Genomic DNA, 274015 nt, shown 5'->3' with positions numbered 1-274015 from the left:
GGCACCACTCTTACCGGTTACTGCTGGCGGGCGCTCCCGGGTCCGTAATCCGATTGCTTCCACCGCGGGAAAAGGGTGAGATTTAAAGCATTTTTGCTTTGCTTTTTCAGAAACTATTCTTTATTCAGAATCCTGCCGCTTTATTTTTGTTATTTGCTCTTTAGTTTCAATTGGAGTGAGTCAAGAATGGAATATCAAAATGCAGCTTAAACTTAAACATGTTTTGGCAGGAACTTGCTTAACTTTTTAAATGGTAGTTCGAGCCAGCGCTGTGGTTAAGAATCTCCCCCACCCCACTGTTTCCGTGTGCACACAGTAAGACAACCCAGCTTTTGCCCATAGGAGATGGCTGCCCGTTGGCTATTTTAAAATTGTTGTTGGCGAATTGTTATATGAAACTAGGGATGCATTTACTCCCATTTATTGGGTGTTTACATTTTTGCATTCAAATTCGGATTTGAATGCAAACGGAAAAAAGTTTGTCCCATGTCTAAATTTGATTTTTTGAATTCACAATCCAAATCCGATTCGGGAGGTAGAATTGTACAATTCCCACTTCACATTTTTTCTCTAATTGACCTACAAGCAGATTCCGAATAAAAAAAAAACTCAGTAAACAATAATAAACTACACGTGAGCTCGCAACACCATTTTGAACTTTTCGAATATGTGATCTTATTGCGTTGCATGAAATCAGACGCATTCCGTCTCTTTTTTTTATTCACAAAGCAAAGTCAGAAAACTGCAATTTAGTATTGGGTGGGAGACACGATCAGCATATATATATATATGTATATAACTGGTCAGTTGGCATATCTGGCTTAATTTCGTTACCTAACAAAACAGGGATAGTTTGGTGAGAAAAATTCTTGGGCTAGTCGATGTGGACGGCTGCTTCCCCGTTCATGCTCAATGCGAAACTGAGAACTAATCCAATTGGTATTGTGCCCACATAAATAAGTCTCCAAAACAAGCCATGTGGATTGGGTTGAGTAACTAACATTCGTGGCCTGATTTTAGACCAGATGGACCCAGGGTTGGCCCAGTCCGCCTAGAAACGTCAAAAACCCACGCATTTCTGACCCACCTGTTCCCGTCGTTATCAGAAATTTGATTTTATAGCCGGTGAATTTGGCCATTGGCCACTAAAATTTGACAGTTTCTGCGACTCGACGATTTTTTACAAGTTGGTGTTAGGCGTAGTGTTTAGGCGCGATGTTTTGTCAAACAGATGGTGGATGACGATGGGTTTGGACAGAAAGATAAATCCAGAAAGTGGGGGATTTAAGAAAGAGATCTCAAAGTCTATCAAACAGAGTTAATTGCATTTGTTGATCAAATAGAAAAAATCAGCAAGCTTAGTTTAAGAATTCATGGCGGATTCACAGACTCAGCTGCGTCGGTGTCGAAGCAGCAAAAATATTCTAAAAAAATATTTATCAAAAGCAAAATAATATACGACCGTAAAAAATGTATGGTATGTCGAGGGTCACTCGAATCACTTTGCCATTAATTGGATCTGAATCACCTGGTTCATGCGATTTGATGCGGCTGGTCCTTACCCACAATAATTTTCCTCATCTAATTCTTGGTAAAGCTCTATGAACCAATAGGCGGCCAGCTAGCGGTAAGAGAGAAACTGTGGTGGAGGCAAGCGCAAAGGATTGGAATTTGGCCAGGATCAAACACCTACTCTGCCATTCTCGAAAAAAAAAAAAATAACATAAATCTTAATTATTTTCTACTGGTTTGAAAATTGACTACTTATAAATTAATTCAACAAATTGTTTGTGGCAACGATAAATTAAGATAATAACGAGAAAGAAGCAAAAAAATCAAGTTAAAATATTGGTTGGGAGTTGAAAACTTTGATTAGTCGCTAGTAGGTCAGCTATGAATGGGTTTGAAATTTTGAACCAAACTTGAACAAATTCAATAGATTGTCAAACATTTAGATTACTGAATTCATGGCATTGACATCTCCATCAGCTGTATTGTACACAAAGTTGTGTTTGATAATTAGGGTAAAACAATCCGCGGTGCCTTGCCTTCTATATGGGGCGACTTTAGGTCGCGAGGGCTGACTTTCACGTGAAAACAGGAGAAGATCATGAGTGGAGAAATTTCAAATGGCGATGTTAGCACGCCAATTATTTCAATTGTTAAAGATAATGGGGGAAAAGTGGCAAGGTCATGACCGCCACGCAAATCTTCCTCATGCGAATCCTCTAGGATGGCCAAACAGATTATATGTTCGCCAGAAAAAAAAGACATTATTATATATCAATATCTTACCCAAATGTTAGCTTTACATGTCAAAAACATCATTTCATGTATATGTGTGTGTGTGTGAATTTGAATTGGTCTTATGTTAATTAAAAACTCTAAAGAACTTAATATAACTTTCATTATGTTTTTTTTTTTTGGGCATAGACTATCCAATACATAACTCTCTCTCACACACACACACCTATATATATATATATATATATATATATATATATATATATATATATATATATATATATATATATATAGGTCTTATGTTAATTAAAAGCTATGAAGAACTTAATATGGCTTTCCCTATGTTTTAGTTCATGCCTTTTTGGGTATAGACTTACTGTCATAATCCAATACACAACACATCCTGCTCACGACAAGCATGCTGACAATGAAGAACTCCATCCTGTGTTTAAGGTTGGGAGTTGAGTCGGAAATCCGCTAAACGGCGACTCGAGCTTTGGCCCAAAAAAAGGTACTAGACCAGCCCAATAAGTTATCGGGCCAGCTCGGGTGGACCCGACTAGACTTGGTTTAGCCCGATCTGATTTTTTTAATACATAGTTCACTAATTTTTATACAAAATTATAATATTTTATTAGGATTAATTATATTTGTATATTATTTTGTATTAAAAAAATATTTTTTTAATTTAATTAGGCCTAGCTCGAACCCAGGCTTTAGGTGCCGAACGAAGCCCGAACCGGGCCCATGCCCAGGCTTACTTGTGTTTCGTTTTGTTGTAACTTATTATCACTGAAAACGAGATCACACTCCATGATTTCTTTCACCTTCCTTGTCCCTTGTGCCTATAAATGTTGTCTATACAATTGGAGGTAATAATTGTAATCCACAAACAAAATACACGGATTAAAAATTGTCGGCCAGTCATGTATACCCCGAACTGATGATGATGTGTGAAATAAAATTAATGAAACGTTTTTTTTCAGTCTAATGGAACACATCTTCATCCTGCTCATGAGCAAGAAGTCATAAACTGCAAATAAATGCAGTCATTGTTAGCCACACAATTTAATAAAATTAAATCCCTAGCTCTAAGTTTAAATCGTCATTTTGAAGCATGAGGTGAACCCACTTTGAAAAGTTTAGAGTTGTTTCTAATTTTGTGAACAATGTAACAAGCTTTATAAAAAGAGTTGTTGAATAGTTGGTTGTTTTAGTTAGAAGTTTTTGTTGGGTTGAAAACGAAACTGGTAAAAACCCGTCAAACCACCCGTCAGTCCAGAAGCTTAAGTTCATGCGAAAGTGAGCCGAGTTGTTATAATGACGTGAATGTGACAATGTTATGTAATGATAAGCTCATGTGGAGCCTGCGCATAGTTCAAGAATTGCAGCAGCAAGGCAAACTTATACAATTTTTTTTTTTAATGCGGTTAAATAAAAGCCATAAACCCCATTAACTTGGAGTCAAATATTGCTTGTAACTGGACCCTACCTTCAGCATCTTAATGTCGGTTTCAATATTAATTGTTCAAGTCCGATAATATTGATGATTTTCATAAACTTTAGGCATCATTCAAAATTTCAATAAAGTGTGACAAAGCAGCTCCAAGCCTTTACGAACTGCTCCAAATAAACATATAATGAATCTGAATTCTTATCTCATGGCCGTGATACTGCCTTGTGCTGCCATACCACAACAAAATGGTGTAAAGGAGTCGGAGTAGTCTTTCACAAGGGAAAAGAAAAAAAGGAAGAAACTACTTGACTCGAAGTTGAGGTGCTACACCCACCCATTAGATGGTGTATAATGCGTACGTATGCATCATTAAGTATGAGATACGTGTAAATCACCTAAAACATGCATGAAATCCTGATAAAATGTTAACTCATGCCTGATATATACGCTCTTAGATGTTTTGATAATGACTTAATAACTATTGCCAATTGAATTTTGATCCGATATATTTGGACCCGCATTGCTGGACCTTGCTTGGAATAGTATTAGGATTATAAGCACTACAGAACGACTTTAATAATGGTAGCTGGGTAGTCATGTTCTACCTAACCCCAGTCATCTCCCCTAAAGAAAGAGGAAAAATAACTCTGTCCGTTGCATTATAATGAGCACACAGTGATTCTTCTGTATATAATTTTTATCTTCTACATATAAATGACTTCATTATCACGAGAAGAAAAAAAAAACTGTTTCCCATTAAGAATTTTGAATGCTAAGACCTGTAAAAAAGTTTTTTTTTAATTAAATGAATTAAAAATGTATGATTCTTCTATCCTTATTTGCAATATCAATTTGAAAAAGAAAAATACCTCGGAACAAAGTTGCAAAATTGGCATGAATCGGCTGCTTGAATCAGTCATTCGAATTGAGTTGGTGCAAAGTCAAGAGTGGCATATGTCAGCTATCTAATTTATTTTAAATATTTCATTTTTTATATTTTTTAATTAAAGATATTTTTAATATGTTTTGGCCAACACAACAGATTCAGCTGATTCAAATTTGCAATCGATTTTTACAACATTGCAGCTTGAACGTTTTAAAGTCTCATGTACCAATTATCATGCATTCCTTACCGTTTATTTGGTAAAGGGGACAGTATGTAACTGTTTCGTAAATATGGTTTAAAAATTGAAGCAAATTCATACAACACTTAAAAACAAAAAAAAAAAGTGTCGTATAAATCTACTTCAACTTTTGAGATATATACATAAAATGTAAACGAATTTGGACTTTCGAATTTAATGAGCAGAAGAAGACTATTAAAAAAGAGAGAAGAGAGAAGAGAAAGGATGTCTTCCCTCAACGTTCAAATGTTAAATGAAAGCACTATTTGTTCCTTGACTTCTCTCCGTTTTTTTAATGATCTCCCGTACCAGCGGGTTCGCTTATAGTTAATGCCATTACAATTCATCCGGACGTGCAATGCATGTCCAAAGAGTCTCGAGTACTCGGTAAAGTAGCCGTCGCTTTTATTTCATGTTGAGACTGCCAATTCAAACATGCCAAATAAATTCTGATTGGGAAATATCCATAATTATACCATATTGTCTTGAACAAAAAACACACTGTTCAATTTAAAAAATATGTATATTTGAACAGCATAATATTTTTCTTACCAAATACTTTCTTAAAAGCAATTTGAGGCTATTTTGGTGATAATAAAAATTTGTTAAGGTTTTATAAATATATCACAAAATTGAAATAGATTCAAGAAACATCTGTTTGTTAAACGGACGGCCCTTTGAGTAAGAGATTTACTTAAGAGATGGGCACCAGTTTGTAAGCAAACATGAACTGAAATGTCAAACTTGCATAAGCTAAAGCAGACCAGACAAAGAATGACACATAATGCAAACGTCGAGAATTTGGCTCATAAACAACTCCAACCCCCTTTCTGACCATAACAAAATCCACACCCGAAATTGAATGGATCTGTAATGTCATGATCCGGATAGTGATGGGTTTGCATATATAGGATCGATTCCTTTGCTCAAAAGTGGTTTTGTTCGATACTGAGACCAAAAAAAAAATTCCTCTAACATCTTGCGCTGTCACATCCCTAAGTTTAGAACTACTATTACAATTTATATCCGGATCCAAATCCAACATATTTTCACTTCTTTCCAGGACAATGACGAATGATCTTGCATTAAAACCTGACATGGATCAGATCCAGACTAGACTAGGTCCAGTCGGTCCTAAGCCCTGACCCACTGCTGGCCCAAACCCGTACTTTATGCACAAAATTTCACACGAAAAGGACGTAAGCATTGCGCGGCGCATTTGCTCCCTGCTCGGAGCACATGGCACGTGGGTCCCACCTCCGCTTCCGACCCTCCCTCCCGCCATTATTTGTTCTGTAATAAATAGTTTTACTGCCTCCAACGGTATGTTTCACTAAACCAACCAATCCACGTTTAATATTTTAAAAGATCTCTTAATTGACCAAAGTTCTTAAACCTCTAAAATTTAATCTTAGTTTCTTAACATCACAAACAAGAGAGCTCAAGCAACAAAATGACGCAATTGAAATTCGATTCGAGGTCGGTCACAACCAAAGGCAAGAATGGCGATAATCTAGAAGAAAAATCATTTAATAACAGCGACATATTAGGCATCAAGGGGTATAGCGTAGCTGGTCGAGTTAGGAGCCTGTATAAAAGCATGTCTCTAATTCGTTTCCCGTGGGCGCTATGTTCTTGTGTCTTAAAGTGATAGGGCATGACATCTAAGTTGAAGGGTGCACCATTGTTATCGCTGACACAGACGCAGCTCAGGACCCCGAAGACAAGAGAAATGGGGGCTTTCGGGCCTTTATCAGGCGGTGTGATTAATACCTCTCGCTCACCCGAAACAGCGGCATTAACTTAATATTAAGTTGGTTAAACTCATGTGACTTAGGAGAGTGCATTTAGCTTTGACCTTGTGGGAAGGAATGCTTCTTGATATAGCGCTAGCTTTACATATATATGAGAATTTGAATTGGTCTTATGTTAATGAAACGTTTTTTTCGGTCCAATGGAACGCATCTTTATCATGTTCATGAAGTCATAAAACTGCAAATAAATGCAGTCATCGTTAGCCACACATTTTAATGAAATTAAATCGTTAGTTCTAAGTTTAAATCATCATCTTGAAGCACATGACTTAAACGAGGTGAACCCACTTTAAAATAGAGTTGTTTCTAATTTTGTGAAGAATGTAAAGAGCCTTATAATAGTTGGTTGTCTTAGTTTGAAGTTTTTGTTTGGTTGGAAACGAAACTGCTAAAGGTGGATTGAAACCTGCCAAACTAGAAGCCTGAGCTCATGTGAAAGTAGGCCGAGTTGTTATAATGAAGTGAATGTGACAATGTTATGTAATGGTATGCTTATGTGGAGCCGGCCGCATAGCTCAAGAATTGCAGCAGCAAGGCAAACTTATACAATTTTTTTTTAATGTGGTTAAATAAAAGCCATATTGTATCTAGACCCTAACTTCAGCATCTTAATGTCAGTTTCAATATTAATTGTTCAAGTCCCATTCATCATTTACGATAATATTGATGATTTTTCTAAGCAACTCGGGTTACCTAATGAGGTATAAAACAAAAACTTTCACTAAAGTGTGACAAATCAGCTCCAAGCAAACTGCTCCAAATAAACCGAAAATATTTTGTGACTGCTAGGCAGCATTGCATATTGTGGCAAATTTGGTTTTTTCCAGTAAAAGAATGAAACATATTAAAATTGATAGTCATTGTTATTCTGTCACCATGTTGGATCAAACAACCCTACTAAGACTACTAAGATAGTTGGGTGACTCTAAAAAGTCATAGCCACTATTCAATTTTATATATATATATATATATATATATATATATATATATATATATATATAATCCATTTTAAGTCTATAGTCGTTACAGTTGGTACCATAACCAAGATCAACATAGCTGGACATGTCAAGACCTAATGGGGAGAACACTACCGTCCCCGCTTTAGCATTTATGTTGAATACTAAAAGCTTTTAATATAATGTTCAAATAATGTTGCGACTGAATAGGTTGTTCCACCTACATGAACAACCAAACTACGTTTTGCGTTGTACCATTTCTTTTCATATATAAGACAAACATATTATTATTCATTCTCAAACAACATGTATCTAGCTAGGCTTGCTGCATTTCTTTGGAACCTAAGTATTCCACTAAAGACGAACCTGATTGTGGGTCCGGTAGTAAATGAGCCCAACGATCGAACAGAACCATTTAAGACTTTAGTTGTTGAGGATGAAGTCATGAAACCGACCCCTTTTCGTGAATGGCTTAAATGAGCCACAAGGTTAACTTGTGCTCGGCCTTTATGAACCAGAAAGTTCATCTTTCCAAAAGCTCAATTTGTGGAGAGCTTTTCCTTTTAACACTGCAATGTATAATGTAATGCGTACATATGCATGATTGTGTATGAGATACGTGTAAATCACCTAAAACATGCATGAAATCCGGATATAATGTTAACTCATGCATGATATATATGTTCTTAGATGTTTTGATAATCACTTAATAACTATTGCCAATTGAATTTTGATCCGATATATTTGGACCCGCATTGCTGGACCTTGCTTGGAATAGTATTAGGATTATGAGCACTACAAAACGACTTTAATAATGGTAGCTGCGTAGTCATGTTCTACCTAACCCCAGTCATCTCCCCTAAAGAAAGAGGAAAAATAACTCTGTCTGTTGCATTATAATGAGCACACAGTGATTCTTCTGTATATAATTTTTATCTTCTACATATAAATGACTTCATTATCACGAGAAGAAAAAAAAAACTGTTTCCCATTAAGAATTTTGAATGCCCAGACCAGTAAAAAAGTTTTTTTTTTTAATTAAATGAATTAAAAATGTATGCTTCTTCTATCCTTATTTGCAATATCAATTTGAAAAGAAAAAAAACCTCGGAACAAAGTTGTAAAAGTGGCATGAATCGGCTGCTTGAATCAGTCGAATCGAATTGAGTTGTTGCAAATTCAAGAGTGGCATGTGTCAGCTATCTAATTTATTTTTAAACATTTAATTTTTATATTTTTAATTGTAGATCTTTTTATTATTTTTTGGCCAACTTAACTGATTCAGCCGATTCAAATTTGCAACCGATTTTTACAGCATTGCAGCTCAAACATTTTAAAGTGTCATGTGCCAATTATCATGTGTTCCTTGCCGTTTATTTTGTAAATAGAACTGTGTGTAACTGTTTTACGAATGTGGTCTAAAGATTGAAGCATATCCATAAAACACTTTAAAAAAAAAGTGTTGTTAAAGATTGAGATATATACATGTAACTGTTTCATTAGCGAAACACATAGTTTGGTGCGACAACATTAGTAACACCTATATGACGGTGAATCCGGTACTTCATCAGAAAAGTAAACATATTGAACTCGATGTACACTTCATTCAATCTTGTTGCCCGCAAACAACTCTTTGTCAGACACATTCCCACCTCTCATCAATTGGTGGATCCTCTCATCAAAGCCCTCCCCACAGATACCTTTGTTTGAGAACGGTTGAAACTCAACATTCGTTCAGGACCATGATCTTAGCATGACAGAGCAAACGGGCATACAATCTGGAGGCCAAAATCATGCTGATGAAAAGAGAACGAAAATTAAGGAAAGAAGAAATCAATGATCCCTTGATTACAACAATAAGAAAAGGAAACTACCAAACCAGCAAAGGAAATGCAATCCCAGCGATGTAAATTACCTATATATATTAGTGGAACCTCACCCAACGATGAGGGGGTGAGAAAGCATCGTCGTGGATGTAGGAGAACAATACTCCGAACCACGTTAAAATTCTAAGTATTTTTCTTTTTGTCTTTGCTTGTTTTCTAACAATCAGGCAAGCTTCATCTCAAGAAACCCACTTCCCATTCGTAGAGATTGAGAGCCAGACATCTCTTTACCTTTAAAACTGTGGAAATAAAAGTATTTTCAAAAGTTGCCTGGCGCCCCATCAAAAAGGCAGTGAAGACCAATCGCCAGGCATAATTCTTGTGTGTTGTCTTTGATCTGTTTCACAGATCACCCTTCAGGTGACTTGATCTGCGCTCCATATGAATGCAAAACTTGTGAAGGTTCAACCGGACTTGCTTCAACAAGTAGGGAAATTATTCAACTTGCCAAGAAGTGCTTTTAATAATTCAATGGATAGAATTGTGTGATCTGAAAATCATACACATAAGTTACACGTTCTTGCTGGCTTGCTGAACTGAGAACTCAGTCCAGCTCTAGTCGGTCTTAACTGCTATTGCAAAGCGTACTTTTTCTTACTTTCTTGGTCTATGTTTTGCTTTGTTCTTAAACCCCTTGAAAAGCACAACCCTTCAGACTAATTAAATCTAACTGCCCTGCTTGCTGCACAAACTGCATTGTATTTGTGAAGGCTTATTAGAAATATTGGCTTTCGGATTCATTCAATCTCGTTCTCATCCTATTAGCACCATGATTTCATGTTTTGTTTGGTTCTACATGATTCCACTGATATTTGGTTCCGCTATGATTCAGATGTCTGTGTATGCAAAAGTTATATCAGTGTGAATGTGTGGCCGGCAGATCCATTCACTTTTGAAAATACTTTTGAACATGATAAGTCACGACGGTTTCCACGGGTTTTAAAGGTAAAGACATGTCTGGTTCTCAATGTCTACAAATGGGAAGTGGGTTTCTTGAGATGAAGCTTGTTGCCGGCCAGTCAACCTGAAACCTCTGGGTTTTAGGCCTTTTGGTTAACAATATGATTCTTTTGTCTATTTTTTTTTGCTTCCCTTGTTGGCATATTCGGCACTGGTGAAATCGAGTTGTACTTGAAGAAAGTTTTTTTTTGCCTGATGATGTTTCATTTCGCATAGCTGCTTTTATTGGAGAGTTCAGAAACCATATGGCCCAACTTCGATTATTTCAACGAAAAGTTCAAACCTTCATTGCATGGATGTCACCTCCCTTGGGTTTTGTTAAGTTAAATATTGATGCGGCTGCTAGAACAAATCCAGAAGACTTAGCGGCTGGGGGTTTATTTCGCAATGATAATGGAGAATTGTTATTTGGCATCACTTGTCGTGCAGGTTATGGTCATAAACTAAGGCTAAACTTATTGTTATTCTCCATGGTTTGAAATTGGCTTGGGAACGTGGCTTTCGTAAAGTTTTTGTTGAATCAGATTCCTTGTTAGTTGTGAACAAGGTTCTAAAAGACCTGCAGCCTCGTGATCCTTTATTCAAGATAGTGAAACAGTGTCAAGAATTGCTGAGACGTGATTGAGAGTTTATCTTATGTCATACGTACAGAGAAGCTAATATGTGTGTGAATTTTCTTGTCTCATAAGCTTTTCAATGATCTTTTGGAGTGATCATTCTTACCAATCCACCTGGTCATTTGTATCGATTGATTGAGGAAGATCTAATTGGTGTAGTTCGACCTCGTGCTATAGTTAGTTAATGTGGTTCTAAACCGCTCCTTTGTACAAAAAAAAATCTATAGATTTCAGAATCGTCATTTGTTAACCACGGATTTCTCAGTAGATCCGAGGTCAGATGTAAGGTCTGTGGCTATCAAGCATGTCCTAAAAAAATGAGCAATACAACCAAGCCCATTGTATATTTTTTCCAGTAACCGAAAGAGTCTCTTTTGGGTGGGAGACTTGGTTGCACTGGTTTGATACATTGCTTTTTGTTGGCAAAATAATAAAATTTTTAAAAATTTCTTGAGCATCGTTACTAGAATCTGAAGGGTTTTCCATTTAATATGAGATGAGGCTATTTGTAGCTCTATGAATGTTTGAATTCTACCTTAAGAATAGAAGATACACCAAAATACCAAGGGCTCCCGGGAGGGGCCATGGTCCCCCTGAATTTTTTTTAAAACACATTTCACTTACTAAAGTTTTTTTTAAAAAAAAAAAACCATTTGACCCATTAGAAATTTTGGAAAACATACTAGAACATTTGTGTGCCGTTGCTCCAATTGTGACCCCCCAAAGAGAAGATGAAAAATTGGTTTTATATGTTTGTGGAATGAACCAGTACTGAACTAAAATGCTTGTCAGTATTTATGCTTGCAAATTATCACAGGATCTGTCCTTAACACGGAACACCAAACGCCTACTTCTCAATCTTCACAAACAAAATACATGGATTAAAAATTGTCGGCCAGTCATATATGCCCCGAACTGATGATGATGTGTGAAATAAAATTAATGAAACGTTTTTTTCAGTCTAATGGAACACATCTTCATCCTGCTCATGAGCAAGAAGTCATAAACTGCAAATAAATGCAGTCATCGTTAGCCACACGTTTTAATAAAATTAAATCCCTAGCTCTATGTTTAAATCATCATTTTGAAGCATGAGGTGAACCCACTTTGAAAAGTTTAGAGTTGTTTATAATTTTGTGAAGAATGTAACAAACCTTATAAAAAAGATGTAACAAACCTTATAAAAAAGAGTTGTTTGAATAGTTGGTTGTCTTAGTTCGAAGGTTTTGTTGGGCTGAAAACGAAACTGGTAAAGGTGGATTGAAACCCGTCAAACCAGAAGCTTAAGTTCATGTGAAAGTGGGCTGACTTGTTATAATGACGTGAATGTGACAATGTTATGTAATGATATGCTTATGTGGAGCCTGCCCATAGTTCAAGAATTGCAGCAGCAAGGCAAACTTATACAATTTTTTTTTTTAATGTGGTTAAATAAAAGCCATAAACCCCATTAATTTGGAGTCAAATATTTCTTGCAACTGGACCCTACCTTCAGCATCTTAATGTCGGTTTCAATATTAATTGTTCAAGTCGCATTCATCGTTTCCGATAATATTGATGATTTTCCCAAACTTTAGGCATCATTCAAAATTTCACTAAAGTGTGACAAAGCAGCTCCAAGCCTTTACGAACTGCTCCAAATAAACTGATAATGAGTCTGAATTCTTATCTCATGGCCGTGATACAACCTTGTACTGTCATACCACAACAAAATGGTGTAAAGGAGACCGAGTGGTTGCCAAAACTAAAAAAAAAAAAGAAATAAGCACAAAGCTCATTGTCATGACAGAACAAGTGGCTAATTTATGTACCAAGCCGATATTGGGATGAAATGTCTACAAGTAGTTAGAAACAAGTTGGGATTAAATGTTAATGGACCCTAGAGCTCCAACTGTTGTGAGCATGACAGCTTTCTACTGTTCAAACATTTAGTATATATATATATATATATATATATATATATATATATATATCATGTGGTTGGCCAAAACTAAAAAAAAAAAGAAATAAGCACAAAGCTCATTGTCATGGCAGAACAAGTGGCTAATTTATGTACCAAGCCGATATTGGGATGAAATGTCTACAAGTAGTTGAAAACAAGTTGGGATTAAATGTTAATGGACCCTAGAGCTCCAACTGTTGTGAGCGTGACAGCTTTCTACTGTTCAAACATTTAGTGTGTATATATATATATACACATATATATATATGTGTGTGTGTGTGAGCGAATGATGAATGTTGCTGTCCAAAGTCGTCCAACCATTTAACCAAGTACATCTGACGCAAATGGATAGTTGAGAGAAAAACAAAGGAAAAAAAATGTAAATTAATACTCAATAACGAAAATGTTCATCATCTTTTTATCCTTGTTTTTCTCTTAATGTCCATCATGTTGGATCAGACAGTTCAGCTTAGATTGTTGGGTGATTCTAAAAATCGATAATCACCATTCAATTGTTTGTATATATATATATATACACACACAATATCCACTACTTAATCCATTTTAAGTCTAATCGTTACAGTTGGTACAATAACCAAGATCAACATGGTTGGACATGTCAAGACCTAATGGGGAGAACACTACGGTGCCAGCTTTAGAATTTATGTTGAATACTAAAAAAAAGCTTTTAATATAATGTTCAAATAATGTTGCGATTGAATAGGTTGTTCCACCTACATGAACAGTCAAACTCCGTTTTGTGTTGTAGCTTTTCTTTTGACATATAAGACAAACATATTATTATTCATTCTCAAACAACATGTATCTAGCTAGGCTTGCTGCATTTCTTTGGAACCTAAGTATTCCACTAAAGACGAACCTGATTGTGGGTCCGGTAGTAAATGAGCCCAACGATCGAACAGAACCATTTAAGACTTTAGTTGTTGAGGATGAAGTCATGAAACCGACCCCTTTTCGTGAATGGCTTAAATGAGCCACAAGGTGAACTTGTGCTCGGCCTTTATGAACCAGAAAGTTCATCTTTCCAAAAGCTCAATTTGTGGAGAGATTTTCCTTTTAACACTGCAATGTATAATGTAATGCGTACATATGCATGATTGTGTATGAGATACGTGTAAATCACCTAAAACATGCATGAAATCCGGATATAATGTTAACTCATGCATGATATATATGTTCTTAGATGTTTTGATAATCACTTAATAACTATTGCCAATTGAATTTTGATCCGATATATTTGGACCCGCATTGCTGGACCTTGCTTGGAATAGTATTAGGATTATGAGCACTACAAAACGACTTTAATAATGGTAGCTGGGTAGTCATGTTCTACCTAACCCCAGTCATCTCCCCTAAAGAAAGAGGAAAAAGAACTCTGTCCGTTGCATTATAATGAGCACACAGTGATTCTTCTGTATATAATTTATATCTTCTACATATAAATGACTTCATTATCACGAGAAGAAAAAAAAAAACTGTTTCCCATTAAGAATTTTGAATGCTAAGACCTGTAAAAAAGTTTTTTTTTTTAAATTAAATGAATTTAAAATGTACGCTTCTTGTATCCTTATTTGCAATATCAATTTGAAAAAGAAAAATACCTCGGAACAAAGTTGCAAAATTGGCATGAATCGGCTGCTTGAATCAGTCGAATCGAATTGAGTTGAGTTGTTGCAAATTCAAGAGTGGCATGTGTCAGCTGTCTAATTTATTTTTAAACATTTAATTTTTATATTTTTAATTGAAGATATTTTTAGTATTTTTTGGCCAACTCAACTGATTCAGCCTATTCAAATTTGCAACCGATTTTTACAGCATTGCAGCTGGAGCATTTCAAAGTGTCGTGTACCAATTATCATGTGTTCCTTACCGTTTATTTGGTGAAGGGGACAGTACGTAACTGTTTTGTAAACATGGTTTAAAAATTGAAGCAGATTCATACAACACTTAAAAAAAAAATTAAAAAAAGGTGTCTATAAATCTACTTCAACTTTTGAGATATATACACAGAATGTAAACAAATTTGGACTTTCCAATTTAATGAGCAGAAGAAGACTATTAAAAAAGAGAGAAGTGAAAGGATGTCTTCCCTCAACGTTCAAATGTTAAATGAAAGCACTATTTATTCCTTGACTTCTCTCCGTTTTTTTTATGATCTCCCGTACCAGCGGCTTCGCTTATAGTTAATGCCATTACAATTCATCCGGACGTGCAATGCATGTCCAAAGAGTGTTGAGTACTCGGGAAAGTAGCCGTCGCTTTTATTTCATGTTGAGACTGCCCATTCAAGCATGCCAAATAAATTCTCATGAAACTGTTTATTCATTCGAATCGGGTAGTAGGTAAATCCGACGGCCAGCGAATAACGAACCAGAAATATGTACAGTTTTGATTCATCTTTGCTGCAAACTGGCTGAGTTTGAGATCCCACAGAATATTTCAATGGTGGAGGAAACAGCATTAGAAAAGACTCTGTTATTTCTCAGAGGCCTTCTAAAAAGTTTTTTTTGCCGAATGGGAAATAATTTAGGTAATCATATCAGATTTGAATCCCCTTGTTTAAGTTCATGGTTTATCAAACTAAGGATATTAAGGATCAGACATAAAATATACACCTAAGATCCTTATTTTACTTCTTTACATTGAAAAAAAAAAAAGTTTGATTTAAGATAGGAGGTGAATGGTTTCATCGTTCTGAGTTTTTCAAAGACCTTTTAAAGTTACTTAAGTAATCAATTAGGTAAGAGTTGACTCTTGGATCATGCATGCACTTGAATCCATGTGGACATGTGAACAGGTTCCTAAATGGGTTTAAATTTTGATGAATAGAAAAATCTTTATAAGTAACAAAGCTTATAATTACAAATCCTTTTTCATCGAATGTCATGTTTCATGAGATGAGCGTCCAGCTTTTTATATGTTTGAAACATATCAAACTCGTAATATATATACATATATATATATATATATATATGTGTGTATGTATAATATTTCCTAGATCGGAAATGCCCCATGTTTTCCAAGTTCGGTTACCGTCAAGCTTTGGATAAGAATTTAATAGTAGTGATTTGGATCAAACAGGGTCCACCCAATCCAACTCAGAGTACACGTTACTCTACGCAACGCACTTTCTATATTTTATAACAAGTTGTTGCCTTCATCTACTACTTTATTGTCCATCCGATATGATTGGAGTTGGAGTGAAGACCTGCGTACCAGACCTTGACCAATTGCGTCTTACCTCACGCAACCGAAACCAATTCCCATTTGGATTGGACTTCAGTTTACAATTATCCAACCAAATGGGCATAACTATATAATTAATTGGAGTTAGTTATAAGTTTCCACAAAATATATATATAAGTTAACATATGCATTAAATGATTGAGAGAAAAACAAAAAAAAAAGAGTATAAATAACCAGAACAAATACGCGTATATCATATATAACAGAACCCCGTCTACATTCATAATGTACCAATGTTAGCATTGGGAGCATGAATAACTGATTAGACCCACTCTCCCGCATGCCCATAACAACTGGGTGCACATGATCGAAACTTTTTAAAAGAAAACGAATAAAAGAATATTTGAAAATTGACTCGCTACAAAGGTGAAGTGAAGATGCACAAGAGGTGGAGTGGACTTTTTTATTATGCACAGTTTTTTTTATTGTTAAAATTTTTTTTTCACGTGGAACTTTTTTTTTTCTTTAAATTTTCCTTCTATGTCAGCAGAGACCCGTCTCCATTGGTTTAGAGACTGTGTGGACTTTTTTTGACCTTCTTAACCACTCGGACTGATGTTCCGATAACATCGTGTTTGTACACTTGTGTTTGCCATTTGATTGGGAAATATGCATAATTATATCATATTTTCTTGAACAAAAAGCACACTGTTTTATTTTTAAAAAATATATTTGAACAGCATAACATTTTTCTTACCAAATACTTTCTTAAAAGCAATTTGAGGCTATTTTGGTGATAATAAAAAATTGTTAATGTTTTATAAATATATCACGAAATTGAAATAGGTTCAAGAAACATCTGTTTGTTAAACGGCCCTTTGAGTAAGAGATGGGCACCAGTTTGTAAGCAAACATGAACTGAAATGTCAAAGTTGCATAAGCTAAAGCAGACCAGACAAAGAATGACACATAATGCAAACGTCGAGAATTTGGCTCATAAACAACTCCAACCCCCTTTCTGACCATAATAAAATCCACACCCGTAATTGAATGGATCTGTAATGTCATGATCCGGATAGCGATGGGGTTGCATATATAGGATCGATTCCTTTTCTCAAAAGTGGATTGTTCGATACTGAGATCAAAAAATAAAAATTCCTCTAACATCTTGCGCTGTCACATCCCTAAGTTTAGAACTACTATTACAATTTATAATCCGGATCCAAATCCAACATATTTTCACTTCTTTCCGGGAAAATGACATCAGGATCAGATCCAGACTAGACTAGGTCCAGTCGGTCCTAAAGCCCTGACCCACTGCCGGCACTCCAGAGTAGGACATAGATCCACGGTCGGGCCCAAACCCATACTTTATGCACAAAAGTCCACACGATAAGGACGTAAGCATTGCGCGGCGCATTTGCTCCCTGCTCGAAGCACATGCCTCGTGGGCCCCACCTCCGCTCCCTACCCTCCCCCTCCTCCTCGCTGTTATTTGTTCGGTAATTAAACAAACAATTAAGCAACAAAGAGCGCCGTAATAAATAGTTTTACTGCTTCCAACGGCATGTTTCACTAAACCAGCCAATCGAAGTTAAATATTTTAACAGATGCCCTAATTGACCAAGTTCTTAAACCCCTAAAATTTAATCTCAGTTTCTTAACAACACAAGAAAGCTCAACCAAAGGCAAGAATGGCGATAATCCAGAAGGAAAAAATCATTTAATAACACATTAAGTTGGTAAAACCCATGTGATTATCGCCAATATCTAGTGAACTTCATAAGTTTTCCAAAGTCACTGCTACCTTCCTTCAAATGTTGGTAAGCAAAATGGAATTAGAACCAAAACAATGTTTTGGTTTTGGATCTATGTTCTTGATCCAAACTATTAGATTGAAAACCAATAAGATGGTCACCCCTCGTGGATTCCAAGGCCAAAGGCGGCTTGGATTTCTGAAACTCTGCGAAAACCACAAACTTCCAAGCGGAGTTCGGGAACTTTGTCGGGCTTCTCTTGACAGCGACCTCGATCTACCAAACAAGGATCGCCGGAGACGATAACAATACAATTTATCAACACGTCAGCGTTTCTCGCTTGGACGCTTCAGTTCTGCCTCAAAAAAGGAACTCACCGGAAAGGTGGTGAAAAGCGAAAGGTGAAAACTCAAAGGCAAAGGCAAGGCTGTCAATGGATCGGACTCGAACCGGATTCTTTCTGATCCGAACCTGAAGTGATGTTTCGGGTTGGACGTTCGTCTCAGATATTTTCCAAGAGAACCAAATTTAAATATCCGGATTTTGATCCAAACGCGAAACTTAAGCGGATGTCAGGTTCTATCCTAGGTGGAAAATACAACTGAATCCGGGTCCAAATACCCAATTGGATTTGTGCCCGAGATCGGGTTCTACCGGATCCGGCTTGTGCGTGGAATGAGTCAAATCCGACCCATTGAAAGCTCCCAGCGACATCGACCCAACGGAGTCCACTCCCAGTGAACCCACCATATCTAATTTATTGCCCTTGCATCTGGAAAAAATAATGGAAATGCCACCGACGACGACTTCTGGAAAAGAAAGGACCTCATCTGGACGGCCGATGATTTAATTATTCTCCGACGTAGGGGCGATTTCATACTTGTGAGGAAATAACAAATGATTTCAATTCTGAAATTCTTTTAAAATATATTGGAAGTCAGAGCTCTCCGTACTGATAATGTCCGCTTAGTAATCGGAGCCTTCTGTCGATCTCTCCCTCCCTCTCTCTCTTAGCAAAGAAGATATCCGAGGAAGCGCGAGAATCGCTTCTTCTTCTTCTTCTTTTTTCCAAAAGGTTCACTGCTCGTTCCGTTCTGCGCTTCCTTCGTTGCCGTTCGTTTGATTCCTGTGCTTTCTGACTTTCTTGAGGTCGATCGGCTGGTTTAAGTAAGAATGCCCCCAGATTTGATATGGATCTCCAATTGCGATTTGTTTTCCTTCTGCAGTGGAGTTTCTAGTTTTTCAGCTAAATGCAGTTCTGCTTTGGCCTTAGAAAGTCGAGATCTTCTGTTTTGGGCTTCTTTTGATTCTGTTCGAGTTTGGTAAATGGTGCTCATACGCATTTTTGGTTCTGAGTGGTTACTTCAATAATGTTGGACATTGTTATGGTTTTTCAATCTCTTGTTGTTGATTTCTTTTCTGAAGAGGCCTCCATTGCTGCGCTTGAGTTTGGATTTTATCCTTTGCTCCTGTTTTGTGGCAGAGCTGTGTTCACTCGGAGGATTCTCACTGTTCCATCTGAGTTCTAGTTCGCATTATAAAATTTAGTTAGAATTATCTAAGGCATCTATAAAATCATTCGATGGATGTTTCCTGCTGTTGATTGTGCTAGTCCCCCCGTTGAATTTACTTGCGCTTTTGAAAAATGTAACATGTTATGTGATTCAGTTTGGTTTGTCTGTTTTTTCTTTTCAGAAATTTGTACAAGTTTAAAGAGTTCAAAGTAAGAACAATCTCCCGGTTGATGGAGAATGCGCACTTGAAAACAGTTTGGCTGGCATTTGTTGTGTTGCGTCTCTTTTCGGTGCTGCCAACCTCGGCTGGCCTCACTGATGTCCAACATGGTTAAGTTCACCGTTTATCCTCTAAGTTCGCAAGCATCGATTGGGAAATACAAATTCCTTTCTTTTTGTCCCTTACCACTTTGTTGGTCCACCTAATACTTTTCCTTTTTCTGATTTTCTATTATGTGCAGTTTTTGCAATCAACAGTTTGTACACGGCACTAGGCTCTCCCCCACTTCCCGGATGGGTTGCTTCTGGTGGAGATCCCTGTGTTGAGAATTGGCAGGGCGTGCAATGCACCGGACCCAATATAACTGAAATGTATGGTTCCCTTCTGAAGGCTTTACTATTCTGGGTTGAAAGTTTAGTTAGTAATTCTAGAAATTCTTCTGTATCTCAATTGATGCTTATATTGACAGAATTCTTACTGCCGCAAATCTGGGAGGACGGCTTGGTGATGAACTGGGAAACTTTACCACACTTACAACACTGTGCGGATTCTTGCCAATCTCTCTCTCTCTCCCTCTCTCTCTTTTCCGTTTTCTGTTAAATTTGTACTTTTATATTTTCCTTCGTTTGTTGCATTTTCTGTTACTACTGGATTTGTTCTGTTTAGCGTGTGTTTCGTTTTTCTGTTCTCTAGAATTTGGCCTTATGATATCTGCAACAGTAATTTAACAAGTTTGAATCATGTGTCCTCCTTAACCTTTCTGATGATGCCAATAAATAATGAGTTTGTCCCAGGCAACTGAGCAATAACCAGATTGGAGAGAGCATTCCAGACAACCTTCCTCCTAATTTGCAGCGGCTGTATGTTTTAATTGCATGGATTTTTTTTTCTTGGCAGTTGCTGAAATTTTTGTTATTGATTGCAGTTGGATTTTCTTAATTGACTACTTAAGCTTACTTTGCCCTGCAGTTTCCTTTCCGCAAATCAGTTTACTGGAAGCATCCCAACCACCTTAGGAGAACTAACTCTTCTGACAGACATGTCTGTTTTCTGGTTTTTCTTTAAACTTAATACCTCCATTGTCCAATTTTCTTTTTTGAAACTGTTTCTTGAAGCTGTTTCTTGTCTTGTTTACTAAGGTCGCTCAACATGAATCACCTAACAGGGCCGATTCCGGATGTTTTCCAAAACCTTGGTGGTCTTATAAACTTGTGAGTAATCTCTTTTGCTTGGCATAACACACTCAAATACATCAGGCACCTACATTATACACCATCCAAGAGGGATCATTTTGGAGATGTCAGACTGCCCAATATAATTGTCTGATTGGGTGCCATGTGCCCCTCAAGCTGTTCTATGAAAGTTTTTGGTCCATGTTGTTTCTAACCTCAACGCATTTTAGTTGGTTGCTTTGTTGCTGTAATATGAGACAAAAGGGAGTGTCATGGGCAAGCCCATCCTGTTCTAATGTTTTGTGTAGAGAAATTCTGCATAGGAGATGTTTAGCCATATTAGAACACCAATGATGTTTAGCATAATTCCTAATTTCCTACCACTGCCTCCTATAAATATTTATGAGAACATGTTTATGCTTCTATGCAGGGATCTTTCATCAAACAATTTGAGTGATCACCTACCAGCCACTTTTGCCGATTTGTCATCTTTGGCTACATTGTGAGGAGTTTTCTTCTTTTGGATGTTTCATATACCCACATTGCAGAAACTTACTCATTAGATGATATATTATGTCACAGGAAGTTGCAAAATAACCAGCTATCTGGAACTCTTGATGTCTTGGAAGATCTGAAACTGCAAAATTTGTATGCTCTCTTTACTATCTTATTTTACTAACTTCTGCCTTCTTTATTATGGATTCATAGTTTCCCCTACCAAGGCATCATTTTATGTTTACTCACTTTATTTTGAGAAACTTCTCATGAGTAGAACTTTTTTTTTCAAGATAGGAACATAGAGAACAATCAATTCTCTGGACCAGTGCCTCCACAGATGCTCAGCAGTATTCCAAACTTCAGGTTTTGTGCTCTTGTTTGGATTGCTGAAAGATGTTACAATCTTGGAAGTGTTTATAGCTTTATGCCCTGATTGCTTCGACACTTTTGTGAAAAGAATGTCATGTACCAACTACCATTGTCTGTCTTATTTATCTGATTTACTAATTTTTTCATGCAGTAAAGATGGAAATCCATTTAATGTAACTCCTCCTGGGGCATCACCAACAGGACCACCATCCCCATTCTTCTCTGAGTTGCCAGCGACTCCAGTTACTCCCCAGAATAATTCAGAAGGATCATCACAGAGTATAAAATCCCACAGTTTGAGTGTTAACAGATTCTTCACCACCGGCAGGACAGTTGGGCTGGTGTTTGCAATACTTTTGGCAATTGGTGTAGTAATTTTAGCTGTTTGTATATGTGTATCGTGGTTCAGAGACAGACCTGATGTCATAAGTAGATATGAGGGAAAAGATAAGGTACCTACCTATAGAGAACCTGAAAAAAAACATCCAAAAAGTGAGGCTTTGATGCAAAAAGACTGTGACATTGTGAAAGGTAGTTATTGACTTCATGAATGGCTTCCTTTTTTTTCTTTTTTTTGTTTTTCAGTTGATCATCCTTTATTTCTATTCACCTGCTTTTTCTATTCAGTTGATCCTGGTGAATTCTTTCTTACCAATGTAATAGTTTTTATACTTACTTTTATATTGGGTATTTTGGCAGCTACAGATGGAGTTGTGAGGAGGAAGATGAACCACGTGATTGAAATGACCAAGGTAGATGCCACTTATAAGCTTCCTCCTGCTGAGAAGACTACACCTCCTAGTACTGGAGAAAAGCCTGACCAGAGACTTGAATCAGAAAAACAAATTTATCATGTACCCTGTGTTGCTTCTTACACTGGTCCTGGCCCTCAGGAGTCCTCTGAGCCAAAACCACAGAAGCCACATGTTCCAGTTCCCGGAGTTGTATCTTTTACAATTTCAGACCTTCAACAATTCACAAAAAGTTTTGGGCAGGAAAACTTAATTGGTGAAGGCTCCTTGGGAAGCGTTTATTTGGCAGAGCTCCCTGATAGAAAGGTATGGCTCATTCTGTTTTCCTAAATGCAGTATAAATGTACTTGAGATCTTAACATTGACTATACCTTTTGGTCTGGCCCTGGATATTTTATACATTTCGGACATTCATGATTTAATGTTATCCAATTGGGGTAAAAAATGTAGTCAGGTTTGGGGCCTGTAACTGCAAAGGTCAACTGGTCTATGAGTTGAAAAGAATGTGAAGAACCTTTTGAATGCAAACTTACTTCTTCTGTTTCACATCTATGCCATTATGCAAATGATTCTAGACCTTGTAACTGTAGCATATTATACAGATTTTTATGGGTAAGGGGAAGTTACAAATGATCACAAATGCTGTCCTCAAAATAGAGGCACAAAAGAAATAGTGTTATGGTGCTGTTGAAGCTATCTGGACTTTGCTAGCAATTGTATTAGTCATTGGATTAATGCAAGGAACAAAAGCATAATGGTGTGTCATCCTTTGAAGGACCAAACCCAAAATATTTCATTATGGACTACTATGTGCCTCTATGAGGTTATCACTGATGCTGTGTTACAGAAATCTATCCAATGTTGAAAACTGTTAAAATTTTGTCATTGCCTAAGATATGAGTTTGAGAAACTAAAATGAATTTGTTGCCAAACAACATTACCTCCCACTTGATTCTAGCTCTCCTCAAATCATACTTTTATTTACTTTCTCTTTTATCTTTTTCGTACATATAATGGTGAATCGGTGATCATATTGTATGCTCTCTCACTCATATTTGTTAATTTATTTTCCAGCTATTGGCTGTTAAGAAGCTGGACATGTCAACAACAACCATGTTGCATGCAGATGAAGCATTTATAAAGCTGGTCTCTACTGTCTCCAAATTGAATCATGCAAATATAAATAAACTTGTGGGATACTCTGTAGAGCATGGACAAAGAATACTAGTTTATGAGTATTGCACTAATGGGACCCTGCATGATGCACTCCATTTAATGGATGAAGATAACAAAATACTGCCATGGAATGCTCGAATAAAGCTGGCTCTTGGTGTCGCACGGGCTCTGGAGTATTCCTCTCTCTCTCTCTCTCTCTCTCTCTCTGTGTGTCTCTCTGTGTGTGTGTGTGTGTGTGTGGCAGTGCACGTATCATCAAGTAGTTTGTGTTGGTTAATTCTATGTGCAGTTTGTAAATCTGATAATTGATTCATCAATTTGATTTTGTGAACCTTAATTTGACTTACCTGTTTGGATGAAGGTATATGCATGAGGTTTGTCAACCACCACTAGTTCATCGGAACTTGAAGTCTGCTAATGTTCTTCTTGATGATGATTTTTCTGCACATGTTTCTGACTGTGGTCTGGATTCCATATATACAGGTTCTTGTGCTAGTCAGGTAGCAAACTTCATCTTGATTATGTGGAGTTTTCTATCAATAATTTCCTCAAACGGATTCTGAGTTTTGCCTGTTACAGGTCTCATCACATATGCTAGGTTCATTTAGTTATGGGGCACCAGAGTACACAATGTCTGGTGTTTATAATATTCAGAGTGATGTTTATAGCTTTGGAGTGGTGATGTTGGAACTTCTGACAGGTCGAAAGCCCTTGGACAGGTTTGTATTATAGAGCACTTAGAGGGCTTTGTAATGCTCAACCATGTGACAGTGTGGTATTACATCCTCTTATTTGCATGGACTAGCTGTAGCTGCCAATTAATAGATTTAATCACATAGATGTGTGTTGCATGCCTTTTATATGATGCTAATAGGTTTAATCGTCTTAAAAACACTTCCAAATTTTCAAGATAGTCACAAGTCAGTCAGCTCAGTTCATGAGCATGAGAATGTTGCAGACTAACCTAGGAATAATCCATTATTCAACTTTAACACGATGAAAACAGTAGAGATGTGGTAAGCATATGAAACATTATTTTTTGCTTTTATAAGATTTATATAGTCCAAGGGCTTATCACTTTTGATCATGGTTCATGTCACAGCAGGACAGCTTCGACAGCCTAGGTTTTGAGGTCGTTGTATGACCTATTAGTAAAGTTGGCTTTTTCTCGACTATGAGGTGGTTAAAGTCTTCCAATGAGCATAGTAATACACTGCTTGAAAGAAAAAAATCCTCATCATTCTTACAGCATTCCGTTTGATATGCTACTAAGGGGGGGGGAAAAAAAAACCCTTCCCCCTTACAGAATTCGATTTTTGTGGCACTTTCACTGATCTTAGTTTTACACATATAACTAGGAGACGTCCACGAGCAGAGCAATCTCTGGTAAGGTGGGCAATTCCCCAGCTTCATGACATTGACGCATTATCAGGAATGGTTGATCCTGCTCTTGAAGGTGTTTACTCTGTCAAGTCATTGTCACGATTTGCAGACATTATTTCATTGTGTCTTCAGGTGAGTATGTTGTACCTTCGGATGCTTTGGATTTTCCATTAATAATGTAGATCTCCTTGAAGCTGTTAAGTTGGGTGTACCGTCAGTCACCAGTTGAATTTGATTTTGCAGCCGGAGCCAGAGTTTAGGCCACCAATGTCTGAGATTGTTCAAGCCCTCGTGCGCATGACTAAGAGAGAGTCTGCATCTTCAAGGCAATCATGTGATGATTCCTCAACTAGTCTTCCTGACCCAGCACAGTTATAAATGAAGCTTCTCTGCATGTAGTTTTCCTGACCCAGCATAGTTATAACTGAAGCTTCTGCGGTTGTTCTTCTACTCTTCAGTTTTCTAATCACACTTGAGCAGCTGACCAGTTCCATTTGCTGTGCCATTGCCATGCTACATAAATAGGCCATGGCACCGAGCAACAATCAACTGTACAGCCCACTTTTGGACCAGACTCCAGAGGAAGCATTCGTTGGTAACAATCGGATGATTGGTGCTTCATTTTTTCCTCTGAACTGATTGATTTTATGACATTCAATTTTATCTTCTTCATTATTTTTTATCGTCACATTCTTTTTTATCTGGATGTGCCTCGAATACTGATAAAGGGCTTTACGTTGGTTCTATGTATCCAGCTATGCTGATTGTAGTAGGTGCACCTTTAACTTCTAAGACTCCACTAATAAATTAGAATTTCTTGTTTCTTATTTTTTTTCTAAATTATGCACCTCTCTCTCTCTCGCTGTGCGTTTGAAGAGTTCTAGTACTTGTTATCAATGGTCTATGTTTGAAATCTGGAAAAGGTTCCCAGCAAATAAAATGGTAGAGGTGACATTTTTCTCCGTCATAACATGTCCAAGTTTCCCTTGAAATGTGGAGTTATCATCGTCCTAACTCCAAGTAAGAGATAAATAGGTCTCTCTTAACGAAGATAATTTTAACTTGTTATTGAATGGGAGCAAGGATATGCAGTCAGGTAACGTTTATGTAACATGGACTCCTTTGAGGTAACTTCTGTTATGGTAGGATTTTCATGCTTGTTTTTGTTTTCGATTCCATATATGTGCTGCTTTTGCATCCAAGCTTTTTGAATTTGTTCTGGGAGCGCTCCGCCGGCACTCCTACGCCTATTTGAATTTAATATAAAAATAAGCACTCCATAATTTAATTGGTGAATGGAAGAAAATATTTTCTATTTTTGAAGGATAAATTTTCGTCTTAATTGTCGACGCTGCAACCTTATCGTTGAAGACTACAGTTTATGGACTCTTTTCGATTTGTCATCTAAATTAATAGGTATTTACAGTTTCACTGAGCTCTTTTTCTTTCATGATTGCAGCTAGCTTACGAGGACAACACCATAAAATGGTAGGAATGAGAGCGATTCAAGGTCGCCCTTCACATTCTCCTCTTAGTACCTCATGACTAATGACACGGACTTTTGTTTGAGGATGTTGCTTCTTCAGCTTTCAAACTAATAACTAAAAATGATATTTTCTCGGTTTGATGTTTCAGGGGATAGATTCTAGTTACATCCTAGTATTCAACTTTTTAGAAATTTTGAAATCTGAAAATTTTCAACATTCAAAAAATATGGATGTCAATAGGTGGAATTCAAATGTCTGATTTATTGAATGTTCGTATATTTTGATCCTAAATTGCACTTGAATATGAATGGAAAAAGTTTACACCATATCTGAATTTGATTTTAGATTTATAATTCAAATATGATCTGAATCTGACTTTTATTTTCACATCCAAATCTGAACCCAACCTTTAAATATACAACTGAATTTTGACCACGTTATGAATCCAGTCTAGTTTCTTAATGGAATGTTAAGCTATTTTTTTCCATATGTAGATTCTTTTGAAATAGTTTGGTCGGATGCGTGGTTTAAATCCAATCTATTGACATCTGATCCGGTCTGATCCATCCACCAAATAGATCATAGACCAGATCTGAATCGGGCATTTGGGAGGCCAGACCGCTCATTTCCTGAGTTGTATTTACACTTCAGAAACTGAGCAGTTAGTTTCCCTCATTTGGTTTTAGCCTCCTCCAGTTAAGTGATTTTGTCCAACAAATGAGAGAATAGTTTGAACACAAAATGTATGATATATTATCAAAACGGGTGACATCAAACCCAAAAGAGGTGTGTGTGTGTGTGTGTGTGTGTGTGTGTGTGTGTGTGTGTGAGAGAGAGAGAGAGAGAGAGAGAGAGAGAACCAAGCCCGATCTGATTTATCTCTCTGCAGATGTGTTGGGTTGAGTGTGAGTTCTTAATGTTGTAATTGGCTGTACTAGAATTCCGATCCGGCCTGACGTCCGATATAATTCATTACTTTTCATAAAACCAAGCCGACCAGTTTGCGTCAGTGATAGGATACAACTCACCGAACTCCGATATAATTAATTAACTCTGAGGAAACAGAACCGACCAGCTTGCATGCATATATAATAAGCTATAATTGGTGCCATTAATTATCTTAAGCAGCTGCTCATGTGGAGAAAGCACCGGGAACGGCGCGACAGAAATGGCGTTTCCTGAATCCTTGGCCTCGTGGAGTTTAGTTGCGCCCATTATGAAGGGAAGGAAGCAAGGTGTCATTCCATTATTGTTGCGGTAGCTCCTTTAAACAGCAGCCAGTACATGAAGAAACGAGTGAGTTGTCTGGTGGACCACATGGCTTTGTGTTGGCCCATTCTCCTTAGTTTATCTTTTGCATTGAGAAATGAGACTAATTGAAGTTAAGAGGCAGAGAATCTGATATTAAATCCTTGAATTTCAAATCCTGAGGACTTATTTCAGATGCAATGAAGCGCTTCTTTAGGGTGAACCAAGATCTTGCAGATTAAAGATTCCAAGATTTCATATGTTTGATTTGTAACAATGGTTTGAAGATATTTTGTTTCGAATATACGCAATCTTCAATTCGTAATCCCGGCATGTAAACTTCATTGACCTCAAATCAGAACCCTTCTCTTTCTCCCTCCTTCCCACTTTTCTCTTCTTAATTTGAAATCTACGGGTTTTAGAATAATGGGAACTAAGATTAGATTAATCAAATGCCTAATTAAGTTGAAAGAGGTCAAAGATTCATCAAGCCAAAAGTTCAGCACAATTAAAAGAAAGAAAAAAAAAAAAACTCGGTTGCTTTCTCGTCAGCTCAAAAACCAAGGTCAAGCAGCCTATGTTTGCTTGTCTTTAGGGAATGAAACATGAGTAGATTAAACTTGTCAACTTAAGTAGGGTAGAATTGTATCTCCATGAACCCACCGGCTTCACGTGATTCTTCTGCAGCTCCCCTTGATTGCGCGTGCGCTAGTCACCATCATACACTTTGATGGTATGAATAATATCAGTCAAGATCCAATATCCATGTCTGGATCTGAACCGGGCCTTGGATCTGGATTGTATGAGAACAATAAATGTAAGATATATTATCAAAATGGTGACAAGACGTCACCAGTTTACAAAAGCAACATACCCAAGAGAAAAAGAGAGAGAGAGAGAGAACAACACTCGTTTTTTTTTAACATATAAAATATTTGTTTTTGTTTCTTTTGAAAGTTTGGTTTTTTACCTTTCTCCGTCAAATCAAGAATAAAGTTTATCCTTCCTTATTTCCTTTGCAAGTTGTGGTTGAAGAGAACTTCACTGCCTGTTTTATGAAAAAGTGGCACACTTCTGGACTTTATGTCCAAGGATGGAGCCCTCGTCGCACCTTACACACGGTGTTGGTAAGCCTGGGATCAACAACACGTGGCTCATAAGAAATGGAGTCCAACCTTCACCTGAGTCTGTGTTTGATAGACGCGACATTGTTTACTGCTAGCTAATTAAATGTGTTTAGAATTGCATTTCATGGCGAGGACGACTGGTACTAAACTTCGCGAGTTTCGTTCTATATCTAAAAACAATATTGTTCGTGTTTTCAGATAGAAAAAAATATGATGCTGTTATCATGTATTGTAAAGAACATGTGCTGAGAGTACACAATTTTTTTTCTTGTCAAAGGTCTTCTTATTGACTCAGACTTACAAAGACAGAACAAAAATGCAAAACTCACACACACATTCTCTCTTAGTTGTGTAAAAGACACAACTAAGAAACCGGTGACAGTTCCACGCGGTACCACATCTGAAGCAGGACTCTCAACGTCGAAAGTTTAACATGGCGCATGCCACACACCACCAATCTCCCTCTAGGCCGGCATCTGGACAGGAATAATTTATCCTGGGAGGAGGCGACGGCAGGTTGCCGAGCAGAAGATAGGTAAGTGACGATGGTCCTGGGGACTGACGCTGAAAGAAAGGTGGAGAAAGTGTATTCTGCAGCTTGCACGATTCGAAAACCTCTTGCTTAATACCATGCACACAGCATCTCACATCGGGTCCAGCCAAGAAAACTTGTTTGGTACCGTCGGAGAGGAAGCTGCCCCGGGCTGTCCGAGATGGTAACCTCCAACTGTTGTAGGAGAAACGCAACGCAAGCCCCCAAGATTTCAAATCCCACACAAGCTCGTAGAGAGCAGAACGATTGTAATCCGCCTTGGCTAAACATGAGAAGCCCCAAGGTCGGAAAGGCCTGGGAGATGGAAGATGGTGCTTGTGCTTGGACTTGGGAAGCATCATCGAGTCAGTGTCGTGGCGCTTGCTGCTGCAGTATTATGGACTAGCGTTCTTCGTTAAGGATGGTGAGAGGGCAAGAGGAGGACGGACCGGAATGGCGACCGGAGGGCGAACGGGAAAGGCAGAGGGCACGGGAAGGGAAGAAGGGTTGGATTCAGTGTGAGTTTTTAGTGTTGTCCACTAGAGTTCCGATTCCGGCCAGACCTCCGATATAATTCATTACTTTTCACAAAACCGAGCCGACCAGTTTGCGTCAGTGGTAGGATGCAACTCACCGAACTCCGATATAATTAATTAACTCTGAGGAAACAGAACCGACCAGCTTGCATGTATATATAATGAGCTATAATTGGTGCCATTAATTATCTTAAGCAGCTGCTCATGTGGAGAAAGCACCGGGAACGGCGCGACCGAGATGGTGTTCCCCTGAATCCTTGGCCTCATCGAGTTTGGTTGCGTCCGCTATGAAGGGAAGGAATCAAGGTGACATTCCATTATTGTTGGGGTTGCTCCTTTAAGCAGCAGCCAGTACAAGAACAAACCGAGTGAGTTGTTAGGTGGACCACATGGGTTTATGTTGGCCCATTTTCCCCCTCTAATTGCCCAACGATACGTTAAAAATTTAGACATCTTCATTAATGTTTAGATAAGTAGTGAGGTAGTCACTGTTTTGTTGCTACAAAGATGTCACTCGGCGTCCCAATGCCTCAACGCATTTAACTTGTGTTTGCTAGATGCAGATCTGAGTTCTTTTATGAGCTTTAATTCCCAAGGATCTCAGATCTGAAGTCCGACCCCCTTCCTGGGACTTCATATCAATGCCTGTTTTACGTATGCGATCATGGATCTCAAGTCAGCCTCCGATCTGAGAACCTAAGCTATGAAACACCACTTTAGAGGTTATTTAATTATTTCAGTTTCAAGATCCATGGATCTAACTGATGTGGCATGCTTTGATGATGCGGCGAAAGATCCATGGTTCATCAAACTAAAGATCTTACATCACTTAAAATCCTCAGTTTACCTTTTCGCATTGAGAAAAGAGTCTAATTCATGAAGATAAGAGGGAGAGAGTCTGATCTTAAATCAGACTGAACCTCAAATGCTGAGGATTTTAAATCAGATGCAATGAAAACGCCTCTTTAGGGTGAGACATGATTAAAGGTTCCAAGATTTCATATGTTTTGAATTGTAGCAATGGTTTGAAGCTATTGTGTTTCAACCATACGCGAGTTACATCGTAAATTTGTAATTTCTGCATTTAAACTTCGTTGATCTCAAATCAGACCCCTCCCCACTTTTCTCTTCTAATTTGAAATCTACGGATTTGAGAACAATGAGATCGTAAATTCCATAGTCACAAAAACTGCAGCTTGCTAGAATTTAAGGTGTGGCGTAGTGTAAGATCTGACATTCGAAACTAAGATTAGATTAATCAAATTTCTAATTAAGTTGAAAGAGGTCAAAGGATTCATCAAGGCAAAAGACCAGCACAATAATAATAATAATAATAAAAAACAAGTCGGTTGGTTTCAAGTCATTGAGAAAGACTTGAATTAGTTGACCCGGTGGGGCTCGAAAACCAAGGTCAAGCAGCATATCTTTGCTTGTCTTTAGTTCGTTTTCTCGCCTGGCACTTGCATAGAATTAGGATCCATGGATCAGGGAATGAAACGTGCCCAAATCAAGCTTGTCAACTTAAGTAGGGTAGAATTATATCTCCATGGCTTCTTCACATGATTCCTCTGCAGCTCCCCTTGATTGCCGTGCACTTGTCACTATCATGAATTTTGATGGTATGACTAACATCAGTCTAGATCCGAAATCCATGTCTGGATCTGAACTGTGTCTTAGATCTGGATTTCATGATCAGACAAGTTTCAAATCCAATGACGAGATACAAAGCGAACGTACCCAAGATCATGATCTCATGTGTTGTGCATGCATCGGTATGTGATAAACCCGATTCGGGTAAAATCTCAATCCCGGCAGATCCAAAAGGTCTACAAGGAGTTGCATTTGGCTAATCAGATATGGATCCTAGCGGTTCAGGTATCTTCTTAATTGTGCCTTCTACGCCGTGAAATCGGGTTTGAGAGCTGGACCCACTCTTTAAATTTGGATCCAACTATATGTATGGGTTAAGCCGGCCCTACCGAACCCGCTCCCATCCCGCCCTCGATCTTGTCCCCTTCTACTAAAATGCGATACAATTTCCCCGGACCCGTCTACTTTTCAAACTTATTCTAAAAGGCGTTTCAAATTTGACATTTCCATAAACACGTGTAGTGTTTTCTTAGTTTGCAGCATCTTTTCGACCAACTTCATGTCTCCTTGAAACTTTTAGACCCAGATAAAAATGAACCAGCAAATATGTTCCGTAGTTACGATTTAAGTTGCACATAAAAGCTGAATCTGAGAGTGTTTGATGAATGGAACAGGATTTAACTGGGGTTTATGTTTGAATTATATTCACATTGCAAAGCTCAAGCTTGAATTCAAATGGTTGATCAATGTATCCACTCCGGTGCCGCTATTTCAGATGAATGGTAGTCGAGATTCACTAAGAAAGAAGCTCCAGACTGATGTGTAGTTTGTGAACTTGGACTTAACAATGGCTTCCAAATCTTTTTTTCCATGCATTAGTACCTTTGAATTGACCCATTTAAATCTCTCTGAGGTTAACTTAAATTTAGTTTGAATGTAGCATCTCATTCTTGTCCCCTCTTATCTGCTTAAACAATGAGAAGCATCATCAGTCTCCTCCTTGTTGCACACGAAAACCGCCTCATTGCTCAATCTGGTAGGCATACACCTAATACTTCAATTTTTAGGGCAAAATTTAGTCAACAACTTGCATATAAAAGCATGACAGGAGTAGGTGCATTTTTATCCTGTGGATTCCTGTGCATGCCCAGCTTCAGCAACCTACCACACGGTCGATTGTGTCACCAAATCAACTTAGATAAGAAATCGTGAATTTGAGAGTGAAAGTTTAGCACAATGGGGAGACGGCAGTTGGGGATAGGTACAAACCTTACTGTAGTTGTTCATAAAACAATGCCTTTATTAAACTTGCAAATTTTTTTCAATCTGTGAGGAAGTTGGTGCAATGGTTTGAGTCAAGGAATGGTAGTGACAGTTTTTGGTTCGAATGTCGAGGAATCTCAATCCTTTATTTTGTAAAAGAGAGTCTACTGATATGTAAAATTGAAGCGGAGCAATACCTCAAAACACCAAAAGTATGCTTGAATGATGAGGATTGAAAAAAAAAAGTTGAAAATTTAGGCACTTTTGTAGGCGATAGAATGAAATACTCCTTTTACTTTCAGTTCAAGACTTTTTTCTTAGAATTTTCAAATGAAAAAATATGTAAAAGTAGTTTGAAGTTGTAAGGCGAAATTGGCCATTTTGATATTGGAGAAAGGAAAAGGATACTATAAATTTGGATGGATCTGAGTTGGTGCTGGTGAGGCAGGTGGTGGAGAAGTTAACTAAGATGGTGGGAGAGAGAGCGGGGGAGGCAGTTCTTTAAGAAAGGCAAAGGAAAAACGTGAATGCTATTATCACCTTCATAATTAATAACAGGAAAGCTGAGGGGCGTCATATGAAATAAATGAAAATTCTTAGGTGCAAAGGCCCCCAACGTTCCTCTAGTGGCCGTTCAAATTTTACCATTTTAAAAAGGAGGGACACGTCCGTTATTACGGAAAATGTAGAGGGGTAGGGTAGGAAGGACCGTTGGACACGTCCCTTTTCACACTGGTGACTGGACGGAGCAGAGAAAGATTAAAATAAAAATGGGAATTACATAAAAAATTATGAAAATTCAAGAAAAATCGAAATGCTCCAAAGTCCAGAGCAAAAGGGAGAGATGCTGAGGCGCGGAGGTTGAGAGAGCGGCAATTTTTTTTTTTGCGTCTCTGTTTTTATTTTTGGAGTTTTCGGTTCATAAAAAGAAAAATTATTCAGAGAGGAAGAGTGGGTTTTCAATTTATAAAAAATTTGTTGAGAGAGGGGAAGCGTGGGTTCTCTTTCTCTCTCTCTCTAAAATCTGGAAAATGGCGGACTCTTTCATCTGCAACTCTTACCAGATCTCGTCTTCCTCCCGCGCGTTCCCACCGTCTTCCTGATTCCGTTTAAGCACGTGCTGGAGCGCTCGTGCCGACCTCGTTCCTATGTGCTGCACGCGTGGATGACCGGAGTTCGAAGATGAAGCGGGGGTACAAGCTCCGTATCCTCTCTGCAGATGAGTGGGAGAGAAAAAGAGAGAGGAGAGATCCTTCCTCTCTTGCCTCTCCGTTCTTCGTTTTCTCTTACCTTCGTCTTCTTTTTTTTTTCCATTTTTTTTTTTGCTGGTGGGTTTTACTTTTTCCTTTTCTCCCAATTTGTGGGTGCTTGTTTTGGGAGCGGCGACGTCGACAGTGGGATCTTCACTTTTCTGAAGCAGTGGAAAGATTTTTTTATGAGTGGGCATTATAGTTGGATTAATCTCTACAAAAGTTTTTGAGCAAAATAAAAACTGCCAGATTTCTCCTGTTCAGAAACTTGTTCTTCTTGGTTGTTGTTTCTTGACTCTTCGTATCTCAGAAGAATTCGTGGCGCATAGCTCCAATGTCAATTGCTTGAAGATCGGGAAGAAATCTTCGAGGGTCGTCGTCACCGGCGGAGAGGATCACAAGGTCAATCTCTGGGCAATTGGGAAGCCTAATTCCATCCTGGTTGGTTCAAATCCCTCTTTCTTTTTTTTTATGCTTTTCGTGTTGCATCTCTTTTGGAGACTTCTTCAATGTCTATGTTTCCGCGACCTGCCGACACATTAATGTTGCCTGTTTTTATCAGGATTTGGAAATTTTTGGGTAACGAGTTTTCTTTCATTCTTTTTTTTTTCCATTAGATTTTTGGTGAATTGGAAGCGCCACAAGTTTGTTGGAGATTTTTGGGATATAGGTTCTTGTGTATTTAGTTTCTGATTGGTTTTAGTGTAATGTATTTGTCCTTTTCTCTTCCCAGAAGCTGTTGAAATATCACATAGTAATCCTTTCTCCATTTTTGGTTTACATGTGTTTTATGTGGTTAACTTCGTAAGAATGCCATGGTGGTGGCGTCTCTTTCCAAGGAGCTTTTGTGTATTATCCAAAATGTGTACATGCACTGAATTTTTTGGATGTTTAGCATCCGATAACCTTATAATTGGAGACCTATTGCTGCTTATTAGTCTGGACTTCTGGCATTTTTTTTCCTAGTATAATAGCTGTGGTAAAATAACTACTCTCTAGGATCAGGATTTTTGATGGCACAGTTGCTGTGTTCCCGTAGCAATTAGGACGGAAGATCTAGAATGTCTTTTAATTTTGGTCTGTGAACAAGAGAAATAGGTTTTAATTTGGAAGCTTTAAGAGCACCCTAACATATGATACGAATTTGTGAAATCTCTTTCTCAAAACTTTATTCTTGTTGCATAAACTAACACTTCTGAACGTGCACTCTTTTTTTCCCCTTTTCTGCATTTCATACTGTCTTAGCATGGGAAATGATCTATGGATCATTCTCATGTGTCTGAGCTGGAGCCTGATTTTGTCCTAATTAAACTGTGCAGAGTCTTTCTGGTCATACAAGTCCAGTTGAATCTGTAACATTTGACTCTTCGGAGATTTTGGTGGTTGCTGGAGCCTCAAGCGGCACAATTAAGCTTTGGGATTTGGAAGAGGCAAAAAGTGATTTCTGTTGAATTTTCCTTTTCAATTTATGTTGCTATTGTTGCTTGAACTGTTTTGTTTGCCTTATCATGTCGGGCTTTTTGATTTGGTTTTGTACAATTTCCTATTGGTCAACAGTTGTCCGCACACTTACTGGCCATCGATCAAACTGCATTTCTGTTGATTTTCATCCTTTTGGTGAGTTCTTTGCATCTGGTTCATTGGATACCAATTTGAAGATATGGGACATTAGAAGAAAGGGGTGCATTCACACATACAAGGGGCACAGCAGAGGTGTTAATGCAATTAAGTTCACTCCCGATGGACGTTGGGTTGTTTCTGGGGGTGAAGATAATGTTGTAAAGGTAAGTTAATAGTGTTCATATTTGTGTCACCTGTTATATCTTGATTTAATTCGTACTACTGGAATTTATTTGAACAAAAAAGTTATTTTTTTAATGATGTAAACAGTTGTGGGATCTGACTGCTGGGAAGCTCCTGCATGACTTTAAATGCCATGAAGGAACAATACAATGCATAGATTTTCATCCTCATGAATTTCTCCTCGCAACAGGTGAGAGACACTCTGCCTTCCATGATTTAAGGTCATTCTAGGCTTGCAATATGTGTATATAGAATGAATAGATTCTTTCTAAGCTGCATATTTATCGGCCTTTTTCGCAGGGTCTGCTGATAGGACAGTTAAGTTTTGGGACCTGGAGACTTTCGAACTTATTGGATCTGCAGGACCTGAGGTATCTCACTGGTGGTCATATGCCTTTTCTTTTTCCTGCAGTTTTGCTTCAGTGCTGTTCTTTCACTGACAAGGTTTCATTATCATAGGTAGCAACCTGTCAATACTTTCAATTATTTAAGGAAGCACCTGCAAGCTTAAAATTGGATGTCAACCTGAAAGTTGATTTGGATGTGTTATACTAAGAGGCTTTCCGGATCAAATTGTCTCCACATAATCTGATATTGTTTGTAATTTGATATTCATCAGCTTTTTTGTGTGAACACTCAAGCCATGAAATGTGATCTTATTCTGCATTGTCAAGTGCAATGTTTTGGTACTATCTGCATATTTGGTTCTTGAAATAGTCTTCACAATTGAATTTAAATAAAATTTTAGGCTTTCTCTTTTATGGCCCTGCTTTCTGGTGGTATTTTCTCAGCTATCCTTTTCCTTTTTTGCCACCTTTAGGTCTAGGTATTGTCATGGTTGAAGGAGTTCTTTATCGACTGGTATTGTCATAGTCCATGCATTTTCCCCAGGTTTACTGACAATACCCTTCAGATATTTAATGCTTATCATGTTAGATAGTGTGCCTTATGAAGTGCTGGTATTATCCTGTAAGCTTGTTAACTTTTAGTTGGGCAGCTTGGACGTTTTTTTTCTCTAACTTTTTCTTGTCATTGTCTGTTAAAGTTTGTTTGCTTTCTTCTGTGCTATTTTTTGTCTCTGAAACTGAGATTGTATGTTTTAGGGCCTTTCATAAATGTAGTTTGGAATAAAATCATTTAGAGACTTGGAAAACAATATATGGGTTATGTTTTCACTCCTCATGGTTCATTGCTTGTTGCTTACTTCCTTGCAACCCTTGTCCTTTAACTGGTTCTTAGATGACTTCAAGTTTCCAGCTTTTGATTTCTTGTATACCTTGTAGCAATAGCTTCTTGCTTTGGCATGCTATTTCTAAGAACATTTGCCATTCCCGTAGCCAGACAATAGTATCATATACACCAGGTGAAAATTCACGTTCTTTTAAGAATGATGGGCTTGAATGGATAAAATAATGTTGTCTGAAGTTGGCACGGAGTATTATTATGAGAATATAAATTGTTTGAGACAACTACTGTTCTTATTCTTTATTATTTCAATCACTGTTCAAGTACAGTTACTCAGGCGGTTTATATATCTAAAAGCAAGAGGTGGAAGAGGAATTTCTGAAGCTATAAATTTGTTTGTTTGCTTGCCATCATTTTGCTATTAGCTTATTTTTTATTGTGTTGTTCATGAAATTTATTCAAGGTCCATTTTTCATTACTGGTAAGTGGGTTCAATATTTCAGACATAATTATTGATCGAGAACCAGCATTTTGAGAATATGAAAGTATTTACATGCTAAACTTGAAATACCTCGTGCAAAGCCTGTATAACTATCTTGATATGAATTGTTTTTTCTGCATTCTCAGGCTACAGGTGTGCGCTCTATGGTCTTCAACCCTGATGGAAGGACACTTTTTTGTGGATTGCATGAGTCCTTAAAGGTAATGCGAGCTTAAATATCAAAATCTGGTTGCCCAATGTCCATTCTTATTTTCTTGTTGAAATTTATTTTATTTGCTCAGGTGTTTTCATGGGAGCCTGTCCGATGCCATGATGCAGTTGACATGGGATGGTCCAGATTGGCTGATCTCAATATACATGAGGGGAAACTTTTGGGCTGTTCATTTAATCAAAGTTGTGTTGGGGTCTGGGTTGCTGATATATCGGTAATGTCCATTAGTTATGATTCACTCACATCTTATCTGGTTATTGTCTTCAACAATGTAAATGAAGCATTTTTCTTTAGTTTGATGACACCATGTAATTATTTTCAGCGCATAGCACCTTATGCGGTTGGTGGGGTTTCTAAAAATGGTCATACAGAATCCAAACCTAATTCAAGGGAAAACCAACCTGTACAGCAGTTAGACTCTAGCACGAAGACCAAGTCATCTTCTCCACCATCAAATCCTGATGCAAAGGAGATTAAATCTAGTCAGTCAGCAAATTGTAAGTGATATCCTCTTACCTTTTGGCCACTTATTACTTTTTCTCCACACCTCCATTGGTCAAAATGGCTTATTATTATGCATTTGCCTTGTTTCTGTGCTTTATGTCTTTGCCAGTCATTAGGTAACAATTTTTCAATCTTATTTGTATTTGCAGCTGCTGAAACACTACCACGTACCCCACAGAGAGTAGGTCTAGCTAATGTGTCAAAGGTTTCTTCTTCTAATTCAACAGCAGCATGCAATTCGTCTACCTTGAAGAGAAATGTCATGCCAAAGATTCAGTGTTTAGCCAGCAACCAAGTCTTATCTAAGTCTGATGTTGTACCTGTCATCATCCCTAGAAACCACCAAAAACCTGAACAACCAGTTGACTCTAAAACTGAAAGCGCACTTGTTGAAAGAACGGTCCAGGTGTCAAAGTCTCATGTGCGGAAACCATCATATAGCAGAGGAAATGTAGATGGTGAATCTGTGTCAATTGTTTCTGGATCATCTATTTCCAAGGGTAGTGATCTGAATCAAGAACCAGTTAAGAATTTCTTTCCTGGACTTGACACAAAAGATGATGGTGGACATAGTGAAGGAAATGCAACAAGTATCAAGAATGTTGACATACTGCAAAAGGTGCCAAAGCTAGAACCTACAACTGGCAGCCAAGTGTTCTCTAGACCTGATGTTCCACCTGTTGTTGCCACTAGAAACAGCCAAAAACTTGAACAACCACCTGATTCCAAGACTGAAAGCACCCCTGCTGAAAGAACAGTTTCAGCATCAAGATCGTCTCATGTTCGCAGACCATCCTATGCTAGAGGAAATGTAGATGGCGAATCTGTTTCAGTTGTTTTGGGGTCATCTATTTCCAAAGGCAATACCGTGAATCGTGAACCAGAGAAGAATTTTTTCCCTGGTCTTGATACAAAAGATGATGCTGCATATGCTGGAGGAAATGTAACGAACATCAAGAATGTTTCTGAAAAGTTTGAAAGAAGCATGTCAATTGGACATACACTGAGCAGTCAGCCTGATAACTGTAAATTCCTGCAACCTCTTCATTTGGCTTCTAAGTTACGTGACAGCTTTTGGGGCATCTACGACCTTTTTGTTATATTTGTTCATTTTCTATCTTCCCTTAGTGCCAATTCCTTCTATAACTTTTGTTTCCTTAGTTCACTATAAGTTCTGAAAGCTGAGAATGGGGTTTTGGTCCTCATGCAAATTATTGAACTCAAAATCCTTGTCAAATTAGTATCCTTAGAGTAAGGTTTCCTTCTAAACATGGACTGTTTTATGCTCTTCTGCACCTGAGAACCTATCTTTTTTAATTTTCTGAAGCTATTCAAAGGATATTTCATTGTAGCTTCTTATATGAATGATGTTGGCAATGGGATGTTCACTAAATAGTTGGAAATTGGCATCATAGCAAATTAGTCTTTATACTTGCTTTGCATGAGTTTGCATCACCAAGGGTCTTGTCATTTCTTTCACTGTAGAGTAGAGATGGTTTTCTATTTTATGGATAGCAAAGCACCAAGGATTTGCTAATGGCTTGACGAGAGTATGGTATTCATCTCTATCAATTGCTGCTGTTATTTGCTTTCAGGTGATGATAAAATTCTCAGTGGACGCAGAGGGGCAAATGATAAAATGCTTGATGAGAGCAGTGGATCAAATGATAAAATGCTGGACAGAAGTAGGGGGATAAATGGTGAAATGTTTGATGGAAGCAAGGGGTCAAATGATAAAACGTTTGATGGAAGCAGGGGGTCAAATGATAAAATGTTTGATGTGAACAAGGGGACAGATAAGGTGCTTGCTATAAGCAGGGGGACAGGTACTGTTGAGCTGTTGAAGGGGGTGACTGTTGTTGTTTTTTCAAGTGTACATAATTATGGTAATTTTGACTTTGCTTTTTCACCCGCACAGAAAAACGACAGTCATCAGGAAGAACGCGAACTTTGGTGGAGAGCTGGGAGAAGAGGGAAAGGTCTCCAAGCAATGACACACTAGGAATGAGTGCTTCCTCTGAATCACCTGAGAGTTCATTTTCTGTTTCGGTAGGTTGATGATCTGTGTTTCATTGTTGCAGAAATGTTTTGATGGTCTCCCATATCATATCTGCTAGTTTCAAACATATTTTCTGATGCCTTTTTTGTTTACCAGAAGGGTCAGTTTCAGGCAGCTGACAGTGAAACAACTTCATCTTCTGATGAGGATGATTGTGACAGTGCATTAAAAGATCATGGCATTTTTTCGAGTGAGATGCAATCTCGTCTAACAAAATTGCAGGTACATTGGTGAAAAAGTATTTATTAGGGATTTGATCTTGATGTTTCTACGATTAACTTTGTCTCAGCATTCTTGTAGTTGGTATCAGAGATCAATTTTCTCATGACTAATAAATGCAGTATATTTATAATTTACTTATTATTTCTTTGTTTCTTGGTAATCCTGTTGTAAGAATTTTAGTTGCCATGTAAGGCTTTATAGTCTTGACGATCACTTGTTGAAGAGTATGCTTTCAACAATCTTGACAATCACAAGTTTCTGTTGCTGTCTAGTGCTTTGAATCAAGGTTCCAGCCTATTCCTCTAGGATGTGTCTGGTCACTAATTTTTCTTACATATTGCATTAATGTTACTTTTCTAGAACTTACAATAGTAGTTATCTGTTCTGGCTCATTCCTTTTGGCATTGAATTATTAAGATATTTTTGCATGCATCTGATCCTGGGGAAGCTTTCACTCAGGTTGTACGGCGCTTCTGGGATAGGAATGACATAAAAGGAGCAATCTTTACCATGGAGAAGATGTCTGATTACTCTGTAGGTATTCTGCTCAAGCTACTATTATGTAGCTGCTAATGGATAGCTTTTTCTCATGTTGGCTGGATTATGGTTGGACTTGCAGGTGCATGCAGATGTAATAAGTGTACTAATGGAGAAATTTGATGCAGTTACACTGGACATTTGTGCTTGCATGTTACCGTTGCTTACTGGCTTACTTTGTAGCAAGTTTGACAGGCATGATTGATATATCCATTCCTCCGATGCACTCCAACATATTATGCATTTACTGCTTCATGTTGCCAGCCTTTTGTTTGTTGACACTGCAAGTTTCAAATATGCAGGCATGTAAGTGTGTCATTGGATATGCTTGTAAAACTTGTGAGAACCTTTGGGCCGGTAATCCATTCAACAGTATCTGGACCAGCACTTGTCGGGGTTGATCTGCATGCAGAAGAACGGTTTATAATTCCACCAGTTATCCCTTCCTTTGATAAGTTCTATGTTCGTGGTTTTATTACTGTTAAGATTTCTCCCTATTTGGCACAGGCTAGAGCGCTGTAACCAGTGTTTTGCTGAGCTGCAAAAGATTAAGCAATGTCTTACTTCTATACTAAGGTGAATATTTCCAACGATGGAAACTGAGTTACCTTGCCAGTTGCCATTGAATAGATGGAATTCTTGTAAAAGGCAGTAATTTGAATCAAGCATTCTAATCTTCATTGATCTTATCTTGCTAACCTTTGATGGTAACAATCACGTGGAAACATTGTCTGTTTTATATTTATTTCATAATTTAGAAATTAACTCTTTCCCTTGGAATAAAGTAATTGAAGGAATCTAACAGCCCTTCTCAAATCATCCCCTGAATCTTTTGAATGTGTTGCCTTGATGATGAATGAACAAGATTTCTTTTAAGAGTCACTTGGTTTTAGTTGAAGATCTGTTTTTATCATGTAATTTCTAGTAAATCCTTCAGCTGGGCACTTGTGGATGGAGATGTTTTATCATCATCGTTCTAGTTAAATTTGGAAATTTCAGGAATGCTTCAATTCTACATAAGCTTCAGTTTCTGAATGTAATTTATATAATCAAAGGGTATTACATCATAAGATGAAAAACTCTGATCTGGAAAGCAGATGGAATACGTAAATTGTCATGCTTATTGTGCCCATAAAAAAAGCATTGCCTTTTTTTGTTTGGCTTTTCTTTTTCAATCTGATGCATTCTTTGCTTCTCATTTCATTACAGGAAAGGTGGACTCATGTCAAGGGCTGCCAATGAATTAAATTTGGCAATTCAGGAAGTATAACATGCTGATCTTTGGATATTGTGGTATATGATGATCAATTTTCAGACGCACTTGTTCCCCAAGAAAGCAAGGTTATGCTGCAACGATCCGTACATGCATCAAATTTTTGTAAACCAGATGACTTCTGCTTACTGGGGTGAACACCTCTAACGTGTCTCTCTAGGCCAGACCACGTCCTCTCGTGAGGGTTAGGAGGGTGAAACCAGAGACCTCCTTATCCTCTCAGCAGGTTACAAAATTTTGTTGTGGCACTGTTGAGTTTGGTCTTTTAGGAGTCATACATGATGAGCCCTCATCACTTGATTTGTATAAATATGATATATATCAATCTTGTATGTACTTCAAATTTGAGTCAATAGTGAATGCAAAATTCGGCGCTTTCCTTCTGTTGTTTTCTGCTTTCTTATTCTTAGTGGAGAACCGCGGGCAAGTCCCTTTATGTGTCTACAAGTGCAGATGGAAGTTGCATATATCAAACACAATTTTAATACATGGAAGTTGTGTCACCTGTCTTTGGTAGCTTGCAGGAGAAAAGAAAGGAAGTGTCAGGTTCTGCGTACTGCAAAGGATCAGATTAAAATGGTCAATGGGTAAGGCTGTCAACGTCTTGGGCTTGTATTGGGCTTTATCTTGCCTCTCTAACTTCGTATGAGCACATATGGTGGCCAATGTGTTATTGGCAGTTTATTTTGGCGCATAAATAAGAATTTGTAGCCATATAATTTCAGACATTTAAATTCAATTAACTTTCATTTCTTATAAAATCCCATTTACACATCCGAGCCAGTCGAGCCAAAGGACACATAAGAGTTCACATCCATGGAGCTGGGGTTTCGAAGGAACACACAAAAGGATGATTCACGAACTTCCTTCCGAATAGCCAGCGCTGGATCCTTTCCCGTTTTAGTTACGTCAGCCATGGGACGCACTTTCTGGTTTCGACAGAGGCGAAGTTGCGAAGAAACCCGAGCCAACTATAGCTTTAGCCCCGGCTTTAAACTATAGCCACCTAGAAAAATATGGTGTAACGTCTTCTCCGTTGCTGCATTCATTTAAGTGAAGCTTCATTCTCTCAGAGACCTGAGTCTACATACCGCCTAACCCGCTTGCAATTCCAAACTAGCGCCTGTAGCCTTTGGCCCATAGGACGTGCTCTGCAAACAATTCTTGTTCCAAAAAGCTGCTCCCAAAAGCCTTTCCATACAGTTACCAATCTTCTATCTTGATCGTCCATGCGTAATAAGGGCACGAAACACATTAATTTTCCGGATCCTCCGGGTTCTACATGTGGTATGTTGGTGCTCCCCTGTCAGATAAGTCGCCACCTAGAATTCTCCAGGACATTTAGATGTACAACAGATCCAGTTAGATCACGTTTAGGGTATATGTGCAGCCAATTTAACAGACTAGTTAAATGAGACTTTGGGAAAGGCCAATTGCAGATTGTTCTTCAAACACAGGTTCAGGTGGTGGATCCTATAAGAGATTGACAGCAGCCACTTGGGTAGCAGAATCCAGATATTATTTGAAATTAGGACGCCTTAAGCTGGCCCGCGTTCATCACGAAGTGTGGAGCACTTTGTTGGCGACCAGTTATGGATTTCACAGTCACTAGGCTTTTACTGAACAAAATTCAAAATGAGATGCACTTTTGTTTGTTTTTTCTTCGCAAGCCAGCTGGGAACTGACAATGTGTTGCTAATGCAAGACCCACTGTTATATGATTCCACTTTTAGGAATACAGCTATCATGTTTGGAAAAGATTATACTGGCATGGGACTAGTGGATTTTTCACAGGAAAGCATCATCGCTTTTGCAAGCCAAAGTTTCTTGTGGAAGAAAGGAACAAATGCAGTCCTCTGTCTGGGATTTGACACGAACATGGCTGTGAGATTCATTTCCTTTTCAGCGTGGTCCAAAGGCGAGGAGATGTTTGGCAATGATTTCACTACCATGGTCACCTTATCGGTTGCTGCAGAACGAAAGATTTTTCCCCGGCTATCCGGGCCATGATGACTTGGTATCATCCTCACGTTCCCTTTCGCTTATTACAAACAGCTTGTTTATGGTCTAAAATAGCAACCAACAATAAGGTTCCTTCCGTTTTGTTACACTTTACCGATCAAGTTTGTAATAGAAGCTAATGGAATAATAAAAATACCCGCGTGAGAGAGAAAGAGAGAGAGAGATGCAGAGTAGCTTGCAAAACTCATCTTGCGAACACTCTTGTTTCTTTTTAATCTAACTTCCTTTTCATTGTGATGCACTGATGAATTGGAGACTATCTTTTATGTTGGCACCAGCATTTGCAGACAGTTAATTCAAGACTGGCTTGGCTGTCTGTTCCTTGCTTGTATGGTAAATGATGACAAAAATTAAAGTTTAGTTGTAACATTAGTGATATGTAGATCATTTAAGCATTAGATTTACCGTATAGCACACAGAAAGTGGCTTTATTAAATTCTACCAAGCAAATTTTAAGCATCCAGATTTATGCGTAGCCTTATTCATGTGCAGTGCATGGTTCTGCCGCGGCCGCGGGTGTTGGAACCTGAACTCAGAAAAAGGCGTGGCTGTCCGCCCAGGAATATACACCATCCAAAACTTTGCTCTTTGAAATTATGTCAACTCAGATTTCGTGGAAAACAAAAAGAATAACAAAAATAATCAGGGCATGGGGAGTACAAAAAACAGAAAAGGAAACAGAATTCAACACGATTTTATCCATAATACTGCCTGATAGAGCAAGCAACTACTTGTGCCCATTGCTTCAGCCTCATCTTCATCATCTTCGAGTCGTCTTCTGCCACAGAAACAAAAATAAAAGATCATTCCTCACGACTTACAGACCAGAAAACAAACAAAAAGACTCTCATCTAACCTGAGTTTGTAACCGTGAATCCATACTCTCCCGTGTACAGGGGCAGACGATTGATCGCGTAATACAAATTTAGTGCCGGCAACGTTCTGCACAATCTGTGATCTTCCTCGAAGCCGAACGCGAACCCCAAGTCTATGCATCCTTTGAGCTCTTCAAGGTCTTCATCACTGAGGGGCTTTGTCACTGGGTCACCGCAAGTTGGTCGTTGAGAAAACCAATTTCCGGTGCTGGGCTTCTGATCTTTCTCCGGCACAGCTTGGCCACATGCACCATTCTTGCTGCATATCCCAACTTCTTCCATGCTCCCATCCTCCTCGAATGGAATACTGAAGGGATGCGCCATGGAGACAGAAGTGCAGGAAGGCCAACTACGGTGAAGGCAAATTATAGCATGATTGGGCCTTATGGGGACAATCAAGTTGTCATCTTTTTGAATGGTCCTTTTTCTGCACTCCACTTTATTATATATTTCCAGATTTTATACAGCCATGAGCGGCTACTTTTGATCACCCAAATTTAAATTCAAACCCCAAACGGCTACTTTTTGAGACTGGTTGTCATTAAGAATGATATTCAATGGGCAGCGCCAATTAATGGCACTGAAGGTTCATTTGACAAACAGTAAACAGCCAAAACAGAAGAATATTAAGACGTTGACTCCTAGCTGATCGAGGTGGCACAGAAGCTGCAACAGGCGAAATAATTGGTTTTCATTTAGTGGACTCGAGAGATCTAAAAGTTGGAACAGTGAAATCATAGTGTCAGGTGGTACAGTTGATGAAGCTTAAACGTTTATGCCGTTAAGATGAGTTTGGCATCAAACGGAAAGCGACCGAGTTCTTGAACTATTTATGGATGACTTTATGATCTTGGGTCATTTCTCCCTAAAACTCTTTGGATCAAATGGGGTATATGAAGGTTTTGTTAGAGCTAATTCTCAGATTGGAATCCAGATTAAATTTAGAAACAAGAGCTACATGCCAAGATTGTTTCTGTTTATCACCTGAAGTACACGCTCTAATACTAATTGTAGCTAAAAGAAAAAATAGTATATAAGAAGTAATATGATCAGACGTCGTTCTTCATCAAATGCAATCTGATTGTGGTAACCTGATCTCTGAATCTGAAACAATTCGGCTTCTCAGAATCAACATGCGATCCAAATATACTTCCGCTTCTTGCACATATAAATCGGAGCAAGGTGGTGAGACTTGGTTGCTTTCCCAGCAGCATAAACACTCAAGATTAGCATGTTGTATGGATATAGAGACTGAATAATCTAGAAATCCACCAGTTCTCAAGATTAGCATTGTGTATGGATATAGAGACTGAATAATCTAGGAAACCACCAGTTTTGGATATCATTTCATATGTCGAAGCTCGAAAGCTTTTATATATTTTATCCCAGTCTATGATTGTAGGTCGCGTTTGGAAGTGGGAAACGGATTTTCCCGATTCTGTTACTTGACGAACTTTTGTCTGTCGATTTGTGAATTTTCCTTACAGACTCGTTTTAAAACCAATAAGTCCACTGGGCCTGCTCTTGTTTCGGGAGAGTTGGTCTGATTTTTCCGCTTTTGGTTTTTGTTTTTTAAATTAAAAAAAATGTTTTTATAAATTATTCCTCTCAATTTGACATTTTCTGTTTGGAGACGGTGATTTGAAAATAATAAATAAATACTAATGTTCCAGGTTGAGTGGTCATCTGTTATTAGCCTTTTTGTTAGGTGCATGTTAGAAATCTTTTAAAGTTTTAGGGAAATCCAGGGTGGAGTTAAAAATTTTTTAAGAGATAAGGGAGTGAGCCAAAATTTTTTTATGAGGGGAGGAAAATTAAAATTTCTAAATTTTGACATAAGTAGAAACATCATTTTTCAAAAGTTTTATAAAGGACAAGTAAATTTTTTTAAAATTTAAGTGTATTTTAAAAAATATATATATTTAGATTGGGCCCACGTTCCACGCAGCCCCCTCTTGGTCTCCACCCTTATCCAAAGGATTTTTTATAAAAAAAAAAAATATATAAAAGATCTAAATTTTGCCTTTTCTTTCCTCTACTCTCAAGCAAAAATACCATCTTCTGCTTGATTGAAAGCTTCTGAAATATTGGAGGACTGGTGATTATCCTAAAGCACACATACCAGCAGGGGCGAAGCTATAAATTTTGAATTAAAGTTTTTAAATTTTGACATGAACTGAAATATTATTTTTCAAATTTTTTATATAAGACAATTAAAATTTCTTATAATTTACATGTAAATTTTAAATAAAAAATTTTGAGGTGAGCCCACGCCCAGCTTATGCGGGGCCCCCTTGGCTCCATCCCTGCATACCTACCCATAAGCTTTTTTATTTAAATTGATACTTTCTTATTTTTTTATTTTTTCATATGAGTGTCCAATAAAAAATTAAGGGGGTGTTTGGATGACACCTCTTGTAAAGGCAGAGTCATAAATTTTTTTAAAGTTTTTAAATTTTGACTAGGGCCAACATATTATTTTTTAAAATTATATGTAGAACAAGTAAATTTTTTTAAAATTTACATGTAAATGTTTAAAAAAAAAAAATTAAGATGCGGTCAAGGGCCATGCGGTTTTCCTGTTTGGATGGCAAGTAGAACCTGGTTTTTGTTTGGATGAGAAAACCAGCTTCTTTAGATGAAATTTCTAGAAATATCAAATTCACATGAATGTTGAACACAGTTAAATAATAGTTGAACAAATGCACACACTCAAACGTGATCCACAGCCATTATGCATAATACAATTACAAGGTAGGTAGTGTTTGGATAAAATTACAATTTTAACTACTTTAACAACATGAATCAAATGAAAAACGAACTTTGCTAACCCAAAAACAAAAGATGGTAAATCAAAAACAAAAGATCGCATGTAGCACGGACTTTTTAGATCAGTCCAGGAGTCCTACGTCTCATATGCAAACCATTTTTAATATGTTTTAATTTTTTCTATTTATTTTTAAAAATCATTTTTTAAAAAATATTTTTGGCGAAGGTCAAAATCAACCAACCCATTCAGACCGATTCGAATCGATTTTGCGTTTTCTTCCCCTTGTAGAAAACGGTTCCCTTCTTGAAGTTCAACCGTTACGGCAAGCGAAAGGCAAACTACTCAAGCTGGTAAATAAATGGACCGAGCCCATTGAGCTTCGAGAGGCGGCGAGGTTGAGGGATAAGAGTGGAATTTCGAACTTCTTATGAGGAGAATCTGGTAATCCATTTCGGAGGTCAATATATAAAATGGAGAGTAGGGGAGGAGGGCGTCGAAGGAAAACCTAAAAATCCTCCTCTCCCTCCCTCCCTCGGCTCTCAACCCCTACCTAGACCACACCAACCCGAGGAAACATTCGTCGTGAGTCCCCACCGGAAATCACCAGGTCTCAGAAGCCCAGGGGAAACCTCTCGTCTTGTTTCTCCAGAGATCTCTGTCATCGTCGTGGCGGTTTTCCGACGTTCGAACCGGCGGAGGTGATGAGCGATGAGCGGCCGCGGGGGTGACGCGGAGGACGTCGACTGGGGAAGCCATGGATGAGACGGGGCCGGCGGGATGGGGGACGTGGGAGGAGCTCGTCCTCGGCGGGGCGGTTCTCCGGCACGGGGCAGGTGCCTGGGAAGCCGTCTCCTCCGAGGTCCAGACCCGAACCTTGCGTCACCCGCACCTTTTCACCGCCGAGGTGAGAGCGTTTCTTCCTTTCTATGCTCTTCGTTCGTTTTTTATTAATTGCTTTTATTATGGTCGTTAGTGGTGGTGGACGTGCGCTGAATTTTCAAGTGACAATTTTACCCCCAGGATAGGAACGTCTTTCTTGAAATGGTCCAAAGTCGACGCTTTTTCATTAGACGAGTCGATTCGTTTTCTGTAGGAGGTCGGACTGGCGGGTGAATCTCGAGAACAAGCCTTGCTTCTGTTTTCGGCCACGTTTTCCCTCCTGACGTGAAAAATGCCAGGGGAACGTTGGTGCTTGACATTTGGGTGGTCGTCGTTGTTGCTCTGTTTTGTGAACCGGATAAGCAGAGCCGTTTTATTTATATGGGTCGTCGTTATTTTATTTTATTTTTCGTGTTTCGGGAAATGAAAAATAAAAACGCCGAACCCTTATCGGTCAGGGACTAAGGAGGCTTTAGCTCTTCGCGAAGAGTTTCTGAATTTGGTTGGTCTTTCGGGATATTTTCCATAAAACGACCGACTTGTCTGGCAATGTGACGCTGGTGCTTATTCTATTGAGTGGCAACCTGGTAATTTGTTCGTATATTTATGGGCATGGTTGCAGGAGTGCGAGACCAAGTACCACGACTTGCGAGGGCGCTTCAGCGGCTGCGAGTAAGAACTAATTACGATATCCCTTTTTTTTTTCACTTTTTTCTTTCCCAACCTTTCTTATTGAAGGACGGAACTGTCCCCCATGGTAATTATGAACAAGTTGCTCGCATCCCTTAATTTGCACCCCTGTACTTCCAATAAATTACGGTCGATGGCTATTTCTTCGGCCGTTTCTCTCTCTCTCACTTTTTCGAAAAAAAAATTGGTGGATTTTGCTGACGTGGAAGCGGCGGGGCTACCCCCGACGCTGACGGCAATCGGTCGAGATCTCCGCGTCCCAGCGGGTCCTTTTATGCTGTCAGTGGGTCGGGTTCATGGACCCGGACCGTTACGAGTATCTACTTTCCTGACCTCAAACGATAATCAACTCAACTCAAACCCGACCCGGTTTTGCCCGCTAGTGCGTCGAATAGTTACTGCACGGATCGGGTTTGGATTTGTTTTCTCTGGACCCGACGTGACCTGTTAGGAAAGGTTGCCAAGTTGGTCAGCGGAACCACTGTTTGACGCGAAGTCTTAGCCAACTTCTTTACTAAGTTGGAAGATCTCTTCTACAGGTAGAGGCCGATACGGGCCTTCCAGGACGTTGGCCGATATGTGAATAAAATGATAACGACGATCGATCTTTGTGATGCTTTACTATATGTAAGGCTGCAACCTTGTGCAAATAGTAAAAACCACAGACAAAAATGTATGGTTTCCTGATGTTTAGTTTAGCTATTGCTAACCTAAAATCGTTGACAATCTAATGAAAAGTTGTAAGCAGTACCGTAAGGAAGCCTTTCTTTAAGAACTTATTTTTTCTCGGGTTGTCAACCATGACAGATTTTGGAAGAGGTCTGCTTAGCCTGTGTTCCGACTCCTTTACGTCTCTATGGTCCTTAAGTATCTTCAAAATTCTAACGACAATTTGATGGATGTCTGGTATTATTTAAGTGGTTGATAACCTACAAGTATGGAAACTTATGAAGAAAATTATGTTTTGTTCCATGCTTTTATAAGTGGTCAATAAATATATTCTTAAAGAAAAAAAATTGTTCAAAGGTTTTTATCAGCTTAACCCTGTCAACTTTTAGTTAATTAAATCATTTTTAAAATAAAAAATCTGTTGATATGGCGGAAGAAACATGTGACGACAGAATTGCTTCTAAAGCTTATGCAGCATGCCGGTTTATACTATTTTCCTGAAAGAAAAAATACAATTATCGTATCGCTGTGGTATTGTAGTGGATATGAACCACCCTCGTCCCGCCCCGTCTTTAAAGCAGATATAGGGTAATCGAAAACAAAGGTTTTTTGCAGGCGGAGCCGATTATGCATGGCGAGTGCCAGGAGCAAATGTCCATGTAGGGAGAATATTGACGTGAAAAACGCAGGAAAATATATAGGAATGTTGATGCATAGTTTTTTGGTAGAATATAGCGAACAAAATCATCGTTTGACTACTTCGTAATCGATGCTGAATGTAATGGTGGTTCTGTGTTCAATTTGTAGTGGATGGTTCGAAGAGTTGAGGAAGCTCCGAGTTGCAGAGTTGAAGAGGGAGATAGAGAAGTTGGGGGACTCCATTGGGTTAGTATTTTAATTTTACGCAACACATAGTCACATACCATGCCCATATGCGTCTGCTTAGTGATCGAGTATCAACCCTATTGCAATCTCCAAGTTATTTTATTTATATACATCTACACTGAAAAATCAACAAAATGAGATTGTACTGCATTATTTTATTTATATAGTCTAGTCAGATCTTAATTAATTAGTGAATAAGTTTTATGCATTAAGAATTTAAGCCCCTCGATGCCTCTATTTATATCCCCATAATATTAGCTTAATTTACATTTTGTTGCTAACATGTATAAAAGGAGCAAGCGAAATTGAATGGCCTGCCCCAAGTATTCGTGAATTTGTTTAAACCATTCATCAAGTCGTCAGGTGGGCAGAATGACATGTCGGATGCGTTCCACATACTTTACCTAACAATGAGAACTTTTGAAGCATATTATCTGAATGCATAGGAAAAAGATGATTAAGAGCGTTAAAAAAATTAATGACTTTACAACGCATTAAAATTTGAGGGTAAAAAATCATGTTTTTATTTTGAAAAAAGTTTATCCAAGACATGATTTGTAACAAGAAAATTATCTTCAATCAATATATATATATATATATATATATATATATATAGCTTATTAGATCAAGTGAGATCATTATCTTGTACTTAAGGGACACGAGGGCACACAAAACTTGGGAATGTCATTCATTTGATCTATGAGGTGTTTTTTAGGTATTACTTGAAAGGTTTGTTGTTTCTCAAAATAATCTGGTGGATCTGGAAGAAGAAAAATTTTAACAAATAATAGAAAAAATTATAATTGTGAGGTTTGTACTCAGAAAGCATTGACCAAATTCCAATTAGTTATTGAAATATGAAAAGGCAAAAAACATTAAAGTATGTTAAGAAATGGCTCATTGCGTTTTGCAAAATTATCACATTTGTGCTTTGTCAAGATTTTGAAAAATTATTATCAATATTTTAACAATATCCCCACAATATATGTATGCAGAAAATGAGGACCATGAAATATCATAACTGAACCATAAGAACCAGTTTGAGTTCTTTGTCAATCTAATTTCATGGCCTACATATTATCATGCGCAAATTAATTGTTTTCAAAAAAATAAACATCGACTTCAGACCATTTTATAAATTTATTCGTTCGAGCATCTCAGAGCAGTCTTAATGAGTTCACACGTAGTACGTTCCGATATTCGTATACGCATATATGTGTTTATTTATTTATTTTATTTTTATGTCTGGCCACTTGCGCAATTTAGTGATTGCAGAACTCACTGATTACTTGCTGTAGATCTCTGCAGTCGAAGATTGAAAACCTCAAGGCTGAGAAAGGAGATGGTGAGTTGGACAATGGTTCAAGCCCGCTGCACTTGTCACCCGTCGAAAATGTCGATGGTGGGGAATCTGCTAGGAGGGACAGGTCTAAGGAAGGTTCATCAGCTGGTAGCTTCACACAGGATGTGGAGGAAGGAGGGAGAGACTGGTCACAAGACAGCCAGCTTCCTGTTGTCGAAGCTGCGGAGCCTGAGGAAGCAAGGCACAACGTGAAGTTGGAATTACCAGAGTTGAATGAGGGGAAGGTTGGGCCTCTAAGGAAGAGAAGAGGGGGTAGGAGAAGGAAAGTGTGCGGGGGGACAAAGGATGTCTATGGCACAGGGGAAAGCGAGGTGTTGAGTTCTGCCAATGATGTCATCGTCAAAGAAAAAGCAACTGAAACCGCCAGAAATCATGAGAAGATCATCAAAGCTACCAGTGACGACAGCCAGAGGAAGGAAAGCATGGTCTCAAGGTTGGATTGGCTGCCTCAATTTCTTGACTGCGTTATGGAGCACAAGGATGGAGCTGTCTTTCGTCGAAGGCTTGAGAGCCAGGTGAGACCAAGTAGTATTTGTAGTCCTCTATGTGTAGGATTATGGTAGCAGGAGATTATTGTTGAAATCAAATTTTGCCCGGGTGCTATCATAGGAATGCATGGGTTAAAGAACCTGAATAAAGAAGATTCTGATTTTGGTTGTCAATTTTCTGAGTTATACATATGGGAGTTTGCCGTTGGCATGCATCATAATCATAGCATTTGGTAAATATTCAGAGCTATAGTAGTCACAATTACCAATTGTATATCAAATAAGCTAGAAATAGCATTAAAATTGCTACTCGAGAGAATGACAGAGAGCAAAAATTCTTCATGGCATTAGCTGCTATTATTGCCTCCCCACTTTGTTCAAACTTTGTTAGTGTCATCTACTAGCCTCTGATTATCATAGCGTGTATCGCATTAATTGTTGCAATTTCCGCTTTTTGAGCCAAAATTCTTTCTTGCAAATAAACAGAGGAGACCTAGATACAAAAGACTGATCAGGAGGCATATTGACCTGGAGATGATAAAGAGAAGTGTGGACGGGAAAACTTACAGAACAAGTTTGGAGATGCTAAGGGATCTTCTGCTGCTACTGAACAATGCTCTAGTTTACTACCGGAAGAACTCGCCTGAGAATGATTCAGCCGTAAGTTTGCGACAATTTGTGACCAAAATGTTCAAGGAATTCTTGGACAAGGAACAGATTAGTGGTGAGGGATCAGTTCTCGACAACTCAATTCCTAGTCCAGTAAAGCCTCAAACTGTGGAGAAGGATAAGCCTGAAACCATGGATATGGGATCTGTTCTTCTCGACAAACCAATGCCAAATCCAGTAAAGCCTCGTAGCGCCCGACCAAGCAAGCACCTTACCGCTGGTAAAGCTGCTAAAGAAATGCGCAATGTCCGGAAGAATGGCGAGGATAGAGCTAAGCTAACTTTTCCTGCAAAGAGACGTGCAGGACGAACTGCAAAGTGTAGTGATGAAAGAAGAGCCAAGCGGCTAAAGGGTTCCTCAGGCACGAGCCGGAAAAGGTAAAGTGCTGGTGGAGGCGGTGCGCTGCCTTTGATTACTGTGTAAATTTTTTTGTTGTTTATATATATAAATATGTAATTTTTTGTTCATCTTCTATGTGGTGGATGGCCATGTTGGGGATGGTTGGAAAGAAAGGAAGCACCTAACGGCTGCTTGTACGTGTATCTTTAGAAAACGTCAAATTGGGTAGATTTTTTCCATTAAGCAGAAGTATTCTTGGGAAAAGAACAAGACTTTTTTACCGTTAAAAACAATAGGAACAATCAATAACTAGATTCTTTGAATTGGTAGATGGGGGAAGCATTAAAGTGCTGTTGGAGTTAAAAACCCAATGCTGGGAACGTGGCTGTTGGCGAAAGCTGTGAGGGATCTGTCTTTAAGACTCCGACATCTAATGCACATAAACTGTTAATCATATTCTTGTCTTCCGTTTATGTGGCGAGAGGGAGAATAGAGAACGTTAAGATGAAGAAAGAAGAATAGGATGTCCCATTTAAACAAATTAAAATGTGCTTACATGAATTATTGCTTTTGTGACAATGAGGAAAAAAAAAAAAGAGCTTCTGTCCCAAACCCAAACTACTGTGAAAGGATTGGAGATTCTGTGTTGGATAATGTTCCACTACTTTCACTCTTTTGAATGTGTCTCAAGTTTGGGACGCGTCCATTGAGATGTTAGCAAACACCTTCTAAGGTATGGATTTTAAGCTAGTTCGGCCCTTCGCCCGGTTTCCCTTGCACAAACAAAGTTAATGGTAGTTCCAATCACAACAATATTTTGCGTCAGTATTGTTTGTTTTAGATGCCATTCATTCATACAATGATGGAGCGTTCTAGAAGGTGTCCGTTTCCGCCATCTCCATATTCTGCCTTTTAGGGATCTGTTTTGGCATTTTAATCAAAGAAACGTATGTTTAACTTTTTAAGAGAAAAAAAAAAAAACTTTTTTTCTCGTGCACACATGGCAACAAGTATGCACCAAAGGGTGGAGTGTATTTTTGTATTCTTATAAAGCAATAGGTATTTTGAGCTTCTTACTTTTTCACAATCTTTTTTTTACTTAAAAATTGTTTTTTTTTAATTTTAATGGAGGTATTTTGGTTATTACATATACAACTCTTAAATAGGTGTGCACAAAACCAGCTTCGCTCATTTTCACTTTTAAGATTATTTTCTAGGCCTGACTCTGCCCCGTGCTAGGGCCTGAAATATAACCTACTCCGCCGGCATCCACCCAATCTTGCAGGATAGCTTGCGTTAACATGAGCCATAAACTTCTGAAACTAAGACCACGTGTGTGTGTGTGTGTGTGTGTGAGAGAGAGAGAGAGAGAGAGAGAGAGAGAGAGAGAGAGAGAGTTCACTCTTTTCTTTCATAATCCTCTTAATCTCGTTTGAAGAGCTTTTGCTAGCATTTAAACGCATGCATTCCATCCTCAACATGTGTGGCTTTTCTTCTCATATTTTTCATGCGTACATTTATATACATAAGTTCCTCAACCACGTGGGGCTCTCGTTTCATGATCTTCTTAATTATCTTGTTTGAAGAGCTTTTGTTAGCATTTAAATGCATGCATCCCATCCTCAACATGCATGGCTCTTCTTCTCACATTCTTCCTGTGTACATTTATATACATGACTTCCTCGACCACGTGGGGCTCTCTTTGCTTGTTTCAGAGAAAAAGAAACCACGAGAAAGTATTGGTCGGCGAAAGGCAGTGGAGTTTCTGAGCTCACATCCGTGGCCGATAGATCGACTTCAATCATGGAGACAGGTGAAATGTCTTATCATGCTTTCTGCATGATTAGCGGGACGGCTTCACAACGATGAGACCCACACCAGGACTCTATAACCACTCCAACCTAATCCCACCATGGAGGCGAACATTGATTGCTGATTAATGATTCTCTCTCTAGTCGTTTATGCATACAATATAGTTGGAAGAGGGTCCAGAACCATTTTCTTCATTTACATATTTCTATCCTCTAAAAGTCTTAAAGTTTAAGTACTACTGTTCTTCAACCAGAAATTTCTAACTCCGCCTCTATTGAAACCTGTAACTAAAGCAAGAATTCTAAAAAATTCCAATTGTATGGATGTGTTGGGCGCTATAAATTACTTGTTTGTGTTTGATTTCCTAAGGCTACAAAGTTCGATGGATTTGTAGCAAATGCTGTTTAGAATAAGGAAAAACATGATCTATGTCGAGTTTTGGCGACCAAAAACTGATCTTCGCTAATCAGAGATTATGTGATGACAACCCATTGTTAGAACAATTTCTCTCCTCGTTGACAAAACCATATTTTGTGATAAGCAGAAGTGGATGTTGAAATCGAGCGATCTGATCCCTCAATTCAATGATTGTTATGTACCAAATTTTCTTGTCGCCAACTGCCATAAGTATTTGTTCATCTGAACTCTCAGATATAAGTCTAGTTTTTTATAATGCCTCCGAGGTCAAGAAAATATTTTACACCTTGGATCAAGCATTAGATTTCTTTTTCTTTTTTTTTTTTTCCATGAACTACTTTTCTTTAAGAACTTCTAATTATTAAAGCAATTTCGACCATCCAATCTTCTCATAAAATCCTTTAAGTTGCATATCCGACAAACTCCTAACATTGACAAGGTAATATTTTACCAAAAAAAAAAAGAAAAAAGAGATTGAGAAAAACTTTAAGCCACTCGACTGTCCTGATCGATGTGGAACTTCTTTCAAAAAGCAGTTCAACTCCCATCTTGTGATAAAAGAATCGAGATCTTGTTTAAGGGTTTCGTCATTTTCCACCGTACCCAATTCCTTTGTGACTTGGCTTTATGCCAAACTCTAGACAAGTAGTCTCCATCAGGCTCACATGACATGGACGGCCTATCCAAATTCGACCATTCAATGCTTTTGCCAATTAGTGAATAAACTTGTGCATCCGATCGACTCTGCCTGACCCGACTCGATAAGAGTTGGGTTCGGGTCGGCCCGACGCTTGAAACCTGAGCTTGGGCTGCAGCCCAATATCCGATACCCAAACAGAAGTTCGGCCTGGCCTGACCCGATTAAAATAAAAAACAATATCTTTTTTAAATGCAAAATAAAAAAAATTTGAATATAAAAATAATAAAAAAATTAATTGAGTCGACCCGAACTGGTTACCGGGTATGTGTCGGGTACCCAAACCTGTTGTTCAAGCTTGCTAGTGAACCCTTCCCTTGCCTGATGTGTGTAGTTTCTATCATTTCTTTTTTAATGTTTACTTTGAAAAAACAGTCCCCTCAAAGTGATGCCCTTATGTTTGGCAAGTTCTAACTTGTTTCGAGCCTCGATGAAGTCCAACTCAAGTTCATTTCTTTTGTTTTGGATGTTTCTTATTCTTACCATTTACATTTGCAAGACTAGCGATAACAAAACTTTATTATTTCAAAATAAAACATCTATCACTTTATGAACAATTAAAAGTTAAACTTGAATATGCAAGTGAAAAATGTGCATTTCTCTTGTAATATTTGTCACATTTCCATATGTCAGCTGGAAAAAATTGTCGACTTGTGCAACATAGCGCCGTCACCAGCAATGTCTTTATCATTTGGTAAGCGAAGCTACCTGACTTGCTCTATCTATCATTCGAGCTAGCATCTGGTAACAAGAATGAGGCAAAACACGGTGTTTCATGAATGCATTGAGTGTTTGAATGATGGAAGACAAAAGTTACGAGACACCCCGTGTCTCAAGACGTTGGCCTCCCCTTTTCTCTGGTACCCTCAAACGTGTGATAAGATTTTTGGAGGTAGAGTGTCACGGGACATTCTATGCTTTGTTTGAATGGGGAGCATATGCTCAAGATTACAGGTCTTTTTTTTTTTTTTTTGTACCACTTGCAGTACACAAATATATATGATGGAAAACAAAGCAAGAGGTTTCATTGAACTGATTTGGTGCCATCTTCGTTGCTTCACTTTATCGCATATATATATATATATATATATATATATATATATATATATATATATATATATATATATATATATATATATATATATATGATGGAAAGATTATGACCTATATGCAAACTCAAATTTTTGTCCCATTCCCTCTTAAGGGATTGCTTCTTCAAAGTGGGACCTGCCATTACTGAAATCTTCTCTTTTCTTCCCGACTTTTCCTCATAAAGTAGGGATTGCAACTTGTCTCGCAACTATTGTATTATGTAATTATAAGAACATATAGTTGTATATTAGCATGATGTAACTAATTTCCAATGTTATACTCCCAATGCACCTTGGTGCCAGTTTATATTATTGAATTTTTTTTGTTAGGCCTGATGTAATAAACGGATTTTCACTTTTGATGCAAGAAAAAGAAAAGTATAGAAGGTAAAGGAAGATAAATGAATCTTGTATGTCTCTGGGGCTGGAACTAGAAAATTTTCATTAAGGAACAGATTATACTCTCAAACTTTTAACGGTGAATGGTTTCAAAATTTTTATGTATATTAAATTATTTTTTTAGAATACATTTCTTTTTTTTTATCTAAAATTGAGAGGAGGCCATGGCCCCTGCCTGTCTCATGGTTCTGCGCCTGATCTTCTTGGATCTAGGTTTAAAGAGGTGAAATTTGTTTGATGCGCCCTTTTGGAAGAATGCGTCTATCACAACTTGTCAATAAAAAATAGAGGGTCTATTTGAACCAAGGTCCACACGGAATTATATTTATTATGGCATCAACAGGGTGACAATGTAATGAAAGCGGGCATTGATCGCAAGGAACAATAAATTGGATCTTAAATTTTTTATTAGATACTTCTAGGATCAAAGCAAAATATCGATGAATAAATTTTATGCATCGCTGCATCTAGTACGAAGCCATTAACGTCGGCAATTCAAGTGAGATCTGATCTCTTCGATTTCATGACCTGGATCCATGAACGTAGTCCGGTTCGGTAGCGACCTAAAGAGGTCCAATAAAAAAATAAGCACCGACAAATCCATTTAATGACGATCACGTGTAGATGTTTGCAAACACGGGATCCTTAACCGGGACTGGAAATTAACTCCGGTAGAAATAGTATTGAAAAAGCACAAGGCAAAACTGGATGCATTTTTTTGGTTCAATCTATGCATCGTTCTTGACGTAATCTAATGTCGAGCACTCCTTAAATGAAATGAACTGATATAAAGTATTGGTTGTCATGAAAATACACTAACATTGGTCGTGTTTGATTTAAAAAAAAAAAGTGCTTTTATAACACATTTTACAAAAACGAACATAATGTTCTTGTTCTAAAAATATAATATAGTTGTGTCTATAATTGTTGGATTTAGAAACAACATGGTGAATTATATCACACTTCTTGGAACAAATGACAGATTTAGTGATTTACATATAAGTCAAGGGGACACAGCCCCCTTTTCTCCCCTTTCTACTTGTCAAAATACTTTTAAGGTATAAAAAATACTTCATGTATACACATTTTTTTTTGCTTCTAACTTAAATTTCTAAGTCGGCCATCGCCTCTCTGTCTGTTGCTGTGGAAAATTTACCTTGCTAGCGGATAGTTATTGACATTTTCATCATTCTCCTTGGAATATTTCTTTTTACTACTGTCCTATTCGATCCAAAGTTTTCAAATGTAGCTAGATTTTTTTTTTGTCAGACGATGAGAAAAATCCAAAAAGCTATCTATCAATTGGTCCACTGGTGGACATTCACTTTGCTTGTAAATTTTAATGATTCAATCAATGAAACTTTGCATTTATTTATTTTATGAGTCTAATACAGAAAAAAACAAAAACCTTCAAATCAATATCTCATGCTATCAAACACACCTTCATAGATAACATATATTTTCATGAAATGAGTAAAATTAAAATTTTAAAATTTGGACTAGTGCCGAATTTTCAAAATTTTATATAAAACAAGTGAAATTTTTAAAAATTTACATGTCAATTTTTATTTTTATTTTTTTTTAAGCCAAACTACCTTAGATTCACCATCAAGCGAGTCCAAACTAACCACGTATACTTTAAGATGTGACGTGAGTGACGAGCAAAAACTCAACCAAGGCAGCCTAATTTTCAACCAAAGCTACAAAGTAAGTGCCTAACTTTTGGTGCTACATTGAGAACTTCTCCCACTCTGTTTCATGCTTAACTCATGTGGTTGACTGTAAAATATAAGAATATTTTCTGTAAAATGATTAAAGAAGGCCGAGACCAACTCTTTTTCTACGCTTATTCATTAGACCGGACGCTTGTCGGGGCCAAGCTTCTTTATTATTTTTTGGCCCTCCATTGCAATTAATGCAACCACCTAATCTATGAAGAAATTATATTCTTCAAGTATGTCTTTATAAAGGCAAAACAGGTCAGGTATTCTTTCGAGTGCTAAAAGGAAAAGAAGAAAGCTCGAGCATTGGGCTCATAAAATTATTAATACCCATGATTTCTATATTCATGGCTAAACCATAAAAGAAAAAAAGAAAGAAAAGAAAACAAGCCCATTAGTTGATTATTTCATTGAAAGAACAACAATAAAAAATAAATAAGTGGCTTTGAAAGGGAGATTAACCGGAGAAGCCTAAAAAGGAGGCCGGCTCTGCGCATTTTTAGGGTTTTAAATTAATTGTTTTGTGTAAGATCAAGTGCGCGCCAAGTCGGATCTGACGGTCGATTCGGTCGAAGCCCATGGGCGGTCAGAGATTTCGAGTCCATCTCCACGTGCTCGAGGCCTCATGAGGACGAGATTTTTTACTCTTTCTATATTGACGACCCCATCCTATGGGCGATTAACATAATAAATTTTCAACGAGTGATAACTTCGAGTTTCTTTCCAATTTGAGAGCGTTTCGTAACTTATAAACTCAGGCAGGAGATAAGATTATCAAACTCAACTCGGGCAATATGCTTCTATCTAATGAGACGTGATAATATTTTAAAACGTGAGTTTGTTTTCCAAATTCTTTGGCAAGGGATTTGTTTAGTTACTGACAACATTGCAAATGGATCATATCCGGCTGGAAGATTTCGTCAAAATTTAATGCATATTTTTTTGTTTTCCATCCAACCGTCTGACGCTGTCTTAAATTAATGATTATTTTAAAGGAAGATGTTGTCAAATTTGGGCCCCAATCCGCCATTCTTTTTATTTGATGATGGCCTGGGCCGAACGGAAAGGTTTAAACTTCAGAAAAATCGGCCGATTTTTCTGTCGAAACCCTAAATCAGGCGCAAATCAAATATCGAGGGTTCCTTTCACTCGTTTCAGGCTCCAAATTCGATTGAAAACGTCGGGAGAGAGAACGAACCTGTTGAAGCTCCTCCGATCACAGTCCCGACCGCCGCCATTGACTGTTGAGCTGCCGGCGGCGGCGAAGGTATTCCCTCCTCCCGCTCCTCGTCCATCTCGATTCTCATCAGAGGTATCCTCCGCGCTTTTCTGCCTTCTTCATCTTAAAGAAGAAACATACGCAATTAAAATGTCGTTTTTGTGCTAAAATCATTTGGCTCGAGCTCATCGCTCAGAACGCTTTTCCTCTTCTCTGCTCCTGCGGCTTTTTCTTCCGTTGATTCTCCTATTGCGTTGCTTTTTTCTATTCATCTTCTTCCTTCTTCTTCTTCAGTTTGAAACTTGCAGGTTCCTTCTTATTATTCTTCCGTTTCACTATTTGAGGTACTTCGAGTGAGTTCATTTTCCGATTTCGTTCATAATGTGAATCAGATCAGATCTGAAATACTTTTAAAATTTCTGAAGATGCAAGTAACGCACAGTCAGTTTCAGGTCAGATCTTCAAGTGCGATTCATTACGTTTAAGCCTATCCAATATAAAGTCGGTCAAACTTAAGACTCGCAGATGGAAGTACATGTTCACTTTTGTAATTAATTAAGAGATAAGTAGGTAATTAAGTTGTTTCGTTTCTTAATGGCAAAAAGGCGACCAACAACAAATTCTAGAGGAGGAACTAATTTTCGAAAATATGCTGACAAGGAAAGATAGCCTTGGATCCGTGAGGTAATTTCAGGTAATTGAAAATTTTAGATTCATGAATTTAAAATCACGCCACCTCCTCCCTTCTCTCATATCTGAAGTTTTGACTAAACTGAAGATATCAAATTCTCTTTGATATCTTAAATTGGGTGTTTGTTTATGTTATAGATCAATATAAAAAGTTTTTTAGATCAACCTCATATTGCAGTTTTAAATAAAAGTCATGCTGACCACAATTTAATTTTTTAAAAGTCTGTTAACCAAGAAATACGAACACACTTTAACGATTGAAAATAATAACTAGCATTTTCTTTTCTCAAGAGTTAATGGAGTTTCACTTTGATACTTTTGCTCCTATTTGACGCCACGGTGTTTAACAAAATTATTTTTTATAAGAAATTTACAAAATATGTAATTTAAAAAAAATAACTCGAAAATTAAGACTTCTTCTTTATGTTAAAGTAATAAAATCCGAGAACCGTATCGTGCAAAGGCGGTACTAAGCACAAACGAAACGAGGCACCACACTGCATAGCCATAGCCCTGTCCCTACTCGGATAGCAGACCTGAAGTGGAAGCGACCCGCCTTGGTGGCTTTGGGAAAACGCAACATTTTCGCCACGCGACTCCCATGCAGTGCAGCCCCTCAGGCCAACCGGGACACCGCTCCCTCCTCCCTCCGCCCCTTCACCACGTGTCGGTTCCCCGGTTGCGTCCCCGTGCCTCTCTCTCCGCTACTCTACGGAAAACACTCTGAACCCTTCCCATATTTCAAATTCCCGCCTCAACAACGTATCTTTCGTTTTTTTCACTCCCTTACGCCCGCAGTGAACTGGTTGGATCATGAATATATAACTGAAAAATATTCAATCCGGCTTGTCACTGCCTCGGCCGAGAGTTGTGGTCAAAGATAATTTGATGAAAATTGAATCTTCCTGTTCTTCTCATTGTTATTGGAGTTTAGATAGAGCTTTCTCATCTCGAAATCGGGGACAAATGCAAATCTAGTTCAGGTTCAGATTTCTAATCGAATCTTACAAATCGGGTTAGAGTTCGGATCATATAATATGGAACAGTATCCAACCATTGACGTCCTAATATCATAAATAAGTCTTATTATTTAGAGTTCAGTCGAGATTTGGAGTCAGAATTTGGCTTCATTCTAAATCCTGCTTTAACTGTACGATCTTTTCGAGTACAATTCGGGCAACGAGGTCGAATCTGTATCGTTAAAGCTTTAAATACCTGGTCCTCAGATATGGTTGTAGCTATAATATATGGACGAGTGAATGGTATGTTTTTATACATTCAAGATATCTCGAGGTATTAATCTGAATTAAGAATAATGTCATGCGGTGTTTTTGTAAGCAGAGGACGTCGTAAAGCGTTTTAATTGAGCGAGTAATTTTTTCTACCACATAATCTCAGAACGTGTAAACGTCCCTGTCCTTCCCCCCTATAAATCTGATTTGTTCCTCGAGGTGGAGAGAGAGACAGAGAGAGAGAGAGAGATCCTCCGGACGCCGGGCGGAGCTACGGATCAAGTGACGGTGGGAGGCCTGTCGTTCGATTTCCCGCTGGTTGGAGCTCGAGAGCTCCTGCTTCTGCTTCTTCATCGCGTTGTTACGCTACTCTAGTAGGTGGTAGGAGCCTAGGAGGCGCGGCGTTCGTTTTTCGCCGGCCGGAGCTCCGGACCGGTGGGGCATTTCACTTCTGCGGCGTCTTCAACGGTCATACTGCTAGCTTTTGAGGATTCGTTCCGTTTCATTATCTTCATCATCATCTTCTTCTTTTTGCCGAAGGAGCTGAGGGAGTCTCTCCACGGAAGAAGTTACAGAGCCGACTCTGGATGTTTATTTCTCTTTCTCTGGTGAGCTTTTACCAGAGTTGTCGTTTTCTTTAGAGTGTGTTTGTTTGGGATTAGATCTCGGTTTCTGGATGGAGAACGGGCATCTTGTCCCGTTTAACTAATGGAAAATGTGTGTCCTGGTTGAGCTTAACTTTTCTCCGTCTCTTATATAACCAATTGATTGAGTCTCGTCGGAAAGCAGCGAGATTGAGATGAATGGAGACAACTCGGATGAAAATGTCCGTCTACTGTGTTGAATGTTCTTGGATGCCATTTTCTCTTTTTCCTGTGTTGGAATCTGAAATTTCGGTTTGTAAGTGTTGCTGACGCGTGATCCCGCGATTCCACCGGAAAAAGGGAACGCGTGAATGACCTCTCGCCGGTGATGGGGCTGTCAATGCTATGTCCAGCAGGATTAAACAACTGCCGGCCGATTTCCTGGTCGTCCATGGTCCTCAAAATGCCGGATTCTGCTCTTGCCAGAACGTGCGCATTAATTCCCTAGTGCTTCTTTCCATTCATATTTAGGAAATTTTGTTTTGATTGTTTATGACGAAAGAGAAACAATCATGCAACGTCCAATCTTTTTTAATATTCGTCGTCCTTTCATCCCCGAACCGAAGGGGCAAGGTTGTCGAAGGGATTTGGCTTCAGATTTCACGTCTTTCAAATCCTTACATAACAATGACCTTTCTCCTTACTCCTATGGCCTCGTGTGCCTGATAGTTGTCCCGTATAGCGGCACCGTTTCCATGTTATATGACGTTTATATAGTTTCCCTATTTCCCTGTTGTGTTTGTGTAAAGTATTATTAGATCGCGCATTTTACACTCCAGGCCTGCTTAGTCTTGGTTGTTCCTCGCGGGGAGAACGACTCTGCAGCAACTATCGAAGCTTATTTATTTAAACTTTCCGCTTTGGAGATTTTTGAGAACCATCCATTTTTTTAACGAGTGTTTTTTTTGTTTTGTTGTTGTTCATTGTGATTTTGGAGGTTTGTTTTGGGCCATGGTAGGTTTTATTTTTAATGGTTTTTTCACGTGCAGCTTTTCTTGTAAAAAATACGGTTTTGATTGAATCAGTTGAATACGTGGCCCTTCTTGTTGGTGATGCGCTGATACTGCAGGTGAGATTTTCCTTTTCTTTGATCTTCAGGAGTTGATGTTTCAAATTTCATCAATTTCTGACAACAGTGAAATACTCGTGCTAACTCGGCAGATGCTTTTAAGCGAGTTTTAATAAATTCATTGAGGATTTGTTTTCCAACATAATGTTGTGAATGTCTTGGGCGTTTTTGTTTGTGCATTCCCTTGTTCGGAGAAAAGTGTGGTTACGAAGGCTTTGTTTGATGGTTATTCATTAATAATTACTTCTTTTCTCGGTCCACGCAGGATCTAAATTTGGGGTGGTGACTTGACAGCTAACCTGCAAGAGGAGAATGTTCTGCCTCTAAATGGCAAGCAAACATATTTCTCTTCAGCGATGAACTCCAGGTTTTCGGGATCAAAGTCAAAATGCAGGCTTTGGGCACTGGATGGTGTAAGTTATCTACGGCATGTCTACGTGTTCTATTTGGTGTTCAAACAATTATTGGTTCTTACTGATAAGCTGGTGGGGCACGCCTTTGTTTGCACGTTGGTCACAATGTGGCCCTTGAAAGGGTTTCTGCCAGCACAGCTGTTATTTATTGGTAATTGAGCATGAGAGGCTTATATGTCACTAAGAAACTAAGGAAATTTCGATCTACAGGGGGTTTGTACTTTCAGGTCAGTTATTCCCTTTTTGGGAATATCATGCATTGTTATGTTGCTGTTCACCTCAATGACCATGTGGATAAGAAACCAGCAGGCAGAGGTATGAAGATCTTTTCTTTTTTCTCTTTATCAACAATTCTGTTTTCTGCTTTAGTCTTGCCACGTATTCTCAATACATGCTTCTGATGAGGTTTGGCAAATGCTTAGATGGAAAGAGAAATACGCCCCCTTTTTTATAGCGAAGAAGAGTTGGATCATTTGCACACTGTTGCTGTAAGATATTATCTAAAATATTGATTATGAACAAGGTAATTGACTGGTACTGTCATCTGATAATTGTCAATTGATCCATTGGCTTAGGAAATCTATGGTACTTCGGGTCATGAGTCCTTGCCCCATGGAATTGTGCAAGCAACTTCTGATTTGGAATTAAGACCTCTTTGGGCAGCAAAGAGCTTCCGCTTGTTGGTATGTATCAAATTGAGGATAGCAATGATACCTGAAGGGGTTTATTACTTTATTTTGCATAACTTGTACTTGACGTTAGAAAGTTTTACATTTTTGTAACGAAAATGTATATATTTCTCTTTTTTTTTTTTCCTTTTATAAAAACAGTTTACCTTGTGCTTCATGTGTTACTGAATGAAATGATTCAAAACCCCGAAAATTACTGAAGCTCAGGGACTAATTTTTTTCTTCTTCTAAATTTATTTTTACATGATCGTACAAATGATCTAGGTTATGTTCTTAAGTAATTAGATATACTGAGACATAGAATTGCTGCAACTTTAGCTGGCTAGAATGCATGTCTAGGTAGGCACCTCTGTATACAATATTTGGGTCCTAAAAATTTCATGCGTATGGTTGGTTAATGAATAGGTCTTATTTTTTGTAGGAAAATAAGGATACTAATAGGAGTCTCCTAGCAATGCCTGTTGGAATCAAGCAAAAGAAAAATGTGGATACCATTGTGGAAAAGGTACTCTTTTGAAACTTTAAGATAATGTGGATGGCATGGTTAAATGCAATTTTTTTTTCTATTAATAACTTTGCATTTTTCAGTTTTTGTTGCAGAATTTTACAGTTATTCTCTTTCATTATGATGGTAATGTTAATGGATGGAATGACCTTCAGTGGCACAGCAAGGCAATTCATATAGTTGCAAATAACCAAAGTAAATGGTATGTGTCCGCTATTGTAAATTAATGAGAATAATATTCCTTCGTGTGGTGCACTATATTCCTTTTAGTCTTTCTTGTGTCTCAGATATTTTCTTCAAAGACTATACATTTACAATTCTCACGTATTCTGCAGGTGGTTTGCGAAGCGTTTTCTGCATCCTGATATAATATCTATTTATGATTACGTTTTTATTTGGGATGAAGATATAGGAGTAGATAATTTCCATCCAGGAAGGTAAAGAATGAGAACTTATTAATATGTTTCACTTGTTTTTTTGCATCCTGTATTCTCGTGTTGATGAAGTAAATAAGTGACTGTTCGAATTATCAAGTGTAAACATTACATCTTCATGCATTACCAATTTGGATTTATCTTTAGAGATCTGATTGTACTAAGAGTTGCTGTTTACGATATTAGCTATAGGACGTGATTCTATTATCAGTACCAAGTAGTGGTTTCTATCTAGCTAAATCTTTTGTGTTTATAGTATGTGGTGGGCTTTTTACTCTTTTGGAATAATAGAATTGGGCTATTTTTCATAAAGTAATTTGTTGAATCGATGATTATGATGGCCCAATTCTTTTATGATCTTTTAATCTAGTTTCATGGTGCTAGAAGCCTAGAAGTGTTACGAGGTTTGACTTTCCTACTTATAATTTTCTCTGGAAAAGGTACTTGCAAATTATGAAAGCAGAAGGCTTGGAGATTTCTCAACCGGCGCTGGATCCTGATTTGTCTGAAGTGCATCACAGGATCACTGTAAGGAAAAAAAATGGGAGGGTCCATAGGTGATTGCCTTGCATGTTTTTATCTATCCAGTGGTTTGTGTTTTAAGACAGGAATTATGGGATCTCTTCTGTTAAAGATTGACTAACAGGAATGGATGCTTGTTGTCGGTAGGCAAATATATGGTACTTTTGGAAGCACAAAATGTTCAAATACAAGCGAAGGGCCACCATGTTCGGGGTATGGTCCTTTCATCAGTTTGCATTGCAAGAGATTTCTGTTATACTGTTATAGTAAATTTATGTCATTGCCATGGGTGAGAATCTAAGCTTTAATATGCTGGTAAATCCCACAGTGCTTTGTGGCACATCACAGCTTGTCCTTGTACGGTACAAAAAAACCTATCGCTTTCGGAATTTACTTAATATGTAGCATTATGCCATAAATATGTTCAGGTTAAATGACCTATGACACCTTATTAACTTATCCTTACCAACTGGGTAAATGCTTCTTCCATTGACGGTAAAATGTGAAATCATGAACTCTAGAATCAGCGTAACCTGGCAGAAGGAATTGCTTTGTCACTCATACTTATAGCCTAGTTACTGGACAATCAGTTGATGTATGACAACTTGTATCACCAGAGTGAGTGCCATTAGGTTCTTGTCCTACAAGTCCCATGAGGGAGCTTTGTGATCGCCTTTTTTTTTCTAGTCCCTTAACGGGTTGTTTGACGGAGGAATGCACAAAACTGGCATGGCGTTTTGTGCAAAGAGCATGATTAATATTTTCATGTGCAAGATTAACAACTCCTTGTCTAGAACTAGCCTTCATGCTTGAAGAAGCTTACATATAATATCTGTGCCATTTTCTATTTTAGTTGCATAGTTTCTGCGTTTGAGCAGCATAGCAGACACAAGGACACTAGCTTTTTTCAAGAACATTTGTTGCTTATGACTTTCTTACTGTGTAGATGGGTTGAAGGGATGGCACCTGTATTTTCAAGGGCTGCTTGGCGTTGTGCATGGCATCTTATACAGGCATGCTTGAACCAAAACTTTTATTGTGGTTTCTTTTAATTCTTTTAATGGTTATGATGCACAGTTTCAGTCATCAGCTCCACAAATCTTAAGAGAATATGACTGAAAGTCGATTCTCTTGTCTTTTTGAGCATTTTCAAGAACCACACTGATCTTGCAATAAGTAATTCGTCTGTCATAAACTTTGGTTGTTCAGAATTTTCTTATTTCCCTATAGCTTTGTGCATATTAACTAGTTTATTGTTTTCTCCTTTACAAAAATTGTAAAAATGATTTATGTGAATCTCATTGATCAATGTTATCTATCTGTCTTTCCTTCCTCCACCCCCCACAGAATGATCTTGTACACGGATGGGGCTTGGATATGAAACTCGGATATTGTGCTCAGGTAATAACGTTTCTTAAATAGTTCTGTTGGAAGATTTAATGAAATTGGGAATTATACAGCTGAGGATTGCTTTCCATGTTCACATTACGGTTTTGCTAACTTGCTCACATTCATTCATATAGATGCCACTAGCATGACTAATCGTTTCTAGCGGTGCATTGTTGAAAGTTGAAACTGCACATGCACTAATCGTTTCTAGCGGTGCATTGTTGATGTGGGTCCTGTTGAGATGCTTATTTCCACAAACATATCCTACCTGATTTTGGTATGCATAATACGGCAGAACCCAAATCATGTACCACCAGCTCCTCGGAGTTTGAACATTAATGCTAAGATGGTCCTTCCAGCGTCAGAACCAGTAGACTTTTATAAAGGGGGAGCATCATTGTTTTGTAAAAGGTTCGCTGGGGAGGGGCATGATGATCTTTTAAAACATTTTTTATTTACAAATCATTGGTTTCGCCCCTCTGTCCTTCCAAGGACTGTCCTTTTAGCAACTTGGTTGTAGACATGGCATACCAGGAATTTGATTATTCTCTATAAAATAGTGCTGTCCTCTTATTCTTGTTCATACTTATGTCTGGATATAGCATTTTATCCAGAGTGATAAAACTCTGCCTTACTGATGCTCATCCTGAAGTTTGAATGTTATTGTATTATCGGTTCACATCTTGGTGATTTAGGGTGACCGAACTGAGAAGGTTGGAGTGATTGATAGCGAGTACGTTGTGCATATAGGAATTCCAACACTTGGTGGTCCTTCGAGAAAGGTTGGATTTGATTTTCCAATTCTATTTGGATTTTATGCTAGAATCAGTTATCTCTTGCTCTATCGCTCTCTGTCTGTCTCTGTCCCCTTATTGGTCGAAACTTCTTTCTTGTCCAGTATCCTGATGCTACTGCACCTGGTAGACCATTGGTAAAGGTAGTTCTCTGCAGCTCTTAAACCAATCCAGTTGAATGAATAATGGTAATTGAATTAGTTTCCCTTTTAAATATTCCTTATCATCCAGGTACGAAGGCGTCCACCAGTTGATGTTCGAGTAGAGGTGAGTTCTGTTAAAACAATGTCGTGTTTTTAAAGCAATACCGCTGAAACTTAATTCCCTAAATCATTGCAATTTTCTCAATGAGCATCTGCGCAATGCAGAAGACTTCCTGTGCTATACAAGTTCTAGTTTCATGATTACCCATCTTCTGTTAAGTCTGTTTCATCAACTCAATCATGCGAAAGGCAGCGTTAGTTATTTATGACTTCGTTCATAAATTTGGCTTTGGGCAGATCCGGAGGCAGTCTAGTGCAGAGTTGGAAGCGTTTAAGCAGAGGTGGAACCAAGCGGTGAAGGAAGACAAGTACTGGATTGATCCATATGGCCATAAGCCGGATTCAGATAAACCGGGTGCCGCTCATCGGGCACGTGCAATCCCATTACGCGAGAGGGCACGCGCAATGCCAATACGCGCGAGAAGTGGATTGACTTACCGAAGATATGGCCCCAAACAATGATCGAGTTTTGATTTTTTATAACTATTCATTTTTATTCGATTATACAACAATAGTTTTGCTGGCCATTGTAAATGTGGTAATGTAATATACGTTATGATTATACATGCAAGTCGACACCATTCATTCATTATGTGTAAGGCGACACATGTCTAGCTTGCTGCTCATGTAAAACAGAAATTTACGAGAATTATGCCGTTTTACTTTGTAGAAAAACAGCGGCTGAGGCCATAATATTTTGACATGACTAATGTCATCTTGAGGAAGGTTCTCTTTGTACTTCTTATGGTCAAATAATGTGGAGGACATATGCCTTTTTTTTGTTTTTTCATTGGTAGTTAAGAAAATATGCTTTTGGAAAGAAAAACGATGTGAGCCAAGGCGAGGTATAGACTGGCAGTCTTTAGCACGAGCCGTGAACCGAGCTTGAGCTGGCTGTTGCCTGTTGGTGGGCGTGTTTGTTTGAGCTTGCACGAGTTACATTATTACTTTCTGTCGTCTCGTTTTTCTGCCTCGGGTATTTGTTGGAGACTCCACCTTCGTAACTCCTGACTCTCTGCCAACCTGCCGCTGTTCCGTCACCCCCTGTTCAACACACAACTTTGAACCGGCAAACCCGTCAAGGAAAGCTGGTCAAGATCGAAGGGGACGATGGGATGACTTTTTGAAACTGATGATGGGGGCTGTTGGATTAATTACGAGCTATAGTCCTCAAGCGACCAAGACGATTGATGGGGTTGATTGATTTTCTTTGCCTGGTTTGAGTTTCTTTTCCCGATTCTATCCGCATCGTCGCCTTTTCAATATGGAACTAACGTGTGTCGGTTTGCATCAAGACGAAAGTTGAGCCATAAGTGCTGATGTATGAACAAGTCCTAGCTGTGCGCATTTGACTTGCTGTATCCAAGGCCTCTGTTTCAGAGTCTTTACAGTCTTTTGTCAAGCACAAGACAGATTAAGCATTACCCAACAATCAATTGAGAAACGTGTATATTAAAAAAATCCAACCAATTTTATTATGCCTTTTGTTCTGCTAAACACATTTCAAAATGAGAGACTTGAAGCAGCATATTGAAAATATCAAGAAACAAATTCTTGATGACACAACTCACCACAGTTGGTGACTACTAGATCATGGTGAGGTGAGAAAAACGTGAAGGTGTTAAATCCAAGACTTTGGAACAAGTCCCATATCCAAGACATTGGGCAGTTGAATTGAAATTTCTAGGAATGAAATATCATTTTTCAAAATTTTTATATATAACAAGTGAAATTTTTTAAAATTTACATGTAAATTTTTAATTTTTAACTTTTAAATTTAAATGTAAATTTTTTTTTTTTTTGAGGTGGGGTCAAACCTCTAATAGCCAGAGTCAACATCCAATTTCTCACTCTGAACATCTACACTTAACTAGTAAGATTTGGTTGCAATCCCACTGCCCTAAAACCCCTGGCTACCTTCCTATGTAGGAGGAAACGACCTGTTGAATGGGCCAGGATTGAGTTGTCGTAACCAGTATCTTGCAAAAGTCAGCAACTTAAATTGTTTGCGATTGTTTAGGAGGCTGCTTCAACTTTTTCAAGGGGTTCAGAAGAAAATTTTCAAAATTTTTTATCTAGCAAATTTGAGTTTCTGAAAATCCAATGGTGGCCTATAGTCAAGTCATTCAATTGCCTCAACCAACGCATTTGTTTGACTGCAGGGATCCCCATATGCCTGCATTAGCAGAAATTTGGAATATCAAATCATGGGTAGTTAGCTTCCTCAGGATAGAAGAGATTTATTAATCATCACTTCTTTCTCAAAATCTTCAATAATCTCTACAAGGATTGCAGAGCATTTGGTTCTGAGTTTCCTTTCAGTAATCAAATGAACCATGAAACTGACCAAAGTTATAGTTAGCAACGTGAATAAGTATGGAAAGGATTCGTGAATGATAAAGAAAGGTCTCAATACTCGTAAGAATCATGGGTGCTTGAATTTGCAGTATCATTTTGTGTTTGTGGTTGCTGTTATTAACGTTGCCCATCAATTAGGGATGCTCCATCATATCATAGCGGGAGCCAAGCTCATAAGAGAGTTGAGCTAAATGAACCAAGTCCGAATGGAATTCATTACTACATGAAACCCTAAGAGAATGTTTTGATGGAGGAAAGAAAGCTTATGCTTACTTTCAAGTGGATTTTTCATCTCCTCAATCAAACAATATCAGATCTTCCTTTATACATTTCTCATTGATCCCAAGTATTCATCATTGACACCAAAATTTTCAATATCGGTGTTGGCCTGTACCCACCTATTTTTTATTAAAGAAATTTTCAAACATTTTAAATTAAAGTAAGTTTCTTTAAAAATATAAGCCCGTTTCTCAGTCGCCACTTGGTTTGTCCAAGCTCAGTTTTACATGTAAACAAGTCGGACTGAGGCCTCAGTCACCAAGCACAAGCTAATCCGATGGATATGAATGGATCCAGATTATAAGATTCGCTCCATAACACCCTGGAAAACTAAATCCAATTCTAAAATGGTATCGAACCCGACCTTGTACGTGATGAAATTGGATCTGAATAAAATTTGCATTTTGGGTCCTCAGTTTTGGATGCAAAAATCGGACCTAATTTGTTTGCAAGGCCCGTGAAATTAAACCGGAGCTTGGTATCAGCTGATCCGACCGACCGGTTAATCTATCCAAACCACAGAATACAGTTCGCGGGTCCCACGCTCCACTGACTCCTCTCCCGCGAACCGTTGTGACTTGTCAGAGCTAACCGACTCCACAGTTTTCTTAACACGAGGCTGACCATATGGTACGTTTGAACATCCAGCCCCTTCGTTATAGTCCAGTAGTTCAAGCTAAATTCGTTTTCATGCCACAAATGCTACAAAAGGAGCTTCCACAAGGACCAGAACTACTTATTCAAACATCAACCAGCCATGAATTTGGAAAAAGAAAAAAGAAATGCAAAATTGGTGATGGAAGTGGGGAATTGATATATTATAAATATGGTAACAATATATGTAGCACAAAGGTGACGCAAATTGTAGTCAGCAGACAATTCATAAAGTAGTTACTTTTTAGTCAAATTGAGTAAAGCTAAAAAAATGTGCTGCATTTTGTAAAACAGGTAAAATGCTCATGATATGTTAATATGCACAAAAAGGTTGGGGCATTTAAAACAAAAGAAAACCAGAGTTTCGGTCTCCGCTTCTTTTCCTCGCGCTGTCTCTCTCCCACTCTCAATTCACACCTTTCCCGTCGATCTCTCTGTTGACGAAAGCGCGTCTGGGATCGCTTCTTCACCGGCAAGTTTTTCGTCTCGAGGATTTTCCTTAGAGGCGGAAAGCTTCCGTTCAAATCGCATCCGCATAGCCGGGAGGGACACGAGTCGTCATGGCCGGTCGCTTCGACAGAAATCCGTTCGACGAGGAGGAAGTGAACCCCTTCGCCGTGAGTCTCCATCCCTTCCCCTTCCGATATTTTCGGATTTTTCGCTCGCGAATTGTGTAGTTTATGCTGACTCTTTCTGCAGTATAGTCGGCTTAGTCTCTTTACGGGAAGAGACTCGAGAATTCTGGCGGATTCTCGGGGATTTTATATCTTCTCGCGATTTTGAGTCGTAGACTTGTTTGTTGTCTTGTTTAATTGCCTAGATTTTGTTGTTAGATTATAGATCTGCCTGTTGTTTGGGCGAATTATGTTCAATTTTGGTGTATATAGCTTTCTTGATATCATCGGTGAGCGTAATGTGGTGAGTTGCTCGTTTCTGCGTACACACACGGCTACTGTCTAGACTTTAGAGAGTCGTTCTCTCCTTAGAAAAGTGAACTTAGACCGAACTGAAAAATCCGTTTTCCGTTAGGTTCATTAATAATTTGAGGTAAACATCTTTATGGTGGATCATTCGGATGCTGTGTGGTTTAAGTTAGTTCCAGATATATGATGTAAAAACCCTCTTTTTAGCACTGATTTTTTCGTGGCCTTGGAGCGTGTAGCCATTTATCTGGATGTCCTCGCAAAATTTTTTCATGTTTCCAAATTTTAAACGCTACAATGAGCGGAGTAAGGTTACTGAACAATTTAGATGTTTGACAATGGGATTTTCTACTAAAAGATTGATACGAAGCTTTGGGATGTTAAAGACAAGCCTATGAGCGTGACCAGTCTCTCTATGACTATGAGGCGTTAGGGTGTTCATTAACTGATTTAAGTTGCTATTAGGATTGGGTGTGCAATAGTTAGTAAAGAAGCCACCATGCAGTCCAGCCAGCTTGTTTTTTGAAAATAAGGAGGCAACATGTCCTTGTTGAACTTTGACTGGTAGAAAATGGAGCTGTACTTGGGAATTTCACGCAATTTATGGCTTCGAATTGAAAAAGCATATTTTTAAGAGGCACGTCCACTGCTGCTGTAGCCTGTAGAGACTTGTTCCACAAATATATGGTTGCCCTGTAACTCATATCAGCCGTCTTCATTTCAGAGATAATCATAACTTGATGATCACAATTGGGTCTCCTAACACTTATTCAGATTAAAGAATTATACCTATTGCAACAATTTGTGTCACCCTACAAGTTATAAGTTATTAAGACAACAAATTCTGAAAACATAGGTTGGCAACATGAAAAACCCCTTAAAAAAATTAGAAGTCAGCAGATGTGCTTGTGCTCCGAAAATATCATAACATCAACTTCTGTCGAGAATTGGGGCATTGCATGGCAACTACCAGGCCAGCTCGAAGGTGTGTGATGTTATTTAACGTTAGTTAGTTTGAAAAATAGTTGTTTCTGGCACATCCAGCCAATGACAAAAACCGTGTACCAGAACCAACATTTACAACCATACCAAAGAGAGAATGAAAATTAATAAATAAAGGAATAGGTGAAGAAAGAATAAGAAAAAAATAGAGATTATTTTCTTGCTTACTTAGCCCTTTGTATCAGTATTGTGATCATAGTAGGTAAAAGATGACCACATATTTTTCATTTTCATGAGAGTCAACTTCTCTAGAATGGTCAACTTAAAGATAACTACGTCTATCTTTAACATATATGTGGCATCCACTATCTCGACATGGTAAGGAGCCGTCACATCACCTTCATACAGTAGGCATGTTAATGTCATCATTTATGGTGGTGTGTGGTGGATAAATTCTTAAACTTATATTCTTTAAGAATCATAAACTTGGAAGGATATTACAATCACAAAGTGAATTCAAGCATAATAGATACCATAATATAGATTGTAGAGACAAATCCAATCTAATCAAAATAAAGATGCTTCTAAATATCAGCTGATGCACTGGCTGAACTGGCACTTCCGCTGTTTCAGCCACTGCTGGCTCCATTTTTAATAAATAACAATAAGTACATGTATATGCATACTCTCCCCACGCCCAAAAGAAAAAACCCCTAACCCTCTGTGTGTGTGTAATGTTTATGTATTGAACTAGTGTTTCCAGCAGCGTCACTTTATTGGTTTGAGTGTATTCTCCAAAGTGGTGTTCAGAGAGTATTGCTGTTTCTCTAAACTTCCAAAATTCCTTTTTCTCCTAGTATGTTTCATGTATACTTATGCAATTGTTTCATAGACTAATTAATCCTAAGCTGTCATAGACCAATGTGAAAGATACAGTTGTGTGTGTGTGTGTATGTTTGCTCCATCCAGCCTGTACATGTAGTCTCTATGGTCTATGTAGTAGATAGCATGTATAAAAGGCTTAATTTTTTTTTCCCTCTTTAGTTATGTTTCCAGTGCAATGAAAAAAACAACCACTCAATGCACCAGAATTGGTGTAACGAAGTCTAAATTGTTAAACTAGATTCAGTCATTCATGTTGTTTGTTGTGGATACTCAACTATGATGTTTCTTTCTACAGGCTTGGGTTTAGTCAAAAGGACATCCAGTGTGTTTGTGAGAGGTGTCAGTGAGTGTGTTTGTCAGAGGTGTCAGTGGTGAGAAAAAATTTGGCTGGTAACAATTAACCGTTATATATATATATATATATATATATATATATATATATATATATATATATATATATATGCAGTGTGTTTGTGAGAGGTGTCAGTGGTGAGAAAAGATTTGGCTGGTAACAATTAACCGTTAATTATATATATATATGTATGCATGTAATATTTTTCTTTTCCTTTGGGTGCTCAAAGGGCACTTCCGTAAGAATGTAATTGGACACTCCCAATTCCCAATGGCTACTCCTGCTCTTGTTGTTTGAGATCTTCCTTTGTAGTTGATATGCATTTTTAGGAATGTAATAAAAATTATATTAATTATGTGCAGTTTTACTTTTATCCCTTTTATGTGGGATTAGTTTGTGTTTTCATGATGTTTAAGTGATCATTCTCTTTGTGAGTCGTAAAATAGAATCTTATACTTCAAATTGTATTTCAAAGCTCCTCAATTTTACAGGTAGGTGGTACCATTATGTGGAAGAAATGGTGTCCCATGAGTGATCTCTCATATATTTCTTTTGTCAGGATCCAGCAGTTCGTGCAGGAGCATCTAGACAACAAAATTATGGAGGAGGTGCATTTTACACAACGGTAAGTTTTCCATTATTTTTACCAAATTCAGACTGCTTGATTTATGAACGATGCGATTAAGCAGTGAGCTGGATTCATTTACCAATCCAATGATGTGTCCACACGTATATAGGTTTTTTAGGTACTTGATGATTCTTAAACCTTCACCAGAATTATTATGACCCAGCAATTATCATATAGATTTTGCAATTATCATATACACAGGAGCATTGGCAGATTTGCTTCCATTATCCCTGTTTATGTCCAAAGACTCCACATACACGCGTACACACACACACACTGACACACACACACACATACATATACTCACATGTGCATGCACATTATACATCCCAATGAAAAAAACTTTAAACTAGTGAAGGCATGAGAAAATAAGTTTAGACACTAAAATTTCTTGTCTATGCATGCACACACAATCAAATTTGTAAGCCCCACAGACATGGTTTCTTATGAATATGCACAAGAAGCTGAATAATTTCCACAGAAGTTCCAGTGGTCATTATGCACTTGATTCTGTGTTCTGCTTGGTTCAGCTTATTTGGGTTAGTTTCCAGTTCACAAAGAATGGAAGATCAGCGGCTAGGATTTTTTATTCACTGTTGATCATGTCCTAAATTTTGTTCTCCAAGAAATTGTGTGCAATTTGATTCAGTTCTGTAGCTTCTTTGTTTAATAACAAATTGCAACAACGATAGTAAACAAGCTGAACGGCAGACCTTGCCCTTTTGAACCTACCTCGAGCTTGAGTTTGTCATTGTAAAGCCATGGTGAGTTTGAGCTGGGCTCTTGAGGAGGGAAAATAGAAAAAGAGAACTCATTGTTCCAGAGGTGAAAGTAATTTGAAGCCAAAAGAGGTTTAAGCACTTGTTTTGAGCTACAGGAATGACAAAAATGCAGCGGACACATACTTTTTTCACTTTCTAAGCTGGGCTGACTAAACATCCTTTTTTGGTATTTGTCTTGGTAACTCTGCTTGTTGTGCTTGCTAACGTGCTTCATGTGTTTGAGGTCTTCAAGTTCCTGTCTATTAGTTGCTCATCTATTGTGCCACTCGTTTGTGTAGTTGATATTTGGGGATCATTTGATGCTGTTGCTCATGTTTGCCTATACTTTGTTTATCTCTCTCTTTCTCTCTTGTTGTATGCATATGTGCATGTGTGTCAGCTAGTGTCACAAAAAACACAAAAAAAACGTGAAATTAAATTGCCATATAAAACTTAAAAAAAAACGTTGAAAAAAATGTAAAAAAAAAAACGCTTTTTTCACGTTTTCATTTTTTATGCCAAACAGTTTTTTTTCATTTTCTATTTTTTATTTGTTACAAATCTACTTATCTTTTGATGTTTGTGTTATTGGTTTCTCACTTATTTTATTTTCCTCTATTTTTAGTTTTTTTAAATTTTAAAACATTTACTGGATTTTTTCCGTATTTTTCCCATTTTTTTCAAGTTTGCCGTATTATACTGGAGAAAAACATCGCCATTTAAAATTCCGAAACATTATTTGTGACTATGGTTTCAGCAAATAATTATACCATCTCATACATTTCTGCACTTTCAGCATCCAGGAAGTGCACCTACTGCTATGAATAGGCTTTCACCTCTTCCCCCTGAGCCTGTTGATTTTGGAAGTGCCACAGTTGATATTCCTCTTGATTCAGGCAAGGTATGCTGTGTTTAAGAGTTAAAAATCACAAAAGTGCATGCTAGCGTGATATTTATCATGTAATATCAAGTGAGGTTCTGGAACGTGATTCTTCTCTAATATATAGGATTTGAAGAAGAAAGAGAGGGAACTGCAAGCTAAAGAGGCAGAACTGAAGAGACGAGAGCAGGTGTGTCTGTCATGGCTCGTATTTAATCCTGTACTAGGTCATTGACTCATGCACATGTTTTGAGTTGGACTGCATAATATTTCATATGGGTCATTAGATCTCATTTTCTTGATTGCCTCTTCATCATATCTTGATTCAGGATGCTTCATTATTTTTGTCTATTGTTGAATTCGAATCACTAGCTGCAACTGAATTTCTTTTTTTATTGATTATGGGATCACTTTTTGGAACATATTGTCATGCTTCAGGTTTATGCTTTTGGCTTTTTCTTTGCTTTTGCTATTCCCCTTGTGAAACATGACTTTGGTTTTGTCGTCCAGTGTTCCATTTTGCTTATGATGATTGGCTTAAGTGCCGTCCATGTAATGTTTCTTAAGTTTTCAGGCCCATCAGATGTTTCCTATTTTCCATCAAAATATTCTGTGGGGGCAGATAGTTTTCATGCTAGCATTTTGACTTTTTTTTTTTTCTAGTTTATGTTATTTGTAGCAGTAAGGAACGCATGACTCTTATGACATATATATTCAGAGAACTAGCGTGTGGTTGAATTATTATGGGACTCAACTTCTTGCTAGCCATGTGTTCTGAGAGAAGCTTGAACAGTTAATGATACCCTTCTATGTCACATGGGTGCGGGTAGGGTACGGGTTCAGGGACGACAATTTTGAAAATTGTGAGTAACGCGGGTACAACAAATTTTATATTCTCAAAAATGACAAAATGAAAGAAAAAAACATTAGTAGTCTTATAATCCACAAAAATTCTGAGAAAAGTGAGGAAAATGTAGAATCTTAGTGGAAGGGAAATATAAAAGAAGGGAAAAATCAAAATTAGAGAAAAAATTAAGTTTGAAAATATACTTTTAAATGTTTTAAAATGACCCGTATCCACGTACCCGTGTCGTCGTACCCACGTACCGACACGGGTACCTGGACAAATTAGATGTACCCGTGTCACGTAGATTCCCTTTTATTTAATGAAAAATAAGCTCTTTGGAGATTATCTGCCAGTTTTCCTATCTGGATATTGGTAGCAGACCTACAAGTTTCCCTATGCATTCTTGTCTTCCTTTATGCCGTACACTTTCATCTGTTTGTTCAATTGTTTGTCTGCATGCTTTAGTGTGTGCTTTACTGGTTATTCTCTGCTTCATCTTATTCTACGGTGTGCATTGCTCCTCTGTTGCAGGAGCTAAAACGAAGGGAAGATGCAGCTGCACGAGGTACAATTTCTTGTCTTCATTTACATGTCTGGTTCAAAAAATAAATGTTTGTGCTGCTGCTTAATATGATGTACGGAGATAATTTATTGCTTCTTACTTTGTCCTTCTGTAGCTGGAATAGTGATTGAGGAGAGAAATTGGCCGCCCTTTTTCCCTCTTATTCACCATGATATCGCAAATGAAATACCAATACATCTACAGAGGCTGCAGTATTTTGCATTTGCATCATTTTTAGGTACTTCTCCATCTTGTCTAAAGTCCTGCCTTGTTTAAATGTTTTCTTTATGGGTGTGAGCTAAAATACAGAATAGCATAGAAAGGGCATAATTCAGTTAAGCTTGAGCTTTGCATTTGAAGCTCAACTGGAACTTGAGACCAGTTCAAGCTACGCATATATATGTTGAGCTGAGTTTAATCTGGCTAAACTCAGCTCATGGTCACCCATACGTGGTCAACCATATTCCAGCTTCCCTTAAACAAAGGGGTAGGATTGGTGGAAGGCATAACTCACTTTCTTATATAGATAGAAGCCTTATTCTTAGACTGTTTGTATATGGTTGAGTAATCATATATTAAGATAGACTTAAAACAAAAAATCCTGTCGTCTGATATTTGATCTTATGTCGTTTATACTTTGTCATAGCATCACGAAAGTAGAACTATAGTAGCTAACCAAAATCCTTTCCAATTTTTAAGAACTAAATTTACGGAGTAATTAGGTATATCTGAAAGTGTTTTCTTTTTCTTATGCACATCGTATAAATTAAAGTCATGGGCAGTTGAGCAAATACATGCACTGGAGAAAAAGATTCTTACTGCTCTATGTGTACATTTGGATTGCAAATTCAATGCCTTGGGAGAGTGATAAATATGTTGTTTTAATTGTTTCTGTGACTTGTGGATGTTCGCATGCATGCCTCTGCATCTACATATATCTCCGATTTTTTGTAAATGGGTTGGAAAACTTCACCTCCAAGGTATAAGGTATTTTGGACTTACAATGGACCCAGGATATGCAGCTGTCTGGATCTAATGTAGGAATAATGATACTGTGATTTTTAAGACTATACTTCCAGTCTCAGTTCCGTATCTGATGCAGTAGTTTTTTTTTCCTTTTATTCTGATTATGGATCTTAATTGGAACTAGTATTGGACACCAGGTTCCAGATGAATTTTCTTGGACTACCTGTCTCTGTAGTAAGCAGGACTCATGAACCCCACATCTTATTGGACCGCTCTTATAAAGCCAGACCCAGAAACTATTAGTTTGGCCCCAGTTGGTTCTATGACAAACTTGATCTAATTAAATTGAGTACTTATAAAAGTTAATCGCATTAATGAGCTCTTCCTAACGTGCAGGCATGGTCTTGTGTCTCCTGTGGAATGTAGTAGCAGTTACAGGTGCCTGGATTAGAGGAGAAGGTTGCTTAACACTCCTTTAACATACCATGCCAAATAGACTTTCTATTTTGCATTAATTTTTCAATGAAATTCAATAATAATTGGATTTTTTATTTTTGTCTGTTGATTACTTCACTCCTTAGGTGTTAAGATATGGTTGCTTGCGGTCATATACTTTGTAGCTGGGGTTCCAGGAGCTTATGTTTTGTGGTATCGCCCCCTATATCGGGCCATGAGGTCAACCTTGCCTTCTTATCCCATTCATTTTCATATATAAATTGTGAGAAGCCTCCTTTCATGGAGTTCCATGAGTATGATGGATATTTTTGGTTCAATCATCATCTTTGCAGGACAGAAAGTGCTTTGAAGTTTAGTTGGTTTTTCCTTTTCTACATGGTAATGTAGTCACTAAATTTACAGATTTTTTTCTAAATGCATCAGTTTTCTTGGCTAAAAATAGTAATAAATTCCTTGCCACACCCCTCCAGCTTCACATTGCATTTGTCATTTTCGCTGCGGTGGCTCCTCCAGTTGTCTTTAAAGGAAAATCCTTGGCGTAAGTAATTTTAATTCGCTTCCTATTGTTACACATGGTATAAATTTGAGCCATTGTTCTTCCTCTAGTAGCCTGTAAAAGTAGCATTATTGGAGTTGGTTAACAAATAACTGTGACGTTTTTTATAGTATTAGTGAAGATCTTTTAAAATTCTCCTTCTCTTACTTGGAATCTGATCTTTATGGTTAGTTACGCACATTGACTTAAAATGTTTATGTTTGAGAAAAATTTAGCTACTTTCTTTCTCAATATTAAATAGTCACACTTTCTGCATTGGACATACCATCTTTGTCTGTCTTGTTCGATCACATTTAGACTTTAGTATATCTGGAATTATAATATGTGTGTGCCCACAAGAATTTTATGTGATACATGTATATTTTTTTTATTTCTAAGATGCAAGTTTGCAATAAGATTTGATTCTCAATAAATGGAAGGGGTCTCCCCAGCCTGTTTGCTGCCAAAAAAAAAAAAAAAGCTACTGTTGTGGAATATGATTTGAAATTCAGATCTTTAGTGAACACAATCAAATCTTGACTGTTTGATGTGCCATTGCTTAATATTTTTACTAGTGTGTCTACATTGTCATAATTTGACTTAATTCCTTAGTTTTTTTTTTTTTTTTTTTTTTTGGGGGTGGGGTGGTGGGGGTGGGGTGGGGGCGTGGCGGGGAGGGGGGAGGGAATGTGCTCATGCATATACATATAGATGTGGTGAGTCTGGTGACATTTATCGTATAGTATGGCATTGAAGATCATCTTTCTTAGATTCAAAAGTCATAACTTCCATTCTCAACAAGAGAGGGACATGTTGGCACTTTGTTTCCTTGCATTCCTTACTTACCTGATAATCTCTTGGCTACAGGCTAAAACCTGTAAGATAATTATCACCGTTTAGCTTTTAGATCAGGTGAAGGTCTGTTCATACAGCATCGGATCTGTTGCCAGCTGCAAGGTTTCTTCTTTTTGATGCTTCAAACACTTGTCTCCAATAATGTTCAATAAAAAATAAAAACCTCTAGAAACTCAGAACCCAACTTCATGCTGGCCACGAGAGCCAGTCTATTACCTTGTCTTTTGCTCATGTTCTGGCCCAGTCCTTATGAGTATCCAGTCAAGCTATTCAATCTCCTGTCCTATTAGTTGGACACCTCCCAATCTGGACATAATATTGGGCTAGACTGCACAAATCAGTGGTAAGTATTATGGAACAGAAACACAAAAAATTTTGGGGTGTACGTTTGGCAGTGGAGGCTTTTTGAATGTGGATAGGCTTCTTTGTATGCACACTATGCTCTCAGTTGTCATAGCTGTATGTGTATATGCAAATAATTCTTCAGTAGGTTAAATATCTTAAGTGTACTTGAATTTGAGAATGTTTAATGGGCATTCTTTAAGGTGTTACAATGTTTTTCCATTGTTTAACTTTCACATTCGCTGTTGGTGTAAGTATGAACATTTAATTGGTTTTGGGTTTACTTGATCTCTTCTGATCTCTAGATTTTCTGTTGACCAGTGGTATCCTACCAGCCATTGATTTGATGAGCCCACACATCATAATTGGGGTATATTCTTTTTATCTATGGTTCAGTTGTAGTTACTCATCGCTTCAAGCCAATGGATGCTTATTAGCATATAATTAAGTGGTGTGCAACACCATGTGATCTGGACTGTTTGCTCGTCAAACTTGAGATCACATTTTGTGTTTGATTGGAAGCAAATAGCTGTTGCAGTGACAGATACACGATTTGCTGTTTTGCTTCCATTTAAACAGATCATAAAAAAATTTAATTCAATTTTCCCTTTTCGTGTGTCTATGGACGAGATTTTTTTTTTTTTTGCTTCATCACATGGGTAGTATTTCTATTTCCTGCTTGTTGCATTGAGGACCTGTCTGCTAGATTCTTGGTGGCCTTTTCCTTCTTTTCCTAAACTAAAGATTGTCTGCTACATCTGGATCAGATTCTGTACTTTGTTGGTTTTGCGTTATTCTGCTTAGAATCCCTCCTCAGCATCTGGGTGATTCAGGTATACCTTAACTTGGTGATCAGTTTCTTTCTTCATTGCTGAAATTCTACTTTCCCCAGCTGCTTGCTTTTTCTCATCCCGTTTTTTTGTGTGTGTGTGTGTGTGTGTATGTGCATCCGAGCAGCAAGTGTATATGTACTTCAGAGGCAGCGGGAAAGCCGCTGAGATGAAGCGTGAAGCTGCACGTGGTGCAGCAAGGGCTGCATTGTAGAGGTTGATGGACAGGAACAGCTTCTTTCATATGATGACGTTGAACTCTTGAGAGCTGTTTGAGGTTCTCTGCTTCCCATGATAGGGTTGTGTATCATTTTCTTTCTTTTCTTTTCTTTTTCTTCTGTGCAGAGAAATAGGTCTAAACAAACAGAACACTGTAGTTACCAAATTCTATAATTTGTTTGAAGTGATTTTTCTCTCTTAGGTAAATTGTCTCCAGGTTTCCTGTTCCTGAAAGTTGTTTCTGAATGAATTCTTTGACGCTGTTTGTACTATCTTGGTTTACAATTTATGTAATGAATGTGTAAAGCACTTGCACCGGACATTTCATCATAAACAGAGTTGGACCAGCAGCAAGTTTCCTTATGAAGCAGTCACATACTTTTTCTACTCATGATAGTGTTGCTAAAGGACGAGGGCTAACGATTACCGGGGTCGTTTGACAAGGGGAACAGTCACATACTGTCGATGAATCTTATGGTAAATTTATCATTTATGAAGCAATTTGTTCCAATTGCCAAACAGCCCCGTTAAAAGACCATTCATGTTCCAGGATAGAGTTGGGTACGGTCTCCAGTAGACTAGGGAAACCGTTTCAGTAACGCAAGTTATCCGAGATCAACGTCCCATGGAGATCAAAGATAGTTTCACGTGGATTGTGACTTTGCCGTTGAATGTGTTCGTTCAAAATCGTAGAGGAAAATAGCCCATTTCCTTCAGAGTATGCAATACTTCAATTGCACAGTTGAACTTAACATGTCTCGCATCTATGGGTCTTCCTCGGGTTGTTCATATCGGACCTTAAAAGCGCGGAGGAAGCTTTCTTCTCCTGTAAAGAAATGTTAACATGGTGTACAGTATGATGGGAATAATCTTCACATGACTGTCTTTCTTGGATTTTAAGTCATAAATGTCCAAGAACGGATTTTTTACATGTTTGTCGCTGCCCGAATTAGGTCGTCTATCGTTCGACATCTTTTATGTATAATATGTGTTTTTCTCCTTTAAAAGTTGAATGTATTTTTATAAAATTTTCAAACAACCCACATATTAGAGGCATAAACGGCTGGCGCTGGACCTCAGATGTGAGATGGGACCAGAATGCAGTCGGGATGCCGATCCGACCTGCTTTGAACGAGTCGGAGGGGTCACGTTTGGCTTGGCTTTTATTAATTTAAAGAGTCGTGGACGGAGGTTTCGCGGTTGCAGCTGCACGGGGGGCAGCGGGAAGGGGAACGGCACGGCCAAGCTTATAATCACCTCAACGCCCTAGAGGACGCCCGGAAGTCTGTATGACGGTTCACCATTTCTCCTCCCTGCAACATGGCCATCGATGCCTGCAGGCTTGTGCTCAAGGTCCCAAACTTTCTCCTTGTAAGTTCGACTACCACTTATCTCCTTTCCTAACTTTCTCCCTGTGAGTTCGACTACCACTCATCTCCTTCCTTTCTCTTCCAGTATCCAGGAAACCCGCGCATGTTTTCCCTAGAAAATCTTGCGTCTCGCAAGGGTTTAGGCTATGCTGCCACACGAGGACCCAGTTCTCGGAAAGGGGAGTGAGCAAAGTAAGAAAGAAGAGATATGGTGGTTGCATACCGTCAGTGTTACGCTCTTTGGAGGTTGACAGTGACGTGAGCAACGCCTTGAGGCCTTGGGTTGGAAAGCTCAGCCCAAAGGAACAGACCGTCGTTCTTAAAGAGCAGCATGATTGGAATACAGCACTTCTGGTATTCCGGTGGTTCAAGTCTCAGGAAGACTACGTTGCCAATGTTATACACTACAATATTGTCCTTAGAATTCTGGGAAGAGCACAGAAATGGGATCAATTACGACTTTGTTGGATTGAGATGGCCGCAGACGAGGTCTTGCCCACAAACAATACTTATGCAACGCTGATTGATGTGTATGCCAAGGGTGGTTTACCGAAAGAGGCACTTGAATGGCTCAGACACATGAAGATCAGGGAAATATTCCCTGACGAGGTTACCATGAACACTGCGGTGCATGTTCTGAAGGAAGCAGGTGAATTTGATCAGGCCGAGCGGTTTTTCAAGAACTGGTGTGTTGGAAAGATGGATTTGGACCAGTTGAACATCTGTACGGCTGATGCGGAGATCGGTCCCAAGTATTTCTTGTCGACGGAGCTCTTCAAGGCTGGTCGACCACGATTATCTGATCATTTCAACGGCAGGAACTCAAACAAGGTAAGCAACCTGACTGATTCTAGCACGGACCAAATGGTTGCAATTCGCAAACCGAAACTTGCTGCTACATACAATACATTGATCGACCTATATGGGAAGGCCGGGCGTCTCAAGGACGCATCAAATGCCTTTGCGGAGATGTTGAGGTCTGGTGTGGTTCCTGATAAGGTAACATTCAACACAATGATTTATACTTGTGGATCCCATGGGAACATGGACGAAGCAGAGGCTTTACTGTGTAAAATGGAAGAAAGAGGTGTTTCTCCAGATACAACTACGCTCAACACATTTATAGGCTTATATGCAACTGCTGGAGACATGGATAACATGCTAAAGTTCTATAGGAAAATTAACGGAATGGGTCTCTTACCTAACGTTGTGACATATAGGACTATATTGCAGGCATTTGGTCAGAGGAAGATGGTTGCGGAATTAGAGTTAGTGTTGGAGGAAATGGAGCAATCTGGTATTAGTATTGATGAGCAGTCGGTACCTGTAATCATTCAGATGTACATAGACTTGGGGCAGCTTGATCGTGCCAAGGAGTTTCTTGAAGGCTATCAACGAGTACGTGGGCTTTCCTCCATGAACCATGCTGCTGTTTTGGATGCTTATGCTGAGAAGGGGTTATGGAAGGAAGCAGAGGCTATGTTCTTGGGCAGGAGGGAGTCAGAAAAGAAGATGGAGACAATGGAATGCAATGTTATGATCAAAGCCTATGGAATTGCTAATCTGCATGACAAAGCACTTTCTGTGTTCGAGAGCATGAGATGTCATGGTGCTTGGCCAGATGAATGTACCTACAATTCACTAATCCAAATGCTATCAGATGGAGAATCAGCTGATGCTGCAGGAGATTTCTTAACAAGAATGCAAGAATCAGGGTTTAGACCATCTCGTGAAACTTTCTGTGCTGTCATTGCTAGGTATGCCCGTGATAGTCGAGCTGCTGAAGCAGTAGATGTATATCGGCAGATGATAAGAGCAGGAATCGACCCCAATGAAATTGTCTATGGGTCTTTGATTAATGCATTTGCTGAAGCTGGAAAAGTTGAAGAAGCTCTTCATTACTTCCACGTGATGGAAGAATCAGGATTAAAAACTAATCAGGTTGTGTATACCTCTCTCATCAAAGCATACAGTAAGATAGGTTCTTGGAGAGAAGCACAGGAACTATACAAAAAGATGCTCGATTTGGATGTTGGCCCAGACGTTATTGCTTCAAATAGCATGATCCGACTTTATTCTGAGCTTGGGATGGTACATGAAGCCAAGTCAGTTTTTGACAACCTAAGAGCCGAAGGTTCTGTTGATGGGGTTTCCTTCACCACTATGATGCATCTGTACAAGAACATGGGCATGGTCGATGATGCAGTTGAAGTTGCTCAAGAAATGCGACAGTCAAACTTGCTTGCAGATTCTGCTTGTTATAATGCAGTCATGTCTACATTTTCTACCAGTGGACAATTGAAAGAGTGTGCAGAGGTCTTACATCAAATGTTGGTGAAAAAGATCTCTCCAAACAATACCACTTTCAAGGCGATTTTCACTGCGTTGAAAAAGAGTTGCCTTCCAATTGAAGCTACAAGTCAGCTTGTCATGTTGTACAAGGACAGGAAACCATATTCTAAACAGGCAATAATAACCTTGCTCTTCTCTGCGGTCGGAATGCATTCACATGCACAAAACTATTGCGAAAGCATCATGATTGCTGAAGCTAAACTTGATGTTCGTGCATACAATGTTCTGATTTATGCATTTGTAGCTTCTGGTGAAGTAGATAAAGCGTTAAATTTCTTTATGAAGATGCAAGATGAGGGTCTTGAAGCAGATACAATGACTTATATTAATCTGGTGACATGCTATGGAAGAGCTGGACTAATAGAAGGTGTTAAGCGGATACATAGGCAGATGAAATCTGGAGAAATAGGACAAAGTGCGTCACTCTTAAACGCCCTTGTGGATGCATATAGAAATCTAGGTAAACGGGATCTTGCAGACTTGGTCAATCAGGAAAGATGGTTTGACTCCTATACTCAACCAGAGGAGGAAACTAACGTGGAAAATGGTTCACCATCATAACCTTCAGATGAATACTACAAGATACTTGTGTTGTGCTGCAAAATGGGGAAGTGAACGCAGAATATGGATATAATCTTTTAAAACGTCGCTGATACTGAAGCCTTGTCAGCAATATTCTATGGCGATGCATATTAATCTTTACCATCAAATTTTGCAAGTTCTGGCAGGAGATAATTTATGGTCCATCATAAAGTTAAGTACAAGAAAGACTACTGCAAAAAATCCTTGGCTGTATAAAATAATTATTGCTCTTGATAGCTTGTACGACTTGGGAAGGACTCTTTCTAATTCATACTATCATTTGTGCTGAAAGCAGTGGTTCCAGGATGGCCTTTAGTTGCATGGAGAGTGCTTTCAAAAAGTTATCAGCAGTGAAGAGTCTTGTTAAATATTACATTCCTTGTATGTCCACTCGATGTTGTCTATTATGGAATGGCGTACATCACCACAAAGGAAGTGATCTTATAGGACCCCATATGGCAGGAGCTTCTTGTTTTTTGCTTCAATCGATAGGGAAAAATAAGTACTCGTTGGCCTTATCAATCTTTAATCAGGCAAGATGGAACCTGTTCCAGAAAAAAAATGCGCCATATATTTCTGGAATGTATGACATCAAGTAAAGTGTGGAGATGAACAAGAAGATGATACAGATACTATAGTTCTCATGGAGGTATATCGTGTCCAAATCTTCATACACGCACAGATTTTTCACTCTGGAGTTGCTGAGGGTTCATATTCATATAGAATTGACGCGATGGAGGCAAAATCAAGGTTGAGTTTTTTCATTAGAATTCGTATTAGCTATCTTACGATGAGTACATTATCCTTGCTTGGATTGGTCTGATGGGAACCATTGCATGCGTTCCAGTCTGAGTTGCTGAGAATCTGGCGAGTAAAACTGTTCTGACGCTTCAAAGCTCTGCTCAACGATGTTGCACTTTCTCTGCACATCCTGTGAGTGAGTATTGATGTCTGTTCAGTATGGTTATTTTATACTAGCTTTATTTTTTCTGGAGAATTTGTATTGTGATATGATTTATTGAGTTTATTTCACACTCTCAAGCAGTCATTCAGCTTATATGATTTGTCCTTTTATCTAGCTCTTCTCTTGTTCTTGTCGATCTTTTTGACTTGGTCAAGGGGTCTCTTATGGAAAGTTTCAAGTGTTGCTGCTGCAAGTTGTATGTGGGCGTCATGCTCTCTTTGTCATCATTAGTATCATTTAATGTGTCTGTTCACCATCTGTTTGAAAGACTAGAAAACGCCGGTCATGAGCAATCTACGGAACACAGCTCAACTCTTAAAGAATAAAAACAAAGTAATTCACAAATGAGTGATGACTGCCTCTGTGATGATCTCTATTCCGTCGTTCGAAATTCCTTTTTTTTTATTCTACTGATCTCTCTCTCTCTCTCTCTCTCTCTCTCTGACCTTCCGCTGATCGTCTCCGTTCGACCCTCTGTTTCAGATCGCCGGTCATGAGCGATTTACAGAAACAAAGTAATTCACAAATTAGTGATGATTGCCTCGGTGATGGGCTCTATCTGTCGTTCGAAATTCTTTTTTTTTTTCATTATTATTATACTGTTCTGATGATTTCTCTCTCTCCTTCCGTTGATCGTCTCCGTTCGACCCTCTGTTTCTGGTAAATCTCTCTCTCTCTCTCCCCCGCTGGAAAAAATGTTCGGCATGTTTCCCCTGCAAAACGGCAGGCAGATACCTTGGTTGCCGACATTGTCTTTTCCTATATGCCCATGTCGTCACCGAGAATCCCCCGCCCTACTTGGAATGGACGTCCCACTAGCTGATGAATCAGATGGGTTTAGCTGGTTGCTTATGGCTCACACATTTGCATGATAATGTAAAATAACTCATGTCAGGCTAAAAGCCTCTGTGCAGAAAAATTCAAATATTTTTGAATGCCCTCTTGAGTGTTTCTAGAGAGTCCTAATCTAGCTCCGAAATCAGAAGATAATGGCCAGACATTTTTCAGCTAGTTTTTATGTAGGATTGGCTCTTAGAGCTTTCTGGTATGACTCCTCGCAACCAAAAAGAAGCGTCTTGTATTTTGTAGGTTTAGGCTCATCTAAAACTTAACTAGGCTGTCCCGAGAACAATTTTAATAATCTTTTCTGCGTTGCACCGTCACATCTACTTTACTCATTGCTATCTCTGTCGGATAGATTCAGATATAATATCACAGAAATGAAAGTCCATCTGCTCCCTGGAGAACCAATGCATAGTCAATCATGGTCTGTTTTTCCTCACATACTTAAACATGGCGTTCCATTTTGAGTGTAGTTCTTTCTTGAGACAGCTCCATGATGAAAAGCAACCTCAAAACGTTTTGTAGATATCAACGTTCTGATCAAGGACATGTTGAAGCCTAAGAACAGAAACACTACAAATGAGACAGTTAAAGGATATTTAAAGGAGATGATGCATAACCCCTATTAACAACTCAATGTGTAGTTTACTGAGGCAAAAGAGATGCAAAATAGAGAAACCAGTATAATAACCTTAATTCCTGAGTGCTTCTCAAACTCCACTAGAATCAATCTCATATTTTCCAAATAAAGATCTTCAACCCTGCTAAAGAAAGATTGTATCATCTGCACAAAGAAGAATAACATGACCCTAAATTAAAGAATAAAATGGCAGTCAGATTTCTTATGAGAGGGGAGTTCACTGAGATTTGCGGTATGCCCAGAACTGCAGTTTTCCAAATACGTCACTGTAGCTTGTTTTATATGCCCAAAGCATCCTTGATCACCTTAACTTCAAACTCAATGGAAATGGACAGAATTAGAAAAACTTAAAAGAAATCTGCTTCAGCCACATGGGCCTACCCAGTAAGATTCTTCAGCAGCAAGAGCCTCGTAGGCTAGCTAAATGGCCACGACATAAGAGAGCAATTGAAAACAGTGTAGATTGGTCAAATGTGTAGCTCACCTCTACCACACTTGCAGACTTAAGAGATAAATTAAGGGTGGTCATGCCTTCAACGCACATTTTAGTTGGCCAGCCGCTGGGCAATTGGCCACGCATTGGTTGGAGACATCGTTGCTTTTTCTACATCTAAGCATTTACTTCGATGCTCGTATTTATTTCCACATAATTGTCGGTTGCCACTTCAAGGAGTATACAATTTTACAGTCTGGAGTTCTTTAATACCAGGGGCACAGGGAGAGTATATTTTTCCACAACGGCTAATAGGCTTGAGTGCCAGTCGGCAGCATGCTTCCAGAAGTTCTTGATTTTCTCTATAATCTGTCCTAAATTATATATATATATATACGTGCATACATGCTTGAGCTTGTTAGAAGTTGGAACTTGCAAAAATAATTTTTTCGATTAACCCGCTTGGCTCGACTTGCATGGGCTTCTTCTTAATCAATAATCCATCTATCTTCTGTTCATCACATCCCAGAGATGGTTGAATGATATATATATATATATATCTCATTACTTTGATTCTTCTGATCTCGACCTCGGCAAAACTCACTACCAACAACGGGCGGAGCGCTTGGTTTTTGGGAAATCAGTCAGCCCAAACATGGGTTATTCAGTCCTCTTGGCTTGAGTTGATCATGAGGACTGTTGGCCTAGCACTTGTTCAAGTCACAAATTGGAGGAATAAATGGCTCTCGGCATTTACGGCTACCAGCAGACATGTGTAAATTCTTATTCTTAACATATTGGTGACGCGAATCGTTACACAACGTCCAAAGACTGATACTTAACCCGGCCATAAGCCTCTTTGGACAATATTCTTGAACATTGTGCCCTAGCGACGCATTGCAACAGTAAAAAATTTTGTGAATAAGAAAATGGATTGTGCATCTTTTGACAGTCTCAAGAAAATTGAAAGGAAACCTAACTATTCTGTAATAAGGGTTCGGCACGTGAGTAAGATATCAAGCATGCCAAGAGGTTTGGATTAGTGCATCGTACTTTCAAAGATTTAAGGATAGTTTATATTAATAACACTGAAAAACTTTTAAGTGACCTCTATTCTTCATCTCTTGTTGCGCCCTCGTCTCCTAGATTGTAGTGATGTTTGAAATGAATGGGTGTATTAGGATCCATCATCTATTTTGAGTTCAGTTATTATAGTTGCTGCCAAGAGCTAAGTTCAGCATGGGCACAACAGATTTCACATGCAACAATGTGCATGCCTTGAAACTGTAGATCATAATATTAATTATATACTGAGAAAAATAGTTTTATAATTGCGAGAAAGACTAGTTTATATGAAAGAATTGGCCTTCTTACACCATCGGGCTTCTAAAACAGGTTTCATCTGAAAATGAAAAGAGGTTGCAACTTGGTACCTTTAGGGTTCCTTTGACAGGAAGAATCTTTTATACCTTATACAAATCTTTAAAGCAGATTTCATGAGACATTTTGGCGAAACGACCTCTTATATGTTTTATATTTCAGCTTGCTTCCTGGCAGCTTTTCCGAGGCTGGAACAGGCACTGACTAATGGGTAAGTGGGTCAGGATCCACCATATTGAGCACCTTGTTAAGTTTCGGCCTTGGCCAGCCCAAATATTTTGATTCCATATGTATAACAATATAAAAGATGGTGTCGTAATGTTTCAAAATACCAAGGTTTTAATGTGTTACAATATTTTCAAAATATGAACGATACTTGCAGCTTTAGGGAACCCACAAGACAGCCTAATGCAACTCAGAAGGGCAGTGCGTTGGGTGATCATGGAGCGTAGCGGTGTTCCCTTACTAGTCTCAGTCATCTGTCTCGAACCAAGTTGGCATGGTCACCATCAATGGCCTGTTAAGGGAACCCATTTGTCTTCTATATCGTGGGTCAGCACCCACGAGCCGTTCTTTCTGTGGGTTAATTATTATTACTTTTCTCTGTTCCCTTTTCTTCTTTTCTTCGCTTGATGCTCATGCTCTTGACCGTAGCACAAAAGAGAAGGAGACCTTGGCGATGCCCATCGGATGCATAATTTCTTGTCTTAGCACGACTTTTTCTACGTGAAATCGAGTTAGGTTATCTGGATAAACAGGATAAGCTGGTATATCACTTTCTTGCTCCATTAGGATGAGTGGAAGAGACATTCAATTCGTCGTCTCCCTAACCTACAAGCGAACAAATAATAGATGAATAAATTAAACTAGGTCCAATCAATTGTATTTGATTAGTTTAAACTTTCTACGTACTGCTCCCAACCATATAGTATAATTGTTTTTTTTTTTTTTTTTTTACAGGTAACTCTCGCTAAAAGAATCGAACCTGATTGTGAACTGTAACAGGTAACCCGACCGGCATACTCAACTCAAACTCTAAAAAGAATGGCATCCCAAATTTCGATGAGTTTCCTTTTTCCTGTGCTTTGTATGCACAAGAGCAGTGAAATTAAGATTTTGCAAGCTTAATAAACCAAAAATATCAAGAAGAAAAAGATAACAAAAATTAAGTAAAAAAAGGACTGTTTTCCGAATGACCAACTAAACAGAACCATCAAAGCAAGTTCAGGTTTTTAAATGCGACTGCGATTAAACATCTTAAACTTCTGAAAAAAAAAACAAGAACCAAAAAATCAATTTTAACAGCAATATTAACCCACTTACAAAAGCATGCCAAGTAAAGTAAAGGTAACCTCTCTCTAGGTGATAATAATAAACCATTTATTCCATATATAAGAGCTAGCGTCGTGTCCATGTAAAGATATATCATATGGTCATAACAGCGGAGGCAAACCAAAGTCACTACAAGAAGGATCCAAACGTCAAAGCAACACCGAAAGCTTTAGATTTACAGACATCATAAAACTCAGCCAATCGAGAGAACGAAGGAGACAGAAACCGAAAGGCCAACAGTACGTAGCATTACCACTAACCACGAATCGCGCCCCCCAAACCACCAACCGGTATCCCGGCGGCTGGGAAACCACCACCGTGGCTCTCCCTTAACAGTAAGCAATACACTTCTTCCTGCAGTCGATGGTGCACCCACCGCCGCCGCCGCCGTAGCCGTATCCCTTGCCCGACCCGCTGAACGACCCAAAGCAGCTCGCTGGGCAGGCCAGCCTCTTCCTGTAACACGGCCCGGGAGTGTTGCAGGTAACCGTAGGGCGGTAGATGCCGCCGCGGGAGTATCCGCCACCAGGTCCACCGAACCCGGCGCCGTACCCGCCGCCCATCCCGGGGCCGAAGCCGGGGAATGGAAAACCGCCACCGGGGAAGAAACCGCCGGGTATACCTCCGTAAGGGTCTCCATCGGAGTTGGGGCCGCGGTTCGCCCTCCTGAGCTCTTCCTCGAAGCCGTTAGCGGTCTCCTCCCGGTCCGCCCCGGCGAGGACCAGGGTGGACAGGAGGAGGGCTGCAACCGCTAAGGGCGAAAGGATTGATGAGGTAATCTTCTTCATTGTGGGCATTGGCGAGATACAGAAAAAAAGATAGAAATGAAGTGGAGATGGTGACGGTGGTGGGTTTAAATAGGGAAGGTTGGGGGTTATGCATTTAAGAAGAAAGAGAGCGAGATGGCTGGCGGAGGAAGAAAGAGAAGAAGCGAGAGAGAGAGAGGCGCCATCCACTTGGTCAAGAGCAATTATTGTGCTTTACATGACCACCTTCTCCATGGCTTCCTGTATGCAAATACGTAGAGGATTTCGGCTGAATCAATCGTAAGTTTTTTGTAGTTAAAATGAAAATATGATTTCGGAAAACATTGCAGCTCAGGTCTCGATTCCTACCAACTGAGCCATTCTTGTAATAAATCTTGCCTGGATAAATCTATCAATGAAAATATGAAGAATATGATTACATAGATAGCTATAGGATGTTTTACCTAGCTATTTCATACCTTGTCTGTGACATGAAAAGCTTCTTTCTTTGAATTGAATGCAGGTTGACTTGGAGCCTATATATCACAACTGTGAATGTACTTGTAGCGAAACTAATTAATATTGGCTGGGCATAGAAAATGAAGTCGTGTTTCTGCATGCATGCAGTTAGATGTTGAGAGAAATTAAAAATCAACGGACGTCTTGTTTTAACTTAAAAGCCTTATTTGTATATTTAAAGAACATTATTTTGCAAATGTCGAAGTCTTTAAATACGGTGGCCAATAATTTTTTGGGAAAACTTAAAACTTATTTTCCATTGATCATCTAATCAGCTGGAATGCACTAAACCGTGTAATAACACTTATGTGGACATGGATGACGATAGGAGAAGGGGATAGTATCGTTGTTGGGTCCATTTAAATAAAGTTCATTGTTTACATGATTGGTCCTTTACGACTTCTCGAATTATGGCGTTGTGTGTCCTTTCTTTCTTCCTCCTTTTCTTTATGGAGTTGATCCAAGTACTGATTCTTACTGAAATCTTTTTATGTGAAAATCTCGGCCTCATAGTTTTTCTTTTGTTGGGCAGGAAGTCCTAAACAAAATAGTACTACATGTATAAGATTAAACAAAAAAAAAACATAAATATGAAAAATATTCTGATATATTAAAATCAAACAGGAACATGATAACTATTGCAACTTAAAGTAAAACTTATCCAAAGTAAAACAAAAAAAAGGGCAAACTCTGCTTGAATTTAATTATCCAATTAAAAGTGGTAAACTCAGCTTCAACTTACCCAAAGAGTGGCATTCATGAGAGTTCAAGCATGATTATAACCCTAACTGCGCTTTTGGGAGCCAATTAATTCGTTCTCGATTTGCCAACTAATGTAATTAATATTGGTGCGCATCGGCTTGTATCTGCCCATAATGGTGTTGACCTCTCACCACAACAATAATTTACATAGGGCCCGACGCGTGAATTTTCAAATATGGGCCATATATTGGTTTCTATCAGCGGATAAAGCTCTGTATATGTCTCAGTTTTAATTAAACAATAATTTTATAAATGATTCTTAATTTTTAAGCATTTTAGAAAACAGTTAAAATTGGCTGATAAAGTCTCATTTTAGCCGATGTTTTATCGACCATAATAATGATGTTCCATTAAAGGTTTCGGAACCGATAGAAAAGTCGATATTGTCAATAATATTCATGCCGACTTCATTGAGGGCATTTGCTGAGATGAATATTGCATTCTTTCAATATATATTCCTAAGGTCTGCAGTTTTAATTTGTTTTGGAAAATATAGCTTGGTCATGAATTTTATTTCTTAAACCTAACAATCTAACAGGCGTTTTAAAAATACAACGTTCCTACCAAGCAACCTCTATATATGCATGGGTATATTTGAAGAATATTAGATTGGTGTACGTAGCTGATGGAAATTGGAATCCAATATTACATTGACATGGCTGATCATGGAATTTGAGAAAGAGAGTATGCGCTGCGTGGAAGCAAAAATCATTTTGCGAAAAAAGAGGCGGGTTTTCTGCGGATTGACCAATTTAATATTTAACCATATTTTGCCGTGGTTTTCCAGTTGGTTTCTGATGTGGGTACTGTTCTTGTCTTGGACGTTTTATTTTTCATGGGGGCTTGGTGATGACGATCGATGGTTGATCTTCTTGTGTTCATTTAATAAGTGAAACTAGTACTTACGCTCTCTGGTTGAATTACGAGGTAGAGGTTTTGAAATTGTTGGCGGTGACAGTATGTAAGGATACCGAGTTGCAGAGTTCTCTGGGTACATCCTTTTAAAGGTCCTTTCCTTGAAAAAGAGCCCATGTTATTCATTTTCTTTGTCAATTTAAACTGTCTCCAGAGAATTGACTCTTGCAAGATGGTTTGTTGACAGTCGAATCTGCTCCCAGGGAACTGTTAACAGCAGATAACGGATCAAGATATACCCATGTTGACAGAGTCGAATATCTAAGGTCAGGAATGACGAATATTTTAGATACGATATATGTTATTATAAGAGCGTGCCTTTTTTTTTTCCACCTTTTGAAGTCTACATTTAGTGTAACAATGCAAACGACAGTAGTCAATTTGTGAAACCATGCACGAAAAACAAAACCTCTTTTTTTTTTTAACCTAGACCACACAGTTGAAGGACCAGCTTGCAGGAAAATCCATTCGAAGATTTAGCGGCGGAAGTGCGTTCAGGAAAGAGTGCAGATTTGAAGATAGGCAATCTACTAGGCCGTTAGTTTCTGTGGCGTTTAATAATCTGTCAAATTATTGCGTTTTTGTCACGGGATTCTGTTAACATCCAAGAACATTTACACGCTTGGCCGAACAAGGGTTCAGAATCCAAAATACGTAAAAAAAAGTGTGGATTTCTTTGGAAAAAAGGCAACGACGAGATTAGTCCACGTTCCTTGGATTCCTTAACATTGAATTAAATGCTCATACTCTGTTAACATACTAGACCGGAATCCTCCCCGTAACGAACTGATCTTTGCTAGCGTTTCAAATTTTGAAGCCTTAACATTGTACCCAGTAATTATCGGAAAGCATAACCAAAGAAGCACTGGGCCAAAAAATATAGTCTTATTATTTAAAATTACTTTCAAATTATTTTTTCAGATAAAAATAAGAAATCTTAGATCGAGATGGCTTTAGACGACTCCTAGTGCCAAAAAAAAAAAAAAACATGGGTGCTCATATGATGCAGGAAAAGCTTGTATATTCCACTCCCATGACTGGATATTTAGATTCGTATAGGTTCATTATTTAAGCAAACGCTGGATCAGCTTCTCCTGCTAATATACATTCAAAAGCTGCTCCAATGGGGCCTCATACCATCAAGGACACAATAGACATGGCAGGGAAGGTCCACAAATGTAATCCAAGAAATACAGTTGATTATTCTAGGACCACCCTGTTCAAGACATCCTTTTCTTTTGTTACATACAAATTAACAAATATCACTTACTGCATACTGGCGGGCCTTTTATTGGCAAAACTTTTCCCGTTAAGGAGTACAAACAGCTTTAACCTTTAAAGACAGACATCCAGTCAGGGTTTTGAGCTCATGGGGATTCATCATCTTGATACTTTTGATTCGTGAGATCAGATGAGGGCAACCTTGTCGACATTAGACATGGCTTTTCTTTTTCAGTTGCTCAAGTCATGCAGAAACTTCTCGCCCACCGGCCACCGCACACTAATTATCATGCTCAACTTTATGATGGGCCATAATTAGATGAGATGTCTTTAATTGGTTAGGTCGTTTTTGTTCCTTATTCTCCAAAATAGTAGAGCTAGTCGCCTAGATATTTCCTCTATTCTTAGTTTTAGAAATATTTTATTGCTATTCTTGCATGAATATCATTAAAGTGGTTTGCCATTTTTCTACAGATGTTTGCAAGGCAAGAAATGTGAGGAGGAAAACAGCTACCAGGAAATAATAAACAACGGAGAAAGTTGGTGCAATCTGGTTCATCTTTTCCAACCACAATGGTGGTGGTGCTCCAGTCAATCAGTGACGACGCGCCGAAAGCGGTGGCCGACACCTGGCTTTTGCTGCCGCATGCCACTTGTCACCATCATGTTTGCTGAACTTGCTTACCGTAATTAATGGTTCTGGATCAGACATACTAGGAGGAGGGTGAGGTTACTGATCTAAAAGGATCGAACCAAGAAGGCTCAAGAGCTTGGCTCGCTCTTGTCTTGGGCTTCATGGGTTGTAATTCTAGTCAATGTAAGCAGGATCTTAGGGGGAATTGGAAGGTCCAATCTGCCCAAGTTTGTTCATCATCAACAACATCAATCCACCTATAAATATATGTGCACTTGCGTACGCAATGCAAGATGGTGCATATGAGTATGCATAAAACTCATTTAATTGGTCAAACTTGGGTCCCTCCATCCAGCTTTCTAGTCTTGATATCATTATCTTCTCATCAAAGCACCACCAAGTAGTAATTGGACGGGTTTCCTCATTAGGCTGCTTGTGTCCCACTTGCATATATCATATATCTTTCTAGTAGGGAATTAAATGCTATATACATAAATAATTATACATACACAAAAGACATGTTTTTCATGTATGTACTCTCTTATAGACAGTACATGTACATAAAACACTGACCGTCATGCCACTTATGATGTTGTCTGTTGCATATGTCAATAGTGCATATATAATCCACATATGTTCATCTGACAAAGCTGTATCAAGTCGCAGATATTGGTGTTCCCCATTCTCATCAAGTTGGAAACATTGCAGAAAGACAAGCACCACCATTACCTGCAGCATAGTCATGAACTATGTGCTCAATTTACTAAAGTGCCTCTTGAGTTTAAACATTTTGACAGGGAAATTAAGTGTATTTGCAAAGAATTGCCGGAATTTTGCTAGTAGATCATGTAATATCGAAAGTATATGGACGAAATCCACAGTCTAGGGCAATATCAAAAGACAGTCTGACCACAAAACCAGCACCAGCACCACCATCACTCCATGGTTGAAACATTGGGAGTGCATGCTGTGTGGTCTGCAGGGTGGATGCATGAATGAATGTAACCAAGATCAAAAGAGCACACTTTGATGAATGTGCTATTGCAGAAACTGAGGTCCACTTGGGAAGTACTATCTGTGCTCTCAGCTCGGTTAAGTTGAGATTTGGTTACCCAGGCCCGAAATCATTTCTTCGACTCAGCTGAATCTAATTCAAGAATCACCTGGAAAGGTATTAGTCCATGGTATCCAGGCAACTCCATAGAACTAGCTTGCTTGATCGAGCCAAAACTGAATGCATCTGAGTGCAGATCTTGAGTAAGATTGTGGTGAATAGCTTTTATTTTTTATATGTACCAAAAAAAAATTGGGGATAGCCAGATTTCCATCAGAGTATGGAAAGAACTAAACCTTGGAGTAAATTCTTATCCTCTTTCAACTCGATGATCTTGTTGGATCTTTCTAGAGAGGAGATTATGCTGGAACCTTCTAGAGAGGAGATTATGATAACTCCTCGAATTTTCTAGAGAGGAGATTACGTTCAATCTTCCTAGAAAAGAGATTATGCTGGAACTTTCTAGAGAGGAGATTTTCTAGAAAAGAGATTATGTGGAACTTTCTAGTTCCTAATTTTGTGTGCTTTATTCCTAACGTTTCTCCCCTATCTTGAGCCAATTGTAAACTATAAATACCTCTCTTGTACCTCCAATTGATTGAAAGTTCTCAATAAAAAGAACTCCTCTCTTCTTTCGTGGATGTAGGCTACAAGCCGAACCACACAAATTGGTGCCTTTTCTGCGTTTTTTTATCTCATTCATATCCTATGTTTCTCTATCATATGCTTTTTAACAGATCTTATCTAACTCTCCATTCAAGTTTGAACCACATCTCTAGCTGCTTGATCTCTATTAGTCAGATTGTCATAGCTAGGCTTTCCAATATAATCAGTGAATTGGGTCAGATTGAATCACCGCAATGATCTTACACATAAAAATATATCAAACAGAATGATCCAAATCAAGTTCTGCTCCCGAATTCCTGGGTAAGGATCCTCACGGTAAGGGACCCGTTATCAGATCTGGATTGGCCCACACTGATCTCATGAAATCCAGGTAGGGGGAATGCCGTATCTGAGCCCCCATTGACTATAACTGTTGCACCTTATCCATGATGCAAATTTCTCCAAATGCGTCTGCATTTGGATGATTACAACTCTGAACCTGTACTAGATTTAGCCAGCGGTTGGCTTATTTATTTTGAATCTCTATATGGTCACCTATCTACTCATGATACTAAAACTAGTTCTTCCTGCTTTTCCCAGGTATAATGAAGTTCACTTCCTAGAAAGTAGACATAGGTCAGTCTGCTTGATCCATGATCCGAAGTGACCAGTAGCTTTTCAACTTTAGCAAATCGGATAAGGTCACTGTCGAGACTGAGAAGAGCATGTGATTAGGGGGGAAACTTGGTGGTTCCAACAAAGCATTCATGAGCATGATGCCCACAAAAACATGTCATTGTCAGGAAAAAAGCTTCCTGTTTTCCAGATAGCTTTTTTCATGATCAACATGGACATATTTGACCTTGGAAATTAAAAAACTAACAGCCCTGCAAGTTATCGCAATAAAAAACAAAAAGACTTAAGATAATCGGCACTTCTCAATATGCATTGAACTTTTCAAGAAGGAATCATGATAGCTTCATGTTAGAGAGTCTGTATGTTAGACAAGGGCCCCATGTGTCCATGTCTCATCATGGACTGGACATCAATATGGCCGAGTTGGGAGAACCATGGCCTAAGAGTCAACCGATGATTTGCAGTATAAACCTGGTGCTTACCAGGAAAGACAGGAACAGCTTTAGGGAAACGAAAGATTCCAAGAGATAGATTCTAGAGAACATGGTGGCACGCGAGCAGCATCCAGATGTGAACCACCATTCTGATATCTGTAGCTTTTCTCGAGTTTCACGCGGTCATGCTCATTATATCATCAAATACATCACAAGTTGGCTGCCTGCACTCACCAGAGTGTTCTGCATACTTGTTTATACACGAACAGGTAATGCATAGGGTATCATAAAAGCAACTTTTTGATGAAACCATTTAATATTACCCAGCTACTGAAAAGATCTAGCATAAAGAAAGGGATAACTTTGTGCAGGATTTAACCTTTTAGCTTTCATGTCAAACATGAGCGTCCCCGTCTTTGAATTTTCTGATGTATGCTACACATATCCTAGAACCAGGAAATATTAATCCTGCTAAACAACCTGATAATCTTGTAAAAAAGTTAACTTTTCATTCATTTTGTGCAGTAGAGTAAGTAGTGGTGCACGTGTCTGCCAACTTTCGAAAAGTTGTGTTTTAGAAACATGAGCCCACGGACACTGTAATCAAAGCTAAAAGACGTTCACCCACAAAAAGAGATGTTCTCCATCACAGAACGAAGTCAACTAATTTTGCAACTTATGTGGGTATCCCAGTTCAGGATAGTTCCGAACAAGCTGCAGGGCGACTTAGCCCGTCAGCCGAGCAGCCATGAAAAAAACTCTTAAATCACCAAATTTTCATGCATGATTGCCGGTGTAGGCACGGCTGACTGGATGATAACAAACAATCAAGATTCCTTTCTTCAAAAAGCACGGAGCCCCCACTCTGAGGACAACTTCTACACTCAACCGCTCAACCGCTACCACAAGAGAGGGCGAGAATCTGGTGTAAGATCTAGAAAGAGTATGTTGGTTGGTCCCTATCTGCAACTGTCACGTTTGATGCCACCAAGTGTTCCATTTACTCCAAAAAGAAAGCGTTCCACTTCATCCGATCATATTCTCCCCCAGCGGAAGAAATATCCTCCCATGTCAGGTCTGGTTATAACACAGGATACAGAATTGTAAGCCTCCTCTCATCAAGGAGCTCAACAACGGATTCTTAAACGAAAAGACACCTTTTTCTCAAGCATGTCACTCCTCAGTTGAATGATTCTCAACCATTATAGCTCCACGTCTCCTTCGTAAAGCAGAATTCTATGTTTCACATCCCACACGTTTCCATTCTGAACTATCAACTAGCATTTGAATCACTCTTAACACATACTCACATCAGTTAAAATTTAATAGGATCATGCACAATGCTTTACCAAGTATTTACAAAAAGGTAAATAGCCAATTGAAATTTACCACATAATGTTCAGTAACATGTGATCTACTACACAAAGAGGTGTAAGTAGAAGCAATTGCCCAAAATAACAGAATAATATCTATGACAACTGACAATTCCCTTTCAGAAACTTGTAACACAGTTTGAGCAACTCACTTTCAGCAATTCAATCGCTATCCTGTTGCTTGGTATATCTATACTTGCCTGCCTACTTGACTGAAATCAACCGATCACAAATGCACCGAAGAGAAATCAAACGCATGCTACTACAGGATAACAGCCCATGATGACCACTGCAGCATGGTTCCAATTATCATATAGTCAAGGATATCTTGAAATTAAGATAGCTGAAGGCACCTCAAATCAAGCGCCATTCTACAACCTATGAAGAACAGAAAGGCTATATTAACTAGTGCAATTTACGAAAACCAAACATGCATAACACAATCCAGCAGCAGACAAGATGCATGTGGGAGAACATACAGCCAACAAATGAGATTGACTTGAATACCCCTATACGTCAATCACTTTTTTTATTTACAGTAAACCTTTTCCATCCGTCAATGAACTTTTCCAATGAAACAAGTTCACACTTGTGGTGGAGCTAAGTTGGATGCAGGTCTGTCAAGGTACTAAACAAAGTGAACAAGAACAAACGCACCTAAGATCCAAGAAACTTGCCTAATTAGCCAACTGGTCCATGAACCAAGGCCAGCCAATTTAGGTTGTGTACCAATTACCTGAAGGCTGTATCCATTGTTGGCAAACCCAGGGAGTCAACTCGAGAATTGCCCGACGGCCTGAGTTGGCTTAGATTGGCCAGAAACTGGGCCATGATCAGCCTTGACCCAGATATACCCGATTTATAAAGGACTTGGGCTTGAATCAGTTTGATTACTGGCTTGCTGAATCAAATTAAAATTGCCCCTTTTGAAGACTCATTTTACACTTGAAACCAGTTCGCTCGCACTACCTATAACCCTATTGATACCCTGTCCCACATGCCCAAAGCATTTTTCTGCTGCCAGGGTTTCATTAAAGGGTGATTGCCGCAGGCTACTGGTGTTGTGCATCTACCCACAATGCCATCCAGCGAATGTCTCCAAGTGAGACTCTCTCTCTCTCTCTCTCAAAGTCCTCGACGGTCATTGGGACAAGTCTTGACAACCACCAACAATCATGGGTCACCAGACTCTCTCTCTTTCTCTCTCTCATTCCTATCAAGCAACAGTAAGCCAAAAAATCATCATTTTATTTAAAAAATTTTATGACCTGACCTTGACGAGTTGTTGACTTAACTCACTAACTCGGTACCCCGTTGTCAGCTGTGCGAGCCTGATTCACGGGCTTCCCAACTATGGTTGTATCTGCCATGAAGATACTGAAGCCCCACTCAATACAGTGTTGCCTTTTCATGAGCTTCCGTACCGTCATTCAGTAACTGCACAGCTCTTGGTTTTAACTTCTGTGAGCTTAGGGGCTGGAATTCACTCTTATTATTGAAGGAGCTGAAGCTCCTCCTACTGTAAAATTTGAATAGACCCCTGCAAGAGAACATCAGTCACGAGCTTTATTTGAGTGCTTCTCCTCCTTACACAGGTAGACAAGCTTTATTTGGGGGACCCTTTTTTGTTATTGATTTAGCGGGTGTAGGACTAATCACAAACTGCCAAACTGGTATACAAATTGGAAAGAAACTTTTGACATCAAAAGATGGTATGCAATTTGAAATAGAAGATCACAAAAATTCATCAAAGATTAACATACAAATTTATGATGCAAATCACAAATTAAATCATAGAAGATGGACAAACTAGCCATTCAGAACATACTTCTTTTCTTTTGCATGGCACCGTTCAATCATCCCATACCACTTCCACTGGTAAAACAAAGCCACAAGACGAAGCAGGCCTGCAGCAACCACTTCGATGAAAGCTGTCAGGACTGACCTTTGAGGAGACATACCTGAAGTTGCTAGTGATAACATGAACCCATCAAAATTGCACGAAACCACAAAGTTTGCAGACTTAATGCCATCCAAGGCCTTCCTAGCAACATCCTTTGCTTTCATTGCAGAGGAGGACTCTGCCAAGATGTTGGTGATCGATGGTCGGCTCTTTTGTTCTGCAGTTGACAAGCATTTATGAGTCCTTATAGCTGAAGTTAACAGGGGGAAAAGTTTGTACAATATGCATAATCAATTGCAAGCAAAATCTAGGGATACTGAAATAAACACTGTTCCCAGCACCAGATTCTCACATTAGGATCCCTTCACGGCCAGGTAATGGGTGAAGATGCAAACTAGTAGGCATTCATACATATAAGTTTTCTTGAGAAGATATAGGAAAATTCAATGAAATTTCTTGTTATCGCCTATATGACAGAGCTATCACAAGGCCTGCTGCATTGCAGTTAAACCTTCAAAAGACAAACAACATACAAAACTTGCGCAAAAACTCATATTGCTGTGAGACAAATTAATTCTCAGAAAATATTGTGGTTTGATCTTCCTAACTTCCTCTCTCTCCCTTTAATCCTTAACATAATATGTGATGATCTTTTCCTTTCTTTGGACCTCCTTTATGTTCTGCCTGACAAGCTTTCTCAACATTTTGTGAACCAAAGCACTACCAATGTAAGATTGCTCTTCTCTAAGCCATTTCCCATGGTCAAGAGTTCCTCAATGTGCCAGTTGTGAAGATGCTAGCTTCTTGGGCCCATGACTCTCATTTGGTGCAGTCATACTTCAAGGAAAAGGGAAAGGAGAGTTGGCAGAAACCAAGGAGGGCTTGACATAACATCTATTTGGAAGAAAAATTGAACAGCAAAACCAGGTAGTTTAGCAAGACATAACACCCCCTCCCCTCCCCTTTGGACCCACCCAATATCCCACAAGTGAATAGAAAGTTAGATCTACATTGGATCTCACCTCAGACGCTCGTGAGATGTGGAATCTTTATTTTTCAATTTTCTCCGGTCTTAAACAGACCACCTGAACTAGCCTAACGTCCCCATCACCTTGTGTATGATAAGGGATTGAGTCCATTCTTCGTTAAGCTTTTTGAATGCTGTGCTTTGTTTCAATAAGATTATACCTTTTTTCATTTTTGTTAGTGACCTTTGTGAGTACTTTCTATATGAGCTGTTGTAGCTTTAACTTGTGCATTCAAGTATTAATGTATCTGTCACACATGTTAAGATTGCTGTTAGAGACCATTCCTCTTACATCAGAGAAACAATTTTAGAACGGGATTACATAGACATATGACTACATAGACAATATGGATTACATAGACATATGTAGGAAAGGAAAATTAAAAAACCTGTAGCAACAGACGACATTCTTGCACAATAACATGAACGTTTTTCTTGTTGGCTAGAAGATTAAGCATTTATGGAATTATTACAGATTCCTAGCAAGGTCAAATTTCTAGATCGTAACCCAGAAAAAGATGTTACCTTCCAACAGGCCTGGTGTTTCTGTGTCTGGAGGAAATATAAGGGTGACATGAATATTGTCTGCAATGACCTCCTGTTGAAGAGCCTCCCCTAAACCACGAAGCCCAAACTTACTTGCTGAATATGCTGCATAACCATAAATGCCCACCTAAAGAAGAAAAACCGGGTGTATAAGGTCCAGCTTGGAAAATATAATGAAATAAATGCAACCATTAGATGAACCCGCTTAGGATGTAACAAAAAGAATTAGTCATGTGACAGTCACATAGTTGAACACACGGAATTTGAGCGCTACCTGCTGTACAAGGTCCATAGGTGCTAAGGAGATAATTAGACAATGATGGGCATTTTTTAATGTATACAAAAAACATAGCTAATTTGTAAAACCATTCGATCAAGACGCTTAGGATTCAACAGAAAGAATTATTATGCGAAAGTCACATAGTTGAACACCCTGAATTCGAGTCTGTCATTTACTGCTACCTGCTGTACAAGGTCCATGAATGCAAAAAAGATAATTAGAAAAGAAATGATGAACATTATTTCCACACATAGCCACTTTGGAGAACCATCCGATGGACACGCTTAGAATTTAACAAAAAGAGTTAGTTATGCGACAGTCACATGCTTGAACACCCCCTTTTGAGTCCGTCCTTTACTGCTACCTTCTGTACAAGGTCCACGGGTGCTAAAAAGGTAAGTAGGGCGAAAAAAAAGATCGGCACATTTTAATGTATAGTCTAACACATAGCTACTTTGCAAAACCTACGCTATCAATTTTTTCTTTTTTCAAATGTCAATCGAGCCTAGGAATCATTTATCTGCATTCGCTCATGATAGATATGTACACAAAAATGAAAAAAAATCTAAATGGGAGAAGGAAAAAAAAAAGGAAATTTCCTCAAATCACTAACATCATGTGATTGATGAATTATCATCCGAGTCTGAGAAATCAACCAACAGCAGATATTTGGTGAAGTAGAATCTGCCAATTGAATGCATAAAAAGTTCAACAGCATTTCAATAAAGAAGCAGAAAAGCACCACAACAGATCAAGGACCAGATGACAAACGATGGCCACCGAAAAAAAAGAAAAAAGAAAAATTGAGAGAAAAGCATAATCCACTAAGAGGAGCCATGAACGGGGATTCACCTGCCCTGCTTGAGAAGACATGAGAGCAATCGAGGCAGGCACGTTGTCCTTCCTCTTCTTCATGATCGGTAGCGCGGCCTTGATCAGATTGAACGTACCTAGCAAATTGATATCAAGCATGTATTTAACTGTCTCTATTGTCTGCTCCTCCAACTCCTGAGGAACGAAGACCCCGTGGTTGCATATCAGAACGTCAACGGAGCTGCACGACTCCAACGCCCGCTTGACGGCGGCGAAGTCGCGGACATCTACGCTGAGCGCCGTAACGTTGGAATTGCCAGTAGCGCTCTGGATCGACCGGCTGGCATCCTCCAGCTTCTTGGGGTCGCGGGCGAGGATGGTGACTTGGGCACCCTCAGACGCGGCCTGGTGGGCGATGGCGAGGCCAATCCCGCTCGATCCTCCAGAGATGACTACGTTGCGGCCCCTAATTGGCACTCGTGTAGGGCGAGGGCGAATCAAGACGTAAAGCAAGAGAAATAGAGAGAGGGGGACGAAGAGGAGGAGGAAGAACAGAAAGTGCCCCATGGGATAAGAATGGAGACTGTCGTCCAGTGAGGTGGGGAAGGAGGGAAGCCCATACTTCACTGGAACAATTTCAATGGATTTATAGCGGCAGATGGAAACGTCGTGCAGACCGTATACCCTTTCGAGCCTTTTGACTGACGGATCTCAGCATTACTTGATTTGACCCGGATCCAACCTGTATTTAACTTGTCAAGAGTCCAGATTTTAGCAGGAAATAGTTGGCTATAGCTAATAACTAATCGGTGTAATCGGTACTACCTAAATGGGATTCAGATTTAGTTCCGGATTCATAACCACAAATGAAAAACTGAAATCTCAATTTTACAAGTAAACAAAGCTTGACAAGACATCCTGAAGCAAGTTTGAATAATTAATGATGCGCTTCAAATTTTACTATCCAAAATCCATCAATCTGGTTCCATTTTGAATTGAATATAAGATAATCTTGAAACCATTATGACATTCCGGTTCCCGTCGTGGGCATAGGAACTTCTACTTTGAAATTAATATCGGACTATCTGTTTGCTGCTTGCTTTGCCTCCATCTACTCATTAATCGAGTTTCCTCCCAACAACAAAGTAAATGTGTTGGCAAGATTAAGACAAGATAGCTTCATCCGTCTAGGCTAGTAAGTTTGATTGCCACTCCTATAAGAGTTCATCTCTGTTTTCCAGCACGAACCAGAAAAAAAATAAACCAAAATAATAATAAAGGAACTAGGATTCAAAAGTTACTTCATTAAGCTTCTCTTTAACCTCTTTCTTCCCTTTTGCTCTTAAGTTTGCAATTTATCCGTATTTCAATAATATTTACCTTGAATTGTAAACCGTAATTGAAAATTTCAATCACTCCGGTAGTCGTAAGAAGAGGTCGTCCAATAGTTTTTTTCGTTTCCTGATATCAATATGGGCTAGGCGGTCCCCTACCTGTTCATTAAGATAATTAGGAAAGACAAATTTACATGAAGAACTGAGAACGTCTTTCCAATATTTCCTGCACACGAGGGAACTGGTTGAGCTCTATGGGAATGCTAGCAACAGACGTGGAGTTGTTGGCTTAGGACCCTATACCCTGTGGCTGCCTGTTTAACTCCGCAACCATATCCGGCCGACTGGATTCAATAGTTGCAGCAAAATTGACCCATCATTCCCTCCTGGCCATCCCACCAAACTAGATCAAGGGAAAAGCAAGCGAAAAAATTGATATCCCCAAGCTGATGAGACAGACACGTTCGATAGAATCAATTTTAATGCCGATACTTTACATGAAATCAAAATTCCAAGCATGAACAATCCAGTAGCATCATATACCAGACCAGTCTAGAAGTACAAACGTAAGAGCAAATATTTCTCTAGCTAATGTCTGTCATGCAGACACTGCCGTATATGTTACAGTGAAGACAAAACATGCAACCTTGTTTCTTCACTTTGAAAATAGTTTCCTTTTGGTCATTTAGAGACTGCTAACCGTATGCATAGTGACTACAACAAGATAGCGTTATACAAAAGAAAGCTATCTTGAGAAATTTTCAAACTTATTCCAACCTACGAATAAAAAAAAAATAGATTACAAAATTTCATGGTCTTACAATTTAGGTCACAAAAATGAGCTGTATTTATGATTGGTTCTTGTTTCTGTCCAAATACTACAATCAATGAATGCAACACAGGCACCAAAAAGGTATATGGGCTGTCCCTTGACACCATCCAAAATCGTCAAATTTTCTTGAATTAAGTTATCAATCTCGCTAACCTCTTAAGGTAGATTGACCTGTAACTGTGACATAAACAAGCATAAGAATCTGGAAAAGGCAAATCATGTGCCAACCCCAGTACAGCGGATGATGTAGATCGATGAGAAACACTGAAAAAAATTGTATCACCAACCAAAAAATCGAACAACAGGCCTGGCAAGACAGCTATACTGAAAAGCAACATACGCATACCATCAGCACACTTACACATTAGCAGAACAAGCAGAATCTAGAACGACCAAGTAAGGACAACACAAACTACCTGTGTCTCCCATCCATTTAAGTCCATGAAAATGGCTCAAGGCTGATTTCCACAAATGAGCAAGGGTCTGGGATATCAAATTTGGTTAAAACCTGCAACAATCCGAAATCACAGTCAAAATTGTAATAAATCTGCGCTATCACTATAGCCCTTTTAAACCAGCTCATAACCCATATCGAAGTCAAGAAACATAACAACCTAAGTTGACAAATGTAACAAATCTGCACAGCAGAGTGCGAATGGGGCAATTCGTCTTACTTGACAACTTCATAGGAAGTATAATTCATTTAAAATTTCGTACATCCCAAAGAGAAAAACAGAGCCCCATCACCACACAGAAACCATTCACATCAATGTGATAAAAAGTAGACGTGGAAAGACAATGGAGAATCAGATCACAGCTGAATACTAAAAATTAAATTTCTAGAAAAATGTTTTACTATTTCAGCTCCATTAACAATCTAGGTTATGATGAATGCAGCTACAATTTCTTAAAGGACTTCTGAACAATATCATACTCAACAGAACAGTGCATTCCTTGCAGAAGGATGTAAATAAACAGTATAACCTACATTGAAGCGTGACAGGACCATTTTATAAAAATCAAAGTACCTCGGGATGCACAATGCCAAATGCACCAATTTGCTTCCCTTTGAAAATGATACTCGCTTGCCTGCCTGGGAAAAATTCTGGTTCCTGCCACAGTAAACTACTTTAGAAAGAAGTAGAGAACCTGTCCAGATATGTACCACAACCATCTGGAAAACTGTTCTCCACCGAAACAGCATGTTTGCTATCAGTTATAGACATGGCAGGAGGCAAAGCAGTTTATATAAAGTGAAATTGGACAGCAACATCAGTAAACGTCAATCAGAGGTCCCTAGGTCGGTCCAAGTTGCAGAAAACCATTAATCTGTCGTGAACCTAAAATGATAAAATTACTTACAGAAGATGGCCTTATATAATAACCGGTCTCATCTCCAGCTGCAACAATAGGCACTCCAACAATGTCCATGATCCTATCCACAAGGCCATGAATAACCTGAAAATTATTGTACTGATATTAACTAGATTGCACAGTGTGAAAAACATGCATGATTATATAAATCCTGTTGGCAATTGTGATTCAAATTTTTTTAGACAGAAGGTAAATCACCTCATCACAAAAGTATGCTCACTTTACATGGATCCTCGTGTTGTTTTTCAATAGTTTTACACATCAAAGTATCAAATTTGTTTTTGACCATCCAAATGGGTGGAGGCACCATCCCCGTATTACTAGGTTCCATTTCTATGGTTGGTAGATATACGTATGTTAACCAGACCCTTTCATATGCATCATATGAATTTGTACGGTCTGGAAAAGCTTACTTTGTCCTAGCCAATGCCCCAAAAAAAAAAAGGCCCATAGGTGACCTTGCTCTGTTGCTCATGAAGAGTGTCCACTGTCCACTTATGTTATCCAACTTTTCATTCTCACATTAAAACATGACAAACATTAAATCTCCAACGAGCCAGAATAGAGAAATAAGATGATGTTCTCCTCTCCTGATCTCTGCCTGCACTTTTCCTCATATTGCACCAAAAACAAAAATAAATAGTGCAAAAATAATTTAGCTATTAATGACAGAGAAGGTACACAAGCAACCATCAGCCTCACTGGTAACAAAAGCGACACATTTAAGTGAGAGGGGACCAATCCCTGAGTGAAATATCATGCAGATAAATCCTAGAAGGCAAGCAGGGCACAAAATTTTGCAGCCATGTTCAATGTCCCGTTGTTGAACTGGGAGAAAAGAATTCTGATGCCAAATTCTCTATTTAACTATTTTCTAGGTGACATACCTCAAAGCCAGAATTAGCATTGCAATATAGTGCAGCAAGATGGCGACGATTAACTGCACCCACATCACTTTCACCATTAAGAAGCACAACATCACCAACTTCAAAAATCTGTATAGTAAAAACAGCCTAACATGAATGCTAGCCATCAAGAAATGCCATATCAACAGAATTTGACAAAAAAAATTATGCAGAATAGATTAACAGCATGAATAGGGACTTAAACTGGTCAAATTCAACTTTGATATACATTACACTGAAGGTGAAAAATCAAATTTTTTAAACAAACTGTTTTGTACCAAAAATTGAATAGCAATATTTCTCTAATGAATCTGAGTCACAATAATAAAAGGAAGGAATACATCCATTCAGTTTCAATATGAATAGAGGGGCATGACCATTATAGCACTCAAACTATTTCTATGTGCACCATTACAACTTGCAAATGTTACAGATTTCTTTGACATACGCACATTTTATTTGTCAACATCGCAGCCTTCGGTTGGATGTCTAACTGATTGACACCTTTCTTGCATTTGAATGGTCTTTCGATCGAACTGAAATCTGATTTATTTTTTATATAAACTGTGAGATGATTGTGATAAGATTCAAGAAGGATATATTCAAGTTAGAAAAGCATTCAGATTCTTACATGAGGTAAGTGTACATATGGATTGCACAAGAAAAATCTTAAACAGCACCTATAAATGGTCTTGTTCCAGCTAAAGGAATAAGAAACCAATGTATCTCTTGACGTTTACATGGGGAATATGGGTTTCATTTGTGGAGATTAACCATCCACTAACCACTACAGGATATTTCATTTACCTAGGAGATCAATATGATTTTAAAATTTAAATCATAATTTTTTATTCAAGTATGATTAAGCTCCTCCACAGAGAAGCTGCATTATGGTATAAGCAAGCCAAGGTTCACAACTAAGCTGCATTACATTTTTTACCAGTAACACTACAAAACTTACTTGTTTTGAGATTGATCATACAAGCATATTTCATACTTAGACCAAAATATTCAAGTCACTTAAGTCAAATCCATTTATATGTTACACCTTAAAAGGCACAAAATTTGTTAATCGTACCAAAACTTCTACTTGTGTCACTTAGCAGTGGAAATGTATTGAATCCAGGGAGGGAATCGAGTAATTTCTGGCTATCTTGTATTAGATCACTAGGAAGTAGGAACCTTAGTGTCACCAGATATTGAACATATTAGCAATAAACTATTGCTACAGAATAAAGATAAATGTATCATCAATGTTCCACTCCACAAAAAATGCCAGTTGCAATGGAGTTCACATTCTCTTACCTCTATCACATACTCATCATGGAAACCCTAATTTCTAACTCAATCAAGAGGGCAGAGTGGCCAGGTGAAACAATGATGTCATTATATGCCAGGTAAGGTGCATGCAATATGATCCAAAAAGCAAAACTGGGATGAAGACCAAGAAAGAAAGCCACATGCAACTGATTGTTGCTTTTCACAAGGACTGGACCGTGACAAATGGCTTATAATCACAATTGACAAAACAGTAACCAAAACAACATAATCATATTGGAGACATGTCGATGATAATGTAATTGAGTACCTTAATGGGTCTCGGATGATCTTTATTGTGCCCTACTGTTTTCAACAGACCAGGCATCATGCTTGTTCGTGCAACCTAAAAAAATCGTCATTAAATATTTGAATAGATACAAGAAAATAAATGTTCACAATCATAAACAGATGCTCCATCATGAATCACCATTCAAAATGCTGATAGTCAAGAGGCCAAAACATACAAGCTCTAAAAACAATTACCATGGAATATAATGATAATCCCAGGCTAATATCTCATGACAGCAGCTTCTTACAACAGCAAAGCTAGTTGACTTTCATAGTTTATATACTTTAGCATAACATGCCCAGGAAAAAAATAATATGGCTGAGACAAAGTTAATTGCATCATACACAAAATTGCCACTTCAAATTGTTCAGTACCATGTTAATAATCAATCAGACCAAGTAGAATGGTGGTTCAGTTGGTGTTGCTCATTCTCCAAATGGACTATCACAGCTGTATGATGCAAATGCTAAAGGTGGACCACACTATTGACATATAGAACACATAATGCTTACACCAACGACCAAACTGCTTGCAATTAGATTGGCTCATATGCTTTCATATCTCGTATCTTCCAAGTTACACATGGCTTCTTTAAGTGAGAATGCAAACATAATCTATGATTGTACTCCTAGCCTCTTCTGTTTAAAAAAGCAAAAAATGGAAACAAGAAAAAACTCAACTTGAGAAAAGATCCTAAGCCAGTGCTGCCACATTTTGTTAGGAAAAAAAGGGGAAGAAAAGTTCATGCACATAAACAGATTAACAAAAAATACAGAAGACAAAACACACATAAGAAACTCACTGACACATCCATATGTGTGTGTATAAAGTAGAAGTTAAACCAGATGCAAGACTGATCAAAACATCAATTAGTCCTTTGAAAACTTGTAGCGACTAGTCATCCCTAGTGGATCGACTAGCCCACAATCCATGACCTTACAGACAGAATGAACATGAATTAATCAGCCGGATACAGACTAAGGTGAATAGTTGACATGCACCAAAAGAAGCCATGGAATTGCATTGTTTTTAATGCCAAGTAGGAAAACATAGAATGTTCACATTTTGAAGACAAACCTCAAAGTCTGATGAACGAGGATTCCCAATAATTACTGCAGTTTTTGAGTCATCCTTACGGTTCAGCATTGAGAAGTTCTCTTTATATGAACAGAGAATCCATGTTAGGACTTCAGAAAATCCAGCCATTGCTACCTGCGGGAAAAAACAATAACCATTTAAACTTGGCTCTAGATATTAACTGCCATCACATGGATCCTGATCTGGATACAACATAGACATAAGCAGCGCCTACAAACTAGGATGCACGTTAGCATCACCTACAGTAATTCTAGTCACTAACTATTTTAAATAAAATTTCCATAAGTATCAATCTGAAGGCAAACATCAATTCAATATTTCACCAATGAGGCAACTTACCAAGAGATAAGCTCAATAAAAAAAGAAAGAAAAAGAGAAAAGGTTATTGGCACTCAAAGGGAAAAAAAGGATATTTAAATAGGTTTGGAAACACTTTCTTTGAAACACACAAAAATATCAGGAAAAAAATCCAAAGCAGAGAATATGAATTGATAAAATAGTAATATAAGAACATGAGAAAATGGAAGAGTTAACTTATTTTGTGAAGATATCAAAGTATTTTTCTTGTTTGAAAGAGAATTAATTCACAGAAGCACACCCTATATTTGTTATCAGTGCCATGCCCCTATGCAGTCAAAATTGTGACTCAGCCCAGGGCAGAGCGACCTTTTCCACTAGGCTGTAGTACTAGGCACCAGAAGGAAAAAGGTCTTGAAAAGTTCCTTTTTCACCTCTTTTACTTTTATTTCCCTACGTTAACCCTTTTCCATCATTTTGGTCCTCGTTTTCCCTCTTCTTCTTCCCTCTTTTTCTTTCTTTCTTTTATTGATTTTGGTTCACACAGGCCCATCTTAGATGCCGCCAAGTCCTTTCTGAAGATCCACCACCTAGGCTGCCTAGCACTTTTGACTACATAGGCCATATCCCAAAGCAGATATTTAGCATCAATATTACAAGAGAACAAGAAATCTACTGTATACGACTTCTTCTGTTTTGAGGAGGGTTAAGGATTCAATGTACTGGAAAGACAAACACCAAATTAATGGCCTTTCAAGACCCATTTATACACAAACATTGTGAAATTTTCTAATGAATATTGGAGGATTTTCCCTGACACTATTTATCAATGAAAAGGTAGAATTATGGCAAGCAGATTATTCAAAATTACAATCAAATTGATCTAAAGTTAATTAAAGTAAAATAGAAATCAATCATGTGCTCTGTCTTCCTGTAGGAATCTTATATGTGGGAACAGGAGAAAAGAACGCCTTCCAACAATGTCACATCTACCAAAAGTACCTCCAGTCTTATGAGATCTGTGATTTGGTTGAGCGGCTGTTGGCGTCCTTGTGTGAATGTCTCTGGCTTTGTCTTGGGGATTTTGTTATAACCGTATGCAATTGCAACATCCTAAATATAACAGCACTCTGATGAGTCTTCAAACAACAAAAATTTAACTCAGAAAGAAAGAAAATAGAACATCTCATACAAACCCCATAACTAGAAAAGACTTTCTGTGTGTTCAAGAAGCTAAAGATGTACCTCCATCACATCACAAGCATGCAGTATATCACTTCTAGTCGGAGGCACAGACAAATGAATGTGGTGAACACCATCACTTGATTCTGACAACCGGCCATGCAATTGCATTCTATTCAAAAGATGTATCACCTGAGACATGAAAGAACAATGAAATTGTTATAAACTAATTTTTACTTTTTCCCATAAGATTTTAAAAACGAGAATGGTCTTATTAGTAAAGCACATTTGAGAAGAAACGCATTCATTGTAGAACCTACTTGGAAACTAGATCCTCTATTTAGGACTACTCAAACGTGACCACTTCACACAATTACTAATACCTATGGTGTTCTTACATTTCTTTTGCAAGTTTATCGATATGATGTACATAATTTATTCTGTTCCCACTTCCCATGCATATATAAGTTTTAAGAAAGGTCACAAAATGAATGGCCCAAAAAACTGTATAATCTTTTTACATCAAAGAATCATATTTGGGAACAAATTAATTTCATTGTCAAAAGAAACCTGATGAACTCATTTACAATGTTAGATTTATGAAAAAGTGTTTAGAAATTCCAATAAATTCAGTATATTTCAGTCTTCATGATTTCATGGTCATATTTTAACTTTCATGATCTAGTTATCTCACAAACACATGCATGCAACATATATATAAATAGATGCCCAGAAAGTAGGGATTAAAACACTGCATGCAACATTATGATGCACAAATTTGATGAATAAGGGTTCAAAAAATAACATTCTAACTTTTTCTTTTTTAGGCTTATGCCTTAAATCATTTGATGTACAAGACAAATATTATGTATTAATATTGATTCCTAGGTTTTCCAACATGCAAAATCCACCTAAATAGTTGGATTTGCCACAAAATGCTTCTCAACAAATATCAAATTCCTGATGTCAACATATGCATATATCTAGAAGACAGGATCTAAGAATCCTTCGATTTTTTTTTCCAACTCAACAAAAAACAATCATCTACACAAGGCCCATCAAAAGTTAAAAGTGTCACATAAAACAAACATAAGATCACTTCAGCACTTCAGAAAATACCTCAGAAGGTTCCAGTTTAGCGCCAATGGAGTTGGTGATATAAGAAAGAGGTACATCGAACTTCGAAAAGGACAAATCAGGATATATGTGGATCTTATTGTCAGGATATATCACCTCAACTGGCTCAACCTCAAATTTTCTTTCACAGTACACTGAAAACATGGTCACCTTTGGCAAACAAAAAAGCACAACATTACACAGGTGACATCAAATCTTTGAAATGAAAGAGTACAAGTACATCAGTATCAACTATTGCGAACCATAGTATTCAAGACGATCTTAGCCTTTGTTAAGTCTGTTGCTGTACACTCAATCAACACATTTCTCGTTTCTAATCTGATTGCAGAGTGTGCTCCATTAATGATAGGAGGCAATGATAAGACAGTCCTGTAGAATGCAAAATGTGGTCAGTCCAAGGAGTAAAGTGGCATTTCTTGCTAGCAACACAGAAATTTGTTTCTGAAATAGAGGCATCATCAGAACATTTCAAATATTGTGTGAACACAGATCCACATGTTAGATCGCTTGAAGTGAAAACTGAAAGCAGACAAACTCAACAACAACAATGACTGCCTACCGATTTGAGTCATAAATGACTGGATATACTGGAGAGTTTTCGATTATATGCAAAAATTTCTTTAACTTCAAATCTCCCTGGAAAAAATTTTACAAAAGGCTAAAAATCAGTGAAGAGAAAAGCACAATAAACAAGTACAAGAAAGACTTTGCACCTAGTCATTTACTTGCTAAACAAATTGACACAACACCTGAAAGAAAAAGGTTTAAACATACTTTATAGAACTCCATCAGTTCATCTGCTCTGAAGCTTTTCACCTGAAGAGCAAAATTATTGTGTTAAGTAAAAAAAAATCCAAAGAATTTAGGAAGACAGCAAAAAATAAGTTGATGCTAAACAGGTAGAACAGAATCTCTAGTGATTACAAAAGCTTGTGGATCAATGATGTGAGAGATTTGGCATTTCATACTTTACTAGAACCTACTTTTGTTTACAATGATAATCTCATCAAGTTCAATTGCATATGACCAAGCAGTTTACTTCAAGGATCTTCATCACTATTCATGACAAGTTATAAATTCCTAATCAGCCGTAAGTACAAGATCTTCTGACATGATATGGACAACAAAAATCTCTAAAGATGATCATGGTTCCACAAGAGTAATTCCACATCCTTGGATAAGTTAGTAGATCATTTTGCTGCAGTATAACTCTCTGTTGCTTATGAACTAGGCAATAACCAGCATTCAAGAGACTAGCATGAATTCTCTGGCAGGAAAGAGGAAAATCAATATCGAGTCCAAGTGCTAGCCTTGTGAAAAGGGCAAAAATCCTATCAATGCCTTCAACCCAGTCTATTCTGCATCAATTTCATTGATAAATAAAACAGTAACTAGAAGATAATTCAACAAAAAGTCATTGACATAAACTGCAGAACTAAAGCATGGATAACAGAAAAAAGAGAACATTTTAAGGAGAAGACCATGATTCATACATCTAGAATATTACATATTAACTTAGCAAGGCAATATTGAGAATTAACAGCATATTTTCTATTGGATAATACCTCATGCCACAAGAAACAAATTGTTGAAATTCTCATATCAGGAATATTAATGCATTGTAACAATATGGGCATGAAATTATTACCTGTTTCAAGGGAACAAAATTTATATCTGAAGGTGGCAAAGCCTGTAAAAGGAGATAGTACTGTTAGACCTGCAACGCAGCAATATGATCATCCACAACTTGCATAAGTTATGGTCAAGTGAATGACAAATAGGTCATCTATCATAGGTGTTGCACTCAGAATCAATTTGTTAAAGTAAATAAGAAACCAAGATACTGAAGACACAGCAGAAGAATTCTTTACAAATTATAAGGTCTAAGAGGATTCGGAAGGCCATAAAGTGAAGCTCACTGGCAAAAGGTATTTGGGATCAAATCAGCTTCAATCATGCACTAGTTGATGAAGTGTTTTTCTATCACAAAGGAAAATGCAAAAGTTTCATTTGCAATAAGCATATTCTTCTTAGTAACTAATCCTATTCCTAGAAATAAGACCCCATTCCTGACAAACCAAATAGCAGCATCAAAAAAATATGTCAAACCCAGCAATAATGAAACAATGCCACAACTTACAGCTAAATGACAGTAAACAAGTCCTGCCTGCTGGAAGAACTCTTCACTTCGTATGAAGCAACAGCTAGATTATTGTAATATGATTTATGAGATCAGTATGAGTACCCACATTACTAGTGCACATGATTTAAGAGATCAGTGTGAATATCCAGGTTAGTAGTGGACATTAGAGTCAACAAGAACTTTCGTAAAGAAAATGATTTATGAGAATAAGAATTTGACTCATATGCAACAGAGAAATCGCAAGAAAAGAGACAGATATTGAACATGATTCAGGAAATGGGTAATATCCAGGTTACAGTGGACATGATTTGGCAGAGACAATGTAAAACCAGGTCATCAGTGAACACTAGAGTCAACATTCAGCAACTTACGTGAAGAAAATGATGCATGAGAGTAAGAATTGGTTCATATGCCATAGAGGGACTATCAGAATATAAAGGGAAATGCCTTCATTGGCCATCTAAGAGGCCAAAAGAGTTGAAATGGTAAGCACTGACCTCATACGTGAAGGGCCCCTTTAATGTATCCAGGTCATGTGTTCCAATTGCAACGAGTGTCCTCTTCCTGCGAAACAAAGCCAGAATTATTACCTTCACATGCATAGTGGACCAGTGGCAAGCCAGATGTCAATAATCCAAGAAAAAAAATTTAAATATCAAACAAGGCAAACAGGTCTGTGAACCAATCTTCTTCGTATGATCACAAGGAACAGCAAATCAATCACACATGCATGTCATGCTTACTGACCAAAAACAAGGTATTCAATAATCCAAGAAAAAATTGTTAATATCAAACAAGGCAAACAAGTATATGAATCAATCTTCTTCGTATGATCACAAGGAACAGCAAATTAATCACACATGCATGTCATGCTTGCTAACCAAAAACATGGTATTCAATAAACCTTAAAATCAAAGACCATCAAACCCAAATATAGAAGGCAAAATCTCCATCAAGTTAAATATAATAATAAATGGATACTGTGACTGAGGAATGAATTCATTCAGCAGGAAAATAATTAACTAGATATTCCAAACATTGGTGCAGAATATGCTTGAAAAGAGTATACAATTCACAGCTGCTCCAAACATTGTGTGTACGTGTCTTAGTGTGGTACATGTATAGTTTATTATACATGTATATTCTACATATTCTATAAATATGTATATGCATATATTATCTATTTATGTATTTTTCTCTTTTGCTTTTTCATTTTCTTGCAGGCTTGCAGCTTATATTTCTGTCTTTTTTAATTTTTGTTCAGCTGCAATAGACTGAACAGAGATAAGCACTGGAACTAGCTCCAAGCTACTCCCCTGTGTCTTGGCTGTACAAACAGAGATTCAACCTCACTTTTGTGTAGGGCCTGTTTCTTTATGTTATAATAGCATATTTTCTTCAAGATCTGGTTTGAAAGTGATTCATAAGTGAGATTGCTTTTTGTGGCTTGTCAGTACAACAGTTGTGTATAATAGGCTCTTGTCAGCCTATTGCTAAGTGAAAATTCTTTGTGAATCTCTTTGTGAACTTCTCCAGAGCATTTCACTATGGTATGTATAAAACAAGTCACAAATATTGTTTTCCGAATTTAAATGGGGAGGTTTTTCTAGAGTATAATATAATAAGCTTGAAAAAGGAGAAAAATAGAGTAATTTTCCAAAAATTTTAAAAATTCCTAAAAATTAGGGAAAAAATAAATGAGAAACTAGTAAGACAACATAAAAAAGTAGGTAAGCGAAAAATAAAAATTAGAAAATGGAAAAAGCCATCTGGCATTAAAAACCTGAAAAAATGCCTAAAATGAAAAAAAAAGGGAGGAAACGTGCTTTTTTGGGTTTTTTTGCTTTGGCCTTGTTTTCTAAACGCGCATTTTATGTCAATATTTCGGCTGATTTATTTTTCGAATTGTTAATGCTTTTTGTGACTATGGTACAAAAACACACAAAAAGGCTCAGATATTAAAGTAAAAGAAGTACGTCTTTAAACTTTTTGGAATCAACCACTAGGATACTGGTAAAGAAAAGCTTCAAACAGAACTCTTTTCTACATGCCAAAAAATTCAAAATAACAATTGGGTACTCATAATACTCGAGTTTGAGTTATGGAAAGGTCCTTCTTCCATGGGAAGTCACAAACTCCTAATAAATGTTGCCATCATGGTAGTTTCATGAAAATCCAATCACACAAAGAAAAGTGTGAATTTTCACAAGGAAGGAAAAGCTGTCCACAGCACTTGCAAAAGTGGTCTTCCCTTTTCCTATGTTTTGGTTCTTGGTATCATCAATAACGAAAAATGATTTTTCTGGCCGACATGGATTTCTATCCTAATGACTTTTAAGGAAACAGTTTCCCCTTGAGATTTTCTCGTAATATAATTTTAATAATAATATTTCATACATGAAACCAATACATTTTAATCATTTAAATAGAACTGAAAAAACCTAATTTTTTAGGCAGGCCAGGCTATTATACCAATTGCTGAAACAGGGATGGACCACAAGATCACAAACTAAGTGACTAAGAACTAAATCTATAACAGATGGTGATTGAGTAATGAAACATGAAGCTTTGGCTTGGAATTACCTACAGATGTTCTGATGCAACCTGTCTTGAAGATCAATGAAACTGTTATATCTTGCCTCATTAAAGGTAACTCCTCTCAGAACAGCACATACGATGAAAGGGCGGACACAAGAGGTCTGCAAAACAAGGTAATTATTATTCAACTTACTAAAAACAAAATTGGCTAGTTCCACATGAAAGTTCTGCATGAATACCTCTGGCTTAACATGCATTTTAAGCACGGAATCTTTTGGCATGTCAACCACTTTATAAGTAGGTATTTTATCAACACCGATGAAGATACGCAGTGCTTGTGCAAGACCTTCAATGCAGAGAAGATCATACCTGTCCATTGCCAAAAAAAAATCAATTGAAATAAGGAATGATCTTTCAATAAAATTAAATGCTTCCACTTTTCTAAAATCATGATGCACAAATTTTGCCCCAAGAGTGACACGAAAAAGAAATTAATATGACCATGTAAAAACATAAAATGGTCTCATAGCATTGATGAACTTAGTCCAACATCTTCTATGTTTTCTGCTGTCTGTGAATTACTTACAAACTCTGCAAGTGAGGTATCTAGAAAAACAAACACACTTTATTATTGAGTACCTTGATTGACAACTATGACACATGGATATGGTACAAGACCATCTGACCATGTTGGTATGGCTTTGCACAGGTAAAACATTGCACAGCCTTGTCCTCGTGATATAGGAAAAGGAAGGGATGCCATTGTTCAACCCTCCTCCACCAAGCTCTTTCTTAAAAGTTTTCTAAATAGGCAAGCCCTGATCCCCAAGAGAAAATCTAGTGGTCAAACCAAGCAACTGGTTAGATACTTGGTCCAACCTAGAGACACTGCACTTTTTACAAAAATAGATAAATGGTGAAGATTATTTAGAACAGCTAATGATCTAGTTGTTAACCTTCCTTGTTTTCTTTCAAATTGGTTCCACTTTTAACTGCACCAAAAACAAAGATGTATATTTATAGTCCTCCAACATTAGTGATTTGGCACAACCATACATGCAAGTGTCTTTACATTTTGTTGTCTTTCCAACAATGAAATTTACCAAGCAAACCAATTTGTTGCTTCTTAATTTGCATGAATCATCATAGAAGTTTACAAGAGCAATATCACTAGTGTGCAACAATGATTCGTACAGAGTCATGTTGACATGCCCAATCAATAGTTTGGTCCCTTATGCAACTAAAATGCAGCACAACAAGAGAATAGAAAAAGACACATATCAGTTCCATGCCTACTACTAGTGTCAGTTTCCTGTGCATATTGAATACCTTTTTATAGGGCTGAGTACCCAACCGCATACTTGATTCAATCACTAGATACTCTGGAGAGAGCGAGAGAGAGAGAGAGAGAGAGACAGAGTTCTTTACCATGTCTTTTAATCAGTTATATCACGCAATGCCCATTTTCAAACAATCGCTAATCACTCAACAACCAGATCATACAAAGAGGAACTCGGTCAAATTATATATGTGTGTGGGGGTGTGTGTACATGTCACCACACTGAGATTTTTCAACATGCAGTAGATGCGTTTACATGGCATACTGTATTATTGTGTGCATTCTCCACCACGAACTATAGTTAGAAAATACTTTAATCAGTTACTTTATTGTTTTACAGTTTTCTCCATATAATAATTCATTTTGCAGCATCGTTTTATACAAATTTTTGAGCTTCCAACTGGAATGGATGGTCAATTGAATGATATTTCAGTTTTTCAAGTTCATATATACAAACTATACCATATAAAAGTGCATATACATGTATTAACACATAATTCTCCATTCCTCCTAACGAACTGTAATTAGAAAATACTCAATCATTTAATTTTTTTTTTTTTCATAGTTTTCTCCACAATTATTGTCTCATAGCATTGATTTGTGCACTGTAGCATCGTATCGTCCTCATTTTTTTCATGCAATTCGTCAATTAATTTCAATGTCTCATATACAAGTGGTCACGGTTCGCAGAAAGAACTTACAATAACAAAAACCCTAATTCATCAAGGCCTTCTGAGCATAAGATGACATCAGACTAAATTACGCAATGCAGAGGAATGAATCTTTTTCATTGCTAAGATGTGGTCTCTGTAAAAGTACAGTTGTAGGACGGCAACAAGGACAAAATCCATAAATAAAATTCAACCACTTCAAAGCACAAGAACAGCGACTCTTTGTTGTTCCTTTAACGAAGTCGCCAAAAGGAAATGCATATCACCTATTGGCAGAAACCTCGATCTTGTAAATAACCTCCTCATCCTCTGATGTTTCTTCTTCCAAGTGCTTTTCTTTCCTGATTATGGCCTTTTCCGTCGTCTGCAAATTTTCACAACGTTAAGCGTGAATTAGTGCACAAGCAAGAAACTGGCTCTAAATGAAAAACGGATCAACCAAACTCTTTGTGGACTTAACAAGGAGAAAATCACAATTTCTCCATCCAAACTACAAGAAATCTCCATTCCACTTGCGCCCACTCGGAATGTAGACGTTCCTGTGTCCAATTCCCCCACTCCTCGATTAAAAGATTCCAGAAAAAAGGAAATTCAAAACATATTGAACTGTGCTATGCTTTCAACAGAGAAAAAAACCACACGGAGACGGACAAATGAAACACGGAAAGAAAGAGTGTTCGAGTGAACTCACGACATCGTCGAGCTCGATACCAAAGTCGAAGCATAGCGACTCGAACTCTTCCTGTGCTGAATCAGATATAAAACACAGAACAACGAAATTCAGCAGTTCAGAAATGCCGAAGCAAACGAAAGCAGAAGAGGAATGAGAGAAGATCGTAAAGATGGATGCTCACTATAGCTCCTCCCGAGAGCTTCGAAGAGAAGGTCCCGTCCCACGCTAACCGTCGGCATGGCAGAATGGCTCTCGGTCCCTGCAGAAGCAGAAGCACGGAGAGAGAGAGAGAGAGAGAGCGAGAGAGCTAGGGTTCTTGATGTCCTAGCCAAGAACCGGTCGACTGTTTGAGTGGAATATTGACTCAAACGATTTCCGGGGTCGTTGGATATGAGGGACTAAGGCACGGTCCAGTGAGTGTGGGCCGAGCGGGTAGGTTCCGCAAACATGGCCCCAGAATTTTATTGAAAAGAAAAAGATAACTGCCGCAGCCTGTTCATTAGCATAATAAAAAAGACTTGTTTTTTAGAAAAATCTTATTCTTGAGGTGCTTGTTATATGTTGTTGGTTGTGTAGCCAATTGTCTTGTGGATTGGAGTCTCCAGCTGAGCATATGGTTCATCTATGTTCGGATAGAGCTCACAGAGCAAGGACACTAATTGTGCTGAGATTGGACTATGTGTGTTGAAGGCTCATTCTTTAGAAGTTTGAGTTCTTTTGAGAATTCAAGAAAGCTTAAATGAAATTATTAGGAACTCATGAGCGGCTCATATGTAAATGTTGGGTACTCTTAAGGAACTAACAACAAGATTAAGGTATACTTAAATGTGACGTAAGTATAGATTAACCTTAATTAACATAAGTTTAATTTAAACTATTTCATAATTAAGAGTTACTAAATACCTAATGTAATTAGCTTGAAAATTGGAGACAAGATTGAAAAATAAAATAAGGGGGAGGTCGATGCACGACCCCCATTTCAAAACCAAAAGCGAGAGAAAGGGATAAAAGAGAGAGAGAGAAAGGGAGGGAGGAGAATGGTCGTTTGACAGTTTTGGGTTCAGGTATGGTGTCCCTTGCTTCCCTTTTTGCTTTCGAAAATGATTTTGATTCAATTAATGCATAATTTCACACCATATTTTTGGAATCATACTTTTGTTTGACGAAAAATGGCGCAGATTGGAATATTATGCAAACCCCCAACTAGCCAGTTTGTGAAATAGCACCTTGCAGCTAGTTTTTGAATTGCCCCAGCCAGTAGTTTGCCAGTCGTCGGCGGCTGGGTACACATGTTTAATAACATCGGGCTGTTGTTTCAAGAAATGTAATATGATTCGATTGTTAGAAAATAAAAACAACATTCATAATTACATTAGATTTACAGAAATATGAAGATGGTCTTATTGAATCATGTCTTTTACAAACATATGTTCTAAAAATATAATATTTTCAGAAAATATTGAAAAGATAAAATAACAAATCAGTTCCATTCCAGCAATTAAAGAATTACAAATTGCTGAAAGGGCGGGCAAGGATTCAAGTAACAACATCACCACTTCCGGTGATATCCCGTAAACAATCTTTGGTCCTTTCTTTCTGAAAGCTCAGTTGCCATTGTTTTCGGCTCGAAGAGATGGAACAGAAGAAGAACGGTTCACACTTCAGCCAAATGCCTTGCGTTTACTCGACCACCTTCTTTGTCGTCATCCAGTCACACTGCTTCTCAACACAGAACCTTTTCCCTCATTCTGTTGGCGACCATACGGGGTAGAGCTACAAGGGGTATTGGTGACACGTAAACAAAGCATGCACTTCATCCCTGGATAGCCAAAGTTTGAACACTTCCATTCATTTAGCAGCCCCTTCTTCGGCACCATCAACAGAAGCTTGTTGCTTCCATGAACAAGGAACTTACTGCTTGTGGCTGTTCACCAAAACAATATCAGAAGTGCCTCTAAGTGGGCAGCAGCCTATCTGGATGAGACCAAAACCATGTCAAACTTTGGTTTTAGCATAAAAAACTAGTTAAACAACTCGAGACATAGCCTGTCTGGATAGCACCAACACCATGCTAAAAATTTGGTTTTAGCATCACAAACTAGTTCCAAATGCTTGTTTTGAGCCTAAAAACAAGTTTGACAAGGTCCAAGCTTGTCCATGGATCCTAGCTCTTTCTGCTGAGCCAGATTAGCCCGGCACACCCAATTCTGTTTGGCAAACAAGCCCTCCATCCAAGTCCATCTTTGGTTTTCGAGTTTAAAATGCAAAGTTCATGAACGCCCTCAGTTTACGGCGGCATTCTTAAGGACGGCTTCTGCTTCAAGGTCTATCGTCCTCTCACTACTCGTATCACAAGTTGGACAGGAAGTCAAGCTCTTCTTAACTTCAATCCAACTCTTTCCTGGTGTCTTTCTGATCCCTCTATCTTTCATCAAACTCCTCATCCTTTCGGCATCATGCCACTGGCCTACTGCAGAGTATAGATTTGCTAGAAGAATGTAGCTCAGATGGTTCGCTGGTTTCAGTTTGATCATCCTTGATGCAACTCGTTCTGCTAGACTCAAGTTGGAATGAGCAGCACATGAACCAAGGAGAGCTGCCCATAACGAGAAATCATGTACGAATTTTGAGTTCTTTATCAAATGCTCGGCTTCTTCCAATACTCCTGCTCGGCCAAGAAGGTCCACCATGCAAGCATGATGCTCAATTCCGGGACTTATCCCGTAGATCTCAACCATGGACTTGAAATGCTTTCTTCCTTGTTCAATTAAACCAGAATGACTACATGCGAATAGTACACCTACAAACGTAATATAATCTGGCAGCATTCCTTCCTCAACCATCTGATCGTATATTTCTAAAGCATCCACGCCTCTGCCGTTCTGTGCTAGACCCCTGATCATCGTGTTCCAAACAATCATATTCCTAACTGGGCACCGTTGGAAAACACAGCGTGCATCTTGTACACTTCCACATTCAGAATACATGTCAATAAGAGCAGACTCAACAACAACATTTCCACGTTCTCCACCTGTTCTAAGAAATCTGCCATGGATCTCTTTGCCCTGCTTCAAGGCCTGAAGCGTTGCGCATGCCCTGAGGATGGTCCCATAGCTATAATGGTCATTTCCCATACCAACTCTCTGCATCTCCCTAAACAACTCCAGCACTGATTCACCTTCATCATTTTCACAATATGCACAAAGCATGCAGCACCAAGTCACCATGTTCTTCTGCGGCATTCTATTGAACACTTCGCGTGCAATCAAAATGTCCCCACATTTCCCATACATATCAACCAGGGCGCTTCCGATCACGGCATTAACCTCAATCCCATCCACAACCAACCTCGAATGCAGCTGCCTTCCTGGCCCTACTAATCCTAAATTCCCACAAGCCGACAGTGCAGTGCCGAAAGCAAACCCATCACACATCGAATCCCCACCATCTTTCTGCTGCATCAGCAAAAACCACTCCAACGCTTGTTTGTACCTCTCCTTCTGCACAAAGGCAGCGATCATAGTCGTCCAAGAAACCGCATCTCTGTGGGGCATTTCACCAAACACTTTCTGCGCATCATCTAGACACCCGCATTTGCCATACATATCAATAAGCGCGCTACTGATAATGCAGTTGTCGTCGAAGCCTCGGTCGATTACGAATCGGTGGAAGAACCTACCCAATCTAACATCGTTCATTTCCGCACAAACCTTGATCATGATCGACAGAGTAAATTCGTTAGGCACGATACAGCTCTGCCGCATCGAGTCAAACAACGTCAGAGCATCCCGATGTCTACTCATCTTGGAATAACTCGAGATCATCGACGTCCATGAAACTACATCCTTGATCCTTAAGTGGTCGAACACGCATTGGGCTTCCGCGACGTCGCCGGACTTGAAGTACAAAGAGAGGAGGCTGTTGCCAACGAAACGATCGGAGTCCAGGCCGGACTTGACGCAGAGGGAGTGAACGGAGGCGGCAGTTCGTGGGAAGTTGGTCCTGGCGCATGCCTGTAGGAGAGAAGCATAGACGACGGGCCGGACGCCGAGCCGGCGGTGGTCGACCACTGCGTTGAGTGCCTCAATGGCTTCAGGGATGCGACCATCTTTGCACAGGCGAAGTACATGTGATGCTAATGGCGATTGTGAGGGGCGACCAATCGCTTTGGCCTGGGAGACGGAGGTGGCGATGAAACGACGGACTGCAAGGGCCACCTTCATCAACGACGGACTGCAAGGGCCACCTTCATCAACGGCTGCAAAATAACACCCTTAAGTCGCTATCAACCTGAACATAATCTACATCAAGAAAACGAGAGGTTCAGCCATAGGCATAGTAGTCGCTTTATCATAAAATTCACTTCAAAGGATGTTCAATTGAATGATATTTTTGTTTTTTTTAAGTTCGTATATGATATATATAAACAATGAACTCTGGCATATAAAAGTGTATATGCATGGTATATTGTATTAACACTTACCTGTGCATTCTCCACCATGAATTATAATTAGAAAATACTTTCATCAGTTACTTTATTTTTCCACAGTTTTCTCCATATAATGATTCATTTCATAGCATCGATTTTTGCAACTTTTGAGCTTCTAACTGGAATGGATGATTAAATGAACGATATTTCGGATTTTCAAGTTCATACATATAAACAACAAACTCTACATATAAAAGTGCATATACATTGTATACAGTTAACACATAATTGTTCATTCTTCGTACTAAACTGTAATTAGAAAACACTTTATATTCATAGCTTTCTTCACATAATGGTTCTCCACAATTATTCGTATCATATAGACAATGTCTGCGCTGTAGCATCCTACTACATGTCGTAGTCCTCATATTTTCAAAAGATCCATCAATTAATTTCAACGTCTCAAAGCTCAAAAGCAGCCACGGAAAAATGCTGGTGAAAGAACGTGGTCATGGTTCGCAGAAAGAACTTACAATAAAATAAGTCTAATTCATCAATGCCGCCTGAGGATAAGAAGAACACCAGTCTAAATTATGCACTGCAGAGGAATGTATCTTTTTCATTGCTAAGATATTGTCTCTGTAGAACTACAGATGTAGGACGGGAACAGTGACAAAATCGATACATAAAATTCAATCACTTCAAATAACAAAAACAAAGAATCTCTGTTGCTTATCAACGAAGTTGCCAAAAGGAAATGCACGTCTCCTGTTGGCAGAAACCTCGATCTTGTAAGTAACCTCCTCATCCTCGGATGCTTCTTCTTCCAGGTGTCTTTCCTTCCTGATTATGGTCTTTTCCGTCGTCTACGAATTTTCACAACGTAAAGCGTGAATGAGTTCACAAGCAAGAAAGTGGCCCTAATAAATGAAAAACGAATCAACCAAACACTCTGTGAACTTAACAAGGAGAAATCACAGCTTCTCCATCCAAACTACAGGAAACTCGATTTCACTTGCGCTCACTCCCCCAGAAAAAGGGAAACTCAAAACATACGGAACTATGCTTTCACCAGATTAAAAAAAAAAAAAAAACCAAAAAACTTAGAAAGAAAGCGTATTCGAATGAACTCGCGACATCGTCGAGCTCGATACCAAAATCGAAGCGTGGGGACTCGAACTCTTCTTCTTGTGCTGATTCAGATATAGGACAGAACGCAACGAAATTCAGCAGTTCAGAAATGCCGAAGCAAACGAAAGCGGAAGGAGCATGAGAGAAGATCGTAACGAAGGATCCTCGCAGCTATAAGACCTCCCGAGAGCTACGAAGAGAAGGTCCCGTCTAACTTGAACCGTCGGCATCGCGGAATGGCCTTCTTTCCCTGCAGAATCAGAACCACGGAGAGGGAGAGACAGAATTAGGGTTCTTGAGGTCCGATCCAATAACCGGTCAGACTATTTGGGTTCAATGTTGGCATAAACTCGGCGCCGTCGTTGAAGATGAGGGACAAAAAGACATGGTCCGGTGGTCGTCGACCGAGCTCGGGCTAGGTGAGAGGAGTTCACCTGAACATGTCCCAATGATCAACCGCAACTTATGGAGATGTACTTGTGAGGTAGCAGCTCTCCACGAATTCGGTTGCACCTTTGTGTGCTGCCCGAACGTTATATTAGCAAGTAAAGCACAACCGGTAAATAAAAACGAGTATGTATAAGAACATTGGAAGGGTATTTGATTTTTGTTCTTGAAAATGGCAGAAATGGAACGTTCAGATTCCATGGCGTCCCAGGAACGAGAAGAGTAGACGCTGGCCCGAAAAGGGTGTGGTTCAAGTATTCAACCCTGATGGAAGGCGGAGCGCGGAACACGCACGTCTACCAATCAAACGGCCTCTTAGAAAAACAAATCGGTCTAGTTTCTGCATTATGTGCAGTTTTAACACTTGGATGGAAAAATGTTTTGATTACGACTACAAATAGAATCAGAACAATAAATGTCAGCTAATATGTCTGCAACATAATCACAGAACAGAGACAATATAGCTTTGCTTTGAGTTGGGAGACCTTCAGCCCTCGGTTTCTACTCCAACCATCCTTCATGGACTGAGTAGCCGTTTGATTCATCTGGTCCTAAATCTTCGGGATTTAAGATCTTCAAGATCGAACTTCGCCGCTTTGATTTTGAATTACACTTTTGGCCTTATGCAAAATGAAGTCAGAGGATCTCTATGTGGATCTAAGTCTATCATAAGATACTTAGTTGATGAACTATCAATCTAGTACAGGAAGACATATCACATATGCATAGATATAAAAGGAGGGTAATCAAATAACCATAGTTCAGATCCACAAATTACCAAAAGTGGCATAAATAAATTGAATAAAAAGGCACCATCAAATGTGAATCCCACAAGCTTATTGATAGCCAGGTCAAGCAAGCGATGGAGTCAGATTCAGACTTGAAACACAATACCAATTGCAAGCCCAGAAACGGATCACCACAATTAAACTAGACCTCTTCCCTCTTCCGAGACAACCAAACCCTTGCTTTCATCGTGCCAAAAGGGTGTTCCTGACACACGTTGGCGATCCTCCATTACTAAAAACAAGGCAGAACGACTGTCAATTAGCATAATCGACAGGAAGGTGAATCAGCAAGTTGTAGAAGATTGTTCATGCCTCATAGGTTCCCCGTTTATGCCTTCCATTCGAAGAGTTTAAATTGCAAGTTCTTTAGATTACAACTTTCTCGGAAATAGCTATTCTTCGTTGTTTTCACGGATCAAACGGGCCGCATTCGAAGGCCGTAGAAACCATCAACAAGAGGGTCAAAATTGCAGCGATGTTTCCGCAGCATTGCTTGTACAGCGAATGAGCGTCTAAGAAACTGAGAGTCAAGTAGGGATCTCAGCAGAACAAAAGAATACAAAAATTTTAAGTAGAAGAAATGAATACACGCTGCCTTTCATCTCCAGGCAAAGGAACAACATTTCAGAAGGGCGTCAACAGACCAGACAGACGCGCCAGCGCTATCATCTTCAGGGCGATCGTCTCCCGAGTCTGCTACTAGATCTTCGAATTGTCCCTACCGAAGACGAAGGTGGTGGCCCAATTGACAGCCACATAAAACCTGTTCCTCCAGCTCACGACTCGCGTCAAGTAAGCAGACCGCCAGATAAACCAACTGATAAGCCCTGCAAAAGACATACCCTTTCCATCCTGCAGAAAGAAAGCCAGGAAAAAGAAAAGTAACAGTTGGGCGTCAGTATTCCAGCACATTTCATTGCGCTAAGGTTCTTTGGTGATAGAACCAGGGGCAGGACAAATTGAGGTTCGTGCAACTAGAACCGGAGTAACACAAGACTCAGCTCTCGAACAACATTTTCCGATACCAAGGCAATGCAGTTACTTGACAAAAGCCAATCGAGCAAAATTACACAAAGAGGACCTTTGACCAAGGTGAGGTGAGTGTTGAGAAAGTGGATGTAGCTACTGGCCACCGGAAACCCACTTACCCACCAAGCATGAGCATGATATGAGAGTCCGTGACCCGGCCGATTTTGGGAATGCGCAGGACAAAAGTATAACAGAATAGGAGAACGTACCTTGCTCTGGCGCAAATCAACCAATGCCTTGTATCGCCCAACAGACGCCATGCTACCTAGGTGCCTGTAAACAAAAGGATCACCAAGAGGAATGTCTTTGGCGGCATAGGCTTTGCCCCCGTTCTGCTTTCCAATCATGTTAAATAGGCCGACAAGATATTTACCCTCCCTCTCTGCAACCTGAACAGTGCAAAAATGAGAGACCAATGATAAGAACTATTGTCCTCACTTTACATTCCAGAAACTTGCAGAATCAGATGAGGATGAAAAAATTTCTTCCAATCAACCGATGGATAAAAACGACCATCTTCATTCTACATAGGAAAAAGTTCCAATTGCAGAGCAGAGGGAACCGGCACCAACATTCCGAATAGACGGTTTACTACACTTTGTTTCTATTTAAGATGAACTTGGGGATTTCTATACCAAGTCGAAGACTATCATATATATGCATGTCAAGCAATCCCTTTTTTTTTCTCTCTTTTTTCACCTCTGTAAACTTGAGGATATTAGGAAATGCTAACCTGTGCCAAAGCTGGAAGAGTTTGCTTTCCAGTCTCCTCAAGATACCCAGCACAATCACCAAGAGCAAACACATCTTCAACAGAAGGAACTCGCAACCATTGATCAACGCCAATCCTACATGCAAGCAAACCATATCAAAGAGATAACAGAAAGCATGTCGACCCTACTGCGACGGTAGGAATTGCCATATGCCAACCACAAAGCCATTTTGACAAACCTTCCTTGAGGAGACTTTGGAAGATTGAGAGAGTTTACAAACGGTGATGGCCCCACTCCTGTGGACCAGACCAGCAGTCCGTAAGGAACTTCAGTGCCGTCACTAAGAAGTAACTTCTTTGGATGCACCTCTTTGACCACTCCACGAACAAGTTGAACGCCAGACTGAATTTTCACATACATGTCAATTGTCAGGATTTGTTGCCTGATAAAATTAGACCGCAGCACATGGTGTGAAAAATTATTGCACATTACCTTCCTCAAGTGACGGGTTGCATATTGCCTCAACCGCACGTCAAAAGATGATAATATCTCGTTTGCCTACTCAAGATGTAGCAAAGAAAAGATTCAGTGAAATATCAGCAGCATGAACTATTTCGTTCAATTTTCTGCACACAAAAAGATAATACCTCAATGAGCGTAACATGGATGTGGTCTTTAACATGACTGTATCTTTCGCGGACATCCTTCATAATGAAGTCGCTCAGTTCTCCACTGAACTCTACCCCCGTAGGACCACCACCAATGACAACACAGTGCAAGAGGCGTTTCCTTTCCTCATCAGACAGTCCTGCCATCATGATAGGTAAAATTCACTCAAAATGTAATGGATAAACTCAGCACTAGAATCATCTCAGATAAAGCAACATTCAGCACATATTTTTATGAACTTTTATAGCTGTATTATCCTCCGAGAACCTTTTTATAGAAATAACCACTGCCACTAACAACACAGTTATACAATTTCAGAAAATAAGGCCAGACTGCACAAGATCTGCCAAATTGTTCACAAATATGGTCACATGGTAAGCCTGCATCGGTAATTTGTGCAACTTGAATCATATGCATGTAGTGTTAAGATGTAAATCATATTCGAGGTTTATTCATCAGAACTACAAAAAAATCACCAGGGATACAATTTCAGAAAATAAGGCCAGACTGCACGAGATCTGCCAAATTGTTCACAAATACGGTCACATGGTAAGCCTGCATCGGAAATTTGTGCAACTTGAATCATATGCATGTAGTGTTAAGATGTAAATCATATTCGAGGTTTATTCATCAGAACTACAAAAAAATCACCAGGTACAAAGAAAAACAAGCAATAGGCAAGCTGACAGTTGAAACCAAAACAAGATTTTGATTTGAACTAATATTATATCATATAATAAATGATAATACTGAATTGGCTCACATACCAGGATTTTCAGAAAGCATCAAGTTCGAGAGAAGCTTCCTTCTTATTTCCTGTGCATGATGCACTTCACGAAGAAAAATCGCGTGTTCTTTTACTCCATCAATATTGAAAGTCAAAGGCTCTGCTCCCGAAGCAATTACTAGTTTATCGTATGCAACTCTAAATTTGTATGGTTCATGAGGCAGTTCATTACCGCTTACTGTTTCACAGAAGACCTGGTCAAAATGGAAAGCCAAAGGACAAAATAGAGATCGTCAGATAAGAAGAAAGTCCAGAAAACAAGCAGCAAGCAACCAGCGCTCTCTGAATCTTTTGTAAGTTTACTCAAGCTGATATCACTCTGTAGTCTGTACCACCACAGGGTTTACTCACTGTATTCCCTCTAACGATCATCGCCCATGCCCACCCACCCCCCGACACCCCTACCCACCAAAACACCCTTTCTCTCCCCTCCCTGACTTCAATATCAAATAGAGAACATTTGAAACAGATATGGGAGAATAATAAGGACAAGAAAGACTCACTTCATGCTTGTCTGCATCTAAACCAGTGCACTTTGCCAGAAAGAAATAGGAATTAGGTTCTTTTGCCAGTGCAGTTTGTATTCGGTTAACTGGTTCAGCAACTGACCTAAATTCAAGCGTCCCAACACAAGTGGAAGCAAGCAGAGGAGTAAAGACCATGTGATTACGTGGTGATATACAAACTACATCATATATCTTAGTATCTACTCCTTTCAGAAACCGACAGGCACCCCATCCTGAACCAAGAACTACAATCCTTGGCTTCTGATCAGACTTTGTTGGTCCCAAGCCAGGAAATTTCTGAACAGCCTTTTTATCTTCTTGCTCGGAATCCTTCTGAATGTCATAGTCTATTGCTTTCTCTGCTACAGGAAACTGGTACTTTGGTGACATACTTATTCCCCTTTTCTGAGTTTTTTCCTGATTGATCAAACTTTTTTCAGAAATTAGGCTGTTAAGCCAAAGATTCACTTGGCTTCTTTCATTCACATTTCTACTGTAGGAGTTGCAATGATGAAGTGAATAGATTTGGTTATGGAAGGCACTCTGATAGAGCACACGATCAACAACACTGCCCCTTCCAGTCAGACTGGTATTAAGTGAATGTCTCAAACTGTTCCCAGCAAGCCTTGACCATGCCATTGTATTCAATAGATGTCAAAAGTTCAACTACCTATCTCTTTTATAGCACCAGAGGGGAGAAGCCTGGAGCTCAGAACTTAGTCCCTTTGGCAACGTTCTTCAGTGACAAGTAGTTCTCATCAAAGGACACCGACCAACTAGGATCCCTTAGAAAGCTCTCTACTGCTCATCCTGCATGGGAAGTAAATGTCACACTTGAAATTAACGTCAACCCAAGCTATGCAAACAGCAGATATCCAAACAAGTAAGTTCACAACCCAACATTCTATATAAAGTTTCAACTGGCAACAACAGAGTATTCCTTACACAAATAAAGAGATTAATAATGTCTAATGTATGTTTTAAATTACAAGTTTTAGCATTTACAAAAATTACTGGCTATAAAAAAAAAGGTCACCAAAAAACGTTCATGCGACAGAAAGAAGACAAGCCAGACAAAGTGCAACTTTTTTCCCCATTAATACACCTCCGCACAAAGACGTGCACACGCACATATATAAAAAGGATAGACTCATCCCCATGAGTTATTCCTAATAAAATATACAGACGCATGAAAGGACTACATATTTCATATAAATTCTCATATATAAAGCCATGACCGGAAAAGCACCCTCTGGCCTATAGTTCAATACTCCGCTAAAGTTAGTTACACTTGACAAAGGCCAGTTCACCAGGCTACAGAATCTTCATTCGAGGTTAAGATCAACATTCTCTGTAAGTAAGTAACAACGAAGTGGAAGTACCACTGATAAACGAAGTCCGACATTAAGGACTTTGAGAACCTTCAAGTACAAAAGAATGGAAATGGAAAAGGTGTGAGAAGGGCTCCAGCTAGCACACTTTGGAGGAACCCAAAAAATAATAATCTGGTTTCTTGGATAAACATCCTATGAAAGACCTTTGGACTATGGGGCCTGGATTTGAGAGATGAGGCGGGAGATGATCATTCATTCAACCACCAACCCTCCTCATGTTTTTGGAAACTAATTTTTATGACAATCTACAATGTCCTCCATTTCAGCTGTATCACATCCTCAGGACGATGTACGTGATAGGCATGGCAGCTAAGTGATATCGGGGCTCCCCTCTCATGACCGATTTTCATCCCTACTTATGTTTCCTATCTTCGCCCCAACACTGGCTCCCCAGACAGGGCATCAAAGTCTGTGCACGAACTACAGGCTAAGAACTAAGAACTTGCCTTTCAATTTAAAAAACTGATCATTCTTTTATGAGAAAACCCTGTGAGACATACAACGAGTAACACCAATACAGGACGAGCAACGAGCTGTGCATGGTGAGGAAGCTAGAAATTGAGCTACGAACAAACGATATCAGCCTGGAATGCAGGAAGGAACTTTGACAACTATCCTTAGGGAGAAAGGCAAGTTAGTTGAAAACAACTCCAGTTTATTTTCATCGGAACCAGAATTGGCAGCTACCACCACCTAGAACTGGTCGGTGGCAGTCGCGGCGATTGAATCTCGATGTTTAACGACCAACATGGAAGGCATATTCCTTCCGTCGCTCCATTTCCACAATCCTGAGATCGTAAGGGAGAAAAGACGAACATAAACCACTACATGGGAAGAACAAATAGTTACACAAGAACTTTAGGAATAATTCAACTCTAACCATCGAAGACGTATTCATTCCATTGTTCGCGTTTCCAGAGAATCATGAGATCACAAGAAAGACAGAGCATATACCAGTATATGGGAGGAAAAAAAAGTTGTTCCCCAATTTATCAGCAGGGAACACTACATTTCTTCACTCGTCTTCCTCAACCAGCCAAATTCACTTCGCAAGGTGCTAGAGAGAGAGAGAGACAGACAGACATACAAATACGAACTCAGTGTAAAAAAAGTACGTCCTTACCAAGTACCATGACAAGGTTAGAGGAGGTCAAACGAGTTCAAGCAAGAAACAGAGTTCCTTGGAAACCATGAAAAGGAGTGGAAAACAAAACGAGCTCGAGACTCGGCAGCTTTAACACGGAAAGGGAAACGAAAACGAAATTACACCGCCTCACCTTAATTACCACAAAAGTCCTGCGAATCATCCACAGACTCCGACGGAAAAACAGCAAATGCTCACGCTTTCCCGGTTCCAGAAAAGGAAAGGAGCCACAAAAATATTTCGGTATACTAAACCATTAAATCTCACAGATACTAAAACAACAGCAAACTCGGGGCGTTTTATAACCCGCTACGAAATATGCTTCACTCTGTTTCTTGCCGCGCAAGAAATATTCCGGAATCTCTTGGCTGTCGTTCAGATCGCTGTCCGGATCCGGAACTATTAAATTCCAGAAAAGCATGAACTACTAAAGTAAATGGTCCAACAGAAAATAATTAAAAAGTTGCATTTCTGGAATCGCGACTTAAGGGCCGAAAACCTGAACGGAGAGACGTCAACAGTGCGAACTACGAACTAAAGACGCATAATGTATTCGAAAAGTTCGGGATTTAAACAATTGAATTGAAATGCAAATTCAAAGACGAGGAAGAAAACGAGACAGGAGATGGACGGTTAGGAAGCAAAGATGGGGCGGGCCTTTACTAGAAATCACCTTCTAGAAGGACAGCCATTTCCGAGTATCCTGGACGCCAACTTCTTCGTCCTTTCCTCCTCTTTCTCCTACTCGTTTTCTCTTCCTTTTGCTTTGACGATCTACAAAAATGAATTCCCAGAGAATTGGAGAAAACAACCGCTCTCTTTACGGAACCTGAAGCACGATTCACGAATTTGTTGGGAGAAGAGTGAGTCAAATAAATAGAGGGAAGCAGAGGAGAAGAAAGAGGGCGTCACCCTCGTGACGCGTGCAGGAGCGGCCGAGAGTCCTCGTTTCGCAGCCGGCCCTTTTTGACGTGGCTGCCGTTACGTCTGTTCTGCCAAGGGACCCGTTTAGAAGATCCGCGCCCGAGATCTTGGAGGTTCACGAACGTCGTTTTTCGGCTTTTTTAATTTCTGGATTTCGTGGTCCTCGAATGTGAACTTCGAGAGTCACAAAAAAGAGGGACCTTTTTCCGGATATTTGGTGGTCGCGCGAAGCTCTTACAGGCCCGCTTGGATCATGATCGTGTCCGTGTCGGATGAATCGCTTTTGGCATTATTATCACGAACTCTGATACATCCCCCAAACGCGATATTTGAAAGTCCCACCGATTCTAACGCTGCTGTTTCACTGGGGGATACTGTTAAGGCTGTCGCTGCAGTAAAGCACAAGATTCGGGCCTGAACGAAACCAACGAAAAGCGCCAAATCCATATTTTCGGAAAATTCAGCAAACTACTTGCTCTGATAAAATTAAATTCTATGTAATATACAGAATGATACTCACAAACTTCATTTTCCTTTTCCTGTTCGAGAATTCGACTTGAAAAGTCTATCAAGTTGAAAGAGACCTAACATTCAATAACGAGAACTCTCAAAAACTGATAAATTAAGATCTGCCTAATAAGAAAGAAAAAAAAGGCCCAAAGATTCCACGAAATTGTCAATCTTGGCATTGCCTTGCCTGAAGGGGAAGAAAAAAATCTTGGGTCCCCTTGATTCTTTCTGGAACTTCAGAATTACATTTGTCAGTCAAAATGTCAATTTTCTAATCAATTGATTTCGCGAACTTGGGAGGCAGTCCTTTTGTGATGACTAACATGCCGAATCGTCAAAATCGAAGGCATATTTTTATATGGAGGAAGGTGAAGAGTTCAAGCTGCCAAGATGGAAAAGTAGTTTTCTTTCTAATGCAAGACTCTTCAGCCAGATGCTTTTAACATTGAAAAAATAGATTTGGTTGTAACTGAGAAAATAAGATCTAGGGAGCTAAGATGTGCCATATGAAGCTCTATAACTAAGCATACAATTTTTATGGGATTAAAATTTAAAAACTATTTTTTTTTTGTTAAAAATAAATGAAAAATATAAAAAAGTTGAACATATAAAACGTAGCCAATTTTTTTGTTAAATAATTAAAAAGCTGACATATTAGCATCCTTAGATAATAGGCCATTGGCACTTGAAGCCGTTCATGCCTTCATGGTAGCTAGCCAAGGGGCTAATCAGTTAAGCGAATTTACGGCGGTGCTTCACAAATTCAGATATACTTATGAATGCAAATTGTCTAAGACCATGGTTTAGAAAAGAAACGGTGAGAATTCAAAGTTATATAACCAATCTAATAAAAGTTAAGTTCATGACCATAGCTTGTGCTCGTAAGCTTTAATCCAGACAACGGAGTTTTATGTTTTCTCTTGAACTTTTGATTAGCATTAGCCAATAACATGGTGTTTCATGAAAATTGAAACAAAGTTATGGAACATTTTATTATTACTTTTATTGTCGAACATCCATTAAGACTCGTTTGGCCAAAAGTGGAGTGGAGCTAGAAATTTTTCGTGTAAAGATTGAAATATATTTTTTCAAATTTGTTATATAAGATAAACAAAGTTTCTTAAAATTTACATGTAAATTCAAATAATTTTTTTGAGGGGGTGCCAATTTTTTTTTTTTTTTGAGCGGGTGCCATTCGACAAGGCTCCTGCCGGCCGTCCCTTGTCTCTGCACCTGGCGAAAAAAACAATTTGTAACTATTTTATGAATGTGACAAGTGCTTCATGTATTTTTGAAGTATATTAGTGGAACAGTTTGAAGTTGTTTTCATTGCCAAACGATATGTTAAGATTCTGCATGAGGACAATCAAAACGCGCTTTCGTCATCACAAGTTTGGCTGTTGGTAAAGCCCGAGTTGCAAAGCAATAATATCTTCACATGATATTATTCCGGCATACTCACCGAAAATTACAGTTCAATTTAACCTTCATGGTGAAACGGTAACGGTAAGACTCGCCGAACACAAATTCCGTCCGGCGAAGGTTCACCGGAGATGGCTTCTGGTGAGATGAGACGGTTGTTACTTGACCTAGACGGGCCGCTTGCCTTGGTGGTCCAGTGGGTTAGATTTAAATTTTAAACCTCACCCGCCGGTCGATGCCGGCCACTCAATGACCTCAAAAAAAGATCGCTCAGAACACGTGGTTCATATTCCGCCGAAGGGTCCGTGAAGAGCACGCATTCTCATTCTTAATAGGAGGACCATGACAAATTTCGATTCCACAACAAAAAATGGGCTATTTTCTATTTACTATTTACAACTAATTCATAATTATGTACCAAAACGTTCTAAAACAAAAAATAATTTATATTTCAGATATGGTACCTATCGACATTATTTTAATTTATGGCTGATGCGACGCGTATTTGATGATACGGCCAATACTGGACCAATATTAACGACATTGGAAATGACATGTTTTTATTATTAGGCTTGCCCAATTTATCAATGAATCTAAACGCCTTATTCTTTTGTTTATAATAACAGGAAGAACAGTCGCAGAATCAGAAAAAACTTTTTAGAAAAGCACTCATTCACACGGATTTCTATTTTCAAAAGTGTATTAAGTATATAACATAATAAAAACTTGAAAATGTCAATAGAAAAATGAATGAACTAACATTGAATAAATTCATGCACCTCACTATTTATGGTTTACATGAATAAACTCATGAAAATCAAACAAGCTTACCAGCCTAACCAATTATGTTATGCCCCCAAGGGATAAAAACAGAGTGATACCAAACATTTGAAAGGAAAATGTGTTTCATGAAAACTCATTTATGGTCAGAAAGACAGGGAAGAGTCGTCGTTTGTTCGTTCTTATGAAGTCTCCAAAGTTCTTGATTCATGTTAAAAACATGTGGCCCTCCAAAGCTCTACATGGCATGTGGATTATACGGCTTTGCAAAAGCAGGGGACCGAAAGAGAGAAGGGTTGCGTGGAAGGTCGAGGACCTTCCAAATCGTGTTCTTATACATGGTATGTTATTATACATGTTTTTAATAACATTGCGTTTTTGTGTCACGTTTTTGCCTAAAAAAATATAATATGATCATATCTAACATTTAGTTGTTAAAAACAACATTCACAATTACATTGAATCATGTGTTTTAGAATCATAAGTTCTAAAAATAATATAGTTTTAGAGAAGATTGAAAAGATAAAATAATAAATAATTTCCAGTCCCACAAGTAAAGAACTACAAACTACTGAAAGGGCGGGCAAGGATTCAAGTAACACCACCACCACTTCCGGCGATGTCTCGTAAAGAATGTTGGGTCCATTCTTTCTGAAGGCCCTTTGACTTTGTTTTCTGCTTGAGAAGATGAAACAGAAGAAGAATGGTTTGGGTTTCATCCGAAATGCCTAGCGATCACACGACCACCCTCTTTGTCATCTTTCAAGTCACACTTCTTCTCAACACAGAATCTATCTTTTTCATCATTTTGCTGGCGACCATGTGAGGGAGAGATAGAAGAGGCATTGCAGCCTTTAGTGAGACATAAATAGACCATGCAGTTCATCCCTGGATAGCGAAAGCTTGAACACTTCCATTCGTTTAAAAGCCCTACTTCGGCACCGTAAACAGGAGCTTGTTACTGCCATCAGCTTACTGCGTGTGGCTGCTTTACGGAAACAATGTCAGAAGCGCCATTCGGTGGGCAGCAACCAGTCTGGATGAGATCAAAACCATGTTAAAGCTTGGATTTTGGCATAAAAAAACCAGTTCAAAAATTTGGGCAGTAGTCAGTCTGGATGGCACCAAAACCAAGTTTAAAAAATTTGGTTTGAGCATCAAAAACTATACTTGTTTTGAGCCTCAAAAATATGTTTCTAACAAGGTCCAAACAAGTCCCCTAGATCCTAGCACTTTCTACTGCAACCAAATTAACCTGTGACACCCAATTCTGTTTAGCAAACATGCCCTCCATCCGAGTCCGTCTCTGATTTTCGATTTTAAAATGCAAAGTTCATGAATGCCCTCGGTTTTTGCATATACGGCAGCGTTCTTGAGGACACCTGCTTCAAGATCTATCATCCTCTCACTACTCGAATCATAAGTTCGACTGGAAGTCGAGCTCTTCTTATCTTCAATCTAACTCTTTCCTAAAGTTTTTTCTGATCCCTCTCTTTCATCAAACTCCTCAATTCTTCCGGCGTCATGCCACCGGCCTACTGCAGAGTACTAGAAGAATGTAGGTCAGATGGTTCGCTGGCTTCAGTCTGATCATCCTTGATGCAACTCGTTCTGCTAAACTTAAGTTGGAATGAGCAGCACATGAGCCAAGGAGAGCTGCCCATAACAAGAAATCATTTGTCAATTTTGAGTTTTTTATCAAATGTATGTTTGGCTTCTTCCAATACTCCTGCTCGGCCAAGAAGATCCACCATGCAAGCATTATGCCAATTCCTCGACTTATCCCGTATATTTCAACCATGGACTTGAAATGATTTCTTCCTTGTTCAATTAAAGCAGAATGGCTACATGCGAACAGCACACCAACAAACTTAATACAATCTGGCAGCATTCCTTCCTCAACCATCTGATCGTATATTTCTAGGGCATCCACACTTCGGCCGTTCTGTGCTAGACCATCGATCATCATGCTCCAAACTATCATAGTGTGCATCTAGTACACTTACACATTCAGAATACATGTCAATAAGAACAAGCCATGGATCTCTTTGCCCTGCTTCAAGTCCTAAGCTGCTGCACATGGCCTAAGGATGGTCCCATATCTATAACGTCCTTTCCCATCCCAACTCTCTGCATCTCCCCAAACAACTCCAACCCTGATTCACCTTGACCATTTTAACAATGTGCCGAAAGCATGCAGCACCAAGTCACCATGTTCCTTTGCGGCAATCTGTCGAGCACGTCGTGTTCAATCGAAATGTCCCCACATTTCCGGGCTCTACTAACCCCAAATTCCCGCAAGTCGAAAGTGCAAGCAAACCCATCATACATTGAATCCCCACCATCTTTCTGCACAAGCAAAAACCACTTCAACACTTCTTTGTACTTCTCCTTGTGCACAAAGGCAGCTATCATAGTTGTCCAAGAAACCACATCTCTGTGAGGCTTTTCATTAAACACTTTCTGCGCATCATCTACACACCCGCTACCAATAAGCGCGCTAAACGCGATTGTCATCGAAGCCTCGATCGATTACGAATCGGTGGAAGAACCTACCCAATCTAACACCATTCATTTACGCACAACCTTGATCATGATTGACAGAATAAATTCGTTAGGCAGGATACAGCTCTGCTGCATCGAGTCAAAACAACATCAGAGCATCCCGATGTCCACCTATCTTGGAATAACTCGAGATTGTCGACGTCCATGAAACTACTTCCTTGATTTTAAGTGGTCGAACAGGCGTTTGGGCTTCCGCGGCATCACCGGGCTTGATTGAAGTACAAAGAGAGGAGGCTGTTGCTGATGAAACGATCAATGTCAAGGCTGGACTTGACACAGAGGGAGTGAACGGAGGCTTCAGTTCGAGTGAAGTTGGTCCTAGCGCATGCCTACATGAGAGAAGCGTAAACAACATCTCGAAGCCTCGGGTGCCGAGCCGGCGGTGGTCGACCACCGAGTTGAGGACCTTAATGGCTTCAGAAAAGCGACCATCTTTGCTCAGGCGAAGTAAATGGGAAGCTGGTGGCGATTGTGGGGGCGACTGATCGCTTCGGTCTCCAAGACGAAGGTGGCGTTGAAACGGCACTGACTCCGACGCCCATCTTCATCAATGCCCGCAGTATAAAGGTGCTCGTAGCAACTTGAACTTAAACGGTAAGCCTTTTACCTTTATCAAGCACCTGTTTGACAGTCGTACGCACAGAAGTCGCTTTATCAGAAATTTTGCTTCAAAGAAAAATGGAAAGTTAATTGGCGTAGCGAGTGATAAGAAATCACCACAGAGAAATGGAGTGCAGTAAGACTCAACGCACTACACCATTTCATAGAGTTATCATCTACTCTATGATAGATCGTTATATCATCTACTCTATGAAACTGCCATTGATTCAACAGGAAGCTCAATATCTAGTGTTCATCTAATTGAAATAAACCAACTCTGCTACTAAATCCTGCAGTCCACCTCTTGTCCCAAAACGGTTCAAAGATGTGACTGCATTCATTTAGCGGATTATGACATATCTAAGTGGGATTGCTGGCATGGAAAAGATGTGTCGCCCATCTATATTTTTATGTCATATAAGGTGAGGAGCGGCATTAAAACAAAGATGTATTATCTCCTCATTAGGCACCAATAACTCTAAACAAGGAGTGAAGGTACCTTATCGGCAATTGCCCACAAGGACTCCGAAAAAGAATCTTCTTTTCATATTGATATTTTAAGAAAACTATATTCATTTACATGCTTCCTAAAAATTTTAGATTTTATAACTAAACCGAAGTTACATTAATAGGTTACTCTTGATCCACATATGCAGAACCCTCCCCCTCTCTTTCTCTCTTTCTCTTCCTAGGGTAACTTATCAGAGCTGTCTCCTATTCGATCTATATCGATGCTACTTCTTGTTGTGGTGTTAAAATATAGTAGAGATATCTCTCTCTCTCTCTTAGTGTGTGTGTGTCTATATACATATATATATATATATATATATATATATATATATGCCCTAAGAAAGAGGGAGAGAGAGAGGTGTCAAGTAAAAATGAGAAGTATGTAAATGAAATGTTTCCAACAAGAAAGTGAGAAAGAGAGAGCACATAATATGTTATTAATTAAATTATTAAGGGGAGCATTGGCAATAAAAACTAATATAGTGTTTCATGAATCTGTCTAAAATATTTATATTTAGATAGATTCACAAAATACTACAAATGCCAGCGCTTCAACACGGGTTTGGGTTTGCGACAATTAATATATCAAAGGAGAGATCTAATTCAGTAAAAAGACAAGAAAAAGTTAGATATCAAGTCAACTCAATTTGAAACCAAACACATGCCTTAATTAAGCTAACCTACCCAGAGGTAGAGCTCGAATCATACGGCACCGAATATTCATATGCACATGCCTTGGGGAAATTGTAGTTGACTTATAGAGAAGTCGGCAATTTGAACTCGTATTGGTTTTAAATACACCAACAACTAGATTTCGTCCAATTCAGCAAATACCAATTAAGAACAACAATCTTTGAATCGTATTCCAACCATATAAGATGGCCAAAATCAGGCTAAATAGCAGCCCTTAGATGCTTCTCGAGTGAAACAAATTGAGTGCATTTAAAAGTTTCCAAACATAAGGTGATACTTGCTTTAAGGGCCGTAGCATAGTGGATTGAGCAGGAAGTCATGTAGAAGACGCATCGTTGATTCAATTCTTATGGGTGATATTCTCCTGAATTATAAACAGCGAGATCGCGACAATCTAAATTGATTAGTATACCATACTCCACCCAAATCTCGATTTAATACAAAACTTTGGGAATGGGGGTTGAAAAAGATAGGGTGATCTTGTACCATGTTATCACATTATTCTTGCTGGTTTAATTAGTTGATCCCCAATTTCTCATCTTCGTATCCATGTGAGTTTATCAAGTTGCTGAAATAGTCGGCATTTCGATAGATTCCTTCTCTTTTCTCAATAAGCAAGTTAGGCAGACTCCTGCCGAATCATGTCAAAGGAAATGCGTCTTTGGCAATAAACTTGTGACCTTCTTCCACTTAATTTAAAGGTTTTGAAGGAAGAGCCAGAAAGAACGAGCACTTCCTTGACTCCTGAACTTATTCCTTTTTATTGATGCAACAGAAGATCAATGACTATCGTTTAAAAAGAGTATAGAGACATCATATTTAAGTTGACTTCAAGAAACGAAAGGAAGAACCACTCCTGCTAAGCAATATTTAAATGTTAATTTTTTGTGGGGAGTTGACTTCAACAAATGAAAGGAAGAATCACTCCTGCTAAGCAATATTTAAATGTTAATTTTTTGTGGGGAGTCAATATTTTAGTTTTAGAATGTGCTCGTTGACCGAGACACCATGTAGTAGCTTGTCTGTGAAGTGAAAGATTTCTTATTTATATGGAAAATTTTTTCAACTGTTCTGTTTGATGGCGCTTTCTGGCCATTAAAAATATTTCGACTCAGACAACTCATGCTGCAGTTTCACTCCCACATTCAAGCATTATCATGGAATAGGGCGCAACATCGTGCATATATTTTTAGTTGTTTAAATGAATAAAAAAAATATTTTTTTACATTTTAATTTTGGAACAGTTGCCTTGAATATCTGTCTGTGACAAAAAAAAAAATCCATATCTAGAAGCAATTTTTTTTTTTTAAATCGGTAGTGCCTTCGACATGAAGGAATGCAAACTTTCGGAGTGGGGCTCAACGCCTTGAAGATGAGAGAATTTTACTCTTAGATCTAAGCATGAGCTGAACGTGCATTCAAAGTTGTTGATGGGCAAAACTCATTCATGAAAAATTTTAACTTGCACTTTATTGCTAATTTTAGTGAACTACCATTACCAATGAACAATGAAATAAATTCAGACTAATTTAATAAGAGAAGGATACTTTCACGGTTTTACCTCCAATTGTATTCGTTATTTAGTGTTTACTTAAAGGAAATTGTCTTAGACCTAAAACCTTTTAAGATCATATCCCTATGACTCAATGGTTTTGGTTTGCTAAGTCACATTCGTTCAACTCAGGTGTCTAAATTGCTACTGTTTGCAGCATAAAAAGTGACACACCGACCTCGGGGTTGAAACCTCGAAGTAATACACTAAAGAGTAACAGTGACCACTGGGTTCAAACCTTCAACTACTCGGTTCAAACCATATGAGCCACCTTACCACCCGATTGCACTCTACCCTTCAACGCCCAACAACCCTTTTAATTAATTTGTGGCAGGTAGGGATTGAATGGGTTACTATTAAACTATACCGTAAGGTTCATCTAGTTAAAATGCTTACATCCTTCGGCGATCAATGAGTCCAACATCTTCACCAAGTTGACCAAAGTTTGAATACGTTATCATATTTTTTTTTCTTAAATGATTCTTCTTTGTTTTTTTTTTCAGATTTTAAATGAATTTTGGCTATTTTTTCAGATTTTAAATGAGTTTTGGCCTTTAAATTAATCGTTGCCGTCGGTTGATCGGGTCTGCGCTGAGGGCGGGTCAAGGCGGCGTCCCGGGTCCACCCCCTAACCTATTCTGCTTTTAAATAATAAATTCTCTACGAATCAATGAAGACGTGGATGACAGTTGGCAACTCATTATTCCCAGATCTCGACACGTAGATACTTTAAGAATGTCAGCCGTCGATCGAATCAGTGCTCACTCCCTCCAACTCCCTCTATATATAAGAAAAGAAGCGAGCGAGGCGTTCCACCAAACTGGAGAAGCCTCTACACTCAGAAAATTACGTCGCCAGAGTCCGGTCACCTGTGGGGAGGAAGCGAAGGAAAATGGTGTTCTTCTGCTGCTTGGTGGATCAGAAGAAGACGGTCGGGAGGACCAAGCCGGCCGCCGGAATCTGCTCGAGATGCGGAGCAGGAGCGCGAGTGGCGGACATGAAAACGTCCACCCGATTCTGCACCATTCCCTTCTACTGGAGCACTTGCAAGGCCATTGTCTGCTCTTTCTGCGGAGCCGTCCTCAAATCCTACGCTTGACGTCCGGCAGATCGATCGAACCATCTCTTCGATGAGCTTTCGGAGGAGAGTTTTGCTAGTGGCCGATCGTGTTTGTATATATACAAACTAATCTTAGTTTCTAGAGGTCAATAGAAATTTGTTGCGTAAAAAATAACTGTGCCAGACTTGTGTTTCTGAGATTTTTGTTCTTCTTTCGTTCTCAAGCTTAGTTTTTCTGAGTATAGTTCTTCAGTGTGTTGTTCGCAAGAACTACCGAACACTTTTTCGGTTTTTGTTCTTGTCTCTGTGATATTGTTACCGGTTAAGTGATAACAGAAACGACCGGCCATTTTTAAACGTTTTTTGTTTGTTTGTCTATTCTTATCATTTTGGACGCGCCCACATGGCTGTGTAAGTTGGGGGTCACACTGTGTTTTAGAGAGAAGAACCAAGTTGCAGAAAAAAAATTATATCTTAATAAACTTTTCTCAATGCGAGCATTCGGGTTTTGGTAATGCAGAAAGCATTGTTTTGTCGATGGGCATCATATTGTGATAGATCATAATGGGCACCGCACCAATGGTTGTTTTCCCCTTTCTTCTTCTCCTTCCTTTCATCTAAGGAGCAGGCAACGGCGCCCATGGCTTCCGGTCTTGGTCCAAGGCATTCAATTTTCTCGAAACAGTTGTACACTTTCTTTTATTCTCTCTCTTCGAAGCGCACTGGTAATCGAGCTTGATATCTCTTTTCTAGGAAACTGTTGCATTAATTGGATGATTACGTTCGTTGGCTGGTGGAGACAGAACTTGTCAACAACTTCGTGTTCACGAATAATCTAAGTAGTCTAACTCCCAACGTTTTAGAATTACACTGTCATTAAATCCAGACACTTATTGCAGGGCTCTAATGGTGGCCCCAACGAAAAATCAGGTGGTTGGGGAGAGGATATGAAGAAAGGAAAAAACCAGAAGCCTTTCCCCTTTCAACTCACAGCCACAGTTTTCCAGCATTTCTGGTTGCTCTGAATCTGGCTGCACAGGTTAATGCCTCCATATTAAATTTGAACCGTTCTTTTTTCATTCCATGGTTAAATGAGCGGCGGGAAGATCGGGAAAAGAAATTGGCTCATCAATATGACATGTGAAGTGAGTAAATGTCTGAAGATACTTTGAGGTCTGAACTCTCCTCCTTTTTCACTGCTGTAATTTGTTTCTGTTTTCCCCTGAGAGAAGCAAACTAAGAGACGGAATTCTGTGGAAGGGTGGAGACGAAAATCTTGTCTGGGAGTTTGGGAGATGGGAGTTGGGAACGCGTGTTGTCTGTGTGATGTGTGCGGGTCGTCTTCAATGTCCGGCAATTATTGATCTGAAGGAAATTTTGATTTCCAGGCCTTCGTTTTGACAGAAATTCTACGAACGAGCCTCAGTTTTACCGATGTTTGTTTCTGATCTAAGCTTCATTCTTGCTGTAAAGTGCCAGAAAGAAGCATACGTTCGATGCTTTTTACTTTTGCACGAAAATGCAAACGTTCTTACCGTTTAATTCCTTCATCTACACTGAAGAATTGACTAGAAAATGGTCGAAGTAATAGATTGTTGGCAAAAATTTCTTACGTAGACAAAAAAGTGGTTTTGACGTAGAATTTTCTTCGTTTGTAGAGTTGATTTTCTTAGTTCCTTTGAAATTCTGCATATAGATTGGTCTTTCTGGATCAGAGGGAAAAGTTTCGTCTAACTGTTGGTGGAGGTGACTTAATGACATTTTAAAGAGTTTCATGATTAGAGAGATTCTGTGCAAAGACAAGTCGTGTCTTCTGTGTCATCCCCCATTTTGTCAATTAAATGAAAGACTCTTGACGTATGAACTTTACATACATAAAATTTATAAAATTTTACATATATATATAGTTTTGTTTACAGAACATGGTTTTTGAACATGGCCAATATAAAAAATAAGTAGCTCCTGTTGTTTCAATTGGTGAACTTTAGAGTGAGATAAAATCAAGTTGAAAAAAAAAAAGCAAGGAGTTGCACTGCCAATGATCCACAATGATTTATAAAGAAACTTTTTTAGGACTTACGCTTTACTGCTTTTCAATATTATAGAATTCCACAACAACCGTCGAAATATCATAAAGTGAGGAGTAATTAAATTGACAGTCCATGTTGTAAGGTCTTCATTGGATTACATGTTCTTGATCTTGCTCAGATATTCAATGAGGCAAAGAATTTTGAGTGGTGAACTTTTACCGATGTTTCTGATCTAAGCTTCATTCCTGCTGTAAAGACTCTTGTATTCTGTTTCATCTCTTTGTCAATTAAATAAAAAGGCTCTTGAATGAATTTGCTACTAGAATGCGCATAAAATATGAACTTTACATACATAAAATTTAGAAATTTTTATATTATATGTTTGTATATATATATATATATATAGTTTTGTTTACAGAACATGGTTTTTGAACATGCCCAACATAAAAAATAAGTATTTCCTGTTGTTTCAATTGGTGAACTTTAGAGTGAGATAAAATCAAGTTGAAAAAAAAAAAGCAAGGAATTGCACTGCCAATGATCCACAATGATTTATAAAGCAAGGACTTACGCGTTATTGCTTTTCAATATTCTAGAATTCCACTACAACTGTCGAAATATCATAAAGTAAAGAGTAATTGAATTGAAAGTCCACGTTGTAAGGTCTTCCTTGGATTACATGCTCTTGATCTTGCTCAGATATTCAATGAGGGAAATAAGTTAGGGATTAAATATTGACTATAAAATGCAGATTTGGATCTGACCACATGGATCGTGAGAGAAGTATTCTCTCACTAGCGAAAGTATATCGAAGTATCATGTTCTCTGTCTCTCACTTGATCGCCTGCGGTTGAAGATCTGGTTGACCTGAAGTGGCCGAGATCTCTGTGATCCTCCCATCCAAACTAATTAAGCAGACCGATACGAACCTTGGTCAAATTAAATAAAAAAAAAGAAAAAAAAAGAAAAAAAAAACTAACTTAGCTTTTTCACTTTTAGTTATTCCTTGAAAATACCAATAGAAAATAAGTTTTATACGGTCAGCGGAGCTAAGGTAGAGCTCGCATGAGCCATCTTAAAATTTAAAAAAAAAAATACATGTAAATTTTAGAAAATTTCACTTGTTTTATACAAAAATTTTAGAAAAGGATATTTCAGCACCAAACAAAATTTAGGAACTTTAATTCGACCATTTTCATGAAAAATTTCTAACTTCGCCCCTAATCACACTTGTAAGTATAGGCCTTAAGCCATAATACTCACATATATATATATATATATAGAAGGATAGAAAACTGCATGTGCCTGTGCCTAGTGGTGGAGCGGCATGTGAGCATGTGGGATGTGGGCATTGAACCTCATAAGTCTCACAAAATAGATTGTTCTATTAATTGATTCCTTGGACAGTTTGCTCATTCGAATATATTAAAGTACCAAATAATTTAAAATTATTTGAATAGTATCTTCTAGTGCAGAATTTCTGTCATTATAAGTGGAGCATTACAATCTACCATTCTTTAAGGCATATATACTCCGTCCACACATGTAAGACCCCAAGTTCTAGTGTTGAAACTTAGACTTGGGCATCGGATTGGCCTGGCCCAATAAGAGTCGGACCCGATATTCAATACCTGAGCCCGAGCCCAAGCCCAATACCCAGCACCCATGTCTGGCTCGACGGATTAAAATAAAATATATTTTTAAATATAAAATAAATTTTTTTGAATATAAAATATATTTTTAATACATATATATTATATAAAAATAATATTAAAATGTTAATCAGGTCAAATCGGGCTGACCCGGGCTGGCCCGATACATTATCGGGCCGGCTTTCTTAGGCCGCGGGCTCAGGTCTATTGAAACTGGCTTTGATATTATCATATTGAGTTTGATAGATGTCAGTAGGCTTTTTAGTAGTTTTGGTTTCAACCAGCTTTTTAACAACCCACTTTATAAGCCCTTTAAGTATGAGACTTAACTTCTCAAAACAAGGCATTAAATGTTGAAACCATTACTTTCAAGTGGACAGCAGTTAGATGAAGTTAAGTTTCATTTATAGAAGTCATTTTTTAATTAACAAATAATTGGAAAAATTATGTCAAAGGATGATGCAGGGGACCAGCTAAGACTCCTTGTTTTGAGCTAGAGCTAGCATGGAGTCAAGATTTAAACCCGGCTTATTTTATCGAACAAGTACACTGATTTTGAAAACATTCAATATAAAGTTTTTGATTAAGTAGGTTTGATAAATTACATTTAAATAATTGGTAGATATCTACCTAACACCAGTTTGAATACTAAAAAGGGTCAAAGGTTGACAAAGGAAATATATTGTAAAAGATTCAATCATGAGTGAGATTTAGGTAGGTTGGTGCAATTTGTTTCCAAGGAGCGGCTCATGAACTTTCAATAGTTATATATCGTACAGAAATAATTTACAATTAATTTACATTTTTTTTTTACCTAAAATAGAGCACATTATTTTAAATTTCAAACTTTTATCTTGAAATTTTCAGTTTTTTCCCTTCAGAAAGGCGACCGAAAAAATATACCGAGGAGGTTCCATTGGCGACCGAAAAAATTGCTGGATTTTTTGGACGCGGTACATAAATAATTCCTTTTTTCTAAATAAGCAACGTCCCTACAACTAGACTCATTTCCTACGTATATATATATTTAACTTGACATATTAGGCTGCTGAAAAAAAATGAGTTATCATTCATTAATCATATATATGTCTCAACAGGTAAAATCTTGTTTAATATGTGCAGGTATTCTTTGAAAATCAAAGTAAGCATACACTTTTGGTGCTCTTGTAAAATTTTTCCCTCCTAAATAATTTAGACATTTGAAATCATCTGCAGTTATATGGGAAACCTTTAGTAAATATATTGGCCTGTATGCGTGGTGTCGTTCAGTGTGTGTGGCTGTTTTGAAGAATCGAGTTATGGGTGTCTAAACAAGGGCTGAACACGAGTAGAGTCGAACACGAGTTCGGTCAGCTCGAGCTCGGCTTGACTGTTGTTTTGGTCAGCTCGATCTTGGCTCAAACTCGAGTCGAGGTTGACTCGACCAATTGTGTTTGTGTTGGAGCTCGTCCAAACTCGTTTGCTCGATTAGTTGCTTGTTTCATATGCTTTTGGTGTGGAGAGTAAGAAATTGTATACGTATCGGTTTCAAGAACCGAGTTATCGGTGATTTCATATCGAAATTTCGAAACCGATTAAGAAGAGCCAACCGGCAACCGATTGAGAGTCTCCCTCCATTGAAGTCCTTCCCGCGCTTTCTCTGTCCGTCGTTCTCTCCTCCGTCCTCTCCCTCACCCTCTCACTGTTGGTGTCTCTCGCGCGCGCCGTTGAGCCACTTCTCCTCCCCTTGCCATCGCCCTCAGACTCACAGGTATGGTCTCCCTACCTTCTTTCTGCCGGAGCAGTCCGTCTCTCGGTGCGTCTTTCTGGTTCGAGATTTGTGGAGTGAGTGTGGGTTTCTCCGTGGAAGCCGTTTGTCATTTTCATTTCGATGATTGCATGCATGCTTTCTGTGGTTGCGACACAGAACTCGGCTTTTGTTCTCTTTGGTTGAGGTTTCTGCGCACTCCTTTTTGAATTGATCGAGAGTGTTGTTTTCTTCCCCAGAATCCTATATATAAACGCACTCAAACCCAGATCAATGAGAGTTTCCTTTTTTCCCTTTTTCTCTGTACGAGCTTTTCATTTTCGCGGCAACATTTTCAATCCAGTGGGGAGGTAGGTTTTAGCTGAGGAAAAGATAGAGGGTTTGGATCGATCAGTTGATCTCGATCGATTTTGAGAGTCGTCACGGGAGTTGTTTCTCAGCATCCCCAGCCTTCCCGCAGAAGAAGCCGCTGGTGGTTCGGCTTCTAGGTTCAGGTGTTCTTTTAGGCAACACTTAACATGAACAGCCGAGAGCAGCGATGGATATTTCTTTGAATCCTGGACTAATCAATTTTCTATGCATTTCTATGCCTTAATCCATCTCAATCTCTCGTTTGATTTTGTTAATTTGTTTGGAGCAACTGCAGTTATGGTGAAGGTTTTCTATCTTGATTTGAAGGTTCTAGACTAGGGGATTTTAGGTTTTCATGTTTCTATGGAGAGATGGAAGGGGATCGTCCATGGCGTCAAGAGAAAGGCTTGAGTGGGTGATCGCTATGGTTCAGCAGGTAGTGAAGATCCTCCCAACTACGAAGAATATGACAGCCGACCTGATCACGGTCCACTCCATCTTCGGTAACCGGCTATCCAGCATGAGGGAGCTCCTTGCAGGCGGCGACATTGGCAAGATGGAGGAGCGCCTAAAACTGATTGAGGCGAAGATCAGGTGCTGAAACTTGAACTCCTTGGCAGGGTGCCACTCCTTCCTCACGAGTGATGTCTGTGGCCCAGGGTTGACTAGGTGGCTAGATTAACGAAGAGCTTGTGGAAGCTCTCTCTCTTGAGCGAAACCGAGCTCGAGTTCCCTTGTGTGGTAATTTTTTTTTTTTTTCTGTTTTTTATCCTGTATTGTCTTGGCGAGTACAATGGTTTTTTATTTAATTGTTGTAGTTTCCTTCTTCTTACTCATTCATCTTTTGCATTTATTCAGTCTTTGGATTTGTTTGAAGAATCTGTGATCCATGTGATCTAATCTAATCTGACTGCTCATAGTGATTCCTATGTATTCTTTAATTTCATTAGTTTTTATATTCCATAAACCAGGGGAAAAACAGGGAGGGCCAGTTATGTCTGAAATTTTTGTAAAGTTTGGTTCCTCGTGAATTCTGAAAAAATAAAACTAGTTGGATAAAATTATTTCCTATATAGGTATGTTTGCCTATTTTAGCTTTACATTTTTGCTAGTTCCTAGGATGGTATGCATTTATTTACCTCCCTTTTTCCTTTCCTTCTTTACTGCTTTTGCAAAGAGAATTGGTCTCAGATGATTGGTGGTTAGAATAACTGATGAAGCAATAAAAAAACCTTATTGTCAAAAATGGTTTCATACCGGATGAATTCCCTCTGCCAGTAGTTCAAACTTCAAACAAAGAATGTTGACTTTATAATATGTGCTGCTCAAACAAACTCTTTATTTGACATAATTATTCAACTTGCAAATTTTTGTGGTTTTAATTTGCAAGCCCCTCTAAAAAGAAACCACCTTTATATCAGAGAAACCCATTGTTTTGGAAGTTTCTCATAATTGTTTCATACTTTTTTGCATGTCCAATATAACAAACATGAACCCCTCTAAGTAAGAAACTCATTTTTTTTTTCAAACTATTTCTCATCTGTTCTTTCTATTTCATTATGAAGGTTGAATTTTGGAACGGGAGGGTTGCAAGAACTATGAAATGCATGCAACAGGTAATTTTTCAGTTTTCATGTCCTTGTTTATTTTTTGTCCATTTTTATGGTTTTTTGAAACATGGGTGTTATATATAATTCTGAAAGCTTTCTCCTTTCATGAATGTCGAAGTGATAAATGACAGAATGAGGCTACGAAATATGGGTATTATGTGAAGTTCTGCATGAGAGGGTTCTCAAGGACGACAAAGATTAACAATTACTAGTGAGAGTTCCAAAAAGTGCTGTTCAAAATGTTTCACTTCCTTTTGAGATTTTGTAATCCAATTTTCAGTAGTTTAATTTTACTGTTACTTTTGCAGTAAAGCTCTATAGGCATGCAAAGGATACAAAGAAATGACTTATCAAGTAATGCATTGTTTAACCTTGCCCCAATATTACGGATCTTATGTTGTTTTTTTATCATTTTCATAACATTTCCGCTGGAGATGGATGGAGAGATTTATTTGTATTTATTTTTGGCGGGATTTTTTCCGAGTTTGAATTGAAAAAAATGATATTCTATACAGGTCTGTGTTCATTTAATTTCTTGATTTTCCACCTCTAGGATGTGCTTACCTCTTCTTGTCACTCTCCGATTGATCCTACAACAGAAATCCTGAGAAACCGACTGCCGAGATTCTCTGAGATGACCAAATTCTGATTTCAACCTGATCTGCAATCAAGAAACTAGGGATTTTTTTGAGCAGGGTAATATTCTGACTGGCAGAGGTGTGATTCTTCGAGTAGATATGCTTGTTTACCCTGAATTTCGATAATCCACTGGGCCACGACAGGATCTTAAGAAAACGGCCTTGATATTGATGCTTTCATTCTTGCCTAAATCCAGGAGTTTCCACGTGTGCTGACATGTGGGTTTTTTAGTAAACCACATGAGCAATTCACTTGGCTTGTCCATTCTGGATCTGTAAGACATGATTCCTGGACGCACTAGAACATGTTAACTCCACAATTAAAATAGTGTTCGACTTAGCCAATCCCTTCTCATAAACTTGATCTGCTTCCTTCTATGATATTGATTGCTTGTTTACTTGTTAATTGATCTTTATTTTTCTTCTTTTCTCTTTAAAATACGAGAACATGTTTGTGCCATTTTAATGTCATTCATAATGTTGGCAACGCCAATAATCTCGAACTGATAACCATAACTAAATATTATATTTTCTCTTTACAGGTTCCTACGTGTCAATACAGACAAATTGATGCATGGAGAGGAACTGCATGACTTGGAGGATGGGATTCGAAAATGTATTAGAAAGTGCAAAAGATTCTAATAAGCCAGTAGTTGGTCAGTTGAAACTTGCGCTGGCGACTTCTTTTTCATGGAGAAACTGACTTAGGAAATCAATTACGTTTCTTTGTATATCTTCTTGGACTTTCTTATTGTTTCATTGGAGTGTCAGCAATTACTTCGCTTTTCTTTCAATCAATTGAAATATTGTTAAGCCGACAAAGTCAGTCAGTGGTTGTTGTAGTCCGTGTTCAAAAGCTGAGTTGATTAAAAGGCAACGATATGGAACCACACAATAGCTGATAGTACTCTCCAAGCTTTTGGGACAAGCTTTCCTCTGATATATTTGGCTATAATGGATGCTTTTCAGAACCTTAGTTGCAAATATGCCGTGGTTGGTATCCCTTTTCTTGTTTCCTGAACCAGTTTGTTAGGAATGTAAATGTTTTGGGTATGGTTTATTGTTTCTTTTTTACTCTATCAAATCCGATCCAAATCCTATTTCTATGTGTTTAGTAATCGATATCTGAATTGTTACTATTAACGAAACCGAGAACCGCTACTGCATTGTGGTGATCGGTGCCACCAGACCGCCATCGCCCATCGGCCCTTCCCCTTGTCACTCCCAACCACCCAACTCCTTCAACTCCAGCCCCACCGTTTGGTCGTGGCTGAGGGTTTTCTCAGGCCCAAGACTAAGACAGTAGTTTGATTGAGAGAGAGAGCGAGAGAGAGAAACCCACTTTCGACCGATCACCGTGGCCGGTTGTTCTCCATTGCTTGGACGAGAGAGAGGACTGAGAGAAATCCATTGTAGTGAGATCTCTTCTTCAAAACTCACTAAGCATATCTATTTGTAAGGGATTTAAAAACCTTGAAAATAAGATTTAAGAATAAAAAATCAACTCCATAGCAGTGGTGGGGAAGCTAAGGTTTTTGGCTGACGTAAAAAAAATTTCACTTGTTTTATATAAATTTTTTATTCTATATAAAATTTTTGAAAAATGACATCTCTAATTAAAATTTTGAAACTTTAATTGGACCCCTAAATGAAAAATTTCTAGTTTGGCCCCTGTCAACCATCAAACTAAGTTTCAATATATTAAATCACCGAATCTTCATTGAAAGAACTCATGGTCTCAAGATATTCAATCGCCATATGGGCAGCTCTGACGCTCCCATAAGTTCTTGACCTCATGACCCGAGCGGTACCGTGCATGGGCGTCTTTGTTATAATGGAGTTTAATTGATCCGACCCGATCCAAGTTCCATGTACACTTCCTTCCTCGACAGACCACCCGCCAGCAAGAGCTTCCGTTTTTTAGGGTTTAGGGTTTTAGCGGCAAAACCGTTGTGGACGAGCGAGAGAACGCAGCCCCTTTCCATATACAACGCCATCATAGACATGAATCCTCCTCCTTTCCTCTTCTCTCCCCTTTCTGAAACACCAAGGCCACCCTTCTCTCTCACTGCCGGCCAACGATGACCGGCCTCCCTTATGCTTTCAAGGCAAATTTTCATGATCCTAACGTCCCTTCGTGCCACCCTTCCGACGCACTAACCTTGTCTGCCGGCTGTCTCTCCCCTTCACTGATCGACCCTTTTCCAGATTTTGACGTTATCGAAGAGTGGATACTCGAACCAGAGTTGTCGGGAATGCCGACTGGCGGAAACCCTTCCGAACACCTCGAAAACCTGAACTCAGGGAGCCCAATTTCGAGTTCCGGAGTTAACTGCATCCCGGCGGGAGAAAGTGCTAGTGGTGTTGTTGGGAACTCGTACTGCGAGAGTACGGTTTCGAGTTTTATCGGTGAAAGGCCATCTGCGGAGAAGCGGCTTTCGGATTCTGGAGTTGGGGAGGGAGGTCGTGCGGCGGCATTGAAAGCTGAAGTGGTTGACGGGTTTTTAAGGAAGATGAAGATTGAAGACGACAATGAATTTGGTAGAGGTGGTGAGGTTGCTGTACGTTTGAGGGAAATAGTGGTTGAAGAGGATGATGGCGGGGGTGCGTTCGGTTCGGTTGGTGGTGATTGGGAGAAGGGTGGTGCTAGTGCTGGTTCGGTTTCCGCAGGCGGTAATGAGGAGAAAGATGCTATTGTGTCTGAGGATCTTTCATCGTCGTCGTCGTCTAGCTCGGGTTCTTCAAACAGCAGTGAGGAAGAGGAAGAAGAAAAAGATGATGCTGATAATGATGATGATGATGAGGAGGAGGAGGAGGAAGAAACAGGACCTGCTTCATCATCAGGGTCGTCCTCATCATCATCTCTTGAGGACGAGGACTCGGATAATGCAGAAGTCGAAGAGGGCGAAATAAGGGATTTAAAATCAAAAAAGAGTGGGGAGATGTTTGCAGACAGCGACATTGACGAGGAGGAAGAGATGATGAAAGGGCCAATTAAGTCCAAGAATGAGCTCGATCCCGAGGTAATTGTTTTTTTCGTTTTTCTTTTGTTTACGGACTTCCTTTCGAACCGCGGTAAAGAGATTGACATTAACTCATTTCGTTTTGCACAAGTAGGTAGTTATCAATTGAGGAAATTATTCAGTTTCTGGAGAATGCTAAGTTATAGTTTGTGCCTTTAGTCCTCTGCATGAGTGTCAGATGTGCTAAGGCAATCGTCTACTGAGCTGGTGAATCGTTATTCATGTACTGAGAATATGTCTTTGTCGATGTTCATCACTAAAGATCAAAGTCTACCTCCAAGTCAAGTCTTCAGTCTCTCGTCTCTTTATCGATGAAAGTTTCTCATGTGCCCTTTTGGTTAACGAGCTGTCTAACAATAATTCTTCTTACTCTGCCGCATGCGGCGAACTATCTTTTACTTAGTTACTTACGGCTAAACTTCTTCTGTGCAGAATCTTCCTCCTGTACCATCGATTGATGTTGCCCTGGAGCCGCAACACGGCACTTTGCCTGTTGGCGTGGTTTTATCAGTAAGTATCTAAGACCTACCACTAAAACACCTCTCAACGTAGTTCCTTTTGGTTTTTGACGGTTTGTGTGCCATTGGTGTGGCTGGCTTCTTAACTCCGGCCCCAGTATTGCTGAGATCAAAGCTGGTGCAAGACCGGAAGCTTATCTTGATATTTCACATTTTAGTTATGTGTGATACTATCCGGCAAATTCTGAGCTTGATAGGGACGGTTAGCCTTTTCATAAATGTGAACTCCAATAAAACCCTGCATGAATTTTACATTCATAGTTCTCAATTCTCACTCTGTTATTTGCTGATACTATTTTTTCCCAACTACCGATCTGTGTTATCAGATATTCACTGTCCTTTCCTTCACATTTCAATGATGCAGATAATGGACAACAAAGTAGTTGTCGAGGGGTCAGAGAAGCATAATCCACTGACTGAGGGCTCTATTCTTTGGATTACAGAGAAAAGGTTACCACTTGGACTTGTCGACGAGATATTTGGACCTGTAAAGAATCCTTACTATGTGGTCCGGTATAACACAGACAAGGAAGTTCCACCTGGAGTCCAAGAAGGAACTGCAGTATCTTTTGTTCCAGAGTTCGCTGACCATGTTCTCAATAACAAGGATATCTACAAGAAGGGTTATGATGCTTCTGGAGAGAATGATGAGGAGATCGTAGATGAGCTTGAGTTTTCTGATGATGAAAAGGAAGCTGAGTATAGGAAATCCCAGCAGCGGAAGGCCAAGAGAACAACGAATGATAAGAAAGTTAAGCAGCTGGAATCCATAGACAGAAAGAAGGTTCAAAACAGAGGTGGGTTCTCCAACAGAAATAGATCGTCTGATTCAGCTGGTGTTAAATCTTTGCCGCCACTGTCCTTGTCTGCAGTTGCACCTCTCATTCCAAGCCATGAGCCGATGCATCCTTCATCTGGCCAATTTGTTAATGGCATCTCTTTGCATTCTGCATGTCAACCACCTTTCCCTTCAATAGCACCCCCTGTATGTCCACCACAAGTTGTCAATAGTCAGCAGATGCCAAGTGTGTCTATCCCTGCTGTATGTTCACCTCATATTCCCAACGGTCAGCAGATACCAAATTTACCATCTAACCATTTTGGGCTTGTTGGCGGTTCATTTACTCCTCTACTTGGACCTCTCACATGTGGAACAATGGCAAATACTTTCAATGCTCATGGGCTTCCTGTACCAAGAACACATGGAGTGCAGCAACCTAGTTATCCTGTAAGCTCATTGCAAAACTTTCAGCAGCAACCGCCCTCAGCTTGGACAACTATGCCATCATGTCAACAGCAGCCGCAGCAGCAACCGGTGTTTTTTGGTGTGCAAAATAGTCCCTGGAGATGTGAAACAGCAGGTCAGCAACTGCCAGGCTTACTTGGGAATCCTTTACAGGGTCTGCAAAATTTTGCATCACCAGGTGCATTTCCACAGCAGTCAGTGCCACAGGCGCCTGGATGCATGAATTGGCAAGGATTCATGAATCAGCCTAATTTAAATGGAGTGGCTTTTCCTGGAGGCAACATGCATGGCAATCCTAATGCAAATGCTGTTCAGCAATGGAATCCGATGGGTGGATTTAATGCTCCTGAACAGACTGCGCAGTTTAATCCCAACCAGTGTTTTGGGCAGTTTGTGCCAGGCACAGCCAATAATTTATCGACTCCAGAGCAATATAATCAGATGAATACACCAGATAACAGGAGGAGGCAGCCTGCAAAAGGAGGCAACTTCCACAGGAGAAAGGGTCCCTGGCACCGACCTAGGCAGTAGACCTTTCTTTCTCTCTCTCTCCCCGTTACATGTTAATGTATTTTCCCTTATTTATGAGCGGTTTATACGAGTATATGTTTGATTGACGGCGTTACGCAAATGATTAATTCCATTTTCGGTTGCATACTTCGGTAACTTGTGTTGATTGCTTTGTTGGAAGTGAGAATAGAGCAATAAGAGATCAGGATTTTTGGGGCGCTGGGCCTATGGCTAGCATCGATTCTATGAGAGTTGAGGACTGGTCTCTTACTGGTGCGCCAAGTAGCTGTCCTTTTCTCATCTCAATGGACGAGAAAAAACTTTCCTGCTGTTCTCCGTGGTACCTTATTCAATCAACCGTTTCACGTTTTAAGCACCAGGAGGTACCAACTTAAGGGGCTCCAACCGGATCCACTGAAAGTATTCAGCCTTGGGAAATGGGATCCCCTTAAAAGCAGCAACTTCGCATCACCTGCTCTCGAAGCATTAGCCTTTGGCTTTCAAAATAGTGGAGTTTCGTGTTGGCATGGACCTTGCCAATCTATTCTTTTCGATAGGCTTTTGTTCCTTATGTTTCATATTATTAAATTTTGCCTTTTTGCTGTTCAATTTTCCTTTTAGTTCTTAAGGGGCCGTTTGATGCATTGAAAATATGGAGTTGGAAAGAAGTTTTCATAAACTTATTTTTAGAATTGAAGAAATGAAGAAATCCAGATTTTCAAAACATTTTTGTGTTTGTTGAATTTGGGTTTATGTTTCAGAAAATAAATTTCTCATTTGGATGAGAATGAAAAGAAAAAAAAAAACAAAATAGTTGGATTCAGCATTGCTTGAGAATTCAAAGGGAAATTTTTTTCCACCCCTTGAGATGAAAAGAAATTTTTGAAAAAAACTTTTTGAAAACCAGCCTAAACGTTCACTTTTTTTATCATCCCAAATATGATGGCAAGAAAATTTTTCAAAAATTTGAGTTTTATTTACATGGTTATAAGAAATATCCTGCCCATCAAACGAACCTAATTGAATGTTCTTTGCAGCGCATGTCCTCAAATAACATGTCCCCAGCAAGAAGTCTTATTCATCCAACTGAAGATTGAATTTTAGCACTCAATACATGAACTATAAATACAGCCAACATTTATTCACAGCTGGATTTCCTTCTCGCCTGTTGAATGAATCCTTAAGATTCTAGTAATCCGACTGCTAAAGCTCGTCATGGTGGCTGCTGAACACCTGGTTCAAGGTCATGGCTAACCTGACACCGCCTTGAGCTATTCTTTTCTTTACAATAGGTAGTCGACTTGTGAAATAATCATCTGGAAACAACAAAGCCGAAAAAAAAAACAGGATTTAACAAAGATGTTATGGAGGTCTTCAAATTCTATTCCTCAATGCGTATGAGGAGGATAAGTTGTGACCTGACAAGTTTACTCCTTCCGTTACATCTTTGTATCCCCATTTGCATGCTATATTGATGCTTTCTGCCGCATACCTTTCAGAATAGGATCCAGGAAAATTCATTAAAAAGGCAGTTTGTCTCTGATCATGATTTTTTAGATCATCCTTCTCATGGGCTAGGACGGGACCTAACCCCAAGCGTTCCCAATGGGGAAAGAAAAAAAAGAAGGAAAAAAAAAAAATCATTGTCTGTCTTGCGTAGTAATGTCCAGATTGGTGTTAAAGTTTTTGATGATTTGTACTCACTTGTTTGGACAAGAAGCAAGTTGGCCTTGACAGTCCTGCCATGCTTGCACATCGTCTGACCATGCCCCCTGTTTCACAAAATGCCAATGAACTTTGTTTCAAAATCAAAAGTTTTCCGGTGTTACTGTAGGTATAATTGTACGCTTGTCCCAGTACTCACATCGCTTATGTTTGCTTGAATGTCCTGTAGGAAGGCTTCCATGTCGTCCCCATACATCTCTTTCATTGCTGTAAGAATGATTTCCCTGTCCCATACCTAATGATCGAAGAGCGAGAATAGTTAGTACATGCTTCTTCCAAAGTGCATAAATCGTTAAGATCATGACAGTGCTTTGGCTTTTAAGGTTTCCTTATCCTCTCTTGAATACTCCTGTAATGGTTTCCCTCTTAATGCTGATAATGGCCAAGACAGAATTCTCAGTTGCAAATCCGTCGAAAATTGTGGTTTCATTTCTCTTAACATATTTGATTATTTATACGGTTTATCAAATCTGGTAAGTGGGTAGAGCAGTATATCAAGATGATTACTAGATTTGTCACTTACATGATGAAGATTGGATTTGTGTCTAAACCAGTGCAGGTTTATCGTGTTTCCGCCCTCATCACTTGTGAATCCAACATGCAGAGGCTGAGCAGGTAAAAAATGAAGAAGTGAATTAGACTCTTGCAGAACTTTCATTCAGAACAGCCTTGCTATATTGGTCCTCTAGAGCAGTTACCTGATGAATGTCCCCCATGAAGTGAGATAGGAATAGCAATGCTTCAGTGAGATTATCTACAACAGACTAGCAGTTTTAAGAGAAAAACAGCAAAACAGGTTTCTGAATTTGGGAAGGATGAATGATCTTTCTTACATCTGCGATCAGATGATCCTTCCTTGTAGTGTGAAAGCTCAGAAGTGAAGTTCTGAATCGCACCGGCAACGCACATGTCCTTGTCTCCATGTTGGTCATGACAATCCCCTGTTTTTATTTCACATTTTCATTAAATTTCAAAGTCATGGTGATTTTTTTTTTTTCTTCCATCATGATTATTAGCAAGCATATGACTGCAGCTTGCCATTTGTACACCCTTAGTGGATTTATGAAAATGCAAATCAGACGGAATTGGATCATATATATTGATGCGAAGGATCCCAAACAGATGCTTGTGCAGTCAAAAGATAACAGAACCAACAACAAGAATATGAAGTTGGAAGCGTATGAAATCATACTAGAGTAGTCGAATGAGCAAGCATCATCTGGTGTATCTATGAAATGAAGAGAACTTGTCCATCGATACTTGTACCAATGCCTGATCTGGTCCGGCCACGTGCAAAGGGCTGAAAGGTCGCCGTTAACGTAATCCGGCAGTAAGTTAACGACGGCATGGGAGGCCTCATGGTTCAGAAGTTTCTGCAAATTCGTGTACAAGATTAATATCAATCTCATCATTTATTCGCGGTTCCAGTAAGCAGAACACAAGCTCAACCCATTTCGCCTTTTCAGGGTTGGAATAAGATCCCTAGAGAAGGCGAAATATTTTTTTATAAATTATAATAAATATTTTTTTTTTCAAAATGACCCCCCAAACAAAACAAAAAAAAAAAAACACTGTTTTGCTTTCAAAACTCATTTTTCAGCCTTTTTGGGTGGCATGAAAATAGAGTTTTCAAAAAAAACCTGTTTTCACAAAGTACTGAAAAAAACCACCCCCCTCATGTTGTGCACCCAAATCCATTTTCTTGCCTCCTTTCCCAAACATATAAACATTTTTTTACAAAACTCATTAAGAAAATCATTTTTACAAAACCAGCTTTTCTCAAAAACCATTTTCTCAATTTGTCGTCCAAACATTACCTTATGTTTGTTATTTTTTCATGTTTCTTGTATTTCTTTCACGTTTTTACAGCTTTTAATTATCAGATTTTTATTTTCATTTTTTCACATTTTATTTTTAAGGTTTTGGCCACTTTTCTCTTTCTCACCCAAAAAAAAAGTTGATTATTTTAAAATTTGCTGAATTTTTCCAGAAAAGCAACTCTTTTGTTTATAACCAAGAAAAACGTCTTCCTCTAAATCCCGAAAACTAGATTTGCGGCTTTGCCGGCAAGGAATGGAGGCTCCATGCCAGGAACGGCCCACTTTAAGCTTACGTCCTGTCCCTAAAAATGGGGACGTTCCGACCAATGCTCCCAGAACAAATAATCAAACGTCCTTCAGCAGGAGTCCGGACTGGACCGTCGGCGGTCCGCTACCTTTCTAACGGATATGCTTTCGCATATTCTATCGAAATATGATGCGCCAAAATCAGATGTTGACGCAATTGTTACTTGTAAGAGCATGCTTTGACCATTTTTTATTGGATAAATATGTAATTAGAAGATGTAAGGTGTTGTGGGATTCAACTCTACATCATTGGATCGGGATCCTGGTTCTAATTCATACCGGATCTTAGTGCTTTTGGCTCAACTTTGGATCTGTCAGGATTTCATTTATAGTTCCGTTTGCCGCTTTAGTATATAGGGGTGTAGGTCTTGCTTCGCATAAGATGATATCTCATTTTTAAAATGAGTCCAAAACTGTGCGGTAGCTAGATGTTGTGTTAATGAGGTGAATCTAAAAGAAAGTAAAAATGTTAGAATCTTGGAGACGTAAGGGTAAGGCTTTCTGGGTGTTACATGAACGAGAGTTTCTCATAAATAAACATAAAGAAGATCCTTTTGGAGGGTAACAAGAACATTTCATCTTAATTGAGATCAAAAGTGCTCGTCTTTCTTCCATTCCCTAAGGTACTAGACCTGTTCTGGTTTCTTGGGATGTAACCTCTACTATGTATGTTCAACTTGTTATAAAAACTCTAATAAATGAAAACTAATTGCTTAGTAACCTTTGATATGTCCACTGCGTCCAGCCCCCTTAAAAATGATCCCCACGATCACTTGCATTTAAATGTCAAACCGAACGTTCACAGGTCTTCTTAAAAAGACGTATGCACCGAGGCCGATTCCCTCTTCATGCTTCTTTTTCAAGAATCGACAAATCATTTTCGAAGTGAAAAGCGTTTTCATTCGAAAGACACTGACCTATTTTGCTCAAACACCTCATAGATATTGAAAATAATGACGCGTGCACTCAATCCACATGAATGACATGTTCATCTGGGACACAGGGACCGCCTAGTACCAACTTGATCATGCGAAGTGGAGAAAAGAACCTGAGCGACCCGGCAGGTCATGATATGGCCTTCTTTGCTCCATGACTGAACCAGAGGGGCCACCACAAGCAAGAAACCAAACAGGAAACCAGTAACCCACTTAGCTGGACTCCTCATAGCACCTATCCTCTTCATACTTCCCAACGATTTCCTCTCACCACAAGCACCAAACGATCTGTTATATACACATGTTCCCAACCTCTTCTTCTGTCTTGCCGTCGAAGTCTCAGGTGAGCATGACCATACGCAATCAGGAAGCATCATCCCATCAGCATGAATCGACTCCAATTTGGCATCTACTCTAGGATGCTTAACTACCCCCTACCAAGGATCATCTTCTGACTAAGTTTTATGCCATTTCAAAGGTTTTCTGCAAAACTGGGGGTTGTTATTCAGTTGGATTACAGTAAGAAGCCATTGTCATCGCTTTTGATTCGTCAGTGCAGGTGTGAGAAAGATGTTTGGCAGTTTTCTTTACTTGGAAGACTGGTCCTGACAATTATTTAATGAAGGGTGTGGCGTGAAGGAATGTTGTCGTTGCGTCAGGGGAAGCCACTTACAGTCTTCGACAGCTACGCGGGGATCGGAAATTGCAAAACTGAATCGGTGTCGCCGACTCGCTCAACTCTTCATCCGTCCTTGTCCATGATTATCCGTGGACCATATATCTCTGCAAGATTTAGCCTTGCTAGATGCATTGCAACAGCAGCCAGGCCTATGCAACTGGATCCACAGACCTGTAATGATTCTCGAACCAACGCCTGGTTGAAACGGGGTGGCTTTTCTTGGAAGCAACATGCATGGCCGTCATGCTCCGCGTCCTGTTCAGCAATGGCACCCGATGGGCGGACTGAACAGAGTGGACATTTTAATGCCAAGCAACCAGTGTATTGGACAATTTGCGCAGGTACTGCCAAAAATTTTCCTTGGCAATTTAACCAGGTGAACGCACGAGATAGCAGGGAGAGGCAGCTCTCCCTGTGGCAAGCTAAGGTACTCGTTTTGTGCCCTTCTTGTAAATGGTTCGGATACATAGATGTTTTTACTGTAAGCTCATTCTTTCTTTTCTTGCTTTTGTTTTCCTTGTTTTTATCGTTCGGTGAAACTAGACACGTGCAAGTTACAGAGTTATTCTTGTTCATCTTGTTGAAGATTGTATATAGAGCTTTCTTGTACATGAAATTTGTATACAAGCAACAATTGGGAATATGGTACAGTTGAATTTCTTTCAAGCATCTTCCTCCTTGTAATCTTCATCTTGACCCAACAACTTATCTTCCTGATTGCCAAGCACGTCGTTCAAGGTCATGGCTAACCTGACACCACCCTGAGCTATCCTTTTCTTCACGATGGGTAGTCGAGTTGTGAAATAATCATCTGAAAACAAGAAACAGAAAACAAAAGAAAAGAGAAAAGAAGAATTAGTGTAGGTGTTTTGAATTTGCTAATTTGAAGATGGGTAGAAACTAACCTGCCAAAGTAACTCCTTCAGAGACATCTTTGTATGCCCATTTGCATGCCAGGTTGATGCTTTCTTCAGCGTACCTTTCAGAGACAAAGTCAGGAAAATCCATTAAAAAGAAGGCAATGTGTTTCTGCATTTGATCCTAACACTTAACACCATCCTTTCAACGGGTAAAAAGAAAAAAAGAATCGTCGTCTCTCGATGTCAAGCTTTTAATTCAAGTTTCTGGTCATTTTTACTCACTCATTTGGGCAAGGAAGTGGGCCTTGACAGTCCTCCCATTCTTGCACATCATTTGACCATGTCCCCTGTTCCGCAAAACGTTAACGAACTTTGATTTCAAATGAAGAACTGATCTCTGTATTCTACTTTTGATCGTATACTCGTCCTTATACTCACATTTTTTATGTCCAACTGTATGTCTTCTAAGAAGGCATCCATGTCCTTCCCATACATCTCCTTTGCCGCTGTTAGAATTATGTCCCTGTCCCAAACCTAGTGGTCCGAAAGACCAAAATCATTATAGATTTTCTTTTGAAGTTACAAAGATCTTTAGTTTACGATGATGCGATTATGAAATACGGATTTTGCTAGATGTGGTACTTACATGATGGAGATTAGATTTGCGTTTAAACCAATGCACGCTTATTGTGTTTCCGCCCTCATCACTCGTGAAGCCTACGTGCAAGGGCTGAACAGAGAAAAAAGAGAGACAGAATTATATGTCATTGTAGAATTTGATTTAGGACGGCTTGTTACGTTGATCCACCAAGAAAATTACCTGATGAATGTCACCCATGAAGTGAGACAAGAACAGCAATGCTTCTGTGAGATTATCTGCAGCAGAGAGCTTCTTTTTTCAGGATAAAACTAGCTACGCAGGTTGCTGAATATAGGAGATGGGTGATCTTTCTTACATCTGCGTTCGGATGCTCCTTCCCTGTAGTGTGAAAGCTGAGAGGTGAAATTGTAGATCGCGCCAGCAACGCACATGTCCTTGTTCCCGTATTGGTCATGGCAGTCCCCTGTTTTCATTTTTCATATTGTCGTGAGTTTCTAACTCATGGTGATCTTCTTTTCATGAATATTAGTGAGTTCATTGGTAATCTCGGGGCATCTCTAGATCATTAATGGATTAATCGAAACCCAAATAAGATGGAATGCGATCAAGAAGTGTATGAAGTCATACTAGAGTAGTCATATGTGCAAGCTTCATCTGGTGTATCGATGTAGTGGAGAGGACTGGTCCACCGGTACTTGTACCAATGCCTGATCTGGTCAGCCCACGTGCAAAGGGCTGAAAGGTCGCCGTCGACGTAATCCGGCAGTAAGCTCGTAACAGCATCAGAAGCCTCTGGGCTCAGAAGTTCCTGCAAATCCACATGCAAGTTCAATGATGGTCCTTACTAAATTATGAAGGCTACCAAGCATTGGCGTCTGTTCCAGTAGATATAGTAGCGTAATTGCTACACAAGTTTGGTTGAGTGGAAGCCGCCTGGGCAAGGCAGAACCCTCTCGGCTTGCAAATCTGATGATCAAGGCAACATTCTCCTATTATATTTGGATTTGGATTGAATTGGGGCAAACACTATAAGTTATATTACACCGAAATCATGTCCGTGCAACTATTTACATGCAAGTTAATGACAATTTTTCGATATATATAGAAACTTAGGTATACACGGTTGGTTCAGATTCAATTCTACCTGGTCGGCTTTTATACTAATCTCCAAATTCACATTGGGTTGATAGAGCATTGCATTTATATTCGGACCTAACATTGATTTGACTTGCACACCCGGTTGAGGACCTTGTCGTAGGAAGTGGTGCGCTAGCCACGGTCGCACAAGGGAGACAATAATATACTATAACGCAAAGGAGCACAGGACATGCTGATCCAGATCCAGTCGGCTGGTTTGAATCCGATCAGCATATCATCATCAGCAGATAAATTTCTTAGAGGAACCGGATCACCTTGCCGCCCAATACGCTACCACCCCTCGAGTACAAAAAAATATATGTCATAGCTTATCACTTAAGCTGATATTTTAAGAGAAAATACTTTTTTTTTTTGGTGTGCACGAGGCAACTCTGAACCTTTATGGGTATGAAACTTAGTTCCATCAAGTCGGGATGGAGCGCACAAGTGAAGCTCATTTTTTTTTCCTCTCAATTTTGAAGAATATGAGGGCAAGAAACGTCACTGCAATTGGTTTAGCCGTCTGCAGTTAACTTTAACTGCCTCGTGAGCTTGGGTTTCATATGAATTGAGCAACTCGAACTGGATTCATATAAACAAGCTGAGTTCTTCTCGTTTGTTAAACAAGCTGAGTTCGAGCCCGTGGTTCAACTCAAGCAAGTAAACAATGGATACGCTTTATGATGAATTTCATCAACTTCAAATCACAAGGGTAACATTCATTTGAAAAATACAACCCATTATTATTCTCGGTTCATGGCTTAACTAATGCTTAGCAGTCTGCCTCATTCATGGCTTGCTTTGAGCTTAGCTGAGCAAGTTCGAATGTCCTTGGATTCATGGGACGGGGGTCACTTCAGACTCCTCCAAACTCAAGCTAATCAACTTGAATTCAAGTCAAGTTCGAGCCCATCCTTAGAGAGTCAACCCGAGTTCGAGCAGCCCCAGCTCGTCGCGATTACGTCCTACTAAGAACGTGGTCCTCAAACTTACAGTAATATCAACGTTTCTTTGTGATTAAAATTTTATGCAAAAAAAAAAACACCTTGAAAATAAGGGCGCGATGCATCCACAGGTTGGACACACACGACCACGACGAGGGAAGAGAGAACCTGAGCGATCCGGCAGGTCATAATATGGCCTTCCTTGCTCCATGGCTGAACCACATGGGGCAACAGAATCAAAGATCCAATCAGAAAACCAGTAGCCCACCGAGCCACACTCATCACGGTCCCAACTCTCTTCTTACTTCCTAACATTTTCTTCTCACCTCAAGCACCCAATCTATCTGCAGGTTAGGTGGGTTATCACGACCAGGATGAATGGTATTATATGCTCAAACTATAACGCTCCTGAATCGTCCATGCCGTAGAAGTTTTAAACTTTAGTGAGGATAACCACACGCATTCACGATGTATCGTCCCAATCCGCCTCATCTGTGGCATTTTCCTTTCAGACATGAGAAGGTGCCGTTTTCAATTTGTCTCTCTAAATGTAAGACCGAAGTCGTGATCTTTTAAACACAAGAAGCATTACTTCAAATCAGTTGAACAAAAGTCAGAAGCCAATAATGTCGTGTTTCAAGAACCTTTGGCGGTGTTTCGCTACGAATCTGAAACTGGCAGGGAGTTAGGTAGGGAAGGGGTGAGATAAACGTTTGGGCAATTCGTCTTGTTCAAAAGGCTGATTTTGGTCATTATTTAATGAAGGGTGTGGCGTGAAGAAATCTTTACATTGCGTGTCAGGGGAAACCGCTTGGAGCTACCATGAACCGGAAAATAGAGAGTTGAATCCGTGGGGCAAGTCTTGATTAATCCTTGCACATGTTGGTACAGTGATAGATTGTAGATACAGGTGGATGAAACATTGGGTAAATGTTGCATAAATGATGGTTATGTTATATACAATTTGATGAAACTATTGGAACATGTTGTGTGGTCTGTCCAAAGTTGAGATTCACTTGGTTCACATTGACTTCAATGTGGACTTTTCATGTTCGGTTGAGACAGGTGTTTTAAATAATGTGGATGGAGCCTTCGGTTGTGGAATAAAGCTTGATTGAAGGTGCGAATATTCTGTTGAGAGTCGCAGCAAGGCGCACACCTCCTTGAGCCAGCCTCTTCTCCACCACTGGAAGCCTAGAATGGAAGTAAGCATCTGCACGGTAGATAGATACATACACAGGTAATCAGCGAAAAAACGTCAAATAAAAACAACCAAGAATAGTATTGTATTTGAAGGAATGGATGGATAATGATCAATATGATGTCAGAAGAACACATGCAGGAAGTATAGGAAAAGGAAGAATGTAAAGCCTTTTGATTTGTTAGTAAGTAAAAGGAAGAAGTTGAGTTTTAAGCTCAAAGGCTAAGTAGGTAAGGTCGTGCAAATATAGAAAACAGCAGAAACCATCCTGGAAGTCTCTGCAAGCAGATAGTTCATAATGCAGTTATCACTAATTGCAGCAGTGTCATAACAGATGAAAGGTTCCAAAGGATAGTATTGGAGTCCTGGGACAAAAAAGAAACATACTGAAAAAGATATCTTGGAACGCAAACAAGGGAAAACTGAAAGCCTGAACCACATTTCCATTTCCCAGCAATCGCTTTTCAGCAGTAAAAATGACATATTTGGTTCTCGACAAAATCATATAAAAATACGGAAGTAAAATAGTACCCAAAGAGGTCAACGGTACCTGATAATGTGCTTCCTGGTGTTGCATTCTTATAAGCAAATTTGCATGCCAAGCGGACACTTTCTGTTGCGTACCTGAAAGAAAGTTATTCAGATTAAGTTCATGCCAGTCCTACAAACAATAGCATACATGTAATTGTGAATTTAGTATAGCTAGATCAAGCATGAGGTAGTTTTAGTTGATTGTTCCATTCTTGCATGAATGCCATACTCTTTACCATGTCTTTTCTAGCTTGGTTAAAATTCATCACTTTCCAAAACACTAGGATATTTTGGTGCTTGGAGAGACTTAAACCAAACTAAGGGCACGCATAATTGTACATTAATGAAACAGCACCTGTACTTTTTTCTTCTTCTATCATGGCCAACAGAAGCCAGGCCTTTTTACTTAATCGTGCTTTATGTGGGTTAGGCCAGGTTAAACCCCAAACTCAAATGTAGGCGCTGTGAATCCATCCCAAGCCTAGCCATGAGGCATGAAGCCATGAACCACTTGCTTAACTGGGCCTTTGCGACATGATTATATTAGTAAGGCATATTTCTAAAATCAAACTAATTCAATCTTTGCATTAACATATTAGAATTGATATTTTCTGAACTGTCCATAGTTAGCAAATTAAAAAACATTCAGTTGATGCAGCTCCAGGAGTAAATCCATGAGCCAAAGCCAATTCATCTCATTTAAGGACATCCAGGCAAGCATCAGGCATCGCTCATTGACAATAGCTGAACTGCCCGCAATTGCACAAACATTTTGTTTCTTTCTGCATGTGGACCCTAATCAGGTTTGTTAGGTACAAGGAGATTAGCATGATTTGGTGCAAGAAAAAAAGCTAAACCCTTCTTACCTTCTTATTTTCACTTCCAATATGTAAGTCACGCCTAGTTCAAGGGGACAAACCAATGAAGACACACAACACAATTACTTTTAACATAGTGAGAACAAGCAAAAAGGACTTACGGGTCTGGACAAACCATAGCATTTGAAATACAACTCTCCCAGTGAGCAACATCATCAGACCAGTCATCCTGTCAGTGAAAAGGACATCATGACTTAATCAAACAATAGCATGAACTTGAAACAGATACTCCTTCAGAGGAATGCCTTCTAAGAATGCGGACCAACTATTTAACAATTTGAAGTCATCGCTAACTTAAGGTACATGTGGCAAAACTGAATTTTCATAAAAAAGATTGCCCATGGTGAGTGTGTGCTGAAGTTCTGTGGATCACTAAAAGATACACCGGTTGCCATACCAGAACTTTTATGGATGCATTTTGCAAAAGAATATCAGAAATAGATCAATGTCTATTATGCTTTCACGCTATTGACATAACAAAATGCTTTTTTGCAGTTTGCTGCAAGCTCCTAACACTTGCATTCTTATAAGCAACTTTGAGCATAAAACAAGTCCAATCACTTGTATATTGCTTTACAAATTAGATATTACTTTCATTTTATTTTGCACGCTTTCACCTTAATACATAGTACATACCATGATATTCCTTTGAATGGCTTGTGTCATATTCTCAATTTGAGAGCCATAGTACTCCTTTAAAGCAGTTTCAATAATCATACTATCCCATACCTGGAGGAAGGAGAAATGAGCAAAAATCATATAAGTACGCTGCACCCCATATTGCTCTGGTTCAAGAAGTGTGGTGTATCCAATGTAAACAGAAAAATTACATAGAATTTATGTAAAAAATTTACAAGTAAAACAATGTATCATAAATGCAGCATCGCACTAAATCTGACAAGCATTAAAAATATATACCATGGTGAATGAGATGCTAAAGACATAAGTATTGGTAATTGTACACTATTATCAAGAAAGCACTTCTAACTTCCAAGGGCTACTGAAGCAAACTGATAAAGAGCTGTCATTGCTGGGACTGCCAAAACTTGTATAATTCAAGAGTCCTATGTTGTGCAAGTTATATTGCAGTCTTGTTGACAAAAAAAATTTGGTCATGTATTAAAAGTATCATGTGAGTTTGATAGTTCTCATGAAAACCTTAAACAGAAGGATAATTAATCATTAAAATAGATTATTATCTCCTTAAGAAATCATCATATTCCAGGATGGCGTTATTACTAAAATCACTAGCAATGTGTTGTTGAAAAAGAATGCATCCAATTGAAGCCTAGGACTCACATGATGCAAGTTGGCCTTTCGTCTATACCAGTGCACAATGATAGTGTTGCCACCCAAATCACCGGTGAAACCCACATGCAGCGGCTGTCAATACAAGCAAAAGCAAATTACAAATGAATCATAATGGAATAGATCCTCTCTCATACATAAGAGCTGGGACGCCAATTATGCATGTAATTTCATGGCCCTGTGGAAACTACTTTCAGACCCATGTGAGAATAGAAGCGGACCTGGTGGATATCCCCCATAAAATGTGACAGGAAGAGCAGAGCTTCTGTCATATTGTCTGCACAGTAAAAGAAGGGACTCATCAGCCATCAACGAAAAAAATAAAGTCGCATAAACTGCAAGGGAGACCTCAAAGGAAAAATAGTCTTACGTCTTTCCTTAAACGAAGGATTATTACAATTTGCAAGTTGTTGTGTATAGTTATAGATTGCTCCAGCAACACACCTGTCGGCGACCCCAGCAGAGTCATGGCAATCTCCTGCACAAAAGAAGGCAACTTCATCTTAATATAGGTAATAAAGTTAGAATAGCCGTTCAAATACTTCTACCGTGCTAAGAGAGGAATATCAAAGAAAAAGAGAAGAAACAACAGCCGATATGCAATAGGAAAAACATTACGCAAGTTATCCGCCTAAAGCATTTGCAAATAAAAGTTCCTCCTGAAAGTGGCTGCATTTTGGGATACCTTGTCATGAACTTGAAGAACAGAAACCAGAAAAGGAAAATCACAAAGTAAATATTATATGAAATAAACCATACATACTGCAGTATTCATAATTGCATCTAAAGTCTGGTGTATCAATATAATGTAGAGGACTACTCCAACGCCAGTCATGGTAGTGACGAATTTCATCAGCCCACGAACAGACAGAAGCAAGTTCACCATGAGCATGTTCTGGAAGAAGTGCCTTGACAGCATTGGCTGCATCCTCAGATAGCAGAGCCTGATAATTTTTACGCGTTCAGCAACTTGACGGAAGTTCTCGATAGTATACATGAAACCTCAATTTTTCAAAGATTAAATAAATTCTTCACAAAGGTGTGCTAACCTCTGCTATCTTGCACACCACATAGTGGCCTTCTTTTCCCCAAGCACGAACTTCAGGAACAAATTGCATAAGAACTACCAGGCTTCCAATCAACAGCCATCGGGGCGCCATCATTGATCCTATCCCATACAAATATGATGAAGAACTATTCAAGATACATGCTTTATCTGCGAGAAACAGCTACTTAAGTAGATTAAAGCATGCTCCATTTCGAAATATTCAGCTTCTTTTTTCCATCCTCTTACTGAAACAACTACAGCTGAATCGTTCTGTGAAGTTTAAAAGTATTAGCAGACATCAACAATAGGCTAGCGAGATCATCTCCTCAAGCCGGAGTCAAAGAAAGGCGGAAAGTATCTATTCGAACTAACCCAAACAGTTCTCTACTCTCAGATTTTTAACACAGATGAATCACCACCCGCTGGTCAAACTTGATCAAACTACCCAAGACACTTTCCGACCCAAATTCAAGAAGAAGATCCATTCTCACTGGTCAAATTTAATCAAACTACCCAAGACAATTTCCGACCCACATTCAAGAAGAAGATCCTTTTTCACGCATAAGTATTTGCACATCGATCGATCGATCATGGTGGGAAGACAAACTGAAAAGTTTCGCCGGAACATTTGATTTTTACATGCTCAGCCCATTATGCGGCTAAAATTCCTCGCACGCAGAGGTGGATCATGATGTTCCCAAATTGGTAATTTTTCCACCAAAGGAAACATAAATCCACAGTGAAAATTTTCAAGAGTGTGAACAGTGAACTTTTTCATGATATCCGAGAGAAAATACCTTTCTGCTTCGTGGCCGTCGATAGGAAGCCCTTCCCGTCCCTCTCTCCGTGGCTGGATGCCTAGAGATTCTGCGCTATCACATGATAAACATTTGCGTCAATCTCCAATCTGGGCCCTTCGTTTTGGGATGAATGTGACGCCGTCCATCGCTGGCGTGCTGTACTTTTTATCTCTTCCCCGTCTCGCTCAAGGCCGATTAGAATATTGAGGCAAAGCGAAGGCATTCAGCTTGCGCTTGTAGGAAATGTGAACTTACGAAATAATACGAAACTCACGAAACGGCAGCTTCACAATGTGAACAGCAAGGAAAAAGATTAATTTTTTGCTTTGTATTTTTCTAGTTTTAATATGGCAGGCTTTCAAGGTAAATCATACTGAACATGTCACTAGATGAAATCAATTTTGGCAAAATCAGTGGCAATTTAACTGGTTCAATAGCTCATTCGACAAGGGTCGTGTTAATTTTTAATGGTTTTTTAAGAGAGAGAATGAGGAAGGGCAACTCTTCCCCACTCTGCTCATAGAAAGATGTTAGATGGCCCAGAATTCTCCTTTACGAAGTATCCGACTCTTAAACTCTTCCAACTCAGAAAATCACCGATTCCATTCTCTCTCGCACCTGTCGGTAAAGTTTTCTACCTAGACAGTATTTAAAACGCTAGCTGCCTTTTAAGATCCGGGAGATGGTCGCCACTCGCCAGAAAGAACAGAAACCTATGGTCTTTTGGGGAGATGGAAGTTCGAATCAGGCATTTTTTGACGGATTTGGGAAAGCAAGTACATCTTCTCCTCCATTATATTCAGATCGGACAGGAATCCTGCAACTCTTTGAAGCGAGAGTCCAAGCGAACTCCAAGTTCAATCTGACAGATTGTTCGTTGATTTTTTCAGGAAAACCTCTGCTGGGGAGGCCCCCTATCACTTTTATTAATCAAAAGATATATGAACAGAGCACATAATGGTTGGCATAGCTCGAGTTAGGCAGATTCCTACCAGATTGCGCCAACAATTTGTCCTCCAACTTGATAATCTTCACGTCCAACCCCCTTAGCCAAGTGGATGGAACTATTCGTTGGACTTGCTACAAACATTTGCTGGAATAGCTCTTCTATAGTCAGGCTCCGAATCTAAAGCCCAGCTATTCTAAGAAGTGGCAGCTGGGAATTAGCAATGCACTACTTTGGTGGTGGTTGCTTGGGAGCCGGTAGAATACAGCACAGAAGCTTCATGGATTCGAGAAAGTAGGTAAGATCCTCTCTTCTTCACATTTGCATTCAAATATTTATCTAATAATCACCTACCTAGCTAGAATCCGTTCGTGGAACATATCTAAACGATTAGGCTTATGCTTATATAAATGTTTTTCATGAAGTTGTTGTTCTGATGCTGGACCAGACTAGACCAGTTTGGATCTGATTCAGAAGCAAATAATAAAATAAAATACATTTGTGCAATTAAGTTAGATTAAGGCTGTTAATGAGTTGGTGTCTAACTCATTAGGACGCTGCCAGGCCCACATAGACAACGTAAAATTGAGTCCCATACACATCGAAGAAGCTGGTTACGTGCACAAGGAAATTGGTGCAATGACCAAAATACTTTTATTAAATTAATAAAAAAAACTTTTTAAAATGGTAAAAAAGAATTGTGAAAAAGTCTAAATTATTTACTTTATAAAAAAATTTCATAAGTACCTTCATCCCATTTTGGTGCATACTTGTTGCGTGCAAACCTTTAGACATCTATACACGCAACTCAATCTGCTTTTCAGAAATAAAAGCTAATGACTGCCCCCACATAATTTGATTAGCATTTAGAGGACGAGTTCCTAGCTAATTGGTATACTTAAACTGTTCTTCAATAAAAAAAAAAACTTACATTATACATTGTGCTCTACTTCCAAAGAAATGAACACTTTAAAATTAGAGCTATATTTTCTATTTTTTTCCCTTTTTAAAACTTTTATGACCTTTAATATTGTAGGAAATTAAAAAAAAAATTAGTACCCAACGATCTGGTAGAAGGCTGCCAACTTGTGTATTAAATGAAATCCTCTGGCTTGCTTTTTTTTTTTTTTTTTCTTTTCTTTAAGAAAAAAAGCTGGTATATCCGACAATTCTTTTGCATTTGATTACTTAAAAGAAAAGTGCGAAGATATTGATGTCGTCATGAGACGGTTGAGGTACGCTAGTAATTGCATCCACATGATTTTCGACCAATGTGTTGTCACATCCATGTGCATCTACGCATGTGACGCTTCCCCAGCTGTTTCTCATTAATATAAATATATATAAATAAAAAAAACATTCCATGTTGATGTAAGTGGGATCCACCAGGCTTGGCTGCTCCCTTTATGGTCGTGTACAAAGAGAGGCTAATGTGGAGGGGACTTTTTTTTACTAAATTATCTATTGATTTGTTTTTTATTATTTGTAAAATAAATTAAAATATTTTTCAATTGATCTAAAAATAAAAACAGAAAAAGATGATAACCCCGTATTAACTAACCAATTAACCATTGCATGGAAACGGAATCCATCAGCTTAACTGCTTTTCTTAGGAGAGATTTTTTGTTTTGCAGCCTAGTAATTTTCTTTCGCAGCCTATCTTTTCGTTATAAATTTAAAAAAGGGCCTTTTGGTTTTTGGATTTCTTAAAAATGGTTCCACTTTTGCTGACAAACTCCTTGTTCCTGCCAAACACAAATTAATTTTTCAAAGTCAAATTTTTGTCTAAAGTCTCGGGCCACGGCTAAATGGTCCTGGTGGGATTTCATATTGAAATTCTTTCATACATATGATTTTTCTTTCTGAGCGAGTAGAAGTAAAAGAGACCTATCAAGGCTATAGCCTTCATTCAACCCCTTATTTTTATAGGGTACAAAGCCTGTTTTTGGTGCTTTGAAGTGTAAATGCTTTAACTTGCATGCCAATAAACTTATAAAGATTTAAAATAGAGACTAACGGCTACTAGTCCCCCCCCCCCGAAACATTGTTTGAAAGACATTCCTTATGAAAATGACTTGCATTAATTTGGTTAGAAGAGACATTGGGTATAACACGTACTTAGAGCCTCCTAAGCCCATTCGGACATGAACTGAGGGAAATAACAGGTCCGACACAATTATATGGCCCATATCAAATTGTTAAGCAATTAGTAGCTAATCTCGTAGTTAAGTGAAACATTCGATTGCACCCGACTTAGAAGCATAGGACAATTAGTGACGATAATTAGAGATCATATTTGGTTTTTCACACTTTTTACTAAACCAATATTTTTGCTAAACACGGTTTTGGAGGCAAAACTAGGTTTTTAAGAGTGTTATCTAAGCATGCCTTTATTCTCAGCACAGCTTCACATTCATTAAGCTACTTGGGGAATAAACGGTTCTGCAACTTTGTCAATTGATTATGCCATATAAGCGACAATTTAGGCAACATTTTATATAAGATCAAACATCTGATAGCTATAAAATAATACTTGAATCCTGCTGAGTCTTTCAAATTCTTACAATTTTATGAAAAATTAAAGTAAAGAAGGCCTTTATCTAAGTTGATCTCTCGTTAACCGAGAAGACCATGTGCCTGATTAAGATCGGATATCATGGGTTACCATTTCCTATGAATTGGTAGGGATGTCAATGGATCAAATTTGGATTAGATCCGAACCACAATTTAATCGGGTTTGGAGTGATTGTGGAGTTGGTTTTGACTTTTTTGAGTCCCGACTGGGTTCCATTAGGATCCAAAACGGGACAAAGTTATGATTGGGCTTGTATTTATGATACCTGGCCTGGATCCAAAGCTATCTCCACGCATTATAATCACCAGAGCAACCAGACAAATCCGATCATTTGCGTTCTAGGACAGAAGGTGGACAGGATGGGACACAAGAATCCCAAGAGATCATCGGAGGGACCGGATCCGAGGGTTCCCATCATAAGCTAAGCAGAAGCTCCGGCGCCGGTGGGATCGAACTGATCGACGGACCGGTGTCCTTGGACAACTCAGGAACCGTCGTTCCCCGGCATTCGCGGCGTGATAGAGTAGCGTGACCTCCGGAGGCTGCGGAGGAATGGGTTTGGATCCCCGTCAACTTTCCGAAAGGTGCGTTGGATTTTGGATCTGGGTCCTGTACCCGTTCCTGGGCTGTGGTTCTGGATCTGTTGCCTTAGCATTAATATCAATTGTTAAAACGCATTTAAAACTGAATCCTGGTGTGAGTTACAACAGACCTGAGATCCAGATAATTCAGGATCAATATAGTGAAGCATATACACGAGACCAGGCTCGTATCCAGATCTCACTTCTGGTCGCATCACGGTAAACGCCGTCAGTCATCAAGTGGGAAAAGGGACGGCCCAGCGGCCAAAACCGCGTCCCCGGACGTCCGGCGGCGACGATTGCGCAGCGGTTTCTTTTTATATTTGTCACAACCTCGTCCTGCAAACTATTCAACAAATAATTATTCCATATTCAGAATATCTGCCGAAAGTATTTGAATAATTTTACATACCAAAAAAGATTATCTCATAGCAAAACATCTGGCAAAAAGAATAGAAAATTGTGCTGCATTGAACAAGATTCACCTGCTCATAACCAATTCTTTATTTTTTTATGCCTACCATTCACTTGCTTGCAAAGAATTTTACTTGATTTCATAATTATAAATTGCACGCTTTATTTGATAGTTGAAGAGGGAAATTAAAAAGGAATTGGCGTTGCTCTAACATTAATATTCTAGTAACTAATCAACTGTTTTTTTCTGTATCGTTCTCATTAAATACAGAACCTATACCATTTTCAATGCATTTAAATATGGTTCTTCCACTTGTTTTAACTTCATTCACCAATCTTCGTTTTCCTTTTCTCTCTACATAAAGCAAAGCCTGACTTTCACAGTGAACACATAAATTTGAACTGACATGAAAAGTTAAAGCTATTAAACATGCTGCTTTCGGCCATTTAATGGTCTCTTTCATGTTCCAGTAAGAAGAGTTTAAAATCATCGATTTGGAATCAAGCAGAAAGAGAATCAACCGAAGAGTGGACAGCAGCAGGCAAACTTTTTCCGTCAATAAAGAGAAAAGAAGTCGCGAATGTTTGAATTACCGAACAATTTTGACACAACTTTGAATTACGGAATTCACGGAGCAGAATTTTGCAAATAACCATTTTCTTTTTTCCTCCAGCACCGTTGCAGTGGACTTCGTTGGAACCTGTTTCCTACTTGCGGGTCCCACGTTTCCTTTACTTCACAGGCTGGAGGCAGCTGTTTCCTCAAGTGTGAGGAGAAACGCTTGATGGCTGCGCTTCTCAATTTCCATGCCGCTCCATCATCTCATCTGATGCTTTCAGACAGCCATTTAATTCCTTCTCCAAGTTTCTTCACCACCAAACTAGGGAGCCACCCCTTTCAAGGTACATGTCCAAAGCAAGCCAAAACAGGGGCACCCATCTAGCCATCTGTTCCTTTTGATACTATTCTTGGTTTTGTGTTTCTTCCTTTTGGGGTTTGAGTGGGTATGTCTCTGAGCAACAGCTTTGTCTTGGGTTAGATTTGGTGCACCTGTTTACCTGCAGATTGTGTGGCTCTGAGGATGACTATGATGGGTTTCGTGAAGTGGGTATCTGTTGTTTCTCTCGTTCTTGTTGTGTTCTTGGATGATTTCACCAGTATTGTTTCAGACGCTGCCTTTACACCGGCGGATAATTACTTGATTGCATGTGGGGCTTCCCAAAATGTGACTGTGGACGGGAGGACCTTCGTCCCGGACGCGCATGCGCCTTCTCTTCTGATCACAGACCAAGGGACCAGTGTGGTTTCTTCCTCCAATTCTGCGGCTCCCTCCCCCATTTACCAAACTGCTCGCGTCTTCTCAAAGCCGAGCTCTTACCGGTTCGGTATCAGTCAGGGAGGCCGGCATTGGGTTCGGCTCTACTTCTTCCCTGTCCCGAGTTCAGCGTATTCTCTGAATTCCACTTCTCTTACAGTAGTTACTGAAGATTTTGTGCTTTTGGACAATTACACCCTGAAGAACCAGAGCCATCCCTTTCTGTTTAAGGAGTATTTGATCAATGTGACCTCTGATCACTTGACCATTGTCTTTGTGCCCACGAACGGTTCGCTCTCGTTCGTGAACGCGATTGAGGTGGTCTCTGTCCCCGACGATCTGATCAGTGATCCGCCTTCGCAGGTGCCTGACGGGATCCTTTTCAGTCTTACCAACTTGGCCATGGAAACCGTCTATAGGCTTAATGTTGGGGGTCCTAGAATCACCTCTATCAATGACACATTAGGAAGAACTTGGGAGAATGATAGGGCCTATCTTTTCTCCAATAACTCTGCCAATCCTGTGTTTGTTGATCCAAGCTCCATTAACTATGGCACTCTCACCCGAGAGATTGCGCCGAATTCAGTCTATGCTTATGCTGAAGCAATGGCGAACTCGAACGTTGCAAATGTCATATACAATATTACATGGTCCCTGCCAGTCGATCCAAACTTCCTATATTTCATCAGACTTCACTTCTGCGACATCATTAGTACAGCTCTGAATCAGCTAATCTTCAACGCCTACGTCACATCTGGTTCTAATTTTATGGTAAATGTTGATCCCAGCAAAAAGACCAATGAGTTGATGAGGCCCTTTTATATAGATTTTGTTACCAATGTGTCCTTTAGCTCTGCTCTCATAAACGTGAGCATTGGCCCCGATCCAACCATCGAGGATATAAAGAACGCCACCCTCAATGGATTGGAAGTCTTGAAGCTCAGCAATGACGCCGGGAGCTTGGATGGCCTGCTTTCAGTGAGAAAGATTTACTCTGCTTCAGAATCGAAGAAAAAGAAGACGACAATTGTCGTTCTTGGTGTGATAGTGGGTGGCTTGGCATCGGTACTACTGCTAGCTGTGTATTACTGCTGCTTCGTTGGGCCGAGATCAAAGAGCCGACGCCGTGCTCATCCATGGTTGCCTTTGCAATTGTACGGCCATTCTCACACCATAAGCAAAGTTTCGACTACTTCTCAGAAGAGCGGAACTGCAAGCTGCATCTCGTTGGCGAACTCGAGCTTGGGACGCCTCTTCACCTTCCAAGAGATAATGGATGCAACCAACAAATTTGATGAAGCTCTGCTTCTTGGTGTGGGCGGCTTTGGCAAAGTTTACAAGGGAACGCTGGATGATGGAACCAGGGTTGCTGTCAAAAGAGGGAATCCAAGATCTGAGCAAGGTCTTAACGAATTTCAGACTGAAATACAGATGTTGTCCAAGCTCCGACATCGTCATTTGGTTTCCTTAATTGGCTACTGCGATGAGCGCTCAGAGATGATCTTGGTTTATGAATATATGGCCAATGGGCCTCTTAGAAGTCACCTCTATGGGTCAGACCTTCCACCGCTTTTGTGGAAGCAGAGACTTGAGATTTGCATTGGTGCTGCTAGAGGTCTGCATTATCTTCACACGGGGGCGACGCAGAGTATAATTCACAGAGATGTGAAGACCACCAATATCCTGTTGGATGAGAATTTTGTGGCCAAGGTTGCAGATTTCGGCCTTTCCAAGACCGGCCCTGCATTGGACCAAACTCATGTAAGTACTGCTGTTAAAGGTAGCTTTGGTTACCTCGATCCCGAGTACTTCAGGAGGCAGCAGCTGACGGAAAAGTCAGATGTTTACTCATTTGGTGTTGTTCTAATGGAAGTTTTGTGCTCAAGACCGGCACTGAATCCGGTTCTCCCCAGAGAGCAAGTGAATATAGCAGAGTGGGCAATGATGTGGCAGAAGAAGGGAATGCTTGACCAGATTATGGATCCTGGTCTAATTGGCAGAGTTAATCCAGCATCCCTAAAGAAATTTGGTGAGACAGCCGAGAAGTGTCTGGCTGAGCATGGAGTTGATAGGCCGACGATCGGAGATGTGCTGTGGAACCTCGAGTATGCACTTCAGCTTCAGGAGACATCAGCCCTTGTCGATCCTGATGATAACAGCACGAATCATATTGCTGACATTCCAATATCGCAATTCCAGCAATTTGACAACAGTACAAGTATGGTCGATGAAGCACGCTCTGTTACTGATGATGATTTGGAAGACGCAACCACCAGTGCTGTATTTTCACAGTTGGTCAATCCAAAAGGAAGATGAGAAGATTCTTTTGCTGGATCACAGAGATCCCCATCTCTATGTGCTTCCAACTCGAAAAGATCCAATTACAGGGATCAAATCATCAAAGACAGTCCTGTAAATTTAGTAGTCTAGCAAACGCTTATACTCGGTATGTCTATTTCCTTCTACAATTTTCTCTTCCCTTGAGTTTTGCTTCGCAGTTCAGCACTTTTTTCTGGAGCTTCAATTGTCTTTGTATCATATATGTTTCTCTTTGAAGAGAATTTATGTTTAAAATTTGTCATACATGTAATTGAAAGGCATGACCGAGATTGTTTTTGTTGTTGCAATGTTCTGTTAGTAAATGATTTTCAGCACTCAAAGAGGACAGATAAATGCCTCTTTCCATACTTTACCATTATACCTGCATCACTGTCACCATGCATTGTCGGGAAATTATTTTTCTTCCATTTTCTTCTCTTTTCCATCTTTGTTCTCAGAGAAAAATAATAATTGTACTCTTTTAAAAGGCCGTTTCCTTAATTTTTTCCGGTGTAAGGAAAACCAGAGCTAGATCTACTAAATTTAAGGCTGTGCTTCTTTGATTTGAGGAAGGACAAATTCCTAATGCCCTGACAGGGCTGCTTAACACTGCACCAAGCTCTTTGCTTCTGACGCTCAAACTAAAAAGCAGTACTTTCTGATTTGGCGTATTTTACATGCATAAGGTTCTAAACATTGAAATTCCATGAGACCTGTACTGATATACTCAGGTAAATCATAGCACCAACTTGTATTTGGCTGTTAGTCCTGTTGGGCGCGGTAAGAACTATGTTAAACTAGGCTTTTTATCGTTTCCTGAGGGCAATCCCATTGCTATTGATCCACCAGTACTCGAGTACCCAAAAGGGAAAGCTACTGCTGACATAAAGTTACCAAGCAATTTTTTTTACAGTGACCTGCAGAGCGCCTAGGTAATTGAATGGGACGACAGTAAATGAACCGTAAGATTTTTTGGTACTTTCAGCATCTCACACTTATCTGACAGGCGTTACTTCCTACCTATGCCACGAGGATGCTACATGTTAGTCCTGTGTCGTGTCCTGTTGTTATCCGATTCTCAATGAAAAATTACGTAAGAATGGTGTCCCTAGCGTCCTTTTAGTCGTGCCTTATGACATAGAATCCCAATTCCAGAATGGGCATTCCTTGTCTTCATGGCTTCTGCTTGTACAGAAGTTCAATATACAGCTGTGGATGGTGGTTTCAGCATGTGCAGATGGTAGGTGAATAAGGTACGAAGTCTCCGCTCATACCCATGTGAGTGTGGGGTAGAAGAGTGGGAGGCAGATGACGATGAAAGGGCATGCTGTACTGCATATATAAAGAGTAAAAGATAAAGCAGAGTTTTCTTCTTGTCTGCAAAAGGGCATAAGCGCTCTTTTAAATGATGAACGTCGTGAATGTGGGGCTCATCTAGCACCTGCCATCTGAACCAATCGAATTTGCAAGTCAACTGCCCATGTGCAAGGGCCGGACCACACGTTTTGTGGCGAAACTCAAGGTCGTGTCAATCTGATTGAACGGAAGAACTATGCAAAGGCTTGGTAGAGATGGGGCTGAAAAAATCTTTAACGAGCAGCGAAGGAGGATTATTTTCAACGTTAAGATCATATCTCCGACTTAACTCAATCAGCATCTACTAGTCACATGAATAAAAAGACGATTTCATGGCTAACAGCAGTTTCGGATTCACGGACGTAATATTGGTGCACAAACTAGTCTATTTTCTTGCCCCCACGGTATCTGCTCGCTACTGTATCTACCATCTTTAGCTGCGCGCAGTACAACTCGTCATTATAGTGCGTATTCCAGTTGAGCTCCTTCAGGATGGCCATGTCTCACAGAATTGACGCTGTCGCGTCATCTCTAGATTTCTTATTAAGTTGGTAGAAGAACACGGCGTCAAGTTTTTTCTGCTCAAGTTGGAATGAAGCAACTCACAAAGACAAATTTCTGCTATAAAAGCTGTTCCTTTTATTCAGAATATTGTATCACGAACAAGTTTCACAGATGAATACTTATGTCCGCGATGGGATTGACATGAAAAATTAAAGATAAAGTAGCACACTTGAGAAGACGAACTTATGGTTCGCTGTTTGATTTCTGTGAGAGGTGCTTCATTTTCGGCAAACCATTCCCGCACCATTGCCAAGCTTTGTTGCGCAGTCTATGGTAGAAGGGTAGGCCATGAAGGCGTGGTCTACATCTTTGGTTTCGGGTTTAAACTTGCAGAATTTGCAGTTTGGTGAAAGGAGGGAAGGCGTCCTGTATTTGTCCTCACCCCCCATGATTGGCATGGCTACTCCTTTCTTCACTGGGCTTTGGAAGTCCGGTTGGTAGGTCTTGCCAATGACACCTTCCACTTGCGGTGAAAGGCCGTAGAATCTGAACTGAACTTCAAGATGAGCAAAGCAGTCATCGGCAGGAATCTGGTATTTGTGAATCCGGTCATCTTCCTTAGTTACAGGCACTACATTTACAGAAACCTCTGCAATTTCCGGCAACTTTACTATAATGCTGTTGGTCCGAGCAGTTCTCTCCAATTTCAAGTCATGATCAGGAGAGCTCCACTCTGAGAGGTGGCCTTCAGATAGAAATATGGGCTGCCCATCATAGAAAAACTCAAGCTGGTCAATGCTGTTGTCCCATTTCATGGCCTTCTTTGCTCCAAGACTGAAGGTATGGGAACCGTACATGAATCCTAGTGCTTGAATCCATGTGAAGTCCCTTGTTCTCCCCTGTGGCCTTAGACCGATGAACCGAGCATTGATCTGGAGGTTGGTGTCAGAAACAAGGCTGAAATGTTCATTTGCCTTGCCATGGAAGAAGAAGACGACTCCATCTCCTCCTACAAATCGTGGATCATAGCAGGCGGCTCCGGTTCCATGGCAGTCAGCTTTCCGATCTGTTATGAGCAGCAGTTTTACAACTAGCGTTAGGATCTATACGTATTTTAATTGGCAACAAATTAGCAGTAATGTAAAAAAGAACGAACAGAACCAGGAAACCAGGAGGAAAGCTTACAAATACATATAAAAAGGGATAGACAAACCTATTATTTGCAGGAAGTAACCAATGTATAAAATACTCTTAAAATCTTGTTATAGAGAACACGCATAATTACTGTAATATTAAATTATCAATAGGATGGATGACAGCGTGGCCTTCACTTGCAGACATTCGAGTTTTAAAGGAAAAATAACCTTGCTAAATTTTAATATGATTTATTTACTACTATTTAACTAATTAAGCTTGACTGCCGATTAGTACATTCTGTTCGTAAACCGCTACTGGATCTTAAAAGAAAAATTCGTGTCCATGAATTCGGAGGTGATCATTTATTGCCATTTTAAAAGTTAAATGACATCCTGCAATTAAGTCGATTAAGTTCAATAACATGCGGCAGTTACACCATACTACTAATCAAACATTTGTTGCCCAGATCTACGCGGAATACCATAAAAGCATGTCACAGTTCACATATAAAAGCAACGGTGACCTTAGCTGAACATATTAGAGGTGAACAGTTTCTTTTACGACTACACCCGTGGAAGTTTGAAAACCTCGGGAAAATGATGCATGTTTTTCTAACGTACAGAAAGGATTGTGTAAGTCCAAACCCAAAGGCTCAGTTCGTTAATTTTTCATTCCTATGCATCTAAAATCACGATCTCTTTCGTTCTCCTAGCATGGAGATCACATCCTTGCAGTACTGCAAATGACGCTAGATACTTGTACTGTCAGATATCTTGACAGCGTAAAAGCCGCTGATCCGTCAACAGCATTCCTTCTGTAAACCAGTCGGAAATGGATCTATTTCGACTCGTTGAGGCACAGGAATCTGTATTAAGTGTGTGTGAGAGAGAGAGAGAGAGAGAGAGGAGAGAGAGAGAGAGAGAGATGCTCACTTCTGCACATAGCTTCACATTTTGGTGAATTGCAATCCAAGTAGCAAGCTTTGGCCTTGGGATCTGATGGTTTGGTCAGCGGGCACTCTGCCGGACACCTTATGGTTCTCAAGAAGCATCTGCTTCTCCTGCTCCAGCAGGTGAGCTTCTGCCGGCCCGTATAATAAGTGGCACTTCCCAACTCTGCTGCCACCGACAACAAGAAAAGCAGCAGCAGCGGCAGCATTGGAGAAGAAGCTCTCATAATGAATACCTCCCTCTGTCTCCCTTTTCTGCTACCAACTTAGAGCTCAAAAACCTCTCACCATAGATCCCTGTGTCTCCCAACACTCCATTATATAGCAAAGAGAATGTTTGGTTCACACCTTTGACTGCCTGGAAACCAATCACATGATGAAAAGCAGCTGCCTGCCCTGCCTAATCATTCTGCTGTTTTCATACTCCCAAGTCTTCTTTGCTCTCTGCACTTTCTTTTTTTTAATCTGCGTGGGTTCTGAACTAAACCAAAGTCAACTTCTTCTTTCCTTTTCTTTCCAGAAATCGGTTTTGAATGGTGAGAAGCAGGTTTTCTTCCAATTGGTAAATAATTCATAGATGTCGTACTGACTAGCTTAACACTGCTCATTGCCAGATAAACCATGCGCAAGCCACAGATATTGGTATTTACAATTTGAAATCATCTTTACAAGTCATCCAATATGAGCAGATCTGCGTCAAAGGGAGACCATCTTCAAATTTTATATGCATAACCTAAGACATTCTTGGGACTTGCACACTGTATTTATCATTTCTAGGTAGTGTTTCAAATAGATAATTGCATCTGCAATCATAAATATGTTGCTATACTAAAATATAAAACCTTTTTGAATCAATGAGGACTTCTAAAAAATTTACGAAAAAACAACTTATAAAAGAATACAGAAAAGAAAAAAAAAGAAACCACCATCGCTTTTGGGAGGTCACTCCAATATATCTCACAGTGAAGATGGGTCTCAAACAAATTAAACCAGGAAGATCGCTACTTTTGAATAAAAGCACCACATTGATTGCTTGCTAACCAAGTACTAGAAAACCATGTCGGTCTGTATTGGCTGCAGCATATCTTAAAGTGAAGTTTTTTTTTTTTCAATTGATTAAATATTTAAAGATATTTAATAATTTTAAATAGGCCTAAGCATCAGGCCAGGTGGCCTAGTAATTTAACACAAGTATTGGTCCGGCCCAATGCCAGACCGGCCTGCTACCCAGCCCATCTACAAATGGGCTAGGCCGGGTACTGGGCCATTACAAGTTTGTTCGAGGCCCAGCCCATTTGCACAAGCGGTCGACTGGGCACCCGACAGGTCGCGTTCGCTACCCAAGCCTGACCCGTTATTGTGTCGGGCCAGGTACTGGGTACCCACTGGTGGCCCGGCCCAGCTCTCATGCTTAATTTTTGGAGAAGAGAAAAGAGCTAGGTATTACAAGCCAATAGGTTCTAATGTCTATCAGACCAGCAAAACAAAATGGTTTGGAATCCGAGATTGAAAGGAATAGATCTTCGTGATCATAAATTCAAATACGAGATTAGGGGTTAGAAAAAGTAAGCAGTTACTCTGCTCTTTAAAAATTAAAAAAGTGGTTCACCGATCATGAACCCAACCCTTGAAAAAAATATAGTCGTTGAATTCAAAATGGGAGGGCAGAAGCCTGCCTCTAAGGTAAACCCCAAGAGGCACTTTGCGGCCACACTGCCTTACTTTTCCTATGCCATGATGCATCACAGGTATTCTGGTCCTAAAGATTTGTTTTTTTGCTTGGGAAAATGTTCCGGAAAACGTCAAAGTTTGGTTCTACAGCACATACTGCCAGACCTCGCCGGGCAACACAGGCTCGATTTGTCAGCATGCAGTCGAAACGAAACATCTTCTGTAAATTAGGCTCCATCTTTGACTTGTTCATGAATTAATGGCAGCCCCTAATACGGGCAATGTGCATTCCGGCTCGAATGAAAACAAACTCCAGTATGAATCGACTTGAATCCAATCTGTCTCGTAATGGACTGGCCCGAGGTCCCATTTTATGATTTTATGCAAATGAACATGCTTTCTAGGCAAGATTTACAACCATAATCATGATTAGGTCTCAATCTAGTTCATGTGTTTGAAAATATGAATATTCTACTGTAGATAGTATATACGTTCTTCACTGCTCTTTGTTGGCACTAGGTTGATTGATTATGGAGTGTACTCGTTCAATTCGATGCTTGAGATTTTTAATAAAACTTTTTCTTCTTTATCATTTCAGCAAATTGGAGCATGATTTGAACAGTTTGTACATTTTAGGATACCAAGAAATTTATAATTCCGAATGCGATTATCTGTTTAAATGGCTATTTAGAACAAATAATTTGTGCCAGTCTCAAGAGCGTGCAGTGCCAAGAATGTCATTGGTTATCCATATAAAATCGGAATACAGCTCTCTCGGACCTAACTCTTCATATATGGATGATTTGTAAAGATGATTTGAAATTGCAAATACCAATATGCTTGGCTTACGGATAGTTTCATTGGCACCAAGCAGTGTCATCTGTGCTAGAAATATAACAAAATTTACGAATTATTTATCAATTGGAACGATCTTATTTCCTCAGAATTCAAACCCAGTCCCAGAAAAAAGAAGAAGATGAAAGAAGAAGTTGACTTATAGTTTAGTTCAGAACCCATGTACCTTCAAAAAGTTACATAAAGCAAAGAAGACATAGGCGTATGCAGACAGCAGAAAAATTAGGCAGGGTTTATGACAGCTGTGGTTTATGTGATTGATTTGCAGGCAGACAGAGGTGAGATACCAAACATTCTCCTTGATGTATAATGGAGTTGTAGGGAGAAAGAGGGATCCATGGTGAGAGGGTTTTGAGCTCTAAGTTGGTAGCAGACAAGAGAGACAGAGAGAGGTGTCCACCATGAGAGCTTCATCTCCAGCGCGGCTACAGATGCTGCTTCTCTTGTTGTTGGTGGCAGCAGAGTTGGGGAATGCCGCTTATTATGCTGTGCGGCAGCATCTCACTTGCTGGAGTAGGAGAAGCAGGTGCTTCTTGAGAACCATAAGGTGTCCGGCGAGTGCCCGCTGACCAAACCAGCAGATCCCAAGGCCAAATCTTGCTACTTGGATTGCAATTCACCAAAATGTGAAGCTGTGTGCAGAAGTGAGCATCTCTCTCTCTCACACACACTCACTCACTCACTCACACACACACACACACACACACACACACACACACACATATGCAAATTTTAGTTTACTAAGCCTCAAAATAGGGCCAGTTCGAACTGGCATACAGAAGGAATGCTGTTAAGGGATTACCTGCTTTCACACTGTGCAGATATCTGCCAATGTATAGTGTCATTTGCATGACAGCAAGGATGTGATGTCCATACTTGACAAGATTAGGAACGAAAGGGATCGTGATATATTTGGATAGAAATTAAAAGTCGACGAACTGAACCTTTTGGCTTGGGCTTACAGAATCATTTCCGTACATTAGAAAAACGTGAAAGTTTTTTCCAATGTTTTCAAACATCCACGGGGTTAGTTGTACAGAAGATTGTTCATCCTCTGAGATTTTCAGCTAAAAATGCTGTTGCTTTCATGTGTGAACTAACTATGAAATGCCTTGATGGTATTTTGCGTAGATCTAGTCAACAACTATTAGATTAGTATGATTTTGCTGCCGCATCTTATCAGGCTTAATCAACATACATTGCTGGATGATATTTACTTTTCAATATGGCAAGAAATGATTAGCTCAGAATTCATGGACATGATCTTTTCGTTTAAAAATGAGTAGAAGTTTATGAAAAGATTGTGCTTAGCAGTCAAGCTTAATTAATTAAGGACGAGAAATATCATTGTTATTTTTCATAAGCTAGTTCGAACGTCTGTAAGCGAAGGCCATACAGGATACAGCCATGAGCCACGGCGTCATGCATTCTATTAATAATTTGATATTACAATCATCGTGCAAGTGCCAGTGTCCTGGTTGGGGAGAAAATCAATGAAATAGAAAGGGACGGTGTTGGCTCTTAAAAACCAAATAAATTGCGTCAATAATATTGTTTTAACAAGAGATTTTTTGTTGGTTACTTCCTGCAAGTAGGTTTGTCTATCCCTTTTTATATATATTTGTAGTTTTCCCTCCTATTTTCATGGTTTCGTTCGTTCCTTTTTCCATGACCACTAACTTTTTTTGCTGATTAAAATTTAAATACATCTAGATCCTAACGCTAAATACAAACCTCTGCTCATAACAGACCGGAAAGCCGACTGCCATGGAACCGGAGCCGCTTGCTATGATCCACGCTTTGTAGGAGGAGATGGAGTTGTCTTCTTCTTCCATGGCAGGGCAAATGAACATTTCAGCCTTGTTTCCGACACCAACTTCCAGATCAATGCACGAATCGGCCTCAGGCCACAGGGGAGAAGAAGGGACTTCACATGGATTCAAGCACTAGGATTCATGTACGGCCCCCATACATTTACTCTTGGAGCGAAGAAGGTCGTGAAATGGGACAACAGCATTGACCAGCTTCAGTTTTTCTATGATGGGCAGTCTGTATTTCTCTCTGAAGGCCATCTCTCAGAGTGGAGCTCACCTGATCATGACTTGAAATTGGAGAGAGCTGCTCGGACCAACAGCATTATAGTAAAGTTGCCGGAAATTGCAGAGGTTTCTGTAAATGTAGTGCCTGTAACTGAGGAAGATGATCGGATTCACAAATACCGGATTCCGTCCAATGATTGCTTTGCTCATCTTGAAGTTCAGTTCAGGTTCTACGGCCTTTCACAGCAAGTGAAAGGTGTCATTGGGCAACCCTACCAACCGGAGTTCCAAAGCCCCGTGAAGAAAGGAGTGGCCATGCCAATCATGGGGGGCGAGGACAAATACAGGACGCCTTCCCTCCTTTCACCAAAATGCAAATTCTGCAAGTTTAAACCGGAAAGTGAAGCTGTTGCTCACAGCTTCCTGGCGTACACTTCTACCTTAGACTGCGCGACAATGCTTGGCAATGGTGCAGGACGTAAGTATTCATCATGGACGCAATGCTTGTCTTCTCAAGTGTGCTCTTTTTATCTTTTCCTTGTCTATCCCATCACGGACGTAAGTATTCATCTTTGAAACTTGTCGTGAATCGTGATGTAACACTATGAATAAAAGAAACAGCTTTTATAGCAGAGGTTTGCATCTTTATGAGTAACTTCATTCCGAGTTCACCAGAAAAAAACTTGACGCCGTAGCGTGGAATGTACACACTTGGCAGTTCTTAATGAGATTCAGAGTGGAGTGTATGAAACAATTCGTGTTGAGAGCACTTCACTGCAGAAAACGTGTCAAGCATGTGGAAGCTTACCTGCTAACGAATGAGCTTTGAACTGCATTGACATTATATAGCAAAGACGTAATGCGAAATGAGATTGCAGACTGTAATGAACAAATTCAATTAATTTGGATACTGAATTCCTCTGCTTTATTTTTCTTTTCCAAAAGGCGACATGATATCCCAGAGCCAATTGTTAGTGCAATATTATAATTTGCTCGTGGAAACTTGAAACCAATTTTTATTGAAGTTTACATTCTAGCCGGTGAGTGATTTGGAGAACATGGAGAACATGAAAAGTTTTTTTTGCCCATAATACCCATGAGGACCCACGTTTAAAAGAAAAACGAAAGAAGATTTTAGTCTTTTCTTTCCTTTTCTTTCATTTCTATCCAAACAAGTTTTTTAATCACCTCTTTCCTTTCCTTTCCATTCCATTTTTTTCCCTTCCTTTCCTCTTCCCTTCCCTTTCCTTTCCCTTCCTTTCCGTCCCTTCCTTTCCCTCCCTTTCCCTCCAACCAAACAGGGGGTTAGTGGCGAAGTTCTGTTTGTCAAGGCCAAAAGGCGAGTTATTGAGCTTGGCATGCCAAGCCAAAAATTCGATATCTAATTGGACACTACCTGCTTTACCAAATTGACTTCACTTTGTATTCAGTTCATTCCTTCATGAAATTTAAATGGTTCTGATTTGATTTGGAGGTTGATATTTTTTATTGTACCAAACTCGATTAAGATCTGATTTCCCATCATTCTTTTGAAAATCTAGACTTTACCATGCACACTTATAGCAAATCTGTTATCTAAGAAGGAAGAAACAGAATGGATATCAAGATTTTAAAAAAGGTTGAACTTTCACCATGCACGCGTTCTTTTGTATTAAAATTTTACCGCCATTTGTTGCCTTGTCGGATGAGGACGTTCGTCCCATGACCACAAATTCATCGCATGGAAGAGACAAAGCCCTCGTCTCGTGGGCCCGAAAAGATAATTATATTTTTTTGGCACCAGCCAGACGATCGATTTCACGAATGGATGTCATCTAGAACAACATTTACGTGAAGAAAGTTACAATGAATGTTGTAATCTTCGACGGAATTGTTCTCCGTGCAGCTTTAGGCATGATATGTCGTTTGGTGCTTGGTTCACCGTTCACTCAATGGCGTTACGATGCTCCAACAATCTGTTCTCAGGAGGCCCATCCCTGATTAGGCTACCAAAAAAGAAACAGCTAAAGGAGACTACCAAAAACGGGAGATTTAATGAGGAAATAAGGAGATTGTGTGAGAGCAACAATCTGGGAGAAGTATTTTCTTTCTTCTATTCTAATAATGCGCCCTCCTCTTCCTTCTTATATGGGTGTCTTCTTCAGTCCTGTACTAGAAATAGATTTCTTGAAGGTGGGGTTCGTGTCCATCTTCAAATCATCAAAAGTGGATTTAAATTGGATGGGTTTGTGCTCATAAGCCTCCTCAATATGTACATAAAATGTGGCTATTTACAACTTGCACGCAAAGTGTTTGATGATATTACCCCTAAGAGCTTGATAGCTTGGAACACAATGATTTCTGGGTATTGCAGTTGCGGGGCTCTGAATGAAGCCCTGGCTTTGTTTAAAGGGATGTTACTGGAGGAACATCAACCTGATCAATACACGCTTTCGTCCATCATTAAGGGTTGCCAAGACCACCATGATTTATTGCAGGGAGAACAGTTACATTCCCTTGCAATTAAGTTTGGTTATGTAGAGGATGAGTTTGTTATTAATGCTCTGATTGATTTGTATGCCAGTTGTGCTTCCATAGACGATGCTTTCAGAGTTTTCGATGGTAGCCTTCAGAAGAGTGCTACAACGTGGAATTCCATAATGGCAAGATCAGTAGAGCATGAACTTTATTCCGAGTGTGCGTCTTTGTATATGAAAATGAAAGAGAATGGTGTGGCTGCCACAGAGTTCACTTTCAGCAGCATATTGCGGGCTTGTACGGGGTTAGAAAAGATTGATGTGGGGGATCAGGTTCATGCCCAAGTTATCGTTCATGGATTTATTTCAGATATTGTCATCAGAAGTGCACTTCTTGATTTGTATGTGAAATGTGGGGATCTCAGAAAAGGAAGAAAATTGTTTGACAGCATGCATGTGAAAAATGTGATTATCTGGAATACGTTAATTAGAGGTTATGGTTTGCAGGATAAAGTGGAAGAAGCTTTCTTGCTCTTTAAAATGATGCGATACGAGGGGCTTGTGTTGGATATTTTCACATTTCCTGCTGTACTTTCTGGTGCAACTAGTGATCATGTCTTCAAAGAGTATACAGGAGTTCATGGTCTTATAATTAAGACTGGGTATCAAAGAGATCCTTTTGTAGGTACAGCTCTAGTTGCCATGTATTCTGCAAATCAAAGCCTTGAAGAGGCTCGTTATGCCTTTGAGGACATTGAGTTGAAGGATGTAGCTTCTTGGTCTTCGATGATTGCAGCAAATGTGCAGAATGGTGAAGTTCAAGAGGCCCTCAGGATTCTTCATCAAGTCCTAGAACTGGGTATCAAACCTAACCAATTCATGTACTCGACCGTGTTTTCAGGTTGTTCCAAGATATCATCACTTGAGATTGGCAAGCAGATTCACAGCCATGGCATCAGAAGTGGTTTCTTCTGTGATGGGCCTGTGAGCAATTCACTTCTCACCATGTATTCAAATTGTGGTTGCATCACAGAAGCGAGGAAAATCTTCAAATCAGTATCAGAACCTACAGTTGCTTCTTACAATGCCATGATATCTGCTCTTGCTCAGCATGGGGACGCTAATGAAGCTTTTCTGCTCTTTAGAACAATGCAATTTGAAGGACTTGAACCCGACAGCATAACAGTACTGGGAGTTCTTTCAGCTTGTAACCATGCTGGCCTCGTTGATGAAGGTCATGAATTCTTCTATACAGTTAAAGAAAGCCATGGGATTGATTTAAACTATCAGCACTATGCATGTGTTGCTGATATTTTGTCTAGAGCTGGTCGATTAGATGAAGCAGAGAGATTTATATCTAACATGCCTTTTGAGCCTGGTCCTTCTGTTTGGCTGGCTTTACTGGGTGCATGCCGGAAACATGGAAACATTGAGCTTGGAAGCAAAGTTGCTAAATTACTAATTGAGATGGAACCAGATGAGGCAATCACTTACGTGCTCCTGACTAACATCTATACGTCCCTCGGTAGAATGGACGAGGCTAAAGACATAAGAGATTTGATGAAAACAAGAGGAATCAAGAAAGACCACGGTGTTAGTTGGATAGAGATAAGAGGTGAAATGCACTCTTTCGTTGTTGAGGATCAAAAACACCCATGTTGCAGTGAAATATACAGGAAACTCGATATCTTGATTAGTCGTATCAAAGAAGTCGGATATGTTCCAGACATGACTTCTGCATCGTTTGAGTGGGATGACGTGGAGAGGGAACGTTCGTTGTTTTACCACAGTGAGAAGCTGGCAATTACCTTTGGCCTTCTGACTTCGACACCTGGAACTGTGATCAGGGTCATGCAGAACCTTAGGGTATGCAACGATTGTCACTCTGCTATAAAATATATATCCTTAGTTACCGGTAGAGATATAGTCCTTAGGGACAATCACAGGTTTCATCATTTTAAGGGGGGTTCATGTTCATGTTCATGTGGTGATTATTGGTAAATAAACATGTTCATCCATTCTTGCACACAGAATATGGACGTCCCGAGAATTAATGCATGCAGCTACAGGAGGCCTCGTTCCTAACATGCCTTTGCCCTTTGGTCTAAAGGCATTAGTTGACAGAGCCAAGTACTCAAAGCATGCAACTGCAGCCAAGAGTTTTATAAGACCATATACGAAAGTGATTATCGCTTGGTGCCATGAACAAGAAGATGTGAAGTCGACTTCTAGGAGACGGCGGTCCAGTTTCTCATGAAAAACACGAGGATTGAAGGTTAAAGCTACCTCGATGCTGTTCAGCCTAGACAAAAGACCATGCTGGAAATTATTCTTAAGAAAATGAAATGTCTGTTCGATAGAACTGTAAAGCAACTCTATGTATGAACTTGTAGCGCGTCATGACTCATGAGCTTAAGCTTTGCAAGCGAAGCCAAATGACAAGTCAAATGTAACTGTTGTCGATACTCGATACTTCTTTGAAGGCAAATGGTTGCTCGAATCAAGATTTCATTCGAGCTTAGTTTAGTGGGTTTAATTCCATCCTCTCTCTCTCTCTCTCTCTCTCTCTCTCTCTCTCTCTCTCTCTTTTTGGTGCCCCGCTGCCGGATTTTCACCTCTCCTTCCTCTTTGTCTCGTGTGCAAACTCTCTGGAGCGGCCCTTCGTGCATGAAGAAATCAAGAACGCTGTTTGGGCCCTTGGCTCTGGTAAGGCACCCAGCATCGATGGTTTTCCTATCGAATTTTTTCGTACCTTTTGGGATGCTTGTAGCGCTGATGTGTTTGCTTTTTGTGATGAGTTTGCCTCCAGTTCCATATTCCTTAAGGAATTTAATCAAGCTACCTGTGTCTTAGTGCCTAAGCGCCATAACCCTACGGACGTCACCCACTTCCGCCCGATCTCCATTTTAAGCACGCCTTACAAGATTATTGTTAAGCTGCTCTCTTTGCGGCTTGCGCCGGTCATGCCTTCTATTATTAATCCTTTGCAGGTTGCTTTCATCAAGGATCGGCATTTGGAGGACGCTGTTGTCCTGGCTAATGAGGTTGTTCACTCCCTTTACTGTCTACGACTTCTTTCCTTCATCCTTAAATTGGACATATCTAAGGCCTTTGACTCGATTAGTTGGGAGTTCCTTTCTGACCTTCTCACCCGTCTTGCTTTTGGTCCATAGTTTAGAGAGTGGATCCTTTCGCTTGTCACTAGGGCCTAACTTGCGGTCTCCTTCAATGAAAAGTGTGGCGATTTCTTCTGTCTCGGGCGTGGCCTCCGTTAGGGTTGTCCGTTATCGCCCTTGCTTTTCAACTTGGTCGCTGAGAGCTTTTCTGCTCTATTTCATCAGGCAACAGTCATTGGCTTCCTCACGCTGCATTCGCTCCCCTACCTACAGACCTTCTCCACCCTTCAGTATGCTGATGACTTTTTCATGTTCAGCAATGCTTCCCGCCAAGAGATTGTGAGAACTTGGCTCATCCTTCGGGTTTTTGAGGTCATCTCGGGTCTTTCTATCAATTCCGCTAAATGTCACATTTCCGTCATTCATGCGGATCCGGCCACGGTACTTCTCGCTGAAGCATGCTTTGAGTGTAAGGCTGCTGGCCTGCCCATGGACAACTTGGGGCTTCAGATTACGTTATCGCCTCCTGCACCATCCTTTTGGAATAGAGTGGAGCAGAAGCTTATTGATCGCCTTCAATGTTGGCAGAGAAAACTGCTTTCTCTTTCAGGCCGTATTACTCTTGCGAGGCACTGTCTTGCGTCTGTCTCTCTCCATGCTGTGGCTGTCTATCGGCCTCCTGTAGCTGTCCTAAGTTTGTTTGATAAGATTATTCGTAAGTTTATCTGAAATGAGAATCGGCCTTCGGATCGCCTTGCGCATTGGGATGCGGTTGTCTTTCTGCGTCTTCTTGGGGGTGCTGAGGTTACCAACCTTAGTCGGGCATGTGAGTCTTCTCTGTGTTCTTGGTGGTGGCGTCTGGCAACTTAGTATTCTCCCATCACCCAATTCATTTATTCCAAATTCAACCTGCCTTCCCCTAGTGTTTAGAATTGTTCCATCTCTCAACCCTCTCCCTCTCACTTTTTGAAAGATATGCTTTCTGCGCTTCCTCTTTTCCTCCGCCTTGCTGACCTCTCATCGTCCACATTCCCATCCTGGCCTCTCTCACCTACCTGTGAGTTCACTCTTCCTTCTTGCTACCTGGCCTCCTTTGGTCCTTCAATTGCGTCGCTCCTACCTCGATCTCTTTGGTTCCCTGACCCATCTCCTCGTGCTATTGCTTTCGTCTGGCTTCTTCTTACTGGCCACATCAACACTTTTGACCACTTACAGTGCCTTGGCATCAGTTTGACTAACCAGTGTCACCTCTGTCTTGTCGCGGCTGAGTATCGGGTTCACCTTTTTACCTCTTGTCATTTCTTCTTTAGTGTCCTAGCTTCTACCTAATCTTCCCTTGTTAGTAGTCTTCCAAACCCACCATCCATTCGTCTTCTGTTCCTCTTTTGTCCTTCCCCACACCTATTTGCTTCCTGAGGTCGTGTTTGGAGGTCGTGGCTCATTTCAGCTTGGTGGCGCATTTGGGAGGAGCACAACAACAGGGTCTTCAGGGACACATTCTCTTCGTCAGATTATGTGGCTCGTCTTGTGCATGAGGATGTCCAGTTTACCATTCGGCTAAGGCGCCATAGTCCGTCTGCGGCGGAGTGACGGTGCCGCTCTTTCTTTCATCTCTATTCACATCTTTCTTATTTTACTGTGCATTGTATTGTATATTTCGTCTTTTTACTTTTGTTTTTGCGGATTGCTTTTGTATCTAGAGGACTTCTTATCCTCAAATTTTGTTATATATTTTCCATTTTATCGGCGCTCTCGCTCTCGCCCCCCCCCCCCCCCCTCCCCTCTCTCTCTCTCTCTCGCTCTCTCTGGACAATTTGTTGCTAAATGGTTAAAATTGGAAAAATTATCACCAAAAAACATCACTAAATTGGTAGTCAGTCCCGGCTTATGATAACTTTAACAATGATTAATCATCATTTTAGTTATATATTTTAATTATAACCATTCGACATCTATCCAACACACACCAACATTAACTTTCCCTCTCTTTTTTTTCTCTCTTGCACAGATTGGGCTGCGTAGGTAAGATATGCACAGATTGGGCTGCGTAGGTAAGATATCCAGATGAACATATAGTCAGAGGTATATATAAAAATTGGTAGATACTACACATTTAAATGCTAAAAGAATAAGAAAAAAAATCTGTCCTTAACATCGATGGTTGAGAGAAAAAATAATAAAAATATATGTGAATTAATACTACACACCATCACTCTTTTTTTTGTTCTTCCAACCACTAATTTGCAAAAAGTCAGGACTGGTTGAACATCTAATTAAGTGTGGAAATAGGCCGGAACTCAAGAAATTCTAACTGGGTCCTTACCAGAACGGATTCATCGTTGAATTTGGAAACTTGGATGGTTAGCCAACCGAATCAGGACAGATGGTGTCGGGTCCTGTAAGGTCTGCAGGGTATCGGTTAAAGTTGTAAAGAAATGTGTTCAAACCTGGGTTAGAATTGCATATCACCAACCCACAGTTCAACTTCTTCAATTCAATTGAATAATGTTTGGGTTTATTTTTCGAATTTCCACTGACATGGCTGTCGTGCCACGAGGAGATCCAAATCCATATTTAATGATTTACAGCAGAAGTCGGATGCTCAAATCCAGATCCAAACTTTTCATTATTTAGATACGGTCCAACTCAGGGTCAATTATTTGGACTGCACCAGGGCGGAGTTCGGACCGGGCTTGACGATGCTAGCCTTATAATCTTTTCCAGATTTCGTGACTGGTGGAACGTTTTTCCAAATTCACAGTAAGTCTTACTTTTACGAGGCTATTTTGACGAGTCTCCATGTAACCGGGAACGCTCTCTCTCTCTCTCTCTCTCTCTCTCTCTCTGCCATTTCCCGGCGGCGGAAAAATGAGGGCGGTGGTGATCACGAAGCCGGGAGGCCCGGAAGTTCTTGAGGTTCAAGAAGTCGAAGACCCTAAATTTGGAGACGATGAAGTTCTGATCAAGGTAGCGGCCACGGCCTTGAATCGGGCGGACACCCTACAGAGGATGGGAAAATATCCTCCGCCAAAGGGAGCCTCCCCTTACCCTGGCCTTGAATGCTCCGGCATAGTTGAGGCCGTCGGGAAGAACGTCACGCGGTGGGTTGTCGGCGATCAGGTGAATCCCTCCTCCATTTTCATTCACATACAAGTAGCTCATTATAAAGGTCCTAATGTAATATCCATGGCTAATTATATTTTTACAGGTCTGTGCACTTCTTAGTGGAGGTGGATATGCAGAAAAAGTTGCAGTGCCAGGTGTTCAGGTTCTTCCTATTCCACATGGTGTTTCTTTAAGGGATGCTGCAAGCTTGCCAGAGGTTGCTTGTACTGTATGGTCAACTGTTTTTATGATGAGCCGCTTGTCTCCAGGGGAAAGTTTTCTGGTACTATTCAATTCATTTTCGATTTGCGTCTATGTTTGTAATTTTGTTAACGGTTAACTATGTGGGAAGTCTGCGTAGAAGGGTTAAGTATGATATTCGATTGTCAGTATGGGCTGCGTAGTTTTTGCTGCTTCTATCAATCATGTTAGATTGCTTCTAAAGGAACATACAGACGATTGTCAGAATACGCATCCTGTCAAATCCTTGTGAATTTAATGGATATTATTTAGGCTTTCTCTGGAGGTTTAATAAAGTGATCACACTTTTTTGGTAATTTTTTCCCTGCTTTGATAAAGTAAAAATGAAAAGGTCTGGTGATTCTAACATCAACACTTGTGTCATTTCTGTGCTGTTATTTATACTAATTTCATAAAGTATATTTGGTCAAAAGCCACCACTCGACATGAGAACCATGGCTTGGGTCCCAAGCTGTATCTGTATGTTTTTCTGTGGCTTTATTGGGAATACATATGTTTGAATAGTCCAGATTGCAGTGGCATTGAATTGATGCACAATTAGTCCAAACTTACTGTGAATTTAATGGACATTATCTAAGTTTCATATGGAGCTTTAGTAAAAGTGTTCACAATTTTTAGCTTTTTTCGGCTTCGATCAAGTGAAGTTTAAAATGTATGGTGATTCTAAAATCAATGGTTTGTTAATTTCTTTGCTATTATTTATACTGTTGCCATAAGCACATTTGGTCAAACGCCACTGCTGGACATCAGAACCATGCCTGAGGTCCTGAGCTGTATCTATTTGTTTTTGTGACTTTATTGAGAGAAAATATGATTGAATAAATCCAGATTGCCATTGCATTGTATTGATGCAGTCCAAATCATAAAGCTTCTATTTGACATTCTTACTTTTTTCTTTGTAAATTTGCCATGTCAGTGAATGCTGAATCTGACTTTTTAAAACTAGTGCTTTTTAAGTTTCACCAATTGGCTTCTACCAACTAATAAAGATGGTTTTCTGTTCCTATAAGAGTGACTGGCTTTGTCGGGAAAAATTACTGCTTGTGATTCCCTGTGTTAAGCCAGTAGACTGAGCTCTTGTCTTGAAGGGGTGGAGCTAGGGTAGGGCCCCTGTCCCCACCTCAAAAAAAATAAAATAAAAAAAAATTAAAATTTTAAAAATTTCACTTGTCCTATATAAAAATTTTGAAAAATGATATTTCGGCGCATGTCAAAATTTAGAAACTTTAATTCGGCCTCCCTCATGAAAAATTTCTGCTTCCGCCTCTGTAATGAAGCTATTTCTTTTCTTCACCAAAATTGAAGAATTTTTATTCACTTGTACTGCTGTTTGAAGGTTTTTATTCACTGATGCTGCTGCATCATCAGTTTCTTGTCAAAGAACCTTTCTGTTTCTGCTATACATTCTGATTTTTCCTTATAAAGGTGTCCAAATTATTTCTGTTTTTTCTCAATTTTTGTCATCCAAATGACATTATGTTCTGATAGAGAAAATAAAATGTCTTCCTGTTCTTGTTTATTGTGGTGCATGTCTGTTGAATATATATTCCTGCAATGGGGATCACGACGCAGTCTTCCTGACATGAAATAGGTGTGTCTGAGAATGAAGAACAAATATAGGTAAATGCATTTACACTGGCAGAAAACATCTTACATGTCTGCACAGCGTGAGGTACATATAGACATGGATACACCAAAAATCACCTACTCTCGAACCCGACATGGCTTGGGCAAAATTGAAGTAGCCATGTTCATCGAATTTTCATATGATATGCTATTCTTCTTGTTGCAATGGATCCACCTGGAAGAATCTTTGTGTTTATCTCACAGGTACATGGAGGATCAAGCGGTATTGGCACATTTGCTATTCAAATTGCCAAACATATCGGAGCAAGAGTTTTTGTTACAGCAGGTGACTGCTGTAAATTTTTATGCTCAATTGAGTTAATTAATGTGATGTAACTCGTGTGAAATTAAAATTTTCTGTCCAGGAAATGAAGAGAAGCTGAGATTTTGCAAGGAACTTGGGGCAGATGTGTGCATAAATTATAAAACCCAAGATTTCGTTAAACGTGTCAAAGAAGAAACAGAAGGCAAAGGTTGGTTCTAGTACATGTAAAGTTTACCTACAAAATTTCTTATAGTGGGCCCCCTGGTAAGGCAAAGGTAGATATGTTTGAAGGTGATGGGAGTTCAATTAACATATTCGGGTCGCAATTTGTGTAAAATCATTTTCTTTTTTCAAATATATCATTGTTTGAGAAAACACAGTTAGGTGTTCTGTAATTTACAGTTGTGAAAGTGTACGAGACCCACTATAGATGAAGTCATTTCATACCGGAGCATGACTTCTTGTCTTTCATGGGATCACTGATTTAACCCTGAACCTTATGCAGGTGTTGATTTCATATTAGACAATGTAGGTGGTTCCTACTTCCAGCGGAATCTGGACAGCTTGAACGTGGACGGGAGGCTTTTTATTATTGGCACGCAAGGTGGCCCCATTGCTGAATCCAATATTAGTTGCTTCATAGCAAAGCGTCTCACAGTACAAGGTACATGGATCGATTCAACCAATTAGGAAGAAAGGCTTAAGAGATTGACAATCCCATTATAGATGGCTCATTACCTTTGCTTGATTCATCCATTGTTTAGCATATCTTCCTATTGTTATATCATATGTGGCAGTCAAGTCGAATTCTTGATAATTAAACAACAGTTGGTTTCCGCAGTTGATAGTTCAAATATGTTCGTGTATGAAATGTGCTTATTATGACGACAAAATTGGCAAATGCAGGTGCTGGTCTAAGAAATAGAACTACCGAAAACAAATCTGTAATTGTGAGTGAAGTTGAGAAGAATGTTTGGCCTGCTATTGAAGCTGGGAAGGTGAAGCCTGTAATATACAAGGTGTTTCCATTATCTGAGGCAGCAGAAGCCCACAGGATCCTGGAAAGCAGCACACACATTGGGAAGATTCTACTGGTTCGTTGATTTTAGCTACAAGAAAGCAGACAAGATTGGCAAATAGATGGGAAGTTTTCTTTGTTGCCTCTGCTCCTTCATTCCATTTTAATGTTGAACTGCGGAAAATAAATTTAATTTCAGCTGTGAGCTCACGAAAAAAAAAAGATTAAGTCCTGATACCTGATTATTGTAAGTTACGGCAAATTCTCACTGAGAAGGCTCTCCTACCTTTCTTGTTGTCTCGAATTTTTCTCTTTCATTTGCATGACTGGCATCATGGCTGGGATTCTAGTTTGTCTCGTCTTTCTTCTTGCTTTCTACCAATTCAATAATATTGCGATTAACATGAGATTTTCAAAGCCCGAAAATCTGAGGTAACAATCGTTTATTTGGGAACCGATTAGTTCCTGTAGAATGAGGGTATCTTATTTCGCAATGATGTTGATGAGACGTTTAAACGCTACATGGGTGGATATCCGAAATTTTAGTGCAATGATTTTAATGCAAAATCAATTAAAAATTTCCTTTCAGGAAGACATGCTATATCCACGTGCCATGTCTTGTCTACTAGGAGCATTACACAAAGGGGCTTTATAAAGTTCTCTGTGTAGACAGGACATGATGGTATCAAGCAAATTGGTTTCAGTAGACATATAGTGGCAGCTGTTTAAACTAAGTGTCACACTTGCAGTTATATTGAATTTTTCGATAGTGTAAAACTCTAACTGAAGGCTTTGAACCTTTTGTAAGCACTGATTTGTTATTCTAAAAGTTCAACAACTGCATTTATGTGTTATTGTCCTTTTGTAGATGAAAGATTTGCGGTAATCTTTTCATGCTTTTAAATTATAAGCACCAAAAAATTTCATTGTGTGACTATGATTAGGTCAATTCATTTCTTCCTAGGTGTTCGATAGTTTGGGAGAAAAAAGAGGGTTCAGGTGGCCTTGCAAGGCTGCATTTTGTTTTTCCAAAAAGTTTGCCCTTTCAAGTGTTGAACAGGTAAAATTTTAAGAAAATTAATCCTCTGTTTGGTTTGGGTCTGCGTGGATGGGACTTGACACAAGCTAAGTTTGAGCTATGTTGGAGATGCTTGAGATCGACTCAACTGTTGATAAACCCAGTTCGAGCTTGGCTTGGACTGGGGTCGAGATCGAGTTATATAGCTCGAGAAACCTGGACCCAGCCGAGCTTATCATAGCTCCAGCGCAGCTAAGCCAAGGCAAATTGACTGTTAAAGAAAAAAAAATCGTTACAATACATGTGGTTGGACAAAAAAAAAATAAAGGGTTTAAAAGAGAACCCGTTGTATACAAATTTAAAGAGTCCACTGTGCTGAAACGTTTTTATATAGCAAACATGTAAAACATTTTCTGCATATTCTATCTAACAAGCTTAATCCAGCTTGCTTAATTGGAGCTTGAGCTTGATTCGTTATAGCTACTCGAGCTGAACTTTGGTTTGAAGTTTACTTATTTAAAAATGAGTTGAGCTTGAGTTACTGAAATCATTGTGCAGCTATGAACAAAAGGTGTTTGACAAGAGAAACTTTGTCCTCTTGGAACTTATGTTCTTTGAATATATAAATAGAAAACTCTGTTGTTCTGAAAATATGATAAAAGATGCCACGTTAAATATGATAAAACTCTATTAATGCATTATTATTTTGTTCTTGGAATGGCAGATGATACTTTACCTTTTATTGTACATCTAATAGCAATAATCATCAATATCGTTGTATACAGTTTACATATAACAACTTTCATAACCATTCAAGCGAATTTAGGTCATAAGGGAGCCGTCATAGATACTTTCAAAAACATGTTTAAGTTTTAAACAATTTAAAAAACATACTTAATTTTTAATATGTTTTTGACAAAAATGATTAGATTTGTGAAGAAACTCATAGAACATGCTCAAATTTTACTATTAAACACATTTGAGTTAAAAAAGGCATGTAATTGAGAATCAGTTTCTTGATCAAGCAAGGAGTAGTTTTGCAAATAAATCCACATTTAAGCATTTTGTTGTATCTAATTTTTCTCTTTATACGCCAAACACCAAATTGGAAAATGGTATAATAACTACCTACTGTTGCTTCTTAGGGTTACACAGAAAATGACGGCCTTATTCGCTATTTCGATGTGCAATCATGTTTGTGGGATTCATCATTTTCTTCCTTCATCTCATTTTCTGCTTTCAATTGTAATATCAATACTCGAGGGAAGGACCTTCGCCAGATAGAGAGAAAGAGAGAGAGGAAAGAATTGGATTGGCGTTGGGAGCGAGATTCAAGTCCTCTAAGCCAGGAGGGACATGAAGAGATCGGATTGCCATTAGAAGCCCTCAAATCGACAGCGGGAGTCGCAACCGCAACACAACCACTCAACCAGCTCTAGAGAGAGGGGAACCAACTCGCCGGTCATTTTGTGGCGAGTACTGTTTTGCCAAACCGTAATAACGATAATCACGTACCGTTCTTCTAGGGTTACGGTATCGGTCGTGATTCCGGCACCATCCCGCTCCTTTTCAACTCTCTCTCGCGCTCCCGCTCTCCCGCGCGCTTCTTGGAAGCCTTCTCATCACAACCTGCAACAATCTCTCTTTTTTTCTCTCTCTTTCTCATCATAATCAGAACCATATCTCTCTTCCTCTCTCCCCCTGTGCGTGGTGCTTGCCCATAAGTGTCTGGAGTCTTTCTTGTGTCCATTAGAAATCGAAATCAAGAAAGAACCGCCTCGCTAAAGGTCACCGCCTCAGAAACAGAAACCCGGACGCGGCGAGAGTTTCAGCCCTTTGGAATGCACCACCAAAGGTAGCTATCTCCAAACTTCAGTCTGTCTCTGTAGGGTTCTCGTTATTCAGCATGTCTGCTCATGTTTTCACGTACCCATTTCACCATTATGTTCGTAAGAGAGCGATTTCCACGCGTGTTTTGAAGTATGCCCATAAATTTTAGCAAATCTCCATGACCTAAGCCGATTCTGCCCGATGGATAGACGTGGTCGTTAGTTTCTTGTTCTGTGTATTTACTGGTGACAAGATGGGGGGCACTGCGGCAGAGAGTAGCTGTAGGAGAACAACAAGGAGGAATGCAGGACGCAAAAATTATGATGAGAACATGATAGATGAGATCATGGAGAGCCATCTTGGTAGCGTTCCGAAGAAGCGGAACCGTACGGTGGCTGATTTGCAGAAGGAGACGGAATTAGAGGCCATGATTGCCTTGTCGCTGGGGTTCCCGATTGATGCGCTGCTTGATGAAGAGATCAGAGCTGGGGTGGTTAGTGAATTGGGTGGGAGAGAGCAGAATGACTACATTGTGGTCAGGAATCATATCCTGTGTATGTGGAGGGATAATGTTGGTAAATATCTGCACAAAAACGAAATTATGGAGTCAGTGAGCAATGAATATGAAGGGATGGTCCGGAAGGCGTACGAGTTCCTTTTGTCCAATGGGTATATCAATTTTGGGGTTTCAACTTCTATCAAGGCAGAAATTCCCAAAGAAGCTACTATGGGCAGTGTGATTGTCATAGGTAGTGGTCTTGCTGGATTAGCTGCCGCAAGGCAGTTATTGAGCTTTGGTTTTAAGGTAGTAGTTCTTGAAGGAAGAAAGAGACCTGGTGGGCGAGTTTATACAAAGAAAATTGGCCGCAGAGGTAGGTTCGGTGCAGCAGATCTTGGTGGTAGTATTATCACTGGAATCCATGCGAACCCACTCGGAGTTTTGGCAAGACAATTGTCTCTTCCTCTTCACAAGGTGAGAGATAAATGTCCTTTGTATAGGCCGGATGGATCACCATTGGATGAGGAAACCGATTCAAAGATTGAGTTCATCTTTAATAGATTGTTGGACAAGGCTACACAACTGAGACAGACAATAGGTGCAGAATCTGCAGCAGGGATTTCACTGGGTTCTGCTTTGGAGACATTCAGGCAGCTCTACAGCGTGGCGCTTAATGTGGATGAAAGGCAACTTCTTGATTGGCATCTGGCAAATTTGGAATTTTCAAATGCCGGTCTCCTGCCACAATTGTCACTTGCATTCTGGGATCAGGATGATCCATATGAAATGGGTGGGGATCACTGTTTTCTTGCTGGTGGTAATGGTCGCTTGATCGATGCTATGTGCGATAATGTGCCTATTTTCTACGGGAAGACTGTGGATACAATTAAATATGACAGTCATGGTGTTGAAGTGATAGCTGGAGGTCAAGCTTTTCAAGCTGATATGGTAATATGCACAGTGCCGCTTGGTGTTCTCAAGCGTCGGTCCATAACGTTCTCTCCAGAGTTACCTAAAAGGAAACTCGATGCAATAGACAGACTGGGTTTTGGATTGCTCAACAAAGTGGCCATGATATTCCCCCATGTATTCTGGGGTGAGGAGCTTGATACTTTTGGCTGTATCAATGATGATAGTTCAAGGAGAGGCGAATTCTACCTGTTTTACTGCTGTCACATGGTTTCAGGCGCACCAGTTATTATAGCTTTAGTGGCAGGTGAAGCTGCGATAACATTTGAGAGCACAGATCCAACCCATTCGCTTCACCGGGTTCTAAGTGTTCTCAGAGGTGTGTCTGTTGGGAAGATGTCCTGATACAACTATTTTTTTTCTTATATTTTTTGGGATGTTAGTTCAAACTTTAAAGGCATAGTTTTACTTGCCCTGGTAATAACCTTTAGCCACGTTTGCAGGTATATACAGTCCCAGAGGTATTGAAGTACCAAACCCCATTCAGACGATATGTACTAGATGGGGAAGCGATCCTCTGTCCTGTGGTTCATATTCACATGTCAGGGTTGGGTCATCTGGTGATGACTATGATATTCTTGCGGAAAATGTGGGGGATGGTCGGCTTTTCTTTGCTGGTGAGGCCACATCCAGGCAATACCCAGCCACCATGCATGGTGCTTTTTTGAGTGGATTGCGGGAGGCTTCTCACGTTCTCATGGCTGCTAGAAGTAGGCAGACTGCTGTAATGAAGTCCATACCAAGATATTCTCAACTGTCCGAGGATATTCTCGTTGATCTGTTTAAAAAGCCTGATCGGACGGTTGGAAAATTTTCCTTCATATTCGATCCTAGAACAGATGATCCCAACTCTATGGGGCTCATGAGGATTTCTTTTGGAGAAAATCATGACGTCTGTGACACCAAAAACGTGGGCGAAGGTGAAAATGTTAGAATTCAATGCTCATCTAAATTACAATTACACCTATATGCGGCCATATCTAAAGGAAAAGCAGATGATCTGAAGTTGGTTAGTGGGAGCAACGAAAATAAGCTGATTTATCTTCATAAAAATATTGGGCTGAAATTAATGGGGAGTAGAGGATTAGGAGCATCAGGAAACTGCTTAGTTGCAAGCATTGCTGGTGCACGAAAATCCAGTGGACGAAGCAGTTGTTCTTCTGTGAAAACATGACAGCTTCCTACTGCACAATGTTTCTTCTGAACATGCTTACGCAGTCTTCTTGAGTATTCTTGCACGTTGGGATTGGTATCCATGCCTCGAAGAAAGATAACCTAAGATATTGGCACCAAAGATGGTCAAAGGAGGCAAAGAAAGCCCAACTTTCATAGTCCTTATTGCTTTTGCTATGGGATGAAATGAAAGACCCACTATTTTTTTGTCTGAAGAGGACTGGTTCCATATTTGTCCATCCATTTCAGTGAATTGCTAATAATTCTTTGAAGGGCACCTAATGAAGTGATGATTCAAATGATTGTTGAATTTACTGTTTCTACATGCCTTTTAGAAAAGCAAGGTTCGCTAACTTGGAGAGAATTAAAATGCCCAGAAGCTGTTACTGTGATATATGGGTATGCAGCTCCATTTAGGTGTATTGTTGTATTGAAATGCTTTGTAGCTATTTGCTGCAACAATTTCTTCTTATTTTGCTGTCAGTGACTCGGTGTACTCTGCTATGTTGTTGAACCATTTTAGGTTGCTCCTGTTGGTGTAATGTATCATGCACGTTAGCCTTTCTCTTTGTTTTAATGATTCTCTTAGCTGCTTTTTTTTTGTGTTTTCCAACTTTTTTACTTTATTTACTCTCTTATAATATCTTTTTTCATTTTTGAGTCGTTATTGTGGATTCAAATATACGTGATGGCCTGATAGGTGAGACTATTAGCCTATATTGAATTCTTAGAAGTTCGACCTTCTAGTATGTGTACAATTTTAATGTGCTTTTATTGTGGTCTGCTTTTCACTGTCAACAAATCATTCTCACATATTGCCCAATGTGGTACTCCAAATAGCATTTCTTGCTAAGCTAGAATCGCATCATAAGGTCATATATCCACAAAAAGCTCCGCAACTTTCCTACTTGTCTGCACATGTGAACTGTTACAAAGCACAAGAATCATGGCAGCATGCGATATAATGCTACATCTACAATTTGCATAAATCTGACCATAAAAATGGAAAACGTAGAAACTTTCAGAAACTCTCCTAATGATTTTGCGACAATGAAAGAGTACATTAGTTTTTTGATAGCGTTAAAAGTGCACACAATTATTTTCATGGTTGTTCAGAAAGATTCATAAGCTTGTCTGCGTCAAATAAATTGTTAATTTAGTCAACAAATTATTATTTACCCTCTAAAGACACAATATAAAACGATGTACATGACTTTATTAATGCAATTATGTTTTCTTTGAAACAATTTGAGGAAACTTTAATACAACTAAATTAGAACATAGAACTAATTGATAAAAGGTCATTTTTTATTAATGCGCAAAACTTAATTGTGTTTCTAGCAATATTGAAGTCAGATATATCTATAGTCAATTCCAAAATTTTACGTGTGATTTTGAAAAATTAAGAAAGGAATATTAACTTCTATATCATGCTTCATTGAATTTGTTTACTATTTTTTACATATTAAAGTTAGATGTCGTTTTTTGACTCATTTGAAACACCTCTAGCATTCATAAATGGAGTGGTTGTTCTTCACTATATTGAACTTTGAGTTTTAAAATGCATTGGAGGTGATTAATCCCATTTACATAGATATACTATCCGTAGTATGATGTACCTTGACTGCGACGGCGTTGTGATTAAGTGTATGGAGGTGCAACATCTATATTGTGATCCAAAGGCAGTTTTTTGTTTTTCAAATTCTAATGCAGAAAATTACACTCATGATGTGAGATTTGACTGCACTTCTAGTGGTATGAAGTGTCTTGGTCAGTTCATGTGCCTGTAAGGCCTATAGCTGCTTAGGCCTGTGAACATGGTGGTGCTCTTGATATTTGATCTCTGACTATTTTTTTTTTGACAGCCAAAACCCATTCCACTGCACCAACTCTCATAGGGCTCAAAGACACTTTTTCAAGGTTTTATGTTTTCAATGATCAAAATACAGTTTTCTCTTACAGTTTATTTAATAGTACATTAATTTTGAAGCATAGTGTTTCAACTTTTATACCTATTGTCTGAAACATAAAAAGAATGTGGTTCGTAATGCGTTCAAATGTTATAACAAACCATTGTGGACTCTTGATTTTACTTTTAGAAAAGACGCATAAGTACCAAAAGTTCACGATCTAAACATATTTTTCCTTCAATAGTTAATGAAATTTTAGCATAAACCATCACTTTTGTTTGGCATGGATGTTAGACCGTTGGTTACACTTTGTAGAAGAGTTGGCTCCTCCTACCTTATTATAGGTAATTTGAGCTGGTAGTTTTTGAAATTCTTCGAATTAATGTGGAATGGATGAGTCATCAAGTAATGATTTCCTTCTAAGAACACAGCGGCAGACAGATTGCAAAAAATGATGTAAAAAAAAAAGAAATTTTCAAAATTAAAGTAGTAATTATTCACGGTATCTATATATGAATGTATGTCTGCGCTTTACCATGTATACATCTATATAATCATTTTAGGAGTCTGCAGTACTCTTTGAATAGTAGTAGAAGGATAACCACTTGGACTTGAAGTTCATAGTTTGACTATGATTTCCTTTTTATGAAAATCAGTTTTGATCATATACTGTTTTGCCTTCCGAAAGTACAATTCTTATGAGAATCTCTTGTCTCACCTCTTGTTTTTCTAAATATGCTTCTTCTTGCATTGTGAAAATGTACAGATCAGCCCGGATTTTAGCTAATTCAAAGCTTATTTAAGAAAGACAAGCTTCTGCAGAACTTAGAAGCTTCCCAGAATAAACCATTATAGCAATGTGCATGTATGAACTTAAATTTCTAGTTCTGTTACGATGGAAATGAATTCATATATACCAATGTTCGTGATCAAGTTTTAGTGACTGGTTCCTAGTTAACTTCTTAGGAGCACAAATACTGCTAGTTTGAAACTTTGAGGTGATTTCAGTAACTATAGATGACGAAATTGCTTCTATTTTGGTACTTTTATTGCCGCTCCATCTCAGCTCCTATCTGTAGTTCCATAATTGCGACAACAATCCAACTCACCTATGGGGGCACAGCTCTCTTGGATCTCTGTAACATTGACATCGTTGGTAGGCTTCATTTTAGTATCAAAATGGAACTTCATAATTCGAAGTGCTGATTCTCACCATCAGCTGCTTAAATGCCAGACAGAGCCAAGTACCTTGTCCTTGCTACTGAGTTCAAAACGAAACCCAAGTCTGAACTCACATGGGATCCGCAGCAGTTGGGTATGCCTCCTCGGCCCCCATCTATAACTATAACTTTAGCAGTTAGCTTGCATAAAGAATGATGCCCATGCTACTCACTGCCTGCATGACAGCCACAATCCTCCCTGCTGCACCAGCCACTCAAAAATAAATATGGGAAAGTGTCATTTTAAATAACTGGGCGGCTAATCCACCACCCTGATTAAGGTCGAAGCCTACCCCTATGCCCCTAGGATCCAGGACAGCTTTAGGTGTCTCGAGATGAGGCACATGCTATGTTTAAGTGTAATCTTAAGTGGAGATTCACAACCATCAAATAACTGAAGTGGGTCAATTCCATTTCAGATAGGAAATCTGCATTTGTCATATTCTACTAGGCCATTCAGATAGCTCGAAATTGAAAGCAAATGGGAGGGAGTAGCAATTCACAAATTGTTCGGTTCTATTGCATGGGGGTAAAATAATATGTATTTTCAATTGATTTATTTCGTTAATGATATCCTCTTTCTAGTGATATTTCTTTCTTGAATGCTCATCACGTTTTGGATGCTACATCTTATTTCTTAGAACACATGTTCTCATAACACGTATTTTAAGAATTGCATGATCATATTTCTAAGAAATATGGCATGATTATGTTCATTATTTGTTTGTTAATTTCAGAAACCTCATCTATAATCACGTCATAGTAACTAGAACAAGAACGTGATATTTTTGGAATACGTGTTATAGGAAAATGTGTCCTAGAGACACAATGTCAACATCCTCTTGGACTCTCAATTAGACCAGTTGAGCCCCCCTTGGAAAACTTGACGGATTTCAGTAGGGTGAAGTACTGATCCAGCCAGTATGCGAGTATGCGACGACTTACTATCCAGCCATCTCTTGTATTTCTGACTTTATAGTAGAAAGATTAACATGTATAGATTTGATTTGGATTACGACTGCAAGAACACATGGCTACATGGCTCCTGGTATGCACTAAATTTCAAACACATACGTTTTTTAGAGACGATCAATCCAGTGGCAGATCAGATCAAGTACATGTTGAACCTGTGGAGCTTTCTCCTGCAAACAAAAAATCAGTTGGAATTATTCCCTAGAATTTTAGAACCTCAAAAAACTCATTAAATTAGATCTATCCTCCTCTCTTTCTGGTTCCATGCCTTCTTGTATAGAAGAAAACTTATTCAGGTTTTCTTCTTAGACCTTGGTACAAATTATGGTCTGTTGGACACTTGGCCCTTAGAGATAAATAATCTAAAACTGTTTCTACCATTCAGAGAAAGGAACCAACTGTTAGCTAACATATTAGAAGTGCTCGGAACTTATCCCAACCTAATCTAGAGTAGCTTGAGCAACAATGAACTTTTTGGTGCTCTTTCGTCAAGCTGGGTTCAATGCCATTATCTCACACACTTCGATGCCTCCCATAGCAACTTCATTGACAGGATTCTGTGTTAGACCTCTCAAATGGCACAACTACAGGAGTATGTACTTTGTGCTAATTATCTCACTGGACAGATTTCAGCAAGGATATATCAGTTAACATTCTTGTCTGAGACAAATGCATGCGAAGCTTATGTTTATGGTGGTATACCGCTAACGATTCACAGGTTAAAGAAATGAGAAGAACTGGACTTACCTTCGAACAATCTCAGTGCGAAAGTACCTCAGTAACTGGGGCATCTTGTTGCTTTGATCGTCTTGAACTTGAGGAACATAAAAGTAGGTGGAACAAGTTCCATTTCGGAAAAGCAATGTGCAAAACCTGCAGATCCTACTAGAAGAATATCAAAACCACAATGCATTGGCAGTGTCAAAACCAAGCCAAAGTGGGCAGAGAAACACAACCTTGTCAGCCATTACTGTACCAATTTTTCGAGCACCCTTGTGTCTGTCACTTTTGGTATTTGCACAGTTGGTCAATGACAAGTTCACAAATCTGGCCTCATGGTTGATGAAACTGTATGGCCCTTAAAAGGTGAAAATTGTGTTTTTGGAATATATATTCCTGTGTCCAATGAATACAATTTTCTTGTTTGAGAAAACATGACATGATTATGCTCAACTTTTGATTGATAAATATGAAACCGATTTCTGTAACAAAAACATGGCCTTCTTAAATTACATGTTTAAAAACATGCATTCTACTATCAAACACCCTTTAATGCGTAGCCCTGACTCCCCACGATTCGCTTTGTGAGTACGTGTTTCGTGCTTTGACCACGAATTTTTCATAGAGATAGAACTAAGAGAAAGTGCAGACAATAGAATGGCATGGATAGAACTTTATGAAAGGTCAAGTTTTACAATGACAAGACCAACAGAAAGTACAGACAATAGGATGACTGGGTTTGGAATGTATAGAGCTTATTATCTAAACGGTAAGAAAACCACTTGACATTTTTTACCACTTGAAAACTGTATTTCAGTTCCTAAAGTTAAGTCCAACTTTTTTTCAAGAAAGAATAAAATAAAGCTCACCTAAAAACTTTTTTTCAATGCTACCAGACGCTCCTATAAAGGTGTTGAGTTCTTTCAACAACTTTTAATTGAATCTTCTTGAGCCTAATACTTGGAGATCTTGCTGACGGCCAAAGAGTTTACCAAAATATAATTCAGGTTAAGTTAAACCTAAGTTGAATAACATGGGTTAAGCTTGGTATACTATTTCATTTGTCCTTCCTTAACCTGATACTAGTGTCTTGGCTGAGAAGGAAGAAGAACAAAAATTCAACTTGGTTAAAATATTTTCTTAGCACAAGACATATTTTTTGACCCGACATACATTCGTTCAAGTACCCGAACTCGGCTCACTCACAGGCTGAAACTTCAAGTCCTCCTCAATCGGTTGCATTCTGCAGTTCTACAGATCGTTGGGCGAGACGGAGGCAGGAATCCCTCGAGGTTGATCGATTGCTGTCAACTCGGCGATTCGTTTTGGTGAAGAAGGGGAGCTCGATCGGAGGCGATCTTGTTCGATTTGAGAAACGGTAAGCGGAGATGAGTCTGAAGCAGATTTTGACGTCGGCGGCGCTCAAGGGAGTGACAGAAGCGAGGGCTAGGATCTTCGGGAACGTTCTCAACGCGACGGGGCAGAGATCTCCTCACAAAATCCTTCGGAAGAAGCTGATCGGCGATAAGGTGGCGGAGTGGTACCCATACGACATCAAGAAGGACGATCCCCTGGTGATGGGGAGGCTCGAGCACGAGTGCCTAGCGAAGCTCGAGATGCTGAAGCACCGAGGGAAGGGCCCCCCCAAGAAGGGACAGGGCAAGCATGCCGTTAAGCGTAGCAAATAAACACTGGATGCATTTTGGGTAGGTGATGCTCTTTTCTGATCTGTAGGAGTTTGAGCAGTTGATGATGAACTGCCGTGAAAATGTTTGATTATTTGTTTCGGAGGATGAAATGAGAAAGTTGATTGTAGTGTCAATCTTGTGGTATACTGATGGATAGGAGAAAATCGACATAGAACGAATTGCAGGGCATTAACTTATATAACATGAATGAGTTGCAATTTAGTCTTCACATCAATAAACATGAGTTCAGGCTGTTCAGCATGCAAATGCATGTCACACTACTTTATCCGAAAGCGCAAAATTGAATAACGAATCGCCCCAGTAAGCATCGTATTTGCCAACTAAATATTTGATGTATACATGACCTTTGTGGCACTTGGTGGTGCCAATATGTTCCTCCTATTGGCAACATCACTCTTTTGTATCTGAAGTAGATGCATTTAACATAATCTATTTGTCTATATCAAATTCTACATTTCATTCGGATTTAGAGTCTATTTTGTGGATAGATGGTCAATGGTTGCAGATCGATGAGAACATGGAGCTACTGATGATAGAGAGCAAATCGTCCAGTTGCAGATGAGAAAACTAATTGCAAGTCATCTAAATTCTAACAACCATATCGTGATCGTTGTGATACGCATTTTTATGCAATACAGCTTCAAGATATATTTCACACTAGGACTTGATAATTAAACTACCTTTGAATGGTAAAACAAACAACAGTCTGTCGCTTGCAGTTAATCGTGTCACAACCCACAAAGACTCAATTTAGATCGCCTGTAGGCCACCATCTTCCCATTCCTCGACGACGACTACATGATTAATGACGACCGTGGCTGCAACAAGCACCTGAGATTCGTCGGGCCCCAAATCTGTCTTAGTGAGCTCTCCGGTGGACCAATTCGCACAAAGTCCTATATCACCTGAGATTCGTTAGGCCCCTATTCTGACATGAAGTCGGACGAGTCTCGTTCAATCTCCTGGAGGAAACAAAGACATGACACAGACCGATGACAGACAAATGTCGTCGAACGTCCTCCACGGTCTCTCCTCTGATTTACAAGCTGCAGTAATTCACGCCAAGGAGAGAATGAACTCCCCTGCCGGTGAACAATTTCTCATGATTACACATTGACATTCCATTCTCTCTTTCTCGTAAGCACGATTTGCCTAGTGAAGGAGGCACAGTGCGCACGCACCGTTGTTCGTGTACTCTCTACAATCACATGAGGACGTGTAGCATTTCAAGTAGTTTTTTTGTCTAATATTTGCAATAAACCCAACATATCTGCTGGTCATCGAGTTGGGTAAATGAATTGCAAACGCCTAATCAGTAGTATAATGTTCATAAACCAAGATCATAAACGCCAACTTACTTACCTTATCTTTTTTGAATTAATTGAATTTCATTAGCTGCCAGGGATGTATTTCTTCCTTTTGTGGGGAGTATCAGACTTGTATTTGAATAACTCTCTGGAAATAAAAAGAATCTTTATTCCATGGAATGGACTTACACTTCACTGAACCAACGGGACATGCTGCTAGTTGGCTTACAAAACATTGGAATAATCAGGTTGATGTACTGCTAGCTTTAATACATCTTTTCTGTAAATTCTGCCAATTTGCATTGCATGGCTTTGTAACTTCTATTGGCAGTTCAGATTACTACCTGGACCACCATAGAGGAAAGCATGGTTCACGTTGCCACCTTGATTGCCAAGGTCTTTCATTCATAGCACTCGGGCAGAGTTACTGCAGGGATGAGACCTCTCGAATCTCTGAAATGTTGGCGGTATCAACAACTTTTATACTGTGGAAATAGCTTGCTTTTCCATGTCCTTCCTCGGAGAAATGGCTGCTTCCCATGTCCGTGGCTGTACTACCACTGCCGGGGTGACAGACTTCTCCTCCCCAAGTCATGTTTTTTCACTTTTCGATAACCTTGGAACTATCGTTCCTGGCCAGTAGCCAACTAGTTCCGTCTGAAATAGGAACCACCAGTTTCCTGTCTTTTGATCCTGTTCATAAATGCGTCCAACTCTTTAGTTCTATCATTGAACTAACAAAACGATCGCTCATCTCTCTCTCTCTCTCTCTCTCCCCCCTCTCTCTCTCTCTCTATATATATATGTGCCTGTGTGTGTGTCTAAATTTCATGGCAGATTTTGAAAACTTACATTATTTCATATTTTTGGAGAAAATGAGAAAAACGGATAACCATTTGTTATATTAACGTCCAACTCTTCAATACAAAGAGATCTATTAGCTAAATTTCAAGGTATTAAGTTGCTCAGAGACTGAGGCACATATCGGTAGGTATCTTTTTTCCAAAAAATCTTAGACAGGTGACACTTGATAAGCTATTCTAGCACTTTACTGTTACACTTTCACTTTTAAAAATTTCATTATCTAAACAGCATTTGAAATAGGAGCCGTTTTTAAGTCAAATGCCTTAAAAGTGTACTTGCAGCCTTGGACATATAACAATGTGTTTGAAAGTATTTGAAGAAAACTGGGTATATATATACTAATGCATATTTAAATTTTTAGACCTACACAGTTGATTGCCAATGGAAACCATAACAAATTGCTCCATGAATTTACTCCAAAAGTTATAGGCAAATTCATGAAACACTATGTTACAGCATTTTATAAATCTAAATCAATCTTGCCAAGGAAATTGTTTGTTACTGGTTTTATTGCCAAATGGCCCCTAAAGAAAATATACATTTATTGTTTCCTGCTAAGGCTAATGTGCTGATGAGAGAACCTGCAAAACCATATGAGAAATCTGCATAGCTTAAATATCTCAAAGATTGCTTCATATTGGGTGCCACCATATGTAGGAACAGGATGGATGGCAGCACCAAGACCCACAGTTTTGCTCACTTGTACAGAACCAGGGCGAAGGTCATAGCAGCCCACTGAACGATAGCCATCCGTCTGTAGGAACAAGTGCAAGTCAAAATTAGCTCTCTGCAGGACTTTTCTGTTTTTCTGTGGTTAAGATATCCTTTCCTATTCTAATGGCCATGTTTTCTTCATCTAAATTCCAACATCAAGACTCGGCTGAAGACGAGAGAGCCAGCTTAGCGTCCAATAGCTGAATAGGCGTGTCTCTGTGTCGCCATTAAGTTGTGGCCATACGGCCATACCATTAAAATTCAATAACTGGCAAAGCAAGGAGTAAACTGAATTCAACTACTACTAAGGGAAAATCTTTAGGTCCAAGTGCAACTTCCAAGACCTTGGATCAAAGTAACTCTTACCATTCCTCACTTGGATGAAAAAAGTTCTCTGATCTAACTGTGTATAAGGAAGCAAGTAATTATGTTTGCGTTCCCCAACAAGTGGATTCACCGATGCAATATCTGTTTGCTTAGGTGCTCTCTCTCTCTCTCTCTGTGTGTGTGCAGCATACCCATTTTATTTGTGACAAAATCCCAACAATAAATTTTGCACCCAATGCAGGATAAGGGCATAGTTTAATTGCTGAATTAGCGCTGTCGATTGAAAGACCTTTTCAATTGACGATTCTCAACATTGGCTACGGAAATAAATACGGAGTCATCCAGTTTAACAAGTGTGTTGGCCTTGGTAACCTGCGCTTTCTTATTCCAGCTGAAGAGGATGAATAGATTGGAGAACATACTATCCATCCTGCTTCAAGGCTGGTAGCCAGAAGATACTCTGAATTCTTGATAACCACAAGTTTCGATGCGCTGGAATCATCGCCTGTTCCGACCTGTGGTCTTCAGATGTTGAAAGTTGCCGCAGCTCCCAAATACGGGCCGCCATCGACGTGAACAGGAGCATGCTGGTCGATCAACGCAGATGGTTCATCAATATTGAACAATTTTCATATACAGGAGAGCAAGTAAGCCCTTAAGCATGCATTTCAAGAAACATGTTTTACCTTGTGGCTTGCATTAAGAAGAGGCAGTGACCTTGTAGAGTTAGGATTGAAAATGGTGATGGAGTGCTTTCCGATGAAACTTCTGCTGGCATAGGTGTAAAAGTTCTGGTGCTCCTCAGATAGGGAGCATGGTGCGCCTCAGGATAGGAACTGTGCCATCGGGGCAGCTTCCACTCATTTGCTGGACTTGGCAGTGTTTGCCACTTGAATCATGGCTCCCTCGAACGGCCATACCTTCTGGGTAGAGGCTAGGCCTCATCTGCAACAAGTTGCCATGAAAATAAAGCTTCTGCTGCTAGTACTTTGGCAGAAATAGGATCAACGAGAGAGAGAGAGATGTAGGCCTATCATAATTAAGGGGCAGACACTTTCGATTGTTTTGTTTACAAGTCCAGCATGGATACGATTGATGCCATACTTGTTTGTGAACAATCTTCAGAATCAACACAACCAAACTGACCTTGGTTCTTGATAGACGCATTCGTGCCAAGATCTCTGAAAAGCACTAGTCTTAACAGGTGGGGTGGGCATAGAGCAACACGACGTCACCCTCTATGACAATACGAGAGCTGACAATCATGAAGGAAGAAAGATTGAGGTGTGGACCTGGATACTGCGATTTCTCAAGGACGGACGATCAAGGGCCGGTTGGCTGCAGCTATCCACGCAGTTGATTGTATCACCGTCTTCACTCTGGGCCACGCAACAAAAGATCGGAAATGCAAAAGAACATGACCAAAAATAAAAAAATATCAAATGTTAAGGCAACTGAATGTTAACTGGATGTACTCTTGGATAAGTTCTGCAAAAACCATGCTTCTCATTAACTATACTGCTTTCAGAATTCACTGCATGAATCAGGACCAAAATAGCTAGCAAAAGAGACGTCATACTTGTTTGTGAACAACAATCTTTAGGATGGAAAATCCAATCTAGAATGGAGGGACATATAATGCTGGATAGTATTCTATAAGCTAACGCTTGTATATTTCCATAGTAATCATTGCCTCACATTTCCAGAGTTGTCTTCTGAATATATCTCTGTGGTTCACTGTCAGTTTACTTGAAAAGACAGTCCGGCGCCTTTTAATAGAAATTTTTCAATTTTATTACTGAATTTGAGATTATCATGGCACTAGAAGTCCATTGTTGCGAACAAAAGGATTTGTAGGCAGAAAAAGAAGAAAGAAAAAAACCATGAGGGCAGATAAATTTAGCAAACATATGAGAAGAAAGAAAAAGAAAAAGAAAAAAACTATGAGGGCAGATAAATTTAGCAAACATATGAGAAGAAAGAAAAAGAAAAAAAAAACCATGTGAGCAGATAAATTTAGCAAACTGGTGGAGAACGAGTTAGCAATGCACCGTATGAACGTCTATAACATCCGGACATTTCTTCAATTATTTCCAATTCGATTGGTTACAATTAACTTTTTTTCTTTTTGGCAAAAGGATTTCGTAATTAGTTGAATTTCGATTCGACATATAGTTTTGCATTACCATTGAATCCACAGTATACAAATGTCAAATTTGCTTGTTATAAAAAGCTTTCATCTAATTGTCTTCATATTCTCTTCAATAAACGACCAACTTCACTAAGTTTCTCAAATAAAAAGCGGGCTAATCTCAATTGTAAAAGTTTTGGTCGCACCCAAGATTGAAGATATTCATAATCTTGGTTTGCCTTGAAATAGAGTGCAACTAATGCACATCCGTACTTGACAAAGGCTTGTGTTTCTTGGGCCCTTTTTGTTTGCACTGTCCAAGCTTAAGAAAAGAAGCAAGGAAGGTTTAACTTAGGGCCTGTTTAGTAGGAGGGAAAGGAAGGGATGGAAAGAGAGGGAAAGGAAAGGGAAGGGAAGAGAAAGGGAAGGGAAAGGAATGGAATGGAATGGAAAGGAAAGAAGTGATTAAAAAGCTTGTTTGGATACAAAAGAAAGGAAAGGAAAGGAAAGGTTAATACTTTACAATAATATCCTTAACAGTCAAAATGTTTAAAAAATTAAGAACGTGAAGGAAGGGGTATTGTGGGCAGTCAACACTTTGTTCCTCTCTTCCTTTCCTTTCCTTCCCAATCCGTCCGATTTGGGAGGGATTGCATTTATACTACACAATCCTTTCCTTTCCCTCCCTTCCCTTTCCCTCCCCTCCCAACCAAACACACTTTGCCCCTTTCCCTTCCTTTCCCTCGTCTTTAGTTAGCCAACCAAACAAAGGAGGGATTGCTCAATCCCTCCCTTTCCTTCCCTTTCCCTCCAACCAAACAGGCCCTTACTCTAAAATTAGCTCATGTCCTACTTTTTCAATATCTTTGTTTTACAACTTCTTTATTTAGATTAAATGTCTAATTTTGTGTGTGAACTTTTCCTTTTCCCATGTCTATCGCGACCCCTCCATTCGAGCTGGCTGGCCAGGCTGGTAAAGCTGCTACATGGGATCACCTTACCTTGATTGTCTCCAAACTCAAGTCACTCTTGTACAGGGCACTATTCTTTGTCCTGGGTATGATGGAGAGTGTATGCCGAGAAGTTAATAAATATGCATGTATATATAGAATGTTATCATGTGTTGAATAGTTGATTAATATGATCGTAAATCACAGCTACGCCACAATTTAAACCGTGACCAACATGCAAGCGCAAATGTCCAGTGTAACTGCATCAAATTTCTCCATTAGTACACTTATTACATCTGCATGCACCTGCAAGTCCAACCATAATCCAGCCAACACGAGAAAAAGCTATCCATTAGCAGCTACATAATAGTAGCTTGAGCAGAATACCTACAGAGTAATCAGACATCTTCTCCATGGTAAAGATTGCTCCTTTTATGTCATTCCTATCCCAGAAGCGCCGTACAACCTGAGAGAATGCTTCCCCAGGATCAGATGCATGCAAATATATCTTCATAATTAAATGCCAAAAGGATTGAGCCAGAACAGATAATTACTATTGTAAGTTGTAGAAAAGTAACACTAATGCAATATGTAAGAAAAAGTAGTGACGAGACATCCTAGAGGAATATGCTGGAACCTTGATTTAAAGCACTGGACAGCAACAGAAACTTGAAAGCATACTCTTCAACAAGTGATCGTCAAGACTATGAAGCCTTATATGGCAACTAAAATTCTTACAACAGAATTACCAAGAAACAAAGAAATAATAAGTAAATTAATAAATATACTGCATTGATTAGTCATGAGAAAATTGATCGCTGATACCAACTACAAGAATGCTGAAACAAAGTTAATCAGAGAAACATCAAGATTAAATCCCTAACAAATACTTTTTCACCAGTGTACCTGCAACTTTGTTAGACGAGATTGCATCTCACTCTAAAAAATACCATGATCTTTTAATGCACTGTCACAATCATCCTCATCAGAAGATGAAGTTGTTTCACTGTCAGCTGCCTGAAACTGATCCTTCTGGTAAACAAAAAAGGCATCAGAAAATACGTTTGAAACTAGCAGATATGATATGGGAGACCATCAAAAAATTTCTGCAACAATGAAACACAGATCATCAACCTACCGAAACAGAAAATGAACTCTCAGGTGATTCAGAGGAAGCACTCATTCCTAGCGTGTCATTGCTTGGAGACCTTTCCCTCCTCTCCCAGCTCTCCGCTAAATGAAACGTTTTTTTCAGTCTAATGGAACACATCATTATCATGTTCACGAGCAAGAAGTCATAAACTGCAAATAAATGCAGTCATCGTTAGCCACACATTTTAATAAAATTAAATCCCTAGCGCTAAGTTTAAATCATCATTTTGAAGCATATGACTTAAAGTAGGTGAACCACTTTGAAAAGTTTAGAGTTGTTTCTAATTTTGTGAAGAATGTAAAGAGCCTTATAATAGCTGGTTGTATTCGTTCGAAGTTTTTGTTGGGCTGAAAACAAAACTGCTAAAGGTAGATTGGAACCCATCAAGCCAGAAGCCTGAGCTCATGTGAAAGTGGGCCGAGTTGTTATAATGAGGTTAATGTGACAATCTTATGTAATGGTATACTTATGTGGAGCCTGCGCATAGTTCAAGAATTGCAGCAGCAAGGCAAACTTATACAAATTTTCTTTAATGTGGTTAAATAAAAGCCATGATCCCATTAATTTGGAGTCAAATATTGCTTGTATCTGGACCCTATCTTCAGCATCTTAATGTCGGTTTCAATATTAATTGTTCAAATCACATTCATTGTTTACGATAATATCGATGATTTTCCTAAGCAACTCGAGTCTCTACAAAAGTTTTTGAGCAAAATAAAAACTGCCAGATTTCTCCTGTGCTATGTCTTGTTGTTATTGGTTGTTGTTTCTTGGCTCTTCGTATATCAGAAGAATTCGTGGCGCGTAGCTCCAACGTCAATTGCTTGAAGATCGGGAAGAAATATTCGAGGGTCGTCGTCACCGGCGGAGAGGATCACAAGGTCAATCTCTGGGCAATTGGAAAGCCTAATTCCATCCTGGTTGGTTCAAATCCCTCTTTCTTTTCTTTATGCTTTTGCCTTTTAGTGATTTGGATTTTTGTAGACAGGTGGACTTTAAACGGTGTGTGTGTGCCTATTTGTTAGAGAGAGAGAGAGTTGGTAACCCATAGATAGGAAACGATGCCATTTTATCTTCCAAGTACTAGTGCCGGTTAATGATAACATCAGTTCTTTGGATGGTTTTATATAGATTTCTGACTCTGGGGACCGTCCCTACATTGAAAAAAGAATGATGATTTTTGAAAAGTTGCAAAACGCAACATTAACGATTTTGCGAATATGCTAATGGAAGGACTAGCGTAAAAATCCGTGAAAGCTAACATAATGTCCACATATGGTCTAATCTCTGTCAATAGCTTCAAGACTAATTTTTTATAATGGACTTGGCAGAATTTGTTAAGTTTAACGAGAATTCAGTTTCTTTTACCATTTATCCTCTTGACAGTAGTGAATAGCTGTTGTTCCCTGCTAAATTGCAGTCTTAGGTCCAGGTGGTGCCAAGTTCACCTTACGAAAATCTAATCTCTGAAAGTTTAGAGAGGGGAGTTTACGGTGAAATCAAATGCTAGGATACGTTTCTAAAGCAATTTACAGTAAAATACTAAATTGACGACTCTTGCTACAGTAAAATGCTTGAGCTGTGAAGATATGTCACATGGATGTGTCCAAAAGAAACTAAAATACACGTTCCTCGTGCAATTTCCCATTTCCAGTAGCATGGAGACGGCCACAAGAGCTAAAAGTGAAAGGCCCCTGTGGAAGATCATAGGTTCGAGATTTGGGAGGCCCTTTTCTCTGAGAGGCAGATAAAATTAAGAACTTCCACCATCAGGCCTCTATGGGGCAAGCAGATTGTATAATCTGCAAACTAGCATTCTTAAGATTAAGGATCAAAATCTCCATTGGTAATGTTGGTGATGGATATTCGCCATTATGAGCATCAGTAGCACCTTTTGGGTAGATCTGGTCACCTGTGCTTTGACTGGTTGGATGATACCGAATGTAGGGTTAGATGTCCGATCTATCTTGGTCAGGTTTGGCAGATGGTAGCCGTCTGCTCGCCTTAAAAACGAAATGAATTGGTGGCAGAGTTTATATAAGATGTGCATGAACTAAGTAATGTCCAGTTCATGTTATATACACATTTTCCATCACTGCGGGAGTATGAATATTCCAAAGTCCAAACTTCAATTGTCTTCCAATTTTTATTACAATGACAAGCCATAGCCTTACAGAATGTCAACTGTACTCCTTTGGAGAGTTGCGCTTTCACCTCAAAAACGAGTGAAGAAAGTCGTGTCTTCCCTCAGGGTAGTGAAAGTTTAGAAATTCTTTCAAGCAGTAATTACACAAAAAAAGGCTTCTTAATTTTTTTTTGTTGGTCCACATCCAAAAGATGTAGCCGATGTTCCCCACAACTTTATTTCGAAAAGAAATCAGAGAAAACTCTGCGAATGGTCTCCGCAATTTTGTTTCGAAAAAAAATCAGGGAAAGCAATGGAGGCACCTCATTCCTCACCGCCTTTCTTTCACCTACTACCGCTTCTCTTCTCTGCGAAGGTGGTGATGCAGTCGAAAATCTGAAATCCTAAAACAATTTTTCGAAAAGGTATGAGTTTCTTCAATTTTCTCCTGCTCTGTGCCTACTTCTTGTTAGTTGCCATTATCCTACTGTTCTACACGCCTATAGGAAGAAAATGGAAGGAGGCAGCAGAACGGACGCTCTCTGTAATACGCCGGGACACTTTGTCTACAATGAAAGCCAGAGAGAAACGGCCCAAACCCATTGGCCGCCCACGTCTATATGATTCACCACCAGCATTGCGACTCAGTTGCCTTTTGAAAACAGAAGCCGGAGGATGTATCCACCAAGGTTCAAAAACTTAGGTCTCTGGATCGGATATTCAACAAAGATCAAGAAGAGCTTGGCGGCTCCTGATTAATGGCAGCGCCTCGCTGGAGGTAACGTGTGGTTGTACGTGACGTAAAAATGAACTTGTTCCAAGTTGGATTTCTTGTACAACCAAATAAGTGATTCAAATTGTACTGGAAGGCAATAAATGACTGTTCAGACTCCAGGAAATGAAGCAATATAATGCAGCAAGTGTTTTTGTTCTAAATTTCCGTGTCATTAACATTGTTGCTTACCAACCCTCATGAAAATCAGGCAAGCCAATAAGAGAGAAAGAGAGAGAGAGAGAGTTAGAGAGAGATGAGATGGACCTCTCAGCCCAGCTCTCAGAGCACTCATGGGAATGGATGCAGAAAGAGAGACAGAGAGATTAAGTTTCCTTTTTTTTTTTTTTTTGAAATTTCTATTCACTCAAAGTCATGCCTAAAAACGAAAATAAATTAAAGAAAAAATTTCATCCTTTTGCAAACCCATTTTTCACCGAAGCGCTTTGGTAGAAAAGTTCCGGGAAAGCCTTTCCATGAATTCCTTTTCTTGCAAACAGAGGGCCCTAAACAGGGGCAGGCCAACATATACGAACTACTGGCAATTAGGGCATGTCAATGGGAGGAAAGAAATTTCATGTAGAAGCATAATTCCACCGTACATACTGCCACAAAGATACTTGCTCGAAAGTTTTTCACTTTTACAAAATACTGTTCGGCTTTTCTTGTTCTTTTGTCGCCGAAAAAAGGAAACGTTTAACCAGCTGTATAGTGGAACTGTTTTTTTTCTCACCCTATCAAAGGCCCCCTTCAGGGCACTCTAGTGGCTTGTCCCTGAACGTCAATTTGATACATCACTAAATGGGTCATGCAGCTAACGACGAGTTCTGTAACTAAACTACAGTTTTCTATGATTTCATTCATAACGGATAAAATAGTATTACTGTAATAAGTTCTGACTCCTAATTTCCTTGAACAAGGAAAGTCTCAAGATATTCCGAACTTTATCATGCAAAGAGTCTTCGTGAAAATACTGAACATTTAAATTTTAGATATACAAGAAAACATGTTGAAGTACAGACGATAGAAATATGAAAACAGAGAGATATGTAAATGACGTTTTAATAACATGATATTTTGTAATAGTTAAAAAAAATGATGTTTTACAAATACCACAATTTTATTTCATGCATATTACATCACGTCTGGAGTACATCAGATTACATTTGCTTCTTCTAATGGAAACAATGACTAATTGCCATATACTATCTTTATGAGAATAAAGACTTCGATCGACACTTTTCCTAGCATGCCTCTAATCTAAAATAAGTTTTCGAACTACTAGTAGAACAAAGCCGTCCTCAAGGTTGGTTTACTAACTAAAAAAAACAATGCACGAACACCACGACAAAAAAGTAAAAGTTGAAAGGAAAATCCCATCACACGGGCCCCTTGAGAGGACAGTATCACGACCTTTATCATCAAAGCAACCAATTGATGCACATCCACGCAAGTATTTATCCAGACCATCTTAAGACAGGATCACAGATGGGGCAAAAGACTACTAGTACAAAGACCAGCAAAAACATTTTGTCTTCGAGTTCAACAGTGTGCAACACGTCAAGCATAAATTTCGGTAGGTCCGTCCATCCGTGTCACAAAAATAATGAAGAATATCAGGTCCCATCTCTATGATGGCAACAGTCATCAAGCACCAAACTGCTGGGGGTGATGGGTGATACTATTTGTATTTGCTTCCCTATTCATTGTCACCGACCAAGATGAAAGGTCCCATTGGATATGATGCATGGTTCCTCACGACGCCACAGAATATAGCACCTGAAACTTTCTGCTATTTGAGTATAACTATATAGGCCTGATCTACCAAAGATACTAAGCTTTATGGGCAGGCTTGGCAGCTCATCATTTGTGCTGGGTGTTGTTACATACCTTGAAAATTTTGTTTCTTGGATTTCATATTTTTCATCCAAGGGTGCCAAATGTTCTGGTGTAAATGTGTTTACACATCACCCAGAAAAAAATACCAAACGTCTTTTGAACCGGCGTCATGCAAAAGAATATTAATGAAGTATAATGGAATAGCATCAGCTACAATTTGAACAGTTCAACATTTAATCAAGATGAATTGACCCAGATTTACAGTTTTATCTGTAAACTGACACCCTGAAAAATGATCTTGTAACCAACTTGGATTGACCCAAGTGAATGTGAACCTATGATGTAGATAAATAAGGAAGCGATGCGGAAGCAGAGTCACATAGACAAGTACCAAAATAATCAGGAAATCAAGCCTTTGCATTCAATGTGAAATCAACGCAGGTCTGGCAGCTGCATTCAGAGAATCGACAGATTTCACACCCAAAACAGACGCAAGATGTGCAACCTCTACAGGTTGGGGAGCGATAGCATCCCCTGTACACTTTTCGGCTTGCACGTTCTTCATCATGATCACAGCTGATTCTGTTCACCACAAAATTCACCTTTATCATTTTACAATCCAATTTCTAGGAGAAATGATGTGTATTGTGCAGGTGTCATGCATATATTAGTGTCCATTCAAGTGTGCTCCATTTCCCCCCTTAGCCAGTAATTTATGCAAAAGAAAGAGAGTCCATTTCAGAATTGATAAGTAGATATTCATTCATTCCGTGAAGAGAGTTGTTAAAATGGGTATTCAAGGGCCTCAGTCCTAGCATAAAGAACCTAAGCATGGATTTTAGTCTAATCAACCTACTAGAAGCTGCAATCCTAATAAAATACAGAGGGTGGAAGAAAAAAATAAAATCAGATTGTACAGAATAAAAGTACCGTTACCATTAATCACAACTTGTTCATGGAATGGCTACAACCTATTAAGAGGGCAGAAAAGGACTTAAGAGGTAGAGATGAATGAAGCGATGCTAAAATTGCTATGATCCATGAGGAATGAGAATGTTGACTTGTGCCCATGCATGTTTCTCCATTTGTAGGGCATATAGCATGCTTTACCTTCCTGTATTAGCATGTATATCTTGCTGTCGCATGGACATTTGATCCTTTTCAGTTCTTCCACATCCACATCTACTTCTACGCAGTTGATGTGTCTACTTCTACGCAGTTGATGTGTCATACCTATCTTACCAATGATAAACTCTTAAACTGTCCTTGGGATTGAAATTATCGATTAACTGTTTCTTTTTAATATAATCACACAAATACCCTTAGAAAAAGGAAAGTGAATATGATACGATGATAGTTGTAATATAATCTCCATTGCATATCACAGACAATATAACCATCGCAAGATGCAAAGTTGCTAACTATGGTTAAAGTAACAAAAGGATGGTTCATTTCCAAGCTGAATTGCAAGGTTGGATTTGTTAATTGCCTAATGTCAACTTTTTACTCCTACACACGTTTCACTCAAATCTCTCTCTCTCTCTCTCGCATATATATATATATATATATATATATATATATATATATAAGAGAGAGAGAGAGTGAGAGATATTTTACTTGCATATTCTTCATTCTTCTGAAAACGACCTGCTACTGTAACATGTCAAACTCGCTTGGGAGCATATTTTGTTGTCTATATGCTCAGCAAGTGGGTATAAACCAGGATTCAGCAGCCAAAAGTCACCAGTTTCCAGTACTAAAAATTCTAGACACTAGAGATCTAAAGAAGAAATAGAAAACAAAAACATATATTCTCTATATACAAGATCTGAAGAAAGAAGAAAAAATATATAAATTCTACAAGATTGATATCATGTGGGCCCCATGTTAGGAAGAGAAATAAAAACGTTAAAGTTGTTTCTTGGAAGAATATCTGTGTCAAACAGAAATCTGACAGTTGAGTCTAGTGCCTCAAATTAGCATCTACTGACATGCATAGACATTTGTGTGTTGTGGAAATTAGGTTCAAGGTAGAGGTCCGTAGTAGTGCACAAAGTTTTTTCTTATTAGCTCAACATAGGGACCAAGATCATGCCAAGCGTGAGAATCAGAAAAGAAGCAGGAATGCATATGTTGTGCTTGCATACAGACTGTGGGGCCAAAGTAGTTGAATTTCAACCAACATGGAGGACATAGCTAATGATAGCCATTGCACAAGTTTGTTTGCTGAAAACATAAAAAAATTCTCCTAAGTCTAGTAAAAAGCAAAAATCTTCTGTGCCACAAGTGACAAACTTCATCTCCATTGCTTATAAATTATAGTATGACTCAATCAAAATGTATTCTCCAAGCATTTTTCATAAATTTATTAAATATTCCAGAAAAATTCCATTACCTGTCATAGGCCATATCTGAGCATTTCCAGTTGAGATCTTTTAAAGCATCATGGTAAACACGGCATTCCTCTTTGTTCCTGAGTCGGAATCTGCGCTCCTTTTTGCAGCTGGTACATCGGATAAATTCATCACGATGACAAAGCCGTCCAGTATGGGATCTGTGAGCCCCATTGGCATTGTATTTGTTGTAGTACTTTAGCAACACTGTCTTTGACAATGGCACCTTCTCTCCCCTAACCATGACCCAAACATTATTTTTCCATTTCCTGGAAGCCTCCCTCCGAGCATGTTTTTCAAAAGCTGCTGGGCTGAGTTTACCTGGAACCAATCCAACTATGATTTTACTTCAATGGAGAATGCACTTCAATGGAACATGAAAATATACGGTATTTGGCATTGCATAACTACTCGTCCACATGGGATAAACTTTGATTTTAAGTGGTGGATGATAGTTTTTCATCACTTGGCAACAGACAAAAAAAGAAACACAATAACAAACCTTGCAACAAAACATTCTAGACAAAGTGTATCTGCTCTAATATTTCAGGAGGCAAACTCATCAAATTGAAATTTTATCACAGCCAAAATGTTTTGCATTCCTTTGAGATTCTTGCTCACAATTTGAAATGCAGAGATGTCAACTTTGACATGTATCACAAGAAAAAGGACATTTATAAGATAGCCAAGAAATACCCATGAATAACTCAGTGCTCCTCCTTGAACATGTATATATATACATGTTTACATGTTCAACAAGGATCACTGAATCTCAATCAGGGCCTAGAATTTTCTGTTGCACATGGAAGACCCATAAATTTTGGAAATCTTAACAAAGTGTTAGAAATAGTTCATTTTCTGATGCCTTTAGCAACTGGAAGATTAAGGGGAGTACTTATCACATACCTTTCACAAAATATTAAAGCTAGAACTTCGTAAAGTTGACCAATACATCATGTTAACCTGATTTTCAGTTACATACAGACTCGAATGCTCTCCTTTCTCCACACTCCTCAGAATCAGGTGTGTCCAGATTAACTCAATCTGATGTCACTAGGTCGTGGTCGGATGATGAATGGAACTCAGAAAGCCATGGCATGGAAGGCTGACGACAATCATAGCAGAAAGGAGGTGATGTGTATGCATCTGTGATGTTCCCAGCTATCTAAATATATAAGGAAGGCCACATTGAAAAAAAAATAGGCATTTAAAGAAAAGTAAACCATTGAACCTTGCAAATACTAGAGGGAAGATGGGCTCCTTAACAGAGTAAATTGAATTCTTCTATCCTCCAAAAAAGTCACTTGGACAAGCACCACAAATGTGTGAAGAAAAGCACTTTATGGTACCTGCAATACTCAACCAGGAAACTGGAGTGGAGATACTCTAAGTTCAGCAACTGATCTGGCATGATTTCCTTAATTTTTTCCAAATTTAAATAAGAGCTTTGCTACTTTCTCGAACCAAATACATAATGCGCACCTCGAGTCATTTTGTGTGGGCTATTTACTTGAGTTGGATAGCAATGTGAGCTAATCATTAATAGGGAACAGCACCTCATCTGTTTTTATCCAACTATGTAGCTAACATCATGTTTGCAGTTTGCAGTAACTGATGAATCCAGGGTATAAAGGTGCAAACAGTTTCGTGATCTCCTTTTGTTCCAAGACAAGTGATGCATTCTGTTTTCATCCCATCATCGTTCAACATGAATGGCTAGGCACACAACTAACTGTTCTCTGGATGACATAAGCTCTACAATAATAATTAGCAGACATGTTAAATGAGCAGCGTCTGGTGCAAACAACAATTTGTGGAGAAGAGTCTGGAGCTTGAAGGCAATTAGAGATTCAGAAGTGGAACACAGAAAGTTTAGGCGTAAATCCCAGGTAATAATCTGGCATGAAGCATACCTCCTCATACAAAGCACGGTTAATGCCTTGCCCGTTCTTTGTTTGCCAATTTTCTGGAACATTTTACATAAAAGGAGTAAAGGAGAGGGCAAGGGATCAGTTATTTAACTTTAACAATTGATAACGATTTCGGTAGTGAAAACCGACCACCCTGCAGCATGCTTCCGATGCTGTACAGAAAACACAAGTAACAACAACAAAAAGGAACTGGAAAAATGCTGTTCTAAAACAACGACACAGCTTATGGAGTGGAACGATTCGTCTTCATCCAGCGATACTTTTTAGCCAATTTCTTTGACACTCCCTCACAGACAACACCAAGCCATATCTAGGTCAGACTTTGCATGCAGGTTCATCATAACGCTGCATTTTCATCGGCGCAAAAGAGAAGGTAGTCAATGGTTACCAGCCTTCTCTCGTTTAGTAGACCACCGAACAAAAGAAACAAACCTCAAGCAACGACACACCAAACTCCATCGTTACATTGAATGAATCAGCAAATTCCACTACGAAGATGAAACCACTTTTTGGGTCAAATTACACGCCCAAGGTTGTAAAAACGGAAAGGAATAAAGCCACAAACAAAAATACACATCGATCATCGTAACCTTTCAAGAAACAAAAAGCTACGACCAATATAAACCACCAAAGATTACCAGGACGACCATGCACTATGATCAAAGCACAACAACCATCAAACCCAACACCGACCAACCAAAAAGCGCATGCCGCTCCTTACGATCCATAAAGAGAGACCCCAGGACCAACTCCAGAAAAGTAGCGCCAACAATCAAAGAGAAAAAGGACGAAACACAAGGATCAGATCCATCTTACTCTCTTGGCATCCCGGCGTGCACTCGCAGCTAACCTCAAGATCCCCATGAGCTAAGATCCTCAGCCTCCCAATAGCGTCCCCATATTTCGGACAAGTGCACCCACACATGACCTCGACGAAATCTCCACCCCTCTTCAACCCGCTTATCCCACTCAAATCCTCATCCCAGAACAAACCAACTTCGCCATTGCCATCGCCACCAGTCTCCATGCCTCCTCAAGCCAAAAAACGAGAGAAATCACGGAAATAACAGATACCAACAAGACTAAAACGGTAAAGGAGATGGTGGCTCTATGGGTTTCGATTGATCATGCAGAGCGAAGGAGGTGGGGAGAGGGAAGAATATGAGAGACACGTTACCCCAGTCCTTGGCGTGAAAATGGGGTGAGAGAAACGTGGTAAGGGACTAAAGGGAAGGGGGTGTGGTGAATTGGGCTTTTCTTCTTTTTTTTAATTTCCTTCTTCCAAAAACTCCCACTCGAGTGGCCATACTTGTACAGCCATTTGGCATATTAGGCCTGCAGAAAGGCCTACCGCCGTGACCTGGTCGCACTTGGCGCATGTCATTCGGACGCATTTACTCCACCTTTTCATATATAAAAGTCATGCTGCGTTTCTTTCCCCACCTTCGCAATCATCTTAATTAAGATGCCTGCACAAAACTCTGTTTCTACTTCTTAAATGAATCTTCTCATCTTTCTTGTTCTTGAACAGAAACAGACTCCCCAAACAAATACTAAGAGTTGGTATAGTATGGCAGGTGTGGCTCTTACACGGGCAACTATAGTTTGATTCTTATGCACATGGTTTCTCATGCAAGTCAAAAGTAGGCCTACTTTTTAAGATCAAGGAACACATTCAGAGATCTAAATAGAATTATCTTTCCATTGAAGAAAAAGGAAATCGCCATTCAAGTGAAATATTGTGAACGACTCCTTTCTTTTCTTGCGGAATACCATATGTAATCCTCAAGAGAAACGCTACTTAATGAAAGCAGCAGAGTTTGCTTTCTCCGGTGCTTCCTGGTTGTAGCTCGGCAGCCAGCTTCGAATCCACGAGTGAAAGTATAAGATTGCTATAACTGAGCAAGCATTAGACCTCAGTGTTGTTCTGAAGTTCAGGTTCTCCTCCATCTCATTTCAAATGGAGGAACTTCCTGAAATCTTAGCAGTTACCTCCAATTCTCAACCAAACAACTGAAAAGAGGAACAAAGACAGATGACTTCAATACAATTCGCCGCAATCGAACATAGGTAGAAGAAGGATGACGATAATAACATCCTCATCACGCGCCTGCTGAGATTGAGAGAGAACGAGTTTGGCAGACGATTGGTAGTAGCTTGTTCTTGTACGCATGCGCAGCTTTTCAAGTACTCTGCTTCCATATCCTCTGAAAAGGACGGCAATTCCTATCTGGCTCTGCTGCAAAAGCACGGATATCAATCTCTTGAGCCACCTTGCAAGGTCTTCCCTTATTCTTCAGCGTAAAATGAATCAAGGGCAACATTGTCGAAAATTAGCTCCACATGTATCTGCAATTATATTAAAAATGTGACAAATTGTCATCTTTTTCTATGCAGCAACAGCAAGAAATCCAAAGCCTAGCAGCAGGTAGATCGCTTGTTGACCCATATAAATGGTAAGCAGAAACTCTAAGATTTCAAAAGTATTAAACCGAGGTTCGAATGTATTTTAATGTGAATTATTCTAGGGAATAAAAGCCAGGAATAACCTAAGATGTCAAACAACATTTAGGCAACTTGTTCGTTTGGCAGATAAGTTGTAGCGAATTCATAGCACTGGTATTCGCATCTTGACGTTTAAAACGATGTGTTTGTTTTGTCAAAACAGAAAAATTCCGGTGGACAAATGAATTAGAGGAAATTTTTTGGTGGGAATTGGAAACAAACCTTTTCCGTTTTTCTCACGATTGCACTTTCACTCACTTTGTCCTATCCTGTGCCTTCTCCCGTTATTTGTTTATGATCACCTTCGCCATCATCATCGTTATAATCAACAGCTCACCTTTAGATATGATAATGGCGAAACTATAAGCACATTTCTCTTTTTCATGGTATTTTAAGATTTCCAAGTTCATTAATCATAAGAAAAAGCTTCCAGATATACATGTATCCATTTGATTGTATCCTAAAAACCATTTGACAACTGTAACATGTTATTAATTTGTTTAAAAAGTTAAAACAGATTCATAGGACAATTTAACATTATATCAATAAATCTGCTCCAATTTTTAAAGCAAAGATATTTGATATGTACAATGTATTACTATTACTAAATGACTTTTTAAAATATATAATCTATTTTTAATTTTAATATGCTTCAACTTGTACATGATGACTTTTTTTTAAAAACATAAATATACCTCACAATATTTTATCCATACTTCAAGAAGCAAGCAATTAAAATAGTCAGCGGCATTTTCATCTGCCAAATAAATTAATAGTACGATAGCGCCGCAAGCATCATAAATACCACCAACAAGGCTCCTGCCTCTCGTGGGCATGCTTTAAGTGGAATGCATCACTTAATGCAATAAATGAAAGTCTGTAGCAATAAATAAACTGTTCATGTTATTCTTTTATTTTATTTTTATATCTTTTTTTTTTTAAGTTTCTTTTCTTTTTCTGTAATCGACGGCGAACCTGACCATCAAGTTTTATGGAACTCACTGCACAAAATGACCGACTTGATTTAGAGGTTAGAATTTACTCAGTATCCTTTTCGTTCTCATATTATGATAGGAGTAGGGGTTCCATTTGGTTTTCGCATTATTTAAATTCACATTTTCTCTCATTTGCTTTTTGTGTTCGGTATTAAAAGGTAAAATTGAAAGTTTACGCGCTAAACCAAACTGGCACTCGACAGATGGTTTTAACAATAACAGTACTTAATGAAATATTATTTTCGTATGTTTTAGATGGGACAAATGCCATTACTTTTCGTTGCCTTGAGTTTGGTACCTGGCTTGGGGGCAAGTACAGGTGGGCATCGGGCCGGCCCTATCGGGCTCAGGCCAGCCCCATAATGTATCTCACGAGGGTCGGCCCGATAAATTTTCATTCAAAAAAATTTATTTTATATTTTAAAAAATATTTTTTTTATTTTAACCGGGCTCACATTGGCCGACCCAGACCCAAGCTCGAGTTTTTCAGACATTGGGCCACCCTGGACCGGACTCTTATCGAGCCGAGCCGGCCCGATGCCCAGGCCTAGGTGTAATGTAAGGTTCTTGTGGAGCACTAAAATAATGGCATGTGTTGCTCATTTTTTGTAAATTCATTCTATATAGACATAAAGGTAGGAGGCCTAACCTTCATTAGGGCATTTTATGAAATAATGGCATGTGTTCAAAGCCTAACCTCCAGTAAAACATTTTAAGAAATAATGGCATGTACTCATGTGTGTGTATGCTGGCTCCCACGTGTGTATATATATATATATATATATATATATATATATATATATATATATATATATATATATATATATATATATTGCATGAAGCTACATGCAAGATTCATCTGGATACATAGTGTTCTGTTATTTGTACAACTTTTAAATGTTTCTCTCTTAATACGAATAGTTTGTTGAGCACTTATGAATAGATGAATAACAACCATTATTTGAGTTGTCTCAACAGTCAACTGCCAAATATAATTTAACTTCTGCATAAAGTTAAGAAAACACTAAATTAAATCTAAAGGATGCCATTTATTAGATCCATGTGGTTTGTTGACTAAATTTTATTGGTAAGCCTAAGTGGTAGAGGAGGAAAGATTCCTTTCCTCATTATAAAGAAGAAAAAGACTTGCTAATATATAAATACAACTAAAAGGGCAATTGCCGTAACGAGCCTTGCGGTTCTCTCTCTATCACCATTTGTGGGTGTCGTCACATGGTTCCGGTGGCTGGTGTTTGGCATTTCCCCCTGAATCGTTTTCCAACTTATTCTTTGGCCGTTTGAACAACTCACTCTCACCATATATGACAAGTTCAAAACGTACAAACCAAATTCTCATTCATTTGGAAAAACTGAAAGTGTATCGGCGTAATGCTACATCCAAGGGATTCGAGGTTCAAATCCTACGGTCTTCATTAATACATTAGGGCTCATGTGAACGAGAGACAATCCTACCACGTGAGTGAAAGGGCTACCCCTATCCGCTGAAGGTCCAAATTAGGTAGTTTGGCAAAGGCGATATTTGAAATAGAAATGGACAAAAGAAGCACCTATGCAAAAAAAAAAGAACTCAACTAGCATTGATAGCATGGTCAGCCAGGATTGGTGTGTTTGAATTAAATCAGTCGCCAACTGATTTGGTTATCTGGCTGGTTCATGAGTGCCACCTGTCAATGTTCAACTATTTTTAATATATTTAAGAAATTTCTTAATTTTAATGTATTACTTCATTTATTTTAGAAAATAATATTATTAATATTTTGGTCGATTTTATTAAGAAGTTAGCTGAATGGATCAGCAACTTGGCTGATTCAGTTCACAAACAGATCTTCTGCATTCAGCCTACTTCTTACGACATTGGATAAACATCGCATTAGAAAACGCCCAAGATTCCTTGCTTGTGACAGGAAACCAATCATGTAAAAAGCAAGGCCTAACATTCTTTAGTCAAAAAAATTTTCCACAGATGTGCCAATGATAGATTGTTCCAAGGATCAACCAGTCGGCAAATGGACATAATTGAGCCCTATCACGATAGATCCATCGATAGACCAAGCGGAAAACTTGGGAATAATTGAAAAGGGCATGTGAAGCGACACGAGGGAGCAAATATTTATGAAAAAAAAGTTACGTTGGCCTGAGTTATGACTTATGAGTAACTGGAGAAACGGTGTGAAGCGAATCCGAAGCAGAGAGGAAACTGTGTGAGTGTATGTGGCAAGAATGCTGGTTAGTTTGTGTTAAAGATTTTAGGTTGAAGAATGAAGAAGATTTAGAGCTTAATACTTAACGATCAGCGTGTCTTCTCTGTCGCAGGACCGAGAATCTGATGGGCATTTCACCTTCTGAACCAGAGGGGGCTGCTCCGACGAAAAGGCAGAGTTATGAGCTGCACCAACAAATGGTCCCTCAATCATGAGAGCGTAATGAGTGGAGGGCCGTGTGAGGGGTCAAGGTAAAAGTGGTAGCTTTCTAATCAACGACCAAGTTGAAGAAAATGGTATCACTTGTCTGCTTTCGCAAACCAAGGACAGAACGATACTGGTTGTTCAGAAAATCATGGCAGCTATAGAACGCTCTCTCTCTGTGTGAAAGAGATTTTGCTGACAGCAACAACCATCCATTTCCAATGCCAAGTGTCGCCGCATCCTCATTTGTTAATGTTTTTCTTAACATTTGTCAGTACCATTATTTTAGAGAGAGAAATCACACTCGAGGTGGCCTCTCTGCGGAAACAGAATGCAGCATTTTCAGTTAACCCCGTCTCCTATTTTAGTTGTGCAGCAATTCATCTTCACTTAACGCCTATAATTGAAGTTCTGTGGGCTTACGAGCTTGCTTCTGCTTCTTACCAAATTGAGGATTTTGGCCACGCACGGTCATTAATCTTTCATCTTTGGTCTTCTTTAACAAAACTAGGGAGTCACCAATTCAAGGTGTTTATTCATAATCTCAAGTTCTATTGGATAACAACAGATCCTCGTAAAATGCAGATTTTCTTGTTTTAATTTTTATTAGAAGTAGATGAAGCCCAGATTAATAGACACAGAGTGGTTGGGGAGACACTTCTAACGAAACGCAGAAAATAATCAGAAAGTTCAGAAGTCTGTTCCTCCCCGATTATTTTCATATGTTTAAGTCTTCTAGTACCCAACTTCTTTTTAGACATCAAATTCTAGTAGATGAGGTATGCATCCTAAGGGCGCAATTCAAGCCATGAAAATATTCTCCTGTTGGGGAACAATGGACACCTAGATCATCTTCATCAATGTAAAACCAGAACAGAGCATGATAGATATGCACCTACTACGGCTGCAAGTTCAGGCAATTCGAAAAGCTAGGTGGTTTCCATATCATGATAAAGAAAAGTCAAAAAACTTCTCTTGTTATGAACATTGTTTTCCTGTGGCGTTCATTCTGCTACCATCATCTGCAACCAGTGGAACCATGCATGTGTGGTGCTCGTCTCTAGTAGATTGTGCCAGGTAGAAGTGGGCCTCTATCTTCACAGAGATCACCTTCCACCCATCTGCAGCTAAGATGTGTGCCCTTTCCTGCACCTTCTCCTCTGTGTTAGCAGGAAAAGTGAGGGAAGTGGTCATCATCATATGAACGCCAGTGGTTCGGAATTGGTCGACCACGTTGCGTCATGGACTCCGGTGATGATGCTCAGCATCTGGCTTCCCGCTTCAGTAGTGGGACCTCACAATAGTCTTCAAGCAGTTGCCTTGTAGGAGATGCATGGCAGGAGTCAGATACAATTGTGGATGACATCTTAAGGATGGCAGTGGTATGGGGAGGTTGAGAATGGAATTGCTTCAACTTCTTGGCGAGGCAAGACGTGAGGTCTGCAACCAACCTTATCTTACCCTCAATTTTTTGCAGGGCTCACCACTGTGGCCACTTTGCCACCAGACTCGAGACGTAAAATGAGAGATGCAACACTGAGAGACTGATTATGCTTGCATTAAGATGGTTCACATGGCCGACTCCAGGCCAGACTTGTTAGTCCTCGAAAGGGTTGCTGTTAGTATGTCCATTGTCGACTTCAAGGGATCAATCCCTTCATCCACTGGCAACTTGTCTAGACTTATACATGTTCATGTAAAATAATTAAGGGTGGGAAAAGCTTGTTTGCGTGGCAAGAAGGTTGGCTCGCCACTAGAAGCATGATCTTCTGCTACGGGGCTGATCATCATGGTTTACTACCAGGCTGCAGATCTTCTTCCGGTGACCAATTGAGCTTGGACGAGTCAGGGCTGATTAGATCGCAGGTGTTTGACGTCCCATGGTTTGCAATATAAGGACAAACAGGGTGATCGGCATTCCATTTCACTTCAGGAGGTGGTAGTTGTTGATAAAACCTGCAGTGGATTAAAAAGACCGGTTGGTCATTAATCTTATTATTTTGTTGGCTCCCGATAAATTTGGGCTGTTATTCATCGGACGGCGAATCACTCTCTCTTTCTAAAAAATGAAATGTAATATTAAGTAAGCTGGCAGGAAAGAAAAACCAAAAGCCAAGGTGTTGTCTTGAGTAAATCTAGTTATAAAAAATGCAGGATTTTTTTTAATAAAACTACGATATTTCGAAATTTCGATACGTATTTAACTGTAGCGGGATCCTAGGCTCATAAAATTCCGAAAAATACATGCCGAGGGGTACGACCTCAAATTTATTAGCAAAACTTAAACATCTACACCTTGAATGTACACATTTTGCAACTTTTTTTTTTCTAATCATATACTGCTTGAATATTTCAAGCACATCTAATTGGAATCGAATTAGGATTGAAATTCAAATCTAATTTCTGAAAACCCAATTTTTATTCAACTAGTATACGATTTGAAATTTATAAATAAACGAGTAGGTCAATTTTTGTTGAATTTTAATAACATAATAGACTTAAGATTCAAATTCACTTAAAAAACTGTATCCCCAATATTAGCAGTTCAATCTTAAGATTTACTCTCTTTTTTTTTTTTTCCATATCCAGTCTATTACATACCTAATCCCTCATCGAGGTCACGCACCGTTTGCTCGTTTAGGAAAGGATTTAATTTTCTAGCTTCCTTTTCTAAATTCCATAAAGAATCTGGTTAAGCACAATTTACTGAAGAATTCAAACATGCCATCGAAAACAGCCCGCTTCTTCTCTATGTCTCTTGCACACGCACACACACATGACATATCTGGCCTCTCCTCCGTCATGTCCTGCTGCTAGTATCAACTTCTATAAGCACTCCTGTAGTCGATCATGAATTTCCAGAGATTGGCATCCAATTTCATTCCTGCCGAGAAGATGCAGGGTGCAGCTATCATAAGAAAGGTTCTGCAATGACCATGACTTAGGCTTTACAATGGCTAGAGCTTAGAGAAGCAGTGATCCCTTTGTTGCTGGAAGGCAAAGAGATAGATTCAGCTGTTTTTGAGTCCGTGACTGCCATGATTGACACAGGCATTAACGACAATCTATTTCCCTGTGCTCGCAGACTGTTTGACAATATGCCTCAATTAAGTGGGCTGCCTTGATACTCGCAGTTCCCAGCCTGTGCATGCCCACAACTTGGATGTTCACTCAGATGTTGGACTCTGGTCCTTATCCTACAAACTATGCGGTAGAAGTAGAACTGTCATGAGCGCCTGCTTTCAGTAAGCAATGTGAATTTGGAAAGAGTAAATAAAAATGTAATGTAATTTTTTCTCAATAATAGTTTAGATAGAAATGTAAAGGTTAAAAAAGAGAAAAGTATAAACATAAACAATTTTCTCATATGATTCTCCTTACTCTTATAACTGGCTTAATTATTTAGAATGATGAATTGGATATATCATTAATTGTATCCATTTTTTGGGCATTCACGTATTTAGGTTCAAATTCGGATTCGAATGTAAATAAATAACAGGTATATCTGAATCTGAAATCCGATTTCACAATCTGAATCTGATCCGAAACTAATCTTTACATTTATGTCCGAATTCAAATTTGAATTTTGAACTGATAGTGGAACCAGAAATTTCTCCTTTTAAACATTTGAAAAGCACTGATATATGTAAATGAGAAAATGACTATAAGACATTAACATCCTCATATTTATACAAAGAAAACAACATCAAAAGTTTAGGTTTTAAAGCTTTCCAGTATAAAATTATATATTGTCGTTGTGAAAAATGATAGGGCTCTCGAACTTCAGAATTTCATGGCTACAGACCATTTAATATTGCTTAAAAAAGAAAAATGTGCATCCGGGTCGGAAGAAGATCTTTTAGGTTTAATTAGGAGTAGCTTTCCTACCAAATTAGGGAAAAAATGGCCATAGCAGATGATATTTTTTTTGTCGAATGAAGTGGATATCCTTAGAAAACATTTTCAATTCTTTTGATGCAGGAAAAATAACTGCAAGTTGGGCTCATGGTCATGGGAGGTGTAGTTTACGATAAACTGATATTTGCTACTTCCTTTTGTGAGTACTCCTCTTCCTCTCTGCACAATTGGTTCTTGAGAAGGGAACTGCTCAAAAATCAAGGACAACATCTTTAGCAAAACTAAGTAATGACGCTGCGCCTGCACTACAAGCTCTTTGCTTAGTCTTAATTTGAACCACATCCCCATCTGCAAGTTATGAATGCCTGCTTTGGTTGAATCGTGAGTATAAATACTAAAAATACCCATAAAAGAAGGAGATGCCTAGAATGCCTTTTGTATAAGCAATGAAACCCACGCCTTTGCAGAATCAGACTGCAGTGTTTATCGTAGATTCCTTCTGTACATGAACCAGCGACAGAGCCAGAAATTTGACAGCTGAGGGGCACTAACAAAGACTTCTTAGATTTGAGAAGCAACAACAAATAACAAGCTAAATCGTGTAGATGAACTAATTATATGTAAGTAAGATAAATTATGCAGATTTGATGCAATTGCCCATGCAAGCCCACACCTAGTTCCCACTGTATGATCCCTCATCTATAGTACATGATTTCTCATGAAAGAAAACTTGAGACGGATTGATTTCGAAATGAATTTCAAGAGACTGTGATGCATGCCTCATTAGACTATGATTTTCCTTCGTTTTCTAAGCAAATTAAATGGAACATGCAAGGTGAAAAATGTCCGCTCCAGTGTGGCAAAGTGTGGTTTGTAGACAAGCTTTAAGTGTCTCAAGGCCTACCTAATAGAACATTTTGTCGTGGGACAAAGTTATTATTTCTCCTTCTGTCTTCCGCTTTTAGCAATTTGATCTTGTGAGCACAAAAAGGAATTAATCCAACACCATGATCAATCTCATGTTTATTCTACTTCAACACTGGGAGATACTACTAGCATACTAAACTCTATGTGGAGGTAGCATACATGATACAAGTGTTCATCCATCAGTTGGGGACCCAAGCAAGATCCTTCAGAATGAAGTGGCAAATGGGAACAGTTCCTGGTTTCACGCCCAACACCCGGAAGCTGGCATGCCCGGGGTTCCAGTTTGATGTATCAAAATGACACAAAGCAATGGCGTTCACTCGACTACCATCTTCAGCAACCAACGGAACCATGTATGCCCTTGTCCATGCTAAATTGTGGCAGTAAAACACTGCATAAGGAAACATCATGTTGTGGCAAGTCACCACTTTACGGGACATCACCCTCCCCCCACCAACACCTACCTTGTAAGTTCTGGCCTTCACTTCCTCGTCTCTGTTTACGACAGAAGTGACCGCCGCGTGAATCTCATTGGTACCGAATTCGGCGACGGCAAAATCGATCATGGATTCCAATGATGTTGCACAATACTTGAGTTCTCCTTTCAGTGCCGGCGTCTCACAATCATCCAGAGTTTCCCTTGCAAGAGATGCATGCTCAGAGTGGGGTTCAATGGAGAACATCTCAAGGATGGTAGCGAGATTAGAGGATGAGAAGGGAATTGCTTGAGCTTGTTGGCATGGCAAGAAGGTTGGTTCACCACGATCTGCCACGGGGCTGATCGTCATGGTGACGTTCATCTTGCTACCAGGCAGCAGGTCTTTCCTAAGGAAGTACAGAGGTGCGAGCTCCGGCGACCGATTGCGCTTAGACCAGTCATCGCTTAGATTGAAGGTGTTTGAGCCATGGCCACGCCCAATTCCGCCCCACGTGTTACACCAAGGACAGTAAGCACGGCCAGCCTCTTTCGATTCCACGGGGTGGTGATTGTTGATCACATCACGACGAACAAGATCTGCAGTAAACCTTGTCATTTTCTTGGCTCCATATAAATTTGAGCTTTTACTCCTGTGACATTAAATCTTGAGTAACACCAACCTGATCTTTATTTCTATCTCTCTCATTCTTCTTGATAAAAGAAAATGCTATACCGAGAAAGGTGGAGTGAAAGATGAACTAAAAGTCAAGTTATTACTTTTGCATAGATCTAACTATACGAACAACCATGCTCGGATTTTTTTGAACTATAGGATCAGAAATGTCCAAAAATCTGTTTCGTATGTACGTAGATCAAATATTTAACTGTACGTAGTAGGATAATAGGTTCATAAAATTGAGTCTGCCCATTAGATTTTATCGCTTCTTTCTAATCATATAATGTTGAATATTTCAAGGATATTTATATAGTGGGTTTATCGAAAACTACTTTGGTTGGCCCACAAACATGGATGAACCTTATAAACGATATATTTCTACACCTTAGACAATTACATATAACCTAAATTTGACAATTATAACCTTCATTTAAATGTCATTTGATTCTTTAAATGCTTAATATCGACACGCCACTGGATGCAGACAGAATATAACATGGTGTCATAATGAAGTTTATTTGTACACGTATTTTGTAGAGATGCCATAATGTAGTTTATACTTTATATACATCACATATTCAATGTGTTTGCCTACCGTAGAGATGCGTACCATATTGTAGTTTTCTGATTAACAGGCGGGGTTCGAGCTAGAGCTAGCGGCGATCACGTAAAGAAAAAAAAAATTAAAAATGTAGTGAAGATAATCCAGGAGCGAGCCTAATTAGGCTCTTGATATTGTCGATAATGCGCATATCATTAACAAAAACATTTTCCCCTCAATTTTGGCCCCATATATGAAATTGTGATGGCAAAGCCTACTCCCTGAAAGGCTTTTTGATCTTCAAGTAAGGTTTTAACACATTAAAGAGTATGTTGAAGAGATAACCTGATATCTTTGCAGAGGATGGTAAGAGAGCTCGAATGGCATCGGGCATGGTGGTTCTGGGGAAGACCTCCTTCCAGTAAGCATTTATGATCACGGAGCCATTGCTTGTGGCTCCAACATGCTGCGACGAGAAAAAGCAACAGCCATCTAATTGTATTAACCCCTACAATCTTTGTGCCAAGAAAAAAAAAAAACTGCTAAATGATAAAGGCAGAGTTAGGTTTCTATCTATCATAATAATGGACAGTTGAGAGAAAAATCAAAAAGAAAAAAAAAGTGTAGTTTATATATGTTTTCTTTTTGTTTTTTTCTCACTCATTCATCACTATAGATCGGATATTGGATATGAAAGAAAACTCATTACATCTTTCAAATTGTTTGAAGGAGTCAAACTAACTTCAAAAAATTAAGCGGTGAAGTTTTGTTTTTCAAAATATCATTCCGACGGGTTGATGGCATAGTGTGTACACATGCAGCTTTGCGGGAAGACAGGAGCGAGTTGCCGGTGGGATGCTGCCATATGTCGCTAAGTTTTCTCATGTGTAGGTCTCACTATTCAGATGTAGTAGAGAACTAAGGAGAGATTTGAGAGCGTGGACATGGAGTTGAGACAGCAGGTGGATATGAAAACTTACCAGGAAGAGAGTTGAGAGCAAGAAGAACGAGGCCAGGTGGTCCATTGCAACACTCATCTTCGATGTGGAGAAGAAGACAAGTACATGTTGTTTTTATAGACTAAAACCATATATATATATTATATATATTTATGCAACCCGTTGCAACACAAGCAGAGATCTGGGTGATGAAAAATATTAAAATGTTCCGAATATTATTCACAAAGTTGTTTGTAACCTGAAAATGTCGGTGATAAGCCAATGGCAAATGAGATGGGGAGTAAGGCATGAGGACGAGTTTTGAACAAGTCACATAAACAGAGGCCGTGAAAACTCAACATTATTGATTACGTCTCACTCAATCAATTCAGCTGATCGGCCGGTGTTCTTAATGACGAAAATGCCCTCCCCTAAATGATGAGGTCGAAGGCCACCCCTATCAGAAGACTTTGAAGAAGACTAAATTGCCCTTGTTTGGTTTTCCTTTGAGAAGAAACTAAAGAGATTATTATGACTCTCACATTGCGAGCCCCTCTCTCACCGACCCAGCAATCGATCCAGAACCATTTTTGTATGAAGAAAAATACATTAAAATTTTACTTTTTTAATTTTCTAATACAAAAATTTGTTTCAATATAGTCTTACGTATTATAATTTTTTTAAAAAGAATTGATACCGCTGAGGAACTTTAGATTTTCATGGGTACCACTTGTGGGGTGAGTCACTGGGGCGTGCGTTCGTGGATGAGAAATTAAATATCTTAGGTTTTATTGCTTTTATATATGCCTAGCAAACTGAGAAAAGAACCTTTGTGACTCCCAAGTTTTCATATTCCACTTTCCTTTCATTTTCAGAGCTTTGTTTAGACTTTAATTGCATGACATTTGGTCCAGAAATAATTACCTAAATTTTTGCAATTATTTATTTGATTAAGCATCATGCTAGCTCTGTCTTCGAAGCCAATAAGGGATTGCTTAATGGCCCACCAATGATCAGTTCAAATATGCTTTATTACATCATATGCATCGGGATAACAAGCAATCAGAATCTAAAATGTTAGGATTTAATTTGATTCTGTCAAGTTAGTCCTAATATTTCGTTGTTCTTGAAAGCATCTTTATCATCAATAACTCTTGTCTTCTTTCATGCCAACTCTATAGACACTAGCAAGTGGTTGTCGTTTAGAACCAGGCGACCCAAAAGGCGTGTGCTGCGACATCAAACAATATGTGTTGTCATAAACGGTGCATTTTAATAGGGTATGGATCTTTTCAACAACAAAAAAATTACAGTTATTGTTGACGAGATTGCCGGAAATGGCTGAACCTAAGCATTTTATTCCTGGGCTCATGACAGATCCCAGCTCTTTCTGTTCTCATTTCTCCTCCTTATTCTCTACTGCTGTGACACACGCTCAGGACCTATCAATCGAATCTGTTGTCAGGAAACTTGCTGAAAGCTTTGCACCAGATTATCTTATTTCACGTTGTTTTACTCCAACCGAAATTCATAAAGAATGAAAGATAGAGAGAGACACATATCAACCATGTACCGTGACTTCTTTCTAAAAGAAGTTGATCTGTATGTGCTACTCTGGTTCCCAATAAAAGTTCACCTGTAAAGGAAATCCAACCTTGTAAATGAATTATGAACTGTATATGCCGAAAGGCCATGGCCCATGCATCGTACATGTATACAAAAACAGAGTGCCTCTGTTTACTTGTCTACGCAAAACTCTTCCTTGAAAAAGACGATAAAAAAAGGTTGGACGCCACACATGGTCAATTTTACTGAGCTTTCACTGCCTTCATGCTCAAAATCGACAAGATTCTGATATTATCTGCCCTGTTTTCTTGGACGTCTCAAACCACAACTTTTTTAACACCATCACCCTATTAACATGTGATGCAGATTTTTAAACCTTTTTCAACACCATCACTATATTAATATGTCATGTAGATATTTTAATTGGTCGATCGCCATATGGCCCTCTATAAACAAAGGCATGGTCTCTGGGACCATGGCATTCTCTACAGACGATGACATGATGTTGCTGACCTGAACGCCCAACTAATGAGGCATGGTGCTCTTCAACCATATCACAAAAAGAAATCGACCTTATTGCTTTCTGAGTCGGCACCCATTTTTGCTGCTTGTTGCAATGCCCATAGACGCTCGTAATTCCCTTTAGCTGCATACCGAGCCTTGCTAGGTTGTTTGTGATGATGCACACCACAGCCATTGTTCCTGGTTGGATTTTCACTTACATTCTGCTACAATTAACTGCTCTCGGGAATCAACCTCTGTGATCTCCACAAACACCCAGAAGATCGTTAAATTTGCATTCCACTGAATGAAGGACCTTTATTTCTTCAATACATGTGATCTAAATCAAGTTCAATTTGATCATGGAACAGCTGAAATAGAATCCATCTTTTTCGGGCTTAACGCAAATCGACGACCAAGGTTCTGTTTCGTACTACTAGCTGGCTGCAGCTGGCTGGTATTCTTTCACTGAACTATTCTGTCACATTCGTCAAACTGTCAACCGATACGTGTTTGAATTATGTCAATAAGATGTTCCTAACGTGTCATTCTAAGAAAGCCACTTGTTGTTAATGACGACCGCTTATAAGACCTTGCCCTGGCCTTTTCTGCTATACTCTTAATATTTTTTTTTTCATTTTCCATTCCATTTCTCCAAATTTCAGCTTCCTTTCTGGTTCAGTTCTTCATGAAAATGATGAGCAGCTCTATATATTTCTGACAATTGTTCAACCATTTTTTAAACTTGAATATCATAAATCTGTCATAATTAAAACTCAAAATATAATAATTTGATAATTTTTATCATTACCACCATATATATAATGTTCTTCAATTTCACAGACATTTCAATGATTTGAGAAAATTCACTAATTTAGTAACTAGACCGACTTGCACAGGCAAATGCCCACTTTCAAAGATGTAAAATTCCGGGATTAGTATTTACTGTATTTACAACTTTCACCAACAGCGGCAATAAAAAGAAGCAATTTCATTTTTTACTAGAGTTGACATGATAACATCCAACTAGAGTTCTTCGTATCAAGTCTACATGTTCAGAGATGGCAGTGGTGCAGAATCTGTCTTCAATAGAGTCGCATATGCAACAGGATGTTGTTTCTTCTTTCGATTTTCTCCGATGGAAATGCTAGACATGCTTACGCATCAACATTAATCAGCATCTCTATACAAATTAATGGGACTTTGATCAGCTCATTTTGTCCACGGAAGCAGCACCTGCAAAACTGTAGAGTGTGGACCATTCTCATGATGCATCATATTTTTTCTGTGAAGGCTTTGAACAAATAATGCTTTGTGCTGGGAACGGAAAGATGCTGGGAAACAGCGCGCATTGTAGGCCGTGATTCCGGATTCATGTCTATGCACGTGACTGCAAGCTTGGCAACAGTGGCCACTATCTCTGCTTCTTGGTCCCCTGGAGCTGGTATACGCTGGTCCAACATTTCCCAAAGCTTTACACCAAACTCTTGCTCAGTGAGAATAACTAAAGATGACAGTAACTCCCTTGGATGCCTTCCCATTATAATTTCAAGGGCTAGGACCCCAAAGCTGTAGACATCACACTTCTCTGTCACTCTCATGGTATATGCCAACTCTGCAGTAAAGTAGTAATCTTTAGTTAGCACCCACCAAAATCAACAAGCCTTATTGGATTGATCTACTAGGATAGTTAAGGCTAGTAAAACGTATGCTGGTCATCCCTAGGAGTTACGACATTAATGTAGATCGCCCTAGAAGCAGATACCTATGTATGTTTAAAAAATTATAATGTGTACCTGGAGCCATGTAGCCGTGTGTTCCTACAACCGCAGTCCAATTGGATGAATCTGGGTTTAGTAACCTTGCTGTTCCAAAGTCAGAAACACATGCATCAAAATCAGGATATAACAAAATATTCTTGCTAGAGATGTCACGATGGATTATTGGAATTGAATGATCATGATGCATGTACGACAAAGCATCTGCAACACCATTTATGATATTCACCCTCTTTTCCCAGTCTAATCTCTCCGCCTCTTCATTATTGCTCAGTATTTTTGCCAAGCTTCCCCTCTCTACATACTCATACACCAAAAATGAGCATTGAGGATGCATACAAAATCCATAGAGCTTGACTATGTTTCTGTGGCGAACTTCCGTCAATGTTTTAATCTCATTTCTAAATCCTGAGTCTGATAGCACATCGTTATCCATTTGATTGAACTTTTTGACAGCCACTATTTGACCTGTGGGAAGTTCAACCCTATAAACACTACCATGTACTCCTATACCAACAATGTACTCGTCACTGAAATTCCTTGTACTATTGACAATATCCTCATAAGCAAGTTTACCATCATAGTTCCATACGGAGAACATATCATTTCCATGGTAAGTTTCAAAGTTGATGCTCCCCTTATCTTGCCTTCTTTGTGTTGTTTTTTGACAAACTCTAAAACTTCCAATGACAATGAACACAAGGATGAGCGCTGCAGCAACTGGAGTGATAATGGCCACCAATATTCGACTTTTCTTTTGATTTTTTGCCTCCTTGGGAGGCTTGCATGGTTGCAAATTAACTCCTCCACATAAGTCGAGGTTGCCAGTAAATGACTCTGCTGAAGCATTCAGGAAAGCAAAGTTGTTTGGGAGAGGGCCTGTGAGATTGTTAAAAGACAAATCAACTGATAACAAACTAACCATTCCAGCCAAAGATGATGGGATAGTACCCATGAGCTTGTTATGGGAAAGATTGAGCTTCTCCAGACGGTTTAACTTCCCAAGCTGGCTTGGTATTGACCCTGTTAGCATGTTGTGGCTAAGATCCAGCAATATCTGCAGTTGTGCCAAGTTCCCCATCTGAAGAGGGATTGTTCCGTTTAAGCTATTGTTGCTCAGCTTCAATAGAATCAACTTATCAGAATTCCCAATCCCTTCAGGTATTGGTCCATTGAGTTTGTTGGATGATAAATCCAATTCTTCCAATTCGGCTAACCTACCAATTTCGGATGGTATAGTGCCTGAAAGATAATTGTTGCTCAAATATATCTTTTGCAAACTTAACAATTCTCCTATTTCTCTTGGAACATCTCCTGTTAAGTAATTGGCAGAAACATCTATTTCCTTCAATTGTGCCATTTGAGAGATTGAACTTGGAATCTTGCCGCTGATGTGATTATTAGAGAAATCCAAGTGTTCAAGTCTATGACATTTGCCCCAGCTTGGGGAGATCTCACCTGTTAGTAGATTATTGCTCATGTCCACATAGGATAGGTTAGGATATGATCCAAATGCCTCTGAAATGTTACCACTAAGTTGGTTCCCATATAATGTAAGTCTAGTTAAGCTTGTGCAATTCCTCAAGCTTTCTGGTATTGATCCAGTGAAGTGGTTGTTGTAAGCTGAAAAGCGGATAAGTCTTCTAACTTTACATATTTCTGATGGTAAATAACCAGAAAGATAATTAACTGAAAGGAACAAAAATCCTAGACTTGTGAAGTTATTCATTTGTGGAGGTAGAGTGCCGAAGAGGCTATTGTTGCTTAGACTTAAGAAGTAAAGATTAGACAAATTACCTATGGAAGGAGGGATAAAACCTGGAAGAAAGTTGGATGCCAAATCTAATTGAGTGAGCTTATTGAGCTTCCATAATTCTGGCGGAATAGTCCCAATTAATAAATTAAGCCCGAGGAACAATTGCTGCAGATTTGACAAGTTTCCTATCTGAGCTGGAATCGAACCTGCAATTTTATTAGTATCAAGGACCAAGAACTTGAGATTTGTTAGCTCTCCTATCGACTGAGGAATAGACCCAGTAAGATGGTTATCATTGATGATCAAATTCACTAGACTAGACAGTTCTCCAATAGAAGTAGGGAGGGACCCTGTGAGAGAGTTGAAGGATATGTTTATAGAGACGAGGTCCATAAGGTTTCCTATCTCGGGTGGTATGGAACCAACAAGGGAGTTCTTAGATAGGTCCAAGTCGGTGAGTTTCTTGAGATTTCCCATCTCAGGAGGGATCTCACCAGACAATTTATTTTGGCGAATGTTCATGTGAGACAGGCTAGACAAATTCCCTAAGGTGTAAGGTACCGAACCTGCTAGTTGGTTCATGTGCAAGCTTAACTCAACTAGGCTGTGAAGTTTTCCCATTTCTGAAGGTATATGTCCTATTAGACTGTTTGCTGAGAGGTCTAATCTTGTAAGACTGGACAAGTTGCCTACAGAAGAAGGGATTGATCCGTTAAGAAGGTTATGAGCTAGATCTAAGTGAGTCAGGTTCTTTAGTTGGCCTATTTCTATGGGTATGTTGCCAGTCAGTTTGTTTCCAAAGAGCACGAGGCGAGTAAGGTTCCTCCAATTGGTGAAGAAGCTTGGAATCAACTCTCCACTAATAAAATTTTCTGATATCTGGAGCTCAGAGATCCCAGTAAGATTAGCCATACTTTTTGGTAAGCTGCCAGAGAAATGATTTACTGATAGTTCGAGGAAGGAAAGTTTGGAGAGGTTGTCTATACCATCAGGAATGCCTCCATAGAACTTGTTACCACTGAGATCAAGGTATGCAAGATTAGGGAAGGCAGCAAAGTCAAAATGATCGAGTGTACCTCGCAGATCCTTATTTGGCAGACTTATCTTGACGATACTGTTTTCGTCGCTGCTGCAATCTATCCCAGCCCACTGGCAGGGGCCATAGCTAGAGTTAAGGAATGACCAAGAGGCATTCAGCACATGGGCAGCTTGGAGACTGTCTCTCCATTTAAGAAGCGCTTCTACTTCTGCCTGTAATGGCTGAGCACCTGTGTTGCTCGTAAGACTCCAAAGAAAGAAAAAAAGCTGAAGCAGCCGCTGGCATCTCATGTTTGCTTCTATCGTTTCTGTCGCTACTGGGGAATATGTTCTTTTGCAGTCAATTAGTGGTGCATGTTCATGAAATATAAAGTTTGGGATTTAAGAAGAACCATTGGGTATATGGCGGCAGGGACTTGGGTAGTCGACTTCGTGGTGTGAATTCCAGACTAAATTTTGTGCCACTTCACGTGGGAGCAGCAAGCTGATGACCATAGAAGTCTGGCCTCGATCGAGACATTGGGTTAGGTTTGGTGAAGTGAGATGTGATGTGAACTTAATTTTCTAGCCAGGCACGAATCACAACTTTTTCCCGAACATGCATTGAAATAATGCTCCTTAAATAGTGACGTGGGGACTGACGGCAAGGGAAGGGAACTCTTTTCAGCGAGAGATCAGAGAAAAAACTTCTTTTTCGCAAACATTGAATTGTCCTTAAGACAATGACGTGTGATAACTTTTGTGGGACAGTGGGGAACTCATTTTCAGCGAGAGATGGAGGAAAAACACCTGTTTAGCGAGAGATGGAGGAAAAAAGCACCTTTTTTCACAAACCCCTCAAACACTACGGGACCTTTTGTAGGTGAAATAATCATCTTTAAGTGGGCATCATTAAAGCAATTATTTTGATACATTCAGGATGTAATTGGATTGTAATGCTCTTGTCTCCAAAATCTTGGATGTGCATGTGAGTTAAGGAAATGGCTGGGGCATCGTAATTGATATATTGTTGTTCCCGACTTTGTGACAAATACCTGCGCTTTCTTTAATTGTTTAGTGTGCAAGTCTGTTTGTCTCTGTTTATTTTCTGCTGCTGCTGCACATGTTTCTTGACCTATCGACTCAATCTATGGTGGGGAAAATACTTGCACTAAATTATCTTTATTCATATTATTTATAAGTTCCAACTGAAATAAAGAAGAAAAAGAGAAACGTATTCAATTTTATACGGTTTGAACTGCATATGCAGATCTCGTTCAGAACAAAATTCAATTTTAGCAAGAAGGGTAGCAGAGGATTGCCAACTGCGTAGAATAGTAAGCTGGGGTGTCTGCCTTATATGAAAGGTGGAAAGAGGAAAGAAGGGCATGTCAACTACGTCTGCTGATTGTTTGTATACGTGTGCTCTTTTACATGTCAAAACAAGGTAAAAGAAAGTTGGATGCTTATACATACATACTATATATCGGTCAATTTTATTGAAACTTCATTGCTTCAAGTTTCAAAACGGTGTAGACTTTGACTAATCTACACCATTTTCTTGCGGGAATTTGCTTGAAGCTTGAAGGTATTGCAGTCAGTACAAACCACGCATTTTCCAACGCCATCACCATATGTGTCAATTTGTGATGCAATTGGAAACAAGTAGTCAACTTGACAAGAGAAAAGATGAGAATCATATGTCCTCTTGGGTGTCTGGGATCACGTTATTCGTCACCAGTGAAGGCGCCACAGCTCTATGTTCAATTGCATAATATTGATGTTTACGTTGAATGCCCAACTAACGTGACACCGTGCTGTCAAGCATAAGAAAATGTCCTGGTATGTGATCTGCTTAAGATCCAAGGCCTTCTCTAGAAGGGTGATAGATTCTAGAGAGAACAGAGCCTCTGGTTCTTTGATCACCATGTGCTAACTTAAACAAGTAAACGTCGGGAAATCTAATGGCATGATTTTTCCACTTCGATGACAGAATACAGAGATAGATCTTCCAGCCCAGCTTGCCTTCTATTTCCAATTTTTCCAAACTCACCGTCCACTGATTGTTTGGGATAATTTGACAGAAGAAGTTGCTTTCGCCTTTCATCTGAGAATGAATTCGGACATACGCAAAGACTATTGAGCAGTTTACTTGTAAAAACAAGATTTTAGATGTGGGGTAATTAACTTGTCATATTTGGAGAAAAGATATTGAACATGTCTACTGTATATGTCATGACATAGAAAGGAACAACAAATAGAGAAATTTACAAGTAACCGCTCAAGCCTTTGACATATATATAAATCAACGAACATCGGGGGTGGTTCAATCCCATGCTCAAGTTCAAGAGGCAGACCGGCTCCTCCCCAGGGGCGGAGGAGGTGTAGGCTATGTGTGGGCAACTGCCCACATGGAACCCAAAATTTTTCTTAATTTTTGTATTGATATTTCTGAATAATTCTTTTCACTTACATGTTGGTGTCCTTAAATTTTAAAATTTTATATTTAGTTCTCCTTAGCCAGAATTTTTTGGCTCTGCTCCTGCTCCTTCCTCATGGCGAAACCTTAACCAACCGGCTGGGCGGAAGAGCGGGGGTTAAATTTTACCTTAATCTGCCTCCACTACATTCAATCAGATATTTCCTTAAATCCAAATCCGATCGGATGTAATTTCGAACCAGATTTGATTTCTTAATTGAATATTAAATTTTTTTTCTTGTCTGAATTTTTCAGAAGTAGTAGGGCCAGATCTATGGGATTTATTGACATCCCTAGGCTAAAGCCCCATCCTTGCCAAAATGATACAAGGATGATACGGGTTTATGCTTTTTATCTTTTGCTTTCAAATTTGACTGGAAATGGCGTAGTTTTATTTTTTTCAAATTATTCCATAAATTGACAAATAAGGCGCCACAAGGTTGAAACGTAACATGTATCGGTAAATACACGATATTGTTGGGCATACAGCATTGATATTGATTTTTGTAGCAACGCCAAACTGTGCCAGAGTAGGATACAGTTACTGTCAGTCCACCAGCCCTCCCAACCAATACATAGTAAAATGAATGAAGGGCAACTAATATGTAAAACAATAGATTGCGTGGGACTGTGTAGGCAACTGCCCACATAAGCTCACATGTGACTTCCCAAGTTGATGCGTGCACCATTATCAAACATAGACACTACCAATTTCCAAACTTCTATACTCTATGTTTTCAACGCTACAAGCGCATATATAAGTTCAGATAATAATTTAACTTGATGTTAAGACCTTACATTTGGGCAGATGGGCATACAAGGGGGACCCCTTGTATCTTGGAAAGCTATCACATAACAACTAAATAGGGTGGGAGTTGCATGAAGTATTTTTGACTTGATGCTTACACTTGAAGCTACTTAAGGCAAGCTACCAGATCAATGCCATTTTATTTACTATCGGTTCATTCTACTTTATCATTAGGATCCGGCCGGCACAAACTAAGGAGGTAGCATGAAGGTCAGTTGGGGACCTAGGCGAGATCCTTTAGAATGAAGTGGCAAACGGGAACAGTTCCTGGTTTCACACCTAGCAACTGGAAGCTCGCATGTCCAGGATTCCAATTTGATGTATCAAAATGACACAAAGCAATGAAATTCACCCGGCTGCCATCGTAAGCAATCAATGGAACCATGTATGGCCTTGTCCCTGGGAAATTGTGGCAGTAGAAGACGGCATAAGGAAACATCACATTGCGGCATGTCACAACTTTGGGAAACAACACCTTCCCCCCTCCATCACCTACCCTATAAGTCCTTGCCTTCACTTTCTCCTCTTTGTTAACAACGGAAGTGACCACTGCATGAATCTCACAGCTTCCGAGTTCTGCGACAACAAAATCGATCATAGATTCCAGAGATGTTGCACAGTACTTAACTTCTCCTTTAAGTGCAGGCATCTCGCAATCGGCAAACGTTTGCCTAGTAAGAGATGCGTGCTCAGAGTGGGGTTGAATGGAGAACATCTTACAGATGGTAGTGAGATTGGAGGAGGAGAAGGGAATAACTTCAGCTTGTTGGCATGGCAAGAAGGTTGGCTCAGAGCTGACACTGCGGCCATCGCTAGAGGCATTTGATTCAGGTCTGATCATCATGGTGATGTTCATCTTGCTACCAGGCTGAAGGCCTTCTGCTAGGAAATAGAGAGGTGCAAGATCCGGTGACCAATTGACGTTGGACGAATCATGGTTGTGCCCCAGTGCACCCCACCTACTAATCCATGGGCGGATTCCTGGGCCACCAAATCCTGCACGAAGTAATTAAGAAGGACAAGTTTTGTCAATCCTGGTTAATTATGCTTTGGAAAAGTTTTGAGTTTATATATATAACATACTACTAGTTCTCTAGTCCATGTTTTCCTGAAAATGAAGTGTTTTTTTCCCTTGTGGAATAAAAAATACTAAACCAAAAGCAATAAAATTTATCATTTTTTGTGCATAAACGTTTGCCAAAACCATTTTCCCACCAAATTGAGCTCTGTCTTCATATTACACACCTTTTGTTTGTGAATAAAAAAGGATTGCTAGCTTTCTTCTCTAAATTTAAGACTGGATTCAATAAGATCTCGGAGGTCGCAGCAATGACAGCAGCTCTTTAAAACAGTTAAAGTGGGTGAGATATTAAGGTGATTAGAGCTTATGTTACTTTACATTGAAAAACTTTCCAAAATAAGCACAAAGTTATTCCTACACTACAAAAATATGCTCAAATCTTGAACATCTTCCAATCACCACCAAATGTTTCCAACACCATGTTCAAAATAGGCACAATTTTCACACAAAAGCTTGTTAAAGAGTCTCAAATCGCCGTCAATTATTTTACATGCACACACACACACACATGGCATCTATGTCATATCTTGCTGCTGCTATCTCTCTGCTAGACATATGCAATCCATTTGGAAGTCCTGTGATTCTGTGAATTTGGGAAGGCGTAGAAATGTACTTTTATCCTTTTCTTCTCAATAATAGATTAGATAAAACTGAAAAAGTAAGAAAATGGCAACTATAAAGAGGCCTAAGAAACAACTAATTTCTCCAAATCCTTACTAGGGCTATGCTTTTGAGAGAGAGAGAGAGACACGATAAAATGAGAATCTATACTAAAAGGGGACAAGAAGTCCCCCAATTACAATAACAATCGCAAAACATAAGCAAAGAGTCAAACTATACAATACAAAGTACAATAAAACAAAATAAGAAGCATGGAGAGAGAGTGAGGAGATGGAGCGGCACAATCACCCAACCACAGACAAAGGACGACATTGTAGCCGAATGGCAAAATGAACATCTCCCTGCACAAGATGAGCCACAGACTCTGATGAAGAGAATGCTTACCTGAAGACCCTGTTGTTGCGCTCTTTTCAAATGTGCCACTAAGCTGAAATGAGCCACAACCTCCAAACACGACCCAAGAAAACCGCCAGGCAGGGAGAATGACATAAAAGAAAAAAAGACGAATGAAGGGTGAATCCAGAAGACTATTAACAAGAAAAGCCAGAAAAAGGTAAGAACACTAAAGAAAAAATGGCAAGATGTAAAAAATTGGACCCGAGACTCAGTCGCGCGACGAGGCAAGAGGGACACTGGTTAGCTAAATTGATGCCAAGATGCTATAAGTTGTCAAAAGCGTTGATGTGGCTGGCAAGAAGAAGTCAAATAAAAGCAATAGCACGAGGAGAAGAGCCAGAGGACCAAAGGGATCGGGGTGGAAGTGACGCCACAGAAGAACTAAAAGAGACCAGGTAGCATGAAGAAAAAGTGAATTCATGGGAAGATGAAAGAGGCCAGGATGGGGACGCAAACAATGAGAGATCAGCGAAGTGGAGGAAGAGTAGAAAGCAGGTCGCACCAAAAGTAGGAGGGAGAGGTGTGAAAGATGGAAGTACTCCAAACACTAGGGGCATGTCAAATTTGGAGCAAATGAACAAAGTGATGGGAGAGTGTTCAGTTACCAGACGCCACCACCAAGAACACAAAGAAAACTCACAAGCCCGACTAAGGTTGGTAATCCCAGCACCCCCAAGAAGACGCGGAAGGGCAACCACATCCCAATGCGCAAAGCGATCTGAAGGCCGATCACCATCCCAAATAAATTTACGAATGATCTTGTCAAACCTTTTCAAAACAGCCATCGGAGGTCGAAAGACTACTAGAGCATGGAAGGGACAGACGGAAGATAGTGCTTAACAAGAGTAATACGGCTCAGGAGAGAAAGCAGTTTTTCCTGCCAACACTGGAGGCGATCAACGAGCTTCTGCTCCACTCCATCCCAAAAGGAGGGTGCAGGAGATGACAACGTAATCTGAAGACCCAAGTAGTCCATAGGTAGGTCAGTAGCCTTGCACCCAAAGCAAGCTTTCGCAAGAAGTATCGTGGTGGGATCTGCGTGAATGAGAGAAATGTAACATTTAGAATAATTAATAAAAAAACCCGAGATGAGCTCAAAAACCCGAAGGATAAGCTAAGTTCTCACAATTTGTTGGTGGGAAGCAGCACCGAACATGAGAAAATCATCAGCATACTAAAGAGAGGAGAGAGCCTGTAAGTGGGGGAGTGAGTGCAGAATGAGGAAGTCTACGACCGCAGCGTGACCAAATAAAGCTGTAAAGCACTTAGCAACTAAGTTGAAGAGCAACGGCGATAACGGATAACTCTGACGGAGGCCACGACTTAGACAAAAGAAATCCCTACACAACCCATTGAAGGACACTGTTAGCTGGGCCCCAGTGACAAGCGAAAGGATCCACTGCCTAAACGACTGACCAAAAGCAAGGCGTGTGAAGAGGTCAGAAAGAAACTCTCAACTGACCAAATCAAAAGCCAACTTAAAGATGAAGGATGGAAGACACAAATAGTATAGGCAATGAACAACCTCATTGGCGAGGACCACAGCGTCCTGTGAACGCTGACCCTTGATGAAAGCAACCTGGAAGGGTTAATGATAAACGACAAAACAGGCGCAAGCCGTAAGGAAAACAACTTAGCAATAATCTTGTAAGGAGTGCCTAAGATAGAGATCAGGCGAAAGTGAGTGACGTCCGTAGGGTTAGAATGCTTAGGCACCAAGACACATGTAGCTTGATTAAACTTCTTAAGAAAGACAGAGTTTGTGGTAAATTCATTACAAAACTCAAACACATCATCACTACAAACCTCCTAAAAGGTGCGAAAAAATTCAATAGGAAAACCATCAATGCCGGGCGTCTTACCAGAACCAAGGGACCAGACAGCGTTCTTGATCTCTTGGTGCAGGAAAGACCGCTCAAGAGAGATCGCACATGAGATGGAGAGGGAGGAGAGGTGAAAATCCAGCAACGGGGCACAGAAGCTTAGGGGCTTAGTATAGAAATATCGAAAATGAGCGGTCAAAACTTGGAGAATGTCATCACCAAGAAAAGCCATGTGTCTCATAACCATGGACTGAAGCAACGTCTGACGACACCTTTGAGACGCGGCCAAGTGGAAGAATCTAGAGTTCTGGTCTTCATATGAAAGCCAACTCAACCTAGAACGCTGTTGCCAATGAATGGGAGAGAGAGAGAGAAGGAGAGAGAGTACCTAATATCTTTGTAGAGGATGGTAGGAAACCTTCAATGGCATTGGGCATGGGGGTTCTGGGAAGACCTCATTCCAGTAAGCTTTTATAGTGAGAGAGCTACTGTTTGTGTTTGTGGCCTCGACAAGCTGGTAAGAGGGAGAAAAAAAAAAAAAGGAAAACAACCATCATCCACCATAGATGCTGCAATTCGAGTTGGATTAATACTGAGAATCTTTTTTGATAATGGAAATTGCTCCTTGTTTGATACCATGGTGTTTGCAGCGTTGTGGGAAGGCCGAAGCCCGCGGCTGCCGGGCTTCCGACCGGAAGGGCGGCCACTCACGATTTTACGGTAACCGAAGTGCAGAGCGAAGGGAGTTGATGAATACACGCAGTTACCAGGAGGAGAGCTGAGAGTGAGAAGAATGAAATCCAGCTGTCCATTGTAGTAAAGCTGGCTCGAACTCAATAATCGTCTGTATGGAGAAGGCGGCAACTGTCTCTCCATTTTGTAGGCTAATAAGGACCGATATTTTATAGTAGATCCCCGTCGTTGGAGGTCTCCAACTTGGTGTTGGCCTTCACTCGCAAGTTCTATGGTGCCCGAATCGTAGGGCTCACTACTCGGATAGAGGAGAGACGATGACAACAAAGAAGAAGAGTAGAGAGCTCATGTTATCCATTTGGCTCAAACGCAATCTTGGATTGCAACAAAGTTCCAACCAATGGTCCTTAAATTTTACAATGTCATTTTATATGAACCGACAATGTTGGCAATCTGGATTTTAAAAGATACCACAGATTTTACAAAAGCAGAAAACGATTGTGGCTTGTCCATCCAATCAACTAGGCCGACTCATGAGACCGACAAGCTTACTTCCTCGGTTGGTGGTGCCAGTAGGCGCTCCAATTCTTCATATCGGTTTGAGTGATTGTCTTTAAGGCTTTGAACAAATGATGCGTTCTGCCGGGAGAGGAAAGATGCAGAGAAACAGAGCGCATTGTAGGCCGTGATTCCGGTTTCATGTCTATGCACATGACTGCAAGCTTGGCTACAGCAGCCACCATCTCTGCTTCTTGGTCCCCTGGAGCTGGTATTCGTTGGTCCAGCACATCCCAGAGCTTTACATCAAGCTTTTGCTTTGTGAGAATAACCAAAGATGATAGTAGTTCCCCTGGGTGCCTTCCCATTAGAATTTCAAGAGCTACCACCCCAAAGCTGTAGACATCACACTTCTCTGTTACTCTCATGGTATATGCCAACTCTGCAGCAAATTAGTCATCTTTAGTTAGCACCCACAAAAAATAAACATGGTTTATTGATGGATCTAATGGGGTAAGGCCACTATAAAGCAAAAATCGCTGCATGCTAAAAAAATTCTATTGCGTACCTGGTGCCATGTAGCCTTGTGTCCCTGCAAGGCCAGTCCAATTTGATGAATCTGGGTTTAGTAATCTTGCGGTTCCAAAGTCAGAAACACATGCATCAAAATCTGGATGTAACAAAATATTCTTGCTAGAGATGTCGCGATGGATTATTGGAATTGAATGATCATGATGCATGTATGACAAAGCATTGGCAACACCATTTACGATATTCACCCTCTTTTCCCAATCTAATCTCTTTGCCTCTTCATTATTGCTTAGTATTTTTGCCAAGCATCCCCTCTCTACATATTCATAGACCAAAAATGAGCATTGAGGATGCTTACAAGATCCATAGAGCTTGACTATGTTTCTGTGGCGGACTTCCGTCAATGTCTTAATCTCATTTCTAAATCCTGAGTCTGTTAGCACATCATTATCCATTTGATTGAACTTCTTCACGGCCACTATTTGACTTGTGGGGAGTTCAACCTTATAAACACTACCATGTGCTCCTGTACCAACAATATACTCGTCACTGAAATTCTTTGTAGCATTGACAATATCCTCATAAGCAAGTCTACCATCATAGTTCCACACGGAAAACAGATCATTTCCATGGTAAGTTTCGAAGTTGATGCTCCCCTTATCTTGCCTTCTTTGGGTTACTTTTTGACAAACTGTAAAACTTCCAATGACAAGGAATAGGAGGACGAGAACTGCAGAAACTGGAGTAATAATGGCCGCCAGTGTTCGACTTTTCTTTTGACTTTTCGCCCCCTCGGGAGGCTTGCATGGTTGCAAATTAACTCCTCCACATAAGTCAAGGTTACCTGTAAATGATTGTGCTGAAGCATTCTGGAAAGCAGGGTTCTTTGGGAGCGGGCCTGTGAGACTGTTAAAGGACAAATCAACTGAAGTCAAACTAACCATTCCAGCCAAAGATGATGGGATTGTACCTATGAGCTTGTTATGGGAAAGATTGAGCTTCGCCAGATGATTTAACTTCCCAAGTTGGTCTGGTATTGACCCTGTTAGCATGTTACGGCTAAGATCTAGCAGCATAGATAGTCCTGCCAAGTTCCCAAGCTCTTCAGGTATTGGTCCGCTAAGGTTGTTGGATGACAAATCCAATTGTAGCAAATTTTTTAACATACCAATCTCTGATGGTATGCCACCTGAAATATGATTGTTGCTCATATCTATCTTCAGCAAGAACGAAAGTTCCCCTATTCCTCTTGGAATCTCTCCTGTTATGTAATTGGTAGAAATGTGTATTTCCACTAATTTTGGCATTTGAGAGATTGAACTCGGGATCTTCCCAGTGACGTGGTTATTAGAGAAATCCATGTATTGAAGATTACGGCATCTGCTCCAGTTTGGTGAGAGCTCTCCCATTAGTTGATTGTTGCTCATGCAAATGCGGGACAGGATCGGATAGGATCCAAATGCCTCTGAAATGTTTCCACTAAGTTGATTCCTACTTAAAGTGAGTTTATGTAAGCTTGTACAATTCCTCAAGCTTTCTGGTATTGATCCAGTGAAATGGTTGTTGTAAGCAGAAAATTTGACGAGCTTACCACCCTTACATACTTCTGATGGTAAAGAACCAGAGAGATTGTTAACTGAAAGGAGTAACCAGCCTAGACCTGTGACATTATTCATTTGAGGAGGTAGAGTGCCAAAGAGGCTGTTATTGCTCAGATTTAAATAGTAAAGGCCAGACAAGTTACCTATTGAAGGAGGGATTGATCCTGGAAGAACATTAGATTGCAGATCTAATTGGATGAGCTTATTGAGCTTCCACAATTCTGGTGGAATGGTCCCAGTCAAAAAATTAAAGCCTAGGAACAAACTGTGCAGATTGGACAAGTTACCTATCTGAGTTGGAATTGAACCAGTAAGTGAGTTGGTATCAAGGTCCAAGAAGTTGAGAATTGTGAGCTCTCCTACCGTCTGTGGAATAGTCCCAGTAAGATGGTTGTCACGGATGAGTAAATTCACTAGACTAGATAATTGTCCAATAGAAGTAGGGAGAGGGCCCGTGAGCGAGTTGAATGACATGTCTATAGAAACAAGGTTCTTAAGATTGGCCATACTTTCCGGTAAGCTGCCAGAAAACTGATTCACCGACAGGTCAAGGAAGGAAAGTTTGGAGAGGTTGCCTATACCGTCCGGAATGCTTCCATAAAAATTGTTACCTCTAAGATCCAAATATGCAAGACTTGGGAAGGCAGCAAAGTCGAAATGGTCGAGCGTACCTCGAAGATCCTGGTTTTGAAGACTTATCTTGACAAGACTCGTGTTGTCACCGCTGCAAGCTATCCCATCCCAGTGGCAGGGGGCATAGCTAGAGTTGAGGAACGACCAAGAAGAATTCAGTACATGGGCAGCTTGGAGACTGTCTCTCCACTTGAGAAGCGCTTCTGCTTCTGCCTTCAGCGGCTGTGCAGCCGTCTTTCTTGGTGAACATATACTCAAAAGAAAGAACAAAAGCTGCAGCAGCAGTTCCCTTCTCATGGTTGATGCCATCGTTTCTGGTGCCACAGAGATTAACTGTTATTTGGAATTCATTAATATAAATATAAAGGTGGGAGGCTAGACTTGAGGATCGTGACAAGATTTGGAGAGTGAACTTTGCGTGGGGTGAATACCGAGAGCATGATGTTGACGAGGAGGACCAATTCATGAGGAAAGGACCGCGTTATTGCTTTCAGATTATTATTTCTTTGCCGTTTGAATCGTTGTTCATTCTTTTTTAGAAAAACGGATCTCAAATGAGATAAGATTATTATTTCATACCGCCGAAGCCGACAACAACCTTGTGTTTTTAATAAAGGCACCCTTTTTTTTTTCTCTTTATTTCTCATCCATTGCTTCATTTTTAATTTTCTTTCAGTGGTATCAAAGTGACAGTAGGATTCTCCTTTTGGCTGACAAACAGACAGTCATGGCTTTAGATCGTATATATATGTCAGAAAATGATATTTGTATGTATACTCATATAAAATATGTTTCATTTATTTATTAAAAAAAAAAATTTATGAATAATAACTCAACTTTTGACATATTTATAAATAACCGCCTAGGAATTATTCATGAATGTTAAATTATATTTTCAAAACTTTAACAGGGGCCAAAATATAATTTTTCAAAAATTTTTATGTAGGATTTTTCAAAATTTTGTAAAATTTAACATATACATTTTTCTTGACAGAAATTTCCAGCCAAGAAGCAAATTCTTTTTTTTTCTTCAAAAAAAAAAAAAAAAAGAAAAGGTTGGGGAACAATAATATATGAATCAGCAAATTAAGGCGTCGTCGATCGGTCTGGTTTCAATCCCGCATTGTCTGCCAAGAGTAAGCAATTGCCTGTAGGAGCTCAAGCTTACATGTGTACTTGTTCTTTTGTCAATTTCTTTTGTCCATTCCTACTAATGTACAGAAAAGATCTTAAATTGGAGACTGCTTTTAGTGCATTAATTTTGTCGGATACCAACATGTTGTACCCAACATATGCTTTGGAAGATTGAGGATGTTAACAGATCAGATTCAAATGCGATCTACTTTCAGTTATATTGGCTTTTTTTTGTTTTTTTTTTTGGTTGTTCACATAGTCAGGTTTAAATTTGGGTGAAAAAAGTAGTGTCAAAATCTCAATCTGAAATCTAATTTCATAATCTGAATTCAATATTTGAATCCGAATTTTAAATTCAAAACGTAAGGGCATTAGCTATGGAATATTTATTAAAAACTAAATCTGATTTTAATTTGAATTTGATTGGACATTATTTCTTAAATATGAATCTAACCTCAGGTACCTTTTTATATCTCTAACTAAGATGTTAAAGAGGTTCCAGAAAGCCTTTTAGATTGCATTGTTACTCTCACGAGGGCCAAGGTTTATCTTACCGAATTCCAAAAAAAAGAAAGACAAATATGTTGGAAAATTTTAAAAATTATGATTTTCGAAAATAAATATTATGCATAATCACGAAGAAACGACGTATGCCCAAATGCAAGGTGGAGTCACGGGAGGTGTCGTTGGGCTGATACTCTACTCATTTTCCAAAAGCGAGGCTTCTTCTTCTTTAACAAGCTAACATCTCTGCGGAAGGAAGAGCTAGAGATCGACCAATTTCTCATGCCAGTTATGAAGATGTTCCTTTATAAGCCAATCTAATTTTTTTCAAACGTCAATCATGCGTTCCTTTATTTCATGGTGAAAAATCGTTTTATAAGGGCCAATATTCCATTCGCTTCTGCTCTCCCACAGATCCACTTCACGATCTTGGATAGCTTTACCAAAAATTCAACTTAAAATGTCATTTTTATATGAATTTGGAATATGTATCTTAAAAGACACGACAGATTTTACAAAAGAAGAAAACGATTGATTGTGGCTGGTTGATCCAATCAACTAGGCCTACTCATGAGAGCGACAAGCTTACGTCCTGGGTTCGTGGTGTCAGTAGATGCTCCAATTTCCATTTCCGTGAGCGCGAGGTTTGACCAAGTGCCTCCCCCCCCCCATGGTTAACCATAGGAAGATCATGAACCATGTAAACTCTATTAATGACTTTCTTTCTGCGCCTGCCTCTGAATAAACATGTTGCCATGCAGACCCACTCGCTCCACCCATTGGTAGGTGTGACCTAAACTTTTTTTTTTATATATGTTGGACCCAGTCTATGGAAGATTTTCAATTCGTTGATGCAGCAAAAAAAAGAAAAAGAAAATAGTATGAACACTAACCAAAAACGACAGATACCAACATCGACAAAACCGCAATTGGGCTCACGCGAGGTGTGGTTCACCACATTCTCCCCTTCCCGACAATGCTTCCTTTTCTAGTGGTGTTTGAGAAAAGACAAGTCACAAATCTTTTAGAGGGTTGTTGGAACTGCTTGGGTGTGGCTAGGGCGAGAGCCAAAATTTTTTCACGAAAAATGTTAAATTGTAGTTTCAAAATAATTTTCACAAGAGTGGAAATATTTATTTTTCAAAATTTTTGTATACTTAAAATGAATTTTTTAAAAATTTATGTATATATATATATATATATATGCTGGCAGTGTGGCATGTCCGTCAATCCTCTGTACTGCTGTGAAAAAAACTTTCAACGGCTCGGTTCTTTTGAAGATGGTAAGGTCTTTAGCACAAAGGAAAAGATGTTCTTATATGTATTTATGTCTACACATTTGAGCACGCATATCCACGAAATAATCCCAAATGGCAGACAACTAAAACAGGGTCACCATGCATAAGTCCATTCTTTTGCTTTTGCCTTCAACAGATTTTTATTTAGGTCATGAGCGCGAAAGAATCCAAAATGGCATACAACTAAAGCAGGGTTCTGATTTCATTAACGGGAGGTCCGATTCAAACCTGTGGTATGTTGCATTCTCACATTGCAAGCCCCTCTCTCACCAATCGATCCAGCCCCATTTTTATATGAAGAAAAATGCATTAAAATTTTACCTTTTTTAATTCCCTAATACAAAAATTTGTTTCAAAATGGTCTTACATATTATAATTTTTTTTTTAAAAAAAAATTGATACCGCTGAGGAACTTTAGATTTTTATGGGTACCACTTGTGGGGTGAGTCACAGGGACGTGCGTTCGTGGATAAGAAATTAAATATCTTAGGCTTTATTGCTTTTATATATGCCTAGCAAAAAGAACCTTTGTGACTCCCAAGTTTTCATATTCCACTTTCCTTTCATTTTTAGAGTTTTGTTTAGATTTTAATTGCATGACATTTGGTCCAGAAATAATTACCTAAATTTTTGCAATTATTTATTTGATTAAGCATCATGCTAGCTCTGTCTTCGAAGCCAATAAGGGATTGCTTAATGGCCCACCACTGATCAGTTCAAATATGCTTTATTACATCAAATGCATCGGGATAACAAGCATTAAAATGTTACGATTTAACTTGATTTTGTCAAGTTAGTCCTAATATTTCATTGTTCTTGAATGCATCTCTATCATCAAACAATTCTTGTCTTCTTTCATGCCAACTCTATAGACACTAGCATGTGGTCGTCGTTTAGAACCAGGCGACCCAAAAGACGTGTGCTGCAACTAATATGTGTTGTCATATAAAAGGGTATGAATCTTTTCAACAACAAAAAATTATAGTTATTGTTAAGCGATTGCCGGAAATGGCTGAACCTAAGCATTTAGATCCCAGCTCTTTCTGTTCTCGTTTCTCCTCCTTTATTCTCTACCGCTGTGACAGATCATTTTACTATGTATTGGGTGGGAGGACTGGTGGACTGACAGTATCCTACTCTGGCAGTTGCCCACACTCCTCCGCCCCTCGGAAGGAGCCGATCTGCCTCTTGAATTTGAGCATGGGATTGAACCACCCCTGATGTTCGTTGATTTATAAATATGTCAAAGGTTTGAGCGGTTACTTGTTAATTTTCTCGATTTATTGTTCCTTTGTATGTCATGACATATACAGGAGACATGTTCAATATCTTTCCTCCAAATATGACAAGTTAATCAACTGATCAATGGTCGTCAACTCAAAGATCGACGTCCCAAACAATAAGTGGACGGTGAATATGGAAAACTTGGAAAAGGAAGGCAAGCTGGGATGGAAGATCTGTCTCTGTATTCTGTCATCAAAATGGGAAAATCATGCCATTAGATTTCGCCGCTGGGATGGAAGATCTGTCGCTGTATTCTGTCATCGAAATGGTAATAGCACATGGTGATCAAAGAACCAGAGGCTCTGTTCTCTCTGGAACCCGTCACCCTTCACGAGGAGGCCTTGGATCTTAAGAAGATCACATACCAGGACATTTTCTTACGTTAGTTGGGTATTCAACGTAAACATCAATATTGTGTAATTGATCATAGAGCGTGGCGCCTTCTCGTGAAGTGTTTGGTTCTCATCTTTTCTCTACGGGCATTGTCAAGTTGACTGCTTGTTACCCATTGCATAAAAAATTAACACGTATGGTGACGCCTTTGCTTATAGAGGGCCATATGGCGATTTACTAATTAAAATAGCTGCATCACAAATTAATATAGTGATGGTGTTGGAAAATGTTTAAAAATCTGCATATGTTAATATGGTGATGATGTTAAAAAAGTTGTGGTTTGAGACGTCCAAGAAAACAGGGCAGATAATATTAGAATCTTGTCTATTTTGAGCATGAAGGCAGTGAAAGCTCAGTAAAATTGACCATGTATGGCGTCCAACCTTTTTTTTTATCATCTTTTTCAACGAAGAGGTTTGTGTAGACAAGTAAACAGAGATACTCTGTTTTTGTATACATGTACGATGCATCGCCTTTCAGCGTATACAGTTCATAATTCATTTGCCTTTCTTTTGTTTTTTCACCTTTCATGCAGGGCAGAGGTCTCAGCTTATAAGGTTGGGTTTCCTTTACAGGTGTACATGGTTGATATTTCTCTCTTCCTTTCTCCATGAATTTCGGTTGGAGTAAAACAACATGAAATAAGATAATCTGGTGCAAAGCATTCAGCAAGTTTCCTGACAATGACAATAGATTCGATTGATAGGTCCAGAGCATGTGTCTAGCAGCTGAGAATAAAGGAAGACAAACAGACTTGCCCACATGGTCATCGCAACCAATTCATAATAAAATGAATGACGGTCACCGTAGATAATAAGCAAATAATTTTTGAGGTGCACCAATATTATTATATAAAATTAGTATAAAAATAGATGAGACTAACTAATATGTAAATAAATAGATTGCTGGAACTGTGTAGGCAACTGCCCACATAAGCTCACATGTAGCTTCCCCCGTTAGTGCGTGCCTCATTATCAAACATATAAACTACCAATTTCCAAACTTCCATACTCTATGTTTCCAACGCAACATGCATATATAAGTTCAGACAATAATTTAACATAATGTTAAGACCTTACATTTGGGCAGATGAGCATACAAGCGTGACACATTCTATATTGGAAAAGCTATCACATAACAACTAAATAGGGTGGGAGTTGCATCAAGTATTTTTAACTTAATGCTTACACTTGACGCGACTTGGGCTACACGTCTGACGGCAAAGAGCAGCAGACATAAGGCAAGCTATAGCTTTCTGACGCCAAACGACAAAGAGTCGTGTCAAAGAGTCGTAGACATAAGGCAAGCTACCGGATCAATGCCATTTTATTTTCTATCGGTTCATTCTAGTTTATCACTAGGACACGGCTGGCGCATACTAAGGAGGTAGCAGGAAGGTCATCTGGAACCCAGGCGAGATCCTTTAGAATGAAGTGGCAAATGGGAACAGTTCCCGGTTTCACACCCAGCAACAGGAAGCTCGCGTGTCCAGGATTCCAATTTGATGTATCAAAATGGCACAAAGCAATAGCGTTTACTCGGCAACCAATGGCACCATATATGGCCGTGTTCCTGCAAAATTGTGGCAGTAGAACACTGCACAAGGAAACATCGTCTCATGGCATGTCACGACTTTATGGGACATCAGCCTCCCCCCACCAACACCTACCCTGTAACTCCTGGCCTTCACCTCCTCCTCTTTGTTAACAACAGAAGTGACGGCGGCGTGAATCTCACTGGTTCCGAATTCTGCGACGATGAAATCGATCAAGGATTCCAGTGATGTTGCACAATACTTAACTTCCCATTTAAGTACAGGCATCTCGCAATTGGCAAGCGTTTGCCTAGTAAGAGATGCGTGCTCAGAGTTGGGTTGAATGGAGAGCATCTTAAGGATGGTAGTGAGATTGGTGGATGAGAAAGGAATAGCTTCGGCTTGTTGGCGTGGCAACAAAGTTGGCTCAGAGCTGACATTGTGGCCACCGCTAGAGGCATATGATTCAGGTCTGATCATCATGGATGGTGATGTTCATCTTGCTACCAGGCTGCAGGTCTTCTCTTAGGAAATAAAGAGGTGCAAGATCCGGTGACCAATTGACGTTGGACGAATCATGGTTTTGCCCCAGTGCACCCCACCTACTAATCCAAGGCCGGATTCCTGGGCCACCAAATCCTGCAGGAAGTAATTAAGAAGGACAAGTTTTGTCAACTTACTTAGTTATGATTTGGAAAAACTCGATTATATATATATATATATATATGACATACTACTAGTTCTCTAGTCCATATGTTCCAGAAAATGGAGTGTTTTTTTTGTTGTGGCATAAAAATAAAAAATACCGCACCAAAAACAATAAAATTTATCATTTTTTGTGCACAAACGTTTGCCGAAACCATTTTCCCACCAAATTTAGCCGTGTCTTCAGATTACACACCTTTTGCTTGTGAACAGAAAAGAATTGGTAGCTTCTTTCTCTAAATTGAAGACTCGATTCAATGAGTTCTCGCAGCAATGACAGCAGCTCTTTCAAAAAGTTACTTTCAACCCTTACTAGATGCTTTTGAGAGAGAGAGAGAGAGAGTACCTAATATCTTTGAAGAGGATGGTATGGGAGCTTGAATGGCATTGGGCATGGGAGTGCTGGGGAAGACCTCATTCCAGTAAGCTTTTATAGTGAGAGAGCTACTGTTTGTGTTTGTTGCCTCAACAAGCTGGTAAGAGGGAGAAAAAAAACAAAAAAGAAAGGGAAACAACCATCATCCACCATATATGCTGCACTTCGAGTTGGATAAATACTGAGAACCTTTTTTGATAATGAAAATTCCTCCTTGTTTGAGACGATGGTGTTTGCAGCGTTGTGGGTGTTGATGAATAGGAGCACTTACCAAGAGGAGAGTTGAGAGTGAGAAGAATGAAATCCAGCAGCCCATTGTAGTAAGCTGGCTCGAACTCAAATGATCATCTGCATGGAGAAGGCGGCAATCGTCTCTCCATTTTATAGGGCTAATAAGGGCCGATATCTTCTTCTTTTCTTTTTCCGCCTGATAATTATATCTAGACGCTGCTCATAGTGTTGTTTATATCCTGAAAATATCGCGATAAGATATGGTAAGTGAGGTACTCCATCAGGTAAATGCATATTTTCCATGGCCGCTGACCGATTGACTGGGGCGGGTCAATGCGTCAATCCATGTTAGGTAGACGACCTGACTCAATCCATTTTACATTTTGGACTGGAGCTGGAAATTTCCAGCCAAGGAGGAAATTCATTTTTTCTTCAGAAAAAAAAAAAGCTGGGGAACTGAATCAGCAAATTAGTGGTTAGGAAGATTGAAGGATGTTAACAAATCAGATTCAAATGGGATCTACTTTCAGTTATATGGGTTTTTTTTTTTTTTGGTTCTTCACATAGCCATGTTTAAATTTGGGTGAAAAAAAGTAGTATCAAAATCTGAATCTGAAATCCAATTTCATAATCTGAATTCAATATTTGAATCCGAATTTGAAACTCAAAACATAAAGGCATTAGCTATGGAATATTTATTAAAAACTAAATCTGATTTTAATTTGAATTTGATTGGAAATTATTTCTTAAATCTGAATCTAACCAGATTTCTTAATTAGGTACCTTTTTATATCTCTAACTAAGATGCTAAAGAGGTTCCAGAAAGCCTTTTAGATTGCATTGTTACTCTCCCGAGGGCCAAGGTTTATCCTACCGAATTCCAAAAAAAAGAAAGACAAATATGTTGGAAAATTTTAAAAATTATGATTTTCGATTCGTTGTTGCATGAAAAGGAAAATAAACATGCATAATCACGAAGAAACGACGTATACCCAACATTGACAAAATTGCAAGGTGGAGTCACGCGAGGTGTCGTTGGGCTGATATTCTACTCATTTTCCAAAAGCGAATCTTCTTCTTCCCATGGTTGTTCAGAAAGAAACTGCGCAGTGGACACGACCAGACTCTCTTTTACGATTGGAAAAAAAATGGTGAGTGGATTTCACGCGCTCCACCGGCGACTTGAGTAATGGAAAGACGCTTTTGGCTTCTGGTGGAGCATGTGGTCTTCCGGATGGAGGAAAGCGAAGCGAATCTTAACAAGCTAACATCTCTGCGGAAGAGCTAGGGATCGATCAATTTCTCATGCCATATTGATAAAAATAATTCATCTCAAAGCCATATTAATATATTAAAGCCATGTGATCCGGTGCCTACTGTTTTTTGCCTGGTGTCTGCAACAGGGGAGCACTCGAAGGACTCAGTGGGTACATGGCCCATCCCATGAGCTCTAGAAAATCATCTATCCAAACCATAAACCAGTGATACAGGAATTCTGCCTCGGATTTTATTGAAGGGCTCTCCAAATCTCTCAAGCAAAGGTTGGGAACTAAGGAGGTAGCATGCAGATAGATTAGTTGGGGACCCAAGCATGGTTTTTTACAATAAACTGGCAAATGGGAACAGTTCCAGGTTTGACGCCTAGTAACCGGAAGCTGGCATGGCCAGAATTCCATTTTGACGTATCAAAATGACACAAAGCAAGGGCATTCACCCGGCTACCGTCGTCAGCAATCAATGGAACCATGTATGGCCTTGCTCCCAGAAAATTGTGGCAGTAGAAGACGGCAAAAGGAAACATCATGTTGTGGTTTTGACATATCAAAATGACACAAAGCAATGGCATTCACCCGGCTACCATCGTCAGCAATTAATGGAACCATGTATGGCCTTGCTCCCGGAAAATTG

At 39.3% G+C, this 274015-nt stretch overlaps 30 protein-coding genes, 3 long non-coding RNA genes and 2 pseudogenes across 62 annotated transcripts in view; 17 read left to right on the top strand and 18 right to left on the bottom strand.

The window, feature by feature from the left end:
* The first annotated feature begins 18886 nt into the window (after nt 1-18886).
* On the top strand, nt 18887-25874 carry LOC116259382 (protein STRUBBELIG-RECEPTOR FAMILY 3-like). Of its 3 annotated transcripts, none has more exons than XM_031637186.2 (17): nt 18887-19038; nt 19659-19807; nt 19939-20068; nt 20167-20238; nt 20492-20557; nt 20667-20738; nt 20837-20908; nt 21300-21371; nt 21452-21517; nt 21662-21730; nt 21888-22267; nt 22436-22794; nt 23563-23837; nt 24026-24164; nt 24244-24383; nt 25023-25179; nt 25291-25874. In XM_031637186.2, the coding sequence occupies exons 2-17, from the start codon at nt 19708-19710 to the stop codon at nt 25423-25425; spliced, it is 2304 nt and encodes a 767-aa protein (XP_031493046.1). In that variant the 5' UTR covers nt 18887-19038; nt 19659-19707; the 3' UTR covers nt 25426-25874. The 3 variants fall into 3 exon arrangements, with proteins under 3 accessions (XP_031493046.1, XP_031493052.1, XP_031493037.1); XM_031637192.2 differs by having other exon boundaries at nt 18910-19130; nt 22442-22794; XM_031637177.2 differs by having other exon boundaries at nt 18911-19130.
* Nucleotides 25875-33662: 7788 nt separating this feature from the next.
* On the top strand, nt 33663-42759 carry LOC116259826 (katanin p80 WD40 repeat-containing subunit B1 homolog KTN80.4-like). 3 transcript variants are annotated; one of them, XM_031637769.2, is made up of 18 exons: nt 33663-34034; nt 34391-34521; nt 35400-35517; nt 35638-35864; nt 35971-36073; nt 36184-36254; nt 37696-37770; nt 37852-37995; nt 38104-38278; nt 38435-39310; nt 39881-40111; nt 40204-40334; nt 40441-40566; nt 41026-41100; nt 41186-41298; nt 41406-41522; nt 41611-41679; nt 42313-42759. In XM_031637769.2, exons 1-18 carry the CDS (start codon nt 34013-34015, stop codon nt 42371-42373), a joined length of 2865 nt encoding a protein of 954 aa, XP_031493629.1. In that variant the 5' UTR covers nt 33663-34012; the 3' UTR covers nt 42374-42759. The 3 variants fall into 3 exon arrangements, 2 of the variants coding, with proteins under 2 accessions (XP_031493629.1, XP_031493637.1); XR_004173980.2 differs by lacking the exon at nt 42313-42759 and having other exon boundaries at nt 41232-41298; nt 41611-41642; XM_031637777.2 differs by lacking the exons at nt 41611-41679; nt 42313-42759 and having other exon boundaries at nt 41232-41298; nt 41406-41543.
* Nucleotides 42760-44930: 2171 nt separating this feature from the next.
* Nucleotides 44931-45693, bottom strand: LOC116246211 (uncharacterized). Of its 2 annotated transcripts, none has more exons than XM_050075570.1 (2): nt 45255-45693; nt 44931-45176 (listed from the first exon to the last, which is right to left on the bottom strand). In XM_050075570.1, the coding sequence occupies exons 1-2, from the start codon at nt 45595-45597 to the stop codon at nt 45094-45096; spliced, it is 426 nt and encodes a 141-aa protein (XP_049931527.1). In that variant the 5' UTR covers nt 45598-45693; the 3' UTR covers nt 44931-45093. The 2 variants fall into 2 exon arrangements, with proteins under 2 accessions (XP_049931527.1, XP_031473819.1); XM_031617959.2 differs by having other exon boundaries at nt 44931-45173.
* A 2854-nt stretch (nt 45694-48547) lies between these two features.
* Nucleotides 48548-54153, top strand: LOC116246209 (uncharacterized). Of its 4 annotated transcripts, none has more exons than XM_031617955.2 (5): nt 48548-48947; nt 49545-49594; nt 51089-51166; nt 52475-53044; nt 53504-54153. In XM_031617955.2, exons 1-5 carry the CDS (start codon nt 48821-48823, stop codon nt 54065-54067), a joined length of 1389 nt encoding a protein of 462 aa, XP_031473815.1. In that variant the 5' UTR covers nt 48548-48820; the 3' UTR covers nt 54068-54153. The 4 variants fall into 4 exon arrangements, with proteins under 4 accessions (XP_031473815.1, XP_031473814.1, XP_031473817.1 ...); XM_031617954.2 differs by having other exon boundaries at nt 52465-53044; XM_031617957.2 differs by lacking the exon at nt 49545-49594.
* Nucleotides 54154-61264: 7111 nt separating this feature from the next.
* Nucleotides 61265-70763, top strand: LOC116264770 (uncharacterized). 4 transcript variants are annotated; one of them, XM_031645170.2, is made up of 17 exons: nt 61265-61429; nt 64937-65016; nt 65282-65429; nt 65640-65744; nt 65852-65917; nt 66005-66112; nt 66540-66623; nt 66707-66825; nt 66959-67060; nt 67498-67614; nt 67727-67792; nt 68526-68592; nt 68927-68980; nt 69664-69750; nt 69867-69905; nt 69994-70029; nt 70263-70763. In XM_031645170.2, exons 3-17 carry the CDS (start codon nt 65373-65375, stop codon nt 70485-70487), a joined length of 1332 nt encoding a protein of 443 aa, XP_031501030.1. In that variant the 5' UTR covers nt 61265-61429; nt 64937-65016; nt 65282-65372; the 3' UTR covers nt 70488-70763. The 4 variants fall into 4 exon arrangements, with proteins under 4 accessions (XP_031501030.1, XP_031501038.1, XP_031501014.1 ...); XM_031645154.2 differs by lacking the exon at nt 61265-61429 and adding an exon at nt 63517-63911; XM_031645178.2 differs by lacking the exon at nt 64937-65016.
* Nucleotides 70764-73690: 2927 nt separating this feature from the next.
* Nucleotides 73691-84506, top strand: LOC116263509 (secretory carrier-associated membrane protein 1-like). Of its 2 annotated transcripts, XM_031643246.2 has the most exons (13): nt 73691-73933; nt 76978-77043; nt 78604-78708; nt 78815-78877; nt 80066-80099; nt 80212-80334; nt 81459-81521; nt 81644-81737; nt 81851-81896; nt 81989-82056; nt 83572-83620; nt 84018-84083; nt 84208-84506. In XM_031643246.2, the coding sequence occupies exons 1-13, from the start codon at nt 73877-73879 to the stop codon at nt 84292-84294; spliced, it is 921 nt and encodes a 306-aa protein (XP_031499106.1). In that variant the 5' UTR covers nt 73691-73876; the 3' UTR covers nt 84295-84506. The 2 variants fall into 2 exon arrangements, with proteins under 2 accessions (XP_031499106.1, XP_031499114.1); XM_031643254.2 differs by lacking the exon at nt 83572-83620.
* A 1011-nt stretch (nt 84507-85517) lies between these two features.
* LOC116245656 (pentatricopeptide repeat-containing protein At1g73710-like) lies at nt 85518-89912 on the top strand. 2 transcript variants are annotated; one of them, XR_004170574.2, is made up of 3 exons: nt 85518-85670; nt 85755-89353; nt 89451-89912. XR_004170574.2 is itself a non-coding variant. In XM_031617147.2 (2 exons), exons 1-2 carry the CDS (start codon nt 85589-85591, stop codon nt 88580-88582), a joined length of 2910 nt encoding a protein of 969 aa, XP_031473007.1. In that variant the 5' UTR covers nt 85518-85588; the 3' UTR covers nt 88583-89912. The 2 variants fall into 2 exon arrangements, 1 of the variants encoding a protein (XP_031473007.1); XM_031617147.2 differs by having other exon boundaries at nt 85755-89912.
* Nucleotides 89913-94222: 4310 nt separating this feature from the next.
* Nucleotides 94223-95082, bottom strand: LOC116264108 (glycine-rich cell wall structural protein 2-like). The gene has a single exon (XM_031644106.2). It carries the CDS (start codon nt 94990-94992, stop codon nt 94525-94527), a length of 468 nt encoding a protein of 155 aa, XP_031499966.1. The 5' UTR covers nt 94993-95082; the 3' UTR covers nt 94223-94524.
* Nucleotides 95083-99586: 4504 nt separating this feature from the next.
* LOC116267644 (3-dehydrosphinganine reductase TSC10A) lies at nt 99587-108303 on the bottom strand. Of its 3 annotated transcripts, none has more exons than XM_031649522.2 (4): nt 107704-108303; nt 106551-106698; nt 104924-105215; nt 99587-99721 (listed from the first exon to the last, which is right to left on the bottom strand). In XM_031649522.2, the coding sequence occupies exons 1-4, from the start codon at nt 108229-108231 to the stop codon at nt 99718-99720; spliced, it is 972 nt and encodes a 323-aa protein (XP_031505382.1). In that variant the 5' UTR covers nt 108232-108303; the 3' UTR covers nt 99587-99717. The 3 variants fall into 3 exon arrangements, with proteins under 3 accessions (XP_031505382.1, XP_031505369.1, XP_031505376.1); XM_031649509.2 differs by lacking the exon at nt 99587-99721 and adding an exon at nt 103019-103473 and having other exon boundaries at nt 104910-105215; XM_031649516.2 differs by lacking the exon at nt 99587-99721 and adding an exon at nt 103019-103473 and having other exon boundaries at nt 107704-108302.
* A 1204-nt stretch (nt 108304-109507) lies between these two features.
* Nucleotides 109508-125167, bottom strand: LOC116264818 (phenylalanine--tRNA ligase beta subunit, cytoplasmic). Of its 6 annotated transcripts, none has more exons than XR_004174931.2 (21): nt 124978-125165; nt 124815-124870; nt 124390-124487; nt 122353-122482; nt 122159-122274; nt 120073-120139; nt 119081-119122; nt 118207-118248; nt 117992-118068; nt 117675-117801; nt 117415-117582; nt 116359-116487; nt 116116-116226; nt 114796-114930; nt 113698-113772; nt 112092-112199; nt 111193-111288; nt 110859-110942; nt 110247-110338; nt 110118-110154; nt 109508-110007 (listed from the first exon to the last, which is right to left on the bottom strand). XR_004174931.2 is itself a non-coding variant. In XM_031645250.2 (21 exons), exons 1-19 carry the CDS (start codon nt 125033-125035, stop codon nt 110264-110266), a joined length of 1794 nt encoding a protein of 597 aa, XP_031501110.1. In that variant the 5' UTR covers nt 125036-125165; the 3' UTR covers nt 109508-110007; nt 110118-110149; nt 110247-110263. The 6 variants fall into 6 exon arrangements, 4 of the variants coding, with proteins under 4 accessions (XP_031501110.1, XP_031501098.1, XP_031501117.1 ...); XM_031645250.2 differs by having other exon boundaries at nt 110118-110149; XM_031645238.2 differs by having other exon boundaries at nt 109508-110149.
* A 1088-nt stretch (nt 125168-126255) lies between these two features.
* Nucleotides 126256-131045, bottom strand: LOC116245974 (pentatricopeptide repeat-containing protein At1g03540). Of its 4 annotated transcripts, XM_031617631.2 has the most exons (3): nt 130791-131045; nt 130513-130606; nt 126256-130091 (listed from the first exon to the last, which is right to left on the bottom strand). In XM_031617631.2, exon 3 carries the CDS (start codon nt 129017-129019, stop codon nt 127079-127081), a length of 1941 nt encoding a protein of 646 aa, XP_031473491.1. In that variant the 5' UTR covers nt 129020-130091; nt 130513-130606; nt 130791-131045; the 3' UTR covers nt 126256-127078. The 4 variants fall into 4 exon arrangements, with proteins under 4 accessions (XP_031473491.1, XP_031473488.1, XP_031473489.1 ...); XM_031617628.2 differs by having other exon boundaries at nt 126256-129054; nt 129759-131045; XM_031617629.2 differs by having other exon boundaries at nt 130380-131045.
* A 1005-nt stretch (nt 131046-132050) lies between these two features.
* LOC116261442 (internal alternative NAD(P)H-ubiquinone oxidoreductase A1, mitochondrial-like) lies at nt 132051-138817 on the bottom strand. Of its 3 annotated transcripts, XM_031640203.2 has the most exons (10): nt 138746-138764; nt 138507-138662; nt 135293-136105; nt 134770-134983; nt 133981-134141; nt 133826-133891; nt 133572-133735; nt 133354-133468; nt 132830-133009; nt 132051-132443 (listed from the first exon to the last, which is right to left on the bottom strand). In XM_031640203.2, exons 3-10 carry the CDS (start codon nt 135932-135934, stop codon nt 132291-132293), a joined length of 1695 nt encoding a protein of 564 aa, XP_031496063.1. In that variant the 5' UTR covers nt 135935-136105; nt 138507-138662; nt 138746-138764; the 3' UTR covers nt 132051-132290. The 3 variants fall into 3 exon arrangements, with proteins under 3 accessions (XP_031496063.1, XP_031496055.1, XP_031496073.1); XM_031640195.2 differs by having other exon boundaries at nt 138507-138817; XM_031640213.2 differs by lacking the exons at nt 138507-138662; nt 138746-138764 and adding an exon at nt 137967-138396.
* Nucleotides 138818-141954: 3137 nt separating this feature from the next.
* Nucleotides 141955-144883, bottom strand: LOC126410454 (uncharacterized). The gene is made up of 2 exons (XR_007574482.1): nt 144752-144883; nt 141955-144654 (listed from the first exon to the last, which is right to left on the bottom strand). It is a non-coding gene; the product is annotated as an uncharacterized LOC126410454 (long non-coding RNA).
* Nucleotides 144884-148217: 3334 nt separating this feature from the next.
* Nucleotides 148218-148949, top strand: LOC116245651 (uncharacterized). The gene has a single exon (XM_031617136.2). It carries the CDS (start codon nt 148282-148284, stop codon nt 148486-148488), a length of 207 nt encoding a protein of 68 aa, XP_031472996.1. The 5' UTR covers nt 148218-148281; the 3' UTR covers nt 148489-148949.
* Nucleotides 148950-153752: 4803 nt separating this feature from the next.
* LOC126409231 (uncharacterized) lies at nt 153753-157271 on the top strand. 3 transcript variants are annotated; one of them, XR_007572079.1, is made up of 6 exons: nt 153753-153881; nt 154525-154970; nt 155795-155845; nt 155958-156050; nt 156148-156193; nt 157020-157271. It is a non-coding gene; the product is annotated as an uncharacterized LOC126409231 (long non-coding RNA). The 3 variants fall into 3 exon arrangements; XR_007572078.1 differs by lacking the exons at nt 155958-156050; nt 156148-156193 and having other exon boundaries at nt 154557-154970; XR_007572077.1 differs by lacking the exons at nt 155958-156050; nt 156148-156193.
* A 1091-nt stretch (nt 157272-158362) lies between these two features.
* On the top strand, nt 158363-161919 carry LOC116246207 (H/ACA ribonucleoprotein complex non-core subunit NAF1). Its single transcript, XM_031617950.2, has 3 exons — nt 158363-159500; nt 159933-160010; nt 160383-161919. Exons 1-3 carry the CDS (start codon nt 158559-158561, stop codon nt 161793-161795), a joined length of 2433 nt encoding a protein of 810 aa, XP_031473810.1. The 5' UTR covers nt 158363-158558; the 3' UTR covers nt 161796-161919.
* An 898-nt stretch (nt 161920-162817) lies between these two features.
* Nucleotides 162818-167070, bottom strand: LOC116249095 (endonuclease 1-like). Of its 2 annotated transcripts, XM_031622229.2 has the most exons (9): nt 166674-167070; nt 164692-164872; nt 164333-164440; nt 164198-164253; nt 164023-164106; nt 163639-163734; nt 163479-163546; nt 163193-163266; nt 162818-163090 (listed from the first exon to the last, which is right to left on the bottom strand). In XM_031622229.2, exons 1-9 carry the CDS (start codon nt 166935-166937, stop codon nt 162978-162980), a joined length of 1044 nt encoding a protein of 347 aa, XP_031478089.1. In that variant the 5' UTR covers nt 166938-167070; the 3' UTR covers nt 162818-162977. The 2 variants fall into 2 exon arrangements, with proteins under 2 accessions (XP_031478089.1, XP_031478098.1); XM_031622238.1 differs by lacking the exon at nt 162818-163090 and having other exon boundaries at nt 163221-163360.
* Nucleotides 167071-167201: 131 nt separating this feature from the next.
* LOC116249126 (uncharacterized) lies at nt 167202-171667 on the top strand. Its single transcript, XM_031622281.2, has 2 exons — nt 167202-167666; nt 171547-171667. Exons 1-2 carry the CDS (start codon nt 167202-167204, stop codon nt 171556-171558), a joined length of 477 nt encoding a protein of 158 aa, XP_031478141.1. The 3' UTR covers nt 171559-171667.
* On the bottom strand, nt 167821-171131 carry LOC116249108 (endonuclease 1-like). The gene is made up of 9 exons (XM_031622250.2): nt 170950-171131; nt 169328-169508; nt 169056-169163; nt 168920-168975; nt 168746-168829; nt 168538-168633; nt 168382-168446; nt 168145-168218; nt 167821-168050 (listed from the first exon to the last, which is right to left on the bottom strand). The coding sequence occupies exons 1-9, from the start codon at nt 171094-171096 to the stop codon at nt 167902-167904; spliced, it is 960 nt and encodes a 319-aa protein (XP_031478110.1). The 5' UTR covers nt 171097-171131; the 3' UTR covers nt 167821-167901.
* Nucleotides 171617-176847, bottom strand: LOC116249116 (endonuclease 4-like). Its single transcript, XM_031622259.2, has 10 exons — nt 176545-176847; nt 175749-175867; nt 175463-175643; nt 175070-175177; nt 174921-174976; nt 174691-174774; nt 174028-174120; nt 173493-173560; nt 172533-172606; nt 171617-171994 (listed from the first exon to the last, which is right to left on the bottom strand). The coding sequence occupies exons 2-10, from the start codon at nt 175860-175862 to the stop codon at nt 171852-171854; spliced, it is 921 nt and encodes a 306-aa protein (XP_031478119.1). The 5' UTR covers nt 175863-175867; nt 176545-176847; the 3' UTR covers nt 171617-171851.
* Nucleotides 176848-181808: 4961 nt separating this feature from the next.
* LOC116260723 (receptor-like protein kinase THESEUS 1) lies at nt 181809-185006 on the top strand. Its single transcript, XM_031639167.2, has one exon. The coding sequence runs from the start codon at nt 182146-182148 to the stop codon at nt 184693-184695; it is 2550 nt and encodes an 849-aa protein (XP_031495027.1). The 5' UTR covers nt 181809-182145; the 3' UTR covers nt 184696-185006.
* A 1688-nt stretch (nt 185007-186694) lies between these two features.
* LOC116267191 (uncharacterized) lies at nt 186695-188970 on the bottom strand. Its single transcript, XM_031648799.2, has 2 exons — nt 188628-188970; nt 186695-187624 (listed from the first exon to the last, which is right to left on the bottom strand). The coding sequence occupies exons 1-2, from the start codon at nt 188869-188871 to the stop codon at nt 186837-186839; spliced, it is 1032 nt and encodes a 343-aa protein (XP_031504659.1). The 5' UTR covers nt 188872-188970; the 3' UTR covers nt 186695-186836.
* Nucleotides 188971-191571: 2601 nt separating this feature from the next.
* LOC116267172 (uncharacterized) lies at nt 191572-193785 on the top strand (annotated as a pseudogene).
* A 1130-nt stretch (nt 193786-194915) lies between these two features.
* LOC116252494 (pentatricopeptide repeat-containing protein At2g01510, mitochondrial-like) lies at nt 194916-198204 on the top strand. The gene is made up of 2 exons (XM_031626798.2): nt 194916-197531; nt 197697-198204. The coding sequence occupies exons 1-2, from the start codon at nt 195108-195110 to the stop codon at nt 197748-197750; spliced, it is 2478 nt and encodes an 825-aa protein (XP_031482658.1). The 5' UTR covers nt 194916-195107; the 3' UTR covers nt 197751-198204.
* A 424-nt stretch (nt 198205-198628) lies between these two features.
* LOC116267091 (uncharacterized) lies at nt 198629-199510 on the top strand. The gene is made up of 2 exons (XM_031648697.1): nt 198629-198709; nt 199007-199510. The coding sequence occupies exons 1-2, from the start codon at nt 198629-198631 to the stop codon at nt 199508-199510; spliced, it is 585 nt and encodes a 194-aa protein (XP_031504557.1).
* Nucleotides 199511-201526: 2016 nt separating this feature from the next.
* Nucleotides 201527-205360, top strand: LOC116246202 (uncharacterized). Its single transcript, XM_031617945.2, has 6 exons — nt 201527-201901; nt 201990-202169; nt 203978-204059; nt 204139-204246; nt 204544-204702; nt 204945-205360. Exons 1-6 carry the CDS (start codon nt 201650-201652, stop codon nt 205139-205141), a joined length of 978 nt encoding a protein of 325 aa, XP_031473805.1. The 5' UTR covers nt 201527-201649; the 3' UTR covers nt 205142-205360.
* Nucleotides 205361-207253: 1893 nt separating this feature from the next.
* On the top strand, nt 207254-211158 carry LOC116265860 (lysine-specific histone demethylase 1 homolog 2-like). Its single transcript, XM_031646818.2, has 2 exons — nt 207254-209691; nt 209816-211158. Exons 1-2 carry the CDS (start codon nt 208158-208160, stop codon nt 210544-210546), a joined length of 2265 nt encoding a protein of 754 aa, XP_031502678.1. The 5' UTR covers nt 207254-208157; the 3' UTR covers nt 210547-211158.
* A 2592-nt stretch (nt 211159-213750) lies between these two features.
* On the top strand, nt 213751-217055 carry LOC116245847 (uncharacterized). 2 transcript variants are annotated; one of them, XM_031617426.1, is made up of 2 exons: nt 213751-213770; nt 216761-217055. In XM_031617426.1, exons 1-2 carry the CDS (start codon nt 213751-213753, stop codon nt 217053-217055), a joined length of 315 nt encoding a protein of 104 aa, XP_031473286.1. The 2 variants fall into 2 exon arrangements, with proteins under 2 accessions (XP_031473286.1, XP_031473285.1); XM_031617425.2 differs by lacking the exon at nt 213751-213770 and having other exon boundaries at nt 216568-217055.
* A 6546-nt stretch (nt 217056-223601) lies between these two features.
* LOC116247874 (uncharacterized) lies at nt 223602-224593 on the bottom strand. The gene is made up of 4 exons (XR_004170929.2): nt 224508-224593; nt 224276-224401; nt 223761-223835; nt 223602-223675 (listed from the first exon to the last, which is right to left on the bottom strand). It is a non-coding gene; the product is annotated as an uncharacterized LOC116247874 (long non-coding RNA).
* Nucleotides 224594-229425: 4832 nt separating this feature from the next.
* On the bottom strand, nt 229426-234856 carry LOC116260794 (protein ULTRAPETALA 1-like). Its single transcript, XM_031639293.1, has 3 exons — nt 234399-234856; nt 231654-231972; nt 229426-229840 (listed from the first exon to the last, which is right to left on the bottom strand). The coding sequence occupies exons 1-3, from the start codon at nt 234607-234609 to the stop codon at nt 229666-229668; spliced, it is 705 nt and encodes a 234-aa protein (XP_031495153.1). The 5' UTR covers nt 234610-234856; the 3' UTR covers nt 229426-229665.
* A 9504-nt stretch (nt 234857-244360) lies between these two features.
* Nucleotides 244361-247067, bottom strand: LOC116245571 (BURP domain-containing protein 5-like). Its single transcript, XM_031617051.2, has 3 exons — nt 246909-247067; nt 246274-246394; nt 244361-245308 (listed from the first exon to the last, which is right to left on the bottom strand). Exons 1-3 carry the CDS (start codon nt 246963-246965, stop codon nt 244473-244475), a joined length of 1014 nt encoding a protein of 337 aa, XP_031472911.1. The 5' UTR covers nt 246966-247067; the 3' UTR covers nt 244361-244472.
* Nucleotides 247068-249868: 2801 nt separating this feature from the next.
* LOC116252886 (probable leucine-rich repeat receptor-like protein kinase At1g35710) lies at nt 249869-253827 on the bottom strand. Its single transcript, XM_031627498.1, has 2 exons — nt 250730-253827; nt 249869-250548 (listed from the first exon to the last, which is right to left on the bottom strand). The coding sequence occupies exons 1-2, from the start codon at nt 253794-253796 to the stop codon at nt 250208-250210; spliced, it is 3408 nt and encodes a 1135-aa protein (XP_031483358.1). The 5' UTR covers nt 253797-253827; the 3' UTR covers nt 249869-250207.
* Nucleotides 253828-261933: 8106 nt separating this feature from the next.
* LOC116267006 (MDIS1-interacting receptor like kinase 2-like) lies at nt 261934-264957 on the bottom strand. Its single transcript, XM_031648583.1, has 2 exons — nt 262452-264957; nt 261934-262325 (listed from the first exon to the last, which is right to left on the bottom strand). Exons 1-2 carry the CDS (start codon nt 264955-264957, stop codon nt 261934-261936), a joined length of 2898 nt encoding a protein of 965 aa, XP_031504443.1.
* Nucleotides 264958-270607: 5650 nt separating this feature from the next.
* LOC116266932 (BURP domain-containing protein 5-like) lies at nt 270608-271278 on the bottom strand (annotated as a pseudogene).
* Nucleotides 271279-273680: 2402 nt separating this feature from the next.
* LOC116266874 (BURP domain-containing protein 5-like) overlaps nt 273681-274015 on the bottom strand; it is a 1564-nt gene continuing 1229 nt past the window's right edge. Inside the window, exon 4 of the mRNA XM_031648357.1 lies at nt 273681-273861. Within this exon, the coding sequence (XP_031504217.1) occupies nt 273681-273861 (181 nt within the window). The remainder of the gene's footprint in view (nt 273862-274015) is intronic.

The sequence above is a fragment of the Nymphaea colorata genome, chromosome 1, assembly GCF_008831285.2.
Source record: "Nymphaea colorata isolate Beijing-Zhang1983 chromosome 1, ASM883128v2, whole genome shotgun sequence".
Taxonomy (NCBI): domain Eukaryota; kingdom Viridiplantae; phylum Streptophyta; class Magnoliopsida; order Nymphaeales; family Nymphaeaceae; genus Nymphaea; species Nymphaea colorata.
Note: the sequence above shows the minus strand (reverse complement) of the source record. Positions and strands in the feature narration are given on the sequence as shown.

Coding starts and splice junctions, on each gene's coding strand:
- LOC116259382 (XM_031637186.2), top strand. CDS start 19,708: ATGGAGAATGCGCACTTGAAAACAGTTTGGCTGGCATTTGTTGTGTTG. Junction 20,239..20,491: donor TTTACCACACTTACAACACT/GTGCGGATTCTT, acceptor AGTTTGTCCCAG/GCAACTGAGCAATAACCAGA. Junction 20,909..21,299: donor CTTGGTGGTCTTATAAACTT/GTGAGTAATCTC, acceptor GCTTCTATGCAG/GGATCTTTCATCAAACAATT.
- LOC116259826 (XM_031637769.2), top strand. CDS start 34,013: ATGAAGCGGGGGTACAAGCTCC. Junction 38,279..38,434: donor ATCTAGTCAGTCAGCAAATT/GTAAGTGATATC, acceptor TTGTATTTGCAG/CTGCTGAAACACTACCACGT. Junction 41,299..41,405: donor CTTTGTAGCAAGTTTGACAG/GCATGATTGATA, acceptor TCAAATATGCAG/GCATGTAAGTGTGTCATTGG.
- LOC116246211 (XM_050075570.1), bottom strand. CDS start 45,597: ATGGCGCATCCCTTCAGTATTCCATTCGAGGAGGATGGGAGCATGGAA. Junction 45,177..45,254: donor ATTCACGGTTACAAACTCAG/GTTAGATGAGAG, acceptor TTTCTGTGGCAG/AAGACGACTCGAAGATGATG.
- LOC116246209 (XM_031617954.2), top strand. CDS start 48,798: ATGGATGAGACGGGGCCGGCGGGATGGGGGACGTGGGAGGAGCTCGTC. Junction 48,948..49,544: donor CGCACCTTTTCACCGCCGAG/GTGAGAGCGTTT, acceptor GCATGGTTGCAG/GAGTGCGAGACCAAGTACCA. Junction 51,167..52,464: donor AAGTTGGGGGACTCCATTGG/GTTAGTATTTTA, acceptor TACTTGCTGTAG/ATCTCTGCAGTCGAAGATTG.
- LOC116264770 (XM_031645178.2), top strand. CDS start 65,373: ATGAACTCCAGGTTTTCGGGATCAAAGTCAAAATGCAGGCTTTGGGCA. Junction 65,745..65,851: donor TAAGAAACCAGCAGGCAGAG/GTATGAAGATCT, acceptor GCAAATGCTTAG/ATGGAAAGAGAAATACGCCC. Junction 67,061..67,497: donor GATAATTTCCATCCAGGAAG/GTAAAGAATGAG, acceptor TCTCTGGAAAAG/GTACTTGCAAATTATGAAAG.
- LOC116263509 (XM_031643246.2), top strand. CDS start 73,877: ATGGCCGGTCGCTTCGACAGAAATCCGTTCGACGAGGAGGAAGTGAAC. Junction 82,057..83,571: donor TTTAAAGGAAAATCCTTGGC/GTAAGTAATTTT, acceptor TCTGTTGACCAG/TGGTATCCTACCAGCCATTG. Junction 84,084..84,207: donor TCAGCATCTGGGTGATTCAG/GTATACCTTAAC, acceptor GCATCCGAGCAG/CAAGTGTATATGTACTTCAG.
- LOC116245656 (XM_031617147.2), top strand. CDS start 85,589: ATGACGGTTCACCATTTCTCCTCCCTGCAACATGGCCATCGATGCCTG. Junction 85,671..85,754: donor AGGTCCCAAACTTTCTCCTT/GTAAGTTCGACT, acceptor TTTCTCTTCCAG/TATCCAGGAAACCCGCGCAT.
- LOC116264108 (XM_031644106.2), bottom strand. CDS start 94,992: ATGCCCACAATGAAGAAGATTACCTCATCAATCCTTTCGCCCTTAGCG.
- LOC116267644 (XM_031649509.2), bottom strand. CDS start 108,231: ATGGGGCACTTTCTGTTCTTCCTCCTCCTCTTCGTCCCCCTCTCTCTA. Junction 106,699..107,703: donor TGTCTTCTCAAGCAGGGCAG/GTGAATCCCCGT, acceptor TTTCTTCTTTAG/GTGGGCATTTATGGTTATGC. Junction 103,474..104,909: donor AAAGAAGTATGTTCTGAATG/GCTAGTTTGTCC, acceptor TGTTCTTCATAG/GTTGTAGAATGGCGCTTGAT.
- LOC116264818 (XM_031645238.2), bottom strand. CDS start 125,035: ATGCCGACGGTTAGCGTGGGACGGGACCTTCTCTTCGAAGCTCTCGGG. Junction 122,483..124,389: donor ATCGAGGTTTCTGCCAATAG/GTGATATGCATT, acceptor GGCAATGGACAG/GTATGATCTTCTCTGCATTG. Junction 116,227..116,358: donor ATGCTTGTGATGTGATGGAG/GTACATCTTTAG, acceptor TGTTATATTTAG/GATGTTGCAATTGCATACGG.
- LOC116245974 (XM_031617628.2), bottom strand. CDS start 129,019: ATGAAGGTGGCCCTTGCAGTCCGTCGTTTCATCGCCACCTCCGTCTCC.
- LOC116261442 (XM_031640195.2), bottom strand. CDS start 135,934: ATGGCATGGTCAAGGCTTGCTGGGAACAGTTTGAGACATTCACTTAAT. Junction 134,142..134,769: donor GATGCTTTCTGAAAATCCTG/GTATGTGAGCCA, acceptor TCATGATGGCAG/GACTGTCTGATGAGGAAAGG. Junction 133,469..133,571: donor CCAAAGTCTCCTCAAGGAAG/GTTTGTCAAAAT, acceptor GCTTGCATGTAG/GATTGGCGTTGATCAATGGT.
- LOC116245651 (XM_031617136.2), top strand. CDS start 148,282: ATGGTGTTCTTCTGCTGCTTGGTGGATCAGAAGAAGACGGTCGGGAGG.
- LOC116246207 (XM_031617950.2), top strand. CDS start 158,559: ATGACCGGCCTCCCTTATGCTTTCAAGGCAAATTTTCATGATCCTAAC. Junction 159,501..159,932: donor AGAATGAGCTCGATCCCGAG/GTAATTGTTTTT, acceptor TCTTCTGTGCAG/AATCTTCCTCCTGTACCATC. Junction 160,011..160,382: donor CTGTTGGCGTGGTTTTATCA/GTAAGTATCTAA, acceptor TCAATGATGCAG/ATAATGGACAACAAAGTAGT.
- LOC116249095 (XM_031622229.2), bottom strand. CDS start 166,937: ATGATGCTTCCTGATTGCGTATGGTCATGCTCACCTGAGACTTCGACG. Junction 164,107..164,197: donor TCATGGGGGACATTCATCAG/GTAACTGCTCTA, acceptor TTACCTGCTCAG/CCTCTGCATGTTGGATTCAC. Junction 163,091..163,192: donor GGAAGGAGTAAACTTGTCAG/GTCACAACTTAT, acceptor TGTTGTTTCCAG/ATGATTATTTCACAAGTCGA.
- LOC116249126 (XM_031622281.2), top strand. CDS start 167,202: ATGTTGTCGTTGCGTCAGGGGAAGCCACTTACAGTCTTCGACAGCTAC.
- LOC116249108 (XM_031622250.2), bottom strand. CDS start 171,096: ATGTTAGGAAGTAAGAAGAGAGTTGGGACCGTGATGAGTGTGGCTCGG. Junction 168,634..168,745: donor GCAAATCTAATCTCCATCAT/GTAAGTACCACA, acceptor TCGGACCACTAG/GTTTGGGACAGGGACATAAT. Junction 168,447..168,537: donor TACAGTTGGACATAAAAAAT/GTGAGTATAAGG, acceptor TTTGCGGAACAG/GGGACATGGTCAAATGATGT.
- LOC116249116 (XM_031622259.2), bottom strand. CDS start 175,862: ATGATGGCGCCCCGATGGCTGTTGATTGGAAGCCTGGTAGTTCTTATG. Junction 174,977..175,069: donor TCCTTCGTTTAAGGAAAGAC/GTAAGACTATTT, acceptor TTTACTGTGCAG/ACAATATGACAGAAGCTCTG. Junction 172,607..173,492: donor GCTATGGTTTGTCCAGACCC/GTAAGTCCTTTT, acceptor ACTTTCTTTCAG/GTACGCAACAGAAAGTGTCC.
- LOC116260723 (XM_031639167.2), top strand. CDS start 182,146: ATGACTATGATGGGTTTCGTGAAGTGGGTATCTGTTGTTTCTCTCGTT.
- LOC116267191 (XM_031648799.2), bottom strand. CDS start 188,871: ATGAGAGCTTCTTCTCCAATGCTGCCGCTGCTGCTGCTTTTCTTGTTG. Junction 187,625..188,627: donor ATGTGAAGCTATGTGCAGAA/GTGAGCATCTCT, acceptor TGCTCATAACAG/ATCGGAAAGCTGACTGCCAT.
- LOC116252494 (XM_031626798.2), top strand. CDS start 195,108: ATGTCGTTTGGTGCTTGGTTCACCGTTCACTCAATGGCGTTACGATGC. Junction 197,532..197,696: donor GGGTCATGCAGAACCTTAGG/GTATGCAACGAT, acceptor TCTTGCACACAG/AATATGGACGTCCCGAGAAT.
- LOC116267091 (XM_031648697.1), top strand. CDS start 198,629: ATGCCTTCTATTATTAATCCTTTGCAGGTTGCTTTCATCAAGGATCGG. Junction 198,710..199,006: donor CTGTTGTCCTGGCTAATGAG/GTTGTTCACTCC, acceptor CTATTTCATCAG/GCAACAGTCATTGGCTTCCT.
- LOC116246202 (XM_031617945.2), top strand. CDS start 201,650: ATGAGGGCGGTGGTGATCACGAAGCCGGGAGGCCCGGAAGTTCTTGAG. Junction 201,902..201,989: donor GGTGGGTTGTCGGCGATCAG/GTGAATCCCTCC, acceptor ATATTTTTACAG/GTCTGTGCACTTCTTAGTGG. Junction 204,060..204,138: donor AAGAGTTTTTGTTACAGCAG/GTGACTGCTGTA, acceptor TTTTCTGTCCAG/GAAATGAAGAGAAGCTGAGA.
- LOC116265860 (XM_031646818.2), top strand. CDS start 208,158: ATGGGGGGCACTGCGGCAGAGAGTAGCTGTAGGAGAACAACAAGGAGG. Junction 209,692..209,815: donor GGTTCTAAGTGTTCTCAGAG/GTGTGTCTGTTG, acceptor CCACGTTTGCAG/GTATATACAGTCCCAGAGGT.
- LOC116245847 (XM_031617426.1), top strand. CDS start 213,751: ATGGGATCCGCAGCAGTTGG. Junction 213,771..216,760: donor ATGGGATCCGCAGCAGTTGG/GTATGCCTCCTC, acceptor AGCGGAGATGAG/TCTGAAGCAGATTTTGACGT.
- LOC116260794 (XM_031639293.1), bottom strand. CDS start 234,609: ATGGAGACTGGTGGCGATGGCAATGGCGAAGTTGGTTTGTTCTGGGAT. Junction 231,973..234,398: donor CACGCCGGGATGCCAAGAGA/GTAAGATGGATC, acceptor GATTGGTTCCAG/GTAAACTCAGCCCAGCAGCT. Junction 229,841..231,653: donor TCAGATATGGCCTATGACAG/GTAATGGAATTT, acceptor TGTGGTGAACAG/AATCAGCTGTGATCATGATG.
- LOC116245571 (XM_031617051.2), bottom strand. CDS start 246,965: ATGAGTGTTGCAATGGACCACCTGGCCTCGTTCTTCTTGCTCTCAACT. Junction 246,395..246,908: donor TGCTCTCAACTCTCTTCCTG/GTAAGTTTTCAT, acceptor TTCTCGTCGCAG/CATGTTGGAGCCACAAGCAA. Junction 245,309..246,273: donor ATCCTCTGCAAAGATATCAG/GTTATCTCTTCA, acceptor GGTTTACTGCAG/ATCTTGTTCGTCGTGATGTG.
- LOC116252886 (XM_031627498.1), bottom strand. CDS start 253,796: ATGAGATGCCAGCGGCTGCTTCAGCTTTTTTTCTTTCTTTGGAGTCTT. Junction 250,549..250,729: donor ACACGGCTACATGGCTCCAG/GTACACATTATA, acceptor ACTTTACTGCAG/AGTTGGCATATACCATGAGA.
- LOC116267006 (XM_031648583.1), bottom strand. CDS start 264,957: ATGGCATCAACCATGAGAAGGGAACTGCTGCTGCAGCTTTTGTTCTTT. Junction 262,326..262,451: donor ACAAGGCTACATGGCACCAG/GTACGCAATAGA, acceptor AATTTGCTGCAG/AGTTGGCATATACCATGAGA.